Genomic DNA, 249,424 nt, shown 5'->3' with positions numbered 1-249,424 from the left:
ATTGCATGTGGTCGGTGTGCTGGAAGCTGACTCACACTTGATGGCGACAGGGTTTGTGTTTGCACAGTTTGCTCATGTGATGATTTGAATAAATAAAGGTATGAATAACTCCTACTCCCCAGCAGCTTTCCACGGCCAGTGGCCTCCTGCCTGCCTCCTCTTTAGTTCCTCTCTTTGGTACAATCTTAGTAAATCTCTTAATAAATAGGCACTTACTGTACACGGCATATTAATTAAAGCTCATGCATTCCAGTTCACTGAAGTGTGAACATATACATTCATCTTTATGCAATTTACCCTCCTAAATTTCCAGAACCTTTACTGATCATATGCATTATATCAGTAAAGGTTCTAATGTTTTAGGGCTTTAAGCACATATGGTTGCGAGTTACTCTGTAGATAAAAGATCTGCTCAGATGTGACAGCTGCTGGTTTTTCAGCATAAATATTTATTAAGATTTGGATTAGAGGAGTTCCAGATAGAGAGAGTGGAATCACAAACTCAGAGAGGTACGTGGAGTTTACTTTATAAAAAAACATTTTCCTTTCTGAAGCCTCTCTGTGTATATCTCATTTACTCCAGTGAAAATGATTGAAGCTGATAGTTTTATTTTTTTAGGTCAAGGTAAAACTTTTTATATATTAAGATGTTATAGCCTACAATGGGTAACTTTAACAAAAAAAACCCAAAAACCAGTATGTGTGCGTGAGCCAAGGCTGAGCAGAGGTTACTCCTGAAGCATTTCATGTGTACAAAGGTGTCTGTGTGAGTTACTGTGTAGAGATCACATACCGTCTCCACCCTCCACAGTGGCTTACTGTGTGCTGGCTTTGCTAACCACAGACACATGATAAACCCTTCTGATTAATGACAGTCCTTGGACTCCACACCTCTCTGCTATGCAACCAGCCCTGCTTCCCTCGAAATGTTTAAGCACTGATTCAAAAGCTGGTCTGCACCAGAAATTTAAATGTCCTTATTTTCCTAATCAGTATTTTCTTCTTGTTTACCAAAAACACTGATTTTGCCTGAAGTAAATATAAGTTTCCTGAGCTGTAGAAGGCAGATTTGTCAAAGAAAAACCTCCAAAATCTGATATCAACCTTCTCAAAACCTGCTCTAACACACTCCTGTGTACTGTTTTAAAAAGACTGTAAAGTGCACAGAGCTAGCAGATGAATGCAAAACTAATGGGTGTGATTTAGAGCAAGGTGTGGGCCAATAATATGGGATGCAGAACATTTGCAGGTCATTCCATTTTAGGCATCTCAAGGCTCAGCAGGAGAGGAGAACCATCAGATTCACCTGCTTCAGAGTGTCTCATGTTCCACGAAGCAAAAAAAAAAAAAAAACCCAGTGAAACGATGTTTGCAAAAGCTTCAAGATGATCCAATTTAAAAATAAAGGGCGAATCAAATGTGGAAAAAAATCATGTTGGTCGCTTTAAGTCACTGTTAGATAAACAGTTAGCAACACTGGAGCCCCACAAGGGACTGTCCTCTCTCCCTTCCTCTTCACCCTCTACACCACAGACTTCAGCTACTGCTCAGAGACCTGCCATCTTCAAAAGTTTTCTGATGACTCTGCAATAGTTGGATGTATCAGCAGGGGTGATGAGGATGAGTACAGGAGGACAGTGAAGGACTTTGTCACATGGTGCAAGCGGAACCATCTAGAGCTCAACGTGACAAAGACAAAGGAACTGGTGGTGGACTTGAGGAAAGACAAGGCACCGGTGGCCCCTATGTCCATCGGAGGGGTCAGTGTGGACACCGTTGAGGACTACAAATACCTGGGAGTACACATTGACAACAAACTGGACTGGGCTAAGAACACTGATGCCCTATACAGGAAGGGCCAAAGTCGCCTCTATTTTCTGAGACGCCTGAGGTCCTTCAACATCTGCCGGACTATGCTCAGGATCTTCTATGAGTCTGTGGTGGCGAGTGCCATCCTCTATGCTGTTGCATGCTGGGGCAGCAGACTGAGGGCAGCAGACGCCAACAGACTCAATAAACTGATCCACAAAGCCAGTGATGTGGTGGGAGTGGAGCTGGATTCGCTTATGGCAGTGTCGGAGAGGAGGATGCTGTCTAAGCTGCAGGCCATTATGAACAATGGCTCCCACCCACTCTACAACACAGTGATGGGACACAGGAGCACATTCAGTGCAAGACTCATCCCACCAAAATGCACCACAGAGCGCCACAGGAGGTCATTTCTACCTGTGGCCATCAGACTCTATAACTCCTCCCTTAATAGGTGACATTGTGGTTCATCAGTGTCACTCATTTATCAGTATTCAATTGTACATAAAATTGTTTAAATTTCCATATACATTGTACATACACTATATACATTGTACATTGTACATACACTTATACATTGTACAAAAAAGGACTGTGCATATATATATAATGACACCTATTTAAAAATTTTTGCACTCACAATTCTCATATGTGTATAGATTTAGATGTGTATATAGTCAAAATATCTCTTTAGTCTTTATACTTTTATGCCTTTAGTGTATGTTATTGTGTTTTAGGGTTACTCGTTTAAATGAAACGGTTGCAGCTGTAACAGTAGTAATTTCCCTTTGGGATCAATAAAGTATTCTGACTGACTGACTGACTGACTGACAAAAAACTGCCTTCCTGTGACCAAAGATAGAACTGTACATTAAAGTACCACTTCAAAATATGAACTGTATTTTTTTCCCATGTGTGTACTGCTCATTTACTTATTCAGTTTGCTGTCTTCACAAACAAACACAATGATTCCATCAATATTACATTTTTTCATCTGTTTTTGGGGCCCAAATAAGCGCTTTAACATATGTTTACCACAAGAGGGAGCCAGACTGACATGCTGCTACACACAGTACATACATTTTGTGTTGTTTTGAGGTGCCCACTCTGCAGTACACACTGTCTCGTGTTGGCTCAGTACATTATCCTACACTCATGCCGAAAGCAGAGTGAGTAAAATGTTTTTGCGTCTCCAGCATGGTGATTATTGCAGTATATCTGAATATGAGAATGTGTGTGTGATAGTACTGTAACAGACTATGCCTGTATGATGTACCTTAAACAATTTTATATTAAAATAATAAATATTTACTGAAAATGATGTGCTTGAAAAAAAGCATTTTAGATTTCCTTCTTTCTTTATAACTCCAAGAATTTTCACTGCAGTCTTATTCAGCTTCTCCTCCTCCTAACATCAGTCTCTGAGGTTTAGTTTTCCTCCACTCGCATTTCCATTAGCAGCAGCAGCATCTTTGTGTCCTGTCAGCACGCTTCATAATCACCAGGCCCTGAGGTGTTCACTCTAAAAAGAACACAGCTGTGCAGCACAGCTCAGGTTTGCAAAGCTGCATCTGATGCAGTGCTTCAGACCCCGTTCTAAGGTCAAAGTCCTCTGTTTGACCCATTGCAACCCTTTTACTCTACCAGCTGTTTTATTCTGCTCGGATGATCCGGTCTGAGAAGAGCTGTTTGCCCAAGTTTCCTGTCTAAATTTTCTAAAACCAGAAAAAAGGAGCTGAGGAGGTGCAGCAATATATTGAAAGGTCAATGCTATATACGGTGTATCACAAAAGTGAGTACACCCCTAAGTGACTACACCCGTAAATGTCCAAATTGAGCACTGCTCCTCATTTCCCCTCCAAAATGTCATGTGACTCGTTAGTGTTACTAGGTCTCAGGTGTGCATAGGGAGCAGGTGTGTTCAGTTTTGCAGTACAGCTCTCACACTCTCTCATACTGGGCACTGAAAGCTCCAACACGTGTCAGTGTTGTCCCATAAAAAGATACAGTGTATCACTTTTGTGATACACTGTATACACGTGTATTACTGAGTAAAATATCGTCACCCTCTTAATGGCCTTTTAGTCGTTTTTTTCCCAGGTTTTAAAGAAAAGACAAAAAAAAAAGAACCAAATCTTGAAAATATGATGATTTAGGGAAAAAAAAACTTCATTAAAAATGACTTAGGCCATTATTTTAAGAGGGGGATGCTATGCATTTCATGGCTAAACCAGTGCATCAATGGAAGTGCATCATTTAGGCCTGCATCAAAATGTCCTTGGTGTAGCCGCCCCATCGTGTGCCCCATGCTAGCTGGGATTGGTTCCTTCTGCACAGTCTAAATCAGTGGAAGATCGCACTGTACTGCAGCCTGACACTTTAATATCTTCTGAGATTTAGCAGCTAGTTTCCTCAGAACGATGGATTGACGTTTGCTTCATGACTAAATGCACAAAAGCACAAAAGAAAATATGACCAGACAACAACATGAAGCGGCTAATAATGCCTGTCTGCTGTTAGGGAAGCATTTTACCCGATGGGCGGCTCTGACAGGTTAGTCAGGTTTGTAACCCCAGCCGTCTGAATCAGTTTTATTGTAATCCAACATGAAAATGCCCCAACTTCTTATTGACTGCTTGTTATTTTCATCATATTCTTCTAATCTATAAATGTAAACATGGCTCAAAACTTGATTTTCATTGGCGGCGGTCTGCTAGCTCCGCTGGTATTTTGAATTGTATGTTCTGTGCCTTTCCCTGACCTAGTATTTGATGGCGTCACACTTCTCTGTTCAATATGCTGCACTTGTCAGCAAGAGGGAGGGCATGCTGGAAGAGTACCTGACCTTTCATAAATCTCATCGTTGTTATTCTGACTTATTTACGAGAGTGAGATGAAAGCAGACGAGCTTTCCACCAGCAGCAGGAGACGAAGGCGGGGGGCGAGGAGTGTGTGTGTGTGTGTGTGTGTGTGAGGGGGTGTTTCACATTGTTTAATTTACTTTACCTTTGTCCTTCATCAGGCACACTGAGGACACACTAATACCCCAGACGCACAGTGAAACAGGTCTAAACTCTCAGGGACTACGGCTCAAATGATCCCACTCTCCTGGAACACAAATTACAAAACAAAGAAAGGACACGATCCCCTAAAGCCGGCGCACTCGGCCACAGCAGGAGGAATATAAAGAGATGTAAAGATGATGTTCCACAGCAGTGCTTGACGCCCAGCCAAGATCTAACAGGTCCCCTCCATAAAATTACGGAGCTGTTGTATACATAAGTAGAACTTACTGCCAAGTTAAATGCTAAGCTGTCCTCTTAGTTCGCAGTTCTTACAGTTTTGACTCGTCCGTTGCTTTGGCCATTCTTTGTCTGTGAGGCTCGATCAAAGGAGCAAAAATGGACCATGCTGAACATGAAATGTTACATTTTTTTTTACCCTCAGTCTGTGTATTTCCTCCATATTCCAGTCTCACTGTTACGCTAAGCTAATCGCCTGCTGCCACCAGGTCTTTGCTCAAAGCACAGATACTGGCAATATTAGCAACAACATAATTATGCCAATTAATTATATTTCTGATTTTAATTTAGTCAGCATGTACAATGGAACATTACACTATATGCTAATAGTCATTTTTGTTGTATTTGATGTTTTTCTGCAGTGGCAGGACTCCTGGGACTGTTTGTGTTTAGATCCTTATTTTATTAATGTTGTGAACATTATTTAACACATACTGTGTTTAGGTTTTGATTCTGGTGGCTGCGTCATGTGATTTGCAGTGTTTTTGTAACTACTGTAAGAACAGTATATAGCATTGTGTGTAGTTCATGTGAGCTATGCTCCTGACACTCGAGTTGTACAGCATATGCAAATTTGAATAACTTTTCCCTCTTAAGCTGACATAAATGATTTTATCTTTTTCTTTGTTTTAATTTTATTTATCTAAAGATATTTTATTACAGTGTGGCTGCTGTAAATCCAAACACATGAGCCAAAAGGGGCTGAAATGCTCAGTGCAGCTGCAGAGCTAGGTGTTAATTCTCCACTGCTTCATCACCCACCACTCCGCCGGTTCATTAAGCACTGGGGGTAAAAGTTCATGCATGACAGGTTAGTGGGTTTAGTTCATGAGTGCAGTCTGTGTGAGTGTGTGTGTACATCACACTGCATACATGCTGAACACACCCTGGCTGGCACCCCTAGGCAACTGAAAACCGTCACAACCCTGGCAAATGAAATATCACTGATACTGCAGTTAGCTGCATGTTTATAATACTGACCTTATAACCCCAGCATTAATGCTCCCTCAATGCAATTAGATAAGGTGTTACATATTTGATACAGATTCTGCAGCTGCCCATCTTGAAACCACCAACAGAGGATGAACACTGTGTCCCATCTCTGTGTTCCCTCAGATCTTCTCAGCTATTTAGCTAATCACTTACACATCCATGAATAAAAACTATTTGAATCTGATCATTTTACATGCTCTTATATTAAAAAATTACATTCGATGTTGCCAGTACAAAATATGTACTGTTAACTTGTGCCATCAGTATCTGTAATACTTGTGGAACATGCAGTGAGAGTCATGCAGCAAAGAATAAAAGGATCTGAATACATGTGTACAGTGTGTGTCTATGACTCAGGGGAGGCTCATTTTTAGTTTAGCTTTGGACGCAGCATCTATTCAAAGTATATACTGTTATTCCAGCGGTTTTCAATCGCTTCTATATACAGCCACGTGACAAATTAAAGGAAAATCCTGAACCCCTGATCCCTACAGTTAGGAGATCCTGAGGTTCTGTTGTGTTGTTGATGAGGCAATGGGTTCCTGCAAATCAGTACAAAGTCATTCTGAAGCATTTATTCCATCATGTCACATTATTGTTGTAAGTGGACACAGAACACACACATACACCAGGAATACCTGTTCAATCAGTACAATTAATTTCACTTTGGGGACAATTTAGAGTGATTTCCACGTCTCCCTTATCAAGCTACGTATCCCATATGTATCCACTTTAAAGTTTCAGAGCTCGGACGTGTGGCCACCAGGTGAGAAATAAGCAGCAGCATTAAGAGTTAAAAGAATGAAGTCAAATCAAAATTTTTATTTTATTGTGTGTGCTTAATCCCAAGATTAACAATTTCTGCAGCATTAATTTCTTTTCTTTTGCAACAGTGTTTCATAAAAACACAACATATTTGTTATGTTTTTGTTCATTCGTCATCATCTTACAGTAGCACATCAAGCCACTGCTGACAGATGGCCTCCACAGCTCTCGCCACACACTCCGATTCTGTGCCAATTGCATCCACATGCTGCCCCCACCTCTTCAATATCATCTCTCCATCTTCTCTTTACCACTTATCCAGCTCAGGGTTCCAAGGGGGCTGGAGCAGGATACAACCTAGACATCACAGAGCTAACACAGAGAGGCAGACAGCTATTCACGTTCATTTCACCTGTCCAGGGTGTACCTCACCTTTCATTCTGCAACACCTGGGATAGGCTCCAGCCGACGTACAAGTAGCAGAGGAAAGGTGGAAAGATGGATGGATTTTGTGACAAGCTGCAAATAACCAAAAAATGTTTGTTTTAAAGATGTTTCAAAGACATCCTGGCCTTCATCGGTTGCGCAGAGACAGTTACACATGTGAGTACAAACAACTTCAGGTAAAAAAGGTATTGATGAATTCTGAATTTGTGCATCAAACATTCACACACATGGTCTAAGCACAGATTTGTGTGTACACAAAGCGTGGCCAGATACCAACCCATCTGAAAAAGTATGGGAGATTTCAGACTGATGCTCTCCAACACCATCATGGTGCTCCATCCCTCCAGCGGAGTTCCAGAAACAGAAAATCAATGCCAAGGTGTAGAGAGGCTATTGGTGGTCCGGCACCTTATTAAGACAATTATGGTCAGTTATTCAAGCGGCACAAAAAGAAAAGAAAACATCAACGAAGAAACTATTTTTTATATTAAAGAAAAGTTTTATTGTTCCTTGCAAAAATAATGGCAACTTGACTTTAACATGACAACAGGACAAACGTACGCAGGTGTTGTTCACTTCCATTATTAGAAGTTGAGAAGGAGTAATTAAACTGTTTAAACAACATTTTTAATGTAAAAAATGTAAAAAGTGCGAGGTCAGCCTCCTGTCCTCGTGACGGGGTGTTGTTTGTATTGTAATCCTGGTTTATTGATCACTACCATGTACCTAGTGGTACATGGTAGTGATCAATAAACCAGGTACCACTAGGTACATGGTAGTGATCCAAAACAAAAACATGCTCCAAATTTGTAGATATGAGGTCATACCATGTACCGTACTCACCAACACCATCCTCCTCAAATGCATTTCAGATCAAAGCAAACACAGGTGCCCTTAATTATGTCATTTGAGGGAAGCAGCCTCTGCAGCCGGCCGCTGTGGTCAGCTGTTATTCCGGCCTCATTGTGTGCCCACACAGCTGTGACCTTCTCAGGGATCACTAAGGAATCCTCCCCTCTGATTGAGATTCCAAGTGAGATTAACCGTGGCCCCTGGAAATCTATGTCAAGTCTACCATGTGCCAACCATCAGCCTTTAAAGTGTGTGTTGTGTATGTTGCAGCTCATGTGCAGACATCGCCTGAAAGATTTACACTTTGTGCGATGCCAGTGCCCTTGCAGAAAACGTGATATATCTCAAAAACTGTACCACAACCATACCAGACAGTTTACGCAGCACATTAGGCTGAAAAATACCTCGCAGTAAACACCTCTCTTGAAGTGTGCACTGCATATCACCCCCCCGTGTCAGCAGAATTCAGGATTCCTGTCTGGGCAACTGTGGTACATGATTCTGCTATGCTGCAAAATTTTTATTAGGTATTTTTTTTTAGGAGTTTTAATATATGCTCACCAGACACCTCGCTAGTTAGACCAACTTTTACCTTCAGAACTGTTTTAATTCTTCATGGCAGATTCAACGTGGTGCTAGAAACATTCCTCAGAGATTTTGGTCCATACTAACGTGACTGTATCAGGCAGTTGCTGCAGATTTGTCAGCTGTACATCCGTGATGTGAATCTTTCACTCCACCACATCCCAAAGATGCTTTGTTGGCTTGAGATCTGATAACTGTGGAGGCCATTTCAGTACGGTCAACTCTTTCTAATGCTCAGAACCCAGTCTGAGATCATTTGAGCTTTGTGATATGGTGTATTATCCTGCTGGAAGCAGTCAAAAAAAGATGGGTGTGTATTATTTATGTATGCATTAAAAACAACAACAAAACAAATACCTGAATCCTTTACTCTGCACAGAGCTGTGAATAAAAACAATGTATCTTAAAGACAGTCCATAAGTCATCTAATTTTGAACTCCACTTAGCTTCGTTAAAACCAATGAAAATAACTTTAAACTTTAGGCTGCTGTTGATTAAAAACACCGTTTATTTATTAAAGTCACCATCTGTCATGTCACCTGACAATTTTATTAAAGGAAAAGTGGCAAGGGTTTTTCATAGAAGGGATTTAGTGTATGTGTAAATGAATAGCAGATGTTTTGTTGCTATGTGGTAAACACTAACATGCTGGTTCTTGAAAGGCCATTTAAAGGAATACAGGAGCAGGAGCGGTCACTTCAGTCAGACAGCAGCTGACTGTTTGTGTCTTGTAAATTTAAATTTAGCTTTAACTTGTCTTGTTGTCATTTTCCAGTACAAAAACGGCTGCGTTATGGATTACGATGATGTACACACAGTGCGACAATACTCTGTCCTATTTCCTGTGGCGTACACTACTATTGTCCCAAGATAATTTAATTGAGTGGGAGCTAAATATAACACAAGTGGAATGCAAACATTTGGCCCAGGGTGACACTCTTGGACAGATGCAAAGTACTGCTAAACCCTACAGCAACAAGCACCAATGTGCCCAATTATCACAGAGGAAGAAGGTGGAGGGAAAGGAGGGCACGAGGAAAGGCTCAGCGCACTGATAGGAAGGTCAAGAGAACAATAGATTATAACGATCAACACAACAGATGACAATGAGACAATCCAGTGTAAGCATGGTGCACAAATCAAATCTGCTGAAACACATTAAACTGCTTACAAAACTTCTATTTTTGTAAAATTATCTTTGTTTGCGTAATTTTTTTTTAGCAAAACAAGTTTGTGGAACAAACAAATGTTCTTTGACTGTGTCCATTTATTTGTACGTGTCCAACAAGTCCTTCAGATGAAACAAAATCAAATGTTTGTCTATACGCACTAGAACAACATATATAAAACACAATGTCTAACCTGAAACCACCAATAAGAGGCCAAATTTGTTACAATGTAATAACACCTCTAAAAATTGTTATGTATTGCCACATGCAATTTATTTGTTGTTGTGATTGAGATCTGGTCAAAACAAAGTGTACGCATACAATTTACCGCTCACTCAGACTTCTTTACATTTCTTATTGTGTGAAATTGTTGGGCTTAACTTTAAGAAAAAAAAAAAGAGGGGGGGGGGGTTAAAAGAGATCTACTGCTGGGGTTAAATTATGGGGAAATGCTGGCATAAATCTAAAGATGTGTAATCATGTTTGGTTTTCCAAAGAATGAATTCTAGAAAGAATTACAATTTTTTTAAAGGTAAATCAGCTTTAATGCAGTAGCTGCCTGGACGTCATACAGAGTGTTTACACTGTCTGTGTATGAATGTGATAACTGAAAGAAGTTAACTAGGATTTAACAGCTCAGAAAAAAGTGGTTAATAAGAGGTTAATAAAAGGGTAGTTTCACTGTAACAGCCTCCTAAATCTCTACTAAGCCACACATTTCAAGGTAATTACCAAGTTTCTAAACAGCCAAGCAAAGTTCAGTTCATACATGTCACAGAATTTTACATGTAATTGTACTATTATTTTTTTTTAAAATACGCTATTAATTAAAAACTGGATTAGAAAAAAAAAATCACTGGTTGCAATGGTGACGCACCCCAGCTGAAAATATGACCTTCAGACACAAAATGTACTTCCTACTTCCTAAGTTTCAATATCAGATCGCAGATAGCCATTTTCTGTTATTACCATAAAACAAATGAAATAGGCAATAATTAGGAAATCTGTTAGGCTTGTAAATTTCAGAATTGCCCATTTCTTCTCAGTTTCTCAGCATGTTTGCTAGCTAGTCCACCTATTATCATTTATGAATCATTGACTGGAAGACACTAACCAGATGATCAGGCAGAGAGACTCTGCCAGCAAGCACAGCCTCAACTGAGCTGCGGTTGTCTTGCAGTCCTGACGAGATAAGCATGTACGTCACCATCTAAGCAATGCACTAAGCAGGTCACATTTGTCACTCTAATTTGTCCAGCTGACTTCGTATTAACTGTACCTTATGATTTGTGTTGCTAATTAATTATTGTAGGTTTTTGTTTGTTTGTTTTAAATAAGCTGCCCAGCCATAACTAGGTAATGCAGTGAGGTAGTTGGTTAAAAAAGCTCAAGGTTAAATTTCTGAAGTGGACCTGAACTCAGTCCTAACTCTGTTCATTGGTCTGGGTCTTGGGCTGGTTTCAGGCCTAACTGGGTTTTGTCCCACAAATCTGGAAACCTTGGTAATCCTGCTGCACAAAGGTTAAATCTGGTGAAGCTGACATGTCAATTTGCATGAAAATGTAAAAGAATTATATTACTTGGTTTTAACTTAGTGTTTAGTTCATTCTAATTAATCACAGTACAGAAACAGCTATAGTGGAGGTTACAAATGATCTTCTTATGGCCTCTGGCAGTGGTTTCATCTCTGTGCTTGTCCTGCTGGACCTCAGCGCAGCTTTCAGTACTGCTGACCATGATGTTTTATTACAGAGATTAGAGCATGCCATATTGAGAAATAATGCTAGGAAGCAGACCGTGCCAACCAACACAAAGATGCTTGTACTCCAATCTGTCTCTGCCACAGGCCACTACCCCCACCCCCACCCCTGACAGCAAGTCAACTATTATTAATAATGACTACATACCAGATACACAAGCTATTAACTGATGTAATGAGGAAAAAGGCCCTCGTAGGGAACCCACATCTATTACTACCCAACCTGGAATACCAACATCACCATTGTAATCAAGAAAGTTTGAATGTTAAGCTTCCGGTACCTTTGCAGTGCAGTCAACATCCCGCTCATCCTATCCTGGAAATCACCTGTTTGCCCTGCTGCCCTTTGGCAGGTGTCATAAGGTCATACTGTTAAAACTCTGCTTCAGCACACGTTTCGCACCACAGACATCTGTGAACTGAACTCTGCCAAGGCCATCCCTATCTATAACTGCTCTCTGCTGCTCATGATGGCCAGTCCAAATATTTAGTATTCTCTTACAGTATCTACTAATGCAATATTGCCTCACCAAGACAATGGTAGTGTGTATATTAAATTATTTTATTTGGCTATAATCAAGACAAAATATTTTAGTGTTTCACACCCAGGAGTCTTTTTTTTTTCTTTTAATTCTATTCTAAATTTGGAAAAGCCACATTTACCCACAAAGGGAAGCCAGATACAGGCTAAACTCCAGTCACTGACTTCAGTGATTCTACAGACGAAAAAGGGATTTTAGACCCTCGCAGTTTGGGTTAGTCCAATGACTCTTTGTTTTCAAGGCTGTTTTTGACTCAGCCAACATTGTATGGTGTGCACACCACTCACTCCTACATACTGCTGGGAGGTACCTGGGCTATTTCGTAACTGGTACATGTTAAACTTAGAAATGTCTTAGAAACTGCTCTTTGTGTAGTGCTGCCAAAGTCACATACCGTATTTTTCGGACTCTACGTCTCTCCGGAGTATAGGTCGCACCAGCCAAAAAATGCATAATAAAGAAGAAAAAAACATATATAGGTCGCACTGGACTATAAGTCGCACTTTTTTGGGGGGGGGTTGATAGAATCCGAGACCCAGAGCAGAAATTCCATCTTGAACGGCAATTTAAAATAATAATGGATTAAAGAACAGGACGAACACGGTTACACCTACGTTATGCTAACGTAGCACATTCAGCTACATGACGCACAACGAACACGTGTTCGGTATTGTAACGTTGTAAACACACTTCCAAAGTCGGCGATGTTCACAACAAAGGTCGTCTTTATTAGCAGAAAAACGGCTGCTGTAGGCCACAGCCACGCCAACCACAACTACAACAGCGGAACAGCAACACACACACAGGCAAGCTCTCGGTCTTTTCTCTCTCTCCATGCTGCCTTCACGAACCTCCCGAACAGTCCGAAATCCCACAACATCAACACGCTCTCTAACTAAGAGAATCGCTACAGTATGTTAACGTAACATTAAGTTATTCAGATAACCATAGCATAAAGAACATACTAACAAGTTAACCAAACCATCAATCCATTGAATTCTTCATCCTCGGTGTCACTTCTAAACAATTCCGTACACTCCGTAGACGAAGCGCCGCTTCCTCTTCTGTGTCGCGTTAGTCAGGCTCGTCGTCAGCTGCAGTTCCAATTATTCCAGCCTTTCTGAATCCCAACAGGATGGTTTGTCACTGAAGCCCATGTTTTCTTGATCCATCCAATGACTTCCAGGAAAGTTGGGTGGCGCATTCTCCCAGTTGCCGTTAAGCTGTGCTCTCCATCCATCATCCACTGCGCCCACAGGTTACGCAAGACTGCCTTAAAGCTGCAGTTCACGGAGATGTCAAGTGGCTGGAGTATTTTGGTTCATGTGTTATAAATGTCACATATACGTCGCTCCGGAGTATAGGTCGCACCCCCAGCCAAACTATGAAAAAAAGTGCGACTTATACTCCGGAAAATACGGTAAGACAAAAGTGTTGGACATGTCTTTCACACTTGTTTCTTACCTCTCCAGACTGCACTTGGCCTTCCACTGATTATTTTAATGGTCAGGTTCCTGGGAAATGTGTCATGTGTGGTATGAATGGGAGGAAATTTTGGGAGATGTTTGTAAGACATGTTGATTTTACCCAGTTCCAGCCATCCCACTGTTAACTTACAACAGCGTGTAATTAATTGCTTTCTGAAGGGAGAGGTGCTACTGTGTATGTGAGCTGCAGACTTTACTTACTGCAAGGCTTTTGGCTTTATTTACACCCTTCCCATTCAGCAGCTGCAGCAGAGGTGGCTCCAGCTGAAATGGACTGAAGCCCAGTACCGAGCTGCTTTCTCAGCAGCTATGTGAAAATCTGTATGAAGTGGAAACTGCAGGATGTGCAGGTGTGAATGCATGCGTGTGTTAATCAGAGTGAACACGGGCGAGGTGATGATTGGTGGAACAGCTGCCGGCTTCTTCAACTGGCTTCTGGCCGGCGACAGTCCACAACGTAAGGCGCCTAACGGCAGGGCCACAGTGAGGGGGAGTCACTCATCTCCTGCCTCTCCCAGCCCAAAGCGTCTCTTGTAACAAGTATGCCTGCTTGTAGCCTTAGCCGTGTTAGGTTTTCTTGGTTATGTTAGATTTTCATGTACTTTGGCCTTTGCCCACCTGCACACACTAAATCCTCACTCATTAGATATGTAAATAAAGACAGCAATGACCAAATGTCATCAATCTGTTTGTGTGGCTGCTTGGGATTTGAGGAAAATGGATCACTTACATGTTGTGTCTCAGGCACCAGTAGATGAGTTTAACAGATGGAAATCAAAGCGCAGAAGTGTTTATTATGTTTCATTACTTCCCATATTTCTCCCCTCTCTATTATCCTACTTATTCTCTTAATGGATTTTGGTGAATGATGTTTATTGCTTTACTTTACTAGACAGATTTATCCCACATATCATAGAATTTAGAGCAACCTACCTCACGATGCTCGATCTTCCATTCCAGTTAGACAGGCATATAATCTCCTTCTAACTTTAGTATCTTTGAACTGTTTGAACTCATCAGTATTGTTTCAGGGAAACAAACCTCACTGTTGTTTACTTTCCTAGCATCAGGTAGAATAAAGTTGGTGACACTGGATACTAGAAATTCCCCCGGGAAGGTGGTGGAGACCAAAACAGAGCTAAAATTATCAAAGGATTTACCAAAGGACTCACGACTCCAAACAGTTCATCTGTTCACCCCCCCTCCATAAATACATACGTACACACACAAATCAAATTTCAGTTGATGGAGGTTTAAACAAAGAGTAAACATAAACAAGGTAGACATTTTTAAAACCTCAGTCTGTATCTTTGCTCCCTCCCCATTTTGACCTCTTACTCCCCCCACTCTGCCTCTCTCAGTCTATCATCCTTCCCTTTGCAGACACACATGGCACTCTGGCATTCCACTCATTCCATTATAATAAGCCACATTCCCTGGAACACTTACTCCACTCTGTCCCTGCTTGTGGTCCCTGAGTCCCAGGGCAGACACCTCCCCTCCCCTCTGCCCCCAAACACACACACACACACACACACACACACACCACCACTACCCCTCACCCCACCTTCCCCCCACACACCCTCTTTTTCCCTCACCCGCCCTCCTCTGGTGCTTATCCCGGGGCGGCTGTGGCTCCCAGTGCAGATAGCCACAAGCAGCCAGAACTTCCCATTAAGTTATCTATCCTCATCTGTCAGTTTGTCAGTCACATTGGGTCCCTCTGTCCTAGCTGCCCAGCGTGCGTAGAGAGGTTAAAAAAACAAAGCAAAAAAACATCCAGCAGCTGGAGCAGAAAGCAAAAACCAGTGGAGGAAGAGAGGAAACCTGGCGAGACGGACTCCATCACACCCATGAGAGACATGGGAGGAAAGGAGAAGAAGATTTTGGTGATTGCAAATGTGCACCAAGGGTGAGTCTTCAGGGCTACTGTTGTAGCCTCACCACTGCAGGATTTTCCATGGAAAAACGTGGAAAATCATTCATCACTGTCATATTCTTTTTGAATAGTATAAGAAACATTTTTGCCTGCCGATAGTGACTGTTTCTGTTAACGATAAATGCAAAGTCACATTAAACATTTTTTGAATTCTAACACCTCCTCTCCTTTGGGATCAATTGCCTCAACTGCAAGATGCTGCTTGTCAAGTAACCCGTATGCTGTGCATTTGCCATACATTTATCCTCTGGAAGCTTTGGTTTAAAACATATTTGAAAAAAAATATATCATATTTTAAATGTAGACTTTAACAAAGATGTCTTTATCACACTGTCAGAGGGTTGTCATCACTGCATTTATGTGTTTCAATGCAGTAATTGGGAAACATTTAATTATTAAAACCTGCAGATTCATACCTAACTTTGTCTGCAAAGCGGAAAGCAGCTGTTCTCACTGTGGACTCAAACGAGGGCACTGCTTTGTTCTTGGCAAAACGAGAAAGTACACTGAGTGGAAGTTCTACTGTTACACTCTTCTGCCTGGGTTGCTGAGTTGTTGTCAGCCGGAAGGATTGGAGGGGCTGCGGGCACTGAATATGCCTAATGGGTATCAAATTAGAGCGTACATTCGTACTCTGCATGTTTATATGTGAAACTGCTGTCTGTTTGCACAAGATCTAGGGTGATGCCTGTACAGAGTTTGTGAATTTTTCTGTCCTCACGTGAACTCCATGTACCTCAAATGACTTTAAATATACATGCATGCATATTGTATGTGGCACTTGCAGTAGAATTTCAGGGTTGCTTGGGCTCAGTAACAAACTGGCCTCAGCCTCAGAGAACCTCCACAATCCGATGGCTGACTGTGACTTGGCTTAAACTGTGATGAAAGTGTGCTGGCAAGCTGAAAAGGAGAGAATGCTGAGTTTAGATGGAGAAAAATAAACCTGCCGATCACTTGATATTATCCTGTCGGGCAGTCGACACTTTTAATTTGATGCCTGTTCGTTTGAAGTGACCGCTGGCCCCTCTAATGAAGCAGTGTGAACTGGGAAACAGGGTCAGGATTTCTCTTTAATTTTCTTGATAAAGGTTAGTGTTGAGCAGCATGTCTTTTAAAAAAATTAAAGAGCTGCACTTGTTTGAATATGTTTTTAAATGCTATATATACACATTATGGCGTGTTTTTGTTTATTTATCCATTTGGTGTGATGGCAATGTTCTGTACTATTCTATTCTCCATATAGACACACAGACACCTCCCCCACATTCCTCTGGTTTATAGGCTTTGATGGCTGTTTCCATGCAGCTACAGCTACTAAACCAGGACAGCAGAGGCCCCAGAAAAAAAGATAGCAACCTGGGGTTGAAGACAGTCCATTCCAAGCCACCCCTCCTACTTAAGCTGACTGGCACTAGACTGGCCTAACACTTAAAAAAAGGCTCCTAATCTGCTCCATGGGTGTTTCTGTACCATGCCTACATGATAAAAACAAACCCCAGCAGAGTTCGGCCTTAGATTACCTCCACACGGCTGCACGAGTATTGCCTGAATACACAAATGCATGCACATGTGCACACAATGCAAGCAAACGGACATGCAGCAGACAGCGTGTCTCCTCACGCCACTTAATGTAATCATAGTTAAGTGTGAGTAACTAGCAGCAGATTATTTCTGCATTTGCTTTTCAAGTGTGTCACAAGAAACATTTGTGCAGAATTCGTTCACTGTGACTCAAATCTGCACATACGCAATGCTTTTATGTGCTGCCTGTGCTGCAGTCTTTAATCTAAGCAGGATAAAAGTGCCCTAAACCCAGCTTTGTACCAGGACGCCACGAGAACAAAGTTATTTCTTAAACGCGTTAAACTCAAATCTACTTTTCACTACTTAAACATTTTAAATTGGCTATTTATATAATAGAGCATGTAGTTCCACTAAGGGTATTTGTGAATGGCCTGGTTAGTACTTTACAGTGACGGCAAACTTTATTACTCCAGCACCATCTGTGCCCTGGCAATCATTTGAGAAGACCTAAAGAGGCACAGAGGAGTGTTTTATTGTCACCTGTTGCTTCTGTCTTTCATTGTGTCGCTCGCTTTGATTCTTTTCAATGCCTGCAGCTTGTACTTTGTACAATTAGCCTGTTACAATAAACCCACAGCTATGTACAGACTTTGATGCGGGATTTAGCCACAATCCTTAACACAGAGATCTATTTTTTCTATCAGCTGCTATTAGTATTGATATCATACATACATCAAAACTTTTTGAAAATTTCTTTTAGTCCCTATAAACAGCTAATCTGCACAGATTTTGACATTTTGAATGTCTGTAGCTCGGGTTCCACACACATTGATGTGTCCTCATATTACTGTACTCTTGTGGCCAGCTTGGCATTTTAGGGGGGATTTGAAAGATGCCAGCACTACTAGTTTTTTTCTGCCGCTCATCTAAACATACATATGAGGCTTCACAGAGTCCCAAGGGTCTTCATGATTCATTGCTGCTTTAAGAGTTACGAGACACATGCAGTTCTTCCTATCAGTTACATGGAAGGATTAGGATGGAGAAGACAGACAGGAACCCCCCTGCCATTTTATAGAGAGGGATTACTAAAGGCCGCCAAGCTAAGCAAACATACACAAACTACAGCATTGCTTGGACACACTCACTGCCAGAGCACACATAAAACACAGCCACATACCCATCCACAATGCCCTTATGTCGTGGGTAGCTGAAACAACAACTGGAATGAGTCAAACTGACCACAATGGAAAGCAATCTAATCAGCTTTAATTTCTGTCCGCCCGGCAACAAGCCTTTTGACAGCTCATGTCCCCTAATGGTTTTTCAGTAAGGGAGGTTTTTCCATATCTGGTGATAGCATGCCCCTTGACCTTCACCCCGCACTGTGGAGAACCCAAAATAAAGCCCTATAAAGTAAGTGGCCAAGGGTCAGCCTGTCTCCCAGAGCTAACAGGGCAGGAAAGGGCTGTGAGCCATCTCAGCACCAGCTGACAGTCAAAGCAGGGGGGGGGGGGGGGGGGGGGGGGGGGGTCGCCTTTGGGTCTCACAGTGAAAGATGGAGATACTTCTTTAAAATTAGTAATATGGAAATATAACAATGTTCTATTCATTCGATTCAGGGTGATCAAAAATCAAATGTGTTTAATGCAAAAGTTTTTTACGTGTTCCTCAACAATAATAAAAAAAAATGGCAGTGATCGTACTTACTGCTGTGTGTCATCCCACCCTGTAACAATGTTACTGTGAAAGCTGGTCCCATATTATCAGGAATATTTGTGCATTCAGCTTAGCTGGAACAAAAAATTGATGTTTTTAAAAATGTTTAATCAATAAAGAGTGGTGCCTGGCGGACATCTTTATATACATTTATACTAATGGGTGCATTGATATCAAATGTCCAGTGTAAGGCTGGTTCTGCCTACACAACTGCACAAAACTCTTTCTCCTGCTCCTCACTAATTTACCTCGCAGCTATCTGATGACTCTCCCACACCCATATCTTGTAAATGATTACACTTCATCCCACGTCGGTTTTGAGAAGGGCATCAGCAAAATGCCCCAGTTACAGGATAGTTTTCATCAGTTGCATAAACTGCAGTTGTGGTTTGTTCTTTGTGTTCCAGTGTTCCTACTTGCTGCTCTGATCATGAATATGAACGAAGTCTCGTAACTCTGTTAAAAAAAATATATATATACGTTTGCAAATTTCAGTGAATTAAAGAAGTGCACTTGAGTTGTTTTGTGATGTTGGTTACATTTTGTCCCCAGTTGTTAAAGATTCTTTGCAAATAAGTGTTTACACAAATATTCAAGCCAAGCATTCAGCAGTGCCTCGCAGAAAGCTGCAGTACAATTAACAAATCTTGTGCAACTGTTGCAAAATATGACACCTTTCCACAATCTCATGTTACATTTGCAGACTTTATCAAACAGGTTTGAACTTTTATCTAAGTTCTGATACATTTTAACTATCAGTATATCGTATACTGATAACAGTGAGTTGCATAAAACCAGTTGAAAGGTACATATAGAAATAAAAACGATTATAGAATTTAAATTTCTCCCCACTATAAACAAATCAGCACATGTAAAGAGGCCAATATAAGAAGCAGTGACAGGTGCATCCATGGCCACTCTTTTAGTTCACTGAAGCTGAAATCCTACCCTGAGAAAGCCTCTGATGCTGAAGAACAGCTCTGGCTGCTACACACAGGCTGCTTTAGAGGCTTATGCACCATGCTGAAACTACAGCCACTCTCTGCCCTCTGTAATTGTCAAGCAAAGGCGGAACATTTACACTCTAGAGGTATAAATATCCCCAGTGATCTTCCATGACTCCCCTAGAGGCTCAACAGGTAGAGCGCAGCAGAAAGCCAGCTGTCGCTAGCAGGCGTCAGAGCAGATTTCTCCACCACATCATCCGTCATCTCATTTGGATCTGAGATAGTGCTGCCCACGGGAGGCCTGGATCAAAGCATGTGGGCTGCGCAGCTATTTCAACAGTGTAGATTAGAGCTGGGCAAGCGCACGCTGTTAATAGCAAGGTAGCAATCCCCTTTAATATCACTGTTGCATTACTATAGTGAAAGCAATTTTCAAATCATTGAAGACAACTGCTGTCCGTCAGTGTTATATTTTCATGATCTTTGCATCATCAGTTGCCTGTCATACATAAACAATTTACTACAATCTAGAGTCGGTTTCAAGATTTTCACTGTCACTCCGGTTATTTCCTATCACGGCCATCAGGGAGAACAGACATTTGGATACTTTAAAAGTTTCAGAGCATCCATTAGTGGTACTTCCATGTTAGCTCGGCAGCCTGCACACTCTGATCCGTGCACACCACTCTCTAAAGACTTCAGTCCTTCCTCGTGCAGTCAAAATTTAAAAAGTAGCAGATCCATTAGAAGTTCTAATGGGCAACTGTTGGCAGTTTTATGTAATAAGGCATGGAATACATCTTTTTACGCTGATTGTTTCATCATTGTAACAGCAGATTTCATCCACATGATGGATCCATGAATGCAGGATGCAGGAAAATATTTAACTTTAATCTTGTCATAATTTCAGGTCAGACAGGAAGACTCCCTGTAACGAGTTACTTTCTGCTAAGAAGAATGGAAAGCCTCCTCCATCAGCAGTACCACCACCCATACCCATGTCTCCCATTGTTGAAAAGATGGAGGGACTGAAGGCTATTCGCAACCGCAGCAACAGCCTCCGCCTGGGCCGCCTGGCTTTCTACCGTCACCTGGAGAAGGTGGAGACCATGCGCTGTTTCTGGGAGCTCAAACATGTGGAGCTGGAGGGAGGAAATCAGCAGGTAACATGCACTCATTTTACATTCCTTGCTCTTGTTGTCCACACAGAGATAACTTTAATCTAATCTGGTTAGCTCAAAGATTTTTCCTATTCATTTCTGATTTAACTGGCAATCAAATATCAGATGCTGAGCTTCTCAATTCATCATCTGTCCGTTTTATGTCTGCAACCCAGTGCGCGCTGATAAACCACGAGAACTGTAACATTTTTGTCCTCCTTAATGGAAACACTTGTGTTGAATCTGAGTGTGCAGTGAGGGGGAAAGGAGAACTACAATAACTGAGAGCAAACACTATTCTGGCTGGCAGCGCCTCCTAGAAGGCACAACATGTCCTGACCAGAGCTGGCATGTAGGAGGCCTTGACAGAGGAAATACAGCAAGCTCACTAGAGGGCGCCGCAGATCTTTCCCATTTTTTTTTTTATTGCCTGTTTAAACCTCCTCAGCTCTGCCTGTGTCTCACACCATGCACACTGCAGATAAAAAAAAGTGAATTTGGCTCAGTGACACAGGTCTAGTTGCCACACGATGGCAGGCCTGGACTACTTTACTCTGCTTATTTAGAAAATGAATAGATTCTGCTGGGCTCCAACTCTTTATAAATATGAGCTATGGTTAATGTCAGTTACTGTTAAGAGAAACTGTTTACATGTAATGTCTTGGAGGCATTCTTAAAGTATCAAAATCCTTATTTTTTTTATTTTAATGCCTTTTTATGGTAAGACTTTATACTATGAAGCATTAGTAAGGTATTAGTAAATCATAATTCATAATTTATAAACCATGCCTTGTTATATAAAGTGGTGCAGACACTTGAAATGCAATGTAAAGTGTGCCGTAGAAGCATATGACACTCAGCCATAAAGTCCACGTGTAAAAAAGTGATTTGGGTTCATTTAGATTGCACAACAGTAAAATAGAAAAGTCCTCCTCCATCCATCTTTTGTATATTCCAGCTGTGTGCTACATCTGTTTTATATGCTGAAGGATACACCAGTGCTCCTCATCCACTCATCTCTGTCCTCGCTTCATCGTATGCATTTTAGCAACTGACACATCCTTCAACAGGGCGCACTGACGCTGATTTTTGAGTCGCAGGCAAGAGGACCCAGCATGCATGCCTCTCAGTGAGGGGAGGTGTCCTTCAGATCTACTGGCCTCATTACCAAATGCTGACATTCCTGCCCCTTCTCTCTTTGTGTAGAGGTTCTCCTCATATTCCCGCTGGGAAATATTTTTCCTCCCAGGGGTCCTGCTGAGCAACATCTACGACCCCCGTAACCTCCCAGCTGTTGTTGCTTGTTAAACCGAGCTTGCTTTAGAGTGCTGCACCTTTAAAGTCTTTTGTCTTTCTGAAAAGGTTTATTATTTATTTTATTATTGTATTAAATAGAAAAATGAAGGTTCTCAGTGCAGAGAAATCTTGACAAAGTGGACAAGAAAAGGTCAGAGAAACATTTAAAAGCAGCAAAGTTAAATCTGTAAATTAAGTTTGGCAGGGTGATCACATTCCACTGTCACTGTATAAATCAGCAGCTCCATAGAGACAGATAGCTGCCGCGCGCGCGCGCGCACACACACACACACACACACACACACACACACACACACACACACACACACACACACACACACACACACACACACACACACACACACACTTAGGTGCAGAGTCCGAAAAGGAAACTGCAGTCCTTGCAACACTGACAGAGTAGATGTATGCTCCACCTACAAGCATGAACAGTGTTTTTTTTTTTACTCCCTCTTTCTAAAGTGGAATTTAGTGTTTTATACATCCAAAGATTCTGCTTTATGTTTCCCAGCTGCAGCTGCTGGAAAAAGAAAGTTTTCACAGGACTCTATCCAGTCCTGGAAAAAAATCAAGTACACCCTTACTGCTTCCAGAGGAGTTAGGAGGGTATGTAGCAGCCAGGTCCTGACTGATCATCAGCGAGTGTAAGCACCTTCATAAAAGCAGACATTTTGGCAGTTTGCTGGGTTAATACAACACCCAGAGCCGGCCCAAGCCTTGAAGGGGCCCTAAGCAAGATTTGATTTGGGGCCCCCTCCATACTGCTTCGTTGTCCCCTGAACTTAATCACTATTAATGCTGAAGGGTTAAAGTTGATTATTAATTTTTTTAGGATGCATTACTGTTTCAGCCTTTTCAATTCAATTCCATTTTATTTATACAGTGCCAACTCACAACAAACAGTCGCCTCAAGGCACTTTATACTGTAAGGTAAAGACCCTACAATAATTACAGAGAAAACCCAACAGTCATCCTAATCTGAAAAATAGAGAGGGTGTCTGTCTCCTGAATCCAAACTGGGAGCTGGTTCCACAGAAGAGGGGCCTGAAAGCTGAAGGCTCTGCCTCCCATTCTACTATTAAGTATCCTAGGAACCACAAGTAAGACAGTAAGCCAGAGAGTGAACTGCTCTATTGGGGTGATATGGTACTCTATCTATCATTTGGGATCAGCTGAAGGCTTTTCAGAGAGCTTTTAGGACAGCCTGATAATAACAAGTTACAATAGTCCAGACTAGAAGTAATAAATGCATGAATTAGCTTTTCAGCATCAGTCTGAGACAGAAATATTAGAATGTAGCCAACTCAATAAATTAGTGTTGCTACAAGTGTACAAATCTGGACAGTTAGAATAGTCTCTTCTTTCTTTTAGGACATTGGCGTATGTAAAAAATGAAAACAAACCAAAAAAGTTTAATGACAAATGTAGGTGAGCTTGGGGGCCCCCTGGTGGTCAGGGAGCCCTATGCAGCCGAATATGTCGCCCATGCCTCGGGCCGGCTCTGACAACACCTTCCCATTAGTGGACGTCCCGGTAAATTCACCCCAAGGTCAGACCATGCAACGCTCAGAAAAACTGCAAACAACCCACGAGCTACTTCTCAGACTCTACAGGCCTCAGTTAGCACATTAAATGTTAAAGTTCCTGACAGCACAATTAGATAAAGATTTGCTGCAATGACATGTTGCAATAGCTCAAGTCCAGAGCTCAACCTGACCGAAATGTGGTGGTGGAACATTAAGGGAGCTGTGCATAAACAAATGCCAGCAAACATCAACGAACTGAAGCAATGTTATAAAGAAGAGTGGGTCAAAATTCCTCCACAATGACAAAAGAGCCTGATAGTCATATAGAAAAGTTACACTTCAAGTATAACTACAAGCTACTACTGAATCACTGGGTGTACTTAGTTTTTCATAGGACTGCATAAAGTTCTGTGAAAACTTTCATTTTTACATAACTGTATAATCTTCCTATAAATAAAATAATACAAAAATGTAAAAGACAAATAAATAATCACACACCATGGAGAGCATAATGCACTTCAGCTCTTGTTTTGTTGTCACCTGTGCATCAGTTGGCCAGAGAAGATAAACTTAGCACCACACAGTTGCAGGTGTTTGTTTACAGTCATGCATGCCTGTGTAACTGTTTGCCATCATCTGCAGTGATGCGTGCACATGTCTGCGCCCATTTGTGAGGCTTAAGGAGGAAAAGCGGCTGCCTGGGAGACAGAGTAAGGAGTATTCAAACATGCATGAAGTGCTGTGTCTGAAGTTAAAGGATACCAGAGGGGTCTCACTAACATGCCAGCAGCACCAGGGGCAGCAGCAGGCATCTGATTCTGCGTACGGCAACGACACCCTGAACCCTACACCACCTGTCCCCTTCTCGTCTCAGAGACAGCGTGTTCTCTCCTTTTAGGTCCTGTGGTGGGAGGTAGGGAGCAAGCCGGGTGGAGGGTGAATGGGTGGCTGGGTAGGCGGGTGGCTTGACTCCACAGAAATCCTGTCCTTGTCTGATACTGCAGCAAGCAAAGGATTGAGCATTCAGTGATACAGGAGCCTGGCTCTTTCATAAATAACGACTGCTGCCTCTTCCCATGTCAACATCTTGTTGCCGGCCACCCAAGGAGGCAGCGAGGCTGAAATAAGACGGGCAGCCTGTGCAGGCAGACAGCGAGGACGGGAAGAGGAAGACTTCCATCATGGAGAACTTCCTAAGGGATAAAGATCTTTGGATATTAGGGAGCGTGTGTCTGGTGGCCACTTTTCTGTGGCGACGGCTGTGGAAATTACTCTCCACAAAGAAGCAAAGAAAGACCACATCATCTTCAGATGCAGAGGTAATAGAGCAAGAGAGCAGTTTAGGTCAGTGCACCTGTGTCACAGCTGTACAGGTGAGTATGGGAGCACGTGTGAGGTTCATTCAATCTAAACAACAGAAGTGTAAACAGGAAATTTGGCATTGGTCACGCTGTGGATTATGTTAGAGGCCGACAGGCTGCAGCTCTGTGTGAACCAGAAATTAAGTAATGGATGTTGTCACATTATCACCCCTACTGACGCCAGAGTGATGTAATCTGAATAGATCCTGGTTTCGTTGATTTTGACTGTTACTGTCGATTACTGGCCAGGCCTGGGAAGATTTCCTTTTCCTCTGTTAAGGCATTTGCTTACACACTTATAAAACAAGCAGGAACAAGTGGATTTGGACTAGTTGTGGTTTCAGATCCAGAGGATTGAAATATTTTGGAATGTGTTCCAGTTAGTGGAATCAGAGACGATGATCTACCAGGTGTCCTGCTGTGTGTGCACATGCGTGTGTGCACGTGGCTGCTACCTCAACCACTTCTCTTTTGTAAAAGAAATTCTGATATCAGTGGGACCTGCAGGTAAAATAAAGGTAAAATGAAAAAAATTAATTCATTCTCTAATTGATTGAAGGAAAAAAAACATCTCCGCCATGAACATTAATGTGTATAAGTCAACTCACAGACTTTTAGTAAGATGACAAGCACAATTGTGTTTCATGTGCAACACTGGTAGTTGCATGGATTATCTGAATCCACTGCTACAGTGTTATGATAGCAGTAGCTATTGGCATTGCTTGCAGGTATTTTGATTATCATACGTGCAAAGAAGATCCTAAAATATCTCAGCTCAGCTATGCTGGTGTTATCTGTTGGTAGGCTCTGATTTCACTCCAAGAAGAAGAGTTGTGTTTCTGATCATGTGAACATGGTCCACTGACTTGACTGATGAGGTCTGTTTTATAGTGGCAGTAAAACTAATCAGCTCAGTTATCTCTGGCATCACTGACATTTTTCATCTGCACTTAGGCTGAGCTGCTGCAGTCCACTAAACACACTGCTTTAACAAAATACTACAACAACAACAGCATTGAGGCATGTGAAGCCATATTTCGTGCCTCTGAAGCCAACGTGTGAGTGTCGGTGGAAAGCATTACGTCATCGTACATGCGTCAAACACATGTCACCAGGAGTGACATCTAAATTAATATCCAGCAGCACTTAACTCCACCACTCCATACAGACAAGCCTATGCACTCTACACTCGAAGCACACTGTGTTCAGTAAGCCGGTTTATTATGTTAACATAATCCAGCAGGAAGTAAATGTGACCCTCTCCCCATAAAGTCGGGCGCTGTGGTGCTTCAGCAGTTAATGCCTGTCAGTGTCAGCTTAATATTTTTTATTGCTCTGTCTTGTTCTCACACTGACAGATTACTGTTAGATTTACAACTCTGCTCATCATTTCCACTACTGCCAATACACAAGTGTGTCAACATGTCACAGCAATGTTAGCACAGAAGATCATGTTTTTAAATTGTTTTGTTTCAGGTAGGTGCAGCGGGTTAATCCTATTTAAATGAAATCTGTCCAGGGTGTTAAAACAACATGTTTTTTTCTGACTTTCAACTTTATTTCTTTCAGTTTATCTGCTGAAAGAAATGTCTGCACACCTGAATGAGTGACATTTGTGTTGGAGGAAAAATCTTTTTTTTAAACAAACTCCACTTACTTTTTATAAACTCTGTATGTGTTGCCACGTTCCATTCATGCCAAAGTACACAAACCTAAATACATGCAGGAACGCTTCTTCAACTTCATACAGTATTTGCACAAAAAGCCAGCCTGCAGAATCCAGGAAAAAAAAAAACCATTCATCCTCTTCAGGTGGCCAGCCTGTCACAGGGCTAACACAGAGAGACAGACAACCATTCACACCTATGGACAATTTAGAAATCTCCAATTAACCTAACCCCACTAACTGCATGTCTTTGGATTCCGCACAGAAGGACCATGGCTAAGGTGGAATTGAACCTAGGACCTTCTTGCTGTGAGGCAGCAGTGCCAACCACCACACCACCGTGCCCCCCCATGAATAAATATATTACAGTTTATAAAATTTCACCACTAGATGTCAGTAGATTGCAGATTGTGGTCAACAGAATTCTGTTTTCATTCCCCTCCCAATACAAGTGCATAATCCTAGCTACGGTGGCCACTGTAGGACAAACAACTCGGGCTGCCATTCATCTGTAGTGAGCATAAGCTGTCAGCCCGCTGTTTACCTCAGCTGTCAGTATGCTGGGTGTCCACAGCTATTTATTCTGGAGGAGGCTGTAAAACTTTGTGAGTCTGATATGAGTTGATGAGTCAGTGAAACTCGCTTCTGTCTGATGACAGCGATACTGAGGTGTCATCGGACACCTAATGGGATATTGAGGAAATCCTGAACATTTCTGTTTGTTAGCGCTGCTGTTTTTGCTGCTGTTAGCCAACAGTAGTTAAACTTTCTTTGAAGGGGATCTAATGTTGTTGGACTCCGACACTTAGTGAATAAACTCTCATACAATATGAGAATGTAATCAACCTGTTTATCAGGCGGAAAGTGTCACTTTTTAGGACACTTGCGCTTAACTGACTAGCCAAATATGGTACCGAATACGGAACAGAGCAAACATCAGTCACCTTCTCTACATGGATGACATCAAGCTGAATGCCAGGAGTGAACAAGACATCGATTCACTGATCCACAACACTAGGATCTACAGCAGTGACATCGGAATGTCATTAGGACTGGAGACGTGTAGTCGGATAGTAACCAAGATAGGGAAGGTAGTCAGAACTGAGGGGATTGCACTACAGAAGGCAACATTACAGACACTGAGGACAGCCACAACTACCTTGGAATCCCACAAGAACCATGAAGAGGCCGCCAGGAAAGCTGCAAACACCAAGTACCTGCAGAGAGTAAGGCAAGTCCTGAGGAGTCAGCTGAATGGGAAGAACAAGATCCAGGCAATGAACACCTACACCCGACCAGGCATCAGATACCCTGCTGGGATAATAAGCCAGCCAAAGGAGGAGATAGAAGCCACTGACATCAATACAAGAAAACTCCTTAACATGTGTGGAGGGTTTCACCCCAAATCTAGCACCCTGAGACTGTACGCTTAGCGGAAGGAAGGAGGCCGAGGACTAGTGTCAGAACCACTATCCTGAATGAAACAACAAATATCCATGAGTTCATCAGGAAGATGCTTAGTGAATACTTCAGGCAGAAGAAACCCGAGAAAGAAGAAGAGTAAGAACAGGAACCATCATGGAAAGACAGGCCTCTGCACAGCATGTACCACTGACAGATAGAAGAAGTGGCTGATACTGAAAAATTCTACCTATGGCTGGACAATGCTTGGTTCAAAGACAGTACAGAGGTACTAATCATGGCAGCACAAGAGCAAGCTCTAAACACAAGATCGATAGAGGCTGGGGTCTACCACACCAGGCAAGACCTCAGGTGCTGTCTGTCCAGAGACGCCCCTGAGACAATCCAACACATAACAGCAGGATGGAAGGTGCTAGCAGGCTGGGCATACATGGAATGCTATTGCTACGTCCCCGGCGCAGGGGTAACCTGGACATAACATGAGCCACCCCTCCCCACTCCAAACACTCCCAAGAAAAGGCCAGCAACACAGAATAACTGAGGGTGCAACAAACAAAAGGTTCTAGTGTTCCCTATCCTTACCTAACCAAAACAAAAGACAAATATCTACGCTCCTAACCAAAAACAAGAGAAAACTGGTGTCAACAAAAATGGCTTCTCACTCCTACTTGACTGCTGCAGTGCTCAATATGTACAGTAGGTAAATGTTTACAATTTCTATATACAAACCTATTTACAAAACTCGAGGTCACCAATAACGGGACTAGAAATATACATTAGCACACTAATACACATTAGATCACTCCGAATCACTAACAAAGAGATTGGCTGTTGTTTTGATGATGAAATCTCGGTGTAACAAAGACCAGGGCATGAGACGTTGGTTGCTGTTCTGCATCCAAGTCAAGAATACAAGAGGGTTGTGGTCAGAGAACTCGATGGTTGGAACAGGGCTGGAGCAAAGGTACACTTCACCATAAACAAGTGGCCGGCATCAGAGCAGTTGCTTCTTGCGGCTGTTGGAACAATGAGCTACTAACTGTTTCAGTGTTCGTCTAGATCAGGGGTATTCAAATAAAATTTAAAGAGGTCCAGTCAGACAGAATTTCATGAGGCCAAGGTCCGGATGTTCAACTATTTAATCTGATGTATATATATATATATATATATATATATATATATATATATATATGTGTGTGTGTGTGTGTGTGTGTTTATATATATGTGTATATATAAGGTTTTGTTAGTTTTCAGAGCATTAGTTTTTATATTTGGTTTCATGCTTAGTTTTAGTTTAGTTTTCGTCAGTTTTAGTTTTTCATACTTTGTCAGGTGCGAGAGTGACTATTGCGTAATAATAACTCGACAAAAGATACCGTTTAAAAAACTGCATTCAACGACCAACTGTTCACAAAATAGCAGCATTACGTGTTTAATGTGTGTAATATTAAGGAAACATCAACATCAACAAGGAGAAACATAAAGAAAAACATGAACTCCAAAACTGAATAAACTCTACAACAAACTTCAGCGTCAGTGCAGAACACGTGGTGTTAAACATCAGAACACAGCAAATGTTGGACAAAAACAAACTGAACTCTTTGAAGGAATCAAAGTTCAAATCCAGCTGCATCCTGATGTTCTCACCACATGAAGCTGCTTCTGTTTTGGAGCTGCTCAGAGAGCTAGCTTAGCGGCCTCTGTACACAACCTACGTAAGTGGCCAACCATTTACGCTTGTGTAGCTGGATTGTGTGTGTTAATTACCTTGTGCCGGCTGGGACTTTTTTGGTCCTCGCTCTTTGTGCTCAGTTTTTTGGCTGCAAACATATTTGTCCCTCTTTTTCCACTTTCTTCATTTCCTCACGTCCATTCCGATAGTTCCAACAGTCTCCCTCCAGGAATTTGCCGACATTTGTGAGTCCTTATATTGATACTTTGATTATTATTCCTGATTGTTATTCTCTCACTGATAAATTCAAACACTGCAGCAAAAAGTAGCCAGAAACGCACAAGGACTGAACAGGTTAATCACAACCTTGTGGGCTTAGTGGACCCGACATGTAGTTCGATTTCTCCGGAGGCGCACGTCAGGTTACGTTGAAGGATCAGTGTGGTTTGACGGCAGACCGCTGCCATTACTTTGCATACCGATGCGGTGAGCACGCACGCACACAGTTGCCCGATGGCAGTGACGTGCGGTGAGGGTCGTGACTGGTGAGGCACTGACGTCATCACATCAGATTTACAAACATATAGCTTATTCACCATTTGATTGGCAACAGTTGTTTTGTTTAACATTAACATAGTCTGAAGCAAACCTTTTAGCTCCGGTGTTGGTCTTCCTTTAATTATTATCTTCTGCTTCGATTGAAAGTCCAGTTTAGAAAATTCTTTCAGTTGAGTTATGTAATCTTCCATGTTGAACATAAGGCCAAGCAACAGGAAAAACTAACTGGCCTTGCTAACTGTTTATGGTAGCTTGCCGCCGAGGAGTCGTAGAGTCCCTGGGATCACCAGCGCCCCCTACCATGAGGCACGAGAACTGCGTGCCTCACCTAGTGTCTCTTCGCAGCAGTTTCATGATCGCTCAACACAAGAATGCATTACACACACATACAGTTGTTAATGAAAAAAACAAAAAATAAACTGTGCATTATATACACCAGCTAAAATATGGAAATTTAGTTCATATAGTAAAAGTGCAGTGAGACCGGAAAGTAATCCGGTCTCACTGCATAGCATGCCAGCACAGTTAGTAGTCATTGGCAATGACTATACTGAGCCGCACCACGGATTGCGCAATCCGTGGTGCGGCTCGCCGGGCTGGTGCCTCACCGTTCGTCTCTTAGTATTTGACCGGCAAATGCGAAAATTCAGCGATTTTGAAAAAACTAATCTAAAAATGGTGTAGTTAAATGGAAAAGAACTTTAAAATACAAATCACTGAATGAATATAACCATTTAATTTATTTTTTAATTTTATATTTCCACGATGACAGGTGAGGCCGTGCCTCACCTGCCTCCCCTGACTGCACGTCACTGCCCGATGGCGCTCCCAGCTTAAACTGTTAGAGTGGAAAAAAATGATTTCATATGAATCCACAAGGGTTTTTTTTTTTTAATAAAATTACAAAAACAAAGGTCATTTTATATATAATTTCTGTTTGTTTTAATTATAAATTTTATTTATTTCAGTTACTGAAAATGTTTTTTGTCAGTTTTCATTATTTAGTTAGTTTTCATTAACTATAATAACCCTGTTTGTTACAAAGTTTACCAGCCAGCAGGAACCAGCTTGGTGGTATCACGTGGTATAGCCAAAGTCGCATGCAATTGGTCAGTGGGTTTCCTCGGACGCTTCACTACTACCGTAAGGACTGTAAAAGCTGCGCTGGTAAACCAGAAAGCGCTCAACAAGATTTTAATTACGTGGTTATTTCTGTTTTGGTATTAGGTTCGGGTCCGCTTGAGACATCATTTCGGTCCGGACCGAGGTCCGCCTATTGGTGATGGCTGGTCTAGATGATCGGTGTCAAGGAATCCATAGGTCCCACATTCTCTTCATAAAACCCCTTTCACTGGGGTTACACGTGTTGTAGAATTCGGCAGGAAACCCATACAGACACAGGAGAACATGCAAACTCTATACAGAAACGCCCTGGCCAAGGTGGAATTGAACCCAGACCTTCTTGCCATGAGGCAACAGCGCTGACCACTACACCACCATCCTGCCCTGATACAAACTTAATAAGTTAAATAACTGCCATTAAGTTCACATCAAATTCAATACTGTAAGTTTACAGTCAAAACCAGTAAAATAAATTCTATAAGATGAACTGGACCCTGGGTTTTTGCATAAGGCTTGTACAGAGTCAACTGTAGCTTATGTTAATACATGTGAGTATAGCTAATGTGAGAAGGGCTTCTCCTGCCTCAGATTCTCACACTTACATAGCTCAGATAAAATTAGCACGCACACAAATACATGAGGGATAGAGAAGAGTCCATAATGGCTTGAGTCCTGCAGCCTATAATGTGATGACTACAAGGTTAAAAAACATAAAGGAAGACATTTAGAACCAAGAGCCAGCTGGTTTTATTGGTTTTATTGGCTAAATTAAACCAAACTACACTTTGAAATTATATGGATTCCTTTATTTAGACCACTGACTTGTCTGTTTGAAAATGATGTCTGGGCATCACGCGATGTGCCTGTTCAGAAACAGTTACATTTGGTGTAAATTGTACATAAAGTTAAGGATACATAGTAGGGCTGCAACGATTCAGACGTAATTGATGACGTCGACTACAAAAATTTGTCGACGTAGAATTTCATCGTCGAAGCGTCGTACTTTTAAACCCATCCATCTATTTTGTTCCGCTTATCGGGTGATTTTGTAATTGCAATACACTACAGGAAGATATGGGAGCAGTATTGCCTCCATTGTCTGCCAGCATCAACAATACCAACGAAGAAGAAAGTAACAGAACGGTGTAACGCTAGTGGAACAGAGAGGACGGTGGAGAAAATGAAAGAAAATGGAGACAGACTGTCAAAGGTGTGGGAGCATTTGACAGCTGAATGCAGACTGTGCAAAGCAGAGCTTTCCTTCTACGGCAGCATCACTGCAGTGCTGAGCATTTAAAACGCCGGCACCCTGGAGCTGTGACGTCAGCTCTGGATGGCTACGTTAGTGCGTCGCTGATACCTGTTAATGTTTGTACAGTAAAGTTTCTGTTAGTTTACCTGTCGGAAACAAGCTCTCATGGATGATGTTTGCTAAGCGCCACCATTTCAGTGATGTAAGCTAACGAGTGAAGGACGATAAGAGCAGCTACGCTGGCTCCAATTTTTTTTCCTCATATTGATATCATCGTTCATTCTGAATAGTAAACCTCTGTATGAACTGAATCGTCTGTAAACTTTTCAGCTGTTTTGGACGGAAAAAACTTTTTGATTTAATTTGAAGCCTTATTTGAACTTTTGGACAGAGGCCATTTTTATTTATTTGCACATTATATTTTCATTTAAAAATAAAATTGCATTTACTTTAATATGCATTTTTTATTTGATATTTATTGTGATGGTCACATTAATGTTTAAAATACATTTGATTAGTTTCAAACTCGTATTTTTATGGGCCATTATTTTAATTGTGAGAAGAGAACAAGGTGATGTTAACAGGTGGGCAGACTTGAACAGGTGAGTTAAGATTGAAATAATCGTTGACTAATCGATAACAAAAATGACAGATTATTCGACTACCAAAATAATCTTTAGCAGCCCTAATACATAGGCACATGTTTTCCTTATACTATGCTATTGAGTTGTATCCTAACAGATGCTGAAACTCAAAGGTATAAGCGTTTTTCTCAAAAAAAAAAAAAAAAAGTAATATTTTTAACTCCATTTTTATCTAACAAGTGTTGGGTATAAAATGGGTATTGGTGAAACATGCCTGTCCTTTCAAGTTTCATTTCTTACTCAGAAGCAGAGCAGACATTTTCAGCTGGTAACTTTTAATTGTCAGTAACCATGAATAAATGAACATTAATATTAGCTAAGTTTTTACGAATTTATGTACATTCAGAGCTCCAAAAGGAGAAGTTATCAAAAATAATTTCAGTATACGTTGTTCAAAGCTACATGTACTTTACTGTTGTAATGTACTCTAACACAGTGATATATTATTATATTTATTTGGTATTTTAATATTTAAATATAACGAAATGCTAAGTGACAGGCTAAAAAAAAAAAGTACAGAATTTTACTCACCAAATCTGAAGTCCAAACTTCAGTGGTCTGTACTATAACAGGCTATATTATTTGTCAGATAATTCCATGAAAAGTTAAAAAAATAAAATAAAATTCACCAACATTAATCACAGGAAGAAAGTCCAATTCAGTGACTTGAGATCTAATCAGTGGTGGAGCGGTTAGCACTGTAGCCTCACAGTAAGAAAGTTCAAGGTTTCCGGTCCTTTGTCATGGTTGTGGGCCGGTGGACCAGGGGGTTGAGTTCCTTTTGTTGTAGTTTTGTTATTTTTCTGGTTGTGTTTCTTATAGTTTAGTTTTCTCAGTTTCTTGTTTGGGTGTTCTGTATTTAGTTTAGTTTTAGATTACCTGAGTAACTGGATAAGAAATACTTTTTCGTGTTAACAGTTCATCTGCATATTTTAACTTCTGTACTGAACATAGCTAGCAGTCTCACCCCACATAAGTGTTTTCGTTAAATTTGATATTCTAACATTAAACAATACGGGACAAAATTGATCTATGTAATGTGGGTCTAGGCATTAAGTTATTTCATAAAGTTCATTTGTAGTTCTGAACATATTTATGGTGGGTTTTTTTTCTACATTATTTGTCTGACCAAAGATTATTTTTCCTCTCTCCTACAGCCTCAATTATAAATACATGCAAATGATCAATTATGCAAATTAGGTGATTACGTCATATTCTATTTTCTATATTTTCTATTCTATTTTCAGTGGCGGAAAATTTCACGTATTTTTAAATACAAAACTTGACATTTATGTCATAGATGCACATATTGGCTAAGCACCATACAACTAAAATACTAGAAAGTCGCTCTCCAAAACAGGAATCTAACCATCAATCTTCCAATTAGTAGATAACCTGCTCTAACTCCTGAGCCAAAGCCACCCCAATAGCCAACACTAAGCAGCAATGATGATGGAATTGCAATTTATAAGGTTAAAACAGAGCTTGAAAGTCAGAATTTGGTTTGACCAGCTTTATTGTTCTTTATATTACAGAGAAATTACAGAGCAAATCCAACAATTGAAACGACCCCCTATGAGCAACCACTTGGAGACAGTGGGGAGGAACAACTCCCTTTAAACAGGAAGAAACCTCCAGCAGAACCAGGCTCAGGGAGGGGCAGTCATCTGCTGCGACTGGTTGGGGTTCATGTTGGTCACTTTCTCTTCTGGCGCTGGAGCCTTTCTCTCACTTCCTCCTCCTCTGCTATGTCTGGTCTACTAAAATATACACACACACACACACACACACACACACACGACAGCTGTCTATTGATAGCCTTCATTGCTGCTCATTTGAAGACTTGCGAAATTTGCAAGGACTCAAATATTCTTCTTCTTCTTCTTCTTCCTCTTCTTCCTGGATCCTGGATCCTCCAGCTTGATGGTTGTCAAGTTCTGGAGGTGCACCCTCTGAAGGTTCACCACTGCTTCTTTCAGTGTCATTCCAGACGTTTGGGCCAGTCCCTGGATCAGGGTTTGCAAGCCCGATTCTGTTGCTTGTGTGTGCTTCATTCTCCACATTGTCCTCTCTGGATCTTTTGGTGGATCCACTAGGCAACATTTCGTCCGTGACCTGCTGGTTGATGTCCTCGGGATCATCAGCATCACCAAACTCACACTGTCTGAATCTTTTTTTTTCTTGAGGTCCTTCATAATCTGGATCTATCAACCTCTTCCTGGATACACCAGGCAAAGGATCCTCTTCTGGGATGTTCTGGTGGACATCTGCAGCTTCTTCAGCTGCCTCATGAGCAATATCAGACTCAGTCCCTGGATCAGGGTTTGCAAACCTGATTCTTTTGCTCATGTGTGCTTCATCCTTCACATCCTCCTCTCTGGATCTTTTGGTGGATCCGCTGGAGACACCAGGCAAAGGATCCTCTTCTGGGATGTTCTGGTGGACATCTGCAGCTTCTTCAGCTGCCTCATGAGCAATATCAGACTCAGTCCCTGGATCAGGGTTTGCAAACCTGATTCTTTTGCTCATGTGTGCTTCATCCTTCACATCCTCCTCTCTGGATCTTTTGGTGGATCCGCTGGAGACACCAGGCAAAGGATCCTCTTCTGGGATGTTCTGGTGGACATCTGCAGCTTCTTCAGCTGCCTCATGAGCAATATCAGACTCAGTCCCTGGATCAGGGTTTGCAAACCTGATTCTTTTGCTCATGTGTGCTTCATCCTTCACATCCTCCTCTCTGGATCTTTTGGTGGATCCGCTGGAGACACCAGGCAAAGGATCCTCTTCTGGGATGTTCTGGTGGACATCTGCAGCTTCTTCAGCTGCCTCATGAGCAATATCAGACTCAGTCCCTGGATCAGGGTTTGCAAACCTGATTCTTTTGCTCATGTGTGCTTCATCCTTCACATCCTCCTCTCTGGATCTTTTGGTGGATCCGCTGGAGACACCAGGCAAAGGATCCTCTTCTGGGATGTCCTGGTGGACATCTGCAGCTTCTTCAGCTCCCTCATAAGCATTATCATTGTTGATTCCACCAGCAACAGCAATGTTATCATTATTTTCTCCATTCAGGTCAACAGGGTCAATAATGACCTCATCATCAATGTCGGCACCAACAGCAAAAATATCAGCATTTTCTTCATTCAGGTCAACAGGATCATAAAAGACCTCATCATCAATGTCGGCACCAACAGCAAAAATATCTTCATTTTCTTCATTCAGGTCAACAGGATCATAAAAGACCTCATCATCAATGTCGGCACCAACAGCAAAAATATCATCATTTTCTTCATTCAGGTCAACAGGATCATAAAAGACCTCATCATCAATGTTGGCACCAACAGCAAAAATATCATCATTTTCTTGATTCAGGTCAACAGGATCATTAAAGACCTCATCATCAATGTTGGCACCAACAGCAAAAATATCATTTTCTCCATTCAGGTCAACAGGATCATTAAAGACCTCATCAGCATTGTCGGCAACAACAAAATTGTCATTATTTTGCTGGTTGTCGACCTCAATGGGCATGGCACCAACATTGTGGTGAAAGATGCCATCCCCAGCAGGGCCCAGCCTACGTAGGAAATTTAGCCGATTTTCAAAGAAGGCCACCCTTTCCAAGAATCTGGCTGCAAAACTTGGTTCGTCTCCTCTGCCATCCATTTTTGATGTAAAATGATTTTAAAACCGTAATACAATGCGTGTTTGGGGTTCTGGTGCAGATACTTGCTTGTTCTAAACTCTGTGAATCTCTTTATGTCTTTAGGCTCCTACTTGAAGGTTCTGCTGATGACTCATCAAAGGCTCAAAACATCAAAGGCCTTTGTAGAAGCCAGACATATCTTGTGTTTACGTTGGTTGTCATGGTGACATGTATTGGCGGAGTGGATCACGTGGGTGTAGGTGGCACCAGCTGGCAGAGTTATAAACATAGACGCCTCGTTGACTGGATTGGCCCGCTGACGTTACGTAACTGTGTGTCCGCCATATTGGAGGAATCAAAGCTGCGCTGTGAACTAATACAAGTGAATGGACTGAACTTCATAAAGCGTCTTTCACACATTCAAATATGCACTAATATACACTGGGAAACTGTTAGGCACAAAAAATAATAATTTTGTTTTCAAAATGTTAGAATGGCCAAATACGATCAAAAACAATTCCTCAGTCTTACCTGTGTAAGGCAATATCATGTGATCCCGTTTTGACTGTAAAACGGTTCGAACAGCTCCATTCAGCACCAGAGTGCAGCGTCTCTCTCGTGTTACGTTGGCTGCTTTTGCCCCCTCCAATATGGCGGCGACGTTGACGTACGAGTCAGCGCTCAATGCGGCGTCTATGTAGGGATGGTAAGTTTGACACTGAAGTTCCGACACTGTGTCGAGCTTCCGAAGCGCAGGTGTTTCGAAACACTGCTCCGAAACCTGGTTCAAAACACCTACATCACGTGACCGTGGCTAAGCGAGGCTTCGGTGCGTTTCATTCATGCTGTTTCCAGGCGGCCGCGGAGCCGGGATTAATTTGTTTTTTCTTCTCTTTTTTTTTAAATTTAATAAACCTGTTTTTTTTTGTTTTTTTTTTTTGAGCTGGGCTTTGTAATTGCTGAATTATTATTATTATTATTATTTACCAACGCTATTTAATACAAGCAGTACACACACGTGTAACTTATTATTGTTTCTGTGGGCTGTGAAGAACGATATAGGCGACCCATTTACAAACAGGAGAAACATTTCTTTTGGTGCAAAAGTGGATCAACGAACTCACGCTGGAACAGCTGACTGTGAGCGCTGAAAATCCTCAATCCTCCATTTGTTTCTGCACACTGAATGACCTCTATTTATTTTCAGACATTAGAGGAACTTCCCCAAGTCTGACCTGCATCCACCCTCCGCTCAGTGTCCTCCTCAGTCATGTTGGTCGCCACGATCGCTGCAGAAGCATGAACCAAATAATTAAACTGAGATCGCACTGCATTAATTTCCTGGTCACATCGGTATTTATATTTTTCATTACCATATTGTATGAATTTTTATATAATTATAATTGAAATGTATCAGTAGAATTCAGTCTCGATAGCCGGGGATCGGTCCGCCAGGGCCTCTGCCCTCGGCCACCGCCTGACACACATTGCACCCGACCCCTACGACGCCTCCTGCGGGTGGTGGGCCTACAGGAGGGTGGGCCCATGTAACCTCTTAGGGCTGCGCCCAGCCGAGCACCACGGGCTAATGCCCGGCCACCAGACGCTCTCCCTCGAGCTCCCTCCCCAGGCCTGGCTCCAGGTTGTTACCTACATAACCTGCATATGAAAAGGGCACTAATCACAGTTTATTTTAAATATTTTACAAAGTAAACATACAAGGATGAAGTTTAGTTTTTCTGTGTTTTGACCTTATAAAAGGAGGGAATGCAGAAAAATTGTGCACACTGTGGCTTTCAAAACCATGGCTTATAAGTTGAAATGGCCCCCTGATGGCTACTCAGTAATGACCTCAAAAATTGATTTCTTGTACTTAAAAACCTAAGGAAAGCGATGTCATACAAGGGTCTACTGGTAACAGGAGCTGAGATATGTTATTTACTTTTTCTGATGGCGGCCATATTGGATTTTCTGCAAACTGGCCACCAGGGGGCCACCTCAACTTGTATGCAATGGTTTTTGAAAACCTTAGGTCCATACCTTTGACCATGCCAAATTGCAAAACTTGTCAAAAAGTGCAGAGTTTTAGTAGTGCCTACATTTAGGGATATACATATAGTACCAGTCAGTTTGGACACACTATGCGCACACTATGCACTCTATGCATATCCAGCAGTTATTCTATAGCGCAGTAGAGAAGAATCAGCATAATTAGACTGATTTACAAAGAATGCATCATAGGTGCAATATGTAATGCATTCTTCGTTATCATTGATAATTTAACTAATGATCTATATTCTTAAAAACATTAGTACTGATTATTAAATATGTTAAGCAGCTTTTCTAAAACATGCAAAAACAAAAGGAGCCTATGTTAGAGTGCAGGCCAACATGGAATTTCAGCTCTCAGTAAAACTGATGGCACATTGTGTTTATGGTCTGTCAGCGTGTACAGTAGATCTTCCATGGTAAGCACTGACTCTTTGGATGCGTGTGCCGGGGCAGTAGGTCAGGGCTCACAGTAACCAGAGAACAGCTGACAAAATGCTTTTGTTTCCAAATTCCCAAGTACTCATCAGTTCCATGCTTAGTCTGTGGTCATAGCCTTCCATCTAGTGGTAGCAAGACCAAAGTGCATCCTGTCATTAAAATACAGCTTCCAAACTTATAATTCCAAATAATTGTTATTCCAAAAGTAGTATCTGTATTACCATTTTACAAAATAACAGTACCAATAGTAATATGAAATAGCAAATGAATTGACATCGTACTGGCTTTGTTATTGTAAAAGTTATATATTATTTATGTTATATATTGCTGTATACTAGTGACTAAAAGACCATTGCACAATGATATTTTTGCACATACTGACCAGCTCACTACACATTATAGAAATCCATTAACATTAGTATTTATTTATTACTCTTTTTTTGACTCATCAGTTTCTTCATCAAATGATTTGCTGTCATTAATGTCAGACACATTTATGAAAACTTGTAGCTTCTCTCTGTTAAATTCTGTGTATCAGATTTGGGTATTCTGGAGGACCATCTTAAGATGACTTCCTTGGTGTGATGTCGTATAAATGTGACAATGTGATTGGGATTGGATTGGATATAAACAGCCCATCACTTCAGGGATGTGCATGTGTATCCATTTTCAACTTTTCACAGTTAGGGTAAGAACTAGGGTTTCATTTGTCATTTTCATTTGTGAAATGACTTGTGAAAAACAAAAAAGGCTTAGTGATAACATGTGAAATGACTTCAGGAAATTGGCGCCATGTCATGAAGCCCAGCTGCATGTGATGATTTCAGATGCTAACGGGCAGCACAAAAGCACAACCAGGAAACACACAGCAAAAGCATATGATAATAAATATAATTAAACACATGTAAACTTAACTGTTCACTAAACTGCGATAGCTTTGTGTTCATGTGTTTGTGTGTGTGCATGTTTTGGGGGAGTGGGACTGACAAATTGTCCACGTATTCTTTTGGATCATATCGCACACAACTGTCTTTATGGGACATGATGCTAATAATCAGTGGGTGTGCATACATTTAAGAGTGTACATACAGAACACACAGTCGAGGCTACATCTCTGTGCAATAACACTAAATATCCAGTGAGTTTGTTTCACCTTTTCCCTGTGGAGTATTTCCTCATACTCAAAAACATATCCTGTAGTAGGACCATAACCCTGACTCAGAACAAAAGTGAGTTCACCAGTGATCTCCAGCTGTCCCAACTGCATGAAGATGGTTATAGAATTACCTGTAAATGCCAGGCCATGTGGGCTGTGTCTCTCTGCATGTCTGCAGCATGGCTAGACTGGTGCCCATCAGGAAGCTTTGGCACCAGAAGAGTCTCAAGTTTCTGTACAAGAAAAGTTATGATATAATAAATCTAAACTGTTAGCTTTTAATTTTGCATGAAGTTTAATGCTGATACCATTTAGAATCATTTGACATTTGTGTGATATCACACAGGAATATACTCATTTCTGCTGCACACTCTATTTGTTTAGCATGTTACACATTTGTAGGCTGATCCTCACTACCCTCAGCACCACAAACACACTTCAAATAAACACAAGCTTCATTGACGTCACACAGAACCTCTGTTCTATGAACAGAATTTTTTAGTGTCCCACTGAGGTCTGAGGTTGCTGAGAGCTAAATGTACCATATGGTTATCATGGCAGCTAAACTGTGGAAAGAACAAACTGTCATCAGCCAGCAGCGACACAAGCAGGTCTGACAGATAGAAAAGCAGCAGGTGGAGCTACAGAGATAATATGTGCACTTGTTTCTATTGGCACGTACTCACCAGACTTTTATGGTCTATCAACAGTGGAAAAAGTCTGTCATTAAATGCAAAATGTTACATAAACTCTTCAGCTCTGCTGAACCCCTTATGCAGTTTTGCATGGTGCAATAGCAGAAGGTTTAGCATAATTTTAGTATAAAATCCAGTCCCAAAGACTACATCTGTCAAATTGTAGGAAAAAGTGCAAAATATGTTGGATTTTTCTATTTCATATATCATTCTGTGTCATTCTGGGTCGTTTTGACTGTTGGGTTTTCTCTGTATTATAGTAGGGTCTTTACCCACCATACAAAGTACCTTGAGGCGGCTGTTGTGATTTGGCGCTATATAAATAAAATAAAATTGAATTGAATTGAATTGTCAGGGGTCAGCTGTGTGGCAGGTAGGGTTGGACCCAAGTGCAGGATGCAAGGGACAGAACTGAACACCTAACAGCTTTAATGCTGATATATCTTGTAATGTTCCAAAATACAAAATACTCAATATAAAATCCCAAATCCAAGGCAGGTCATTAAACAGCAAAACAAAAACCTTGGCGAATGAGGGAAAACTGAGAAGCAATATGTGCACACACAGCTGGAGGAACCATAGATGACGATGCAACAAAGGACAAGGACAATATATACACAAGAGATAACGAGGACAAGTGTGCATACTGCATTATAAATGCTGTAGCGCATAACTGCTACAGACATTTGCACAGTTAATGAAAGAGAAAGGTTTAATGTGTCGGGGCAGTTTATGAGTGTGTTTGTGACTTTTTGTTGCCCATCCAAGTCAAACACGATGGTGGGTCAATGAGGACTCTGAATGCGTTTATTTGAATGTGACTATATTTGGTCTCAGAAAGGCAGTGTGGTATGAGTCATGATGATGGTCTGGTGAATCTTATGTGGCTAGGGATGCCATTTGGGAGGGAAACCCTGGATGATTCAGGGGCCCCAGAGCTGGACCAGGGCCCTGGAGCATGCCAGAGCTCAGAGAGCTGTCACTGAGCTGTTGCCGGTGGGCCCAAAATGTCTCGTCTATAACCCCCACCTCTCCTAGTCTGTATCATTTGGATAGGAGGCACCAGTTTAATCCACAAACCCTACCTCTTCCCATGTCCTTTAATGCACTGATCAGCCTAACACAAAACCCTTTTAAAGGCTGTTATAAAACAGTATGGATACAATTTGAATTAAAGTATAGAAAAGACAAGCATAAGTTCACTGATGCACACACATTAATATTTGGTGTCTTTTATTTTGGGCCAGCAGTATTTTAGTTTATAAATAAGCAAAACTCAGTGAAAGCTTTAGTCTCAAAAATGTGACAAAATGCATCACTTGAGTAAATTACCCACTTACTATCTCCCTCTTAGTTTCAGCTTTCCCTTGCCAAGCTACAGTATTGTTAAATATGGACCAGGCTTACCACAGCAGCACATCCCCAGGTGCACGTTTGTTGTGTGTGACACAGTCTATAATTGTGGCTCGGGGAGTGATAATGGATTACTGGAAAGCCCGTGGCGGTAGAATAAGCATTATATATTGTCCGTGTCTTCCTGCTGAGTAATTCTATATGTGGTTGAGAGCAGATAGGCTGCGTTAGCCTCATTCCCAAACTGTCCTCCTACAGTATACCACGCTGGCTCTCATGTTACCATGTAACCTTTTCTGACGAGGGATTTCAGAGCTTGTTCGACAGGGTACAGTTAAACCTCCCACCACACCAATCTCCCACCACTCTGCTCAGTACGTATTCTGCTGGGCTTATTTAGCCATCTACTGTATCACAATTTATCCCCTGTTGTGGAATACAAAGTAATTCAAAGTTAGTGTCGACAGAAGAAAATAAAGGAACTGGGGAACGTGAAGAATGCATCCATGTAAAAGAGCATACCGTCTTCTACCTCTTTACTTACATACTTCTATAATAATCAGGAGATAGTATTGAGGATGTGATTGTGTGCTGGGATTTGCTGAAATTTGGAAACTCTGCCTGCTGTTGGTCAACCAAATATAGATATAATATAGATTTTTCTGTTTACTTGCAATAATCCAGAGACCTCAGCATGTGTAATGTTTTGAAGTTTCATTGAATATAATTTTTAAGCCCTGGAAAACTACAGTATATTGTGTTTGATTAATGTCACACAAAGGCTTTGCAATAATGTCTAGATTCCAGTTTAGTGTGAAAACTCTTTCCCTGATTATCTATTCAGTAATACTTTGACAACATGTTTTATACGCTGTCTGCACTTGCACAGTGTCCTCTAACATCCTCACCTTCAATGGTAAATGGCCACTGGGGATACAAGTGTTAACCCTGACAGCTGATGAGCTGTCTGTACTGGAGTAGCAGGAACAGAGTATAGGTCAGGTTTTTCCGTTGTTGACAGATGGGTGCCAGCATATAGGCGCCAGCGCTTTGTCACTCAGCATACTCCAGATAGACTGGAAAGGTTTGAGGTCAATGTGCAGAGTCACGTCTCCATACTGTAGGTGTGCCTGTTCATGAATATGAACTTGTGTGTCAGCATCAGTGTGTGTGTGTGTGTCAGTCTGCCCTCTTTAATTCTTTACAGTGACACATGTGCAGGAAGTTTCCTCTCCCACAATCCCCTTCTCCTCTGTATCAACAGTTCTTAGGTGTCAGTCGGATCACCTGTTTCCTGCTTTCCTCCCGTTGTCTTCGCGTCCCTCACGTTGCGTGGACGGCAGGCTCATACTGGGAACCTCGGAAGTTCTTTCCACTTAAGGACCTCCAGATGAATCCAAACCCTTTAAAATCTTCTGCAGCATCAAAACTTTTACTAAACTCTCGTCTTTGAACAATGTTGGCTCAGAATTAGAGAGGCAAGGCAACTAAAGCAACTCCGTCTGCCACACGTGAAACAATAAAAGATTAAAATCAGTGACATTAAGGCAAATGTATTAAACACAAAAAGAAATAAAAACAGTTAAAAGTGAAATTAAAAGACACAATTATTTAATTATATAGTGCTGCAATTTCTGACATAGGACGTAAAATTTGATGTATGTTTGCTTTGAACTGTGGGCTCTGCTATCTGACATGAGGCCACAGATCTTAGAGCTCTACAGGGTTTGTAATTTGTTAGCATTTCTTTAATGTATTCTGGGCCTAAGCCAGTGAGTCATAAAATAAATGATGACTGTTAAAATCAATGAACAGTAATTAAATATGGAAATGTTTGATATCCATATTTAGTCATAAATATAGTCAAAATAATACAAAAGTGAAGGAATAATCTATGGCAAGATGGAAAATATATTAAGCTTTGGGGGGTAATTTGGCAAAAATTCAAGTGGATCCTCACATGAAATAAAGAAATAAAGAGATTTAGAGATCCCGTGTTTTTCTTTATTGGCCCTACTCTATATTTGTTTGTCTTGCTTTTTACGGCATCATATTTAGTCCCAGATTCTTGGGATTCTGACACCCGGCTGAAGGGCTTTTGAAGTGTCTCAAATGTCACATAGCGATCCTCCCCAGCGTCCCCCCGCTGCACATCCGAGCCCTCAGCTCTTATCACTGGCCACCGAGTCCCCTACGTCCACAGGGGCTTGCACTTTAATTGGGAGAACAGCCATTCGCTATTCTTAAAAGTCAACTCCGCGGTGAAGGATTGGGAGAGAGATATCTGTTGTCCCTCCAGTCCCTTTCACTTGCCCGTAGCTTTGTCTGGCAATATGTTGCTTTGCTGTCGTTGAGACTGTATGAGACTTGTACTTAAATAAACTTTTTTGCTCTTTATTAGGAGGCACATTTTTCAGTCAGCCATGAGCTCCAGTCTTGTTAACTCTTTAGCCAAGGTTTATGATCCAAACCCTCTTCATGGCCAGAAGCCTGGTGGAAGGAAGCTTTCTCTTAATGGATCAGACAAGTCTCAAGCTGCTGCTGCTTCTTGTTCTTCTTCTTCTTCTTCATCCTCTTCCTCTCCTCATGATGTTGCCCTGCGTTGTGTGGAAAGCCGAATGGACTTCCTGAGCTCTCAGATGGAGCGATTACTCAACATGCAGCAGACCGTCTTGATCAAGCTGGACGGCCTGTCCCAGGATGTCAGGGGTATGGGTCTGGATCTAGCCTCAATGCGTGACGCAAATCACGGAGGAAGACGTGGGTCTGGGGTGGAAACGGTGTGCAGGGAGCTGCATGGGGCCATGGAGAGGGCCAGTGAGCATATGGAGACTCAGGGACGGAGGTTGGAAGGGGTGGAGAAGCTGATGGAGGGCACCCAGCAGGTGATAAGCTTCATTGGTGAGGTGGTAAAGAGCTCCAGGCTGGTGGAGCTTCTGTTCAAACAGCCTGGATGGAAAGCCAACAGGAAGGTGAGAGGATTAAAAATATCATAAACAAGCGTGCCTACAATATAGCCTGAAAACAATAGCAAACGCATTTTGTGTGTCTGTGTGTGTGTTCCTTGACACTGTCTTCATCTGCACTGCTGAACATGCAGGGATCATGGTCGCAGTTTGAATCCTTTTGACTGAATTTGCATGCAGTTCCATTTTAAACTGGACGCCTTTAAATGGCAACTTTTTAAGCTCTGCTTTTTTAAATTCCTTTAAGTTTATGCATGATTCCTAGTTTGTCTGGTCTTGGCTCTTCTGTACCTCAACATCCCATTCTCTGTAATGTTAAGTGATTTTCCACTGAGATTGTGATTGGACTCTGAGGTGTGAATGCTTAGCGTCACATCGGTTATCTTACCCAGACCTTGTCTTTATCTGTCCAGACTGCAGCTGCACAGAGTTAGTGCAGCAGTTGCCAGATTTTTAATAGGTGCTGTGATTGATTAGAGGGACTGATCTCCTAGTGCTCTAACCAAAATATGAACATATGCTACACATGTGTGAAAATGTCTTCCAGAGTTAAATCCTGCTGATTCAGAGGCTTTTTTTTTTTTTTTTTTAGGTACAGGGTTGTGGTTAAGCAGACAGATTTATTGCAGCATATGGCCACTGATGGATATATGTAGGGATAATGTGAACATTTTGTTTTTATGCGTTACAAATTATGTTCTGATATTATCGCTGCATCAAGTTCCTTTAGCAGATGTACAGTGTACACAGAAAAGTGCAAAACCGATTCCAGTGACGTGTAGTATTTCATCTGCTTCATGTGATGTGCAGCCTTTCCTCTTTGTCCAGTCTGCTGAGCAAAACATCAACATACTTGATTTATGAGGGACAACCTTAGCAGCAAACACTAAGACTGCTTTGAAGCTTGTTGTCATCTATTTTTCTTTTTACTATTCTGTTTGAACCAGTAGCTGAGATCCAAATTCATGGAATTTCCTTTCTATGAGAAGCTTCTACCTTGTGCACGTTCTGAGCCACTTTTGAATGTTACATATAACGTGTAAAGCTTGATCTTTGTTTCCTCTTTTAACATCTAGGATGGTAAGGAAAAAGCCAAGCTGAGTCTGAAAGGTTTAAAGGCCCAGAAGAAGAGAAAACCCCAAGATGCATCAGGTACACTCAAACAAGAAGAACAAAACCATGATGATCATCAGTTATCTGATTGCATTCAACACTAATGTTTTTGTTTAGTATAATACAACATTTTCATAAAACATCTGTTTGCGTAAACGTGTCTTCACTACAGACGTGTCCTCCCTGAATGAGCCTGTGCTGCAGGAACAGGTGGAAAAGCTCAACAGGCAGAACACTGAGCATTCCCACATAAACACAGAGGCTGAGGGGGATACAAGAAGTGGAAGACCGGAGGCGGAAAAGCTGATCCTGAAAGAAACGTGCACCTCCGATGCCCAGTCAGAGGAAAGGCAGGAGGAAGCTGAGGAAACACAGGATGAGGAAGGAGATGGGAGTATATTTGAAGACTCTGAGCCAGAAGAAGAAGAAAAGCAAAAAGGGGAAGATGTCAGTTTTGAAAAGCATGAAAAAGTGAGGGATGATGTGAAGATGAGGCATAAAGGAGAGTCATCAAAATCAGAAAAGGCCCATATCTGCAAGACCGCTGTCCTTCAGCACGAAAGGTGTGCCTTTCATTAATTGAATTAACTATTTTAATCATTTTAGTTGTTCCTCATTGTGTTGTGCATGTATAATATAAGTCAGTTTAAAAGCAAATTCTTACGATGAAAAGGAAATTCACATCACATATTGATATTTTCTGCTTTCCTCTCTGAAGCTCTGAGGAGGCTGCTGATGTGGCCACATGCAGCAAACGTCGTGTTACAGAAGAAGACCGAGAAAAAGATGCCCTGAAAAAAAGCAGGGTGGATGACAGTAAAGTGGAAAATGCTGATAGACAAGCCATCAAGGGAGCCGCGCCACAGGTGTGCACACCTGACGAAGCAAAGAGAGGAGATGAAGGGGAGACGAAGGAGGAACTAAAGGAATTCATCATTGGTAAGACTCAGCGTGTGAGTGATTCTTCTCTGACGTGTACACAGGGGTTGGGGTGGTGTGTAGGCTATTACTTACAGTACTACAGCTACTACTACAACACATAAATAGTAGAAATCAGGTAAGGAAATATTTCGGGATACTGATTAGTGACTACATCACCTTTTATTTTGGAATTTAGGGCTGTAGGCTCCCTCTGAATCACTGTATTTATAATTTACTGCATTCATAGTAATGTACTGCATGCACACAGTACATTATAAATATGTGGTTTAATGTGTTTTTTGTGTACTTTAAACAACAGGGACACGTGTGTAAAATACTTTTGTAATGATGGACCTGCTTCGTTTTCTAATGTTTTGTCATATAATTTCATGATTCTTTGAGAAATTGTTAAGAGGATCCAACATGCAGGCAGACAGGAAAAGGCAGCATTAAAAAAACAGCAAAAATCTAACAATTCAAGAGGAAGTAACAACAGGGAGGACTTGAGTATGCGAGGGAGTAGAGACAACAGCCTGACAAAGACCAGGAAGATACACACAGACTAAATACACACCAGGGTAATGAGGAGCTGGGGGCTGGAGCTTTTCCCAGCTGGCATAGGGCAAGAAATTAGTTACATTTTAAAAATGCAATCAAAAAAATAAAAAAGAAAAGCAAGTAAGAAAAACTGGATACATGCAGGACTCGTGACCCGGACTGCGAAGTGCCATGTCCATGTATTGCAGGCTCTCCATGTGGACTCAACTTGATGAGTTAGTTTATGGCATCTGCCGCTGCGTTCCTCAGACTTTAAAGCAGATTCAGAGTCATAACAGCATGCCTGTGCAAGCGTCACTAACGTGTCAGTGAGCGCAGCTGGCTGAGCGCGCAATGAGACGCTGGCATGCTGCTATTTTGAACCACTTTGTTTCTGGGGGGGGGCTGAGCCTGTCTTTCACTCTCTGCACTCAGCAACAGAAACTTCTCCTCACTTTTCTTTTCTGTTGTTTCTTTAGACTCGAGCCCTTCACCGTTAGCGCCGTTCGACCACCGCATTGTGACTCCCAAACCCCATCAGATCGCCACCTATTACACTATCAACAGAGACGAGGTCCTGGGAGGGTGAGTCAGAAAATCCGTCTCTCATTACAGCTGTTTATTTTCATTTCACTCAGTTCAGGCACAGATACTTAAATGCTTTGACCCTCGTTAATGAAATAACAGACTATCTCACACCCTTCACTAATAGTTTTTTCCAAGACCCTTTTAGTTGCCCCCTAAAGGGCAAATGGTGATGATCCTCAGGGGGGCACTTGGGGAAAAATAGTGGGGCTCTCTGATGTAATAGAGCAGCGCTAAATCCTGCCTCTCAAATGGAAGATTACTCCTTAGCACGCAAACACATCTCTCAAATTACATAAGAGCATAGCCTGAATTTCTAAACGGCTAAATGATCAATTGTGATGAATGCATGTAAGTAAGAGTCGCAACAAATGATTATTTTGATATTTAAATAAATTGTCAGCTTTTTAATGGTATCTGATTTATGGTTTTATCCTATAAAACCTCCCAATCATAAATTGCCATATTAAATTGTTTGTTTCATTTGTCCAAAATAAACATTTGTGAGATCGGGAACAGTTCAAAACCAAAACCAAACTATCCATCTGAGCAGCGAGAACCAGCAAAAGTGACATGACAAGTTTCAGCACTTGAATTATTAGTTTTTAATAATAATAATAATAATGTTCTCCTGCTCTGCATCTCATCCGTCCAACCATGCATGTGTTTGCTTTTCTTTTATTAGGGGGCGTTTTGGACAAGTCCACAAGTGCATAGAGAACTCATCGGGTCTGACTCTGGCTGCCAAGATCATCAAAGCCAGGAGCCAGAAAGAGAAGGTGCAGTAATGATCGGCCGGTTGACGCTGAGTAGGAAACAGAATCCACGTTTAGCAATGCTGAGGGGATGCCAGCTTCCCCAGACAGTTTAATAGATGGTCGCTTTTATCGTTGCAGTATAAAGGATTAGATTTGTAAAAATAGGCACGGCTGAGGGCGTGGGCATGAGATGCTTTGTCAGCCCCATTGTGTCGTTATTTCTCTTGGTCAACCAAATATGATGTGGGAGAGGTCAGATGTCAGAGCATAGCTGTGTGGTAAGATTATGAACTGAAATATTCAAAAAGCTCAGAGCAAACAAAAAGCTCATCAAACTCCCAGCCAAATCCTCACATGGCTCACATTACTGCCACCGATGACCTGTGGCTAAACAGCTGGCGCTTCCTGTCTGACTCTTTTGTCAAATTTGCATCTACAGGATGCTGTGAGTTTCTCTGGTCAGATACTTTGATTCAGCACGGACTGAGCCAAAAACATTTTGTGACTTTTTACAGTTTGTCAAACTTAAAAAACCAAACTTTTTTTTTTTTTGCAAATTAAGCAAAAGCCTCGAGACAAGTTCTAGGAATTCTCATTAACAGCCTTTGAAGCTGTGCAAATATAAAGAATTTAATATTTTAACCTATGTGTGGTTGGTGTGTATCTCTCAGGAGGTGGTGAGGAACGAGATCCAAGTGATGAACCAGTTGAACCACGCCAACCTCATTCAGCTGTACGCTGCATTTGAGTCGCGTAATGACATCATCCTAGTTATGGAATAGTAAGTGTGTCTGTTTGTGTAGGTAATTGTTCTAATGTGATCATAAAAAGGAGCGACAAACTCTGCTTGGCTATAACAGTGTCTGTCCTCGTAGTGTGGAAGGAGGGGAGCTGTTCGACCGCATCATTGATGAAAACTACAACCTGACAGAGTTGGACACGGTGCTGTTTATACGGCAGATCTGTGAAGGGCTGCAGTACATGCATAAAATGTACATCCTGCATCTCGACCTCAAGGTAAACCCGCTTGAGTCTTCTCATCACACTAAGAATAATGTCTCTCATAGTCTTATTTAGTTTGCAGTGTGTTTTTCATCTTTTGTTTTCATTAAAAATCAGTTTTAGCTCAGTTTCACTGCTAGAAATACTCAACTACAGCATCCTGAACAGCCCAATGAAAAGACTTGACCAGCTTATGAGGCCTGCAAAACAAAAGCTCCAGTTACAGTCTATAATCTCTGCTACTGAAAAAGAATTTGTGATGTTTTCTGTCTTTTCTTTATCTCTTGCGCCTGCACCAGAAAGAAGAACTGTCTCTAAAACGCAGCATATGACACCAGAATCTGTGTTCTTTTTCAGCCCGAGAACATTCTTTGTGTCAGCAGAGCTACTAACAAGATTAAAATCATTGACTTTGGCCTTGCCAGGAGGTAAGATTCACGGTCATCTTATCTTTCATCCATTGCCTGTTTGAGTCCTGTGTTTATCTCTTATGGTTCTGGTTTCTCTGACAGGTATAAGCCCAGGGAGAAGCTAAAGGTCAACTTTGGAACACCTGAGTTTTTAGCTCCTGAAGTCATCAATTACGAGTTTGTGTCATTCCCCACAGACATGTGGAGCCTCGGAGTCATCACCTATATGCTGTGAGTCAAGGAGTTCATTCGCTCGCACACAGGGACACAACCCGTACAGTCCCTGACGTTTGTGCTATTCTCTCCGTCCAGGCTCAGCGGCTTGTCTCCATTTCTGGGGGATGATGACAATGAGACGCTGAACAACATCCTGGCCTGTGAGTGGAACTTTGAGGAGGTGGAGTTTAAAGACGTCTCTGATGAAGCCAAAGACTTTATCACACGTCTGCTGGTGAAGAGTAAGAGCTGGAGGATGAGCGCAGCAGAGTCCCTCAAACATCCCTGGCTGTCAGACCGGAGTCTGCACTATCAACTAAACCAGAAGGTACAAATGCAATTCACCTCAAGGTGCACGTTCTTTTATATTAAACACTGAACAATGCAAAATCAAATTTAAAAAAGGCATTAATTACACTCAAATAAATTTCACAGTTACAGTAGAGTGCCGTGTGTCAGCATGAAGCAGATCTAACAGTTAAAGACATATTGTAAAATCTGTTGTAAGGATTCAGTATTCAGATGGAAGACCTTCATAAAAACGTTTGTAGTGTAATAACCTGTTTGTTAGCATATCTGGCGGCTATCCTAATTCAAACAGTGTAGTAACAAACTGGGTTGGTGGATCCTCTCATTGCAGAAAAACAAGTGCCACTCCGCCCACGCTCCTCCTTCAGAGAGCAAGACAAGTAAGTCCGATTTTTTTTATTCTATTAACTCGCATATTTTTCAGTTACATTTTCAACCCACGGAGCCGACAGTTTCTCACCGACTGGCTTTTCTCCTGTTAAGCCAAACACGTTGTTTGCTTTCCTCTTAGAAACAATGTGAGGCCCCCGGCACGCCTTTTCACAATGAAAGGACCTGGAGCCCAACACTGGACCAATCCTGCTGTACCTGTATATCCACTTGATAACTACTCTCCCACATCCAACCTCTGCTTCGCTCCACATCTTGCAGTTCTGACCCGAATAGCGCGAGGCACATTAATAACGTCGCGGACCTTCTGCAGTGTCTGAATACAGTAGCGCTGAAGGTAAAAGTATGAGATGTGTCCTGATGAGGAACCAAACTGTTAGAGGCATAAAGCCCGTCTGCTTCCACATTTATCACAGAACAGCTGTTCAGCATCAAACCATCACGGTTATTCTTCCACCGTTTGTCATGTTGTCCTATTTTTTGCATGCTTTGCACTTTCTTCATTTATTTTCTCCAAGGGTCAGCAAACAACTTTGAATATGATATAGACTGGATGCCGTTATTTAAATGGTGTATTTTTGTGATTTTTTTTCCTTTAATTTAAAAGTCTTATAAAAATTAATGTTTTTTTTTCTTGAACATAAGTTTAAATATATTTTGAACTTGATTGAATTTGAAGTCATAGCTCATTAATTTATTTGTGTACAGCACAGCACCACATACCCTCATTTCCCCCCTCAGAAGTGACAAAATGGTTCACCCTAATTTCCAGCCTTTATCCACTGTAAGCCTGCATTGCCTTCTGTATCTTCACTTGCGCCACATCTCATCTTGGAGTAGCCCTTTCACCTTCCATGAAGGCATAACGAACAGCAGAATACTACCTGTAAATGATATATATTTATATATATTTTTATGACTGAAGTGGATTCTTATGTTCATTTATTTACTGGTTCAACACCAGAATGTACTTGAAGAGCTTTTATTTAAGATGTGACGTTTTTCAGGGGAGATAAGCAGGATGTCATTTAGTTATGCACATATGACAGGTGCATCTGCACAGTTCAGGTTGATGGAGAGCCAACGGCAGAGCGAAGAAGACACCAGTCATTGCTTTATTGCCCCTTTCAAGTTGATGGGAACTGAACGTGTATTCGACACTCAGTGGTTTGCTATTCCATTTGGAAGTAGAAAAGCTCTGTGATTTCAATACCTGTTTATTTGAATTTATTTCTTTTTCAGGTTTTCTTGTGTAATGACGAGAGATCAGTAATTATAAAATATTAATATGTTAATAAATAACTCACACCAGGCAACATTTGTAGTGCATCTTATTGGGTGTTTTTGGAAATTACAGGATTAATTTTGGAATTTGCTTCCATTTTGTTTAAAGGTTGTAAAGCAGGGCGCTGGTATAGCTCACCGCGGAGCAGGTGACCCGTGTAAATAAAGGCTGTAGTGATCTGGGCCGCTCACCCTTTCCCCATTTCCCTGTCTTATCTACACTGTCCTATTCAAAAAGACAAAAAAATGTACAGCGGACACTGAATCCATTGTACGACTTGTCTCAGGGAAAAGTGGCACAGGTTCTGTGTACAACCCAGCATCCCATGACCCAGTTAGTGCTATCAAAACAACGAGACAAAGGCAACTGGGTCAGTTACAATGAGGAGAAATGGTTATAAGTCTCCACCCAGAGGCAGTTTAAGCATCTGGCACAGGAGAACAAGGACACTACGGGTGATTTCACTACGAAGAGTCTCTGCTTCTTTCTCTGGTGTCTCTTTTTCGTGTCTCAGTCCTTTTACTGCGTATGTACAGGAAATCCAAAGCTGCTGAATGACAAATCCTTATTTCTTAAGTTACATCTGCAACTGATGATTTATGGAGGTTTAAACAATTAAATGTCACCTCCGGAGAGTACACCTGTGATTTCTCACTCCACTTTGCTCCGAACGCCTCCTGTGTCTTAGCTCCTCTGATCCTCGAGGTGCATTTAAGGAATCAGAAGATCCTTGATGACGGAGTGGGAACAACACTGCAGAGCGCACAAAGAAGGCAGGATAGATTGTTTGTCACAGCAGCCATTTTGCCATGAAATAGTAGGTAAATGCAGGTGATTGTGATCACGTATGTGAAGTTAAACAGAGCAGGGTTGCAGTCAAACAGTTCGTTTTGTTTAGAGGTTTAAATGCTGCTGCGGAGAAATATTCATCAATCACAATGTGCACTTATCCAAAAATAAAGTTTCATGGCCTCCATCAATGTGGTGTAAATGTTGTGCTATTGTTTTAGCAACAGGGATAATTAGACATGTCTGCTGCATAATTATGTTATTATAATTATGCGGGCTTCCACTACATTGGAAACACAATAGAGTGAATGAGTGCTTGATAGACAAGATAAAAAGCTAACAGGTTGAAAATGTAGGAAGGCAGGAAGTGAAGCTGTAATGAAACAGGAAATAAGGAGCAAGAACAACATAACCATACACAGCAGAGTGGGATGCAGCAATATGTAAATGATAATATCCACTTAACAATTTAAACCAAAATGTTGATTTTCCGAATACTTGTGTATCCTAACCCTGTTGCTTTCATGACAGCAGCACTTGAACCCATCGAGTTTATTTTAACTACAAATGCCTGCGGAGGAAAGTCCATAAAAATGCGCTCCTTGGTCATCTTTAATCTTCAGAGTTTTAATGCCTGTTTGGGATGATTATGCTGCTGCAGTATGAATCCTTCTTAAATCTCAATATTGAATTAACCAGGAAATAGGACTTATTTCCACTCTGTTTGTAGCCCTCCCCATTTGGCATTGTTTCCTGTGCTTATGCTTGAGTGCTGACCCATGAATGATACAAAAATCTCCTTAAATTAACAAGTCATAACTTCTTGTGTTTTCATAAGTTTGTCAATGCACGAACTTTCTGACTGTTTCCATGTTTGCAAAAAAAAAAAACCAACAAACAGATATTTGACTCTCATCTCAGAATTTGGACCATATAAAAAAAGAGTTACATGCATACAAAGACTTGAAGGTCTCTGCATTTAAAGTATATTGACCACTTAAATTTCATATTATTACATTTTCACAAATGAGCATTTTACAACCTTCCAACAAGAAAATGTGTTTATAGGATGAAAGCATCAGACAGAGAAATGTACCTAAAATCATAAAAACATGCCCTAGTCTATATTTCATCCATGTGATCAACAGTAATTATTAATGTATCTGCATTCACAGGACCACAAGTAAATATAGGCAACAATTTGGTCGTGCAACTATATGTGTGCAGAATTGTGTGTGGCGCTCTTTTCTTCTTTGACTGTTGAACATTTTCAGATGTGATCACCATTGTTTTATGTCCAATTCAAATGTCACTATTCATAAAGCACAAGCAGTGATTTACTGAATACTTTTAACTGTCATACATGTTTTCTCATCGTTCCCTGTCAGCATGTTTTACTAATCCATGTAATCCACTCCAGGCTCTTAAAAAATGTCAGTATTTTTCCAGTGAAGCCAAAAGATAATCGCACAGTAACGAATGACTGAAAGAACGTGGCTGTATTTGAATGTTTGATACGACTCGTGAGATTCTCTGTTCGAATTCCTACTAAGGATTGGATGTCCAGTGATTAATGCCGCGTTGCTTGAGATCAGCGGCTGGAAGCATCATTGCTTCGCACAGTCAGCTGCTGAGAATCCAAACCTCATTTAACAACCGAGTTCCAACTCAGTTCCTCTCTGTCTCATTCTCCAGCAATAACAAACATCTCTCTGTGCACAGTGAGGGATTTTTGGCTGTTTGCGAGAGAAAAATGACAGTCCAGCAAAGAGATGATAACCAATTTTGTGGGTCAAAGTAAAAACATTACAAAAACAGGGAGTTTTCCAGCTGAGAATTACATTTTTCTCATAAATCTACCAGATAACAGGCTGTTGTTGTGAGTTTACACTGTCACATAAAACTTCTCTCTGACGTGCTGAAATTTGTATTGCCATCGACTCTGGGATCTTTTCACATCCATCAGAATATCTGATTGCTGTACCAGAACGAGCCTCTTTTATCAGCGTAAATCAAGACTCTGAAGTAAGAGCAGGGCTCTGGGAACAGGAAAGGAAGACGACATCCAAGTCCAACGAAAATTCATTTACTCATTCCCCAGCCTCATCGCGATGAAATCTCCAGGATCTGTTTATTAGTGTCTGAAGACTCAGGAAAATACACAAAGCAGAAATGGGAGAGGAAGGGGCGAATAATGCAACTTAATGATATTCTCAGCGTGAGCACTTACATATTTAAAGATGGATGGAACTATAAGAAGGCAGGCAAAGAGACATAATAAATCCTCCTGTCACACTCCTGCTTATTAAATGTAACCCATGCTTTTTTTTTTTCCTGCTACATCTCTGACTGCTCTTGGAGCGACTTTGCATTTTACAGTTCCAAACATTTTTCATACTTGGCTTTAGCTTTCTCCCGATATGGGGGCCACCAATCAATAAAAAGTTGATTGATGGCCCCCATAAACAGAAGATCTTAACAGCAGGGGGGTGGCACTTCTGTGCTCACAACCACAGTTGTGTACCTGAGATGATAGTGATATTGTGCATCACTGACATCCAAGGGTAGAGAAAAAACAAGCGTTACCGTGGAATACCACAGTAGCCCATGGACATCATTAACTCACAGAAGGAAGGCACATTTAGCATCAGCAATATTCCTCACAACCCATGGGACCCATTTATGTGAGACTTGAAAACTTAAATTTGCTGATCAGGATGAAATAATGGATCAAAATCCTGTATATAAACAATGTTAGTAGCTTCAGGGTCTGAGAAGTGAAGCCTATGCAGAAGTGCATGTAAAAAGATATCCAACCTTAGCCTTGACTTTGAGCACAGTTTGATTGAAGACCCATTAAATGATCATTGTGTGCAAATTTCACTCAAATATGACTAAAACTGTAGGAGCAGTAGTGGTGAATTGTGGACAGAGGGATAGCGCCATGACATTAGCTCACTGGCCCATCACCCACATAATAAACTTATAAAATGAAAAAACTACCACTGGCTTTCTTGATCTTTGGTGTCTGTGAGCACTTTCCTGATCTCAGTTGCTACTTTTAAGTCTTGCTGAATATAACATGATGTTTACTTTGTAAATGACAGCCCCACTGCTCCGCAGAGGGAAGCTAAAGCAGGGTTTACTTTAGGATGGGCCTACTGTGTGACATGTCATTGATCTATGAGCGTGCAGTTTCCTTCAATTTCTCAGTCAGCTGTACAATACTCGTGGGTGTAACTTTTAAAAAGTCAAAGGGTGCATTCAGGAATTTTTGTTTACTTTTGTCGTCATTGTAAGCTGCAGCACTGCACTCGGCAAATGTTTGTCTTCTCTGTGTTCAATTCTTTGTCCAAAACATACATGTAGGGACTTCTTGTTTACTGATAAAGAAAATTCTCTGGAGACCTTGTTATCCTGAAAGAAATGAAATTTCTTAGAACTTATCTTCTCGGTTGACAATTTGATCCAAAATTGAGGACATCCAGGAATGGTCAGATCTATAAGCGTATAATGGTACACTTATTGTTTGACTTTTTGTTTACTTAGGTTTTCAGCCCAGTGCGGGAAACTTATTTTCCACAGACAGTTTCTGTTTCACTAAGGTTCACGAATCTTTCAGAAAAGCAGGGGGGCGTGAATCTTCTGGAATTCCTGGGTATTCTATCAAAGTGGCCATCTGATCTGTTTCTTTCACTTGAACTCAGCCCTACACTCTGTGGTGTATCTAGACACTCAACACGTGTGAAGAATGAAGCTTTCTGCACAGCAGTGCATCCACAGCCACTCAAATATCTGGAAACTCACAGCGAGACACCTGCTGCCCAAACAAGTGAGGAGCCTCGAGCTGTAACTGAGCTGTGTGTTCTTCTTGTTTGATCAGGCAGGGTGGATTATCACACTGCTGTGCTTCTCAGGACCCAGGGCGCACTTCTTCTTCTTCTTCTTGTTCTTCTTTTTTAACATGATTATGTTTGCTTTAGATTCTAATGAAATCACACCTCCCATCATGCTGCGCTCCCAGGGAAGCTGAGCAGAAAGAGAACACTTTCTCAAGGCTACTGACACTCTCAGCTGGAGCAGATGTTGTCATACATGATCAAATGTACAAGAACAATAAGAGATGAAGAGTAGCTCTGATTGCTTCTGTTAAGTTAGTGCCTCAAGTGATGTGGATGGTCTTCTCAAATGACTCCTCTCTCTGGGTCCACATATCAAGTTCTGCTCCTGAAATCTGTTTATTCTGACCTCTGTAGCCGCCCAAACATTAGATTTTCCTCTGTAATGTCTCTGAAACATCTTACAAACTAGAAAAACATATTTTTCCAGATTTGGAGACAATCAAACCTCAGCCACTAGGTGGGGACAGACATGTGACCAGTTCAGCAGTTTCTTTCTGCTAGTCTAAATTTTTAGCTAAATATGAAGAAATCACTTTCCAGGGCAGTGGGCTTTGACGGGAAAACTAGAAATTAGGGGTGGGACTCGATTAAAAAAATTAATCGAATTAATTACAAGCTTTGTAATTAATTAATCGAAATTAATCGCATTTTAATCGCATTTCAATATTTAACATGATAAATATAAATTTAAGTTTGGTTGATGAATAAATCAATATACATAAGCTTGAACTTCAAAATCTTGTTTATTTTCCCACCAGTCTGCTACACAGACCAATGAAGGGTGGAAGTGCTCCTGTGATAAGCAAACACCTGAAACTAAAGTTAAGCATCATAACTGGATAGTTTTATTCAACATTAATGTCTCACTTGTTATAGTTGGAAATTAATCATTCGCTCAGCTGTATTCCTTGATGTTGAAATGTGTTACGCTTGTTTTAACAGCTTATTTTGAATTAAAGATTTAAAATTAAACCACAAAAAGGAGAAAAAGTTCGTTCTCCGTTTAACCAGCTGCTTTTACACAGCTGTGCTTCGCACTCACGGTTGCTAGGCGACATGAGCTACACAGAGGTGACGGCAGCTGATATGAAGGCTAGCCGCTCACTTCCGGCCTTTGTGGTGTTCGTGGGCTGCGAAAGACGTGGGCCGGGTCCTTCGCAGGATGCGGCCCCTAATTTGGACATTGTGCGTCGATATAATCTGTATGCCGGGAACTCGCGCACTGAGAAACGTTCCAGGGTGCAAAGTGCGATTAAAATGCGTTAAAATTTTTAACGCGTTAATTTCCCCGTAATTAATTAATCGAAATTAACGCGTTAAAGTCCCACCCCTACTAGAAATCTATCTATACTGCTCAACAAAAAAAAAAGAAGAAGAAGAAAGGAACACTTTTTAATCAGAGAGTCAAGTTAATTAAACTTCAGGGATATTGAGCTGGTCAGTTAAGTATCAGAGGGAGTTGTTAATCAGTTTCAGCTGCTTTGGTGTTAATGAAATTAACAACAGATACACTAAAGAGGCACCTCTAGTGCATCCAGAACAGGAATGGTTTGACAGCTGGAGGCTGCTAACATTTCCCCCTCCACCTCATCTTTTCTGATTGTTTTTCACTAGTTTTGCATTTTGTTAGGGTCAGTGTCACTGCTGGTATCATGAGACAATTCCTGGACCCTACAGAGGTTACACAGGTAGTCCAACTCCTCCAGGATGGCACATCAATATGTGCTAGTGCCAGAAGGTTTGCTGTGTCTTCCAGCACAGTCTCAAGAGCATGGAGGAGATTCCAGGAGACCGGCAGTCACTCTTGGAGAGTTGGATGGGGTTGTAGAAAGTGAACAACCCATCAGCAGGACTGATATCTGCTCCTCTGTGTAAGGAGGAATGGGATGAGCACTACAAAATGACCTCCAGCAGGCCACTGGTGTGAATTTCTCTAACTAAATAATCAGAAGCAGACTTCATGAGGGTGGCCTGAGGCCCCAACGTCTTCTCCTGGGCCCTGTGCTCACTGCCTGGCACTGTGGAGCCTGACAGGCATTTCCCACAGAATACTAGAACTGGCAGGACCACCACTGGTGCCCTGTGCTTTTCACAGATGAGAGCCGGTTCACCCTGAGCACATGTGGCAGACGTGAGAGGGTCTGGAGAAGCTGTGCAGAACATTATGCTGCCTGTAGCGTTGTTCAGCATGGGGGTATCACAGTATCTATAAAGTTACTGCACTGCAGTGGTTTGCATCATATTTATCTAATAGACTCCGATTTGTTCATGTAAATGGGGAGTCTTCTTCCCACACTAAGGTTAATTACAGAGTTCCACTGGGTTCTGTGCTAGGACCACTTCTATTTACACTATACATGCCCTAGGCAGTATTACTAGAAAGCATTGCATACATTGCATTGCTATGCAGATGATACTCAGCTTTATCTATCTATAAAGCCAGATGTCACACACCAATTAGTTAAACTACGGGAATGTCTTGAAGACATAATGGCCTGGATGACCTCCAGTTTCCTACTTCCAGGGTTATAATAGTTTTGGATTTTACATTATAGTTTAGTTTTAGTTAGTTTTTACTTTTTTTTCTCTAACTCAGTTAGTTTTAATTAGTTTTCAAAGTGGTTTTTCTCGTTCTTATTTTTGGTTTCATACTTAGTTTTAGTTAGTTTCAGTTAGTTTCAGTATTAGTTTTAGTATTTTCATACCTAATCAGGTGCAAGATTCAAGGCGCAAAAGTGACTATTGTGTAATGAAAACTTGACAAAAGATACCGTTTAAAGAAATATATTCAACAACCAACTGTTCACAAGACATGCTAAATGTGTGTAATATTAAGGACACACATGAACATCAACAGGGAGAAACAAAGAAAAACATGAACTCCCAAACTCACTAAATTCTACCATAACCTCCACAATAATCTTCAGCATCAGTGCAGCAGATTAATAACACCTACATGTGGTGTTTGACAAAAACAAACTCTTTGAAGGAGTCAAAGCTCAAATCCAGCTGCATCCTGATGTTCTCACCACCTGATGCTGCTTCTGTTTTGGAGCTAGCTTGGTTAGATGCTCGCTAATTAAACTTGCAGGGTCTTTGCGGCCTCTGTACACAACCTACGGAAGTGTCCGACCTCATGTCCGCATTTATGCTTGTGTAGCTGGATTGTGTGTGTTATTACCTTGTGGTCGTGTGCAGGTGTTTTATATGCAGCGCAGGCTGGGGCTTCTTTTTTGGTCCTCGCTCTTTGTGCTCAGTTTTTTGGCTGGAAACATATTTGTCCCTGTTTTTTTTCACTTTCTTCATTCCTTCACGTCCATCCTGATAGTTTCAGCAGTCTCCTACCAGGAATTTGCTGACAGTTGTGAGTCCTTATATTGATGCTTTGATTATTAGTCCTGATTGTTATTCTCTCACTGATAAAGTAGCCGGAAACGCACAAGGACTAAACAGTTTAGTCACAAGTTTCTGGGCTGCGTGGACCCGACAAGTAGTCCCGTTTCTCAGAGGCGCAGGCCAGGTTACCTGGTAGGATCAGAGCGGTTTCTGTAGCCGTTGTGCGCTTCTCAGCTGGACTTTGATGTTGCTGGTTTTTCCTGACTGAGAAATGTTCCGCACATTTTTCATCATCCACAACAAGACTTTTGATTCTATCTGTGCTCTTGTATTTAAAGAACCTCCATACGGGACTCTGCCGCTTTCTCGGCAGACCGCAGCCATTACTTTGCGGACCGGTGAGCGCACGCACATGCGCACTCACACAGTTGTCCGATGGCGCTCCCAGCTTAAACTCGGAGAGCGGAAAAAATGATTTCATATCAATCCACAAGGCTTAAAAAAAAAAAAAAAAAAACAAGTAAATGAAAGTCAGTTTATCGATAATTTCAGTTAGTTTTAGTTAGTTTTGTAAACTCACAATTCAGTTTTAGTTAGTTATCGTTTTTTCCTTTTAATTATAGTTTTTATTTATTTCAGTTAACGACAATGTTTTTTCAATTTCAGTTTATAATATAATAACCCTGCCTACTTCTAAATTAAAACTGAGGTTATTGTACTTAGCTCTACAAATCTTAGAAATATGGTGTCTAACCAGATACTTTCTCTCAGTGGCATTACCGTGGCCACCAGTAACACTGTGAGGAATCTTGGAGTCATTTTTGTCTCTGGGTGATGCTTAAAAGCTCATTCATGCATTTATTACTACTAGGCTGGAGTATTGCAATTCACTATTATCAGGTTGTCCTAAAAGCTCCCTGAAAAGTCTTCAGCTGATTGAAAATGCTGCAGTACTGATTATTAGTCTTAAATAAATGTAACATATTATGAACTTTTTTGTGTGAAAAGTTCATAATATCATAATAAGTACATTTCATGCGTGACAATTTGAAACATAAAGCAGACATAAAGAGACCAATAGAGGAATTGCTATTAGATAGCTACAATCAAATTTAGTTTTTTTGGGATATAAATATATAGTATCACATGTCTATAGGCTGTAATTTTTTTCTAATATCCAACAGGGGCAAACCCGGTTGCTCCAAAATGAAGCCTGAATGTTTGAAAGTTTTTAGAGAAATTCTTCTAGTGCTCAGCTGTTTTGTGATCTCAGTAAACACTTGGCTGATGATTTTATGATATCCTTATAATACAAAATTTGGTAGCAATTTAATAGTAATGTCCTGCATTGGTCTCTTTATGTATGCTTAATGTTTCAAATTGTAATACAGAAAATGTACAGCACAAGCAAATAAAAGTTATAAATATGTTACATTTATGTTCTGAAAACTTTGCATTTGGGACCTAAAGTTAATATAATGCAGTACTGTGCAACAACCTTGAATCACCTTTCATTTGTTTTGTATTTTGCTCAGAAAATGGGGAATAGGAGCAGCAGTTTAATGAAACTTCCTAGTCACAATATGAGCTAAGGGAATTGTGTTTAATTCTAGTCTGACTTTCTTGTAATTTTCTAAGCAGTCTTGAGCAATTTTTCTGTAGTCATTGGCTGTTTTTTCACTTATTTTCAGTCCAGTCCATGAACCTGACTGCTTTCAGAGGAAAGTTTGTTTGTTAAGCAACTCTTATCACTGACCTATGAATCATTCAAGCATCATAAAGGCACCTAACTCAACTCAGACTGGTAGATTTACTGTGACATTGTTAACAAACAAAGAGAGAAACAGACAAACATACCAAAAATAATATACCGTTCCACACCCCGGGGCGGGGTAACAATCGCTACTGTTAAACATTTTTAAGGAGTGAGCTGTGCTTAGCATTTGAAAGGACTGTGGGTGTCTTGGGGCAGGAAAAATTGGTTACTGTTACTATTTTTACTTGCCTGAGCAAGTCCAGGCTTTGAGAAACTCTTAATTTGGAGTAGCAAAGTTTGTGTTGTGGGGCTGTGCTGCTCCAACACACATCCGAGCATCAACTTCAGGTCTCTCCACCACCTACACCCACAGGGTCCTTGCCAGGATCTGTTGGACAATGTTTCATTGACTCCAGCAGCAGGATCATGCTGCTAGTCCATATTCACGCTCCTTTACAATTAAAAAAATACTGTCAGCCACCAGTGCTACCCCTCAGCGTCGTGGCAGTAGAAGCTTTAAGGGGTCTAAATCCTCTGGAAGCACAAGTTCTAAAACATGTAATTACCTGTTCTCAGTAGATACCTTAATGAGGTGTGCGTGAGCGTTGGGTTTTATTTTTTACTCTATGAACAAAAATGATGATGCTTAAGAGCAAATTGCAGGAAATTAATTAATAAGTAGTGGCTGAAGCAAATAATAGATAATTAAATAAATACATTAGATAGAGAGCAACCAGATCGTGGACCAGTAGTCACCAGACTGACTCCACGGCCTTTGGGAGACATGATCTTATGACTTTCCTGGTCTCCTTAAAATATGTTTGTTTTATCCTTGAAGGTTCTGCCAAAACATGTACATCTGTGTCTAAGGAGGGTGTGTGCAAGTCACTGTGCCCTCTTTTTAGGTAGAATAAAACTGCCATGTCATGATTAGGGACATGTGAGGCCAGGAATGCATGTGTTTCTTTTACAGAGCTCTTATTGCTGATTGGAAGAAACTTGTGTCTTGAGGCCGGAACCAGCCGCTGGATAAACCAGTGAGAGAAGGCCAAGTCTAAATCACGGCTCTCTCCATCTGTTTTGAACTGATAGTGCTTGCAGGTTGTGGTAGTATAAAGTGTAAAATGATTTGACATGAGCCTCAGTCACTTTATTCACCATATCAATCCATAAACAAAAAGTAAAGAAGCTAAGTAAGAACCAGGAATAAGAAATGCTAAAATTATAATAAATATAAACCACTGAGAATACTTTTACTTTCTGTGATTGGCATTATTATACAAGAAATAAGTCATACGAGATTTTTAGTAGAGGCATCTATGGTATGAATTTGAACATCCTAGGTCACATTGTTCTCCAGTGTCTCTCCAGTTGTTCTTGAGAGACACAAAACTCAACTTCAGGGTCTCCAGACTGGTCAAAAAGCAACAATAAACAGAATTAAATAGTACCTGGCCTAGAATAAAACACAGTGCTGATATTGTGACTTAAACATTTTTGGACCCACAGTGAATAAACAGAGGACAAGAAACCCCACCTCGCATAATAATAATTCATAGATTTTTAGAAATAAACCCTTAAACCCAATAAATAATAGTGAAAACAGCAGAGGGGTCACAGGGTGAGCAAATGCACCATTTGAGGCTCATACACACACATATAACACACATGGAAATACAGCATATAAGGCGAAAACAGAATTTGTGCAATTCTAATGAGCTTGAAAGTTTAGTTCAAGGATCTTTATTATCCACTGTGGGCAATTTGTTCCACCACCAGTAGTAGAAAAATAAAACAAAAATGTTCAACAAGACAACATACATGAAATCACAACAAATCATTTAAAAACCTAATTGCTGCAGGGACAAATGAGTCTCTCAGTCTCTCCGTGCATTCTGCACCTTGGTAGCACATATCTGGGTCTGGAGGGAAACACCTTAAAACCAGGTGCAGAGGGTGGTCTAAATCTGCCAGGATCAGTGCAGCCTTTTTCACTGACCTCACCTTGTGCGAGTCAGTGAGGCTGCTTAGGGCTGTGCCAACAATTTTTCTGCACCTTAACAATTCCCACAACAGTTTGCTCCTGTTCCACTCGCAGTGTGTACTGTGAAATCTGAGGGCATGCTTTTAAATCCAGGAAGCTCCTCAGTAAAATCTCAAATATTAAAATGATTGTAAAAACAGTTAAAATCTTTAGACAGCTTAAAAGCAGGCAAGGAATTAAAAGCAATCAAAGTCCTTTTAGAGGGCATCCCCATCATAGACCACCCTGCCCTGACTTTGATGTAACATAATTGTTATGTAAGTCGTATACTTTATATTTACGTTATTTTACAGCATCACTGGAGCAGTGCAGGTACGTCTCTGCACAGTCTGTGCTTATTTTGTGTAATGGAGTGTAATGTCACAACGCCAGTTGAAAATGTGGCAGACTTACCAAATTATGACCACACGGAAGACTGACATTACGTAATGGGTTTGTAGGTTAGTTTCAAGATTTTTTTGTATACAACAAAATGATCAATTTATATATTATGGTCCCCAACTGACTAAAAGCACCATAAATTGGGGTATGCTTTAGAGTGGACCTGCCTTGTGACTGACAAGCAGCTACCTCATAAGCACACAGTATCCATCAGTTTCTCAAGGTTTGGTTTCACAGCCAAAATGCTCAATATGAGCTTTCAAAGAGTGAAATAAGCCAGAGTGATCCCATGGTGGGTATGTCTGCCTTTCACATAGAGTTTTTAATTCTTGAAAAAAATCACTGTCATGACTTTAAAATATTCACTACTAAACTAAAACATGTATAGAGATGTAATTTAAATAGTTAAAATTATTAGTGAGTCATGCCCTATATTGTAAACGAATACTAATAAAGTCTTCAATTATTTTTCTTAGCTGCACTATTTATTTAAAAATAATAACGCGACCTGTTACAGATGAAACTTTGTTTTCTATGTCGCTCTCCCTCCGTCCAGTGGCGCTGTGGCAAAATGATCCGCAGCCGCGACAGACTCTTTAGAGAAACTTCCTCAGCTGCTCCTTCGTACTGCCTTCCCATTGGCCGACCTCATGGCGCTTCCTCATACGTAACGCACCGTGCAGCAGTTTCCAGCTTGGTTTACGGATGCTGAGGCGGCTCGGTGCCACTGAGACTGTAAACTCACGCTTTTTGCTCGGTTCTGTTGGTCGGTGAGGCAACAGTGTGTCAACATTCAGAGATGGCCCAGTACTCCGAGACTGCCAGGGGTAGCCCCGAGGTTAACGGAGAGCCGAAGACGGAGAGGAAAGTGGCCGTTATCACCGGCATCACCGGCCAGGTATTTATTTATTTTAGGAGGAGGTGCCGTTTACACCCGCCCGGTGCTAAAATCCGGTCATTTATGATCAAATCAGTTGTGTCCTTTGTGCATTTGTGGACGTGAACGAGTTTTTATTGTACTGAGAGTTTGTTGTATCCCACAAACAGGAGCGAACTTTATGCTTCTAATTCATATCCTGAGGGAAATTACTTCTTTTATAAGAAAAATCTTTCAGTTTTATTTTTATTTTATGCGTTTGAGTTTTTAAGTTAGTCATTAGGTTACAAAGTCATGCCATACCCACCCAGCCAGTGACAATACCCCGGTCCCAACACCAAACACACAGGTCTTTCCAGCGTAACTTGTTTTTAGGCTGTTCGGTGATGTTTCTCAACATATCAAATGACGAAACCAGAAACCCCTGTCTCTATCTATAAAATAACGCCTGAGCACATAGAGTACAATAAACGTGTAAATAACTCCCACACCTGCAAACTAACAGGAAAGAAAAGTGGCTGAGAAATCTGCACCTGTTTTTCTACATTGTTTCTGGACACACCCACCAAACCATGGCCGAAGGCAAGGTTGACACAACTCAACCAACTGAACCAATTTGATCTTTGCGTACGTAACCGGAAATCCCCTCTGAACCTACTCAGTAATCAGTCCTTGCGGGCTGCCTTCAACGGACATGTAGTTGCATTTTTCATTGGTTAATGTGGATTTTGTTTAAATTATCTCATTGTACATTCTGTATAATGGCAGTAATGGCATTCTATTATATTATATTATGGGTAAAGTTTTTTTTTTTTCATTCATAAACCGTGCGTGTGCCGGTTGTTGAATCTACATGCAAGGAATTTAATTGCGAGAGTGAATACCTGCACGTGTGAAAGGAAATGATTGGTCAGGGTGTGACTTCATATAAATGTCAGTTTTCTGAACTTGGGCACGTTTCATGTTGACAGAGTGAGATAGATCATCTGCTGATTAGATCCTGTTATTTCCTGAAATATGAGGCGCTGCCTTACAACGGCCTATTCATCAAAGAACCAGGATGCTTCCTCCTTGAAACACTTTTAAATAAGTTACTTGTAGGATAAGTGGGCTTAACAAGTTTAGCAGTTTAACTGTTTGAACTGATTGAAGATGAAGCACACTTGCTTTTTTTTTTTTTTTCTAGGGCAAAGCAATGCCGCCATGATAGATTTTATTGAGTAAATCAATAACAGGGAAGTTATGGTTCAGCCAGCAGTGGTAACACAGGCAGTCTCTGGGCACCTGCGGACATCCACCTACCTGTAGAGAGCACCTATTATCAGAAAGGGGGCAGTGTGACAAATACATGGTACAACCGTTCTACGGGCTACTCTTGTTGTTGATGGTCCATCAACCAGTGTGTTTTTTTTTTGTATAAACCCCTTTGAGTGCTCAGTTAAAGTAGTAAAGTGCTGTATAAGAACTACTCCATTTACCCAGCTGTGGAGAAGAGCAAAGGCATAGAAAAAGCTGAAGTGAAACCTAATGTTAACCCTTAGGAGATCTTTGGGACATTGTGCCATTTCATTTTTGTATTTACATGCCATTTTGGCATTTTTGATCCCTCATTTATCTTCCTGTCAACCAGGGTTATAGCCAGCGGTTGATCACCCAGCTGAGGTCGTCTTGCGCCGGGCTATCACTGCATTTAGTGGGCGTGCACCCTGCAGATCCCAGGAGCTTGTCTTGTTTCTTGTTTTTGTAGACACGCACATGTTTAAGGAATGTTTATTAACAGTAGCTGCAGGTAAAAGTGGATCTTATTTTCACAGCATCATAACATAGATTAGAGGGATCCACATCCCTATTGTCATCAAGTCACGTGGACCAATCAGATTTATCACATAATATTATCCAACTTTTACTGTCACTGAATTAACAAGCTGGCACGGCATTTAGCGTTTAGCATTAGTAAGTTATTCTTTTATGTTAAGATTTTATTCTGGACAACTGATTTGATTTATTTGTACACCATACTGTTTACTGTTTTCTTCAAGGGTTCCTTGCTACTGAAATAATAAGTGTGTGTTACTATTGATGTTGGATAATAGTGTGTTCGTGTGTGTGTGTGTGTGATGTCTAACTTCAAGTCTTTTCTCTTAGAGGGCCACATTCTGCATTATAAACCTAATTCAGTAATAATAATAAACAATGAGGGACCTTTCAGTGACCTTTTCAGTGCTTCGAAGCAGCAAGAACCAAAACAAAATTGGACTTCGTTTTGGTTCTCGCTCAGGTAGTTTATGCAACTGCACTGCAGCCATGGCTGTAAGTATGAGCAGCAGTGCAGGAGTAATTTTTAGAGATGCAAGATTTTACAGCACCCGGCAGGGTCTGGAAATTGTCACTCTAATGGCTCCTCATTCTCCTCCGAAGACACGTCGGGCGCACGCAGCCCAATACAATTGTGATTAACCTGTTCACCACTGGAATGGATGTGAAGGAATGAACAAATTAAAAAACAAAACAAAACAACAAAAAACTAGAGGGACAATTATGTTTGCAGCTTGGAAAAAAAAAAAAAAATAGGGAGGACCCAGGAGGGAAAAAGTCCCACTGCAGATAAAACACTGGGACACGACCACAAGGTAATTAAAACACATAATGCAGCTCACACAAGAATAAATGCTGGAGGGTTGTGTACCTAGGCCCCACAAAGACCCAGAGCAGAAGTCTAATTAGTGAGTATCTAACCAAGTTACCTCTCTGAGCAGCTCTGACAGAGAACCAGCAATGTGGCAACCATAATGGGCTGTTTTCAGGAAAAAAAGTGCTGAAATAAATTGTGAAAAATTAAAACTAATACTTAAACTAACAAAAAATAAACTAAAACTTAGAATTAAACAAAAAATAAAAACTGATAAAAATGAGCAAAACCACTGTCAAAAATAATTAAAACTACCTGAATTAGAGGAAAAAAAAGAAATGAAAAATAATTTGATCTCCCACAAAGACCCACTGTGACACACTAAGTCCCAGCCAGAGGCTTGATCCTGGACCCTATACACTTGAAGTTTGAGGACTGAGGCCCAAATCAGTGACCCAATGCCCAGCTTTGCACTGAAATCCTGCAGCAATTCGTGGCCAGGACAAATCTGCTCGGGAGATGCTTACTTGCATGTCTTTGGACTGTGGACAAGATGTAGACGCGTAGGAACTGCAGGCTTACATGGGGGTGCTCATTTTGGCCTGAGTTTACAGGTCAAAAAAATTAATCAACTCAAATTTGCAAGGTGCTGCTGCAGGCCCCTCTCTCATCAGTAAATGTAAGAGCAGGAAGCAGCATGACGTTTACATGGAAATTTTACATGCAGTTTACATGCAAATACCGCAGTCTGTCCATTTGCAGCCTCTGCTGTACCTGAGCTGGACTCTCACACTCAGGCAGACACATACAGTCTCTCTGTCTCTCTCTCTCATCTTCTCTCTTTTGCTCTATATTTTTACAGTAGTTTTTGGGAAGGGGACATTTTTTTTTTCTGTTGTCAAAACCTCAAGTATGATTTATTTTTAAATCTAACACAGCAGAAAAACCAAAAATGCATGAAAAGAAGTATTGCTGCCAATCACTGACCCATCTCAAGGCCTAATAATAAAACTCAATATTCCATCCATTTGCTTCCACTTATCCAGTTCTGGGTCCTGAGGGGGCTGGAGCCTCCAGTACACCCTAGATAGGCTGGCACACCCTAGACAGGTCATTAGTCCGTTGCAGGGCCAAGATGGAGAGAGAGACAACCATTCACTAACATTCACACCTAATTTAGAATCAGTAATTGATTTAACCCTACAAATTGCATGTCTTTGGACTGTGGGAGGAAGATGGAGTTCCTCGAGAGAACCCACGCAAACATGGGGATAACATGCAAACTCCACACAGAAAGGCCAAGGTGGATTCGAACCACTTCTAGTTGTTCTTCTAGCTGTGAGGTGCAGTGCTAACCACCACGCCACTGTGGTGGTTAGCCACGAAACTCTCAAAACTAAACTCATGTCATGGTTCAATACATGAGTGGGGCCCAGAAAGGAATTACCACTGATACCAGGGGTGGCAAACACCGGCTACTGGTAGATAGAGCCCTCACTTGAGACTGTAAGACCAGACTGACCCGCCTGTGACACAGTGCCACACACATCCTAGATTCTGGAATGCCTAGAACTGAGATCAACAGGACCCTGAGAGTCTTCGTCAGGAACTCTGTGGGGATGTGTAGAACAGCACTAGAGGCCAACTTCAAGCCAATTGCACAAGTCACCATCAAGTGTGGGATTTACCAAGGAGATGCTCTGTCCCCATTGCTGTTATGCATAGGCCTGAACCCCCTCAGCCACATCATTAACTGCGGAATGGAGCAATTATCAGCCACCTCCTCTACATGGATGACATCAAGCTGTATACTAGGAATAAACGAGACATCGATTCACTGATCGATACCATGAGGATCTACAGCAATGACGTCGGAATGTCATTCGGACTGGAGACGTGTAGTCTGTTCCTTTACTCATAGAATAGAATATAATGCCTTTGTTGTCATCATACAGGATGTACAATGAGATTGGAGGGCCACTCCTGTTCAGTGCCATGCAATGGAAAGTCAAACTTTCTAAAATAAAAATAAAAATATAATAATCTGATATAATCTAAAAATATACAGAAAATAAAACACAATGTATAAAATATATACAGAAAATAAAATGTATTAAAAATACAGAAAATAAGAGAATGTATAAAAATATATACATTGTAAAAAATAAATGTATACATATAGTAATGAAGATGGTGAGTATTGCACTAGTGAATGAATACTGGATATTACACAATATAGGAATGTTAGATATTGTTCAGTATGAATAATATAACATTGCACAGAGATGTGGGTGTTGCACAGTTACAGTGGGTGAGTGTGTGAGTTCAGGGTGGTGATTGCTCTGGTGAAGAAACTGTCCTTGAGTCCGTTTGTTCTGGCTTTGATGCACCTGTAGCTCCTGCCAGAGGGCAGCAGGTCAAACAGGTCGAAACCAGGGTGTGAGCTGTCCTTGATGATGTTCCTGGCTCTGCTGATGCAGCGGGAGGTGTAGATGTCCTCCAGGGAGGGGAGAGGGCAGCCAACGATTCTTTGTGCTGTCTTGACTACCCTCTGAAGCCTCACCCTGTCTTGCCTCAGTGCAGCTGCCGTACCATACTGTGATACAGTACGTCAGCGGGCTCTCAATGGATGAGCGGTAGAAGGTCAGCAGCAGGTTTGAGTCCAAGTTGTTCTTCCTGAGGACCCTCAGGAAGTGAATTTGCTGCTGAGCCTTCTTGATAACAGCTGTGATGTTATCTGACCAAGAGAGATCAGCAGAGGTGAGGACACCAAGAAACCTGAAGGTGTGGACCCTCTCCACACGCTCACCGTTGATTGGGGGGGGGGCTGGGTCATAATCTTTGCAGTTTTCTGTGACAGCCTTGTTACGTCCAATTCTTCCATGCATTGTTTCTGCTATTCAGAATTTTTACAGGAATGTTTAAATAAGCAGAAATCATGCAAATCTGTCTAAGAAGTAGGCATCGGTGGTGTGTGTATTTTTGTATGTGAGTGTGTCATAGGTGGTGTACACACAGAAGAGGAATGTCTGTTTCCATGTGATGATTTACACTGAAGCAAAGTTAAGCAGAAACCTGAGAAATATTTCACTGTACGGGGTAAAACTTGTCCATTGACCTTTGCCTGAATGCAGCCCTGGAGAGATAACTATCAACTGCCTTGGAAAGTCATTTTCAACATCTCTTTAACAAACGAAGGTCCATCTCCCCTCATCCTCTTTAACAGGAAAAAAGAATAACAGTGTTAATTCATTTTTATTTCACCAGTCATGGCTTTACTGTTGACTACTGAGAGCCTATAATGCAAGCAAGCAGGCAGGCATCTGGATACACCATCTCAGAAGTCACTCGTCAGGCTACTGGGGTCACTGTGATGCCATAAATCACTTGGCTAACTACTGTTCATAAATTTCAGGGCAGCATGCTGTTCAGTCTGAATATGTTTGACTGCTGTCTTGGTGTGAAGTATTGGGTTGAGAGAGTGTGAGGTATGGGAGACCACCTGAGTGCCAAGGCAAATCTGTGGAGCTGAGCAGGGGTCCTGGCTGATAGTACAGTTTTATGAGTTGGGGTTACAAAGAGGACAGGTTCACCCTCTCGGTTCCACAGTAAAACTTTACTTTGGCTTTGAGACTAACACTTCTTTCTTCAGCCCCTCTGGTTGGGAAAACAACACTGCCTTGCAGTATGACCCCTCAAGCTTTTTGATGTTCAATTTACAGGCCTCTTTTCTTCATCTTTTGTTGGCATTTTATACTCTCTCATTCCTTCCTTGCCTCCTTCCCTAGACTCCGCTGTTAGCAACACTGGATAGAGTCTGTGTGTGTGCCAGTAATAATAATCATAAAGCTAAGAATCCGTGCACACATCTCCTCTGTCGCTCATAATGGCTGCTGATGGCTCCTTAAAGGCTGAGTCCTCCTCTGAATGAAGTCTGGCTGCTTCTATTTATTCAGGAAAAGAACTGTAGGCTAAGTCCAGCTACAGTTAGCTGTAAAAAGCTGAATTAATTTCTATTAACAAGGGAACTGAGCAGGCTCAGCCTTAATGTGGAATTTATGAAGCAACTCGTAACGATGAAGATAGTGGTAAGGTCAGTTGATGTTTAAACATTTATTGAATCAACATCTGTATAAATAATGGCGGAAACTAAATTAAAACTATAACAGTAAATAATCTTGCTCAGTCATGATGTGATTATCAAAACATGACTCAGCAGAATCACTAGTTAATGACTTCTGTGTTGCAAGAGAAATCGACCAACTTGCAATGAAGAACAACTTTGTGGGGAAAATAATAGGCAGCAGAGACAACAGGTAAATGATCAGCAGTCTCTCACAAAATAAAATTGAAACCGAAAAATGTTTTTTACCTGGGATGTTTTATTTTGGGGCGAGCTTGCTAACCAGTTTCTTAAAGCCTTCTTTTACCACGTGTAACTGCATCAGTAATTTCCACCGTTTGCTCTTCCTGTCACGTGGAGCACAACTAGTGAGTGCTCGGTTGCTTGGTTGTTTACTTTTGGCTCCACACATTCCCAGCAGCTCTCCTGCTCCATACCATGGTTGTTCTTGTTAGTGTGATTTTGCCTCAAGTTGCGAAACTAATTTATTATTTCCACTTTAAGCAGGAATAGTTTTTACGCCTTTGTGACAGATTCTGTTCATAATTTTTATGGACAGAATTTCTAGGCATAGCCAGTTGGCAGGAGGCTTCTTCCTTGGTGGCCTCAGAGTCTCGTCTCTGCTCTTTGCAGATGATGCGGTCCTGTTGGCTTCATCAGGGGGGGGCCTCCAGCTCGCAGTGGATTGGTTTGCAGCCGAGTGTGAAGCGGCTGGCATGAAAATCAGCACCTCTAAGTCTGAGGCCATGGTCCTGAGCAGGAAAAGGGTGGAGTGTCCTCTCCGGCTCAGGGGCGAGCACCTGCCCCAGGTGGAGGAGTTCAAATATCTCGGGGTCTTGTTCATGAGTGATGGGAGAAGGGAGCGGGAGATTGACAGACAGATCGGGGCTGCATCTGCAGTGATGCGGACGCTGCACCGGTCTGTTGTGGTGAAGAGGGAGCTGAGTGTAAATGCGAAGCTGTTGATTTACCGGTTGATCTATGTTCTTTCCCTCACCTATGGTCACGAGCTTTGGGTAGTGATCGAAAGAATAAGATCGCGAATACAAGCGGCAGAAATGAGTTTCCTTCGAAGGGTGGCTGGCCTCTTTCTTAGAGATAGGGAGAAGAATGTGGCCGTTCAGGAGGGGCTCAGAGTAGAGCCGCTTTGAGAGGAGCCAGTTGAGGTGGCTCGGGCATCTGATTAGGACGCCTCCTGGGCGCCTCTTGGGTGAGGTGTTCCGGGCATGTCCCACTGGGAGGAGGCCCCGGGGCAGACCCAGGACACACTGGAGAGATTATATCTCTCGGCTGGCCTGGGAATGCCTTGGGGTCCTTCTGGATGAAATGGTGGAGGTGGCTGTGGAGAGGGAAGCCTGGGCTTCTCTGCTTAGGCTGCTGCCCCCGCGGCCCAACCCCAGATGTGGAAGAGGATGGATGGATGGATTTTGTAAAGTGCTGTGCTTTGTTGGTGGTAGTGAAAGTGGCTCACCTTTTATTAAATCTTCATTGAAGGCCGACACATGGCTCTTCATGTCAGATCTGCCTGATATGACTTATCAATCACAATTTATTTATTGTTTAACCAAAACTAAGCAAAATGCAGAAGCAGTAAATTAAGTGTACCCCATGATTCAGTATCTTGAAGAACCACCCAATAAAAACTTGAAGTAATCACTTGCTGTGTGTCCTCATCAGTCTCTCACATTGTTGTAGTGGAATTTTTGGCCCACTCTTCTTTACATGGTTGCTTCACTTGGATATTTGTGTATGCGCAGGTCTCTTAAGATCCCGCCAGTTAAAGTCCAGACCTCAGTCGGGGTGAGGTCTGACCTTCGGACCATTGCAACACTTTGATCCTTTTCTTTTTCTCAGCCGTTCTGTTGTAGATTTGTTGGTGTGTTTTGGAATCACTGCCATCTGTCCAGCAGCTAAAGCTTGGCCAAAATGGGATCATTGCAACAGGGCTATGATCCCAAGCCTGAATCACAGCCCCTCCACCACTGTGCCTGACAGTTAGTATGAGGTCTTTGTGCTAATATGTTGAATTTGGCTTTATCCAAAACACGGTGCTGTGCATTATCTCCACTTTGGTCTTGTCTGTCCAAAGGAGATTTTACCAGACATTCTTCATCTTTGACCTTTGACCTTTTTTAAAAGCACTGATTCTGTTCAGTAGAAAGTAAGCATATCGAATATTTTACAGCTCTTCTTTCTTATCCCTGTTGAATTTGAGGTCGTTTTATCTCTCTGATGAGGCTCGTGATACTGAAGAACTGCCTGTCTCTGACATGTCATTATTTTCATGGTAGGTTTCATTGGCATGTGAAAGGCGCACAGCGCACACTTTAGCATTTGGATACGGTTTCTGTTGTGAGGGTTAGAGGAGCTAAGTGACCTCGGTTATAGCATGGCCTTGGAAAGTCATTGTTTCTAATGTAACTGAATACACATACCACATGCTTCCAGTCAAAAGTCCCAACCACTAATTGGTGTGCAACAAATGTGAAACAGCATGTAGCTGCACACAAACATACATGTGGTATGTTGGCACACACTGGTAAAATAAATGGTTGAAATGTCTTGTCAGGTCACGTGGACAAAGAAGGGTTTTTTTTTTTTTAAATAGAAAAATGGCCGTGAGTGTCCTAAATATGTTTAGCAACTAACTGAGTGACAGAAAATTACAATAGACGATTTTGATGCTTAACTGAAAAACATTCTCTCCCTCCAGCTCCTTAAACATAAGGTTTCCCTGTTTTGTTTTGCTTTAAACCATTTTGTAATATGTTTAGGTTTCAGTGATGGGGCTTTAAGTCACACAAGACAAGCAAAGTGACATCACCATAGAATATTTTGACCGTTTTGTTTGATATTTTGTTTAAATTCAAAATAGTCTGAAACATAACCGACAGAACAAGACAAAATAGTTGTTAGTTATGGAGCTAAACGTCTTGTAGGAGTCGTATGTGCAGTGTGTGAAGAACCACGTGGTGGGTCTTAAAGCAGCCTCTCATTGCTTCTGATCCCAGACTGAAGTGTGTTGACTCCAGCAAGTGCTGCTGTCTCATTATTTCAGTGGTATGCCTGAGTGGTCCTAAAGTAGAGGAAAGAGATTCAGGCTGCTCTTCACACAGCACACCAAATGTTCCTACTTAATGCAGCGCGCGTGTGTGTGTGTGTGTGTGTGTGTGTGTGTGTGTGTGTGTGTGTGTGTGTGTTCGTATGTCCACAGGGTTTTGTGTGTTGTGGTCTGTGATTACAGCTTCATTATACCATATCAGGTCTAATTGCAGACCAGTGGCGTGCTTGGCAGCTTCTGCCTGTGGTCTAAAGAAAACATATTAAAGTGATTCATTTGTAGCTTATACACAATGACAAATAAATCCATATATGGCCTCTGCGTTTGTATAAATCATGTCGGTAAGCACACAGGCTAAGCTCCTAAAATTTCATCCTGTTTTCCATTTAAGCTTTTTCTGTTTAATGTTGGGCAGGTGATATCAACTTACTTTGGTATTGTAGGTCACAGATCTGACCTAGTCAATCAGCTGGATAGAGCTCCAAAGTTTCATTGCGCTGTTCCACCAGCAGGGGGTGCCAAACTCACAGTGCTCGTGTTTGTTCAAAGACATCACACTGTTTAGTTAAAGCCATGAGTTTGGCTGTGTGGTTCTACATAGTGGTTGAAGACACCAAAAGAACTATAACAATAAAAAAAAAAAAAGAAAATTGTAATACTGTAAACATCTTTGATCATAACCTTGTTAGAAAACCCTTGGATTAAAATCAATTGGTGGTTTGTTTGTAATTTTGACCCCCCCCCCCCACCACCACCACCACCACCACCACCACCACCACCCTTTTTTTGGCTTTTGTTGTAATTGGATGCCTGTTCAGATGATACTGTTTGATTACCTTTCAAAACTGTTTGAAACACAGTGCCATTGTTAGATGGTGAATTCAAGTGATTAGACTACTTAGCCTATCTCCCCACAACTTATAAAATGAACAAATTAGTCGCTGCTTATCTTGATGGCTATGGTACAAGTGTGTGGCAATGCCAGGGCAGAGTATTGATTATTAATCAGGTCTTTTAAATACACAATTACTATTAAAAGCACCCCAAAATTAGTGGCAGTGGCGCAGCGGGTAGGCATTTGCCTTGCAGCCGGAAGTTTGCCGGTTTGAGCCCCTGTCCCTCCGCTGTGTTGTGTCCTTGGGCAAGACACTTAAACCACATTGCCTAACGGTAGCGCCGGTCTCTGGCTGCATGACCGCAGACGCTCGTCATCTGGATGAGTGATCTGGAACGATCATTTCGTTGCACAATGACAATGAGTTGAATCTAACATCTAAAAAGTATCACATTGTTTTAAATCCAGTTTTGTTGTGTCTTAAATGCTTTTTAGTCATATCAAGTCAAAAAGTTCCAGCATACAGTGCCTTTACTTTTGCCCCTTCTGCACATTTAGATCATAGTGTGCATTTATGTGCATTATGGTTTGACCCTTTCAGGCTGTTGTTTAAGAGAACAGTTATCAGTAACAGTAATGATTGTATCTTATGTCTTTAAAAACAAAGAAAATCTTAAGATATGAACATTCTTGATCCTTAGGGGCTGGATATACACAGATGGAAACCTAGAAGATGAAGAAGAAAAGTGCTTTTCTAACTAGCCTACTCCCTAGTTTATGGAAGTGGTAACATGAAATTTTAATGACAAATGTCAACAGTTACTCTTTGTGGTTAAAGGTGGAGCCTTGAAATGCTTACAAAGCAAACTGCGCTGCATGTTGAAGGTGTTTCAAAACTGGCATAATTTCATATTGTTTAGGACAGTAATATTTCCCTTTTTCTTTTCACTTTAACAAACCCACTTGGACAGTGTTCTTAAACTCAGACAGATACTTTAATTTCATCTTCCTCTTCATGTTGAAGTGTATATTTAATGCTGTGGTTCAAAGGTTTAATGAACCTCAAAGTCTGTTTGAACTTGGATTACTGCAAATGAAAATTCCTGAGGTCACACCACCCTGTTCAGTGATGAGTAAGGGCGTCACACCTGTACACATCTGTAGGACATGAATATTTTTGGCGGCCGTGCTCCTCCTGCAGACTTTCTCATAGCAGACACTCATGGAGATTCTGAGGTCAGACTCCAGAACACCAACTTTCAAATGTGAGACAGTCATTGTCCTGTGCTTCGCTTAACCTTCACACTCCTGTCACTGAACGGCCCCTTTGTAATACAATATATGCAGCTTTGGAGTAAAGAGATCATATTGTGTCAAAGGTGTAAATGAGTCTTTGTGGTGTGGCATTGACCTGGCAGGTGAACATGTAGCTGTACGTGTGTGTGCTTGCCCCCCCCCCCCCTCGCTCACAGCAAGCGCCAGGCTCCCCATAACAGGAAACAGCGAGGTGAGGCCAGGGCTAATATGGCCTCAAAGGAGTCTCTTGTTTTGAAACAGAGCTGTAGCTCTTCAGGCTTGTTTTCCATATTGGTCTGGCATGGAACGCATTGACCCTGGCACACGGGCAGGAAAACATGACACTGGCCGGAGCTTTGAACGCCGTGGGGACGGGTGAGGGGCTGCCAGTGTCCATGCCCATCTCCCACTCGGGCTTAGCCAGAAACAGGTTGGGCATCAGCGCCGACTTAATGCCAGGTTGCTCAACCTTCAGATACTGGTTCTTAAAAAGGCTGCAGCTGTTATTTATTAATAATTCATTTGGTAATTTTTTTACATTTGATTTAAACAGTACTCCAGAATTCAAAGACATTCACTTCCCTATTGTTATAGTTGAGTAAGAAAAAAGCAAACCTTTGCAAAAATCCACTGTGTATTTAAAAAAAACAGCTTTGTTTGATTATTGGGGTAAATATTTTTTATTTGCTTTTTTTTCCTTGTAGAAAACTGGATCCGAAAGGGAGTACCAATTTTATATCTGCATGCTAATTGTAATGGTCATTATTTATATACGATGGATTTAGCTTTACATTACAAAAGGGAACCAAAATTTACAAAATGTATGAAGTAAAACAAAAATAAATGTTTTGGATTATTTACTTGGTTCGAACAATTGCTGTGGCATTATTCAGAGAACAGTCGAGTATGCAGGTGAGAGCTTTTATAAATTCACCTGTTTTTGTCACATCTAGTATGCGCACCATCATCTTCTCTCGAGTGAGCCGTCACGTCTCAGCCCTCTGCCTGTTTGCAGCTTTTCACGTCGTCTTTTACTGTCGCCGTTCAGGGCAGTGGTTGAGACTTTTGCCTTCATGTTGTATGAACTGATTTGGTCTGAGGGGACATCTTCATCAGGCTTTACTATTGTCACTTAGGAGTGCTTGTAGTCCCAAACACCGCCTTCCTGGTGCCAAGTGCAGGTTCCTGCATGTCCCCCCAGCCTCCAGCAGCCTTTCCTTCTTTTGCCCTTCGCCTCCACCTTCACGGTTTCCCCCAGACCCAAGGAGTAAGCCACAGACTGGCATGTTTGCTGTGTGTGTGTGTGTGTGTGTGTGTGTGTGTGTGTGTGCACGCACGCACACGTGAGGGGGATCGAGGGATGAATGCCATGACTGGGTCGGAATGTTCCATAGTGTTCCAGAATGTGCGGTCGGAAAATCTGAGCAAGGAAAAAAGACGTGGAGTAACATGGGTGAGGGGAACAAGCCCTTATTGACAGTGATCGCACTCTCACATCACCAGCACACACACATACAAACACACACATGTTTTAAAATAGGTCCAATGTCTCCCCAGCGCTCCTGATTCATGTGGATGTTACACCTAATGATCCCAGGACCCGGGATTAGCTACAGTGTGCAGGTCACAGGAGGATTTCATTTCAGTGCTGTAGCAGAGCTTTGAGAGTTTTTTTAAAAATTTATTTATTTTTGCGGAGTGCTAATTTAAAATTTTTACCCAAGAACATAGCAGAAAGTATATTTTCTTTCTACTTGTGTTCTTGAATAAAGATCATCCAAAGTTGGCTTCAAGCTTAATTGGAATATTTTTATTTAACATGCCACAAGAATGCATTTCTTCTTTTTCTGTAATAGATCACTTATGCCCTGAAATGAGATTCCTATAAGCATTAAAGACTGATTTATTATAATTTTTTTCTGCACAGCACGGCGGAGCAGTGGGTTTGGATCTCCTTGGTCTGCAGAGGGGGGAAAAAAAAAAAAGTGCTCTAATATGTCAAAACTTTCCTCCTCCTCGACTAATCATTTAAACCGGGCGATAAGATGAATTCAGTTTGGCCAAAATGGGCGGCGACTGTTTTATCATGTTTTGGTTGTAATGCTGTGATTTGGTTAGTACAGGAGAAACGAATGCATATGTGTGAATCATACTCTTTGTCTTTGCAGGTTTTAACTGGTTTTGTCTTGTGCCTTTTCAGGATGGTTCCTACCTGGCGGAGTTCCTGCTTGCTAAAGGCTACGAGGTAAGGAAAAAAAAAAAAAATCTCCCCTGTAGTCTCAACAGAACCAAAGCTCTGTTCTGTGGAAGCTCAGACACACACACACGAATGCAGACACTCGTGAAAGCCAATATACACAGACACACAGAGCGACATTCCCTTGATAAGCTGCATCCAACCACAGTTTGTGGGTATTCCCGAGGGATTGTGACGTATCTTGACAGTCAGCTACTTACACTGGCTGACTCACACCTCACCCTGATAAGGCCCCTGGTGCTGCATGAGCTTTTTAACCCTTGTCCTTTTACCCCAGGTCAACCCATTAACAGGGAAATAGTTGTTATTAGACAGCCGTACGAGTGAGGTCACTAGCTTTCACCTGCTGTTCAGTGTGCTCTGAAACACGCAAAGTCAACAGTCTGTCAGTGAACTCAGAGGCTAACAATGGTTCCTTTGTCTTTTTTTAATCAAATTTGTTTAAGTGTGTATGGGAGGCAGTAATATGTGTCTGTGCTGCTGTGTTAGATTGGATGGGTGAATTTTACCCCTACAGAGAACGAATCTTGTTTTTGCTACAATATTTTTGATTATTAATATTACCCTTGTGGCCCATCAACACAAGAAGCAGCTTGGTTGTATTGGTTGTATCAGTGAAGTCTTTTTGCTCGTTCTAATAACTACTAATCTTAACTAAAACTACTAATCTCAGCAAATATGAGTATTTTGAATCTATGCATAAGACTCGAGTTTTGTTATCAGAGGTTTTCTGTTCCTGTCCGTAGTCCGTCGTCCGGTGGCATTTGAGCTGAAGTCACCTGCATTCAGGTAAAGAGTGATGGTGTTTGCCATAATACGCATTAGTAATTCCCACACTGACATCAGTATAGCTGGAGTTACAAAAAAAACACGCATTTTTTTTCCCCCATATATGAAACAATCGAACAAGAAGCAGCTGTAAAATCTTAAAGGAGTTGTTTTTACTGTCACGAATTCTGAGCTATTCAGCTTTAATAATAATTTCAACGCCAAGTGTTTTTTCACTCAGCTGGTGGAAGCCTTCAACACACATGCTCTCAGCTGGCTCTGCTCAAGAAGGAAGGTGAAAACATGGCATTGCACCATCTAATTACATTTGATAAGACTGAATGAGCGCACCACAGTATCTACATATTTTTCCAGTGGTATGTTCTTTTTTTCCAAAAGTGAAAGTGACTGCAAAAGGTCACGCTTGCATTAACGTACATGTTTCAGTGGCTTTCATTACATCTTCCTGACAGTTAGTGTGACTCAGTTTTCCCTCAGATGTGTAGTAGACCCAGCTTCATGTAAGGCTCCCTGGTCAGCTCTGCCATCTGCTGCCTGTCTCAGAGACACCAGACAGGACGCAGGCTCCAGGTTGGGGATGCTGATGTGGAAGGGTTGGAGGTGGCGTGAGGAGTGGCATTAAAGAGGAGCACACAGGCAGGCAGGAAGTGCACAGTGAATAAAGGAAGTGAGGTCAGGGAACAGCATCCCACTAATGGACTCCCCTTGGATCAGGTCCTGTTATCTTCCCTGAGCAGACCTTCCTCATGCATTCCCTCTAAGAACGTGGAGCACAGATCACAGGCAGCAAAAAAACAAAAAACAAAACTTTGAGGTGGAGCCATTAAACATAATGCTATTATATCAGCGTATCCAGTGCAGTTCCACTGATCTGTCAAAGATAGGGGCCAGTTTCCTTATTATTAGGCTTTGGCTACTGGAACTTACATGCAGCAACAGAGGGATGGCTGGAAAAGGATTTTCTAGCCTTTTCCAGCCATCTCTGGGTATTAATCAGTCGACAATAAGGAAGATTGTCACTAACAGGCACTCAAGACTGTTGCGACTCTTTCTAGAAGTGTGCACCCAGCAAAGACCACGTCAAGAGCTCAGCGTTTAATTCTAACAAATTTAAAAAGAAACCAAAGGGTAAAACCTGCAGAAATCTGTAAAAATCTGTGATGCATGGTGGCGGGGATACCTTATGGTCACTGAGGAATTAAAGAAATCAAAATGATATCAAGGCATTTTTAGAGGAGAATTTCAAGGCAGCAGTGAGTCAGTCTGGAGCTTAGGAGAGGTTCACTGATGCAGAAAGACAATGTCCCATTGTACACGTGGAAATCGACAGAATGACTGAAAATGAAGGAAAATCCCAGCAGTACCGATGAACTGAAATTGTTTTCTTTGTAAAATTCCTCACCAAATTCCAAAATTCCTCCTCATTGTTGAGAGTCTCATAAGCAGCTAAGAGGAAATGACTGATGGAGGTTGTTGCTGCTGAAGGAAGTTCGAAGAGCTCCTAAATTTAAGAGACCATTTACTTTTTTTTTTTTTTTTTTTTTTCAACCTGCACCTGATTATTTATCATGTTAATTAATAAAAAAAAAAATACTGTTTGTTATTAGTTTAGTCAGATTTGTTTGTCTATAATTATAACTTGGATGGAGTAGTCAGTGCAGAAATCCTGTAAACAAACTTTGTTTCAACTGCAGCATCCTTTAGAAAAAGTTTTGTCTGGATTTGACTGTCATAGAGTTGTAATAACAATGACAAATGACATGAATGGTGACAATTGCAGCTGTTTTGACAATCACAGCAAGTTGTTCTAACATAAAAACATTGTTCTCATTTGAGGACAGTGTGAGTTATGTTTTATGATACTTGTCAGACACTAAGTTTAACAATCCTTCCTCCCCCTTGTCCCTCAGGTTCATGGTATTTTGCGGCGATCCAGCTCCTTCAACACAGGTCGCATTGAGCATCTTTACCAGAATCCACATACGCACACTGAGGGCAGTAAGTATCTCATTTACCACCCCTGTGCATTATTCACAGAAGGAAACACAAACAGTTTATTAAACAGTTTATTATTTTATCTTTTGATGTTTTCTTTTATTTAAAAACTAGACACGAAAGGTGGTTTCTAAAGGAAAAGGTGTTTATTGGATATTTGCCGATCTATCAGTATTGGCATTTATAACAGCTGAGAAACAAAAATTTAAAAAGTAAAGAAGAGAGGAGAGAAACACCTTCAATCATGTTGTGTGTCGATGCTGCACAGTTTGCCCCCCCCCCCCCCAGAAGGCACTCTGCAACTTACCTGTTGGAAAAAAACATGTTTGGAAAGAGACCATAAATGAGTAAATAAATATCCACACATAGCAAATGTTAGGGAAATCTCTTTATGATTCATGTCTCAAGGGAAAAGAAAATAACAGATACATCGGTATATGGGATAGGCCAGAGGTTTAGTGGTTAGTGCTGCTGCCTCACAGCAAGAAGGTCCTGGGTTTGAATCTACCGTCTGGATGGGACCTTTCTGTGTGGCCCTCTCCCTGTGTGGGGTACTCTGGTTTCCTCCCTACAGACATGCAGTTTGGTTAGCTGGTGATTCTAAATTGCCCAGAGTTGTGAATAGTTGTCTGTCTCTGTTCAGGGTGCACCCTGCCTCTCGCCCTATGGCAGTTGGGACAGTCACCAGCCCCCCTGTGACGCTGAAAGGCAAAAGAAAATTGATATTTTTAAATAAGCATATATCAGTATCAGTCTTAAAAATCTTATATTGATTGGACTGTAGATATTTCTGTCAGTGGGAAGGCCAAAATATGACTGTGTCCTTACCAGGTTTGTTCATCTCCTCTGTGACTGTATGTATAGTTTCAGTGAGGCTGTGATACTCTCTAAATCACAGAACCAATCAGAACAGCAGCTGCTGTTTTCTTTGATTCTGATAGTAGACATCCAGCACCATGAGTGAATACATGAAGGATCAGTATGAATTTTTTCTTTTTGTGTATTATTGTCCCACTCTTTGTCAGACATGAAGCTGCATTACGGTGACCTGACTGACAGCATGTGTCTGGTGAAGATCATCAACGACGTGAAGCCTACAGAGATCTACAACCTGGGCGCTCAGAGTCACGTCAAGGTAAGGTGATCCCAAAGCCGCAACACTCACGCTTCTTTAGTTTGTGCGGTTTACTAATTATGGCTGTGTTCAAAATTCCATACTAACACACTACAGCGTTTGGAAAAGCTACTTTCGGCTACGCCCGTGTCACAAGGGTAGCATCGCACATTTTGATTTAGCAGTTTTATAACAGATGCCCTTCCTGACACAAACCTAAAGGGGTTTTGTGTCTCCGACTGGGATTGAACCAGTAACCACTGTGGAGCACATACTACATGATTTCAGCACATTGCCATACTACAGTATTTAATATGCTAAAAAAATAAGGCAGATTTTGTAGCATGTTATCCAGTATTACTACAGTTGCATACTAACACAAATAAAATATAGTGCTTTTCCTTTAAACATTCTAATGATAGTGATCCTTTATCATGAAAAGAGGGGAGGGGGGGGGGGGGGGCAGTTCTCTTTTACATTCCTCCTTATTGGGCAGCATAATCCTGGGATGACACTTGGAGACTGCATTCTTCATCAAGACAGCTCTTTTCCAGTTTTATGGAAATATTTGGCTCTTTTCTACAGGAAGTAGAACCGGTTTCTAATTATGTGCGCTTAGTTCAGGGCAGTTTTTTTTTTCTTGATCAGAGCTCGTCTGCCAGAAATGGTTTCATTCCTACCCGTAATCTTAGAAACTGAGACTTAATCTTAGACAAGGGCTGCTGAGTAATGGAGCAATATTTAGGTCTTTGTAACTTAATTTTCATTGCAGATCATTTTAGTAGTATGAATAATTAGCTCTAGACATCAATATGTGTCATTGTCCCATATGTGTTATGTTATTAGATTACATCAGGCAAGTCAACAAGCTAAACTCTCAAATCCTATTTTGCCTCCCACCTACTTGGATTTTTCACTGCCATTAAATGGGTAATGATTTATCGCAGCGTAAAATTCCATGACTTTGTCAGTCGTTATTTGGCAAACCAGTTGAAGATTCAGTTAATGTTCTGTGTCTGCATATGGTCAGGAGTGACTGCTGCTGGAAATGGTTAACAGCAGATGATGTTAAAAAAGCGCTCTCAGTTCTGGGAAGTGAGCTGTTCATTTGCGGAGGATGCTGGAGCTGATGGGACAGGAAGTAATGCTTTCTTGGATGGGTCAGCCTGTGCCACAATGTCCCTTTTGTCTCGGAGCTCCACGGTGATCCCAGGAGATTCCCTCCACCCCCAATCCCCTTCTGCCTTTCCACAATGGGATCTGACACACAGTCTCCAGGCAGGACTGATCCGGCTTCATCAGGGTTTTGCTGGGATATAGAGCCAAGAGCTTAGTCAGATCATGGATAAAAGGCAATAAGCAATGTCTCATGTGATTGCGTGGGAGATTGTTTCAATTATAGTAGTTTCTCAATGAAATGCACCAACTCTTGAACTTATTTCAAATGTAGTTGTTGAATTCCTTATTAAAACTGAAAGAGCCCAGTCAGACTGCAAATCTCTCGGGTGTATGCGTGTCTTTGTTTTTCTGATTTTGGTGCCAAAACACTGATTGTCATTTTAAGTCATAATGAAACTTGTACTTAAAGCTTCTTTAAACAGCTTTTGCCTGCTTGTGGGCAGAAGAACACCACAAATGCTTGCTTTTCTAAAGTTGTGGTCAGTAAATAGCAACATAGTCAGTGGTCATCTTAAACGAGACTAACATTATTATCTGATTGCAGCTTACGTCTAGTTCTGAGGCAGCGATAACATAAAACAGGCTAATAACCCACATGGAACTGAGGTTTCTGTGACCAGCAACTCTTATTTTATTATTAAAAATGTGTTGACCAGCCAAAACAACAATTTCCTGATGTTCTAATGTTTATGCAAAGTAACTGAGGCGTGAATGAATAACTGACACAAAGGAGAAGAAATGATGACATGGCTATCCACATCCTTTGCGGTTAGATGCTGTGACTGTGCTCCCACCTCCCACGTGGTCAGATCATTCTAGTACCATGCACACAGACACACTTTCATCCATGTACCTGAATGAGGCTCTGCTCTGTTTATTTGTTTCCACACCAATAAACCCAGCTCCTCTGACAGCTCCTCGACCACATGCTACACACTCCCAACAGCTGAGCCTGCAAGATTACTGGCAGTATTGGTGTGGAGAAATTTCCAGTCTGCCCCGCCACAGAGGAAAAGATCACTCACATTGGCTGCTCAGTGTGTCTCTCTTCCTTCCCACCAGCCCTTTTCCTTTCATGGGACTCACCCAGGCAGCTTAATTTGTCATATTGGTTTAAGATGGGCTGTGTGGGTGCTGATTTCCGCTGAAGAGAGTCATCAGTGAAAATGGAGTCAAGGCTATTTTCTTATCCTGCAGGGGTGGAGGTGCACAGGGAAAAGTCAGCCGGCACTGGAGGGCCAGAGGCAGTCAGCTGCAATATCAAAAGATCAAACAAAGCAGAAGGGACCTCAGGCATTTTCTTTACTCTAACTGATCAGTCTGATCTTTGTGCTTAGGCTCCTTTCCTAAATTAATATTTCAAGTATGTTATCGTGTCCTGCAGGAAACATGCCCAAAGAATTTGTAAAAAGAGCTAGTAAAAACAGCGTTTTCTCTATTGGCCTGTGGTCGATTGTTTATTACACACCCTGCAATAACTCATATAACATATCCCATGTTTATGGTGCGTTGCCAAGTAACATCTTAAAGCTGTGTTTTGGTCCTTGAAGTTAGTGGACTACTTCCCTGTTTGAAGAGGAGTTGGAGAATGGTTAGCTACACTCAGGTACAGCTGAATATGTCAGTTCCTTCTGGAAGTTGTGATCTTTGCAAACAGTGTAACTCTGATGGTCAACAAAATTATCAGATTCAGAACCATTGTTATGAATCTTGGGGTCCAATATGTAAATGATAACACGGCCAGCAAAAAATATTAATATTCTGGGTGTAGAAGTTGAATTTATAGAGTTGGCATAGACTGTATATAAAAGAAGGAAAAAAAACAACAAAACCAGGGCAACCACAAAAGCACCCATTGGCATGTTATGACATGTTAAAACGGCAAAAGTCACACAGTAGAATAAAAGACTAACTGAAGGAGACAGCAGTAAGCCAACAGGATGCATTTTCTACCAGGTAAAAATTACTGTTTTTGTTTTGTTTTTTGTTTTGTTTTTTTCTTTTAGCAAAGTCCGGTGGATTTGAGGAGTCCATGAGAGTGGCTGTAGTCGTTCACCAGACAAAGAGCTATCTGATACCAGCCTAAATGTCAAGAACAAGTTAATACACTTGATTGAGGTTTCAGTTGGCTGCAGCACATTGGACAGCTGACCTCCTCCACATTCCATTTAGGCCCCGTTTACACGACACCGTTTCAAAAATGAAAACGGGTACATTTTGATCCTGTTTACACTGTTGGAAACGGACTCCAGAGTGTTTTCTGAAACACTCCGGCCTCCGTCTCCATGTCAACGGATGAAAGCGATGCTTTTTGGAAACGGGGGCACTCGCACGTGTGCAATAAGGTTGCGGCTCCTATCGCCACACCACCAACTTGCGGCCTGGCAATAGGAACTGCAGCGTTTTTGCGTTTCCATGTAAACTGAGATCATTTCTGAAACGTCTCCGTGTAAACGTGTCACCTTTCGGAAACTTCAACGGCAAAACGACACCGTTTCCACTGGAAATGTTGTCGTGTAAACGGGGCCTTAGTGTCTGTGTTAGGAGCGTGCTGTGACTTCCTGTTTTGGACCTACTGTAGAAGAATTCAGTTCAGTTTTATTTGTATAGCGCCAAATCACAACAGTCGCCTTAAGGTGCTTTGTATTGTAGGTAAAGACCCTACAATAATACAGAGAAAATCCAACAGTCAAAACGACCCCCTATGAGCAAGCATTTGGCGACAGTGGGAAGGAAAAACTCCATGAACTGAACCCTTCACTAAACAGTAAATGGGTGGGATTGTGTTTGGCAGTGTTCTAGAGGAATGGCAGTATTAAGCAACTTCTGCTTTTTGCAGTTTTTACTTTATGCTTCAAAGTTTACACAAATCTCAAACACTGTAAAATCACATTATCTTGAAATGGGACCTTTAAGTGCTGCCTATCTAGAGCTAGCTCGTTAGCTAGCTTAGCAAGGTACATTTGTAATTGATTCCTCTCTCCCTCCCTCCCTCAGAATATACAAACCACCACACAGATTGGCTCCATGATTTGAACCCACGTTTGATGATATGATATTGAATGGGATGGCAACCAGAAAAAGAAACATTCATCACTCTGTTTTCTTATTATTTATCCAACTGGGATTGGGTTGTTGAAATCTGTCCCATCTGGCATTTTGGAGGCGGGCTACACCTTGGGCGGGTTGCTGTCCAGTGTCATTAAACAAAAACCCCAAACAAACATCTGTCTCCTTAGAGTGTCTTTTAATACCTGTCACATCAAAAGCTTTAATTATTAATACTTTTAAGCCTCAATACAGTTTAAATGGATGAAGTGGATGTTGGATATCATCACTGTCAGCACCAAACTTATACAGTTGGCCATTTTAAAGCTTGATGTAAAAAGCATGTTTTCACAGTAGTAGTACAGCTTGTTTTGTTGTCTTTTTGTGTTGTATACTAAACTTTAAAATACAAAATGCTAAAAAAAAAAGAGAGATAGTGGTCTATGAAAAACAAACAAAACACAGTAGCCACAGTTGATAAATTATTCATCTTTGCAACAATAAGTACCGAATCATTTGGAAAAGTTGCACTTGTGAAATATGCATTAACAACGAACTTAAATGGGGAAGTGCTCACACTAATCTGTTCTGCATCTGAGTGTTCAATATGATCCCTTTGTGTTCTCCCACTGAAGCGCTTCGCAGGAAGGGCATGAACAAAACCCCTCAACGTTGCTCTCTGTGCGAGTTTTCCCACCTGCAGCTGTCACGGCAGACACACAGGGAGACGGGCTGAATTATTAACACACCTCGCTCATGACAGGGGAGAATGACATGACGGGAAGAATGGGGGATGAAGAGAAGATGGAAAGAGTTTTGGGGAGGTGAGAGAGCGTGCAGAGTGAAGCAGCAGCAGGTTTCCACTACTTTGTTTTTGATGGCTTTTGAAGACACAAGTGCAGATTGCACTCTGGAGACAAACTTCCTCCTTGTATATCCTTTATTATCCATATCTGAATTCCTCCTCAGAAAGAATTGCCATCATCCCATTATCTTCTTACAGCTCACTCTATCTCCGTGTTACCCTTTGGTCTTTCCCCCATCCGGGTTTGCAGAGGCTCCCACACCAGAGACACACACAGGATTTAACACGCCTGTTTCCCCACAAAGCTCTGCACTGTTTGTTCGGTGTGTTGATGCGTTTATAGGCCTAAAGTGGCTATTGTGCAGCCTGCCAGCAGTTTACTCTCAGGCAGTAATACCTCTACTTACTCCAGTCTGTGGGCTTGTTATGCAATTTGTTTAACTCGTAAGTAATATGATGTGGTTGTTTTGACTCCTTGTGTATCATCCAGCAGCATTTGTGGGTAGCGGATGTTATAGTGTTTGGACCTACAATTTCCTGCATTATTGGCCCGCTTTACTGTTGAGGATCTATGTTGTCCTCAGTGCATGCCAATTCTGCTCCAAAAAAGCCAGAGCTAGCTTTGCAGCGAAAGCCCTTTGCTTCCAAATTTGGTGAGTTTTGTTTTTTAGATGAACTGAAGCAATCATGCTCCTTTTGGGGTTGAAATTATTCATCTGAGGATAATAAAACTCTCTTTAAAAACCTATTAGATTGTCAACAATGCATTGTCATGAGGTTTAAAATTCATTAGAGGTTAAGCTTTTTGAAAAACATGTTTTTCACTGGACTGCAACAGCATTTTCCAAAAACCTTGCTGCTCTTTATGGTGAATAAGCTGCTTATAAACAAGAGAGTATTCTCCTGAGGTCATGTAAAGCTAAAATTGTTCCGCACAATGTTAATGCTGCTTAACCTTAAAGAGGTCGTCTTCTACTTGTTGTACTTATTCTTGTTCTTATACTTCCTGTTATCACCCAGCAGCTAATCTCAAAGACAACTGTAGTGCTGCAAAAGTGTACAAGTTGTTTACATTGATCATGAAAACCTGGCTTTTTGGAGGAACATGACTTTCATTATTCACTCCTTATAAGGCAAAATGTATATTGTAAGGGCACCTATTATGATCATTTCCAGTTCATATTTTTATTTTGGGAAGCAACTGAAATAGCTTTGCAGAATTCACAATTCAAAATAAGACTTATTTGTGTTGGTGCAGCTCCTCAGGTCATCTTCTGTCTGAAAGAAGCAGTTTTAGCTTCTCCTCTTTTAAGTGCATGCTCCCTTTAAACCAACTTTCTTCTGATTGGCTGCCCCTCTAAAACAAAAAAGAAGGTGGGTGGGGCTTGTTTGCTTAGAGACAGAGCAGCATGTCTGAGATGACCATATAAGGGATATCCATTCAACTCGTGCAGAAGCTTTGCCTGAAACAGTCTGAACTGAGCTTTTGGCTCTTGAACGTTGCACTACATACACTGACCTAATTCTTTGAAACTTTTGCCATCTTTAATATAAATGTCGAGTGTTGTAACACGACTGTCGTAACACATTAAGGGAACTCGTAATGAGTCAAGTTTAAAACCCTGTATGTTACATTAAGGAATGCATTGCTTGTTTTTAGGTTGAATATGAAACTGTTTGGTGAAGCATGCGTTCTGCATCTGTACAATGTAAAAAGTTGAGGGGAAAACAGTCATTCCCAGGATAGCGACTATCATTTCGTAAACCCGTCTGTGAATGATGAGCGGTCTTGCCTTCATAATAGCCTGCTGGCTAGGTTTACTCACTCTCTGATTGGTGTTTACATTAACACCGTCCAATCAGTCCTCAGTGGCACGCTTGCAGTGGTGTGTGTATCTCACTGGGATCAAGGCTCGCCTGGAACCAAATTGGCGCATTCCCTACTGAAGTGTGTGTTTTCTGTCTCAAAGGACTCATTAGCTGCATGTGTGCGGTTTGCGAGTATTTAAGGTGCCATGCTTTCTATTGTTTTAAAATGACTTTTCAGGATCAGAATCCTGGTGGTTTTGGCCAGAGAGAGTCTAATCTCTATGCCCACATTTTCTCATGCATACCACCTGTTGAATGAGGAAAAGCAGGACCGTGTTGCTTTGGTGGCCTCGTAGTCCGCGGTCAGCACAGCTCCCTGAATGGGCCGATCCCAGTTTTGAAAGGTTAGGCCTTCATGCAAGGCAGCCCGCCTGGCCTGGATGGTTTTGAAAAGTGAACTTTAGCTCAAGAATAGATGCTTCTGTGCCAAGAGAAACAAGTCTGCACTTTCCTTGTTCAGAGTCAGGGAATGTTTTGTGGTTGTTCCTTGTGGGTCAGATTTGTTGCTCCACTCATGACTCAGGTCTTTTTTTTTTTTTTTTTTTTTTTTCCAGCACAGTTGTAGCACATGGAAACATGCATTTTGGGAAAAGATAGAAGAAAGGAGGGAGCAGGAAAGTGGGGGGTGGGGGTCAGCTTTTTGAGGTTAGTTAAGAAGCAAAGTAAATACACTCAGTCAATAAATAGTATCATAAAGCTAAATATGATTGCATCTAAGTCTGTATCTTAAATCAAGCCCCAAATATTTCACATCAACTGTGGAGTTCATGTGACACACAGAAGCCAAAATAAACTGAGCAGATGTAGTTTCTCTTGTGATTTATAGATGGCAGTAGTGAGCCACTGTGGATGATTCCCCTGATAGTTTGAGTCAGGGTTGTGGGAGGTAAACAGAAGGTTTGCAGGGCTGAGGTGTACAGTGATGGGCTTCTGTAGCATGAAACCCCATTAAAAGGAAGCTCACACGCAATTTTTCACATTACACTTTTATTTTTAAAACAAATATCATAAAGAAACTACATAATGGTAATAAAAAAACAAATTTACACACAGGATCCATGAATTTAATCATTCAATGGTAAAATATTTTTAAGTCAATAATTTTCCAAGCACGACATTAATCCACATCATTTTAGATAAATCAATAATGAGGTCAACAGAAAAATAGTGGTTTTCAAATGGGATTTAAATAATCTCAAATTTAAAATCAGTAAAACAGTTTATTTATTGACACAATGAAAGTCAATCAAATATTTATCTGAGCACAGAATAAAACTAAACATACCTGATCCCAATTCTCTCCAATATTATATAATCATACGGGTCATTTATTGGTCAAAAATTAAAATATGTAATAAAACAAGCTACCGAAAAATTCTGAGGTTGTTTTTGTTTTTTCCTCCCAATTTATAAAATAACTGATCTAACACTGATTAATTTTTTTATGGAATTATCATAAGTAATTCCATAAAAAAAACCTTATTACAATTTATTCATTTTAATAAATACATTTAACAAAACAATCTCTACTTCATGAAAATACTTTTCAGATTAATTTAGTTTCAGAAGAATTACTCGATGAATTGTTGAAAATAAAAATAGCCTCTAATTAAACCTAATTGGCCACTACTGTAGCCATATTTTTTTAATTGACCAGGTAGAGAGAGATTAAGCAACAGTGAATATGGTCTTTATATCCGCAGCATTATTTTCCCAAAGCTGCAATGCACAAAATCAAAGACTTTTTATTTATTTTTTAAAGAGCTTTTAACTTTGTTTTAAGGATAGAAGCACTTTGTTCAGGCCATCGTAGAACGATGCCCTCTGCAGGTTAAACGTGTTCCATTACGGGCCTTTTTGCAGGTAAGCAGATTCAATGACAGGTTTAGACTTCCCTGAATTTTGCTGGTGTTCAATTTTCATTCAGATGATTTAAAGAAAAATAGACCAATAAATCAAGAAAGAAAAACAAAAGACAGGAAAGGGGATCAAACCAGATACAATGTTGACAGTGGAGAGGTGGCGTTTTACATAACTGCTGGATGAAAGCTGTAACGCTGTTTCCCTCCATCATGCCTGGATCGCTCCCCCTCTAACATTCTTCCTCTCATTTTTACTTCTTTGATGAGTGATTGATAATGGCCCATAGCATGTTTGTTGTTACGATACTTACCACAATGAACACACAAAGCAGGGATCGTTTGTTTAATTAGTTCGGTGTAGCTGGTAAGAGAAGACGTCCGAATTGAAAAGACGGTAACTAGGGATTACACTAAATATTTATTAAACTCATCAATCTTCCTGTTGCTGTTGCTATGTCCTCCAGGGACACATTTGGCAGTAATGATCAGCTTCATAGCTTCATGCTGGATGTTCTGTAATGATTTATCTGAAGCTCTGCTGGTTGTTTGTATCAGTGAACAAAGAAGTCTTAGCTGAGGAGAGTCCTCATATAATTCCAGGTAATCTCTTTTTGCGAGGATTTATTGCTGCAATGAAATGCTATTTTTTTTCCCCTCTCATAATTAGACCCAACCTACAATTAGAGGCTTAGATTTTGTTGTATGTAACTTATTATTACAGCTATAAATATCCTAATGCAGATGTAAATATGTGCTCATATAGAAAGGCTAGGTTTGAAGCCACAAGGCTTTGTCTCTTTTCAGGCACTCTAGAGAGAGCAGAGTATTTTTATCAGTAATGTTTATCTGATTAATTATTTCTTTAGTTGAACTAATTGTTCACTTAACTAAATAGATTAAAGTGATGGTATGTTTGCTGACATTTAAAACAACTCTTTTACAATGCAGCCAGCTAGTTGGTAACTGCAGTGGCCTCACAGAGAACGTGCTTTAAAACACATTTGTACTAAGAACTGAAATGAAGTCACAATCCACTGATTGTCAGTGCTTTTTCTTCTGATACTGTAGAAATGACCCTTTATGTATATGCTACACCTGCCCCATAGGTAGAGGGGATGTGGGGGTGGTGGGGTAAGTTTAAAGTGGGGAAAAAAAAAAAAGGCCCATGGGTGCTAGCAAGGCACTTTTATAAAAGGATGGCCAAAGCAAACAATGAATCTACACAAAACATCACAGCGCTAAAAAAGTAAAAAAATAAAATAGAAATAAAATATTAAGTGTGTCTCCTTATTGGCTTTGCGATGGTGTGTTGTGAAGACTGACCGATGCCATCATCCCTTTGACCGCAAAGCCCGACAAGTCGGAAAAATCTCAAAGGATCCTGTTCTGTATGAAGTCTTTGTCAATAATGTGACGCACTGATGTTGTATTTCTGCAGGAGATTGAAAGCAAAGCGTGTGTCTGAGAGTGTGTTCATGTGGGCGCATTGTTGGAGGGACTTTTGGAAAGTTTGGGAGCCACTGCGCTTTACCACTCATTTCTTTCAGCTGATACAACCCTGCATATAATCTTCATTTTATTTGGATCCTGCACTGCACTCTGTTGTGTTACTAAATCAAATGTAGAGCAGATAACACAATGATGTGCATCACTTGTCTGGCTTCTTGTTCTTTCGGTTTTTATATTAGAATTAATTTAAAAAATGTTCATAAGTTAAAGGACGCCGTGATTGACATTTTCCACTCCTTGAAGCGGCTTATTTGGCTGCCATTTGAATAAACGTTAAAAAAATTGTAATAATGTTGTGTTATCCGTCATTATAATGAGCTTATTTTTCATATCCCTGCTGTGCTTTGTTAGGATTTAGTTTGAGTATTGACTTTGTGGCTTCATTTGGGGTTTTCATGCTCCAGGTGCAGCAATAATATCAAAGGCGCTGCACCTAAAAATAGATATTTCTAGTTTGTGTTGCAGATAAGGTAGACATCAATCACATGGAGCTGTGTGCTATACAAGTGTAAAGCACAGTGTCCGTTAGAAAACACCTGTGTGAATCTAGTGTAGCAACTTGAGTTTACACAAAGAGACATGCAGCTCAGTTGACAGAGAGATTTGGTTTTATTGGTATTTTTCTCTAGTGTGCATACACAGTGGTAGTATTATAGTGTGTGTACAAAGGGATTTCAATGAGCAGACTCACTGACTCGAAGCAGCGAGGCTTAGCAAAGGGGAAAAAATCTCTTGTTTCAGCTTGTTTGTTTCAAAAGCAGCTGTCAAAAAACAGCTAGACTTTGTCATTATTTCATTAAAAAAATTAGTCTTAATATCTTTCTGTCATCAGCGCAGCCTCTTAATTACACTGTATCCCTAAACACCCACACTGGCTGTGACACACAGTGAGAAGATGCAGCTTCACTCAATCCTTCCATAAGTGACATAAGCTCATTACTCACAGTAAACATTGTTGCTAATCTGTGAACACAAGTCCCGACTACTGCTGCCCACTCTCTGCTGCATGATCACACCCTCATAGATACAACACACACGCACGCACACACACACACACACACACACACACACACACACACACACACACACACACACACACACACACACACACACACACACACACACACACACACACACACACTTCCTCTGCTAATGGCATGTTTGTGTAATTCTGCCGTTTTGTTTGGAGTTTCTCTTCCCAGCGTGGCCTGAAGTTGTAATCTCAGTTGCGGACTGCACAGAAGCTGTTGTTTCAAGTCCCACTAGGGATAAAAGGCAGGCCCTGCTGAAAAAAAGGTGCCGTAATTGCTGTATCACAACCTGTAAATTCCTTTTTTAAGAGTGTCATAATCTGTAATTGTTCTAAAAGGCACCATTCCTTTTATTATTTTGTCTAAGAATGTGTTTGGGTGTTCTCTATGGTCCCTGTGTACAAATATGTGTCTGTTGGGTAATTTGAGGATTGCAGTGTATTTACAAAGCCTTGCTGTAATGAGCTATGACCTCACTTGTTTGGCTCATATTGTGGATCATGGAACGAAAACAAGAAGGGGAGAGGTGGAGTTTGAAATTAGGGCAGATATGAGAAGTGGGTAACTTACGACATTAGATGCTAATCTAGATGAGTGTAATTGTTTTACTCTTTTGCCGATGTACTGAGGCTCTTATTGTACAGCATGATTTTTTTTTTAACACACGTGTTGTGTGTAGGATGCCGTCTTTGCCTGTGTGTTTTAATTGAAGCTTTAAATCAAGCTGTCATACCTTAATGAAGGGTTGGTCCTCTCTTGCCATGTTTCCGTCAGCTAAACAAACAGGCCTTTATTCTCAGAGAGAGCGAGATATTCAAGCTCAGCATATACTGTAGCTTCTCATAATTCATAAGCAGAGAGTGGCGTAAGACATGAGCTAATTTTGTTTTTAGAAGTCTGCTGCCATTCTTCAGTGAGGTCCATCAGTGATGTTCGTGACACTTGCAAATACTTGATGAATTCTAGACATGGTGACAAACTGTAAGCGAGCAAACCGTCAGACAGTCACATGTTGAAAGGCGATTGTGTGACATTAAAATAGAGTGCTTTGATGATATAACTACACATAAATCTGATCAAATTGAGTGCACTTAAAATGTCGTGAATTTTTATTAATTTTTTTTTTTAAGCATTGAGGCTAAGTTATCAGACGATGGGTTCCTAGGAGGTGAGTAACAGCTTTACCAGACCATGAGGTCATACAATAAACTGGAACGACTGCAACAAGGCACTTTATAATGTAAGGCAAAGACCCTACAATTATTACAGAGAAAACACAACAGTCAAAATGACCCCCCTATGAGCACACATTTGGTGACAGTGGGAAGGAAAAAAAACTCCCTTTTAACAGGAAGAAACCTCCAGCAGAACCAGGCTCAGGGAGGGGGGGTCATCTGCTGTGACCGGCTGGGACTGAGGGGAGAGAGACAGGACAAAAGACATGCTGTGGAAGAGAGCCAGAGATTAATAACTAATGATCAAATGCAGAGTGTGGTACAGAGTAAAAAGAGGTGAATGAAAAAGAAACACTCAGTGCATTATGGGAACCCCCCAGTAGCCTAGGCCTACTGCAGCAAGCCTAACGGAGGGTTCAGGGTTGCCTGATCCAGCCCTAACTATAAGCATGATCAAAAAAGAAAGTTTTAAGCCTAATCTTACAAATAGAGAGGGTCCTGAGTCCAAATGGGAGCTGGTTCCACAGAAGAGGGGCCTGAAAGCTGAAGGCTCTGCCTCCCATTCTACTCTTACTGTAAGTGTCCTAGGAGAACCACAAGTAAGCCACAGCAGTTTGAGAGCAAAGTGCTCCATTGGGGTGATACGGTACTATGAGGTCTTTAAGATAAGGCGGGTCCGGATTATTGAAGACCTTATAAGTGAGGCTGTGAATGATGGAGCATTAAAAAGAGAGCCAAAGTTCACTCACACATCCAGAGCCATTTTAGAATAGTCTACACGCCTTTGAACGGTTAGCTCCAGGTTATCTTGGCCGCCAAAGGTACTGCAGGTGGGCTGCAGTAATAACAGAAATTCAGTTTGAAATCACTCACAAGTATGCAGAGTTACGTATTTATATAAATGTATTTATTTATATAAAAAGTGAATTAAAACTAGTAACAGGAGGTGGTTAGTTTGTGATATCACTCATTGCTCTTGTATTAAAGTTAGTGTGCCAGTGGCAAGTGGGTCACATATTGGCATTAGCACTGGGTAGCATTAGCATTTTATAGCCAACAGCCTGTTTATGTTCTTTGAATACAGTTTTCAAGGAAGTGCATCACTTTCTCTTGTATTTTGATTAGAGTCAAGATTTAAGATTGGGTGGGCCCCCATGAGATTTTCTGGTTTTTAAGTGGGCCGCAGCACTCATGACTTTTGGGAAGAGAGGGGGTGGGGGTGGGGGGGGGGGGGGGGGGGGTGCTGTCTTTGTATTACTGTAGCTTTAACAATTTCTTGAACCTGGACTGACATTGAAAAATAAATACCAGCCTCGAGTCTTCCACTCAGATGTATGTAGTTCACACACTTTTGGCCATGTAGTGGTTTCTTACCAGAAATATAAAACAGTATATCTCATATCCAAGTATTAAAATCACAAATACTCTGTTGTTGTGTGTGTGAGACTCAAGAGCTGAATGCATGACCACACACACGGCGCACACATCGACCGGTGCATTCTGCTGAGCACTTCGGTGCTGCCAGACACATGAGTGGCAAATAGAAAAAAGATCATTAATCAAACTTTCAGCACTCGTTCATTGTTTCTCTCAGCCTTTCTGCCTCTGTCCGAGTTTCTAACTTTTTCCGCCGTTGACGCAGTGGAAACCGTAGATACTTTTGGTTTTAATGTCTCAGAACCTTCCAGAGGTCTTAGAAATAGTTAGGAGGCAAAACAAAACCTATTATTTTCGCACAGTCCTAAAAATCATCTAGAAGTAATTATGGTTCAGACGTTGCCTGTAAATGCTTCAGTGTTTCTTTTCAGTCTATTTAGTCAGTTGAATCGTGGTCTCACACACACACTTGAGTGCCTATTCAGAGTTACCAGCCCTCACAAAGAGAAGACATGAGAAATTAGTTTTCATCACTGCCTCCTTTGTCACCCAGTGTTCCTAAGACGCTCGTTCCTTGCTGCTCCTTGCCTTCAGGCTGCTGTAGGATTGCAGTTAAGATCATGATTACGCCTCTTTATTATCATCATTAGCACTGGTATCAAGAGCAGCGATGAGAAATGTATGACAGTGTGAGAAGCAGGTGTGATAAATGTTACTTATGATTGCTGATTGTCACCGGGTAGAACAGCGTTTGGTTTTTTCCACAGCACCATCAATCATCGGCGCTGGCGTCCGGCAGGGCCGATTAGGCTGACGGACAGACGCGGTGACGCAGATGCGCTCTGAAGAATCAGGAGGCCGCCAACTTTCAACTCTTGACTTGTAACTTCTCAGCCTCCCTGAGCTCATCTCTCAGAGAGAGTTTCTGTAATTGTTTTTGTTTCAGTCCAACCTGGTTTCATCATTATCACATAAATCAGCCCACAGTGGTGTAATCATTTACCATAAAGAGAAACTGCACTGTTATCTGTTGGGCACCAGCCAATGATTGTTTTAAAATTAATTATTCTCTTGATTATTTTTATTAGAGCCTGAGCAAAACTGGAGTTTTGGTGTTTATACGTTTTGATAGTGAAAAAAAAATCCAAATAAATCTGAAGTTAAATGAACGTAAATTATAAATAAATATTCTTGATAAATTTTGTTGCAGTTGAATTGTTACCAGTATGTATTTGTCAGGAGCCATGCCATATACTGTCAGCTGAAGACAGATGAATTTTGACTTGGCTCTATTTGGAGTGAGTAATTTAATAATTAAAATGTAATAAAATGGTAGGCTGTAGTAGTTTCTGTTTTCCCACAGAATGGCTGGAAGTAGCTTGTTTTGTTGATGAACTGGCTGAAAACAGCAAAGCCGCACCTTTTTGAGGAGCTGGAACCACTGAGTTTTCTAATGGTTAAGTGCCGTCAATAGATTTTTAATGACTTCACTAAACAATGAGCTAAAGCAAACCGTCAGTGATGTGCAGAAAAACGCTGAAGTCAAAAATATCTCAAGGCTGTTTTCTTTAGGACAAAACCGTGGCAGGCGCCTTCTGAGGTGCATAAATCGCTTTGAAAAGTGCCCTCTTAACGGGCAGGGTGACGCAGACATGCCTAAACTGCTCTAAGTGACCCTGAGATATGCATGTGACATGGCATGCATGTGTGATGGCGATGATGAAGATGATGAGGAGGGGTTGCGAGTGGGCGATAAGTACCATCTAACAGAGAAGTGAACGCGATTAGTCAGGAGATAATCTTTGCTTTCCTCTGTCTGTGTGCAGTGTGGGCAAACTCCAAAGAAAACACTCTGCTGTTTTCTTTACTTTGCACAGTCTCTTACACACACACACACACACACACACACACACACACACACACACGCAAAACAATTACTGAGAGTTAAGCAAGAAATTACACAGGGAAGAGTGGGGGTTTTTTTTTTGTTTTTTTTATACATTTTTTGTATGTGCGTGCATGCGCGAGTGTGAGTGTGCACTACCTGTATGATTGTGTGTCTCTCCATCATATCCAGGATTTGCTCACACTCTGTGTGCTGTAGGTGACCTCGTCACACTCGGTGTGTTGGGGTGTATCAGTCTCAGAGCGGCGAAGCTGGAGGGTCAGTTCCTCCATGCGATAATTCCCTCAATTATGAACATAATGATGGGGGGAAAAAGAGAGAAAAGCCATAGATACACAAACACTGGTAAGGGCAGTATTCATAGTTTCCTCTGACCGGCCAGTCATTTTGATGCTGACAGCCATTACACGCACACCTGGGATTTTGATCTTCCCATGCTAAATCTTGCCTATATCCACATGCCACTGGAATGGTAATATCTGCTCTGGCACGGAGCTGGCTCAGTAATCTAAGCTTACAGTGTTTATACATGTGTGGCCGGCGCAGGCCACCACCACAGCTAAACGTTTACAATAATAGTCTCCAAGTGATGCCTGTTGTAATAAAAGTCAAGCGCCCTGCCCGGTGCAGTGAAACCGATCTGTCGTCCTGATCTTATTATAGTCAAATTAAACTGTCGTGTCTGAGGCAGCGAGGCTGTAAACTGTGGAACTTGAATAAAAACATGCTCGTCCTTGCCTCAGCCTCCACCGTTATCGTGCACAGGTGTCTGTGCTGGATCCACGTCGTGGCGAGTCACTGTGGTGGGAATATACTGAAATCATTTCAAGCATGTAACTCTCCTAACACTCATAAACGTGTGTTTACTGGTTAGCAGTTACTTTGCTCTCTAGTGTGTTCGTGTCTAAGCAAAAGTGGGCGATACATTACAGCTCACTTGAAAATTTTGCATACTGCAGCTCAGATGGTGCATTATTCTGTGTAAAGAGTTACTTTTGTGTCTTCGTTTTGCAATCAGAGAGAATGAGAAAAAATACTTTATTGCAAGTAAAAAAAAAATTCATGCTTGCTGTTGAGCTGAATCTGGTGAAGTGGCTTCTCTGCTAAACCAAAAGATTTTCTAAGCAGGTTGTTTTTTAAGCCCGACATCATGATGATATTGTGAAATATTGCTGAATATAGCATGAAAGTTATTTGTAAATATACAGTACATGGTTTTTTTTTTCCTGTCTTCTCTGTTGGCTCCCTTTCAGGTTTATGACTGGATATAACTAAGCCGTCACTCCGATCGAACCGTGCAAGTATGGCACATTTTTCAGTGTTGTTGGGTTTGGCCATAATTTTGCTCTTACTTTATTTGTGAATTGCAAACCTACTCTTTTTGCTTACATGATAAAGACACAAAAGGTATGATGAGACAACACTGTTGAGAATCTGACTTCTATGAAAATGAAAACTACATGGTTCAGTTGATGCTCAAAAACTGAACCGAGTTCAGACTTGCTGTTGGACATGAGGCGCTCTCACACGCTTTGTCCACTTTTAGATTGTATGTTAAGAAACTTTGTTTTCAAAGGTCAATCCAAGTCGTGAAATAATTGTTCAAAAAACTTTTGTAAATTGTCAGATATGAAATGGTTTCATTTCCTCAGCTGTTAAATGTCATCCAAACGTGAGAAGCTTTTGCCTTCAAAATACTCTGAAACTTTAAATCAAGACATTTAATGGCGTATTTGGCTCGTACTGTAAGTTTTCCTCTAAGTTATGACACGATGATTAACTTTTTTGTTGTGTGATTTACTCTGCTGCATATTTATTATATTTACCAATGTAAAAATTAAGGTAAAAAAAATGTGTTTTTCTAACTTAAATAAAACATTCTAATAAATAACATACATACGCTTAATTATGCTTAATTATTTTCAGTGCAGTAACTCCATCATGTCCCTTGTTGGAACTTCTTTCTTCTTTTTTTTTTTTGCTTCGATAAGCAAACAGCAGTTTTTAAAGTGCTGTTTAAAAATGAGACTCTAAATGAATTTTTAAAAGAACAGCGTTAGCTGTGTTGGCGCACTTTTGTTGTTCACACTCCCAACAATAGTTTAGCTTCTATGAATTCAGTAAGAAATGGAAGTAATATAGTGTCCACTTTTGCACAACTTTGAAATGCCACAGAGGGTCGAAGTTCTTTTTATTTTGCAGCTTAAAAACCTTTTTAATTTTAAAAACCGTATTAAATTTGATCATTTCAACATCGCGTTTTGGCTTCCACAATGATTCAAAAATGTCACCAATTTTAAAAAAGTATGAAAATAATATAGCAGTATTTAATGTCTTAACAAAATATTAATAAAGGAAAAATAAAAATAAAAGCATTGCCTACTGTATGTAAAATATTTGAGGTACAGCATGAACCTCCAGCCTTCACAGCTGCCTGCTGGTCTTGAATAGTTTTGGCGTCTGCTCAGCCGTCTTTTGTTTCTCTGGATTGTGTCTTAACTTGTATCGTTCTGCCAGCGGAGCTCTCAGAGAGCGAGCGAGGCAACGTCTCAGTGCCAGATGTTTCTCTCTCTCTTTGCTGTTCAGTGACATGTCTTCATTCAGGGTGTGTAGACCCCGCTCGGGTTTAAGAGAAATGGAAGCATTACCAGAGTGTCAGTCAGCACCTACACACACACACACACACACACACACACACACACACACACACACACACACACACACACACACACACACAGTTACTTACGGGTAACTATAGTGTTGCGGCCCTGTTTTATGGTAAGACTTGGTTCTCTTCTCATTTATTGACTTTGACTTGTGGGTTAAGTAAGAAAATATGATCCATCATAACCACATGTAAAGTCTCAATGCTACTGTTCCTTATTTTTGCAGATTTACGGATCACATTGGGGTTGTTACTGTAGTTGTTTTAATTCAAAAAGCACTTAGAGTTAAAGTCTTTTTATTCTCAACAGGTATCAGCACTGTGACTGATTCTATCATTGCTCTCTACTTACAGACAGTTGGAAAATTTTTGATGATTATGAAGTTATGTAGGCAGTATGTGGAAGAACCAGCACAGTTAAAAAAAAAAAAAAAAAAAACAGCGGTTCGGTTTGGAAAGCAATTTGGGGACTTTTATCGTGTTTTTCAAAGCTGTTAACAGAGGCGGGGCTTTCTGGGAACAGTTTTATGTTGTGTGCAGATTCACACTGTGTAAATGTGTTGTCCAGTACAGATCCAAAATGATACTCCTTTTATTAAAGCTTGCAATTAATGCAAAATCGAACGATCAATCATTAAACCTAGTTACAGATAGTCATCCTTTAACCTTAACCTTTTATCCTGGCTGCAGCATTAGCCATGTTGGAGCCAGACACAGTGAGCTCATAATGGAAGCTGCATTTTATTTCAGTGAAGAACTACGCAAATCAAAATCTGCACAAATTAAGATGCTGGTTTTTGTTGTTGTTTTTTTTTTACTTGCATATTTACACGATATGTCGCTACAGTGTGGAACCACCATATTTGTTTTATAAAGTGGTTCTTTCCTTACACTTAAGAATTGCACATCGAGCTGCGGCCCAGGCTGTAATAAATACACATAAATAACTAGTCCCAGCATGATTTGGTTCACAACCCTCAAACTACCGGTTTATTCAGACACAAAGTCCACACTGATGTCTGGTGTCTACTTTCTTTATGTTTTTACGAGTTCTCTGTCCTCGCCTTTACTCCGTTCCTCTGCTACAGCAGCCAAAGCAACAAAGTTCCCAGCTCTCAGACGTCCGCTTTCCTGGTACGGCTGACCACAACCTGTCCATCCCGGGTTGCCTTACCCATTTACCGCGTGGGAGCGGATACTGAGTTGGGCTCACAGAGACCCATTCAAAGCCTTGCATATGAAATCTCTTCCTCTGCAGTGATACCTTACACTTCATCTGCATATTCACATATTCAGAACCCAGAGTTGGCTTCCTGTCTGTTTGAGATAGAGCGAAAACAGGGCATAAGCTGAGCTGGTGTGTTTTCATTAGTTATCAAAGGGTTTTTGTCATTGCATTTTGGAAACCAACCAAGGGGCAGCAACCCTCCTCAGAGTTGGCAGACACCAGCGATAAAACTCAGTCACAACAAAAAAGGCTGATAGCTCCCAGCTCATATTTTAGGCCAAATTATTTGTGCTCATTCCTCAGTTGAGGAAAGCAATTGCCACCTTAACTGAGAAATTCTGCTGAGACGTGCCCGTCACATAGCTGTCACGGATCATCTCTCAATCCGACAGCAAGTATCAACAGACGCACACATGGAGAAATGAGAGGTCCTATTGTGTCTGTGACAATCTCCTAGTGCGGTTACACTTGTAAGCAAACAGCAACATACCACAATGACACTCCTGGTGCTCTGCCAATTCAGCCCTGGCAGCCGCTCTTCTCGGCTAATCATAGTCTGATTGAAGTTGATGGTTTTTACAGTTTCTACATGCGTGCAGGTTCCTGCAAGCATGTAGAAACTATCTGCAGTCGTTAGAATACAGATCAATGCATTCGTTCACAGTGTGTTCAAACAGTTGACATGTAGAGTCACTGACGAAATTAGTTTGTTCATTCATGTGCTTTCCTTGGGATGACTCTCTGAGGTATGACAGTGATGTGTTCTTTAAATATCTGAGAATATGCAGACACTTCAGTCTGGCTTCTTGGACAGAAATGAAGTCAGAATCATAATTAAACTGAAGAGTTTTGAACTAAATTAACCCGCGCTGGAACTAACTGATCCAACTACCTGGAGGAAGATTAGAATTACTGCAACACTAAGTTTCTGAAGTTTCTGTAACTTAAGCTTCCATCAGATTGTTACTGCCTTCTCTCTGCTCAAAAAACAAACAAAAAAACAACACAGCAACTGCATTAAAACTTTTTGACAGGAGCTACTGATTCAATAATTCTGATGACATCAGTTTCAGACTGATGTCTGTTTTTTTTTTTTTTTTTGCACATTGAGATGATTTCAAAACACACATCACTTCAGGATTTTTATTTTATTTATTTTTAAATGTGTTTGGTGTATTTCTGTTTTTTTTTTTTTTTTTTTTTTTGTTTCTTTTTTTAATCCATAAAAAATATATATATATATATTTTTTTAGGTCATTTTCCTACATTTATGACAACCCTCAAGTGAGAACTGTGTGCAGTCTCCCCAGTGATGACTGACAAAAGTAGTTCATTTTTTTAAAAAAAAAGTGTCCAAATTTTTAACTGGTACTGAAACACGCTTTTCTAATCAGTGCTAAAAATAAATAAAATTATTATATAAAGTAAAAACAAACAGCATGTTTAGATTTCATCTTCTACTTCTGTGCACATATGTAGACTTTACCCCTCAGATCTAATAAATTGAAATAAATTAATAATAAATTTTAAATGAAAAAAATGAATGCATTTCATAAAAGTATAGTTGCAAGAATTATTGTAGATGCTGAAAATGAATGCTTTTAGAAAGAAAATTGTTAAAAATCGGAGTCTGCTGTGTCTAGATGAACTCTTTCTTCAGATATAATCTAACTTATTATGGAGAGCGCATAATTAATTGGAGTGACTGTGATTAGTTTGTAGGGATGCATGATTGTGGATTCTGGCTAAATAGCAATGTTTAAAACCAATAGCCAATGCTGATTTTCACTATTAAAATAAAAGTATTCAACTGTGTTTCAACACTTCTTCTGCTGGCGTGATAACAATATTAACATCAGCTACTAAAATCAATAAATAATTCATATTTACTTATTATATCTGAACCTTTTAAGAGATTACACTTCAGCCTTAACTTGTAAGTCTGAAACTCCTCCCTGGAGCTGGACTTTGTGTGAATATGATTATTTTCTCGAGCAAACATCTGGGTGGCCAGAGGTTGTGCTTGTGGTTTAGCCAGGTTGCTGGTGGATCGTGGGATAGTTCGGGTCAGGAGACTTTGTTCCTACATGTCCTCCTGTGGGCTGATCGCGATTTGTTCATCAGTCACAGTCTTCTTTTCACATCCGCACAACAACTATTTTAGTCATACAACCCACTTTACTAAAGTTTTAAATCAGTACAAACTTTTCAGTAACTTGGTTTCAAACAACGTGTTCCACAAGCTTCTTCCCCTTCAGGGATCAGATTGCGTTGTTTAGCTTTTCTTTCCTGGAAATATTCCTGTCACATGTTTCTTTGACATTATCTTCCAATTCTTATCCCACCACGACGGAAAGAAAAAGGAAAGCCATTCTGCTGCCCTGTGTAGCAGAATAAGCCTTTCCATTGATATCTAAAACTTCCAGCAGAGCACTTCCCCTTCCCGAAATCCCTTCCCTGCCACAGGCCTCCTTCAAAGACAGGCCACTCCGCAATGATCCGACCCGGCATGCTGACCCCTGCTCCGATGTTCCCACCCTGGTGAGAGAGGCGGGATGGAGCTGGGCTGGACTTGAACCCAGGCAATTGTCTTCTGCTAACCTTTCACTTTGTGTGTATACGTGAGTTTGGGTTTGTCTACATGTTTGTGTCCACGTGGGTCTGTAAAAGTGTGAATCATGAATTTTTTCTGACGATGTGATGACGTCTTCAAGGTCAGGTGACACATACAGGTCTAAACACTGAAAGCCACACAGATGGAAACAGTTGTATTCTTGGTACATGTGTAATATTGGGGTGAGTGGCTTTGGGAAAAAAAAAGTTAGTCACAGATGAGCGTCAGACACATAAAATAAATTACATTCAAATCCAAAGAATTAGAAAAAATAGAAATAATTAAAACACACCACAGCCCCTGCTTAAACCACTAAATCTACTGCATTGCATTAGACCATGTTTCTTAACATTTTGGCACTATTGGTAACATGTTACAAAGACTCTTCTTAATAAATAGTAAATGGACTGTAACTAAACTGTGACTCCAGCCCACTTTATGGCAAGACCAGGTTTACTGTTGTGTGGATGAATAGTATAAAATATAGACACATTTGTTTTGGAACACCAACTCGATATCAAGGAGATTGGGCGAAGACACGTTGCAGCAGGCGTGGTCGTCCAAATCTGAAGGTCAGATTTTACACAGGTTCATATCCCACCCTCTTTAGCATCTCTTCAGATAAAGAAACGCAGTATGTCCTTAAGGCAAACATCGTTAGTAGACAGTAACGACCTGTTTTTACTCACCAGTGTCATACTTACTGGAGGATACTGGAGGATACCCCAGCATGCATCAAGCGTCAGTATACGCAGTGGGCGGGGTTGTGGTGATGTCACTGTTGGCCTGCAACGTGAAAAATGCAGTGACCATAAGCCCACCATACCCCTAAAGGCTCTACTGAGACTTTTTTTAGGCCTCTCCAAGTAGTGGGACCTTATCAAGTTGATGGGTAAACCTTAAAATAAAACAAACAAATTTCCACCCTGTTCCTTTTTATTTTTTTCTTCTTCAGTTGTATATCGGGCTCTTTAATTGCAGTGAAGAAGAAGCTAAATGCAATGATGGAGGCATTTCAAGAAAATCTGCCAAGATTTAGTTATCCAACTGGGTGGCCACAACTTGGTGCACACTGACCTCATTGGTCATGGTCATTACCTCAAAATTGTCCATTCATTGTAATGTTTGGAGTCAACAGCATTGTACTTCTGTCAGGCCAGTGTCAAACTCATCGGATATTTGGAGCCATTTTAATAGAGATAGATGGCAGAGATTAAATTCCTATCAAGGCTCAGGCTCTGCAACATGTACTCCCATTAAGAACAGCATGAGACCTCTTCCCAATAAGGACAGACTCAAGTGCCATCATCTCAAGATTGATAACCGGTATAAATGTGCATAATCAGCTGTGTGTGTATGTGTGTGTTCATACGTGGTTTGTGTTTTTGTTCAAGCATTCCTGTAATATCCATAAGTCTATCGCACATTCCACAAACAACATAAACACCGTCTTGTTTGGTGTAACTTGTGGTTATAATTCACCATACCTCTGTGTGTGCATGTGCGTGTGCGCGTGTGTGTGTGTGTGTGTGTGTGTGTGTGTGTGTGTGTGTGTGTGTGAACTCAGTGTCAGGGTTTTGATTGATTATCTTTTCTTCCCTTAACTGAACTGTGTTCAAACGGAACAGAGTGGACTTGGCTTGCGCTCATATAAAAATATGAGTGTGTGTACTGATTTATATACTTGAATCTGAGCCAGATCTTTCTTAATACAAGTATAATAGTTTAACATCAGACTCTACTAACAATGTGGCTGTGTAGTGTGATTTTTCCCTTCTTTTGTGTCTACTTCTGTACGGTTTCCTTTCTTTGTAGCACTTTTCAGAGTGTTTGAAGAATGCGCAGGTACAGGGTTGAAGAACTGAAACGAGCAGGCCTTATGTGGGAGGAAAGAGATGGAAACAGGGGGGAGATGATGAAAGACACGGAGGAAGGCGTAGAGATAAGAAAGTGCTAATGTCTTTAATACGTTCCAGAAGAAAGCTGTTGGTGTGACGGGGTTGGGAAAGGCAGGCCACTCCTGCATCACACCATGTTTGAGGAGTGTCCTGATGCTTAGAGGCCTGACATCACCATAGAAATACACACGGTTACAAACATGCACCGTTGTGACTGTGGCGAAGTTTCACTCAACCATCCCTCGCTCTGTTCTTCTTTGGTTTAGCAGTGTGCCCGCACAACAGAGGCCCTGCGGGTTTCAGTGATGTCACAAGATCCCCATCGCTATCTGTGTTTACACGCATGGAAGGCGTCATCTTGATGGAAGAAATAAGATTGATTGGAAATCAAAAACGGCGTTTTTATCCCTGTAGGAGTCTCCTCCATTTTTACTTTTTTTTTTTTTTAAATCTTTTTTTGAAATTCCCACACATGCCACTGTTGCCAAGACCAGATTGCTTTTCAGATGAAAACGCCCTGTCGTGTTAGAGAAATGAGGAAGTGGGTTTTATTACTTACTGATCTGCTTTAGAAACAAATCAACACCAACATCAAGGACGGCTGCATCAATCAAACTTTTCACAATTCTGATATGATTAAAGTAAACATCCTCTCGCAGTCAGAGTTTTTTATAATAGCAAACTTGTTTCTTATTAAACAGTAACCTTGTTTAGTTGTTGAAGTCTGAATCAGTTACATGTACACACATTTAAATGTTGCCTGGACAATTATCCAAATAGAAGAAAGTGTGATGTAGTTCCAGGCTCCAGTAAAGAGAGTGAAGTTAGACCTTGAGTTAAGGCTACTTTTATGAAAATTAATAGACCTGATTACTGATTAACAGTACATGGCCACAGAACTGACTTCCTTCAGGAGAAACTGTGTTTAAAGAAGTCTGTAATAACTCAGTTACTTGTAACCCAGGTGTCTGTAAACATGCTAATTGTTTCCAGCCTCCCTCTGATTAATCCCCTCCGTCATGCATTAGTGCTCAGCTCAAGTGCCAATAAAATAACCTGAGATTCTTGCAGCAGGACAGCACACAGCTCATAAAAACCTCTGAAGTGACACTTTGAGTGAGTCTGCAAGACAGACGAGAAGGTATTTATAACCAGTAGGCACCACGTAATGCCTGGGCCATAACCTGGGTCCTGCTTGTTCTCCTGTCTCTGTGACACACACACACACACACACACACACACACACACACACACACACACACACACACACACACACTCACACACACGCGCGCACAGCTGTTGTGCTGCTTCTGTCCGGGGGAGGGGCAGGATGGACCTACTGGGGTTTGAGGTGGGGCGGGAGCGCAGAGAAACAGAATGGGGGGGGTTAAATCAGTCATTATGTTGAATCTGAATCTGGACTCCATTTTGGTCACATGGCTCTGTGACAGCTACCGCGGGCAGCCAGAGTGTGTTGGCATGCGCTATTGTGGCCAGCTGTGGAGTGTATTTATGGGAATGTTTTGTTATGGTGGCGAATGCATTTGAAATTGTGTGTGTGTGTGTGTGTGTGTGTGTAACCCAGAGTTGTAGCACCTGCAGGGGGGTGGGGGTGGGTGGGGGTGGGGGGTGGAGTGGGGGTGCGGGTGCTACCCCCTCTAAACTTCACTTCTGTTTAAGCATCATGCAAGCAACACCAGGGTAGAAGTAAGTGCGTATGTGTATACGTGTCTCCCTCTGTTCACAAGGATAGCATTCATTATGTGAGTGCTGCAGAGCGGGTGGGGTTGCTGCCATGTTTAAGTGGGGTCTATGAGAGGAGTAAAGGAGGAGTGAGATGAATGGAGAAGAGGGAGAAAGGAGAGTAGTTGCAAAAGAATGTGCCAATTTGTCAAATCTTACTCCCCACCACCCCCACCTTCTCTAATCAGAGAGGATGCTGGGTGCTGATTACAGCCAAATGGAGCAGCCACAGCAGCAGCTTGATCAGTGGAGGGTAGGGTTGATTGGGGGGGGGGGGGGGGGTTACAGGAGTGGGAAATGATGGAGGTGCAAAGAGGATCAGTTTGGTCCTGACAGGGGGTCTCGGATATGGGAGGTCCTTCATCACCTCTCTACTGAGCGCTCACTTTGAAGTTATCTGCTCCTGGTCAGCTGATTAAAAGTGTGAGGAGTAACACAGAGAGAGGGAAGGAAGAGAGGTGTTATCTGTTATTAAGGATATTGTTGTGATTCAGTGGGTTTCAGCTGTCTTGCTTGGCATAAGGAATAAGTGCAACACAAGTAGCTATATAACAAAAGTACATGTGTAATGGTTTGACTGCTTTTGAGCGTTTCTGATCAGTCATTTATCTCCAGTCATGGAAGATCTTAGAAGGCTGTCGCAAGTTAATCTAGAATAGATACACAAGTAAAATCATAACTCTCAACTCTCTAAAGAAAATAAGTGATTACTGGACCTTAATTTTGACTTCTTAAATACAATACAATTTAAATTACAAGGTTTTGTCTGAACACAATGTGCAAAACCCAACTCCTCAACTCAGCCACTGATTTATGGTACCACAGTAAAATAAAATGTAAAGTTACAAAATTCAGTTTTATAATTACATGTAATTACATTTGGAGCAGAGGCAGTTAGTAGTAATGCATCTGGTCTGAAACAAACAAACAAAACCAGGAATAAAAGATGTGGATGTGTGCATGGGTAAATTTGAAAATAGGAATAGGAAAAAACCACATAGGTGTGCACAGTGAATCAGTATGCTGCATGGTGCCATAGTAAAACATCAGAAGGCACTATACTAATAAAAGGGTCCAAACAATTTAGAAAAAGTATTATAGTTTAGTTATAAGCTAAGTGAGTGTTGGTGCAATTAGTAGAAGATAAGCTTATTTGTAATTTTTTAAAAAATAAGGCAAGGCTTTGTGTTTGAACCTCCTCCTATGGCTATCGCCTTTCTGTGTGGAGTTTCCACGTTCTCCCTGTGCCTGTGACAGTCAGTACAAAAGCTCTGCTTTTGGACCACAAAAACACTCATTTAGTTGTCACAGTTGGTTAGAACAGCCCTGCTTTAGTGTTATTTGATTGAAACATGTAGGTACAGCCAGAATGAAAGAGTTTACACACCCCATAATTTAGTAGCTTGTAAAACTTCCTTTAGCAGGAATAACTTGAAGTAATCATTTTCTGTATTACTTTATCAGTCACTCAGATCGTGCAGGAATTTAGGCCCACTCATCTTCACACCATTGGTTCAGTTCATTGAGGTTTGTGGGCTTTCGCTTGTGCACAGCTATCTTAAGGTCCCACTACAGCATTTCAGTTGGGTTGAGGTCTGGTCTTTGACTTGGGATTGTTGTTGCATGACCCGATTTTGATCAAGCTTTAGCTGTCAAACAGACGGCCTCACATTTGAGACTAGAATACTTTTGTACACAGAGGAATTCATGGTCAGCTCAATGGCTGCAAGGTGCGCAGGTCCTATGGCTACGGGCAAGCCCAAATCATCACCCCTCCACCACCGTACTTGACAGCTGGTATGATGTGTTTGTGCTGATATTCTGTGTTTGGTTTTCACTAAACATCTTCATCATGTGGCGCTGTGAATTATTGCCGGATATCTCCACTTTGTCTTGTGTGTCCAAAGGACATTATTCCAAATGTCTCATTCAGGTTTTCAACTTTGCAAACTTAAACCATGCTGCCATGTTCTTTTTTGAGTGAAGAGCCTTCCTCCTGGCAACCCTTCCAAACAACCCATATTCATTCAGTCGTTTTATAATTTTACTGTCATCAACTTTAACATTTAAAATGATGAGGTCTGTAGAGTCTGACACGGAGCTCCTTCTTAAAATTTATTTATTCATTTTTATTGCTCCGATCATTACACAGTCTGACCTTAGGGCAAATTTGCCACTCCGGGGTGGATTGTGGCATTGTGTTAGCATTCACCTGAATGCTACTCACCGGCAAATTTCTAAAACCTCTGCTTTTATAGAAGGGCAAATACATCTTTGTATCTTAGTTTAGCAAAACAGTGATATGGCACGGAAAGAGCTGGTATATGGTTTTGAATCATGAAACTATTTCTCTGTTACCTTCAGTTTCCTGCCTGTGTATCACAAAATGATTGATTTAGTGTTTTTGCTCATTTTGGCCGGGGACTTTTCAAGCCTAATGTCAGTGCGATAACTTGGTGTTTATTGTTTGACAGGTGATGACCCTTGACTGCATTAGTTATTTTTTTCCTCCACAGTCATGTGGGTTCATTTTCTGTAGCTGGTAGTAGTGTAGATATGGTGTTACACCCCCAAAATCGTCTAGTGAAAGCATTGGCAAAAATTTGTCACTTATGACAAAATGGTTTTGACCTGTGTGTTCTTGCTGTAGTGTTTCATGATTGCTCCACAAAACCCTGCAGGCATGACCGCAGTAAGACCTGTTGCCATGTTTACGCACATGCTTGTGTTTGCGAGGGAAGAGTGACTGATTGGTGGTAAATGTCTGCAGGGCAGATCAGGATATTCAAGAAAAGGTAGAGCAAAGCACTTCTTCTTTTCACGAGTGCATGTACACATACTCTTATCCAGTCCTAAAGGAATGGGATATGCAAATATTCACCTCTCTGAATACTGATATTATGATAGCATCTAATTCGATGCCAGCAACTCTGGCATCAAATTACCTCTTGTCACCATTTCACAGAAAGACAAATTGGAACTGGGACTTCCTGGCTCTATTCCAGCAGTTACCATCCCTGCTGTTGACAGCAAAGCCATCAAAGGCCAACTCCAGGTATTTAACCCTAACTGAATGTGGGAGCAAACAAGAGAACCAAGAATCTTGTGTAAAGCTGCATGATTGGACAGTGGCCAAAAATGTAGATTGGTGTAGTGCTCAAACTAGACGAACTGAAGAGTTGCAAGGCCCAGTATGAGCTAAATAAGGATCGTTTTGCATTGAAAGTCACGCAAAGCTACTCTAGAGCCCAATAATAACAATATTTAGGATATCTGGACCACTTCAAGTTGTGCTTTGGAAATTTTTTAAGTTGGTTGCATGATTGAATCAGCTGGTAAATTATTTTCTAATTAAAATGCTCATTATACGCAACAGATTTTATGATGATATGATGATGATGATGATGATGAATGGATCCCTTTGCAACATAGATTTTTTTCCCTGCTTCACTTTGTTTTCTTCTTTTTATTAAAAAAACCTAAAAAGCAAAGTATCATATATATATATATATATATATATATATATATATATATATAATATAATTTTTTTTTTTTTTTTTTTTTTTTTTTTAAATTGCATCTCTCTGCAGCATTGTAAAACACCATTTGATACATTCTTGTTAGTGGTACATCAGTAGTTATGTAACTTGCAGAGAAGTTTTTTTTGTCACGATTCTTATCTGGCAGTCGTACCTGTAGTGTGAAAACTTTCCTAATGAAACCATAAACTGATTGCACTGGTGTTGATAACCCTTCAGATTTCCTGCATTTTAGTGCCCTGAGAGACAGAAGAAGGCAGGAATGCTGGAGAAACTGGCCACCACCTGTTCACACCAATCGCTTAAAGAGAAAAATGATGCAAAGAGAAAAAGAGGAGTGAGAGAGGCAGATAGGAGTGCCAGGAGGCAGACAGGGACTTTCCAGACTCAACTGCATAAATCCTGAGTTTGACAGTCAATCGTCAACTCTGAGTCTACCTGCCCTGACGCACGCTGTCACTGCACGCATCTGTCCACACGTGCTCTAGCCACCCTCCCACAGCTCCATCGGTCTCTTTCAGATCCACCTGATCTGTGTACTTGTATTTGTTCATTGCCATAGCTGCAGCAACACTTGCACCAACTGAATAGAAGACGCCTGTAATTAGGCAGAAAAATGCTGAGATTGAGATATGATCATAATGATGAGTGAACATCAGTGTGTGTGTGTGTGTGGGGGGGGGGGGGAGGGGGGATTAGTGGGTGGATGCGTGTTGTGCCATGTACGGATACCTGATTTGAAAAATTAATAAGGGCTTGCCTTTCTTTTTAAAGTACTTACATTTATTTTTATATCTTTTAAGTACTCTTTGAGTAGATCAATGCTTCAGTGCTACGCCTCATGTTCTATAAAAGAAAGATCTGAGTAAATGAGGTATAAAATCTATTTTGAGAGCATGCTGGTGCAATTCATTCTTCACAAGGAAGTTGTCAAGAAACATAAAACAAGTTTCACCAGCAAGTTTCTTTCCATCGTTACAGTAAATGATATATCAGGAAGCTCATGCCACTTTCAACCTTTCTTCAACAATGAATGAAAGTTATGCACTTTGGTTTTTACTACCTAGAATTAGAGCAGCTGTTATGCAGAGCCAAGCTTGTGACTATTTTGGGACTTCAGAGACTTTACCTGCACATTAGGCACAGACTCGGAAAAATGTGAATTCCCCAACCGGTTGCAAATGATTGCAGGCAGTTGCTGTGAAATTGATTGGTAAAACCCATTCACACAGGCCTAGAGAAAAGTCAGGGACCCTCTGGAAACCGCTGGTCAGCAGGGAAAAGGTTGCATTCCACGACTGGTGAGCTAATGGTTGCAAAGGGGTATATGGTGCTTCATTGAAAATGATTGCTTTGGTCGCTGGCAGGTTGCCACAGTTGCCTGTTGTTGTTTGCATGGCGGCTTGGCTGCAAACTCCATAAACTACTGGCCCAAGTGGTAGTGAAACTACAAAAGTAAAAGTTGCACCTTTTGAAATCTGTTGGTTGCGGCAGGAAGTTGCAACTTTTACTCTGAAGATCTCTGTTTATGGTTTGTGTCACAGGTTTTCAGGATTCACTGCAGCTTGTAGAGTAAAATAGTGAATGTTTGCAGATTAATTTCTGTTATGCAGCACCTTATATATATGTGGGTATGGAAAGCAAAATTTGAGCTTTTGTATTGAGAAATATTTAAATACTGCTAAATGTAAATGTACAATTGGATGTTGGTGCAGGTTTTGCAGGCCATTGTATTAAATTACCTCCGTTTTTTAAATGTTTTATTGCCTTGCTTTAAACTAATATCCCCCATTAACCTTGCTATAAAAAAAACTCAGGTAAAGCATTTGAAGCATGTAAACTATGTTTTTTTTAGGAGCTCATGCTGAACCGAGGCTCTTTTACTAAACTCAGTATTTGTATTTCCTTCAGGTGCACTGCAATTAAAGCCTTCTGCTTGTCTGTGTCTCCATATTAAATATTATGCCTGCAAATGTCACCTGTTGATCACAAAGAATTTGGTTACAAGGGAATTCTTGGCATGATGTGAATGGGTGTGTTTGTCTATAGTGTCTTCTGTGTTTGATGATTGCTGGCATGCTTATGTTTTCAGCTTTACTTTTGGTGGTTCCCATATCAGGTAGTTTTACCTGCATCGGCAGGAGAGGGCGATTGTTGTGATAATTTCCCTGAGAGAAAACAGTCGAGCAAAGAGTCAACACGTTCCAGCCTGATGATGCAATGCCATACATCCATGCCTGTGTCTCACGCCCTCTCACGTTGTACGTCTCTTACTCTCCCAGCATTTTTCACCTCCATTGTGTCTACATTTTAGGGAAAGGCAAATTGGCACAGAGCAAGGAAAAAAAGAGCACATTTGTTTTTCTAGCAGGTGTGTGCGTTTACACGCAGACAGTTTCGAGCTACACAAAAAGTGGAGGTGGAGAGGTTCCTCTCAAGTTTTATTACAACACAGCGACACTTGATGATGAGTTGGAGCTCTGTTTGGGGAGTGGGTTGTTGGCGTGGGATTGTATACAGCAACAGTAGCGTAGGCTACCAACGCAAGACTATGAAACAGTGGAAAACTATACAGTAATTTAAAATCATGTTGTGCTGCAACAACAATACTTCAGTGATCTCTGAATGACAACTGTACATTTTATTGTGATTTTTTTTTTTTTTTTTCCTGCATCTGCGTTTGTGAAACATTTTTTCTACCAAGCACTTTGTGAGAGATGTACTCACGCTTCTCCAGAGAGCCTCTCATCCTGTGGAGGAATTCCAACTCTGCTGTCTTGGAGTGCAATGGGCAAAGTCAGTCCTCATTCTCATTATGCAGCCTCAGTGAGCTCAGTGCAGCAGCACATGAATCAGTTTTCCACCAGTTGCAGGTTCTTCAGTACCTTCAGCTGCAGTCTAAAACAGTGGACATGGAGTATGTCCGACCACAGGATGAACTCCTCTGTGGAGAAGCAGCTGAATCATATCGAACAACTTGTCCTGTATTCCAGCTAAAAAAAGGGTGGAAAAAGTAGTGGGGACCAAGGATGGCTGAACCTTCAATATAAGAGCGAGGGGATTGTTTAGCAAAATGATTGTGGATGGAGGGAAAAAATGTTAAAATGAGTCATCAGATATACTTTGGCAGGTATTAATATACCAGGGTTACCCACCCAGGTAAAGAGTCTGTCTTAGAAACTGATCTTTAAACACTGAATGTTTTTGTCATTCAAAAAATATAAGTCAATACCTAAAAATTAAAATGGAAACATTTTTGCTTTTTATCCATAGAACCCTGTGATTAGTGACGCAAACAAAAAAATATACATTGCTCAAAAAAATTAAAGGAACACTTTGAAATCTCATCAGATCTCAATGGAAAACAAATAAAATCATGCCTGATATCTATACTGATCTGGATTGGATAATGTGTTAGGAATGAAGGGATGCCACAGTGTTTGATGGAAATGACAATTATCAGCCTACAAGGGTTGAATTCAAAGACACCCCAAAAATCAAAGTGAAAAACATGATGTGCTGGGCTGGTTCATTTTGCTGAAATTTCATTGCTGCAAGTCTGTTTCTGATTGTTTGCTCAGAGACTTTCACACCAGTGACCTGCTGGAGGTCATTTTGTAGCTCTGGCAGTGCTCATCCTGTTCCTCCTTGCACAGAGGAGCAGATACTGGTCCTGCTGATGGGTTAATGACCTTCTTTGGCTTTGTCCAGCTCTCCTAGAGTAACTGCTTGTCTCCTGGAATCTCCTCCATGCTCTTGTAACTGTGCTGGGAGACACAGCAAACCTCCAGGATGGCACATCAATATGTGGGACTGCCTGTGCAACCTCTGTAGGGTCCAGGTATCACCTCATATTACCAGCAGTGACACTGATCCTAGCCAAATGCAAAACTAGTAAAAAAAACCCAGAAAAGATGAGGAGGGAAAAAATGTCAGTGGCCTCCAGCTGTAAAACCATTCCTGTTTTGGCAATTCTCTCATTGTTGTCCCTCTAATGCACTGGTTGTTAATTTCATTAACACCAAAGCAGCTGAAACTGATTAACACCCCCCTGTGATACTTAACTGACCAAATAAATATCCCAGAAGTTTAACTGACTTGATGCTAAACTCTGATTAAAAAAGGTTCCTTTAATTTTTTTTCGAGCAGTGTACTATTACAAACACTGAGGATGCTTTTGCATGCAAAAGGATGTCTTTATACAGCAGTGGCTTCATAAACCTGATGAGTGTAGTTGAAAGCACGGTAATTGATCTGTCTGTTGGTGCATGGGTTGCCAGGTCTGATCTAAACCTTTCTCTCCTGGAGGGAATGCAGCCTGTTTGTCTTTGCCCTGTTAACACACGACTGCTCTAATTTCAGCTGGCCTGTAATGTGATGAGTAAAGATGTAATTGACTGTGGTTTCTCTCCACAAACCCCCACCCATGTTTATGCCTGTGGATACACACACACACACACACACACACACACACACACACACACACACACACACACACACACACACACACACACACACACACATACACACACTTTCCTTTTTTCTTCAGTTTCATACCTGCCTCTCCTTCTCGCTGTCTTCTGCACCTTCAGGGCATTTCAGTGATTTTCTTTATTTAGATGTTTGCAGTATCAGAGTGTCAGTGTGTGCGAATGTTTTCCACTCATCGCCATGAGTGTCATGTGTATGTATGTAGAGAGGCCGCCACACACACACACACACACAGTGCCCCTCTAAAAACAATGTACTGTAACAGTTGAATGATGTGCTTCACTTTTAAGAAATATTACTGTATGAAGCTTACAGGACTTAAAATAGCCAATGAAACAAATTAACTGCTGTGTGGAGTTTAGTCTCCACAATCACAAGCTGTCAGTCTAGCACATGCTGTCTTTCTTTGTTAATTTTGTTTACTTATCTTAGTTCAAGAATTGTAGCTTTTGCCACGAGTAACTGCAGTGCAGTTCTGTTCTTATTTCTTGGGTCCTTTCGACTGAGAGGACAAAGACTGCAGGCAGGGTAAGTTTCGTAGGGGCACCCGAGAAGGCATGTTCGCGTAACGTTAACCTGATACACAGGAGCTGTCTGACCCAAGAGAGTCGCTGCATTTGGTCTTCCACAATGAAACAGTAGTACGATACAGAACGCTGCTGCTGCTAGTATTAGTTTGGCTGGTAGATGCATTTACCAGGGTGTTAATTAGCTCCTCATTACTTAGAATTTCTGCTATCAGATTCTGTAGGATTTGCTTCTAGTGCCACCTCTTTTAGCGTCATTATATACTTTACACAGTGAAAACACTAGATGGCGCAAGAGCCTCTGTGGCATCAGTTTTTATTCAATATATTCTGACTTTCAATCAATATATTAAGATTTAAATATATAAAATAATATATATATGTATGTGTGTGTGTGTGTGTGTGTGTGTATACAGTGAAGCCCAAAATTATTTATACCCCTTGCAAAGTCTGACTTAAATTTATTGTTATTCAACCAGCAATTTTTTTTGTTGACAGAAAATGACACAGGCATCTCCCAGAAGATAATAAGACAAAGTACAACAGGCATCATTGTGGGAAAAATATTTCTCAGCTTTTATTTACATTTGAAGAAAAAGTGGCATGTCCAAAATGATTCATACTCTTTGCAAACTGTCACAGTCTATGGGAAAATCCAAAGTCCTATACCGTTTCACATAGTCCAAGCTGATCTAAAGCATCCTAACTACCGTGATTCATTGGGAGCATCTGTTTTAATCAGCTCTCTGTAGCTGGTTTGTGGACAGTCATGGCTGAGACAAAGGAGCTCACTAAGGACCTGCGGCTGCGCATTGTGGCTGTTCACAAGTCAGGAAAAGGCTATAAGGCCATATCTAAATGTTTTCAAGTTCCAGTGGCTACAGTGCAAAGTATTATTCAAAAATACAAGCTGTTCTGCACTGTGGAAAATCTCAGAGGACTTGGTCGGAAGCTAAAAATGACATCTGTGCTGGCCAGGAAGATAGTAAGAGAGAGAGAATCCAAGGATCACCACCAAGGCCATCCTGGTGAATCTGGGCTCTCCTGTGGCAATGTTTTAAGACAAACAGTCCAACGGACACTGCACACCGCTGGATTCCACGGACGTAAACCAGAAATTGAATTGTTTGGCCACAGTGATGTATCCTTAATTTGGCATAAAAAAGGAGAAGCCTTCAACCCTAAAAACACCATCCCCACTGTCAAACGTGGTGGGAACCTACAGTAATGATTTGGGGGTGTTTTTCAGCCAGTGGAGCAGGGAACCTAATCACAGTATATATATACACATATATATATATAAAGTGAGTGCACACACACACCTTCTCATTTTGGAGTCACATTCCCGGGTCTCAAGCATGCATTTCAACAACCCTTGTGTGGAGCAGGAAAGAAATGAAACCGCCAAATACTGCAAATATATCCTGTACATTTAGAACCTTTTTAAACGGGATATTTGCTTGGCTATGGACCCCCAATGCTGACAGATCCTGGCTCCCTTCCCAGAAAAGAACAATATCTGCCAGGTCGACTGAGGGGCCCAGGAGCAACCCCACCCCCCCCAATCCCCATTCACGGAACACACACAAAATCACACACACACACACGCAGCGATGTGCACAAACGTCTGGCCTTTAAAGCGTCAGCACTCAGGCTCTGCCTTACATAATGACAGAGAATGGAGGCATTAAGGCAATTTGTTTGATTTAAGCTGTCAAGGCATCCTGGACCCTGCCCCTCTCAGCTGGTTTCGATACCAGATTTTTGTGTGTGTGTGTGTGTGTGTGTGTGTGTGTGTCACAGAGCTGATCAGGGGAAGAAAAATAAGAGGGATAGGCTCACACACAGAAAGCAGGTCTCAGTGAGGGATGTAGCAGCATAAAACATGGTTTACGAGGTCAAAGTAGTGGGAGCAGGTACTTCTCTCTGGAGTGCTTGTTATCCTCATTTCTCCTTCTGTATTTGTATTCCCTTTGTTGTGCTTAAGTTTTACTTTTTGTGTGTTTGTGTAGTCAGATTTCCAGGTATCCATGGTGGAGGGTAAGCCAGCTGAAAGTTGATATCCTCTTGATGCATTTTTGCAGTCTATTTATCTAGCTTGTCGTTATGACTGTCCAGATTTACTACGTGCTTTATTCTATACACAGTTGTGCACTATTGGACAAGGAAACTCTCCTCTAAAGCTCTTCATGAAGTTTGTTCCATTTTTTCCCCCCTGCACTAAAGCAGCTCTTCTGGGATCTTTTCAGATCCAAATTGAGTCTAAGGACAGAATATGTACAGATTGCAAAGCTTCCTGACGCAAACTTGTCATTTGTGGCATTAGCTTAATAAATATAATCAGATCACCCTTCACCTTCACTGAACATGAACACAGGCATTGTCTGTTTCAGAATTAGAATTCATCAAGAGCTAACATGCTCAGACTCTGGCTGCACCACTCCCAGCGTGAGCAACCTACAGTGGCTCAGTGGTTGCCACTGTTGCCTCACAGCAAGTTCTGGGTTTAAACCTGGGTTGATCCCATCTGACTGGAGATTGTACGGTTTCCCTGTGCTCGCGTAGGTTTTTCCACAGGAGCTGTTGTTTTTCATGCCTCTGAAAAACATGTTTGGTTACGTCAGCCTGGGACACTCTTGCAAAAGATGCTTAATCTCAAAGGTTTTGCATCCTGGTAAAATAAACGTTAAAAAACCCAAAAACAACCAGACATGTTTGCTTTTGTTGTCTATTTAGTTATATTGAAAACTTCCCTTCATGAATGTTGGTCATGAAATGAGTGCAGCCTTCAATCAAAATCTTTAATTGTAATCACAAAGCAATACTTTACAGAATGAATGCAGTTTGATTGATGCCGGGAACCTTTTTTTTTTTTTTTTTTTTAGCACAAAAAGACTACAAATAATCCCAAGAGGACTAGATATTCAAACCCAGCTTTTAGTGCTTAATTTTGATAACACATGTATATACTTAAAAAATATAGTGTAGTACTCAGGCCGGCCACAAAGTCGAGCTCAGCCACAATCCTGGCAGATCAGCTGATCTTGGTGCCAGCCCGCATCAGCTGATGGCTCAGCTAATGCCCTTCCTAAACATCCCATTGGTTATCACATATAGAATATGCTAATGAAGCTGCTTTAGCCCACATACAGTTGCTTCACAACTGTAAGCCACTTTGCAACCCACCTTCACAACAGCAAAAAATTTTTTTTAACGCAAATCCCAAAAGATTACACTAGCTACTTTGGAGTAGTGATAATTTTTTATACTTTATGTCGAGTATTTGCTTTTAGCACCAAGTCTCACCACTCAGCAGCCATCTTATTATTTGGAGGCGTTTTCCAAATTAACTTTAGTGGTCATTGGGACATTAAAATTGTATGCATAAACTGCTTAAAATATTTCCAGACTTTGTCTCAAAATAAGGTTTTAAAAAGCCTTTTACCCCCAGGAAGTTATGCTTTTACCACCACCTTGCTGATGTGTGAATCTCATATAGATTTGATTTTTTTTGATAGCTATATCTCTCTTATAATGTCCTTGCCTGCGTGTGTTCTTCTACAGTACTGTGCAAAATTCTTGAGCCACCCCTCATTTTTTGTGTGTTGCTTCCAAGGAGCCAGGCTTTCTTGTAATTTCTCAAAGTGGCCATGAGCAATATTTCTCCAGGCTTTCTGAAGGTCTTTCAAAATGTTTCTTTGGACGTTCATTGACTGCTTTGTCATTCACTTTGTGAATCACTGGAGCATTAAAAACTTTAGCACAATACTCTATTATATTTGTAGACTGATAAAAGTCAAGTTGTGGTTGGCTGCAAAAGAACTGCAGTATTTAATGAAACTTCCCTCTGAGCGTAGTGGATATTATACAGTGGCTTACATTTGTTCTGCTCATAAAGTTCAGCTTTTATTGTCAGCATTCTCAACTGGATACTTCGAAGCTTCAGTTTGTGCTATTTTGGGGATTCATTTGTTGGGGAATTTTTATTATTCTGTCCACTTGTTGTGCTTGTCCATGGCTGAAAATGACATTATATAATACTGTGTGTGTGTGTGTGTGTGTGTGTGTGTGTGTGTGTGTGTGTGTGTGTGTGTGTGTGTGTGTGTGTGTACATGTCTTCTCACTTTTACTTGTAAATGATGTAAATCTAACTGAAAATGCCAGAATGCAAAGTCAAAGCATGAGTGGAGCGTCACAGGTAATTACACTGAGTTGTGGAGTGTAATTGCACCTGATCAAACCTGCTCTGTGTGTGTGTGTGTGTGTGTGTGTGTGTGTGTGTGTGTGCGTGCGTGCGTGTGTGTGTGTGTGTGTGCGTGCGCGCGCCTATATGTAAGTGTGTATGTCCTACGAGTGGAACAGAGGCCCAGTGTTCCCAGGTCCCATTTTTAAATAAGGGGTCTTTATCTGGCTGTGCGCTGCACCGGTGTGAAAGCACTAAAGGGCCAAAGCGTTTCCTCCCTGGCTCATGCCACTCACTCCAGGTGTGGTGACCACTAACCAGCACAGCTTTTAACCGTCACGCTTGATTTGGAGCCTGAGGCCAACCTGGCTTGCACACAGTCCAAGCACACAGTGTGTCTCACACACATACGCAGAAACGTGCATGCGCACATCCATTTCTAATTTAAATTTAATTTCCCCCCAAGTGTTCGTTAAGTTCCCCCCTCTTTTGGCCTTTCACATTGGAAACAGGAATTCTGGGAGATAGAGTACAGCACTACATGGGTATCAGGGGACATGGAGGTTGAACCATCATATGATGATGTGGACGTTTGTATACACAATTTTTTTTTGTTTTTTCCAGGTCAAAAAATGACTTGACTAGTTCTAGTTTAGAAATCTGAGCTCATTTTAGTTAGTAAAAAAATGCCCCCCCCCCCCCCCCGATATCCTCTACAGTTTTTGTTAGAAGCAGTTTTCCATTAAGTTGCCATGGTAATGTCTCATCTTTTCCTCCTTCTCCCTCTTTTCAAGATCTCCTTTGACTTGGCGGAGTACACCGCTAATGTGGACGGTGTAGGCACGCTGCGCCTGCTGGATGCCATAAAGACATGCGGTCTCACCAATATCGTCAAATTCTACCAGGCCTCCACTAGTGAGTTGTATGGCAAAGTCCAGGAGATCCCTCAGAAGGAAACCACTCCCTTTTACCCTCGCTCACCTTACGGTAATACACACTTATAAGATCCACACGGAAACACACACAAGGGTTCCCTTACTTCTCTAGCGCTCACCATTTGTCAGAAACTTGTATTTGGCCGTGTAAGGGCATACAAAGAGAGGTTGCTTGATGCCTCTTTAACACTTTTTCCTGTACTCTCTTTATTTAGGTGTGTGTGTGTGTGTGTGTGTGTGTGTGTGTGTGTGTGTGTGTGTTGTGTGTGTGTGTGTGTGTGTGTGTGTGTGTGTGTGAGAGTGAGAGTGAGAGTGAGTGAATGAATAGAGGGGGGCTTCAGTTCTTAGACTACGTTTGAGCTCTCCACACACCCCAAGGCCAAACGTCTGACTTGGAGTAACTCTCATTTTAACAAAGACACCTTTATATCCACAGCACTCAACACTCACCTTCAATGCGTGCACACACGCACACACATACACACAGGCCATACACACGTGTGTGTGTGTGTGTGTGTGTGTGTGTGTGTGTGTGTGTGTGTGTGAGCGATCAGGTTTCATATTCTATGTTGTCTAAATGCTCTCCTCACTGACACTTTCCCCATCTGTCAGCACTCAATCTGAAGCTGCATGGGAGGCGCATACCATCTCAAGAAGGGCTGCACCTCCATTAATTACACTCGAGAAAGGGGAGGCGGTGATCGCCATGGTGACCTCTCTTCACCTCCATTTATGCATCCTGACCTATGGCATAATCAACAGGCTTCTCCCTTCATTTGCTTTGGTTTTTCTCCTCATCATAGGAGAAGGGAGGAGGAGGAGAAGGATGGGGAGAACTTTATGTACAAGCCTGCTTTTGGTCAATCAGCAGGAGTCCGTACTTCAAGCTCTTGATGTCAAAATATGATCTGTGCATGTTGTTTCATGATATGTAGCTTACATCTTTTCTTTTTTTGCTAGTCTTGTATCTGGAGAGAAGGGGATCAGTGTTTCCCTTTCTGTTTAGACCCTCGTGCTGTAAGAAAGAGCATTTTTACAAGCAGTTTTTATTTTATTTGCTGACTTGTTGTTGGAATAGTAATAAAAGTGCAGAAAAGTCTGCAGAGATTAACAACTATGGATTTGGAGGCAATAAGAGTTTCAAAGCTTTTGTTTTGTATTTTTCTAAAGTGATTTTCCTTCCATAAATGTAAAATTGTTACTAATAATCTCTGTTCTCCCCATATTTTCCGCCTGCTTCTACCCTCAGGAGCTGCTAAACTTTATGCCTACTGGATTGTGGTGAACTTCCGAGAGGCCTACAACATGTTTGCCGTCAACGGGATCCTTTTTAACCATGAGAGTCCGAGGAGAGGTAACTGACTCTTGTCTTGAGCTACCCCTCATTTCTATATATTTTGCTAGGAGAATGGGAAATCGGTGCAGCTGTTTATTGGAATGTGCACAATCATACATGGAAATACAGTAATATAAGGCAGAAACATAGTTTGTGCAATTCTGAGAAGCTTCAGTGTCTTGGTTGACTTTATTCTTCCACACAGCTTGAATTGTTTCTTGCAGTTGTTTTTAGTAGTCTTCAGCAGTCTGCTGGAATAATTTTCATTCAAGACTCTTCTTTGGATGTTGGCAGACTTTTGTTCTGTTCTCTATCACGATGATCCCATGCTGTGACTGTGAGCTTCCACCATGTTTTTTAGATGGCTGTTGACCAGGTACGGAAAAACATAAGGTCTGAGGGCCAGAATCAGCCAGGAAAAGACTCCAATCTGGCCCGCTTGAGGGCTTTGGAAAATGTGAACTATATTTTCATATGTTTTATAGCTTTTCCCAATGGTAAAGACCTTCACTAGTGCTATTCATTCTACACCAAAGTAATCAACTAATAGATAAACAATTAAATAGAAAATAATCCCTGTTTTTTTTTGTTCGTTTGTTTTACATTACTGTAGAAATTTCAAATTTTACAGTGGACTCTACGGGTTAAAAAGAAAAGAAAACCAAAAAAAAACTTTCTGTCAATTAACAAAACATTCTGTTTTATTATTACAGGAGAGTCTGAGCAATGAGCTGCCAGAACTTTTTCTGTAATTTTACACATTTATTTCTTACAATTTGAGCCCAAAGAGTCATGCTGGCAGATTTCCTTCATTTAATACAGCAGCATCTCTTTATCATGTAACAAAACTGAGATGTCCTAATGAAGGTGGACTTCTTTTTCCTATATTAAGATATCTCAGGGATTAAAAGTGTAGTTTCATTGGTCCAACTCGCTTAAGCTCAAAGTGAACCGTTTGAGGCCCACGGTGTAAATGTAAACTGATGCATTTTCAAATTTGGATTCATCACTCCATAAGACCTGTTGCTACTGATTTTCATTCAAGTTCTTGTATGTTTGGCATACCTCAGCCTTTTCTACCCATTTCCCTTCCTTAAGAATGGCTTCTTGACAGCCGCCCTTCCACTGAGACCTTTTCTGATGAGACGTCAGCAGTGGTGGCCAAAGTACTGACATTCTGTACTTAAGTAGAAGTACAAGTACATGTCTTAAAAACTACTCTGGTAAAAGTTGAAGTACTGGTTCAACTTCTGTACTCAAGTAAAAGTAAAAAAGTACAGGCTCTGAAATCTACTCAAAGTAAGAAAGTAAAAGTAGCTCTTTGGAGGACGTTTCTACCTCTTTCTTACATCTTTCTCCATCTGAGTGAAGTTATCGCTCATTCTTTGCTCTCCCTTAAAATACAGCAGCTGTTCTTTTAGCTAGCAGACACACTGTGTGACAAACTGCACACACTTTTTTTTGTCCTTTACGTTTTCTGTCATTTATTTTCCTCACCGTTCCGGCGTGCAGCCTAAAGCACAGCTTCCTCTGGCTCCTTCCGGTCTCCGAGCGAGCGTTGCAGGAGCCTCTCCCTCTGCCGTGTGGGGTGTCTGTTCCCTCCCTCCCGCCCTGTTGTTGTGATTTCCAAGAAAAAGACGCTCACAATCAAAAGCCGGCTCCCGCACTGACCGGAAATGCAGACATTTCTCAGACGCATTAAACCTCAAGTAACGAGCTTGTTTTGAAAATGTAAGAAGTAGAAAGTACAGATACTTGTGTAAAAATGTAGTGAGTAAAAGTAAAAAGTTGTCAGAAAAATAAATACTCAAGTAAAGTACAGATACCTGAAAAATCTACTTAAGTACAGTAACGAAGTATTTGTACTTCATTACTGTCCACCACTGGGCGTCAGTGAACAGTAGCTGGATCAGCTGAAGGTCCAGATGCATCTCTCAGGTTCTGTCTCATTTCTTAAGGACACAACTTTCAGCTACTGTTCATCTGTTTATCTGTAGATAGTTTTTTGGGCCTGCCACTTTTGTCCTTTGTTCTCCATTTGTCCAGTTTTGTCAAATTTTTAAGGACACACTGCACAACATGCTGAGATAAGTTTTCGCTTAATAGCTCTTTGGGAATCACCGTGTCGGTGCAAAAATACTATTTTGTGTCTGCTATCTTTCTTAAGATTCAGCTGATGAAATTGAAGCGAATTGTGTTTTTGTGACAGGCTGTTAGTAACAAAATGACACAACACCGGCTCCTCCCTTGAGTTAGATATCGTGTTAAGCGGCTTAACGAACAATAAACACATTCTTCAGACTGGACATTATTCCTCAAGACCACTTTAAAAAATGACAAGAAAGCTTGTCTCCTTGAAAACAAAACATAAATGAGGTTTGGCTCAAGACTTTTGCCCTTTACTGTATAGCACAGCATCCGTTGTAGCATTTTCTGTAAACAATGTTCAGTTATTTATAGAAAATATAGGCATAAGGGTAAGCTTCAGCATGTAGATTGGCACTGTGGGAACTGCTTGGCCTAATAATGAACAAATTGCCAGGAACTATCATATGATTATTATTTATGTGAGGATAAAATTACAAGAAGAAAATTTAAAAAAAAAACCTGACATCACTTTGCCTTATTAACATATTGAGCCCAGAAGAAAGCAGCCAAAACGATGGGAAGACATTGTTGGATTGTGTAAAAGCATTCAATTACATGCTCTATATAAAGCCATATTCATTCACCGGTGCAGCCGGGTTTCATAACCATTTGACACAGACTGTCGTACACAATCTGACACATACTGAGTGGGTTGTAGTTGTATTTTTAATATGCTCCCTGAGCCCTGAGGCTCGCAGGCACTGGTTTAACGCGATTTACACGCCACTGCGACTCCAAATTAATACCACATGGCTGCAGCCCCAGCACTGCGCCCAGGTCAGCTGCTCAGGTGTTTATGATTTCTTCCCTAATGAAGGCCCTGGCCACGAACTCAACCGAGGTCAGGGGTCATCCAGTAAACCTTAATGGGTTACCACAGATAGATAGGTGTGGGAACTGGTGTAGGTTACAGCCAGTTCAGCAAAGATGGTGTGGTCTTCTCTGAGGTCTTGTAATGGTGAATTAGGTGATTCAAAAGAAGAAAAAAAAATGGCTGAATGAGAGCAAGAGGGCCATCTCTGAGTAATGCTGAAACAAAAATACTATTGATTATTATTAATAAAGCAAAATTTTCTAATTCCAGCACCTTAATTTAAAGGTTTGTTGCTTTTGTAGGTCAAATACATTTTTGGACAGGTGGTTACCTAAAAACCAAAATGAAACCAAACAAACAAAAAAAATCTGATGTATCTGACAACTGTTTTCTGATATTACATGGACTTAATTTTAAAATACAGTTAGAGATTGTGAAGGTAACCATTTGTTACAGCCTAAGAGATATGGAAATTTTTGAATTGTAAAATCAAAGACGTGCGCACAAGAGTCCTGTGTGGTGTCCTTTTTCACACGCACACATAATAACCTTATAAGGACAAAACCCGCTGCCCTCCCGATAACACACTCTGAGCCTTTTTGTTCTTGGTCAGCTCTTTCTCGTCTGACTCTGCCTCTATCTGCCTCTTCCCATTCTTTCCACACACACTCCTTTCCCCTTTCTTCTCATGTCTTGCTTCATTCCATGCCGCTCTCCTCCCTTCTCCACAGTCAGCATTTCTGCAGCAGGCCACTGGGTTTACTTCTGCCACTTCTATTCTAGTCAAAGTTATGGCTGTTGTTGCTCATAAAGCAGGAACGCTGTGCTGTGATGTGGCCAGATGTCCCACGGCTGGCTTGCACAACCCAGTGTGGCGCATGTGTTGGCTGGATTGGCCAGTGTTTACCCAGGCCCCCGGGGCCTGCCATGACCCTGCCCCTGCCACAGTGAGGGGGCGTTTGGCTGTGCACTCTGTCACTCACAGGAGGGCTGTTGTGGGGAGAAACTGATGCTTTGAGCTGCAAAACATCCTTCTGGCATATTTTATCAAATTGTCAAAGTGTAATGCTCTACTGTGTGAAATACCTAACTACTATACTGATTAAATGTTGGGAATGTAAACATAGCCCAAATGTACATTTCAGTAAATGGGCCAAGGTGCATATACGGTAACATTACTGATTAAAAGTAACTAGTTCCATTACAGTGTTATTGCATTACATATTAAGAAATAGATGGACAAATAAAACACCTCTTTGAAGTTAGCTTGTCCTGAAGCTGTGTAGCCCACTATACTATTGCATAGTGAGTTCATACTGGTGGCATTTCCTCCGCCACATAAGCAAGAAGTTCATTTCTCGCGGAGCAATACAGCTTTACCAAAAAACAAAAGGTACTGCGGCTTCAGAGGTGTTGTATCACTATCGCTGCCATTCTTCTCCTCAAATGGAGCTCAGCTTGCAGGTCTTTAACAGTCAGTATCACTCCAGCACAAAATAATGCAAATATTTCTACAATCCAGTAGCCATCCCCTCTCTCATCGCGCTGGGTGACCTTAACATGCTCGCTTACACAGTCTCAGGACTGGATATATTCCACTATGAAACTGTACGCCAGTGAGTTGGAGGGAGACGGCAATGATGCCGATGTGGCAGGGTTTTTTTTTCCACTTTGCCACAACAGAAGGAGCAGTGGTGAATCTGAGCATTGTAAGGTACTACTTTGTATCACGCTACAGCTAACAGTGCAGTGTGACCTTATTGGATGTTGGACAGTGTAGAACTGGGGGGACAACAGAGATGTTTACACTGAATCACAGTTGAAGGTTAAATACACAGATGACCATGCAGGGATAGAAAAACAAACTTTTTGACAGTTAACCCAGCAATTAAAGCGTATAAAAAAAACCATTGAAATCAATGCATTTACATGTTCATTAGATTTGGAAAATTGCACCACCAAAGACACAGATCACAAGAGCCAGAGGAATTTGCATCACTCGCCTGCAGCCACACCCTTCTCCAGACCTCTCTGTTTGTATTTTATAACACCGCCCCTACTTGTTAATTCACCTGTGGGAGAAAGGAAAAAAAAAATTCTCATTATTAGCACTTAGCTCCTCCTGTTCTTTACAAATAACTTGCATGTCTGAATAAATCTCTCACTAATGAGGTCAATGATGTCAATTTCACTGGCCCTGACATCACCACTACCCCACCTCCTCTCCCACACACAGGAAACACTATGAGGTCATTGTCCCAGGTTGCCAGTGGATGTCTGTGCATTTGTGTTTGAGAAACAACTAGATGTTTGCTTTTTATAAGGGAATTTTTTCCTTTTTTCACCGAGTCTCCCTTTAATGGCATCTGCCAGAGTGACCCAACAGTGGCCAGTCCTGTTCACGGGAGAGTGCGGCGTGGTGCATGTCACACAGGACTGCGGGTCCTGGGAGCGGCTGGAGAGGGAAGAGAGAAGCTTCACACCAGTTTTGTTCGGATGCCCTGCCCCTCCAGAGCGCTCGGCAAAGGAGTTGTGTCTCTTACAGCGCTCGCAATGACTTAATCCCAGCAGGAATGCAGTTCTGGTTTCTCTTACCATTCTTGTAAACACCTAACTGTTCTGCCAACAAACAGACACTTTCCATTGTCCTGCAGTAAAGGGCTGGAATTGGGAAAAAAAAAAAACGAACCCGGTGGAAATCCAGCGTGAATCAAAGCAAACGGAGGTCTGCGTCTGCCAGCCGCTTCACACCGCTGCTTGCTTCTTTCTAGCTAGCTTAGTTATTAGCCATAACAAACAATCCACACATTGCCTCCAAAGAGAGGGATTACCATTAGGAGGGATGCTAAATAGACTCCATATTACTGTGACATGTGAGACGGTGCAGTATTTGAATCTCTTGAAAAGCGTGATCAGCAGGGAAACCTGTGCAAACAACCAGACGTGTGCTTATTTAGTTAGCATATTCAACAAACACAGAATCCCCCAGAATCCAATTTTGACAGCAGCCAGCAAAACTTTTGTTTGGTTTTTAATTATTAATAGTGTGTTGGTGTAAGGCTGCACAATAAATCACTACAGTAATACGCTTTGTGTGTGTGTGTATACACAGTTCATACAACTGGCCAGCAACAGCTGGAGGCTGATCCCCTGGTTTATTTGGGGAAGTCCCATCCATCTCTCCTCCCTCAGAGCTCTGTGGTTCATGCTTGGCAGTATAGAATAATATACTGTTATGTTAGGCGAGAACACCAGTTAGCATTTGGGAAGTTGAAATAGCACTGCCAAAGTCAATGCTGCCCCTTAAAAACACACACATACAACGGCTCAGCCTCTACATGCCTTGGCTTCATCTTTCCGCTTTCGATGAGATTGAGCTCAAAAGGTCAGATCGTATAATGGGTTTGTAAGACGATATGTTTTCCATTTATTGGAAAGGTTATTTTCAAAGAAAATCTTCAGATGGGAATGACTCGGTCAGTGCACATCAAGGGGATTAGGCTGTATCTTTTGAGACGGTGCAGACACTTTTCAGTTTGGGGTCTTTTAATTTCGTTGGTAGTGACGAGAAAAGGCTCAGTGAGCGCAGCCTAAACATCAGCTGAACTATGGCCAGGTGAGGCTCAGGGTCTAAAGCTTCGAAGCAAACCGATGACAGATTCCTCTCCAGCCTTCACACCTCCTACAGGCCTGTGCCATTTAGCCACAAAAGGTGCTTCCCTAGTTGCATCAGTTGTTTTCAGACATACCACGTGGTTATAGAGGTTTCTACCTTCACTCATCCCCATTGCTGCCCTCAAATCACTATTTGTTATCCCAGATCACCATGGTAGTCAAGAATCTTGTTGACTGAGGTGCTCGCTTTGAGTGCCGTAATTGCACCACAAGTTGAGGGCACCGCCACTGCTCTCTTAACCTTTGCCAGGCCCCATTGGAGCCATGTAGTAAGACAAGTGAACCTCAAGGTGTCGGTCTGCAGTATTTTCATTTAGTCAGACTACCGGATGCTGCCATCTTTGTTTTAAATGCTAGGTTCCACAATGTGGGAGCTGTGCTTTTAGTGTTAAAACTCAAGGACAACATGCGTCATCAACTCCTCTCTCACTCTCTCCTTTTTTCCATACATTTTTGCACACTCCATTCATTTTGTTGCATCACACCCAGTTTAATTAAAAAAAAAAAAAAAAAAAAAAGACTTTCCCGCTCTTTGTCTTTGTCTTCTCAGCTCCATTCCAAATCTTCTTGCACCACATTTCTTTCTCTCTGCACCCTCCCTGTCAATTGAGTCAGCCCAGAACGAGGGCAGCGGTCTGTCAGGTGTGAATAGACGCTATGTTGGCGGAGCTGAGCTCATGACCTGTCTTGGATGTAATGCAAATATTCTCCCTCGGCTGAGGCTCCAGAGATCAGTCAGAATGTGAATTGTGCAATAACAGCGATGGCAGACACTGACAGGTCTTTGGTCTGGGTGGAATTTGGCCAGCCCCCGACCCAGGGAAGATTCCTCCTGCAAAATCGCTCAGTGCTCGTGCAAGTCAGGCATTTTGTTCATAACTCAGCAGAGATAAAGAAGATGGGTATGAAAGAAGTAGGCATTCGTTTTGAAGTAAATAGGGCTAGTGGGTTGATCTAAATCTGAAAATGTCTGGGAGTGGAGATAGATATTAAGGGTTACATTTTTCACTTGAAATCTACCACAAATCCTTTGACTCCCCAAGGCCATTGCTCAAAGACAGAGTGGGATTATGGGATTTGCAGTTCTGGTTGAATTCCAAAACAGGTGTGTAAACCCTGTGTTGAGGTAACCAAAGAGTTTCTCTGACAACGCTGTGGCAATCGGAATTAGGTTTCGGCTAGTTTTTCCTTTTCCACCTCCGAAACGTGGCCAGTTCAGACAAGCTCATGACAGAAATGACTCACCTGTCAAACACCTGGGAAATAGTTGGAAAGAGTCTTTGCTTTAACTTTTTGAAGGGAGGTGGGGGCTGTTATATTTTTCATCATTTCAGTCTTATATACACTGTTACAGTGGTGGATGCTCATATTAAACGTGGCCAAAGTTTCAGATGAGTTCAGCGTATGAACTAGTCACTCTGAGCCAAGCGTGCAGGCTCCAGACTACATATCAGACGGGGTTTTTTCTGCTCTTGTCTTTTATGTGATGTCAGTAAGAGCTGATACCTCTAAGCCATGGCTGGGAGCACAGAAGTCACACCCAGATCCTGTTCAAATTTGTATATTTTTTCGAGGTGGCAGCCAATCAGAAGAAACCTGTCTTAAAGGGAAAGGGGGATAAACCTCATCTTTCAGACCATGATGAACCCCAGAGCCGCGCTGAGATCCACTGAAGCGAATGAGGGAGTATTTTGGACTGTGACCGATGCAAAGTTACTCCAATAGAGGCAAAGAATAAAATGTAGAATTGGAAATGATCATATAGGCTGCCTTTAGAGAAGTGTGATCCATCCATAGTAGTACTTTTACAATGTGGTTCATTAAGAGAGTCTGTTCAACATTTTTATTAAGAAAATAAAGAACCTGATAACTTCCTGTGGGTAATCTTGGAATATACTTAGAAGGTGCTGAAAACATACACCAGGTCTGAGGTGGAAGAGGAAACTTGGCTTAGGAAGGAAGTAGATGTTTTACCTGTGCAAATATAACATTTAAAGATCATCGTGATAAATGTTTGGCCTAATTTGGGACTTGAGTTTACTCAGCTTTTCAGTTTTTCCAGAGCTAATGTCCCATTTTGCCATTCCACAACCACACAATGTGTCTTCAGAATAAATGTTACAGAAGAGAGATTTGAATAAATCACGCTGCGGTTGATTTTTGAACAGTAAATGCACAGACCGTAATATAAATGAGTCTGACTCAGACATTTTGAGGTCTGGGTGTGTAAGGTCTGGACCGTCACACACTGGGAGACTTCACAATTCACCTTTTTTTTTCTTTTTTTTTTTTCTTTTTTTCAACCAGCACAATTTCTAACAACAGGATCTGTTGAGTAACCTGGGCCGAGCTAAAATTTCCTCAAACCCGCAGTCCACTTTCTGAGTTCCCCCAGAACCAAGTCCTCAGCTGACAGCTCCTGTCCCCATCCTGTCTGGGCCCACGTGGCCTGGCTCTGGATTGGAGACATCTCCATACATTTCTCCTCAGCCTCCTCCTCCTTTTCCTCCCCATACTTGAACCCAGCTGTGCCAGTGAAGCCTGTGTGTTACGTTTTTCCTGTTGCTTCTCTGGCCAAAAAATGAAAAAGAACGATGGAAAAAAAAAAGGAAAAAAAAGAAAAACGCTTAAGTGAGAATGAGACTGCGAGAGAGCGAGTGTCAGTTTCTGGCTCGGTTTTTGCTGTCTGCTCAGCTTTCACGGCCCGTGGTTTTATTAGACTTTCCGCCGGTCTAAGGTTAAACGGCCACCACTGCCCCTTTTGGGCTCAAAACCTCCTGTTAGCCCCCCCAGTTCCCCCTTGCCTGACTCTACCCCTCCACCCCTCCTCCTGACTGCCCTGCAGTGCCGCTGCCAGTAAAGGAAACACATTAACACCCGCGCCAGTAACAGAGCAGGCTTTGTCCGTGGCCAGGCAGGCCAGTCCATTAGGTCCATGCTCTGCTCCACGCTGCACCAATTAGCGAAGGCAGGGAGCAGAGCCACTCCAAACAGAGGTGTGAGCTTTACAAGGAGACTACAGGTGTGCTCAGGGGGAAATAATAGACTTTATTACTGATTGGGGGACTGTGCTATACTGTGTATCTCTGCCACCTTTTTAAGAGCCAACTTGGCTCTGCAGAGTTTTGACAACCTGTGTTTAACCTGCAAACTCGACTTTCCCTTGGATGTTGGATCAAATCAAGCCCCTGCCTTTCCAGTTTTTTGCAGTTACCAGTCTCTGCTCTTGTTACAGTACATTGCCTTGTCCCTTGCCAGAACCGAATATACAGTATATAGAGGGCTTCAGCTAATGAAAATGTAACTAGCATGAAATCTTTTGAAAGCTGTGTCCTGTCTATATCTGTGAAAATCTATCATATGTCATCATTTAGCATCTTGACCCAGCATGACACCTGCATTTTTTAAAAAAAATGTTTTTGCAACAGTGTTTGCCATACCTTACATACTTCATGTCCATTGCATTATTGCATACTTTCCCTTAATCCAACAAACAGTCTTGCCAGTCTTGCTGCCTCTGGTTCAGATCCAGAGCTCATTTGAAGTAGGTCAAGTTTCTCTTAGAAGGGATGTTTGGTTTTGAAGGGCCCCTTTAGCTTGTGGCACCATGTTAGCATCAGCCTTTGGCATGCACATTCCAGCTGAAACCAAAAGTTTATTTGTTTACCTGGTCAGTTGGCTGCACCGGTTGTTGTTTGTGGTTTTATTGGCATGTGATCCTTTGTCCTCCATATTAACCTCCTCACCTCTAATCAGGGTCTTCGATGTGTTTCACACTCGTTACCCCTCTTATCTGGCCACTGTGAAAACAGATCTCTTAAAGGAAGTTTTAAGGGCGAACAAATGCGTGCAAAGTACTGATACAATAAAGTGAAAATATGATGATAATATTTAGTTGACACAGAATCACAGGCATACCATGGAGCCACTGGTTTGATCTTTTGATACAGTGGTAATAATTGTTTTTTATTCTGTGATTTGTGTGACCAACATTTCAAAAACCAGCCAATGCGAAATTATTTCCTAAAATTTGTGTATAAACTGCAGGCTCAGAGGAATACAAAAGAGAAGGATTTATAACACTAACTGGGTGTCATGAAAACTGTACTCATATTTCATGTTCATTTCTTTATATTGATAAGATGCATACGATTTAATTACAGTCACTCTTTGTTGCTCTATCATCAAATATATCAGAAATTCTTGAAATCAAAGCATTTCCTATAGCATTTATTTTATGATCGGGGAGGGAGATTGTTTAGAGTCAAAGCAGCGGTGCCAAGAGTCATTACATTTAGTCTTTAAAATCAATCAGAGTCCAAAAGTATGGATCATATAATCACACGATGCAGCTCAAAAGCAAATCGCCATTTGTTACACAGCAACATTGTGTATGAGGCTTTGGGGTTAATGCATCCTCGTGGCAGTGAGGATGAGAGCAAAGCTGACAATCATGAATGTACCAGTGGCAGATGAATAATTGTTGGTTAATATGACTACAGTTAGCAGGAGCGCCGGTATCTGCCAGAACAGATGACCTGCCAACTTTGAGAATAGCCCCCGAGGCCAGAAGGGCCGATCATGCAAAGACAGGACGGGTCTGACATGGAAGGGGGTTTCCACCGACAGTTTATGCACGCTTCATGGACACACGCTATTTCAAAATCAGCGTGCCAATAATTTGATTCATAGATTTGAGAACAATAGTTGGCTTTTAGAGCTGATCTCAGTTTTGTAGTGTGATCCAGAGGAAGTCAGGTGAACGTACAAAGCCTCACTTAGACTTTATTAAACTCCAGCTCAACATGGCGGCTAAGCAGCACTGACACAAGGGCCATGTGACCTGCTACCAGCACACAAGTATGCTGTATTTTCTTAAATAAGCGTGTCTGGTCTGTTTCTGCTCAGCGTGCGCAGGGCTGTCGCTTTCCTATGAAATAATTACTACAAATTTGGTGCGTTCGCATGATTGGGTTCATGGGATTTTCCTGTGTCTAAATGGAGGCTCTGCTCCATGTCAGGGGAACAGTGATACAGTGTCGAGACAGAGCTGCGCTATTACAGCCAGGACGGGCGCTGACCTAAAAGGCAACATTCATCTTAAGCACGATGAGTTCAAAAACAGTATGGAGGAGCTTTTAAGAGGTCTCCGAGAGGTCCCCCAGGGTTGTGGGAGATTTATGTACAGCAGAAATGTTGAATGAGCTAAAAATATCCAACACTTTGATGCAAGTTTCAAGCTTTTCTTTGAAATTATGTTTTCACAGATTCCACATATCTTCCATTTTAAACATTAGGCAGGACAGGCTAGCCAAACTCCTCAAGCTCTAATGTGCTGCTTCAACTAAGATGGTGGCATTATTAGACATGACACCCTAATATTTAGTGTTGATTTCCATTGATATAATACTGTATTTGGGTTGGAGGGCTGGCTCCCTGCAGCATCTTTTTTCCCCACAGCGTGAGCAGAGAACATGACACCGGTCCACAGTGTCCCGCCAGAACACCCAAAACTGTTTCTTACCCTTCTAGCCGCACAGAAACAGTCATTAGAAGCTCATTTGTTTTGCCACAGATCACATCGCCACGTGTGTCAGCTCAGATGAGGAGGATCGCCAGGTGATCTGGCACAAGAATCAGCTGTCAGTGTGGCGTTCCTTTACTGGACGCTGCACCAGCAGAGCCAGGGTGGTCCTGTTTGGTTGTCAATTTCTGTGGAACTTCCCTGTTGCTGTGTGTGTGTGTGTGTGTGTGTTTGTGTGTGTGTGTGTGTGTGTGTGTGTGTGTGTGTGTGTGTGTGTGTGTGTGTGTGTGTGTGTGTGTGTGTGTGTGTGTGTGTGTGTGTGTGAGTGATTTTTCTTGGATTCCAGCCTAGATCTGACACCAAAATAGTGAATTAGGGAGTAAAGTCAGAGTAGGATTCTGAAAGGCTCTAATGGCTATCATGTGAGTTGGTAAAGAGCTGATTTGATTCTGGGTTATTTTTTTTGACTTTTTTTGTTTTGGCTATAAGGGGTTTGGAAGAGAAGTGGAGGTTTGGAAGGCTGTCGGTGTGAGTGCTTTTGTGTGTGTGGGGTCGACTGTTTTGAAGAAGTTTGCTTAGGATCTGTAAATTCTATTTTCAACACGTAGGCCTTGATTTCACTTATCTGCTCCCATTTTTTTTTTTTTTTTTCCGTTCCATTTTTGTGTGTGTTGGGCCAAACTGAACCCCTGTTATATTTTTACCCTTCGTAAAGCATAATTTAATTCAGAAGATGCTAACAAAGCATTATTAACGTATGTGTTTTAGGTTCAAACTTTGTGACGCGTAAGATCAGCCGTTCTGTGGCAAAGATTCACCTCGGCCAACTGGAAAGCTTCAGCCTGGGCAACCTGGACTCCAAAAGGGACTGGGGCCATGCCAAAGACTACGTGGAGGTAAAACAAACACAGCCATTACCACACACAAGCTCAGAGGAGTACACACACACACGCTATCTGCACTGCTTCAGAGTTGAACAGGGTTCAGATGTGCACATAGCATTAACAGGGCATGTTTTCCCAGCTCATTCGAGGCCTCAATATGTGATCTGCATGAAGCCTCCTATGATTCTCTGCCAAAAGAGAAACAGAGATAGAGAAAGAGAAGGGCAGCGGGAGCAGAGGGAGAGTGTCGCATGCTGTGAGGCCACAGAATGCACTCTGGTTTCCCACACTCACCCATGTCCCAGATCCCTTCAGGCCCCCATTGCCATTCCCTGAACGCCCGCACAAAAAAGAGAGATATTAAGGGAACACCGCGTCCTGGGGACGATGACAGAAATACTGTGTTTGTGTAAATGTAATGGTGCCAGCAGCAAGCAGAGAAGGGGGGGGTGGGGAGGTGAAATGAACAGAGGGGGTGCCACGTCCAGAAGCAAATGGAGCTCTCAAAGTGTGTGTTTTCTTTTTTTTTTTTTTCTGTTTTTGTCCCCCCCGAGTACGTGTGTGTGTGTGTGAGTGTGTGTGTGTGTGAGTGTGTGTGTGAGAGGAAGCAGACATTCCTGCGTGTGTCGAAGTGTGTGATAGGTTAAGGTCGAAGTACGTGTGTGTAGCTGCTGAGATGAAAGACTCGACGGGTTGCCATGTCTGACAGCAGACCTCTTGCAGCGGGCTGTGTTATTATTAGGCGGCGATGGTGGCGGAGGTAGTGGGGGGTGCTCTTTGAGATGGGCGTGGAGGTGAGGAGGTTACAGCGGGGATCCTCAGTTTAACAGGAGAACGCAGCGTGGGCCTCACTGCGTCAGAGCAGAGCGGTGCGGTGGTGGTTCATGCCGTTAAGGCGGGGCGGGGGGGTATCGGTGGCGTCAGCAAAGCATCAGTCACTGCACGGTTACGGGAAGACTGCAGTCATATCCAATGTAAGCACACGCACAATCATCTTTGGCTCCGATGATAGGAAGCCTGACTTGATTTGGGAATGGCAGAATAGAAGCACAAAAGGTTAGTTTTTCACAGAAGAGAGCAGAGTTGTATTCTGCTGTCATGCAAGTGGGTTCAGAGTGGATGAAATAAAGGATGGGGGGGGGGTATATGTAGTATGTGTTTGGACATAAGTCTTACAGATGTAAGTTGATGTTCAAACCTGGAATCTTAGCATCACCTAACATCTGCTCAGTCACTTTAATGCCAGGAAAAGTGAGAGTAAACTCAGTGTGACCGACCGGTTTGATAAATTATTAGTGTTCAAATTCAAAGTGTTTATTTTGTTCTCTGTAGCATTTTAGAGTGAATTTCAAGAATCCAGTGCAGGTTTTATTCCTTGATTGTAGCTGAGCTGAAATGTTTGACTTGTGATTGATCTCAGTTGCTGCTGCTTGTAAATACTGTCGTATTAACATCCATGTCACACATCAAACCTCTGATTTCTTAGGAAAAAAGATGAAGTCGAAACATTTGTACAGTACCAAATATCTATATCCATATATTGATAATGAAGAATTAATGCTGAGCTAAATTAAAGTAGTTTCTCTGCCCATTTAGCTCCTATGTATAAAACAAGACTAGCTCTTATTCTTGTATTTTTAAAAAAAGGTGGTTGTTGGGTCTCACTGAGCAAATTTCTTAATCCTGTTACGTTAGTCTGACCATTTCTGTGTTGAGTGCTATATGTGCAGCTGTGTGTGTGTGTGTGTGCGTGTGCGCGCACTTGCCTGCCCAGGGCACCCTGGCGTGAGACGCTCCAGGTTTCCTTTGGGAACTGCCGACATTCCAGCTCTGGTGAATCAGGCACCTCCTTGCTGTGCTTCTCCTGTTTCGGAAAGGCGGATTTCGGGAAGCCAAACAGAAGCTGGAGGTGCTGAGGGGAACTGAGGTGGAGGAGAAGAAGGGAGGGGTGGGGGGGTGGGATTTGAAAGAAGAAGTGAAACAGACGCGTGTTTGTGGGACGTTTGTACATTATGCATAAGTGAACCATCTCTTCTGCTGAAAGTTCACCCCACCCAGAAGACCATCAAAGGCTGCGACTGTCACCACGGCGCCCCCCCCTCTGTCTGCCTCCCCCACTTTTACTTTGAAATATCCATGCAGTCAGCATCAGCACTACGTTACCATGGCAAAGCCAAACAACTGGCAACCTGTAAACAGAACCATGTGTGTCTGCTTTAGGCTGACAACTGCTTTTCCTCCCGCTCTCTCTTTCCCTCTCTTCACCCCACCCAGGACAGGGAAATTGCTTGTAATTGGCTGTGGATGGATTGCGGGTGGCAGGAGGGGTGTGCTGTGTGTCTGCTCTAACGACGTCTGAAGGCGTGCGGCTGGCTGGGCATCGTCTCAGCCTGCTATCGAGTGTCCATTTCCAGGCAAGAAGGCAGGCAGGCAGGCAGACAGAGCTAGAGCTGCCCAGCTTCTCTCAATGGAGCCCTTTATTATCATTATGGTATTAAGGAATAGATGTTGGGAGTTTCAGTATAAAATCAGCAGATAAAATAATTTAAATCCTCCTGATCTCATTTTCATGAAAGGGGTTAAGCTTTGGACTTTTTCAACTGTGTTTGAAACTTTTTTTTTTTGATTGCGGTTCTCTGGGATTTGGCGATGCAGAACAAATTTTTGACTCTGAGCCTTCCAGAGTGAAAAGCGAACCCACAGCAATCAGTCACTCTGCTCTATCTGAGAAGATAAAGCTGCAATAGTCAGCCACCTTTCACCAGGACTGACACCCTGCTCTCCCCCTCTCCTCTCACCCTATTCCACCATCCTGAGCAGGCCCATGATGGGCACGGCTTTTTGGAGCCCCTCCATCTCCTCCTCTTCTGGCTGCAGAGAGCCATTTCCTGTGTGGAGAAGCAGGCTGCCTGGGAGGGAGCAGGAGTCGGCCTAGTGGTTTTGGCCTTTTCTCTCCCCTCAGCTCCATCCTGCTTTCCTTTCTCCCTGTCTTTTTGTCCGTTTCCTCTCCCACCTTGTGTTTTATTCTTTATGCCCCTCCACCCCACCTCTTAACCTTTCATTATTTAGTGCCTTGTACTCTTAAAGAGCTGCGTCACAAGACCAATGCTCCACCAAACTCTTCCTCCCTGTTGGTGAGCAGTTACCACCCAGTTACTAGATATTTCCCTCTGACATCTAATAAGCAGCTCCTATTTTTCTCCTGACTTGAGCTGGCTTTCCTCTTCTCTCTGCTGTATTGGCCTAGAAACTGTTGCCAGATGAGATGTGTCTGACCCGATGACACACCCCTCTTCTCCGCTCTTGTCTTCTTTGAGTATTTCTTTTCAAAATATAATTACTTGTGAAACTGCGGTTGTTGGAAGGCATTTCATCGCTGTCCTAATTCCTGTGTGGTTGCACCTGTGTGGCAGTAGCTGTCTGATTCCTGGCATTGTGTGAAGGCAGCAGGGTGACAGGACAGCCTTGAGGGTGTCATTTTTCACCTCGTTTATTTTTCTTATCCGTTTTTCTTTTCTGCTGCAGCTGCCTCTCCGTGCAATAATGGTTACAGATGAGGCTAATTAACCAATCACAGCGCAGATCAGGGCCAATCAGAGATGATTGATGAGAGCAGCAGGCCATCCATCACATGTTTTTGGCCTGGGAGGTGACAGTGGGGGCAGGCTGGGGGTGTTCGTACAGTAAGACGGACATTTACATCAACATTTTTGAACTTTCAGTTATCGAGAGTGACTCAGAAGTACTTCGTCATCGTCTGCTGTTTTGTCAGGACCTTAGGCTTGATGAACACGTGCATTTTTGGCTCTGAGCATGGAAAAAACTGGAAGATAAAAACCTTGCACAACTTAACATTTAAATGCATGGGTGCTGGATGAAGAAATAGAAGATATAAAACCTTCTTCAAACTTCTGACAAACACAGAGTGGCCATGATAAACACCCACAATGCATATAGCCAAAAAAAACAACAAAAAAAAACACATGACATCTCTCAGCTGTGATTTGCCATCAGTCGTGTGGAAACAAGAAACAGTGCACAAAACATTTTTCCATAATCCACAAGAGTTCATGTTTTAACAGCATAAAGAATTTAAGTGCATGAAGGATTTAATATTTCAGTTTCTGCTCACATACCCAAGAGTGGAAATGTTATATATTATATATACAGAAAACTGTACAGTCACAAGACAAGATGGTTATTTCTGGTAGTGCACACTTACAGTGGCAAAGAATGTGTTTGCATGTCTCTGTGCAGTCCTGTGAAAAACTAAATACACTCTTAATGCTTCCAAAGGAATTAAGAGCGTTAGTAGCATCCAGATGCTGATAATCAGAGGCACTTGATTCATTGATGATCAGCAAGTGTGATCACTTCTATAAAAGCAGAGGTTTTGGTAGTTTGCTGGTCTGTAGCATTCAGGTGTGTGTTAACACAGTGCCACAATCTTCCTTTAAATGGAGTGGATGTCCCAGCAAATTCACCCCAAGGTCAGACAGTACAATGCTCAGAGAAACAAAAAAAGAGAGAGAGCTGTGGATAAATGGCCGCCCGCAAACCTCAATGCACTGAAGCAACATAGTAAAGAAGCGTGGGTCACAGTTCCTCCACAACTACAGTGCTGTTTTAACTCTTAAGTCACTTTTCATTTCTTTATATTTTGCTAGGAAAATGGGAAATAAGTCCAGCAATTTATTGAAACGTACAAATATACATGTAAATACGGCGTATAAGGCAGAAATGGAGATTTTACAATTCTAACCAGCTCTTCTTTGGGTGTTGGCTCTCTTCCATTCTCTTCTCTGTTGAGATGATCCCACACGACTTCAATAATGTCGAGGTCCGGGCTCTGGGGAGACCAGTCCATGACTGATAGTGTTCTATAGTGTGTGGTTTTCTATCCAGCTATGCTTTTACTGCATTGGTAGTGTATTTGGGATCATTGTCATGCTAAAAATTTAAGCCGTTGCCAATCAGATGCTTTCCAGATGTAATAGAAAAAAATGAAAAATAAAAGCCTTGCACAACTTAGAATTTGTGGGTAGTTTTTTCCGTTACAGATGGTATTACATCTGACGGTACTCTTTTGCACTCGTAATTTCATCAGTTTAGACGAGCTCCACAGCACCACTGACTGAAATACAAACAAAGTGCCTGCTTATCGCTGGCTGAGGCTCTCATTTTCCTTTTTATTTAACTAATGTGTTTATTCATTTAATTTTACACAAAAGAGCTGGACGTGTTGCAAGAGGATATCTTTTAGGTTAACTAAAACGGTCAGTGTCGTTTCAAGTAACCTTTGGTTGCATGTATACAACTACAAGAGTATTAAATCCACAATGAAATAAAAGCATTTACTCTCGAGATGATCCCTGGATGGAAAGTCTATAGTTAAACCCATTATTAAAACAAACAAACAAATGGAAAAATCCAGCAAAGACCTGAAACAGGACATGAGAGATGCATCTGGCCCTTCAGATGATCCATCTACTGTTCACTGAAGCCTCATCAGAAAGGGTCTCAGTGGATGGGTGGCTGTTGAGAGTCATTCATAAGGAAGGGAAACCGGGAGAAAATGCTGAGGTATGCTAAATTACACAAGAACTAGGCTGAAAATCAGAAGTGTTGCAATGGCCCGGGTTAAGTCTGGACCTCAGTTCTTGAACCTTAATAGATCTGTGCATGAGCGAATGCCTGCAACCCTCAATGAGCTGAAACTGTAAAGAAGAGTAGGACAAAATTCATCCATAAGGATGTGAGAAACTATTTCAAGGTATTACTATAAAAGGTGTTTCCACAAGCTATCGAATCATGGGGTGTACTTCGTTTTTTATAGACCTGCACAGAACCCTATGAAAAAACTTTTTTTTTTCCTACACAATTGTAGATGTCTTCAGGCCTGCACTCACCTGTCAAGCTTATAAAGTTTGTGACAAATCTGTACAATCTACATCTGAGTTATAACAGCTTGTTTTATGGTGAAACATCAAAATTTGCCTTTGCGTCAGAGACCAAATCATTAAATAAAAGCTATAAACAACTTTGCAGCATCAGCCTTTCAGTCAGACTGACCAAATATCATGTTGCTCTGATGAATTCTTCAGGAAGTGTTTGTTAAATTACAGCTCGAGATTTTGTACCGTCCATGAGCAAGACCAACTTACAGTATGTGTGTGCAGTTTCATGACTTTTTGAGCATAACTAGACCCCCAAAATGCTTCTTCTGTGTGAACAGTAATAAAGAGGGCAGTTCCTACAGGGCACTTCACATCATTCAGTGCTTGTGCCCTAATTTGAGAAAAAGCATCCGGCGCAAAACTCTGCCAAATCAAACCTGTGGAGCTTCCCGCTGTGGCTACCCCCTTGTGACAAGGGAGCAGCCAAAAGTAGCGTCTTCATTGCTCGCGCAGGTGCTTTTAAAGGATTTTTCAGGCAGTTCATTTTGGTCAACTAACTGACAAATTCTGTGTTTAGTATGAGCTTGGCAAAATTTTCCTTTCATTTCTCTTTCCTCAGTTTTTATTTCTACCTATCGTACATATTAGAATTTCCATAAAACTCTTTAAATCCATTGTTTTAAACCATCATACCTGAACTTACTTGGTCATACCCGGGTAGGAAGAAGAGAGTTGGCTCTGCGTACTCACTGAGTGAAATGTTGTAGGAGTTGAGCTTTGATAGAAATAATGAATTAGGTGAGATTCTTGAAATAGATAATCGAGGGAGGCACTCTTGCCCCATCTGTCCAGATCCTAAATCACTGAACATGGGCTGAGTGTTTACCGTGGCATTGCACCAGAGGGACAGAGAGAGAGGGGCAGAGGGAATCTTAGAGAAACAAAATGTTCAATATGTTCACAGTACAGATAACTCAGCAGGATGATTAATGGAGGAACGATTGGGTAAAATCTACTCCCCTCTGCTGCTCTAACAATAGAAGAACAGATAACAGGCCCATGAGTGAAATGAAGAGGCCTTCCTGGGGGAGTTGTGAGTGTGTGAAGGTAGGATGTTTCTACATGTGATATATATTTCAGCTGGAACCACTGCCACACAAACCCAGTAGGTGTCCTCATTTTGAGGGTGGGATTCAGGGGTTTTCAGAGCATGTCTTCATTTGTTGCCCACATTTCTGTGCTGTTCATTTCTGTCTGACCTGCTCTGCTCATTGTAAAAAAAAAAAAAAGGCATTCCTTAGAAGTGAATTTCAAGCAGGTGTGCAGTCACAGATTTATGCAGGAATCGAGTAATAAATTATGACTGCACTCATAGATGGTATAGTAGATATATATTACTCATGCCTGCTCTAAGGACTGGAATCGCAGCGCTTTTGTGTAATTTAAAAAAAGAAACAAGGTTATGGAAACTGGAAAGAGATTGAGAGCACTTTAATTAACTTGTGGGTGTCATGTCTCTGAATCTCACCTTAGCTTTGTCTTTTTTTTTTTAGAATTCGCTGGCACTTAATTTCTGGTGTTTTTTAAATACTTTTATTTCTTAGATAAAAGGGGCCAAACCTTAAAATGACATGTTATAGCCACGGAAAGGAGTTTGCAGTGTAATGGCTAAGGCCGAAAGGCAAAGCCGCTGCTTTCCACATGTTTAACAGATCAAGCGTCCTGACTGTCCTGTTCAGACAGTCCAACGAAGGCGATGAGATGATATCATTTTTCCTCACTAAGCCGTAGAAGAGAAGAAGTGAAAAATCAACAAAATTTTTCCTCCTTAAGTGAGAAGTTTCACAAAGGTTTGTGGTGTCATTTTGATCAGAACCCAACAAATCTTCTGAAACACGATTAACTCAGTCGCAGCCGTTTGAACTGTAACATTTGAACCAGCGTGAACTGGAAATGTTTGCGCTGGGAAAGTAAAGAGAATTCTGATCAGTTACAAGACACTGCGGATTTCAAGACTGATAGTATGAAAGCTCCAGGACAGCTGCTAAACGGACTGTGTGGTTAGGATGCTTTATCAGCCCTTTTCTGTCACTAATAGATGTGCTGTGTTTTTGATGTGCAGTTTCGCTCCTCAAATCCCGTCTCTCTAACAAAATTACTTTTGTTTTTCTTGCTTGTTAGTCAGTGTTTCTGATCTTTTCGGGCCCACCATCTCTTAAAAGTAAGGGCGACCAGCACTCATTATCCCCTACTGCGGGAGCAGGCGATGAAAATAATTAACTTTGACACAAGTAACGACTTTATTTTCCTGTTTCAAGGCCGTTTCACTCGATAAAACTCTGGAAATGTCCAACCTACAAGAGTTGAGTACCAAAACCATCTACCATCTCCAGTTTATAAGAACAGCTTTTAAAAGTTGTATGATTAGATTTACTGAGGGTTTTTTTTTTTGCATTATTGATTGTTAGAGCAAATCATTTTTAAATCATTGGAAACAAAGATAAGTGATACATTTACAGCAGGCCTGCCAAAAGTTTTTTTTTTTCTGTCTGCAGGAGTTGTTGCTTGAGTTTTGCCTTTTAGAAGAAACCGCTGCCTGTCCAGCTGGATGGCGCGGACGACTCTGGTATGAAGATTGTCTTGCTGTAGGTCTTTTTTTTTTTTAAGTGGAGAAGAAATGTTGCAGGGAATTTTTTGGACAAACTAGAATCTTTGCTTACCAGCAGGAGCATACACTTGTGTTTTTATAGCCTAAACCTGAGGAATAAGTCTTTGTAATAAGAAGAAAAGAGAAATGGCTGCACCTCTGAGCTCTAATGATACTTCAGAAAAGTTGTGTCTGTGTGTTTGTGTGTGCGCGCAGGCTGCAACAGCTGGCCATCTCTCTCAGACTGACAGGCCTAAGCTCTCGCCTGCTGGGCTGAGGATGGAAGCAGATGCTCCGTCCCTTCCTTGCTCGCTCTGTTTTTCTCTCCTTTCTCTTTGCTGCCTTGTGTAACCAGAATCCTCAGCTTTCATACGGAGTCTGCAGGATAGTTTGCACCCTGGTGTCCTGCAGAAAGCAGAGACACACAAACACTCAGTGACTGACATTCTGGATGCTTTACTTTAAAAAATATAAACATATTTTTCTTTGATTACAAAGTAAGCAAAATGGCTGATATGCATCAGTGTTTATTGCTGTCTTAACACAGCACCATTGTATAAGAACCCAAGTGAATACAAGTTGAAATTAGCACAAATTATCGTGTGAATCAGGAAATACCTGATCAAAGGAGCGATAAACAACAGACAGTTTGCCCAAACATTCACCGACAGCTTTCAGTATTTGTTTTCCATGGTCTGTATTTAGAAACCGTGGTCAGTTTTCAGTAGATAGACTTTGACCCTGCCACTGATTATTGATGCTAAAATGCTACATGCCGTAGCAGCCGTGTAATTAGCCATCAAGTCATGTAGCATGAAAATAAAGTAGATCAGTACTTGTCTTAATTAAAAAGGAAACCAAAGGCCACAGACTGCATGCTCTTCGGTGTGACCTCACCTTATTCTTCTGTGGGTCTGTGCAGGATTTCAGCAGGCTTGGTTGAAGACAAATTTGTGGGTGAGGCGCCATCTCGAACACATGCAAAGGAGAAATATACCTCCCACCTGGAATGAGGGAGCAGAACAGGAGGAGAGAGAGCAGGAAATAATGGATGGGCTGACGTCTCCGGAGGGGGCAGCTGGTGGGAAGGCTGGGCGTCCTGCTGGGGATTTAACAGGCCAGCACAGGAGGGGAGGGAGTCAAGTGGTGATGATGAGAAATGTTTTGGAGGCTGAACCCTAATATCATCTGGACTGCTCAAACACTCAAAGTGACTTTAGTGCGTCAAGATGCCAATAAGACTGAGTCGCAATTGAATGAGGTCAAGTTAGCAATTGCATGCTGTCTATTTATGATAACATGGCAATTAACTGTGATAAATGTGCAGCATTTGCAAATCTGTTGCTTTATACATACACAGAAATTCACATTAACTACTTATACTCAGAGTCCAGCCAGAATGTCATAGATCTGAAACAAACATTCAGAAATTCCTCCTCATTGGGTGACGTAGTTGCTGCAGGATGGCAATTTAACTGCACAGGTGCCTGCCATGCTTTTATATAGGAATATAACAGCATACAACCAGTTGAGTTGACTCCCATATTGCAAAGAGACTCATTGCAGGTAGGTTGTACTCACTGGTGCAGACTGGCTCAGAATGAGTGAAATTAGACAGCAGTGCATGTCATGATTGTTTGGAGACAGGTTGCTTCCCACCAAGTGACCTGTGAAATCTCCTTGCAGTCGAAAGTGGTCACTCAGAGGTTGCGGGTGTTTGCATGGTGCCAGTAGAGCACCGCAGCTGCTTACAATCAATAATATGTTCAGTGCAATTATTCACCAGGCAACCAACGATTCTTCCAAGTCGCAAGGAAGTTGCTGTCCTATTTTTTACTGTAGGCCTGTGTGTGCGTCTGCGTGAGTTTAATTCACCACCATCAAAACACAGACTGAGGGTAATATCTTTGGGAAGAGCGGCATTGCTTCCGGTAGCGTTCCAGAGACTTGGAGAATCACGGTGCACTGAAGCTATTCTGATGACACATGGTGGTTACCAACACCTTATTAATGTTGTCATCCAAAATCTCAGCTGTTCATATAGCAGAATTGATCTGCAACAAAACTGCTTATTGAAACAAAGAAATGATTTTCAGGACCATTTTTATTTATTATTTTGAGCCAACTTGTTATCAGATCTTGCTATATTAATAAACTTTCCCAGCCTAATAGTTAGGAATTTTGGTTAGAATCAATTTAAATCTTTTTTTTTTCTTTTCTTTTTTTTTTTGAGTGGAGTTGAAATGCACTTCGCTTCGCACACAGACAGCGAGAGAAGCAGTAGTTAGGGAGTCCACAGCTGGCCTATGAAACAGAGACACTCCCTGATTGGGACGGACAAGTGTGAGAGGCACTTTAATGCAATAATCCCTCCCAGGCCTGAGTGTGTCTGTGTGTGTTTAAATGTTGTCATACAGACAAGGCTGTAGTGACATTTTAGGGAGTATCGGTGTAGTGTGGGGAGTGAAGTGAAGCTGTCACTCGTTCAGCAGACAGGCCTGATGGAGTAGAGGGATGTTTAGAGGGCTGGGAGTGGGGGCGGGAGGGTCATCTTGTTTTAATTGTCTGAGGAGTCTGGCCAACTCTTTGGGACTGGAATGTGTGTGACCTCTTCTCTCGCTCCATCACACTCCCGCGCTCGCTCTCTGTGTGTGTCGCGCTCAGTCGAGCAGCTCGTGGGAAGATTCTCGCTTTTTCAAAACCGGGCCAAATACTGCAAGAGCTCAGTCACAGTCTCGGCGTTTCTCTTTATCTCACAGCTCTCCCACTCTGTGTCCCACTCTTTCCGCTATGGGGTTTTTTTTCGTGTAGCTGACTGACCCCTTTGATTCTCAGCTCTCTCTGGGATGTGTTATCCGTTGCTGTGTTTCTTTGCACATGGATTTAAAACAGGAAACGTGTCTAAACAACGTTGAGATTGGTTAAAAAGTAAAAACATCTTTCCAGGTCGTTGTAATGATTTCTGGAAAAAGATGTCGTATGATGTCTGTCGTCTGCTTGAAAAGTGAAAGGACGCACTTTCTCCTCAAACAGCTCCTCGGATCACTCGCGGATTCAAACCCAGAACCTTCTTGCTGTGGGGCAGCTTTGCTTAAAACCATTCTGCCTTCGCATCTGGGAACAGCAAGTTCCTGGGCACTCCCAAATTCCCAAATTAGCTGATGTTGCAAACTTGCAACACACACTGAGACATAATATAAAATATTCCATGAATTTGGAAATTTTATAAAGATTTTTATAAAGTTCTATAATTAAAGTTTCTATTCACAGTTTAAAATAACTGCTCAGTTCATCCACTGTTCGTAATAAGCTGTTTCAGCTCCCTTTCTCTCCCTCCCCACCTAATAGGAAAGTCTGAACAGCCGATGGGTTCAACCTGAGAGGACCATATTAGGGATATCCCCTCTCATCAGCTTCATATGGAGCCAAGAGTAGAAAAAAACTCTGTGAAATCCAGTGCTTAGAGCAGTTTGAAACCTGAGTTTTGCATCACAGGGATCACTGGTACCCACAGTATCAATCCAAACTTTTACTGGTACTGTATATGTGAAAAAAAAACGAAGAAGAAGAAGAAAACGCAAGCTAGGTCTCCTTAACCAGACGTTTAGTGTGGGTGTATACGTCTGTCTGAGCTTTCAACACAGGTACCGGGGTTGGATGGGAATTTAGATGCGAGCCTGCGGAGAGCTGGCCGTAGTGCATTGAGCGTGGCAGAGACAGCATCCCAATCATTCCACTTCAAACGGGCCTGGTGGCTAGAATGGAATGGAAACAGTTGTTGGGTCACAGCACTGAAAGCTTGTCTCCCCTCCTCACACAATGCCAGATGGCTTCCTGATGATGTCTGTTTTTTATTAGACTTATGATATTAAATGATGATATTAACCCAGGGTACGTCCCCCGTACGGCACGCAGACTCTCACACAGATATTTTATACTTAAAAACATGCTGGAATGCACAAACATGCCTGTGTGCAATGTTCCGTGGTGGGAATTGGACTATCAGGGCCGTGGTAATGAAAATATACTGTAATTGTGTTAATATTGCCCTACACATATGCAGACGCATGTATGCTGTGTGTAAATGACCACATACATTGTATAAAGAAATGTGTGTCCAGGTACAACAGGGTTCCAGACCAGCACATAATTGGTGAAGAAATGCTGTGCAGAGGTGTTGGCCTGATGGATTAGGAGAGAACTGACATGGCATTCAGAGCCTCTCTCTCTGCACCACAATGAGGCTTTCACTCGACGCTGCTCATATTGAACTTTATCCTTATTAAAACAGCCACGATGGAGAGCTGTGTATTTGCTTTTAGAAGGTGGGACTTTCCACGGGGGTGCCAAGGATCTCTTTTTTAATTAAGAAGGTCCAGCAATAGGAGTGTGTGTGTGTGTGTGTGTGTGTGTGTGACCTGTGGGGAGGCCCTGCCCGTGACCTCCGGTGATAGTGGTGGTTTGTTTTCTTTCTAAACTTGCCCTAGAGTTACTGGTTTTGCACCTTATTTGACCTCAGCTTGACCTGGCCGTCACCTCTCACTGAACCTTTGCTCAGTGCCATTTTTCTTTTTTTTTTTTTTTCCTTTTTATTTGGGGGGGGAGTTAATTAAATTTTATGGTGACACCTGCCTGATTACCTTTTCAATTTTTCGCTTAAGTCATGCCCTTAAACTTTCCCTCCTATCTCCTGGTTTCTCCCATAGACTGGAGGGAGGGTCAGTCAGCGGCATCATAGCATCGGTAACTGCCATTTTACACTAATAAAATAAGAATAATGTTTTTAACTGGCCAGTATTTCTGGCGCCAGTTAGCAAGGCCAGCAACATTTAAATGTCTAATCAATTAGTTTCACTCACCCCTCGTTGAGAGGTCCAGTTTGCTGATTGGAATGAGAGTCTGTAGGGACTGAGCTGCTTTCAGAGCCAGCCTCAAATGGCCGCTCCAGGAATCCACTCCTGCACTGGCTGCATTCCTGTTTATTTCTTACCTACCTCACGATTCCTAAGGCAGCTCCTTGTCGGGCGTGCTCACATGTACTCGCGTATGCACACTCAATCAGATTGAATGATTGCATATTTGTCTTGACAGTCACTATAAAAAGAGCCACCCACTAAACACTGCAGTCCTCTCATTATACCGTCAAAGACCCACAGCAGGCAGACATGCTGTGCTCTGTATTCTGCCCTCCTCTTTCTTTCCTTGTTTTCAGCTCTTTCTTTCTCTTGCTCTTTTTGCTTATCTCTCTTTTAAAAAAAAAAAAAAAAACAGGAAAGAAGAGAAGAGAAAAGCAGTTGAGGGGGGAAAATAAAATGGTATGGGTGGCGCTGTGGAGCGAGTGGTGGGGACATGCGTCACGACGAAGGGGAATCCCTAGCGCTTGACTGTGGAGCGGAGGCTCCACGGCTCCAGGGGAATGGCCAGCTCAAGTGTTTGTTTATGTCTGTGGGCCAGAGGGGAGAGACGGTGGCCATGTTCAGCAGCTACATGAAAGGCCCCGAGCGCTCTAATGAGCTGTAATTACCATGCGTGTGTGTTTACAAGATTGCGAGGGAGCGAGGAGGAAAGAGAATGAATAAGCACGTTTCTCCCTGCCTGCGTTTACTCCCCGTCTTCACAAATGCATACGTTTTTCACAGCGCAGTAGCTTGCATCGTTGCCCTCCAAACCAGCGCGACCTCAAAGTATAGACTTTGCAGATTGGTGACTGTCACGGCCTGTCATGCTTGTTTTATTCCTCGAGATTTTAAACTCCAGACTGGTGTGACATACTGGGAGGTGGGGAACTTGGTCTCTCATGTGCGGGCCACGTGGCTGGGAGCGTTCAAAAATACACTGCATACAAATTTAGAAGTTCTGAAAAGAATAGATGCTAAGAAAGGTGTGTGATTATCTGCCGAGGAGCCTGGCACAAGTCATTTAGAGAGCTGAGACCCAACCAAAATAGTCAAACCAAAAGAATTATCAAAAATAGGCCAAAAAGCCCTGAAGGGCTGCAGAGTTGCTCCGACTTCCCTGTTGGCGCAAAGTTACAGGACACTTTTTCACTTTTGGTTGACGAGGGTTTCTGTAATCCGGAGCCGTGAGTAATGCCCAACTATGACTATGTACACCACCACATCTCATAAGAGCAGAAAGTAAAATAATGCCAGCCTTATCCATGAATGTGTGAAATGACACAACAAACTTTGATCTAACATCTTAGCTGAGTTAATATCCTTGAAATCCTCTCTGCCTGCTGTCTGTCATGTCACGAAGGCTTGCGTGGGCAGACCATGATGAGTTTTTTAATGGCCTGGAACTGGAAATATGACTGTTTGTATTTACAGGCCATTTAGAGCTTTCCACTGGCATTCACACTCGCCAACCAGTGAAAGCATGAGTTGCTGCACAGCAAACACCAGCCTACGTTTACTGTACGGCTCTGCCACTGAGAGCTCTCTCTGTGCTCTTCTGTGTGTGTGTGTGTGTGTGTGTGTGTGTGTGTGTGTGTGTGTGTGTGTGAGAGAGAGAGTGTGTGAGAGCGCATGGATGCCTGCCGCCCCAAAATAGCATGTGCCCCTAATTACTGCTGCAAACACAGGTGTGGAAAGCAAAGCTTCCCTCCACCCATCCCAGACTCACCCTCCAGCACACAACACCCTGTGTGTTCCTGTTTGGGAGGACAGGAAGTCCAGACTGTGTGTGAGTGTATTTGCATGTGCAAGTGTGTAAATGTGTGTGAAAAGAGAGAGTGCAGATTCATGTCTTCATCTATGCAAGAGTGTGTGTGTGTGTGTGTGTGTGTGTGTGTGTGTGTGTGTGTGTGTGTGTGTGTGTGTGTCTGAGAAAGAGAGCGAGTTTGTGTTTGTATATGAGCGAGTCCAGACCACACCTTTTGAAGTCAGCTGCACAGTGCGTTGGGTTTGGGCACGGACTCACAGCCCCTCCGTTGGCTGGCTGGAAACCTTATACCCCACATCAGTCAGATCTGCCACTTATACATTATTCATAACCCAGACACACACACTTAAACACACACTCTCATCTTTAGACTCTGGAGTTCTTACTCCTTCTATCTTCCGTTGGCGACAGAAGTAAAACAGGGCGGGCGGTGTTGCTGTGGGGGGTCTTACTTCATTTTGTCTCAGTAGGTTAGAAACAAAAGCAGAGTTGTGGAAATGTGTGGGGTTTTCTGTCTAGTGCAAACACACACAATCATTAGATAGCTAAAAAAATTTTAAATTGTTGGGAAATAAGACAAAAATGCACTGTTGTTCAGTGGTGTTTTATCTTGCCTCAGCTTAAATGCTTAAATGTTAAGTAAAATTGATTCACCATCAAGTGACATGAAGAACGTGAGACTTTTGGTAAGACTGTAACAACAATTAATTTAAAAGAAAGTTTGGAAATAATTTTAACCCTAAATGATAAATCCATTTAAAAAGACAACCATAAAATTCAAAAGCTATCCCATGATTTCAGTTTAGCCCATCTCCTCACGGTTTTCTCCTTGTGCATTTTGGGACCACTTCAGGCATATTTGCTATTTTTGTGTAAACTGGACTGGCATTTGTGTAACACTTTTCTAGTCTTATAATGACTACTCAGAGTTCTTTAGACTACAAACTACGTTTCACCACACAATCATACAACACTTTATTTTACATTATAAGGACTTTTATCCACCGTGGATTCACCATCGTGACACTCTAGCTTTGTGGACGTCCCCTGGGGGTGAGGTGAGGACATCTGATCATCGAATGAAGCTAAATCTGGCAGTCAGGGCAGGCGGTGAGCAAAAACTGTATTTGTGTTGCCAGACAAATTCAGTTCTTCCAATGCTCTGTGAGCGGGTGCTTGGTGGCGCATGCTGCTGTTCGGGTTGTGTGTGATGCCAAAGGATGTTAGCGTCGAAGCCTGCGTTCTCAGTCTGATCCCAGGGGGACAAATTCTCTTCGCACAATCTGGTGAATGTTGAAAAAGATTATGAACGTGCTCGTGGTCATGCCCCTGACCGGATGTGCTGCCTTCAGGCTTGCACACTGTGGACTTGTCCAGTGAAGATTTATGTTCAGTCTCTGAGCCAACTGTCGTCATCCGTGTGGAAGTAAGAGTCCATCTGATGACCAGTGTTCACTACCTACAGTAGGTCACAGTGCAGCAAACAAACAGCAGTTTTGTTTCAACTTAGTTTCTCTTTTTATATAATTTCCCAGTTATTACTGATATTACAGGTGTGCTCAGTTCCAATTTTATTGCACATAAAGCTGCTATTACAATCTGGTTACACTGTTGCCTTTTTAAAACTTATTTGGTCACTACATTTTTTTTTTCTTTGCCTTGTTGCCAAATAATTGCTAAAACTAAGACGTGTATTGTACTATAATAACCTGAAGTAGTTACATTAAATTCAGATATTTGAAAGCGAGTCAGATTCATCACCATGTCTGTTTATAGTCTTCGGAAAATGTACGGGCCATGTATGGAAAGCTATTTATCATTTTTTTTTTTTTTTTACCCCTGTCAGCCTCTCTCACTCCCTCTCTCACCCTCCTCCAGTCTAAGCTGGTATTGTCTCACTCTCCACGGAGCCCAAAATGAGCAGTTTCCAGTCCGCTGTTTTCTTCTGACGTCCTCATCGTATGTCCTGACATTCTCAGACCACAGACCAGATTCTCTGTCTGCTCTGTTTTCATTCACAGACGTCAGTCTGATGCTGAAGCAAGTGAAATCAGGCCTCAGTGAACAAGCTGTTATTGATGTCCCGCTGTGCTCAAAACAACTAGCGCTGCCTGTGGAGGACAGAGGCAGGAAAGCAGCCGGGAGCTGTGAGAAAGAGCTCAGTTTGACATGAGAATTAGCTTTTGTAAACAGTTATAGCAGTTAGTGTCTGGCTACTGGCAACCAGGGGCGTTCCATTGTCATATCTTCTTTGAATTAATATCGCGGCATTTATAATAGGATTTGAATATGTTGTGTACAACCTGTTGATGCATGACATCTGTTTGGCAGAGCTCGACAAAGTTGTGCTTATTAAATTTTCAAAGCTTGTATATATTCATATGAGGTCACTGATGAATTATTGATTAGGGGAAAAGCGTGAGGTGGGGGGGTTTGTGTGTTTGTCACAGAGGAAGGGTGTTTCCTGCTTAAGCAGCAGCAGATGCCTGTACGGCTGCTTTGTCTGTCTGCATCTTCTCTCTCTCACTCTCTCCACGTCGGTCTCGGTTTGAGTCTCAGGGCGCTGAAGCCAAATGGAAAGTGACCCCTGGCAGGCTGCGCCGTGTTTAACACAGTGGGTCACTGTCGGAGAAACATGCTGGCAGCATTTAGCAAAACGCGCTGGCGAGTTACTCAGACTGCATTTTGGAACGTTTTACCAAGCAGTTGTGCAAGCTTTGGCAAAGTCACGCTGAGGTACGCCCAGAGTTTTAGTGGGGAGGGAAAGCCGGGGGTTTTTGGTGCCACAAAAATACAGATTTTTGACAAACGAGCCTAGACGCCATTTTTAAAAATACACCCTGGACACAGAAACAAAAGGCATTGTTAATGAAGGGATTTGACTGCCTCTCATGACGGCTACAGGAATGGTTTTACACAGTGTTACAGTAGCCATGGGGCCCCTTCTTGGGGTGGGGAATATTGTGTGTGTGTGTGTGTGTGTGTGTGTGGGCTAGGGCAGGATATGAGGAAACCTCTGGGCAGCTCAGTAGATATTTGTTCGCATTAACTTGGAACGTTTAGTTTAAACAGACACTGAGCTGGGTTCAGGTTCAGTTCGGACTGTGTGTGCAAGTGTGTACGCGCTGTTTATTCAAACTTTGGGCCATTTTATTTTTATCTTGCATTTAATCAAAATTGATTAAACAGTAATTAAAAGTTAGCACTGTGTGTATGTGGTTGTCTTTAATGAACTTGTAGTGAGACCACCGGTGGTTTTCAGGCAGCATCAGATCCTCTTGACATGGTTTTATTCCCAACCCGCCCACTCCACTCCTTCCTCTGGGCAGGGCATGGCTGAGGCTTACTGGGGCTAACACACACACACACACACACACACACACACACACACACACACACACACACACACACACACACACACACACACACACACACACACATCCAGGCATCCAAAGATCCACAGATGGTCCTATGTTTGAATGTTAGTGTGTTCAGACGGATCAAATATGAGAACCAGGTTGGTGTATATTTACTCACAGGGGAGAGACTTCAAGACTTGTCCATTGTTCACATTACTAGGCATTACTCTGAGATATAAAGAGATTATGGCAGATTAAGTGGAGATTATGGATACAGTTCTGATACTGATCACTCTGAGCAGACTACAATATATTTTTCAAGCATGAAAGGGGTTTTGTCTTGGTTTATAGTCAGTTAAAACCATAGGTGTTTAGGTAGTACAATGCCCCTGGCCAGTGACTAAACAAACCCAGTATGTACCTTTACCTGTACTGATGGTACAGGTGAAGGCCATCACAGCCACACATTATCTGTAAAATGTAGAACAAATTTGGTGGTCAGTAGATTTAGAAACATGGTCGAGACGTGAGTTGCCTCTTAACAGATTAACTCAGGTTGCCATTGAAGTAAATCATTATTTATGAGCTCTGAATATGAAATGTAGCTTTCTGTGTTTGTTAGTTTATTATTAGAAAGTAAAATGGAAATTATAGTCAGATATTTACAAAACAATTCATGAAATGTGGCATCATTTTAAATACTACACCTGTATTTACACCTGCTTATCTTTAGATGGGCTTATCTTTTAGGCAGTCAGAGTGATGTTAGATTAGAGGCAGCATTCTACTTTGACAGGTCACCAGCCCTTCACACGGGTAGTACAGAGACACAGTGACTGATTTTTACATTTACAATTATGGCCACTTTAGAATCACCTGAATTCCTAAAGTGTATTTTTTTTTTAAACTGTGGAAGCAACCTGGAGAAATTAACAGGGAGAAAATATGTATTCCACATAGATGACCCTAATTAAACTGGTTTGAGCAGTTCAAGTCACCAGTTGTTGCCATTCAGTTTAAAATAAATAACTATATATGCTAATGTGCTCAGCACTGAAGTTTCAGAAGAATACGGAAAGGAAAGGTCTTCATCTGCAGTTAATCTTCATCAGTTAATCTTGAAAATCCTCCTCTCTAAAGACATTCACTAAAAACTATTTGATCACAAAGAACAGAAATATACTTTTGTGTGTTTTTTTTTTTTTCATATTTTGGCAAAGAAAAAGAGAAGCAAATTACAATCATTAGGCTGCAATTAATGATTCATTTTCAAGTGCAATGTGTGTTATTTTTTTTGGATGCATTATCCATCTTTATTTCCTTCCAACTCATCCATCTCGATTGCCTTGGGATTGCCTCCCTTGCCACATATTGGAAATATTTAAGAAAATTAAAATCCAGAAGAATTTATCGGTTGCATGTGATAAATTGAATTGCAATTCTGGTGCAATTCTAGTGCCGGCTTCTAGTGAGATTGATGTCTGAACGACACTTTGACAGCCATTCTTATGGAGTGAGACAGACACACATAAACTAAGTGATCAATACATTTTCCCATAGACTTGTCTTCAGTTGGACTCCCTTTTTATTACCAGAGGAGTCACCCCCCTGGTGGCCATTATAAACAATGCAGGTTTAAGATACTGCGTGCACTTTATCGATGCATGCGAGCGGTACACTTCACACACGCATACAGAGGCAATCAAGACGGATGAGCTGGAATAAAATAAAGGTTGACTAAAGAGTCCAAAAGGAATCACACACATTGCACTTGAAAATGAGTCATTAATAGCAGCCTAATGAACCTAATTTGCTTCTCTTTTCCTTTGCCATCTGTCATAAATGTGTAAACTCAGTGCTTTTGCTCCACATATTCTTTGATGACAGTTGCTGACTGTTGGCATGTTTAACAGATGGAGGATGGGCTTCTTCTGGTTAGCCCAGTTCACCTGCTGTATCTCAACTATTAGCCTGCTATGCTCTGAAATAAATGTTGAGAATTTGCCCATGATGTGACCTCGCCGCATTCTCCGCTGACCCCATCCATCTTCATTAGGCTTCAATTATTGGCTATAATTGTAATTGCCATGCTTCTCGGTCTGCATGAGAAATCTTGGCATGTTGACCATGTCCTGGCTAGGGCCATAACTCATCACCGTGGCCTCGTCACCCGCGTCCTGCCAGTCCATCCTGAAACCACCAAGGGCAGAGTGGAAAGGTTAAAGGGGGCGGGCAGTGAGGGATGGAACGAAGAGGTCGTGGCTCTGGTGAGAAGCGCTGCCAGAGCCATCTCCCAAAATGCCTAACTGGAGTCAGCCACGCTGGGAATCATGGGAAAGCAATGGTAGACAATTAATCACGGCCAATGAGGTGGAACTAGCCTGCTTGAGACAGACCTGACAGAGATTATTGATGTGTGTATGAGCAGGAGTTTGGATGCTTGTGGTGAAACTGTGATTCTGTCTGCATGCAAGCTGTTTTTGTCACTCACATCACGTTGACTGAAACGTATGCGGTCAGTTAACTTTTCCGTTTTTGAACTTCTCTCTTTACCATGTGACAAACAGTGATGTCATCCATAATCCCGCTGCCTGTTAGCGTTCCTCCGTACGGTGCAGACAGGCAGAGCAATATGTCAGACATTTTGCAACTTGGTGCACAGTCATAATAATCTTTCTGCTGTAACAGTTTCAGCACATACAGAGAACAGAGACCATTTAACTCAAAATAAATGACATTTAAGTGAAAGATTCTGATTACCTGACTTTAAAATGTGAATATGTTCTGGGAATTTCAAAAATTATTGCAAAATTAGAAATGTATTTATTCTAAACTCGTCGTGGGGCCCACCTGCAGTACCTCTAAGTCACACCTGGGGGTTGCCACACACACTTGGGGAATTACCACAGTCCATCATTCTGTTTATTATAAGGTAAAAATCCAGTGAAGTATAACAACCCAGTAATAAATCCTGCAGTACATTTATGACTTTTTACAGTTTCTTTGGGGACTGTATTGAAACTTATTTGCATGAGCTGCAGCAGTGCTCTGTAACTGTACTGCACTATAGGGAGTGTTGTTTCTTATTTTCAGCCATAATATACAGGAAGTGATGAAGAAGTACATTTTAGAATTGTGTTGCAGTAAATGACTGCAACAGTTGACCTGTTTATGAATTAAGCTGATTTCTAATGAATCCACCAAGGCCACAAACACTGCCGGTTAAATTCCTTTCCCCTACATCACACTGGGATTTTATTCGTCTTTATGCAGTTTTGTATGAAATATATGATGTTCATTTATAAATACTGATGGTCACTTTCTTTTTCTCTTCCCCTGCTGCTGCTGTCTGGTTTCGCTACATCTCTCGTCCATCATCAGGTAAGATGTGACTCTCCATTATTTATGTGCAGCGTGGGTGCTGAGAGCTGATCTTATGAACTCTTTCCTACAAACTATCCAACCTGTTTCTTCTTTTTTTGTGTGTGAAACATGAGTATTTTTTCTATTTAAATACAGTCTCTGAAGGACTTCTCCGCGCTGAGCTGCAATAGTCTCTTATTGATGTACATGCTGTTTAGGTGAAGACAGGTGTGTATGCATGTGTGAGAGAAAGAGGGAGGCACAGAAAGACTTTGTCACTGACCTCATGCACAATAAAAATACCCGTCACTGCGTTTGTGCCTGTTGCATTGTAGAGCAGTGTTGAGTGGCGTGTTTGAAGCCTCCAGCAGAATCCTGGAGTGCTGAAAGCAGAGCAGTGATTTGTGACGGGTTTGAACTCTATCTTTGACTGGGAGTCTTGTGTCTGTCTGAGTATTAGCACCTCTCTGTCTACTCTGCTACACTCCACTTTGCCACAGAGAGAACTGATGACAAGCCGCCTGCAGCAGAGCGTGTCGACACACACACATTCAACAATTACCTGCGAGCACACGAACATCTCTGATGGTCCTTTTTCACAATGTAACGTACCCAGCAGACACTTGTCTGCTTGTTTTTGTGTTCAGGCCAGTCCTCATGAAAGTTGAAATAAAGTCTATAATAATGATAATAATAGTCTAGCTAATGCAGACAGATCATCATTAATGTAAAGTACTGTGAAAACAATCTTATCACCCCTCATTTCTTTATATTTTGCTAGGAAAATGGGAATATAGGTGTAGCAATTTATTGAAACATCTGCATACATACATGGAGATGAAGCATATGAGACAAAAACAGAGTCTGAACAATTCTAAAGAGCTTCAAAGTCAATAATATTGTTATGTTCAACTTTATTTTTCGTCACTTTGAGGTTTCTTAGGCAAAATTTCTTGAAATTTCTTCAGGCGGTCTTCAGGAATACTTCTCCAGGCTTCTGGAAGGACATTCAAAACCTGTTCTTTGGATATTGGCTGCATTTTGGAGCCGTTCTGTCAGGATGATCCCACACTTAATAGTTGCTGTTGTACCGCTCTCCTGAGCTCCTCCATAAATTTTGATAACAAATATTTGACATACTTCAGCCTTTTCTCTGTGATTTCCTTCCTTTGTGACGGCCACCCTTCCACTGAGACCGTTCCTGATGAGTCTTCAGCGAACAGTAGCTGGATTAACTGAAGAGCCAGATGCGTCTCTCAGGCCCTGGATCTTTTTCTTAAGGACATGACTTTCAGATCCTGTTCTTCAGCTAGTTTTTTTTAGGCCTGCCACTTCTTCTTTTGTCCTCCACTTGGTCCAGTGTCCTCAAATATTTTAGAGGTCATTTCATACCATGCTGAGATATGAAAAGTTTTTTGAGAATAGCTCTTTGGGAATCACTTGTTAGTGCAAAAATCCAGTTTCATGCTTGTCAAACTGTTTTAGATTTTGCATTTTTTGTAGATTGAGATAAAGAAATGGAAGCAAAAGATGCATTTTTGCAACAGGCTGCCAGTAGTGCAATGCCTAAAGATACAATTTAAAATTGGTTCTTTCAAATTAATGCAGCATCTTGAATTCTTCATGATATCCTTACAGAAAGACGAGGATGTTGAGTTTTTTATGCCTCCCATTGTGATTTTTTTTTTTTAAGGTTGACCAACAGAAACACAGATCATGCCACCATCCAGTGAAAGTTTTTATACTGCTCAGCTGTGTGCTGTAAGCCAAAGATGAAGTGTGCTGCTGGTGTAGCAAGGTTGGATTGAAATGGAGTGAACAAACTTTTAACTGTCTTATCCTGGAATTGCTAAACTGTCAGACAGCAAGTCTGTCATTTTTCTCAATCACAGAAAGGCATAACTGCCTAATCTGGGATGATGAATATAACAGACAAAAATATACTATATAGTGATTACATGTATGGTATCTGTTGGGTAGCACCTTTTCATTCTTTTCTTTTTGTAGAAGAGTATAAGGACTAACTGCATAGACAGTGTATTTTACTGTGAATATTGCAGGCGTAACTGGATCCTTGTGGTTTTTGGTCTCACATGTGACACACGCATGAAGTGTGTCCGATGTGTTTGTTGCTCCCCTCTGAATCCAGACATCATGAATCATGCTGGAGAGTGTGTGCTAGCATGCACGTGTAACAGAAACCACCATCTGTCAGCTCTCTGTTACTCACTGTGAAAGCATTTAATGATGGTGGACATTATGTTGCATATAACCCCTCCTCCTGTCTTTACTGTCTCTTCAACTGCTCTGGAGTCTTCTGTCTGTCCTCCTGTCTGAGGTGAAGACGTGTGGATAGTGCGAGAGGCCACCGTGGCTGATGTCTGCCATTTGGTGTTGCATGTGCTGGCTTTATCCTTGGTGTGAAGTCCTGGCTCCAGCAGGAGCGTTAGGGTTATTGTGTCACACCACCCCGTCAACCTCCAAGGTTACAGGTCACACTCACATTTTTAAAGGGACAGTGGTTTGTTTGGCTGAGTCTCACATTACAGTGAAGGGTGGCTAAGCATGAGTCCATGATAACAGACACTTCATGAGTCAGCATCTCAAATTGGTCTGTACTTTATACAGTTGTCTGAATGTCCAAAGAATTAATTATATCGATACGGATGATCATTATTGTCAAAACAAATTTAAAAAAACGAGGAAAAATACAGGAAAAATAAGACATTCCCGCTGCTGTTTACATAGTTCCATTTCAAGTTTGCAGCACACTTTTTCAGGTTTCAGGTGATTAGTTAGCAGGTGTTTGCAGACAGATCAGCGTCTCCCATGCAAATTATTGGTGACCGCAGCAATCTGCTAGCGACCAAAGCAGCCACAAAAAGGCTTTTGGTGCAGCACCCTCTTTGTGACAGATTTTCACCTAGTCACCATCCTTAGGCGACCTCTCGCTAACCGTCAAGGAGTGCTCATTTTCCCCTCATAACTGATTGCCAGATGGTCACCAACTGGTCTCTAGACCTGTGTGACCGGGGCCCTGTGTCAGCCCTGCAATTGAATGGCAACCAGTCCAAGGTGTACCCTGCCTATGACAGCTATGATAGACTCAGGGGGAGCTAGAGCCTATGCATCCATCTTCTTCCCCAAAGTGGAAGAGGGTCGATGGAGGGAAAGTTGTAAGGGTTAAGCACCAAGATGATGATTGCATATCGGTATGAGCTGATATGGGCCCGTTTGGCTGATACTGGCATATCTGAAAATAAGATGTTTAGCATTCCCGATATTTTATCTGTCTTGTCACATTATTTTTATATGGGCTACATGTTCAAAAACGTCATTATTTCAGAACAGGTCCAGTATTTTCTTAGGAAATAGGTTTCTTTGTTACACTTGAACAAAGGGAGGAACAAGTGAGAACATAAACAAAATTAAAGGACTAAAATGCATATGTTGGGCATCGGCTACTTTTATTTATTTATTTTTTTTTTTAAATATCGGTATTGGTATTGGTCCAGAATTTCAGATAGTTTTTAAATTTCCCATAAACAAGAGTATCATTAATGTTTGATATTCTTTGTTTAGTGACTCAGTGCAGGTAGTTATTAATTTCATTTATTCCATTTTTATGTGAGTTTTTTTTTTTTTTCTGTTTTGGTATTTACATGAATTTCAACAAAAACAAAACAAATCTATATGTTCTAAGTTCAAAATGTAATGATTTGCAACAGCACCGTGTCTTTACAATGTGGTTGAAAAGCTCTCGTCAGGCTTAAAAAAAGAAGTCATTCATCTTCCGACTAATATACCTTACCCTCCCACTAACTGATCAGCTGCCAGCATACTGTAAATTCCCATAGTCAGTCTCCCATATCAAATGGTTAGACCGGTTTCATTAACTTTGCATATGAAGTACTGCTTGGCAACTCCCTGTGAAACGGCCAGATGGAAAGAGGAGTTCCAGACACATCCAAGAAAGGCAGTGAGAGACTGAGACCTTTTGCAGAAGTCATTTTTTCACAGCTGTTCAGGGACAGGTGTGTATGTGTCTGTTGTTGTGTGTGAATGATGTTACCAGCAAGACTTCTGGCTCGGCGTTGGGGTCATAAATCAGGGTCGATAATCAGCATAGCAGTAAAGTTTCTGCCAAGGTCATGAAGCTGGTATCCACCTTTAAGAGTAATGTTTCTCAGGACTGTCCACTGAATAACCTTCCCAACATTCCCACACACACAAACACACTCAGCAGGAGATGCAGGGTCACGAAATCGATGCAGCATGTTAAATGGGGTCAGGAGAAGAGTTTCTTGCACAGTTGGGAGAAAAAAAAGAGATTCCAGTCATTTTAAATCCACTTAACAAGCTGAGATTAATAAGGTTGAAGATCCAAAAAAGGAAATGGATTATGGATTATATGAAATGAATTTCAACTAATTTCAAAGTATCAGCTTCAGTACATGATATGGATCTGAAACAGGAGAGGTAATTCATGGTAATGGCGGCGACCGACTGAGCATTGATTTGTGCTCGTCTGGGCAGATCAAGTTTGCAGGGACGCCCACGGCTCCTTGAAATCACCTCCTGCCCTCCTTAAATCAAACAACATACCATTCTCTCTTTTCTCAATTTGAGAAATTTCTGATCTTCCTCTCTTCTTCTTCACACTGTCCTTTTTATTGTCCATATAGTCTGTTTCGCCTGCTGCTTTTTCTCCATCCCGTCTGTCAGTGCACCCTGCTTCCCAACCCTTCTGTCAGTGTCAGGGCCCCACACTCACTGACAGACAGAGAGCCCATGACAGCAGCTCTGTCACAGACCCCAGTGGCTCACAGTGGCCCCTTCTCCCACACTGATGAGCTGATAAACAACAGCACACAGCGGACACACCAGGGAGCACAGCTGAACAGAAGCACACACTAATAAGGCAGGAAGCAAAACTAAATATCAAATCCACGATACGAGACTATCAAAGTAAAACAGGAAGTGACCTCAAGAAATATAAACAAGACAACACAGAAGACTTGACAGAGGAGGCTGACATATAGAGGGAATCTAAACATGTGATAAACGAGGAAGACTAGAAACAAAGGAATCAGGAACTAAATACCAATAACTAATAAACACAACCAGAGATATAACAAAAAGAGAACTTCACCAAGAGAACTCAAAACGCTGCACCACCGGCTCAGAACCATGACAAAGCTCCATCCTTCTTTAAGTTTTTTTTTTCCATTTCCTTTGTCCCCCGCCACATTTTTTTCCTTCTGCCCCCTCCCTCTTTTTTAAAAAACTCTGTTTATTTCCAGCTCATGGTTCTCTTATGGATTTAGTGTCGTCTTGCTCGATTTGACCAACAGCTCCATCCCCATCAGCTCACAACACTTCATTTATGCATTTATGTCCCAGCTTCACAGTGTAGTGCGCTGGTGAACTTGCTCCTCCTGAAACACAGGCCTGGGAAAAAAAGGGCCTGCTGTGTGAACAGGAAACTCCAAGGAGGTGGAACAGAGGGAAGGGGAGGGAAGAAGAGAGCGACCTGGGTGTTCTATGATAGTGGACCTCTTGGCTGTTATGCTTTCTAATTCCCCTCAGCACAGAACAGCAGGGGGATTGAGAGAAAAGGAGGAGGGGGGGGGGGGGTGGAGGATGATGAGAGTGAGAGAATCATGTTTTCACACCAAAGGGGGGGCAGGCGGGTGGGCCGAAGGAGACTGTATATCAGTGTAGGCCAAAGGTTTTACCTCTGTTCAAATCCTGAGGGCCCTGAGGTAAATGGCGCCCAAAGGAAAATCCAAAGTATTGTACAAAATAAACCTTGAATAATTTTAGTTTATGGCGACTTTCATCCTAATTTGATTTTTGTTATTAAAAACCAACAGTTGTGTTCAGCAAGTAAAGAACAATCAGTGGTTTCTCTCATTGCAAGACCCCAGAGCAGATTATAACACTAGCCATTGTTAATAAATGGTAACTTGATGATTAATTCAACTCTAGTTAAATGTTATTTACCTTTGTTCATTGTGCAAACAATGAAATAATTTTGCTAATTTATATACAAACAGTCAATAAACATCAAATAGTGATCATAAAGTTCCGGCTGATGCTTATGAAAAAAATGTTGTGTAGTGTATTTATAAACACAAAGTGGCTGTCATACTGTAAAGCTGAAACTGAGGTTTGTAATCACATATAAGTAGGCAGATGGAGAAAAAGGCGTAAATCGAGGCTATGATTCTGGAGACTACTGTTTGTCCCATTTCTCTCTTTCATCAGGTTTAGGTGCTAAAATACTTGATCAGATTGAGTAAAAGGACTCGGGTTAAAATATGCCTCTTCAAGGGTACCTAGTTCCTAGTTCCTAGTTCCTAGTTCCGAGTTTGTGAGGAGTTTGGAGTGAGGCCGGTCTCACTGTTGTCCCCAGGAGGCACCTTCTGAATCTCTGTGAATGCAACAGCTTTGAAAAACAGCAGTTTCAGCTTCAGCAGTGATCAAATCCTTATTGTAAAATGATAAATACATTTCGTAATCATTAACAAAAACATAATGTACTATATAACATGTTATATGTGCAAATGAAAATACTTGTTACTAGTAATACAGTATAAAATCTGTTCCAATATTTTGGATTACACAAACTAATGGCACAAAAAAAGACAAATCATGATAGAACTATTGATTATAAAACATTTCAATTTTCGTGTTTTGACTAAAGTTAATAGTTCACCACTTACTGTGAATTTATAGTTTATGAATGGTGATTTTTGTTTGTTTGTTTTGTTTTTGTTGGCCTCAAGAATGCAGCCCAGTTTGAGAGTGCTTGGCCTGTCTGCACATTCGCTTGAATACGTGTGTCAGTATGTATGTTATTATGTTTGTATTCTGCAGATTTGGAATATTCCTTAAAAGGGGTTGCACGCATTGTTTCTTTTTCAGCCTTGTTGTTTAGCAAATGAGCTGCACAAGTGTCCACGCGTGTAGAGTATGCATAGAAGCGTGTGCAAGTCTGCAGCTGTTCATGGATGTAGAAACCACGGATTGGCCTTTAGTAGCTAAGCTCTGGGAAAATGTTGACATTGCTAAACAGAAGTCACAAGCAACAAGCAGAGAGCTGCTGTGCTCAGGATTAAAGTACTGGGATGAACTCTCAGTTATAGTAACAGGTTTTGGTCATTTAGAGTCATGTTGCCGGTAAACCTTGAAATCCTGCAGGATCCTTATTGTAGAAAATTGATGAAAGTCCATGAAAAACAGTTTGCCTTGCTAATTTGTACTGTAATTTGTGCAGAAAAGTAAATAAATTGAGGAAAAAGGCTTAATTTGAATCTGCTGATGGATGAAGGGTCCTGGCCAAAAGAATTCTAAACTTTGCAGACTGAGCTGAAAGTGTCCAAACTTTGTAAGAGTTATGTGATCTTCAGCTGGCTCTCCAGTGAAGCAGGATTAATAATCCTGTTGTGTAATAAAATAATGCCCTCTCAGTCATGGCATGGTTTGTTTGTCATTTCGCAAAGTTTTAAATGACTGTTTCTTGTGCTCAGATGTGATGTTGACAGTCTCATTTCCAAATGTTTAAAATTGTGCTAATGAGAAAAATTGGCAGCAACTGGATCAGAAGGCAATCAGTTTGAGCCTTTTAATTCTGTACTACATAATTCTGTCATCAAACTTTCAGCACCAGCTGGCACCAGCTTGGTCTGATCAGTCACGAGGCCAGAATGACAGCTATAATCACAGATAATTAATCAAGCTGTGAGGTCCATGATTTAATACATATACAGCAAAAAAAGATACAGGCATTCTCTCACAGCTCCTCATGTCTGGATTCAATATACTGTCATTTAGCTGTGGGTCTGGAACAGATTCACATAACGGGTTCAGGTCCTCCCCTCCACTCCCCTTCCCAGCCGTCTCTTGTCCTACTGGGTGTGGCTCTGCACCCTCACCCTGACCTTTACCGCCCGACTCTACCTCCCCGATGGCCACTGCACCCTCTGACACAACCTCCAAAAAGGCCATCATCTGGTTCTGCTTGCCCATCCCGCAACCTCCCCGAGGCCACAGGAAATAGCTGGAGAGATTGTGGGCCCGTTTCCCCAGGGGTGGAATTAACAGGTGCACCAGTGTTTGTTTCAACTTTTACCCATTACCACTGGATAATGGTAATAATAAACATGGCAAGGCCAGGTGGGGTGTTGGCTGTGGCTCTTCTTACATGTGTTTCTGCCATGTCTTTGAAAAGGTTTCTTAAAGAGGGACCCCTGTCAACTAAACAGCACCAAAGAACTTCTAAATACTCGAGCTTTGGCTCTTTGGACTTCCTGATTAAAATAATGGGGCCCTATGGAGCCCCAAACCCCAAGATGCCATTTTATTGGGTAAATATTTTTTTCCAACTGGAAATGTCCATTTTTATATATATATATATATATATATATATATATATATATATATATATATATATATATATATATATATATGGGACGGTAGATATACATAAGTCTCATTGTTTTGTTTTGCTTTGTTTTATTTTTTTAGTTTTTTTTTTTTTGCAAATGTTTACTATTTAAAATTTACTCTAAACTGTGTATTGCTTTAAGACATTTATCTGATCTTTTTCCATGAACGATACTGCATGAGGTTCCACTGGGTGATAAACTACAGTGATGTAAAATGATACATCTGTTGGCACCCGGGAGCTGCTGTTCTCTAGTTCTGGTTCTCCGACCCTTCTCTCTCTACTAATTGGTGGCCATTTTTCCCAGCTGCTATTATAGCAGGTAGATCTGCCATCTTGTTCTCATCTTACCCAGGACCCCCCCTTAAGTGAGTCATCAGATTGGGTAATAGGAGGAGAGAAGCAGTTTAATGGCATACAAGGTCGTCAAGGAGGGTCGAAGGTGGGGGGGGTCAAATGTTGCCATAATCCCAGGCTCCAGGTTCAACCCATAAATAAGAGCTCAGCAGCTGAGAAGGAGGGAGGGCATAATTGATTTGGTGGGAGGGGGCATATTTCACCTGAAGAGGAAGCAGAACTGACAGCCATCCTGGTTTGTAGCCATTGTTGGATTAGCACCTGTGGTGAGGGAGTTGGTGGGATGGAGTAATATAGAAGAATTTCAGAGATTAATTAGTTTGGGCAGTATAAGACAATTCCTTCAAGAGTTGCAACAGAGGATTGTGTCTTTCTGTCTTAACTGTGTAATTTCTTGGTTTAATGCAGACCTTCAAGCTCGAGCCCCGGGCGCTGATTGTTTGCAGAAGGCAGAAGTAGAGTTTATTGGTAACGCTCCATTTCTTTTTACGTCAGCTAATATCTTTTCTGCTCCTAGTAACATGAGACTCTGTCTTGCTGGGAAAATGGATAGATGAAGTTAAGTGACTGTGCGTGTGTGTGTGTGCGTGTGTGTGTGTGCGTGTGTGTGTGTGCGTGTGTGTGTGTGTGTGCTTTTTTTAAATAATAGAAGAAGAAAGTTTAGGTCTAGGGAAGACCAGAGTATGAAAGGAGGAAAGGCGAGCTGCATAACAGACTGTGCATGAGAGAAGGAAAGATGTTTGATTTGAACTTTGTGCACACTCAGTGCAGCCACATTTTGCAATCAGTCCACTCCTTATGGACTGACATGTCTGTAACTGGACAGTTTATGTATCATTGGTTTTATTGCCTCGCACAGCATTCATCACACAACATGATTCAATCTCAGCACTCGCTTTCAGACAACAAATGACGTACCGATAAGACCTGCATTCTTTTCATTGATAAACATGTTTTGATTGGCAGAACAATTTCACAGACAGGCTGAAACCTGCAGGATATCAGGAGCAAGCAAGTGAGTGACTGTTTCCTGTATAGACAGGAAGTGAGGGCTTTTATGAGGGCAGTGCATTGATTTCCTTGCATACCAGGTTTGAAAAGAGCCACTTCCTCTTGAGAAGAATGCCATGCCAGTTATCTAACTCTGAACAATCTTACTCTGTTAGTGTGAGAGGTTATAAAAAAATCTTTGGACTGTTGCCTTCTGAGCTGCTTTATTTATCGACCTGCACCTTGAGATAGAACAGACAGGCCTTGGGGTCAGTTGAGTATGAGGTGCTGTGACTGCATTTTGTTTTTATGTGGTCTGTTTTTGCTGCATTTACAAACATGCATAGCATGCTTTATTGATTTGAAGTGTGAAATTGCAGCTAGCTGTTGATGAAAGGGGCCTATGTTAGTCTAAAGTGTGCAGCAGAAGTAGAAGTACAGGAGGAATCGACAGTGCTGAACATGCCGATCATGCCAATGCATTTCTGGTGAAGTCAGGTTATGGTGTGAGTTAAAGTGTAGAATTTCAGAGTGGCTTGTGGTTAAGACATACCTACAACATAGATTTACTACAATAATCATAATTCCATTGGAAGACTTGAACGTGTTCTTGACCTTGAATGGGAAGGTTGACAAATTTAAATCAGGTTAAGTTTTTAAAATCCATTTATCCATTTTCTATTTTTAATTATTATTTTTTCTACTATGGGACTGTTCCTGAAACTTTTTAAATCACACTTTGTACGGTTCAGAGCCCTTAAATAGCAAGAATCATGTCAGCGGGGGGTTCAGACTGCAGCTTTGTCACGGGGTCCATGTTGGGCTTCAGCAGGCAGTTGAAAGGTGTGAATATAGAAACAGAACTTTAGTTTTTCAGTAAGTCAGTAAATGCATTGACTTCACTACCATAGTTTTTATACCACAGTGAGGTGTATGCAGGTAAATCTTTTCAAATGTATTTATAAGGGAAATTAGTGTTAATAGAAAATGTTAACAGGCATTACCTGCCTTCTTGACATAATTCAAGCTTGTGTTACCGTAGTCTGCTGCTGTTTGTTTGTTTTATTGCTTTTTTTTTAGCATTACATGCTAACCAATAGCAGTAATATTTCAAAGTGAACTGTAATCATATAACTCAGACTGAAAATATTCATAATGATACAGTTATTTTAAGACTTTCAAAGAGAATATAATGAATCTGACATCAAGGATGTCAGCTGACAGCCTAACAATGGTATTATGAGGCACTTCTTATTGTAAGACACTTAAGTGATAATAATGCATATTTATATGTTTAACTTGTTTCTTTTTTCCCACATAGAAACACATTTGACATACATTGTATATTTTCGTCTTTAAATTATTTACCATATTGAACCCATTATGTAAATAATAATAAATAAACTAGGAAAAATGAATAGAAACTCGCAGCTTTTCTGTGTTCTCTCCCTGCAGTTATCCCTGTATACAGTCTCTGCTGTTGTGTGCTGTGCTGCATGGGAGCGCTGCACTCACTCAAAGATAAGATATGCATGTACATTTATCCCACCGACACCGAGAGGAGAATATTAGTTGGCTTAATTTAAAAGAGTAATTTTACCATAACTATGTATTAAAACAACAACAAATATGCAAATGAATCATATTAAACCACTGGTCCGGACTTAAGTGTTACGAGTGGTCAACAACATGAATGAAGCTCTTTGCTTCGTGCTCAACCCCCAATAAACAAAACATAAAATACTAGCTGTGTAAACAACAGTCATAAAGTTGGTCTTAAATACTGGAACAAAACATAGAATTAAATCAGCAGTGAAATCCAGGCTTTATTGAGCTTCGTCATACTGAAATATAACAGTTTTCACTTGAGTTTCCCCCAAACGTAACGTCATAGAGAGGGAAAAAAGAAGCTGAATCAGGAGTGCAAAACAATAAAAGACCACAACAAAAGGTCACATTGCATTAAGAACTGCTGGCTGGCTATTATAACACTTCAGAGTTCCTACTAGTGGCGTGAATGCAAATGAAAACTAAGGCTTGGAAGGTATTAGTTCCACCCCGAGGTAGTCTGCAGAACTGCTTGGATTGGAAATGGCTCGTAATGTCCTCGTGAGCCCCCTTGTTGTTTCAGAATGCGCTTTACACTTCAAACTGTTGAGTGGTGGTTCGTAGCTACACCCTGCCTGAAAACAGACCAGGCAGCAGGTTAGTTGAGCGTGTTTAGTCACAGTTAGAGATGATGAAATCAAAGTAGCATTCCACTACATTAGTACGTCTTGTACTAAGTTTGTTCCCTTGAGGCCTCTTTCGTTCTTCCGTTCCTCCTTTTTGGCCCTCCCTGCTCTCTTTACCTCATAGCCTTCTCTCAACTCCCTTACCCTTGTATCTCCAGTGTTTCTTAACACCTCACATCTTCTCCTCCCTCCCTTCTTCCTTTCCATCCTACTCTCTCTCTCACCACCTTATCTGCCTACATCTTTGTTTCTCCACCCACGGTTCAGGGCTCGAACCCATGTCCTCCTCCTCCTCTTCCCTGACAGCTTCCCTGTGTTAGCCGGTGGTCTCTCTGAAGGTCCCAGAAGAATTGATACATTCTCTTCCTTAATATTCAGCGTGCTGGAATAGATGTCTGACGCAGTTCTCTCAATTACCTCAGGGAATGAGGAAGGTCAAAATAAGAAGAAAAGATGACCACCCCCAACACACACACACCCACACTATGTATTCATACTGTATGTGCAAATCACATTTAACTAAATTAAGCACTATCTGCGTCATTTGCTGTGGGTTTTTTTTTTTTTTCCAGCAAACTCTAAAAGAATTACTCAAGAAAATCACTCAGTATGTGGCGATTGGCTGTTTACATTTCGTATGCTTTCCACAGTCCCCCTCCCTGCATCCCTGCAGGTCAGGGGTGAGGAGTCAGAGGTGAAAGGCGAGGTTGTCGGCTCCTTCTCCTGGAGGAGAGGAGCTAGTGTTTGAGCTCCCCTCCCAGCTTTTCAGTTTAGTCTGAGAAGAGAGGATCCTCCTCCTCCTCCTCCTCCTCCTCCTCCTGTCCTGCACATCTGGCTGCCCCCAGAGTGCTCATTTGGAGGGAAAACAAGAATGTTTTTATTTCCCAAGAGAGAAGAAGAACTTCAGAGTTAAAACACAGAGAGGCATCCCGGGCCCTCACACAGCCTGCTGCTAGGTTATGATGGTTAGGAGTGTCTCCTCTCTGCCTCATGCTGTCCCTGTTATCCCTCCTTAACTTTTCGTCTTTCTTTGTATTCATGCATTTACTTTTCTAATTTTCCATATGAAAGTCACCCCATTTTGTCAAATACCTCCTCTTAATATACTGTAATTTCTGATGAGAAAGTTTCTTATTAAATCACAGTACTATGAGTTGTAGCCACTAGTTCATTAAAGGAACTTAATGGGTCTTATTTAGCAGCTTTCCTTCACCCAAACCTTATGGGAACCTGTAGGGCAAGTTCAGATGGTTATGGGAAGTATTGGATGTGTATCATTTAAGAGATATTGCCATTTTCAAAAACAGCTTTTTAAGTACCCACCCATTCTCTTCCTGTACCTGGAATTATATGTTGTTTTTCTCTCTCTTTTTTTTTTTTAACCACTGGATAATGCCAGAATCCAGGATAGTGTCTACAAATTCCATTACTGGGTGCCCAGATCCCATCGTGAGAAAAATCCCTTTTATTTTAGACTGCATTTGACAGTGTTTAATTGTTAATTTTTGCTCATTTTGTTAAATAAAAGTTAATTTTTGTTGAAAAACAACTGAATTTTTTTAATTTACTGTGCACGACATGTTGGTGTGGTTAGCACTGTCACTTCACGGCAAGAAGGTCCTGTGTTAGTTGACTGGAGCCGTTCGACATGGAGTTTGTGTTCTCATCGTGTTTGTTTTCTGCAGGTATTCCAGCTTCCTATTATAGTCCGAAGACATGCATGTTAAGTTAATTGGTGAATCTAAATTGGCTGTTGCTGTGAATGGTTGTCTGTCTGTGTTAGCCATGTGATAGACTGATAACCTGTCCGGGGTGCACCTCAGTCTTGACAGCTGGGATAAGCTCCAACTCCGCTGCGATCCTGAATTGGATAAGCGGAAGAGGATAAATGGGTGGTTGGATGGATGGATTTTTTATTTACTATATTGGCAATATCAAAACATTTCAGATCATATCTGGCAGAACAACTGCCATCTTTCCAGAGCTCTCCTCTACAGTGGTATTGAATATTCTTTGCCTTTCTTTTGTCTCCGTTTGTCCATGTTCATGCTTGCTTTTCTCTTTGGTTGTCTTATCCATGGATCGCCAATTTGTGGGAAGGTAGGTGGAGAAACTAAAAAGCAGAGAGGAGCAACAAATGATCTTTGTCAAGCACGCAGATGAAGGTGATATGGCTGTGTGTTTGTGTCAGAATAAGCTGACCTCAGTATTGTATGATGTTGATATAGACAGAAAGATATCTTTTGTTGCTTTGGTTTCAGACTGTAGCCAAATACAATAAGAACCCAATTTCTTAAATTTACAAGCTGCCCCCCCCCCCCCCCCCCCCCCCCCCCGAGACATGTTAGTCTGCGCAGCCTCTCTGATGAGCTTAACACACATGTATACACACGCACACTTGTTCACTCTTGCACGCACAGCTGTGCTCTATTACACCAATGTACAGTAGCCATCTCTCCACCCCTCGCCTCCAGCCCTCTCTGTAACTGTTATTGGAAATGTAGCACAGCTACAGGAGCAAGCTCATGGTGGATTTATTTGACACAGGTGCACACTTATGTACGCATATACACACACACACACACACACACACACACACACACTAGGAGGCACGCGAGTGGACCGGCCAGCAAAGACTGGATCTAATGTCAGCCACTTAATGTCTACACCGCTCACGAGTCACAACACACTTCAAACTTACACACACACACACACACACACACACACACACACACACACACACACACACACACACACACACACACACTCTCACACTCGCACTCATATATGTGTCTGAAATGCTTAGAGCAGTAAACCACACCAGGCTAGAAGTATCGCCAAGCGGCGCTTCTTTCTGCTGCCTGTGTAACCTCATCTGATTCTGATTTTTGACTTTGGAGATTGAACACGACAAAAATGTCTTTAATTTTAAGTTAATATATTTTCCTCTTTGCCCCCGATGTCTAGATCTCTCCTTTTGTTCTGGGAATATGCCAGGCATTTCCTCCTTATGCTATCCTGGTTTTCCAATAAGAGGGATGCCAGAAGTATGCGCGGGCTGGGCTGGGCTTTCTTTCTGGAGTTCTGTGATGGCCTAACGGAGGCAGGAATACCAGGGATACAGTTTCCTTCTGGAAAACACACAAAGACATTCCAAGGAGAAACAGCTCAAGTGCCTACACAGCAATGATGTCTGCTTAAAGCTCTAGCCACGTAGACTAAACTACAGCACCTGTAGACCTTGCTGATCTTAGCAGCAAATGTATCAGTTAAGATATGTTGGTATTTTCATAAATTTGACCTGAAATATTAAGTTTCCACACAAGGCCTAGATGTAGATAGGAAGAAGCCAATTAAACAAGAGCTGAAGTATATTACACCTGCTCATTTACTTATTGAGGAAAATTACATATCCCAAAGACTGAACATTATCAGTAAATATTGATCTGCTCTCCGCCTCAGCCCGGATTTTAGTCCATTCCACTTCTCAGAAAAGCTTCAACTCTGGGATGTTAATTTGTTCCCTCACATGATCTACACACTTCAGATCTTTCCATAACATTTCTAAAACATTAAGTGTGGGACTTGTGCTGTTCCAAAGAATTATGTATATTCTTTGTTAACTTTTCTTTGCTGGGGCAACTTGTGTTCTTTGTGTTGTTTTGCTGTCTCTTTAGATTTGGTTCATGGACATATGTCCTGACATTTTGCTTTAAAAATTTACTGGCATAATGCAAAACCATTGATCCATTAATGATGGTATGCCAGCCTGGTCTAGATGCAGGAAAACAGGATCAAGCCATGTTACTACCACCACTGTTTCACAGATGCCAGCAGACGGGTGATCAGTTTGGTGGGCAGCTGCTTTCTTTCTGCAGCCCTGCACAACATTGTTGTTCTGTGTTCTTCAAACAGAGGAACTCATGAACATGAATATTAGGTAATGCAACAGGGGCCTTTAGTTCATTTATGAATTGTTGCACACAATTGTTTGTTGACCACTCCTGTGGGGAGGGTACCAGTGTTCTTGAATTCCTGTTTGAAAGGAGACTTTACAAACTCTTCATAGATGCTTATCCAGCTGTTCAAGTTCTTCTTTACTGAAGTCTTCAAAAATTTCCTGTTTTTGTCGGGAAACATTTTGACAAATATGTTTAGATGATCACACTTTGATATCACACTGTTGATTGAATAATGCAGAGGATGCTGAACCAGCTGCGTGAATGTAAGTTTTAGGATGACTGAAGAGACACTGCTTCTTTGGGAGTATTTCCCAGCATGCACTGTGCCTCCAGATCCCATCCACCCACCTGGAGAGCAGGAGGACTGTCTGGAAAAGGTGATTAACAACACAGAATATCTCTTTAAATCTTGAGAGAAGGAATACAAAGAGACCACTGTACAAACTCAGCTGGAACTGACTACAGCTGAGAGCAACATAAGCTTTCAAAAATGTACAAGCACAACTTTAGTCTGTAGATTCCTACATCAAAATAAATAAATAAAAATCAGATTTAAATAGTTTCACGTAATATTTTTTCTTCCAAGCTCCCTGCTTATAACAGAAGAACCGTGCATGCTTTATAGATCTTGATTTTAGGGTATCAGACATAATTTGGATCTCAGCCTGAAACGTTATAGACCCTTGACCCAAAAAGATTCCCCCTGTACACTGACATGTGGTAATGTAGTGTTGGACACATGTATCTCGTCAGCCCATCCTTTCTGATGTTCCTCCCATTATATTGAAAGAGCAGAGGGCAGGGAGGCTCCCTGTGTGACACATGGCACTGATTTAGCTGTTAGTGTCGATCTCTTCTTTAATGAACAGGCAGGTTGTAGTGGGTTTTTTCTTGTGTAACTTTTTTTGTGTGTCACAGAGGAGAGGTTATGTTGCTTGAGGTTGTTTGAGAGTCTGCATGTGGACAAGAATGTGTGGGGTTTTTTTTCTTCAAATAAAGCAGCAGCAGAGAATTGTACAAATTTAGAGAAGAGCTGCACCCCTGCAACAGGCAAACCTGCCTCCAGTCCATGGATGTTGTTTTATGAGCAAAATCTGGTCAGCCAGTCATGGACTTTAAAAAGATGCTGCCTTTACTTCTAAAGTTTGTTTAAAACTAAAAGTAATCCAAAATTTAAATTGTTCATCTATATCAGTTCATCTATATGTACACATATATAATGAGATATCCTTGAGATAAATGGTACTTAGCTGTTAAGGCTAAAATTTAGTTACATTTGGTTCAAAAGTGTAGACTTCAAGCTGCTGTTTCCAAAATGCAAACATGGATTAATTTTTAAGTAAAATATTTAACTTACATTTTGTGGCCTTGTGGATTAGCCAGAAGCCAGACAATGACCGTGAATCAAACCCGAAACCTTCTTTATAACAAGAAGGTTCCAGGTTTGAATCTGATAGTCATCTGAAAGGTTTTTAGAGGTGTGGAAGTGTGGAGTTACTAGCAGCCTGTAGCAATAAGACTCAAGTTGTTCCCATTTCTTGAGTTGAATCTAAATTTATGAAAAATGCTAAAATTGCCACAATTTGACAGGCATAAAAGTGTCTTTTGCACCAACACAGTGATTCCCAAGGAGCTATTAGCCAAAAACTTGGCATGATCTTGGTATGGTGTGCATTGTGTCCTTAGATTATGAGGACACTGGACAAGTGAAGGGCAAAAGAAATGGCAGGACTAAAACACTATATACAGCTAACACAGTACACAGTATCTGAAAGTCGTGTCCTTCAGAAGTAGGATTAGGTAAGTGTCTACAACCATCTGTAAAACATGGAGGCTCTGTCATCTGTCATTGGGGCTGCATTACAGCCAGTGGTGTTGGAGAGCTTGTCAAAATTGATGGAATTATGAATACAGAAAAGTACCATCAGATTTTGACTCACCATGCAATAACATCTGGAAAGCGTCTGATTGGCAACAGATTCCTTCATAACAATGATCCCAAACACATTGCCAATGCAGTAAAAGCATATCTGCATAAAAATGAGACAATGAAACACTATCAGTCATGGATTGGCCTCCCCAGAGCCCGGACCTCAACATTACTGAAGCAGCGTGGGGTCATCTGGACAGAGAAAAGAGCAAAAGGCAGCCAACATCCAAAGAAGAGCTTTTAATGTCCTTCGAGAAGCCTGGAGAACTGTTCCTGAAGACTGCTTTAAGAAATGACAAGAAAGCTGCCTCAGAGACTTCAGGCTGTGTTGAAGAATAAAGTTGATCATGACGCTTGTCGCAATTGTACAGACTGTTTTTTTCTTATAGACTATATTTCAATGTATATTTGCACGTGTCTAAATAAATCACTGCACCCATTTTCTAGCAAAAATAGAAAGAAACAAGTGGTAGCTCAAGACTTTTGCACAGTACTGTACATGTATTTCACCCACTGATGTTTTAAAATTTTGTCGCAAGCACCTGACCTGTGTTTAAGCACATCGTGGCACCTTCCCTTTCCTCCGTTGTCCGTTTATCCCAGGATTCAATCAGCACCCGGCACCTTGCATGGCCTCTCTGTTGCCATACATGAATGTGTGTGAATGAGAAACACATTATGAAGCACTTTGTAGAGCCACCAATGTTAGGTGATCAGAGTGCACACCGTTTACTATTGACAGTATACTTTAAACAATCCTTAGCAATGTCATGCACGCAAATCATTTTCTTTACACAAATAATGGAGTCCAGCTTAAAGACTTAAATTCCTCAAAAGTGTTGAGGAATTTAACAGAGCTTTAAGAAGTCGATTGGACTTTGTCTCAGTTGTGACAGATAAAGGGATGAAGAATAAGTATTTGAAGGTTATTTTGGTATGTTAGGTATTGCTCATTCTTTGCTGTATGCCAAGTTTAAACAGTGGTCATGGAAACTGCAATCTTGTTTTTTTTTAGTTTTGCTTTTAGCGTCAGAATGTTTAGGATAATGTTGTAACGTGATTTTAAAAATAAAATGTGATTACCAATAATTATGGAGCTGTCTTAAGCTGCCATAAGGATCTTCTGCCAAGGACGAGAACCACAAATCAGCTATAGAGTCAATAACTGAGAATTTTAAAAATTATTCGCTAAATTTTTTTCTGACATCGTCAATCAAGCCGTATAATATTTTCACCTGTAGTGTCATCATGCAGTTGCATTCAGAATTGTTTAGCCTTTTAGCAAGAAAACAACCATTCATCCAGTTGCTGTTTGTAACCACACCTGTATGATGTCATGACCACAGGTGTTTCTCAGTTCTTTTCATGCTGTGTGTTTATTAGATTGTTATCTGTAGATGCCAGTTTTGCATCATTCTTTCCAAACTGCTCTGTGGGTGCACACTGGAGTAAGAGAAAGAGAGCAACTTATAGTAGATCCTTATCAGCAGGTCTAATCACTACCATGTGCTTTATGGCCACTTGCCTTATTTATTGGGGTTGTTGGAATCCCAGCAATTAGTCTCTCTTAAATTTCACACATGACCCTTGTGTTCGTCACATAAACTGTCCCACTGAAGGAAGGCCTGGTCTAGTTCTGGGCTCTCAGCTTGTCTCTTTTACAGTGTCTCGAGGCTTTTACTACCCCTGAGCTCAACTCACTCACTCCGGTGGTCCACAAGCCTGGGAAACAGTTTCTCTACTCAGACATACATGCTGAGGGGGGAAAAAAAAAGTTACTTGAGATCATATTTCTTTTGTTCAAAAAGATCTTTCATTTTTATTTTGGTAAAAGGCAAAGCTGCAGATTTTGAGTTTCTGTTTCATTTGGCATAGATTATTATTTTGTCTAATTGGCTTTTAACGAGATTTTGACTCAAGTATGTTAAGAAGCAGGTCTGGTTTTGTACCACCCACCCACAAGGTCCACTCAAGGTTAACCCCATGCAGATCTGCATCTTTGCTTTCCTATTCTCCTTCCACTTCTCTCTTTAAAGCTTCTTTAAGATTGCCTATATAGCTTCTAATATAATTATATATTGTCCAAGTGCATTTACACTGATTTAGTGCAGTTAATTTAATTTGCTACTCATAGCTGGAAATAAACACTGTGTGCAGAACGTGTGATCAGTTTTTCGAATATGAGATTAACCTACTTAATAGAGTATGCTTAAATTACAGTTGACATATAGCAATAAAATACAGGGGCTAGTTTCCAATATAAGTACTAGTTTTTGCTGATAATACTGTAGTGTGCTTGTGTTTAAATATTTTTGACTACTACAGAAGTGCAAATACTCATAAACAAAAGATTAATGTGTTATCAAATAAACAGGTTCAAACTTTAGCATCTTTGTTCCTATACAGTGATCAGCAAGAACATTAAAGGGATTTTCATAGAAATTGATGCTACTCTCACTACTGGGTTCAATACGCTGGCAACGATATCCATCCATCCATCCATGCATCCATCCATTTTCTTCTACTTATCCAGGGACAGGTCATGGTGCCAGGAGCCTAAGCAGAGAAACCCAGATCTCGTTCACCCCAGCTACCTCCTCCAGCTCATTTAGGGGAACACCAAGGTGTTCCCAGGCCAGCCAAGAGATATAATCTCTCCATCATGTCCTGGGTCTGCCCCGGGGCCTCCTCCTGGTAGGACATGCCCGGAATACCTCACCCAAGGAGTGCTCAGGAGGCATCCTAGTCAGATGCCCGAACCACCTCAACTGGCTCCTTTTGATGTGGAGGAGTAGCAGCTCTAATCTGAGCACCTCTTGAATGATTGCACTTTTCACCCTGTCTCTGAGGGAGAGGACAGCCACCCATGGGAGGAATGTCATTTCTACCGTTTGTATCCGTGATCTCGTTGTTTCGGTCACTACTCGAAGCTTGTGTCCATAGATGAGGGCAGCGACGTAGATCAACCGCTAAATCGACAGCTTTGCTTTTACGCTCAGCTCTCACTTTACCACAACAGACCAGTGCAGCATCCGCATCACTGCAGTTGTAGCCTCAATCCATCTGTCAATCTCCCACTACCCTGACCCATGAACAAGATCCTGAGATCCTCCACTTGGGGCAGCAACTCGTTCCTGACCCGCTACACCTGGCAACTCCACCCTTTTCTGGCTGAGGACTATGGTCTCAGCATTGGAGGTGCTAATTCTCTTACCTTCTGTTTCACATTCAGCTGTGAACCATTCCAGTGCGAGCTGGAGGCCACCACCTGATGAAGCCAACAGAACTGCATCGGCAGCCAAAAGCAGAGATGAGATTCTGAGGCCACCAAGGCAGAAGCCTTCTGCCACTTGGCTAAGCCTAAAAATTCTGTCCATAAAAATTATGAGCAGAATCAGTGACAAAAGGTTGTTGACAGAGTCCAACACACACCCAAAACAAGTCCAGCTTATTGCTAGTATTGCGGACCAAGCTCTTGCTGCAGTTGAACAGGGACTGAATGGCTCATAACAAAAGGCCACACACCCCATACTCCCACAGCATCTTCCACAGATACCCTGAGGTCACTGTCAGATGTCTTCTCCAGGTCCACAAAATGCATGTAGACTGGATGGGCAAACTCCCATGCACACTCGAATATCCTTGAGAGGATGAAGAGCTGGTCCAGTGTTCTGTGACCAGGATGAAAGCCACGTTGTTCCTCTTGAATCTGAGGTTTGAATAGTGGATGAACCCTCCTTTCCAGCATCCTGGCTTAGAGCTTCCTGGGGAGGCTGAGGAGTGTGAGCCCCCATTATTTTGAGCACACCCTCCAGTCCCCCTTCTTGAAGATGGGAACCACCACCCCAATCTGCCAATCCAGTGGCACCGCCTGAGATCTCCACAAAATGTTGCAGAAGCATGTCAACCAAGAAAGCTCTACAACATCCATTGCCTTCAGGAGCTCAGGGCAAATCTCAAACACCCCAGGAGCTCTGCCACCACAGTGTTGTTTAACTACTTCAGTGACCTCCCCCCAGTGGTGGGCCAGTTGTCCCCCTTGCCACCAGGCTGTGTTTCCTCTACAGAAGGTGTGTTAGTGGGATTAACCCATAAGAACGTATGTTAAGGAAGTTATCTTGAAAAGCTTTGTAATTTAAAAGATTTTTGAAATTCTTTATATATTGCCCAAAAGGTGCACGGAAGTGATTCTCTCATCCACCGGTAAACGTGTAGAGGCAGCAAGAAAATAGTGTACAAGGATACCAACCCCAGCCTGCTGCCTCTCAACAAGGGCAACTCCAGACTGGTACAGAGTCCAGTCCGTCACCAAGAACTGGCTCCAGAGCCCAAGCCATGCTTTGAGGTGAGCCAGAATAGAATAGAATAGATCTATCTCTCAACCTCATGCACTAGCTCAGGCTCCTTCCCCGCCAGAGAGGTGACGTTCCATGTCCCAATAGCCGGGGATCAGTCCACCAGGGCCTCCGCTCTTGGCTGCCGCCTGACACACATTGCACCCGAACCATACGATGCCTTCTGCGGGTGGTGGGCCTACAGGAGGGTAGGCCCATGTCTCCATGTTAAAACTGCACCTAGCTGGGCCCCATGAGGCTAAGGCCCGGCCATTCAAAACAGTAAATTAATCAAATGTATACAGACTGTACCTTTTTCTTCTCTTTCCCATAATTAAGAAGCTTATCGCTGCAGTGATTGATGACCTGTGATTGGCAAGTTTTTGGTCAGTGAATGTGTGGTTTTACATTCAGCTCCACCCCCTTGCTCATTACATCCAGTTTCCAAATACCAAGATGTTAAGACCAAAAATGCTCATCTTGAGGCTTTGTAATGAGACTTCACAAACCAGTGGGTGGCATCATAGTAGCTACATCCATTTTTTTATACTGTCTGTGCTATTCAAGCACACCTGATATGTCTAGTGAATGGAACCTTATTTCCAAGAAGGGACTTTCCTCTTGAGGTCTTAATTCAAACTTGTGTGCTATTCAGTGAATTTAAGCATCAAGTTTTCCTTCATTTTTACCTTCTCTGCCTGCTGCCAGCTGGATTCCTCATTTCTGCTGGCTGCATGTGCATTCATCACAACACACGGCAGTCAGAGTTCAGCTAATTAAAAAAAAAAAAAAAAAGTTGAACCTTACCACTGAAACCAAGGCACAGCTTTTACTTGGTGAACAGTCTGAAGATGAATGGTCTGTTTCCAGTTTACCACTTAATGAATAGTTGGTGAGTGTTTAGCAGATGACAGATAAACTCTGGGCAATCTGCTAGCAGCCAGAGGTTTTCAGTGCAGCACCACAATTTCACCTAGCGACAGCCAGCAACTTCCAGCAATCATTCACTTTGTCTTCATTGCATGGTCATGCTTCTACTTGAAAAGGACCAGTCTCCAACTGGTTTCTAGGCTTGTGTATCTGCGGCCTTAAAATTAATTCAAAGTGCTATTAAAAAGCTCTTAAAAAATGTTACGTATATGTTTTTTTTTTTTATAGAAACCCTGGGGCTGAATTAAAAAAATGAGGAAAAAAGTGATCTTTTAGAATGTAAAGTCACGCACTTTATTTATCTCAATCACTGTTTTCAACAGCAAATTTATCATCTCACCAGTAACAAGTAATGTCACACTAACCATATAGTGTCCGCATTATGCTTTAAATGGCACACTGACCTTGGGTTTTTGTAAAAATAGCGATTAGGAGAAACGCTCACAGTTTCAGCATGGAGGCATCCCAACATCTTTGATGCGCTTCAACAGATTATTTGAGGTTTTGAGAGTTTACTTTACATGACAGCGAGATCCTGATTGTGAAGGTAATTTATGGTGCAAGTGCCAATCACAGGTTGTAATAGAAAAGTTGATTTACAGTAGGAAAGAGAAACTGTGGAATGATGATTGTAACATTGGCTTTTTTGCATGCCTTTGTGTATAATAAACTTGGTGCAGTACATACAGATGATGAGCGATCTATTAGTCAGAGTTTGCTAAGAAGCACTGTTATTGTTGCATTAGTGCCTCAAGCTGCCGCTTTCCTCTGAGTATAAACTGTTATCTAATCAAAACAAAGGATTCTTTGAATATTTAGATTCAGGGAAACACCCTCAGGCAATTGTGTGTGTGTGTGATAGGAAGGCAAATATTTCCCACTAAGTCTGCGTGAGTGTGCCTGGGGGAAATTCAAAACACTCCTGCCATTTGCTCTGTATTGTGCTCCCTCCCAACTGTCACTATCATACAGAATGTGCTTTTCTTTCTTGTGAATTTCGATCCTGTTTGCATGCACAGTTAGGTGCGCTTCAGTTTATGTGTGGATGTTGGGGTTTTTTATGTTTTGCGGTTTTTGTACAATAGTGTGCAGTGTAGAGACACAAGGATCATGTTTTACGTTGGGGAAGAGAGAGTGAATGCGAATGACAGATATATTTTTTCCCTATCATACATACCTCTGATCACACTGGGTCCATTGTTCAGAGGCTCGTTGCAGAGAGGAATTGTTTAACCCTGTTTTACTGCATAGTTGGATTGACTTTGTAGTTTGGTCAACTGTAATTTTGAATGTGTGTCCATGTTTATAAGCTGTGTGTGTGTGTGTGTGCAGGTGCACATTTTCATTACTTAGAATGTTTATGCATGCTCATACAACTAAAAATGTGGAAATCCCTGCCTGTGAATGCCAAGGCCAGCGGCAACAGATGAAATATTAAGTGGTTCCACTGATTTATGCTGCATTAGAAAGAATTTGACAGAATTTCTACTTGACCGTGACGAGGAAACAACGAGGTTTCTGGATGAGATTTACTTGTATACTGTACGCATGCCCTCATGCACTGAAGACATGACCACCCACGTTTGCTGCCCAGCAGCTCACCTTTCTTTTGAGTGTGTTACACTGAATTTAAAATCAAGCCTTTAAATAGTTTGATCCTGTTCCCTAACCTAAACCACTGCCTTCATCAGGACTTTCCCTTAGAACACTCCCGACTGTCTCTGGCTCCAAAACTCTCCTCATTCTTTAAAATATCAGCTCGAGCCAGAGTTGGTGTCCTGTGTGATGAGAGGGATGTAAAACATATGGCAATTTAACACCCATTCTTATTTTCACAAAATCTACATAAATATGCAATATTTAAGTAGGAGTGCTCCCAGTATTTAAATAGTTTTTTCTTTGAGGTGATCTTTGGAAGCGATAGATGTAGACGACCACAATTATTGAAAAGGTTTGCAATGAACTTATGATCTTGTTGCCTTTGAAATGGTTGCTTTGAAGATGGGAACCCGGTCTCTCTGTCATTTGCCGTCTTCAAAGCAACTCTGGTGTATCGAGACGGTGATAAAACAGCAATAAGGCGGAGTCAGTCTGCTATCAGTTTGCAATTGAATAGTGTCAATCTAGCAATTACATGGAACCTGTTTACGATAATATGACGATTAGCTGTTTACATATACCGAAATTCACTTTAACTGCTTACATTCAGAGTCCAGCGAGAACCTCCTAGATTTAAAAAAGAAATTCCTTCACAAGTAGTGAAGTAGTTGCTGGAGGATTGCAATGTAACTGCAAAATAAAATAGCCACTCAACAATATTGCTTTTAGATAGGAATATAACAAAAATACAACAGGTTGGCAAAAAGATGAGTTGAGTCCCCATCGCAAAGAGACACATTGCAGATTAGTTGTGCTTACCAGCGCAACATGTGGTAATCTGTCTGCGTTTATAAATTAGGCCTTAATTGTACTTTCTCAGTCGGCGAGGACACTGGGGTCAGCTTGGTTCTGAGTGATATAAATTTGATCATCAAACAGAGCACACAAGGGTCCGTGCCTGCCTGCCTATTTATTGTGGCAGGCTTGAAAGAAGTATAACGGGGATCACTACTCGGTTGTGATATCTCCTGATGTCCATGTCCACTTCCACAACAGACTATAATCAAGGCTTTGGACAGCAAACCTTCTGAAAGTGATCATAGTCAGTTCGAGGCAATCTGTGTGATTGTCTTGCAATCATACATTGTTGTGGCAACTTGATCACTCAAGATGAAAAACTTCAGTGTAATCACTGCGCAGCCACAGAGTTTTACTAGTCACAGCCATCCTATTTTTACTGTAGTGTGACTGAGCTCTTACTTTGATGGAGGTCACAGTAGTGCCCAGCTATACATGTCGTGTTGCCTACACTGCCTATGTGAATTGCATATCAGTATTCGCAAATTTGTGACAGATTTTTGCTTTTTTATTCGGACCATCTGCAAATATGTAGGCATAGACTGCTGTTGCTTTCTCTTTGTGTTTCCAAATCTATTCACCTCACTGCTTTGTAAGCTAGTTACAATATATCGAAGTTTGTATTATAAATTTAAGCACTCTCCAGTCAGCAGTGTAATTTCTTTACTTTCAGACTCCTCTTTCTCTGTGGAGGAAGTGGGCTGTCCTCTGAGATGAAGTCTTCCTGTAGTGGCTCCCACTGCAGCTCCACAGGAAGGGTTGGAGCAGGAGTGAAAGAGCAGGATTAGTGCACCCTCAGGCACCATCACTGGGATAGACCAGGACAGAAATGTTGATCTCCAACCTTGATTTAGAAATAAAATGCAAAATTGACTTTTATTTGAAAAGGTCTACTGAGCCACAGTCCAGCTCTTGTTCACTTTATCCCAGATGAGATGCTTCTGATGTTGTCTCTGGTCCCCCTTTGCAGAAGAGGTCTGTGCCTGGTGGTTCTTGATGCACTTGATCCCACGTTCTTTTGTTGACAGTCAGACTGAAATAGGTCGAGAGATGCACAGTATATAAACTGTTTGAATGGGAATTTACTTAAACTGAAGTGAAATATTCTAATAATTTGAGATATTCGAGTTCTTTCCATGAGTTGTGAGCCATAATTATCTAAATTAAAGCATAAAAGGCCTGAAATATTTCACTTACATGTAACTTGTGTAATAAATATAGAATATGTGAAACTTTAGATTTTTGGATTAAGTGGATATTATATAATATAATATTATACAGTGCTGTTTGCCCCCTTCCTGATTTTTTTATATTTTGCTTATTTGTCACAAGTTTCAATTCATCAAACAAATTTTTAAAATCAAAGAGAACCTGAATAAATAGAAAATGCAGTTTTTAAATGATGATTTACATTATTAAGCAAAAAATAACTATCCAAACCTACTTGGGCCTGTGTGAAAAAGTGCTTGCTTTATAAACCTAATAACTGCAATGCAGCATTTGCGATAACTGGCAGTGAGTCTTTCACGTTGCAGTGAAGGAATTTTGGCCCAGTCTTCTTTGCAGAATTGTTTTGTTTCAGCCACACTGGAGGGTTTTCAAGCATGAATGGCCTGTTTAAAGTCATGACAAAGCATCTCAGTTGGATTGAAGTCTGGGCTTTGACTGGGCGACTCCAAAACCTAAATTTTATTTTTTGTTTGCTTTCTTTTGTTGTTGTTGTTGTTGTTGTTGTTGAGCCATTCAGAGGTGGACTTCCTGGTGTGTCTCCAATCATTGTCCTGCTACATGAACTGATGGCAGGACATTCTTCTTCAGGATTTTCTGGTAGAGAGCAGAATTCACGGTTCCGTTAATTTACAGCAAGTCGTCCAGATCCTGAAGCAGCAAAGCAGCCCCGGACCGTCACACTTCCACCACCATGTTGGACTCTTGGCATGATGTTCTTTTTATGAAATGCTGTGTTAGTTTTATGCCAGATGTGACGGGATTCAAACCTTCCAAAAAGTTTTGTCTCGTCATTTCACAGAATATTTTCCCTAAAGTCTTGCTGATGATCAATGATGATCACTGTTTTTTTTTGTTGATTTGTTTGTTTGTTTTTGCGTTTTGTGAGACGAGCCTTTGTGTTCTTGTTGGTCAGCAGTGGTTTACACCTTAAGGCTCTCCCATGGATGCCATTTTTGCCCAGTCTCTTTCTTATTGTTCAGTCATGAACTCTGACCTTAACTGAGAGGAGTGAGGCCTGCAGTTCTTTAGATGCTGTTCTGGGTTCTTTTGTAACCTGGATGAGTCGTCATTGCACTCTTGGAGTAATTTTGGTAGGCCGGCCGCTACTGTGAAGGTTCACCACTGTTTCAAGTTTAGTTCATTTGTGGATAACGGCTCTCACTGTGGTTCACTGGAATCCCAAAGTCTTAGAAATGGCTTTGTAACCCCTTCCAGACTGATAGATGTCACTGACTTTGTTTCTCAGCTGTTTCTTTTGATCGTGGCATGATGTGTTGCTTTTTGAGATCTTTTAGCGTACTTCACTTTGTCAGAGAGGTTCTATTTAAGTGATTTCTTGATTCACCAGATCAGGCAGTAATCTGGCCTCGGTGTGGCTAGCGAAATTGAACTCTGTTTTCCAAATAATGTGGTGAATGACAGTTAATTCATGATTTAACAAGGGGTGGGGAATCACTTTGTCACACAGGTCCAGGTAGGTTTTAATAGCTTTTTTTTGTCCCTTTATAATTGAAATCATCCATTAAAAATGCATCTTGTAGTTAGTTAGGTTATCTTTGTCAAATATTAAAATTTGTTTGATGATGTAATGATGATGTCACATGTAAGTGTGACAAATGTGCAAAAAATAAGGAATCTGGAAGGGGCCAAATACATTTTAACAGCACTGTGTATTACGGTACCTTTGGTTACAGTACCTTTAAGAATTTTCTGCTTACAAAATTGACGTGAGTAAAATTTGAGCTGTTATCCTACCTGAAACTATTTCTGTGTAATCCAGTATGGGTTCTGTTTGTGGATTAGTTTTAAATAAGAAAATCAGTTTCACTAAACTTTGGAAAATATGGTGTTTTTTATTTAAGTATCAATAAGCATGTGCTTGAAGCCAGTGAAAACTTACTATATTAAACAAAGACATTAGCCTTTTCCTAACTGCAAAGTGCTGCCAAAAAAGGGGACTCACTTCAGTGTTTGAGATTTTACAGTAGTAGGCCATCTTTAACAGCTATAGTTTTACTGTACATTTTGAACTTGTATTTCATAGCAAGAATATGCAAGGCTATAAGAAGCTCTCTTGAGAACCTTAGACACACAGATTGCCATATGTAAGGAATTTGCAAAGGTCAGCATGAACCACTGAATCTGACCAAAGTTAACCGCTGCTTTATTATCCGTGTACCCCTCTGGGTGTCTGACTGCAGAACAATGTGGAACAACAACCACAAGACTGTGCAGTCTCTACTAAAAAGCTCCAATACAAACATAGCCTCTCTCTCTCTCTCTCTCTCTCTCTCTCTCTCTCTCTCTCTCTCTCTCTCTCTCTCTCTCTCTCTCTCCCTCTCCCCACCCCCTCCCTCTCTCCCACTCTCCCATAGCCAGGGGTGAGGCATCTGTTTCCTATGCTCAGCATGTGGAGGCACTGCATACAATACAAACACACACACTACTGTTTACACTGCTCTTGTCTTATCTTACTCACTGGACACATTAGAGGGACATTTCAAAAGCACACACCTCTATTAAGTTCAAAGATTGTGTGTGTGTGTGTGTGTGTGTGTGTGTGTGTGTGTGTGTGTGTGTGTGTGTGTGTGTGTGTGTGTGTGTCAGTATAAGGTTTGTATGTGTGTAACTGGGGAGTGACCATGTGGTTTGTTTTGATGACACTGACTGTTAACCGCTTGTCCTTTTCGGTGTCATTTGGCTTTGGGTTTCTGTGTTAATGTCCTGATGTTATCACCTTAGTATCAACAGGGACGCCGCTCTCATCTGATCTGCTCTGCCTGCTGATAACTGGTGAGCGTGTGTGTGTGTGTGTGTGTGTGTGTGTGTGTGTGTGTGTGTGTGTGTGTGTGTGTGTGTGTGTGGAGGGATGAGATACTGTAGGAAGCAGTGTAATGATGTTTACTGTGCTCTGTGCTTGTGGGGATGGTTCAGTATTTGATGACCATGTGTGTTTTTGGTCTCCAAACTTATGATAAAATTCAGTTTAAAATACAGGAGTTACAGTCAAGAGAAAGTTGCAACAGGATCATTAACTTAAAGTAATAATTTTCTGTATGACTTTATCAGTTTCTCACATTGTAGAGGAATTGTGCCCACTCTTCTTTACAGTGTTGCTTCAGTTCATTGAGGTTTACGGGCATTCATTTATGCACAGCTTTCTTAAAGTCCTGCCACAGCATTTCAATCAGGTTGTCTTGTTTCATGACTCTGTTTTGGCCAAGCTTTAGTATACTTTGGTATACAGAGGAGTTCGTGTTCGAATCAGTGACCACAAGGTGCCCAGGTTCTGTGGAGGCAAAACAAGCCCAAATCATCACCCTTCTACCACCGTGCTTGACAGCATGTATCAGGTGTTTGTGCTGATATGCTGTGTTTGGTTTTCTCCAGATATGGTGCTGTGCATTATGGCCAGACAGCTCCATTTTGGTCTCATCTGCCCAAAGGACATTGTTCCAGAAATCTTGATGTTTGTTCAGATGCAATTTTGCAAAACTAAGTCATGCTGCCGTGTTAATTTTAGAGAGAAGCTGTTTTCTCCTGGCAACCCTTCCAAACAAGCCATACTTGTTCAGTCTTTTTCTAATACTTCTGTCATGAACCTTAACATTTAATATGTTAACTGAGGCCTGTAGAGTTTGACATGCAGATATTGGAATTTTTGCAGTTTCTCTGAGTATTCAATGGATTGACCTTGGGCTGAATTTGCTGGAACATCCACATTGTGTTAAAACACACTTGAATGCTCCGGACCAGCAAACTGTCAAAATTGCTGCTTTTATTTATGTGTTTGTGGGCTTAAATGCCCACAGGCTGCAATCTTTAATTAATTAAAACTCAACTTTAAAAGAAATTTGAATATGAATAAGTTGGCAATTTAGTTCATGTAATTGCTTCTTAAAAAACAAACAAAAAAACCCTAATTCCAAAAAAGGTTGAGTCATCAACCCATATTTTATTTACAGAACACAGAAAACAGAGAAAATGTACTGTTTTAGAAAAAATGGGGACTTAATGGAAGTAACACGTCTTGAAAAGTTGGAACGGGGTCATGTTTACCGCTGTGTTGCACCTTCTTTTAACAACCGTCCATTAACGTCTGGGAACCGAGGAGACCGGTTGATATTTGGGAGATCAATGTCGTCTGATGTAGGATTCTAGCTGCTCAACAGTCCTGGGTCGTCTTCAGTTGGTGAAAGGTCTGGACTGCAGGGAGGCCAGTTCAGCACCCGGATTCTTCTAGTGTCAAGTAACATTGTCTTTCTGAAATATGTGAGATCTTTCCTGAAAAAGACATCGCCTGGATGGGATGGGAGAACATGTTGATCTAAAACCACTATAGCACTGATGGTTCCTTTCTAGATGTGGAAGCTGACACTTAGGCGGCGATGCACCCCAACACCATCAGGGATGCAGGCTTTTGAACTGAGTGCTAATAAGAAGCTGGATGCTTCCTCTTGTCTTCAGTCCGGAGGCTGCGGCATCCGAGATTTCCAAAAAGAGTTTCAAATTTTGATTTGTCTGACCACAGAACAGTTTTCCACTTTCCCTCAGTCCATTTTAAATGAGCTGTGGCCCAGAGAAGACAGCTGTGTTTCTTGTTCTTGTTCATATTTGGTTTCTTTTTGCATGATGGAGCTTTAACCTGCGTTTTTGGAAGTCATGGTGAACTGCGTTTACAGATGGTGACTTCTGGAAGTTTCTGTCTGCAGCGATTTCCACGACAGAATCATGCCTGTTTTTAATGCAGTGCCACTTGAGGGCCTGATGATGACAGCCATCCAGTACTGATTTTTGGTTTTGTCCCTTGTCCGCAGAGATTCCTCTAGATGTACCATAGATGAGGAGATAATTAAAGTCCCTGCAGTTTTACTTTGAGGAACATTATTTCTGAAATTGTACCCAATCATGTTACTGACCTGCAGCCAAATGTTTCTCCAGCTGTTTTATTTTTCCAGCCTTTGTTGCCCCATCCCAACTTTTTTTGAGATGTGTTGCTCCCATCAAATTCAAAACGAGCTAATATTTTTCATGAAATAGTAAAATGTCTCAATTTAAACATTTTCTATGTTCTGTTATGAATAAAATAAGTTTATGTGACTTTCAGGTCATTGCATTCTGGTTTTAGTTACTCTGTCCCAACTTTTCTGGAATTGGGATTGTACCATGATGGGTTTTTTTTTGGTTTTTTTTAACCTTACAATAGAATTCTTGTGCTTTATATTCTCTTTGGCAGCATGTTAAGCATCAAGAGGTATCATTAACACAGCATGGTTTTTTTTTGCTGGAGGGAGAAAACTGAGTTCACAGTGAAAATCCACACAGACATGAGTGCCCACCACCAAGCTGTTGTGCTGCCGTTCAAAACGAAAATTAAAATCCGTGCCAAATACAACACAGATCCTCTCAGTTTTCATTCGTCTGTCAGCAAGTGTCATAAGAATATCCAGATGTGATCTCAGAACGTAACATCAACTTTAACTGTGTGTCAGTTTTATTGTATTACATATTTCTATATGAGATACTAATGTTCTGATGACGTTAGCCGGACGATGAGTCTGTCAGTAGCAGCAGGTGAAAGTAGATAGCTGATCTGAAAAATTCCCACAGGAAACGGCGGTGTGTGCCACTGTGCCTCAGGAAATGGTGAATGTGTTTTTGTGGTTGCGTTTCAGGCCTCCTCCCCCTCCCTTCACTCCTGCTGGGGCAGTCAGATAACACTAATGAATCAACAAGCACTTAAAAGAGAGATAAAGAGCATGGAGGATGGAAGGGGATTTTATCTGTTTTTAAAATATTATGTTGTGCCCATTTTATGTTTTGCAAAAATGATGAATGTGCAGTTTCCCAGCTGTCCCCAAAGACTCCCCCAACGATCTTTCTTTATTTCTCTCTGTCACCCACTACCTTATCAGTGTTGCCTCAGTTCATGAAGATAAGGCAGATTACTCATGCAACAGAACACAGATTTCCCTTCCAAAACCCCAGGTTATCTTCAGCATTACTGTTTAATTATTATTCTTTCAATAGGTACATTCTCTTGAAAAAGTAGTTGTAAAACAGCTAACTGATCATCTGCAGAGGAACGGTTTATTTGAAGAGTTTCAGTCAGGTTTCAGAATTCATCACAGTACAGAAACAGCATTAGTGAAGGTTACCAATGATCTTCTTACAGCCTCTGACAGTGGACTCATCTCTGTTCTTGTCCTGTTGGTCATCAGTGCAGCATTGATTCTGTTGACCATAACATTTTATTACAGAGATTAGAGCTTGCTATAGGTATTAAAGGTACTGCACTGCAGTGGTTTGAATCATATTTATCTCATAGACTCCAATTTGTTCATGTAAATGGGGAGTCTTCTTCACACACTAAGGTTAATTATGGAGTTCCACAGGGTTCTGTGCTAGGACCAATTTTATTTACATTATACATGCTTCCCTTTCCTCCGGGTACTCCGGTTTCCTCCCACATTCCAAAGACATGCACTTACTGGGGTTAGGTTAATTGGCTACTCTAAATTGCCCATAGGTGTGAATGAGAGCATGAATGTGAGTGTGAAAGGTCGTCTGTCCCTCTGTGTTGGCCCTGCAACAGGCTGGCGACCTGTTCAGGGTGTACCCTGCCTCTCGCCCTATGACAGCTGGGATAGGCTCCAGCCCCCCCGCGACCCTTAACAGGATGTGCGGAAGCGAATGGATGGATGGATGCTTCCCTTAGGCAGTATTATTAGAAAGCACTGCATCAATTTTCATTGTTATGCAGATGATACTCAGCTTTACCTATCAATGAAGCCAGATGATGCAAATCAATTAGTTAAACTGCAGGAATGTCTTAAAGACATTAAGGCCTGGATGACCTCTAATTTCCTGCTTCTAAATTCAGATAAAACTGAAATTCTTGTACTCTGCCCCACAAATCTTAGAAACATGGTGTCAAACCAGATACTTACTCTGGATGGCATTACTTTGGCCTCCAGTAACACTGTGAGAAATCTTGGAGTCATTTTTGACCAGGATATGTCCTTCAATGCACATATTAAACAAATATGTAGGACCGCTTTTTTGCATTTGTGCAATATTTCTAAAATTAGAAACATCCTTTCTCAGAGTGATGCTGAAAAGCTAATTCATGCATTTATTACTTCTAGGCTGGACTATTGTAATTCATTATTATCAGGCTGTCCTAAAAGCTCCCTGAAAAGCCTTCAGCTGATCCAAAATGCTGCAGCTAGAGTACTGACAGGGACTAGAAAGAGAGAGCATATTTCTCCCATATTGGCTTCTCTTCATTGGCTCCCTGTTAAATCTAGAATAGAATTTAAAATCCTTCTCCTCACATAAAAGGTCTTGAATAATCAGACCCCATCTTATCTTAAAGACCATATAGTACCATATCACCCCAACAGAGCACTTCACTCTCAGACTGCTGGCTTACTTGTGGTTCCTAGGATACTTAAGAGTAGAATGGGATGAAGAGCCTTCAGCTTTCAGGCGCCTCTTCTGTGGAACCAGCTTCCAGCTTGGATTCAGGAGGCAAACACCCTCTCTATTTTTAAGATTAGGCTTAAAACTTTCCTTTTTGATCAAGCTTATAGTTAGGGCTGGATCAGGTGACCCTGAACCATCCCTTAGTTATGCTGCTACAGGCCTAGGCTGCTGGGGAGTTCCCATAATGCACTGTTTCTTTTCATTCACTTTATTTGCTTTGTTTATACTCCACTCTGCATTTAATCATTAATTGTTATTAATCTCTGGCTCTCTTCCACAGCATGTCTTTTTTTTTTTCTCTCCCCTCAGCCCAACCGGTCACAGCAGATGACCCCCCCTCCCTGAGCCTGGTTCTGCTGGAGGTTTCTTCCTGTTAAAAGGGAGTTTTTCCTTCCCACTGTCACCAAGTGCTGCTCATAGGGGGTCATTTTGACTGTTGGGTTTTCTCTGTATTATTGTAGGGTCTTTACCCACAATACAAAGTGCCTTGAGGCAACTGTTTGTTGTGATTTGGCGCTATATAAATAAAATTGAATTGAATTGAATTAAATTATGATGCAGTATTAATATGGTGCCATTATTCTTTAGCTGCAAAAACTAAAACTTGCTCAAAGTTTCAGAAAGTGTCTGGTCATGTTTAAATCTACCTCTTGATCTTTGTGCATATCTGTCCGTCATGACAAACTAACATCAGCATTGGACTTATGGCCCAAAGGGGTGCTGCACCAAAAACCTTCTTGTGGTTGCTTTGGTCACTAGCAGACTGCCTTCAAAAAGCTCTTATCAGATGATTAATCCCCTGCACTCTCTCCCATATTGCCTAATCAGTCCAACATAGACTAGCCTCCCTGCCCACTTCACTGAGCAGGCACTGAGGCCCATTTTTTTGGACACCAATACACAGTGCTCATGTGGTCCCTGCCCTTCTATAAATATACTAGCTTTCTTAAACATGTGTCAAAATACTGTTAAATTTTACAGTCCATATGTCTGTCAGCAGGAGAGGAGTTACTCTTCCACCTGTCTGCCTTAGTCTTAAACACACGCAGTTTGGTATCTCAAACACACAAGTACACAGACCTGCTCTTGATTGTCCAATTTGTGCAACTGTAGTGGCCACAGGGGAGCAGAGAAACGGTAAACAGGCTGATAGTATCTCAGAGGCGATCACTGTAGCTGGAAATGCATTTTAGGCACAGAGACATAGTTCAGCACTGACACATGCCTTCAAATGCATACAGCTGCAAAGAGGAAAGTGACCATTGTTCTGAGTGACAGATTAAAAGGAGGGCAGCATGTAGGAGCACAATCTGTGTTCAGGCCTGTTTACAGTGTAAACAGTCTCTTTCTTGCAATATCGCTTCTGTTTTCAACCCCCAAGGTCAGGGGTCACGTGCGTCCTGGTCAGAGTTCAGACTCAACCCATAAAGGAAGTCTGGCAATTCAATTCACAAACACCCATACAGTTTCCTCACCACCCACTTAATTTCCTCTATTCTTCTGCTTTCTCACTTAAACATTATAGGAAGGTTAAAGGATATCTCCTCACTTTTTTAAATAACTTCCATTGAATTTCTGACTTTTTCCTTTTTATCACTTTGTTTGACAAACATCTCATTTTTGACTGATCTGTCTGACTCCAGACTCCCATGGAAATATCTCTTTTCAGATTTCATGGTAAGACCAAAAATATTACAGCTACCATAAATTGCATCAACCTCCTACGATCAGACTTGCTGTTGCACCCAGTGACATCCCACATACTATATCTCTGATAATATGAAATATGCAAAGTTTGCTTCCTGTGTCTTGTTTATCTCTGCTTCACTTATTCTTAAGAATAAAGAATATGAAGTTGATGCACGGTGACCTACGACACTACGGTGGTCACCACAGGCTCTGCTGTGACATTACATTCTGCTTGGAGTATGGTGATATAGAAATAAATATAAACAGCTGGTTTGTTAAGCTGCGAGGCGGCGGCCCCCCTCCCCATGCTGAAGTTTGCTTTTCTTCCTGCCTCATCAGAGAGTGCTGAATAAATAAAGAACTTTTCTGGCTGAGCATCACTCAGTACACATTCACATGCATCTTTTTTACTATGTGCAACACTGGGTAACAGTAAATCAAATAAAGACCAGAAAATCTGAAGCAACTATTTTAAACCTTTAACTATTTTAAACTTGGTTCACATCCTCTGTAGCCTCGAAACACTGCCTATTCATAACACAGCTATAACAGGTTAGTATTCAGCTGCTATATTTAACATTACTTAACTGATGTCTGTGTGGATATGTGTGTCTGTGCTGCTGTCCCCCTTTCCCCCCAAAAATGGTAACACACCCACATAGAATGAGAGGGCTCCTTTGAGAAATGTGTTTCTTGTGTTCTCACGGTGTAAAAATGATGCTATCGCCAAACTCCGAGAATCAGCAGCTCTGTCCACATTACATGGAGCTTTGCCCAACGTGTGTGTGTGCGTGCGTGCGTGCGTGCGTGTGTGTGTGTATTTGAGACTTAAATAGTGAAAGACACTCTTTATGAGACCCCCATCCTTTCCTCTGGTGAAAACATGGAAAGATTGTTTAACTGCCCAGACAGCCAGAGGTCATGGTCGAGTTCAAGTGTGTGTGTGTGTGTGTGTGTGTTTGTAGACTTCCGCATGCATGTGACTATGTTCAGATATACAAACCCACTGATAATATCAAAAGAATGGATGCCAGTTTGATTGATGGAAGGGTTATCAGTATGAGGTGGCTGAATATATCTCACTGATTGTTTACAATACAATATTGTTTTGATATATTTGTATCAAACACATACACACAAAAGATACAGTAGGTGTTTCAGTCAGGACCACAAAAAAGATTGCTGGTTCTATCTACAGTATTTTATATTTGGAGGCATGGCTCTGTTCTCCCCACTCTTTCATATGCATGCACAGAAAAATGGAACTGAGGACGGTGGCAGCATGTCCCTTAGCACAGAATAGAGCAGGTATCAGATATCGTACTGTTTAAGGAGGAGCTGGTGTGAAGTGGGTTGCAAAGTAGCTTGCAGGTGCGTTGTGACCTGTATCTTTTGATACAAGTACAGACGTTATATGATCCAGGCTAGCTGTTTTCCCTCGTCCTGAGTCTTTGTCTTCAAGTGCAGCATACAGTATGGCCATAATGGCAAAGTGAGCACAAGGAAATAAGGTGCCACTGTATATTTGATTCATCCACAGTTCATGCTATACAGAGCAAGACTGGGGGGGCCCTTCACTTTGATTTCAAGTCCTAACCATCATTTGTATTTTCTCTCATTTTTTTCTACATTTTCCATCAACTGAATGATGTTTGGACTGTGATTGCTGCAGTTAACCATTTTAACTGTGAACTGTGCCGTTCATCTTTTTTGCTAATTTAAGTTACAACAGCTTTTGAATGAAAGGGGACGTAAAAGTCAGGTATCAATTAGTGTGCTGGCTCTGCTAAAAAAAAAAGTGCTTCTTTTCAATATTTAAATATTGTACAGTAAAGTTTATTGTATCCTGAGTTTGATATAGACAGGAGTGGTTTTATCATCTAGGATTTAAAATCCCCCTAAAAGTATTCCAAACTAGTTCCATTTATCTTTGACAGAGGCTTGAACATTTTTGTGGACCCACCAGAAGCAACAACCACAAATCAACTAAATAAAATGTTTTGAGTTTATTATGATTGACTGAACTCTTCCTCATTTACAGCTTCTGTGTCCCTCTTTGAGTTAACAGGCTGTTGTCTGTGAAAGAGCACTGATGCGAGGCTCGTCCAGCAGCAACATGGTCAGAATAAAACAGACAACGCAGAGGTGCGGTTGTCTCTGCGTCATCCCTGACCATGTTGAAGCTGTGTGTGTGTGTGTGTGTGTGTGTGTGTGTGTGTGTGTGTGTGTGTGTGTGTGTGTGTGCTTGCGTTCAGAGTGAGGTCAGACTGTAAATATAGCCTTTTCTGTCTTCAACTTAACATCCAGACAGCCTGTGTCTGACAAGGAAAAACACTAAAGTCTCTGACTTTTTTGGTCAAAATACAACCGAGAAGAGCGGGAAGGAGGGGGAGGAGAATGAAGAATGTGTGTGTGTGTGTGTGTGTGTGTGTGTGTGTGTGTGTGTGTGTGTAAAGAGGGTGGGAGGGTTAATAATTTCAGCCATCTCTAAAAATAGGGGTCTTGGATTAAAAAAAAAGAAGCTGTTCTGCTAAAAATCACAGCTCCATAGCAGCCATTTGGATGATGTGTGCTCCCTGAGGTGGAGCCTGGGAAAGTTAGTCCTGTATACTAGCGTGTGTGTGTGTATGTGTGTTGTGTATGAGTGAATATGTAGGCCTAAATTGAATGATTGAAGTTCTTACTTGCATTTACGCACAAAACAGTTGGAAAGCAGTCTCGTTTAGGCTGCTAATGCCAGGTCTGCCCAAGAGTTTACCTCATTTGGCCTGCCCTGGTCTAACCTAGATTGGTTTGGTTCAGCCAAGTATGGTCTGGACTGGTTCATGGTTCTGTCAAATCCTTCACTGCCCTTTACTGAGACTTTTGGGGATTTTGAGATAAAGGCAGAATGAGAGAGAAAACTGAAACATATCTAAGTTAAGTCGCATAAAATATTTTGGAAATGAAAACACAACTTCGATGGAACTCTTCTCAGGAACTTGTGGAATGCTAGCCCACCAGTGTCCATTTCAGTGCAGTTAATCTGCATTCCAACTTGATATCTGGTCCATTTGGCTGTCTATAGAAAGAGAACATCTAATGTGCTAAAAACATTTAAATGTTATTTTTACCAGCTGGTTTATCTGTACTTGGTTTACAACAAGCGGCAGGACTTAGTCACTGAGTCTCAGACTGAATGTCTCTTCAGGCCCGATTTGAAAAACATGAGTTTTTGTGTTATGTTGTTAAGGGCGATAACCAGTTGCTAGTGTGCAAGCTAGTTTTGTTATGAGTAGTCCTGTATTTAAGTTGTGGCAAAGGAAATACTGTTTCATTCAACATAATAGCATGAAATAGGCCTGACATTCAGTCATCTATCTATCTATCTATCTATCTATCTATCTATAAAGAGAGAGAGAGATAGATGTGGACAAAATTGTTGGTACTCTTCCTTTAAAGAAAGGAAAACCCACAAAGGTCACTGAAATAACTTGAAACTGACAGAAGTAATAAATAAAAATTTACTGAAAATGAATTATTAAAAATCAGACATTGCTTGTATCTTCTTTTCCTCCCTGTATTGCTTATTTGACTGTACAGGAATGGATTGTGTGTCACTGCTGTGTTGGGAGCAGTTGTAATACGATACTTTGTTTACAGAAGCAAGCGGGACTATTGGTTTATGAGATGTCATTTGCATGTTGACAGTTACAAACACTTATGTAAAGGTATGTGTAATATGTGTTACAGCAGCAATGCACAAAGTAAACAAGTATCCTTTGGGTGTAGAGTTTCAGAGGAAGCTACTGATCTTCTTTAATTCTGTATTTGGAATCATTTTACACCAATATGGAATGCTGTAGAACACACTCTCAGATGCTTTTACTTCAGGTGACAAACATACACACATTAGTCCTCTCTAAGAGCCTAAAGCACACTTGACTGGAGTTACAAATATTCAAAGAAGATGTGCATGCGAAAATTATTATGGGCACCATGGCTGTATGTTCTCAGATACTGACAAATAAATTAGAATCACAACTATATAATATGAAGCTGGAAACTCTTTAAAAAGAGCAGCATTCTCTGCTCTAAAATACTGGGGGTTTGACCACGCCATTAGAAGCAGGTAGTATGGATTAAATTATGTCTCAGTAGCACAGACCTAGATACCGGTCAGGTCAAATACTGACACCTCTGGATGCTGGGAAAAATGTGTATTTCCCAGCAGATTGGCAGTTGTTTGCTGGAGACTGCTAGGTGTTGCTCGGTGAAACTGGTCGTAAAGAGAGTCCTGCACAAGAAGATGTCCTTGTGATTGCTTTGGTTCTTACTAGATTGCTGTGGTCGCCTGTAGTTTGCGTGCAACATGCGGATTTGTGGGCACACACTTGCTAAATAACCACCAAACAGTAGTGAAACTTGAAAAAGTGCAGTGCAAACCAGAAACGGAAAATGTTCAACTTCCAAAAAAAAAATTGTGACGTTGTGCCTTAACACTGAAACAAAAACATTTCGAAAGGTGCAAATTTTTTACTGAACGTGATCAACGGACTGCCAGCATCCAAAGAAATAGCAAGAAGGTTTTCAGCACTGTATAACCTCTTTGTGACCAGTTTTGCCTGGTAGCCTCCCATAACCACTCACCAACCAGTCAGGGAATACACATTTTTTTCCTAGTGACCTGTGGTTACCAAGGATTCAATAACCAGTCTCTAGGCCGACATGTCTGGGGCTTTAGCAATCAGGTTTTCAATGACTACCATCGACCTCCAGCAACCACTCACAACCATTTGGGGAATACTCATTTTTCCCTAGTGTCCAGTAGTTGCTAGGTAGTTGAAGACTGGTCTCCAGATCTGGAGTGACTGAAGCCTTAGTGCACAGGACTACAGAATTATCTGTGTGTCCCAGTTTACATCAGCCTTATAGATCTTAACTACAGAGGTGAGAATTGGGGGTGACATCATTGTGGTTCTTCAAAGAAGTAACATATATATATCCAGCGCTTTTTCCGATCATCATTCTGAGGAAGTTTCATTATTGCAGGTTTTGGCATCAGGAAAACCAGCTGCAGGATGTAGGCACAGCTAGCAAGCTAACTGCAGGCTGCAAGCAATAACCAGATAACCATGACTAATAACCTCTAATATAGCTTATTAGTTTATTATAAGCGTGGCCACAGTACATTATCATGCTGTGATTCTGAACCCACCAGACAATCGTCTGTTATTTTCTAACATGTGTTAAGAAACAATGTTAAATGACTTCTAGTACTGCAAAGAAAAGAAAGGAAAAAAGAACCCATGTTCGAAATGAAAACAAAACAGAGTGCCACTCTGCATATATATTTTGCTTTTGACAACTGAACCACGGCAGACAATTGAGGCATCTTGGCAGACGTGAACGAGCCAACATGGCAGCATTCACACTTCACTGGGGGAGACTGTAGAGTGACAGACATTTCTGTTTTCCTATTCGGTTTTTGAAATGCCGGCAGAGCTTATGATTGCAGCTTGTGACCAGAAAACTACGTGGGTTGTGAAAAATGCTGGTTTAATGATGATGGAAGGCAGAAACTGCGAGAAAAATACGTGTTGAGCCTCCCTCGTATGGACAAGGTCTTATTATTCTTTGCAGCATCTCTTCATGACAGCTTTATGTATATGAACAACTCGTATATAACAAGTACGAAACATGGGTTCATAATGTACATGTAACAAAACATTGGTGGACTTTGATATGTTTAACCACTGGAGAAGTCTTAAAAACTGAAATTGTAGTCAAGATGTAGGTCTGTGTATGAAGATGAAGAGGAAGCAACCCATGGTCTTTGTCATACTCTGAATTGTTGTGAGGCAAAGGAAGGTGCTTATAATCCAAAATATGATGAATTTGAGGTTAAATTTAGTCATATGTAAACGTCCACAGTAGTAAGAGGTTATCTGTCCTCTGGTATCAGTACAGGCCCCTCGGTCATTCTGAAGTCGTCATTTCAATACTATTTGCCTAATCTCAGTGCAAGATGGCTATAGATGATTGCCACTGTATCCGGGAAGTATTGGCCCTTGATGGATGTGGGTCCAAAAAAGACCAGCCGATAACACACACTTATGACGTACACGGCCATGTTTGAGCTCAAATGTGACGTATCATAGTATCATAACATGGTAGTAAGTGCAGGTCATTAATCTCATTGTCAGCGGTAAAAGGTGGACCTGGCAGGCTGGAGCTGTGTCTGCTTGAATTCAAGGCTTCACTCTGGTCCACGCCAAAAAAAAGAGCGTTTCTTTTAACTTTTCAGACTTTAACATTCTTGGCTGGCAGCTGTGCAAGCATGTTGTGGAACAGGGATGAGAACCTCTTAAGCTACAAATGAGCTGGAAAAGCCAGCTCTGGTCGAGCTCTGTAGCTGAGAAGACATGAGCTTCTCAAAACACTCGGTAGCACAGGCAGGGGGCATGTTATGTTCTAACTGAAATCGGAGTGACCGGTCCATTTATAAATCTCTGAATCTATTTCTGCAATAATTTGAATAAATGCCCCTCATGACTGCATTTGTGCTTTTCGTGTAAAAAGTTGTTTTGCTTCACATTTACGTGTGTGAAAGTGTGTGCCTCTTTAGCTGCCTGTGACTGGGTCTGATGGCTTTCTGCAGGCATAATAGCAGCTCTATTAAGTGTTTACTGTGAGCCATTCCACATGTCAGCTGTAGTCAAGCAGCTAGAGTGGGAAGATGGAGCGGCTATAACAGCCTGGGAGAAAGGCGAGACGCAGAGTGGGAGAAAGGAGGATGGAGGGGTCAGCGGAGGAGGGAGGTCTAGATAAGTCATTACTTAAGATGTGGTTTGGGGTTTAGCATGCTCTGTTTTTGTTTTTTTTTTTTCTTTTTTTCTAAGATGCTTTTTAGGCACTTCAGCTTTTCTGGACAGCAAAGAATCAAGTATAAGATCTGTTTTCAGCCTGAAGACTTACTGATTTAACACTTTTTTTTGTTTGTTTTTGTTTTTTAAACTTCCACCTCGCCAGAGCAAGACATTTATTCTCTGCCAGCTTTGGAGATATTTTCTCTAATAGCCTCTGAGATTAATTTATCTACAGAGATTTGTATAGTGTTGCCTTTTTGCTAAATACATATTACTGCAAGACAGTCTGCAGTAGCGGAGAGCTGGTGTCATTGTGGTGAGATTGGACTTTGTGACCTGTACTCAGTATTCTGAGTCAGCAGGCTGCCTTTGGTTTATACCAGGGATTTTCCCGCAGCTTAGTCCCTTTGGTTGTGCTCTATCTGTGTTCTATCTCACAGGAGCATATGGAAAGGATTAAATATAACACACTGTAAGAAAAAAAAGAAAGTCGCAGCCACTGCAGCTGAATGCTGAAGCCATGAAACCTCTACTGTATTAAAGTGATGCTGCTGAGTCCTAATTACTGATATTGTTCATCCAGAAGTGGCCTGAATCTGCATCATACTTTGGTATTTTTTCTTGTTTAACTTTTTGTGTGGATTTAGCATTTTACATCCTGTTTTATTTTGACATTTATAGCCATTAAATGAAACATTAAATGGCTATAAATGTATATGTTTGAAGCAGGTTTTACTGTTTCAGCGAGTTAGTGTCACTGAGTGATGGCATTTTATTAAACTGATATTTTAAAATTTTTTAATGTAATTTTAAACTTGTTTATTTCCTATTGCATGTGTATTTCATGTTGCATCTTTTACTGCAAGTCTCCAGCAAATTGGGACCATCTTGGAAATATGTGTTTTCAGTTTATCATCTTATCCACTGGTTACTGGTTTAGTGTGTTTCAGGTCTTTAATAACAATAAAATGAAGAAAATAGGATTACTTATTACTGAATGATGAATAATTCACAAACAGAAACCTTAAACTAAAACTTGCATCATAGTATTGATCATCTTAATTAGTGGTAATTCACTAATTAAATCATTTTAATGTAAAATTGCAGTATAAGCACACAATGAGCACTATAGGACTGGTACTGGGTTAATGGCAGCATTTAAAATGGCTTCTGTGTGTCTGTACTTGAGCCTATTGTATTAACTCGTAAAGTAGAGCTCACTTGTATTTATATTTTTATGATTTTAGATGTCAAATTGACACAAATAGCAACAAGAGCTAAACAGAAGTACAAATTTTAGAGCACTTCCACTGTTAGTCCCTGGATTTCTCCAGACTCTGAAGACAACACAGCAGCTGAACTCTGGTCAGCTTGGTTTCCCCCTTGTGTATGTCAGAATATAACTCAGGTAAAGGGGTCCACGGTGGTCGCTGGGGTCGGTGGCTGTTTCTGAGCTGCAGTCAAGTGTGGAGTGTGTGATGGGGGTCATCCTGTGGCCATGTGAACAGGAAGGTGCGGGTTCAGTGTGAAGGGCTGAACCTCTGGGCTGTTTATCAGATAGCTAATGAAGCAGAGCAATCCTGAGGGGGGGAGGAGCAGAAGAAGAGGAAAAGAGAGGGGGGTGAAAGGTGAAAGAAGGAAAGTGGGGTGTTGTGAAGAGGCCGAGAATGACATGGAAATGTTGGAGTATCCATAGAGAAGTTACTGCTGAACAGGCTGAGATGAATAAACCAGTCCTCCATTTCACTCTGCGTCATTCCCACTACAATAAGAAGGAAAAATACACATCAGAATATTTAGTACATGTCCTTGTTTAAATAAAAAAAATCCACAGAGCCCGTATCACTCAGCTCCTGCCGTAAACATTTTCTCTGGCTGCAAGAGAAGCAGACCTACGTTTCCAACTCCCATCATCGCAGGCATCCAGTTTACTGCAGGCTACATATCCATCAGTGTGGTTTGCAGGAAGAGGGAATGAGCCTGCTTCATTACATGTTCAAATAATCAGCCAGTCAGATGATCAAAACAGTATTAGAGTGGATGTCGGTGTTTGATGTTTTTACTGTTTCCACTGATAATTATTTCTGCTCACATTGAAAATGAAAGCACTGACATATTGTGAAATGGCAGAACTCACCTCTGATTAAATTCTCAGCACTGATGTAACGTCTAGATTGTTGATGTATTTCTAAAATATTGTAGTGTAATATGTGTGCTACTTTTGTGGTGCAGTTCAGTTATTTTGTATAAACTGTTTAATGCAGGGAAAAAAAAACAAGAAAAGGAAAAAAAAGAATGACACTGACATCTGTTGATTAGCTTTGTTGGGCTTGAAAGATATTCAATATATCTTTATATTGATTATATTATATTGATATATATCTATATATAATATGCAGCACATAATTATTGAATTAATATGCCCCTGTATATACAGAGAGAGAGTGAGAGACGACAGTAAATGAGTGCGGCGTCTCCATCAGCAGTTGTCACTGTGGTCTTAAAATGTTAAGTGGTTTGCACCATTTGACCCATGGGGCTTTCTGCTTTCAAAGAATGCATAATCATGGCCAAAGCCATGAAAATATAGCATAATTTTCACTTGGCCAGTATTCAGGATGGTTAATGCTAAAGTCTGACTGCTAATGAAATATTCTGCTATCTCTTGAGTTTGTTTGTTAAGTTAATATTTGACAGAAAGACTCATTTGTAAGAGAATTCCATTTTCCCGTAAACTTGACAAGCAGAAGCTGTGGCAGCAGAGTGAAACACATTCTGATGACACCCTGATTGGTTTGTTTTGCTGTCAGTTACACGCCGAGGTGCCATTTTTGGCTTGCGTTGCAGTGTGAGAGTCTGGTTTGTTCATCAGAGGCCAGAGGGTGAGAGGTTAGAGGTCAGGCTCAGGGGAGTCATCAACGCTGAGCGCTGAGGTGACCCTGAACGATCCTGAGATAGGATGGCCCTCGCCTCCCTGAGGAAGTTCATTCCATTGCTGCTGGTGTGTTTGTGAGAAGGCTTGTGCTTAAACAATGCCACAGCCTGTACGTACAGTCCCTCCGGATACAAGGTTACAGCGTAACACAGCTTTTGCCGCAGGAGAAACATGGCTTCTTGACACTTTAGTCAAGAGTGAAATATCTCAACCACTACTGGTGACAGTGACTGATTGATATGAAAATCTGATGCAACGATTACAAAGAAAAGTCTCAACACTTTTGGCTGCATGTTTGGAGAATCCAGTTATCAGTTCCCTAAAAACTGTAACATAGAACATAACCATTTTTAATACTCCATGAGTTTTGGCCTTTATTTATTTCTTTAAGCTTTTTGTCTTTAAATTTCTGTGAAAGACGCATTCGATTGCTACTGCACAGCATCTGCTGAACGCACAGAGTTAAACAGACAGTTTCTACTTTGTCCAACTATACAGCATAAAACCTCATGCAGCTGCATGGAAGACACGCACTCTCAGTTCACTTAATGCTACTAATCCAAGTAGAGCACATAAACGATCTCCTCAGAGAGACAAGCAAAGGCAAAGTGATTAAGTGACCTCAGTGGAAACAGAGGAAGCCAACTCTCCACCTTCCTCCTGTCTTGGTGTTTTTAAACTGTAGTGTGTAACTGCAAACTGATGCTCACGGTTCTTGTGTGGTTGTGTCAGTGCACGTGGGAATCGATCACGTACTCAACATTGAGGCTAAAACTTCATGTGTCCGTACCCTGATGTGCCTTTACCAAAGCTGTGGGAAATGGTTTCACCTTCATGAGATGTAGGAAGCTTTAACGCTCACCCAAACTTCTCGAAGCACCTGTTTCATTGGTCGTTTCATCAAGCAGTTTAAACTTCCTTCTCTTTGTTTGGTTTGCAATATTTCAAACATAACCGCTTTTTTTTAAATGTGACCTTTTACCAGAGCTCTGAGTTCAAATCATAAGATGTCACAGATTTACATCTGCTGTTATATTTTATAATTACAAGTCATGGCCTCTTTGTTGAGATATTGAAGGGGAAATAATGTAGAGTCGGAGAATATGTCGACATTTGTGACTTAATATAACAGCTGGGTTTAGTTTCACAGTATTTTCTTTTCCTTCTTCAAACAATTGAGAATCTGAAGCAAAAAATAAACTGAAATGAATAAACACACAGCGAAACAATTAAGTCTCAAATATATGCTTTTGTCCTCACGTTAAGAAATTAACAGTAGGCCTACTTGGTCATTCTCATTTTGTCTTCTTTTGCCATTTTAAAGCGTGCAGACGTGAGCGTCTGTGTTTGTGTCCCTGGTGAGTTTCTTCTAATCATGCTGGATGCGCCAGGGGTCAGCAGCTCTGACCTGTTGGCTCCAGTTCATCATAAATATTATGAAACCACGTACACTAGCTGTTTAATATAGTGCTGGGTATATTAAGGGTCTTAAAGTAATAGCTTGCACTGGGGGGGGGGGTAATATAAGCTAATAATAATTTTGCCTGCGCAGTGTAATTAAAAATAGTAAACACAACTCTGGATTTAGGATGTTGGAAAATGTATTTGTAAATATATTTGTGGAATTTCATCAACTTCTTTACTTTCACTTTATGTATGTCTTAAAATATCTTTCTGAGTACGTCAGTTGTACAAAACTGCGCTTGCATTCATGGCCACGTGTGCATTTTTGTGTGCCAGCAACACAGTGGGCCTGTGGGAGTGCTCTGTCCTCCTTTCCCACAGTATGTGTCCCCTGAGCCCCCCGCAGTGACGTCAGGGCAGAGGTATGGGCGAATGCCCCGCTCAGAGGTCGCAGGTTCACTTCCTGTCTGTCAGGACTGAGCTGGGCATGGTCCAGTGTGGAGCAGCGAACTGTCTTTATGATCTCTCAGTTGTTTGACCTCTCTGTCTCTGTCTCTGCCTCTTTCAGGCTATGTGGCTGATGCTGCAACAGGAGGAGCCTGAGGATTTTGTCATAGCAACAGGGGAGGTGCACAGTGTGAGGGAGTTTGTGGAGAAGGCCTTCAGCCATGTGGGAAAGACCATTGTGTAAGTCTGCGTGTCTGTTTTGTTTTTGCAGTTCAAATTCACAGATTTGCCCAAGAGGCCTTAAAAACTGATCAACATCAGACACCCCCCGATCCTAAGCCTCCTGACGTGGGAAACGAAAGAACCCTCCCGTGTTTAACCTCTCACTGACCCCTCCCTCCCTGAAACATACTGACGTGTGGTGAAGGGGTTTCTGACTGCTGTTTTGTTTTGAGGGAAAAAAAAAAAACAGGCGACATGTTTTGTCTGCTTGAAACCATAAGGAAACAAACTACACAAGAAGTAATCACGGCGCTTGAACCTTTGAGCAGGTGTGGGAAAATCTCAGTTTCTGCTAAGATTTCTCTTCTTCCAGGTGGGAGGGAAAGGATGAGAAAGAGGTTGGCCGTTGCCAGGAGACAGGGGTGGTACACGTCAAGGTGGACCCAAAATTCTTCCGTCCTACTGAAGTGGTAAGTCAAGTTTCTCCCACCGTTTGTGTGCATATATGTTGTGTTTATCTGCGTTTAAATCAGTCACTCCGTGTTAATATAGGAAAGTGAATAACAGTTTTTTTCAGTATGTGCATTTGTCTCTGTGCACCAAGAATGTAACATTGTTCTAATAAGAAGATATTATTATATAACATCAGCTAATATACACGTTTATTTTTACTTTTTTTTTTTTTTCTTCAAACGTTTTAATTTTTGTTCTCCTGGCTGGTTGGGCATTTAAAGGTGCATGTTAGGCAATCACAAACGCACCTGTTTGAATTCCCTTTATTTATTTGTCACTAAAGTCATGTACTGGCACAATGGCACAAAGGTTTTCCTGGTTCATAACGGTGTAACAAATACAGCACCTTCTGCCTGTTTGCTCCTCCCTGTCTGGTCTGAACACCCAAACTCCCTGGCTGTGCAAGACTTATAACGTGTGTGTTTGTGTGTTCAGTTGTTGAGATTTCCTTCAGAGAGCCTAGAACTGACATTTGTATATTTGACCTTAGATCTTTGTGGGACACAAAAGGAGTTTTCCTTGTAACTGCACCACAACACTGTGGACTATACCAATAAACAGCTGTTTCAGAATGAAAGTGGTCTACTCTAGCGGTGCAGTTCATATAGTTGTGTATAATTCATAACACATCACAGCACATATTTATTATTCTATATACTTGACCTTAACAAGAATGTTACAGGCTTTCTCTGTATGTGTGTGGTTGCCGGTCATTGTGTCTGGGACTATACACTTATCAGCTATAGTGGGTGCAGTCAGTGCAGACCGCCTCAGGTTGCTTATTGTATGCTTTTTAAACAGCTGGAAACAAGCCAGCCTGTCTGTTTAGGAGTAATGAAGGCTGTATCCTGCTTGTTTATGTTAAGTGGGTGTAACCTGGAAAATTGTAATATTGACAGCTTGTTGGTTTGAGTCAAAGTGCCAGTGAGGCAATTCTGCTGAATGAGAGGCTAGTCTGATAGCACAGGAGAGATATTGGTGCCTTTTTTTCATGAGACTGTGCCTGGACAAGTGTGCTTCTCAAGGTAACAGCTCTAGAAATTCAACTCAAAGTGAGTCAACGTATTACTCCTCCATCTCTCAAAAGGTGTCTGCTGAATTTGGGAGGTCTTTCTCTCATCGCTTTGATCAAGGGTTATTGCAGCTACTCCCTGTGGACATTCTAAGGTTACCCCGGGGTGTTGTGGCTGAGATTAGCCATCATCCTCTCAGTTTAAAGCCAGGAGCACCTCTCTCCTGAGCTTTGGCCTGGTGAGATTAGAGTTGAGATGCAGCTGAGTGATGGCAGAGGATTAGTGAGGAGGCCCTGCTGACTGACAGCTGAAGGGATAGCAGCACTGGTTACACACCTGGGTCTCTATTTTGTGTGTGTGTGTCAACTTATTCATTCAAGGTCCTAACCCTGTGTCCTCACTAAATCTACTCCAGAATGTGATCAAATCAGCCAGCATGTCCATTTGTGATATGCGAGCAGGCTGCATTGTTTTAGTGCTAATACCTGCCCTGTGCCAAAAAAGTGATGAGAATGGAATGCAATGCATGGAAATTTCAAACTATGTGAACCTGTCAGCAGGTAAACGTTTGAGTGATTGGAGGGAAACATCCAAGAAGAACGGTAGAATAAATACGTGCCATGTAACCAGTTTGAACAACGAGTGATCAACAGTGACATAGATTTTTTCAGAGTTGGCAGCTGTCGAGTGTTTTCCACTTGTGAATAATCTTTCTTGGTGTAGAACGATGGTCCTCGAAATGTTTTTTTATCAGTTTCTCTGAGCACTGCAAAGTCTGACTTTGGGGTGAGTTTGCTGGGACGTCCACTCCTGGGAAGATTGTGGCATTGCATTAACACGCACCTGAATGCTCCAGAGCGGCAAACTGCAAAAGCTTCTGCTTTTCTCAAAGTGCTCACACTCGATCACTCAATCAAGTGCATTAGAGGAGCAGCGCCAGGTGTACTTAGTTTTTCACAGGACTGCATAGAGTTCTATGAAAACTTTCTTTTTCACACGACTGTATGTCTGTACGCTGCCCAGCACTATAAAATTTATCATACTGACAGCTTCCTAAGAAGCGTTTGAACACGAGAAAGAGAGAAGCCAAGAGCTTTTCAGTCGTGTCACCTCACTTGACCACAATTTGCGGTTAAATGAAAAATTATTGTAAGCATTCAAAGAAAAGCAAGTGTGGAATACCTGCAGACTGCTGACCCTTTGCTGCTAGCTTCCTCCGTGTTATGGTGCTCCCACGAGCAAGCAGAGCAGTGCTCCTGATGTGTAGTGGTATAAACACAGAACAACATAGTTAATGTTGTTCTGCTGAACACACACTTGCCTGGCTCACTGTGTCTGTATTTCTGCTTACATGTTGCACATATCTAAATATTCATCATGAATGTGCAAACTAGAAAACCGAATAAAGTGTCTTTGAAATATAAATTAAATTTAAAAATATGTGTATTTGTTTTCCTAAACTGAAAATTAATACTAAATAATCTAATTCACCCAGTTTTCTTTATAGACCCACCTGAGCAGCTCAGAGGGGACTGTAGGTTAAGCTTACATGGATAACAAGGGGAGGATGGTTCCATAACAGCAGGCGGGTTCTGCACTCTGTCCCTTTGTCCCGTCTATAGGGCTTAAAGAGACTGAAGACTGTTTAACCTCTGACTCCTTCAGACAGGAAGTGACTGACACTGAGGTCATAGCACAGCATTTTGCCTCACCTCAAGTGGAAATACCTGTCATCAAGTGTGTGTGTGTATTGTCCTGCGACTTCAGCTGACTCAGACTCTTTTCGTGTCATGTTTGCTGTTTAGCTGCACAAAAATCTGAATGTATGTCCGTGTGGGGCCCATATGCAAAATGTGTGTGTGTGTGGCACAGGAGGAGTGTTACCTCAGGCTGTGTGCTAATATCTATGTAATTCATCATTAATTCTGTCAGAGTGTGTGTCTGACATGAGCCTCAGTCCCCTGGGACAGGAGCCCCAGCAGGTGTGCCTCACATGTGGTGCAGTGAGTGAGTGAGAATGTATCTTTTGTGCATGTGTGTGAACCCTGCAGGGCTGCAGAGTTGACAGCCCATTTGTCTGGGTTTGTGGAAGCAGTTTACCTGATGTGATGCATGCCGGTTAAAATGAAAAAAATAAAGCTACCAGCATTTTGCGCAGATAGTTACACGTAAAAGCGAAAGACATGCAGTGCAAGCTGTCAGGGCTGTTTTGAAGACAGCTACAGGTAAGTTTCACATTGCTCCAACTGTCATGGCTTTGCAGGGATGTCAGTCACACTTGGCACCATGTGGGTTTCTGTCAACGCTCCTGAGGTTTGGCTCAGGTGAGCAGCCTTTGCCTCAGCTTTGCAAAGGTGTGTCTGTGTACTACTCTCTAATGGTTCTGATTGGTTTTGGTTGCCAGGTGATATACATATATCAAGGCTGGGCATTTGTGGTGTGATCAGATGGATTCCTCTGTCCGGCTTTCACAGTTTCTTTTGCATCCTGTTGATTTACAAGACTTGTCAGTGTTCATTGTAAATGTGTATTTATTCCATGTGATTTGTGAGAGAGTCACCTTAGTACTCACAAAAAGGGCAAGCAAGGGCACAGGTAGATGAAAACTGGTATGTGAATGAGTGCTGTAAGTGGAAGTCTTGAGGTAGTATTTTTTTTTTTTACATGGGAAGTTGAGTACAGAATATGCTTGGCATGCAAGTAACAATAAAAAGCCCAGTCTTCCTGGAAACATCTTCAAAAAGTCATCCAGTTTACCGTCACGTAACAGCAGAATCAGTTTAGATCTACTGCTGTAATTTAATAGATTTTAAAGATGGATTTAAACAAAAACAGAGGCCAGTATATCCTGGTCTGTATTCCAGTTTAGATAGTCTGCCAAAATATAATCAAATATTTCCAGATCAGTTCAGTTCCCCAAAACCTCTGCAAGTATCACGCCACTAACCATTTACTGTGTTTTAAACTTGACTGCACAGCATGTGTCTGTGTTAATGTATCCACATGTTGTTACTTGTTACAAAGCCAAGATTCAGTTCACCAAATAATAACCAAATAATTTTTTTCTACAAAGTCATACATGTACTGGCTTGTTCGGGTCACCCTAGGAAGTTGAATTTGATTGACATTCATGGTACAACATCTGGAATTAAAACAAAGTTTTGAGGTTAGTCCCTAACAGTGTATCCAGTACAGTAGTTTGCTTTTGAGTGCATATTGCATACATGTGTCATATAATTGACAGTAAATGTGGGGATTTCTTAAATTCAGTTTGCCTCCTTGCCTCATTTAAACTTCAGCTTGAAGCATTTATTGCAGATCACAGTTTGTCTCTGTAAACAGATTTTCGGGCCAAGGAGACTCTTTTTTGTCTGTGCAGAGACAAGTGTGCATGTCATGGAATTGGCTCTTGACCGCGTGCGTGTAGACACTTGTGCATGTTCGTACTAATGCAGCCTGGCTGTCATACTTCCAAGTTCATGTGTCGCTGGAGGGTATAAACTGCTGCGAGTTGAGTGACAGCGCTGTGGTTTTTCTCCTACCTCTCATGCAGAGGAGGAGGAGGAGTGATGATAAATGGGAAGTTGTCTCTCAGCCTGTCTTTGTTTCTGTAACTCATTGTGTTCATGATGGGCAACAGTAACTCTTCTGCTCTCAATTTTATACTTGTGCACTTACATCTCCCTCTAGATCAATACTAATGATAATCATACTTATCACACTGTGATTAATATGCTAATTTCCAGTTACATATTTTTAGTCTTAAACTCTGTTAAAGTTGATTTTCCATCAATGGCAGTTCAAAATAATCCCCATATGTCTTAAACTGGGCTTTCAGCCCCTCATTTCATTCTCACTCTGAAACGAGCCAGTTTTACTTCTCTCCCTTTAAGCCAACTTTTTCTGATTGGCTGCTACTAAAGGTTTGAACAGCAGGTGAATGGGCCTTTTGTGCTCATAGCCAGATCTTTATGGCTGATCTGACCATATTACGGATATGCACTCTCCCGGACATCATACGTATCCAAGAGTACAAAAAAATGTCTGAAATGGAGCATTTAGAGCAGTCTGAGACCTGTGATTTTGGCTCATGGGAATGATTTATTATGTAAATGTTTAATATGAGCATCCATCATTGTGTGTATATCTCTACAAACTTTGGACGCCTGGATTAGGGCAGTTTACCTGATCCTTTTGGTAGATCTTCTCAGTCTTTGTTAGATTGATGCATCTAGATTAGATCGAAACATCTCGCTGTGAGGCAACAGCAGGTTTGAATCTCCCGGTCATCTGGGGCCTGGAGTTTGCATGTTCTCCTTGTGACGTCATGGGTTTCCTCCAGATACTCCGATTTCCTCCTGCAACCTAAAGACATGCATGATGGGTTCATTGGTGATTCTGAATCGGCCGTGGATGTGAGGTAGATGAATGCTGTGTAGAATAAAGCAATGTATGACTATGGGTAAACATGGCTATACAACTGCCAGTCCATTCCTCTCCAATTTAATCAGATCGTGGGTTTTGGGTGGGCTACCTAAGGACAGCCTGAGCCTCTGCTCAGTACTTTGGATCATTGCAAGGCTGAAAAGGCTTGCTGACATTGTTTTCTTTCTTTTTTTTTTTTTATGATCTCTCTCTCTGTGTTTGGCTGCATTTTTCCTTCCTTTAAGTCTGACCAGTCTCCCTGGCACTAAGAAGGACCCTGATGACATCATCAGACATACTGTAGTGCTTGAAATTCTATCCAAATAGTCTTTTCTCCTTCTTGACTACCACTCAAGCTCTAGAGCCTAAAAGTAGTTCTTGGTCACATCCCTGACTCTAGGAAGTATCCTTGTGGTCCCAGATGTATACCATTTCATAAATATTGATGCCACTGTGCTCTTGGGACCACTCAGAGCTTTATATATGATTTTACATGTATTGCAGGGGTCTTTAGAGATTTCCATGGACTAAATGGCTTCGTTTTTGTCCTCATATGCAATACTCAGAGGCTTGCCTTTTTTTTTTTTTTATTTTAAGCATTTGGGAAAAAAAACCCTCTAAAAGTATTTCTTTACTTGTCATTATAGATTAGTGAGTATAGATTGGGAAAAAATTGCATTAATTCTGTAACTCGGCTGTGCAGCACGAGTGAATTCTTTTTCACTTATTTATTTTTTCTGTTGTGCTGCAGGGTTTTTGTGCGTGAAGCATGCTCCCAACTTGAAATGTTTTAGCGTGGTGCATAGTAGCTCCTCACTGTTCCTTGCAGTCTGTATTGATAAAATCTTGAAGTCATCTTTGTTTATTGATAGATTAGGAAGATTTTCATCTACGAGCTATCGGTCTCTTGGCAGTTGAGGAGTCGCTTGCTCGGGCATCTCTGCTTGAGTTAAAAGTACCTTTTATTTTATCATTTTTTTAAGGGAATCTATACATATTTTCTTTATTTTCTCTCACATACATACTTTTACAATGGGATTTGGGTTTATTAAACATGGCCAAAGTTTTTAAGAATGAGTTTAAATGAGTTCAAGGTGTGTACAAGTAATCCCTGTGAGCCACAACCTTAGGTATCAGTCTTCTCCTAACACTTGGTTTCAAACCTCTTTCTTTTTTTTTTTGCTGTTCTTGGATCTGTATGAAGTCAAAGGGAGAAGATATCCTTAATATGGTTATTTCTATGGTTGTGGACACAGAAGCTCCATCCAGCTTGTTTCAGAGCGTGTATGAAGCAAGGCCTTCAGTGAGGCCCTGTATAGGATAAATGAGGATTTGACATGTTTAAAATAACAAATATAGAGTTGTGAATGACTGTAATGGGTCTCCTTGATCTTTTATTTTTTAATTTATCAGGTCAGATCATTTCCAAATAAAATATGGATAAGACAGGGAGAAACACACACACCTACATCCACACCAAAAAAACAAAAAAAAAACAGGGCAGGTGCTTGGCCAAAAAAACAACTCAATGCCTGAAAAATAATCAACACATCGCACTTCGCAGAACTCCAGTTTTACTATTGTATAGCACCTGGTAGTTGTAACATTTCAAGCACACCTGCTCCAACCAACCGTTCAACCACCAGTCCAAGAAAAAGATCAAATAAAGATCATTCAAATTTAATAATGTCACAGAAAAATGCAGCACAACTAAAAATGAAAAGCTGGAATCTGTCGTTTAAGGTTTAATAAATGACTAAGACTTATTGTTTAATTTTCCACTAGTCATTAATCTACTAATCAAAACACAAAAACATTGCACGATCATTTTGCTGACAGGAGAGTCGTTCGCAGTGGCATGAGTAGGAGGCTATTTATCACTTTGGTGAGCTTTGATTGATGGAAAGGAATCACCATCTGAGGTTCCCATGTATCAAGAAGTACAGATGTAAATTAGGCTCTGTTGGAGTCACGTAACTGCATTCCCTGCCGTGCAGTCACGTACTGTCGATACATGACCGATTGTCCTTTTGTTTTAAATTTGCAAGTTTATTCTTGTGCGGCACTGAGAAAAGTGTGACGAGCAGGAGTGCTGCATATCGCTGCTGCAGCACGAGCTTGTGTGATAGTGTCAAGTTTGTGTTGCTTATGTATAAACAGACTAACATGCAGAGTTTGTCGCTGCAGGTTATCTGTGTGTCCATGCAAAGAGAGGAAAGACACTGATCAAATAAATCCTGCTCTTATCTCAGCTTTGATGCTGTGCAGCTTCCTTCTGCTGCATCAGATCACATTCTAGCTGTTAGTGGTGCGATTGTTCATTGTTTATTGATAGCAAGTATGGTGGCAGGGAGTGCTGCGGAAACACTCAACATCCAGTAAGGCAGCCTGCAACAGATGCAGAAACAAAAGAGCTCCTACTTTTCACATGAAATAAAAACAAAAGCGTGTTGTAGTCACATCTCTAAGATTTTGACAGAGTAGTTGTTCTGCCTGTTTTCTTCTTATCAAGGCTGCAGGTAAGAATCAAAAGCTCCCACATCAACCCCTAAAAATAGCTCTGTTCGCATACCACACCTCAGTATCTGTCAAGTGCCTGTCCGCAAGTGCCTGGGTATAAGTCTGAACTTCCTTCTTACTTCAGATGGCATTCCAGCAGTGAGACGTGTGTAACGAATTCACCAGAGCCACACTCGGTTGCATGTTCTCGTACGTCATCGGTCCTGTCGTCATTGGATGAGAAACTTAGACAATGGATCTAGTTATCCACAGAAATAATGACGCTGGGTGTTGTGGTTACCTTTTATAACTGTTGGCAAGGGAGTCAACCCACCTGTTGAGGTAATTAGTGTGAGACACACCTGCCTTGTGTCGTTTCTAAATAATGTTTGGTATTGTCAGGCTTTATTGAGTTTAAAGGGCATTTCCACTCTTGGATACACCAACACAGTTAGATATTATCATTGATCTTGAATGCATTCCTTATGTCTTTGTAATGAAGTGTTGCAACCTGCCTTCATTACTTTCGTTAGTGATCTCATGAGTCTCACAGAGAGTCTTTTGACTCACAAACATGGTCTGAACCTTTCATATCCAGCTGTGCGAATAGGAACAAACTGGCTAGCTATAAACCCGGCAAACAAGCAGTAGGTTCTTGATTAGAGCAGCGTGAGTGCAAGGCCCTAACCCTTGGTATATCCAAAGTCACATCGCAATGCTATTAGTTAATTTAGCTCTAATCATTCTGTACTCCGTGGCAAATGTTACATCACAAGTAGCAAACAATGTGCATATCAGTGTTTTTTTCCAGCTTGTAAACAAAGACTGGAAGATGGAAAACGCCTATAACACACCCAAGGCTGAAATATAGATACTTAAAATATCATTATGAGCAGCCTAAGCCAGATAATGAAATATTTACTTTGGTAATCACTTACTACTATTACCTCTAGACTAAAACTCACTCCATAGCAAAAGACCTTAGCATTATGTATCTCAGTAATAAGATCTTTAAAAGCAAACGCGTCCAACAACCTTTCAACTGAATATGATGATGTCACATGGACACTAATGTGTGCAAATAGTTTCATTAAGCACCCCCCCCTTTTTTTTTTCAGGTTGTGACTTATGTGCAATCAGTCATGGCCTTGCAGGGTAATAATATTATGATGTTGTTTGGTGGCCTTTATTGAGAAATCGCAATACATAAACGATTCACACTTTCATTTTTTATTGTGTGTCACACTTCAGGCTGTGTGACTGAAGTGTGACTCAGGCCTGAAATAATAATAAAAGGCTTTTTGTGTTCTGTGGGGGATACAAAGATGGATTTTAGATATTTTAAAAATTCACTGTAGCTGCACTTGAAATGTATTTTACCTGAATACCAAAGTCACGATGAAATTACAGAATTGGCCAATAAATGCACTCGTGCAGCCGTTCTTCAGATGTAATTCTTAAAACTCGGACGAGTGGTCTAGGCCACTACATCTTAACACAGTTAGTGGAAGATTCCACTTTCAGCACAGGTGGACGATTGCAGGAGTTTTTAGGTTCAACATGACTACGCTGTAGGAATAAAGTTATTTTAGTTTCTTTATTTTTATTATTATGTCTATACCACCTTAAACCAATGCAATCCAGGGAGTGGTATACTCAAATATTTAAGTGCCAATATGATCACAAAGCATTTCCATTTGTTAGAATGCTGCCATTAAAACATCATGACTTTACTCAGTCTAAGCATTATGTAGTTTCAATGAACACGAAGCAGAAAGGTAAGATATGATGTGATGTTATCATGTCCAGTTGGAAATTTAATGAATGTCTTCTGTAATTTGAGGGCTGCTTATAAAAAATTGAGGGAGGGAAACTGAGTTTTAGGAAGTACTCTACAGAGTCTAGTCAAGGATATTATATTTAAATTAAGAGCAGCAAACCTTAGTGTTCCTTTTTTAAATAAAAAATACTAGCTTGTAAAAGGCATCTTGACTCATTTCAGACAAAAGAGTCTACCATAGATGTTAAATAATGGTAGCTGGTATTGATTTGTTACCAACTGTGTTGTAAGACAAAGATTTTTATAGCTGCAAATGGAAACACTTAAAGGTGGGTGAAAAGTCAAATGGGGATAACAAGACACATTATCAGACAACCTTTTCTCAAAGCCATTCACGAGTCGCACTCATTTGTACAGATGAAAGATGGCAGAAATTGTGGGTTTTAAAAAGTGGAGAGGAATGTCAAGACTGTTTAACCTTTGGTTGAAGCATGCTGACCTTTGGAGCCAGTGTGGTATCTTTTGTAGCTGCAGACACAGGTACTTGGTTTTTAGGCCTTGTTGAAGAAGCAAAACTGGTTTGGGGTTTCATTTTACTCGGTGCAGGCAGTCTAGACCTCATAAATCTACTCTCAGGGTCATTGTTGTTCTGTCTCCAGCACACAGAATGAGTAATATTGTTTTCTGATTTGAAGAGAATGCGACATAAATGTTACTCTATTATTATTTTTTTTTTAACCATACCTTATCTCCGCATCAAATGCAGTTTTTACTTTTTGATCTTAATAGTGCACAATAGTGTTAGTGCTAGACAGTCCATGCAAAGACACAGTAAGGAGAGATGGTAAGACTGCAGAGAGCACACTGTCAGAACCCACTGTGGTGGAAATTTTTCATCCTAACAATGAGAAAAACAGGTACGGCCCCACAAACATATGTGCTGTTAACATAATGGCTCCTGGCAGGCAGTAACTCATACACTGTCCCAGTGCCCCAGAGAAGAGTTTAACAGTTGGCCTGTTTTGCGGTGTAATATCTGCTATTTAACGACGCATTAAATATGGTGGCCATTTCAGGTTCCCAGTATTAGGCTGGAATTCTGTTTACGGATCAAATCTATTATAGCCCATTTCATTAGAGAGCTATGTGACACCGCACCACTGAATTCTTCATTGTAGAGCAATTTCTCTACAATAAAGAATCCCTAAAAGCCGATTACATGAGCTACACATTAAATAACCACTGGCTGGAATTGTTGGTTCTCAGTTGAAGCACTATTTCTCCGTGAAATGAAGGCAAAAATTTGTTGGAATCCCAATTTGGCCCTCCATAATGTAATAAGGAGTTCAGACTTGTTTACTGTTTGGATTCACACTTCTGCTTTAACAAGGTGGTCTCAGCTGTTTCGTTTTAAAGGGGGCGCCGCCTTATAATGTGCTGTTAATACAGATTTCAGATTTCATTGTGTCGTGTATTTTCTTGCTGATTTTTGGGAATTGTTGAAATTGTGTGTATCACTGGTTAAAGGCATTGGACCAAGAACCAGTTTCTTTTCAGGACCGAATGTTTAAAAAAAAAAAAAAAAAAAGACCACAAAAGACTCCATTGATCAACAATATGATGTAATATAGTAATATAATATATGTAATAAAGTTTTCCTTCTAAAGGGCTTTTTTAGTTTTGCTACAAGACTGTCACAAAACCCATCAGTCAGAGTCAGTGACCTGCCAAAATAATGACCCACTAAATATGTTGAACTGGACTCATAGATCTGATTTCACTGAGGCTGTAAGGTGATGTATTCCCCTGCATTTGTCACTTATCATTCAATAAAATATAGTTTTGGACAATTTGACCATGTCTGGCCAGCAGGGATAGAGAGAGGAATGAGCAGCTATTATTATCCTGCTTTACGTCTCTGGCAGCGTAGCGATGTCAGTCAGGGGCTGGCGGTGGAAACCAGGGGGCCGGTTAGGACTGCTGGCTCTCTGAGGTGCTTCATCTTGGGACCAAGGCAGCGAGACCTCTAACTGAACCGCAGCCATTTGGATGGAAAAGTGCTGAGGCAGCGAGCTTGAGCCATTTCACTGGGTGGAGTTCTTATACTGTACTGCTAAGAAGATGTGGCAGTTGGCTGGGTGCCAGTTTATGACTTTATTATCATGCAAACATTGTTCCCATACTCAGATTCACACATCATTGTCAATTATGTTGTTTTATTCCACACTTGTTTCTCACCACCAGTAGTTACCACCAGCATCTGTGATCAATTTGTGTGATTTATATACCAGAAATGAGTCTGTGTTTTAAAAGCCACATGTGTCTGTGTTTCACCTTGTCATATTGGGTCTTGGCAAACAAACTCTAGGATTCCTGAGATTCCTCTTAGTAGAAGCCAATGATAAGGGGAAATGCGAAGTTAAGAGAGGCCTTAGTGTTCTGACAGCAGTTTGCCTCATTGATGGATTGAGGTGAATGTTTGAACACCAGACAGACACAAAGAAGCAAATGGCTTTTATGAGCGGCGTGATTTATCCACTGAACAAGCTTTGTCGAGCTCTGCTGGCTGAATTTATGGCACTTGACACACGAAACGGGCTATCAGTGTTGAGTTTGGATGTTTGGCAGACGCCCACAGCACTTTCACACAAAGGAAGCACGAAATATTAGCATTATTTTAAAAGGTTTCCGTATATTAAGGAGGAATTGGGTGTTCTTTTCCAGGATGGTTCACAGTAAAGCCATTCACTGTCTGGAAAGATCGCTGACAGCCAGGTCTGGATGGAAAATGATTGAGAGTGATAAAAGACGAGGTTCCAGAAGTGGTTGTAGAGTTTCACTTGCAGCCGAAAATTGTCAGCGGTCAATGCAACCTGTCAGTCAGTTTTCATAGATATTTAAAAATTCTAATATGAGTTTTAATGAGCCAAGGTTTAGAAATGTTTAAAAATGCCCCAAGTTCTTAAACATCGACTTCTGAGTGCCCGACTCATTAATTAGAACACAAAATTTATAACTCGGCTTCAGTACGCAGCTTCAGATTTGCTTTACCCAACTTATCAGCTGTTGTCTTATGGTGAAGCTTCTGGGGGAGTGGCCAATGTCTCGGGGCTCACAGTGTAACCAGGGAAGTCTGGATAATGCATAATTGATCCCCAAGCCAAGATTTTTTTGCTCCCTGTGCATACCGTTGTTTAGTCTGACTTTGAATGCAAGAAATTTTAAAAAGCTATTTAAAAGCTAAATGATCATGAGACGCTCTTGCTGATTGCACTTTATCCAATACCTTCCTCTTGTTCTTTCTACGTGCAGCCAAAGCTCACTTAAGTTGTCCATCATCACTACTCAGACTACACACAGAAAGCGGAAAGCTTCGGTCACCGAAAATCCCCCACCTTTGACAACAGATTGAGCATCGTTATATGCAGATAACTGTTTATAAAGATCGCTTCAGTCAAGCATCTGGGGGGTTTTTTATTTTTATTTTTTTTGTTTGTGTGTTTTTAGTCTTTGAAAACTTAAGGTCAGAGTTCATTACATCAACTAAAATACCTGTAATTGCTCATATAATGTGTTAACATTTAACATGAGCGCACATCAAAGTCGGTGACAGTTTTTAAGCTGAAAAAGGAAAAGCTCTTTTATCCATTCAGCCACTGACTCATAGGTGTTTAAATGAGAAGAAGGGGTGCCGAACAGTATGCACTGCTGCAGTATGTTCGTCATCTCTGTGCTCACATTTCCCTAAGCCTGCTTATCTGATGATTGCCAATCAGATCTTAACGTCCTCTCTGATCGTTTACACCAACTTCACCAAACCATCCTTTGCTTCCTTCTCCTGCTGTTCAGCCCAGTTCGGTGGCTTTTTCCTGACACAACAATTTGGTTAAAAACAAAAAAAAAAAAACCAGGAAGAATTGTCCATAAACAACATATACATATGCATTAAAATACTACTGATGTATGGAGAATGAAAGAAAAACAAATCTTACCCACAGAGTCTTGTTCTAAGTATCTATAAGTGTGTATGTGCTTGTGTAGAATTTTATGAGAAAATGATCACTTGTCAGCTTGAGTGGCTCTTTGCACTTGTTCCCATGTTTGACTGAGAGACGAACCATAATTAAAATGGATTATGTGCTTCAGAAGCCACAGCATGATCAAAAGCAGATTTGTGCTCGGGGAGAGTGCATTTTATGCACAGTTTACCAATATGCACATGTTAGGTTTGCGGTCGTCTTTACTATAGAAGCTATGATTTAAGGGCTGCTGCCTGCCATGAGCATATCCTAGTAAGTGGCTTGGTTGACTCTCTTTGTTTTCGTGTAATCGGCCACATGCATTGAATAGTTAAGTAGCAAAAGATATAATATTTCATTCCCTCTGTTAACATTTCAGTGTTTTCTTTTAAAGATCTTTGATCTTCACCTAAAAGAAGACAGGATTCTAGGTTTTGAGATCAAATGGTCTTCGTAAAAAAAAAATATTATTTGATATGGTTGTTCACTTGAATGTTGGGCTTTTATGTCAATGCGCTTTAGATATTTTATCGATCGATCGATTAATCAATCTGTCTAGTTAGGAAGCATAAACCTGCTTTGGTGCAAATGGAAGCGACAGCAGGTGATCCGGAGAGAATGGGACAACTCCCAAAATAGGAATGCTTTTGCAGGTGGTGGTCACAGACCGCTGCTCTCTCCTGACTGATTTTTCTCTGGTTTTGCTTTTTGCTAGTGGCCTTGTACAGTACAGATAGTACTCCAGGATTTTACAGTTGGGATTCTGTCTGAGTGCCTTATCAGTTATGGTATCATAAAATTAACAGTGCCATGAAATTTTTGCATTATGATTGTTCAGTATATACACTTTCATACCTTCCTTTTGCTTTAAACTCCCAGTTTGGAAAATGCACTGTTATGCACATGTTACAGGAGTGAGCATGTTGCTGAAGGACTCCTTGGCTTGGAGACTGGATTAATTAGTGATCAGTCCACCAAAACACACTGACTGAGTCTGTCATCAAAAATAAAAGTGGACATGAATTAGTGTAGATGCATTGAGTTCATACTGTGGATCCTGAATCTGGAATTCAGTTTGGAATCATTTGACATTTAGATGATATTGTAAAGCGTATGCTCACTTATGCTGGATGTTCAAAGCATGATGTTTACTTTTGGAAATAGAAGTCCTCCTATTTTTTTTTTTATGTTATTGCAAAGAGGTTGGTTGTCTTTGCATAAGGTCAATGTAGGTTCAGTGTTACCTCTCAGTAACCCAATCCTCTGCAGCATGAAGATACAGACTTTAACAGAGACACACCAACTCAATGACACAAAGAGGCCAGCAGTGTTTTAAACATGTTTTTACCCATGTCCAGTCCTTTGTGTGAGCCCTCCCTCAGATGAGAGAACTGTCCGTCAAGAGGACACTAAAACGGCTATGTGGGCGAGGACAAGGGGGTGGGGGGTGGAGGGCTTCCGATGGATACCACTCCTTTGCCACGCGTGAACTGATGTGAATTTAGGTGACAGGAGCCTGTAACCTCTGGGAAAGAATCTGTAAGGGGAAAAAGGGGACAGAGAGAGCTGAAAAATGGGATTGACCCTTAACCCTCAGAGTCAGTAATGTGATCCTGGTATCTCTATTGTGGAGGGAGGGAGGTGGGGAGGACGAGGTCACCAGGGAAAAGGGAAGGTAGTAGCCACGCCGTACTGCTGATTAGAACTTCCTGTGGTCAGCCACAGCGCTGCAGCTCGAAAACACACGAGTAGGTACACACACATTTCACACAAAGATAGCTTCGCACTTTTACGATTGCAGTGATTGGCGCAGTAAAGGAGTGAACCGTAGTCTGTGCGCTTTACGTGTTTGCCTGTGGCACACTGTGCAGTAAACCTCAAAACATTCAGCCTCATCAAATGCGGCTCACTCAACTTGTTTCAAGTGATTTTTAGTATCACATGGCATGCACCTGGTGAATCAACAACCTGCCTCAGGTCAAACTAGTTTTGAAAAATTTTACTAGATTGGCAACTTGTCCAGGCTGTTCTCTGCCTCTCGCCTTAGCTGAGATAGACTCCTGGCTAATGGCTGGTTGGATTGTACCTCTTTTTTTGCTATTTACATTTTACTGTGAAGACTGTGTATTCAAACAATTACCTTAAATTTCTGTTTATTTATTTATTTATTTATCTGATCCCCGAAAGTTACAATTTCAGACATGTTTTGTCAATTTTAGTGGAAAATAGAATAGAAATATATCATTAGAACTTGAATATATATGCACACAGACACACTGAAGCAAGTTAAACCAAAGTGTTCTGCAGGATTATGTGTCTATCAGTTTGTAGATAAAGTTTTAGTTTTTTTTTACCACTTCAAAGTGGGTTGTGTGATATTTTTGGATTGTTTTGTCTGTTAGTTGGATTGTTCAACAAGTTAGGGATGGATTTACATGAAATTTTACCAGAGTTGGGGCTTTGCTCAACTGGGTCTGGATCTGGTTTCCAGGAATTTTTCTTCTTTGCAAAATATGGCAAATTTCAACATTTCTGCCATATATTCACAAATACTTGTGCTATAGAAATGCTCAATTCAAATAAGAAAATATCACAAGGCTTTCAGATATTCTGACATTTCACACCCTGTGGGTCAAGCTCCAAATACATTATATCCTACATTTCCCACAATTGTTTTCAGAGGCCAAATGCCACTCCGGAAGGCATGGACACTAACACTCTTGTAAAATTGGAGTTCCCCTTTTAGGTAGCAAAGTACCAATGAAAGGCCATGACATCATTTAACATAGTATTTGGCTTCTTGAGAATTGCTCGCTCAGCTTATGACATATTTCACTGTGGTAACTGATTCCATTTTGTTTTGCATTTACACAGGTTTTATCATCAAATCTGAGTTGGGGCGATCACATCAGTGAGAGATGTCAAATCTGAGAGATAATCCTCTGGAAATCATTGTAACTCTGCTCTTTAACTCACAAGGTTTCAGTTACATATCGTCTCTATAAATAGCTCAGTTTCTGTCAGGACCTTTATTGTTTTAGCACAATAAGATTTCAAGAAAATATGAAAATGAGGGGGAGTTTATCTATAGGGAACACGTATTCTGGAGTGAAGCACGGCGTCAACAATATCAGTGGTCAAAAGCATGCAAAGCAGCCCGAGATTGCTGCGTCATCGCTGACCTATAACGATTTGAATGGTGTCGGGGCAGGCGGGAGTGAGGCGTTTTTGGAGGCAGATCTCTTCTGTTTCCGTCTTCCCCAGCTCTGCTGAAGTGCTATAGAGCAGGGGAGTATCTCGCTGAAATCTTGCTTTCTGTCATTGATAGTAGCTACATGAAAACCTGAAACTCAAGCTAGGGAGGTTTTACTTATCTTGTGTTGCAATTTCACCTGTAGTAAAAATAATTTTAGACATGAAAAAAGTCTTTAAATGAGGTGACTCTCTGCATGTCAGATTGATTTTGTGACACTAGACGTAGCTGGTTGATAGAGCTCACGCTCCTGTAAAGTCTTGTGTAAAAGTGGCTGTTGCCTTGCGTGTTAGTATTTATAATTCTCATTCTTCTAGAAGGAAACACCTCAATCAACCTTTACTAGAGAGAGTGGAGAGGCTGGGCTCTCAGGGGCAGAAACTTGGCTCTACAGTGATTTATTGCTTAATTGAGCCGACTCGTTAAAGTTACCTGTAATTGATGCCATAAAACCCCTGGCTGACAGCCAAACTCTGGGTTGTGTAAAACCGCAGGTTATCGTGCAAACTGACATACCTGGGGATATTTGCGTACACCGAACAGAGCTGTATTTTCAGATCTTCTGCTTGTCTCACTGTGACAGAACTGAAAGTGAGAAAAGGGACTAATGGGCTTTTAACTGGGGCAGTTTGTGCAGAAGCTTTAGTCTGCTAGTACTAGAAAAAGAAAGGGAGATTGTGGATTGTGTGTGTGAGTGTGTATGTCTGGCAGTTTGGTATTTCCTGAAGGAGTTTCCTCCTACCGTCAGAGCGGAACCACCCTGGGCCCCTCAGCAGTCCAACCCACAGGCTGACCCGGTACTGCTCCCAGAGAGAAAGAGAGAGGCATGGCAACAGTGTGGAGCCTCATTGGACGTGAAAGTGTACAAATATAAAGAAGCATTGATAAAGTTGTGGCACACAGAGAAGTAGGTTGTTACTAAGGTAGGATAACTTATTCTCGCTGAGTCGAGGTAGTCTCCCCACTTCTGCTTCAGGCTATAGGCACTTACCTAGTCTGAGAGTCTTCCTAACCCATTTTTGTACTGTTATTTGTATCATAATGCCTGCAGCTTGATGAAGAGGTGTATCCTCACCACTTTACAGCAATTTGTTGGCCGCAGTCTGCCCCGGAGATAACGAGGGAGCACCAAGGATTGTGGGCCAGGATTCCTGCACTATCAGCCAGCATTACTCGGCCAGAGGCCTGACAAGAGAAACCTGGCAGATGAGGAGAAAAGACAGAGGGGAGGGGGACGAGAGCAGTAGGGTATTGTTGAAAGAGTTGGGGAGAGAAGGGTGAGTTTTGTCAGCTCGTGTCTTTGCCCCCTTGTCACAGCTGGACTTGATTACCCAGGGTTCTCCGCTGAGCAGTGTCGGGGAACATGGCTGCCAGATTGCGAGACGCACTCAGGCATTTCAGGAGACGAGGGGATGATCTAGGCACCCCAGGGTAAACATGGGCCTGTGTTACATTTTTCATAAATGGTTTTATAAATTCTGTTTTGAGAATTAGGCTGGTGATGCAAACATAATGAGCATGAAAAAATAAAACTTCCGAATGAAGTGTAGTTCCAGCCCGTTCTCATCCTTTGAAGAGTCAGTCAGTGCTACTTCATCAAAGCCGCTGGTGAGAGTCATTTTTATGGTTTTACTCCAAACTCATCAAGGTCGGACACCACAGGACACCCTGTGCATTACTGCAATATATCGTTTGTTGGTAGTTCCTAAAAGTGAGGTTTTTTTGGGGTTTTTTAAATAAAGCATCTGCTTCCTTCTGCACCTTTGACCCTCATGTTATTGCTCCAATTTTGGGCAATATTAATAAATATATGTATTGCACATATTATATATTGCAATCTGTAATTGACAGCTGGCCTTCCTTGGGTGTGTCTACCTCTTATCCCACGTCTGCTGGGTCAGGAAAACTCTGACATAAGTCATTTCTTTTGGTTTTCTGATGAGGACAGTCTCCCCAGAGACCTATTTGATGTGTGTGTCTTTCATAAACCTTTCACAAAGGGCCACTTTATGATGATTGAAGTTGTGTTTACTAATGAATGCCAGACCGAATACTCACCCACCAGCTCATGAATATGCAATGATGTCAGACCAACGCTAACACCCATGAGTTGTCTTTACTATTAACCGCGACAGGAGGAGAAAACTGGAGCCCAACTAAGAGTCTGAGAATTATGGGAGAAGCAGGAAGGAAGGAAAGGAAGAAAGTGAATGAGATATGTAGGTGCAGCACTGGCTCAGAGCGAAGCCACTGAGATTTTTAATGTGCGTCTCTGAGAGTGTGTATGTCCCATAGAGCAGTATGTTTATAAATCACGGAGTCAGGCAGTGTGTGTCTTGCAGGGCCGGTGTTTCCTGCAGTGTAATCTGAGTCTCTGGTGGAATGTGTGAACCACATCCGACTCCACTCCACTCAAGCCCCCGACTCACTCAATATCCCACTGTAAACAACATGGCTTTGCCAGAGATTCTTGAACAGGACAGGTAGAGTCACAATATCTCCCAAAAATAACAGAGTACAGGAAATGCTTCAAAATAAGAGCACATTGGGCCCTACAAAAAAAAGTGATATTAAAGTGTGACTTTGATTCACTGCGATTTCTGCAATGAATCTATGACTTCTTCATAGTGTGTGTGTGTGTGTGTGTGTGTGTGTGTGTGTGTGTGTGTGTGTGTGTGTGTGTGTGTGTGTGTGTGTGTGGGAGAAGTTTAGACTAACAGGTTAATTGTAGTGTGACCTCTCTAATGTCTTTCCCTGGCTGGTTATCTTGATTGGGTAATTAATTCTGGGGCCACTCTCTTTGGGCGACCCAGTATTCACACACTCACATGTCTCTTTCTCACACACACACTTTTTTCGAACCCTCCTGAACTCAAGCGCCTCTACATTCCTGTAACCCTAAGGCTGCTCTGTTGCATTACTTGAGCTTTTTCTCTTTCTTTCCTCCCTCACTCGTTCTCTCACTCGTACTCAGTGTATTTCTCTTCTTCATTCAGTCGTTCTCCGAGCTAACTCATTTGATACCTTGTACTCCCTCCCACCTCACAGCTTTGCTTGCCCCCTCAGAAATCTCAGTCAAGTTAAAGTAGATGCACAGAATTGTAAGAAAACAGGAAAATGTGCTGCAAAAAGTTTATTACAATTTGGGTTTTACTGTTGTAGCGCTGGACCTTGATTCCAGTAGTTCTGTCCACATCAGTTTCCATTCTTGCTTAGGCCTCAGTCACACCGGCCTAGAGACCAGTCAGCAAGTCCTTGGCAACCTCTGGACACGTGGCAAAAAAGTCTCTCACGAGCTTAAATTGGTTGCAAAGAGAGTGCTGCACCAGAAAACCTCAGTGTGATTTCAAAGTAAAGATTGTGCCTCAACACAGAAACCAGCATGTTTCAAAAGGTGCAACTTTTACTTTGAAAATGAACGGTCTCTGTCTCTGGATTGCGTTGCACTTTTGACAGTTTCACTACCACCAAGTAGTTTGCGGATGTTTGCTGTCTAGTCGGCGTCTTCCATGCAAAACCACAGGTGACTGCAGCACTCTGCGAGCAACCAAAGAAATTGCAAGTAGATTTTGGGTGCAGCACCATATACTTTTTTTGCAATTAATTTCACCCACCAACAGCAGGCAACTATCATATTTAAAGGTAAACCAAGAGTGAATGGATCTCAAGCTGTACAGATACAGTAACAGATCGTCAGATGTTTAAGTTTAAGATGTTTAAAGCAATCAGCGCTCCATGGGTTTAGAAAATTAAGCTGATGCTGGTGTATCAAAAAATCACAGTTCCTCTAATGGTCACTTGAGGCTGGATCTAAAGGTGAGTCCATCCCCATAGACTTCCATGTTAAAAAGACCACCTTTGCACCAGCAAGAAACATGAACCAGATGTTCCTGGTACATCTGGTTCATCTCCATTTGGGTTATTTAAAGACACAGAGTCAGCATTCGGTTTTTCAGGTCCACACTCAGATGGAAACACAGAATTACTGCTTTACTGCTAGTGCTGATTACAACTTTCATTTAAATGTGCTGTAGTCAATGTTTCCCTCTGAAATCGGTCAAACATTCACTAACCAATTTTTGACTAAACTGTTACTTTCGGCTGTTAAATGTTTTTAGTTACTTCGATGCAGCTTGCACTTCCTCCCCTCTTTGTGAATCCATGGATTTCAGAGCATGCTCAGTCTGCAGGACTGAGCGAGCACTTCCTCTAAGTGGTAGACAGCGTTCTGTTTTCTTCCCCACCTTATCACTCTATCACTAGCCAACAGACATAGAAAGAGAGAGTTAGTGGATGAGAGAGCAAGTGAAGGAGCTACTTTCTGCTCTCTCTCTTTCTCTCTCCTGCACACTCTTTCAGGTTTGGCTCTCCCTGTTTGGGCACGATGAGAACGGCAGATTATTGGGGCTGATAAGATGAGGAATGCTGCTTAGAGAGGAAACGCCATTCTGGATGAGATGTAGCCTATAGAAGACTGTTCCCCTGTCCACGATATGTCATCCAACACCCCCTCAACACCACAACTGGCCTTTTCCTCTGCTTCTGTCTCCCTTCATGTTATAGAGGCAGGATAGACATGAGAAGGGAAGTGAGCAGGGATTGAAATCCCTTGACCCAAAGCCGATGAGCATGTCCATTCAAGCCGCCCTCTTCCTCCTGCTTGCCCTCCTTCTGCCTCTGTCTCTTCCTGTTGCTTTAATTTGATTTCTCTTGAATACTAAATTTATGAGTGTGTATCAGTATGACCTGAAAAATATCAGAGAACAGATTTCATTAGAACAAGTTTTTACTGAAAATTTCCCTGGAAAATTGTTTGTGGCACAGTATGTGGATTTTTGCAGAGTGTCCAGAGAGTTTCTGTGTTTGTGTTTAAGAAAACTGAAAAATCTTTTCAGTTTTTTTTTGCACTTTATCTGAACATTGCATAGCCTGACCTCGGGGTGAATTTGCTGGGACATCCATTCCTGGGAAGACTGGTAACAGTCCACTCGGGAATACTTTCCTAACTGTACAACAACAGACCTCATATTATTTGGAGATGGCCTTAAAACCCTTCACAGATTGATGTGCAGCAACAAGTCACTGGTGATTTCTTTCTTTGGCATTGTATTAACACACACCTGAATGCTCCAGAGCAGCAAACTGCCAAAACTTCTGCTTTTATGAAGGTGCCCACACTTGCTGATGATCAATTAATCAAGTGCATTTGATTATCAGGACCTGGTTGCTACTTTCCCTCTTAATTTCTATGAAAGCATTAAGGGTGTACTTAGTTTTTCGCAGGACTGCATTGAGTCCTGTGAATAATTTCTTTTTAACAAGTGTAACATATTATCTATACTGAACTTATGAAATTAAAATAAAATTTGCATTTTTTGTCTAGAAGCAGGTGTAAATACTTGCTCCGGCTGTTTAGCTCAGTTCACTCCAATGCACTGAGGACGGTCTTGCCAGTGTTCTCTGCTGCGTCCCGGTTGAATTGCAGCTAATTTCTCTAAGATGGGATCACTAGGACGTGATATCGCGCTCCAAGATCAGCTCTGATCAGCAACAGCACAAAAATAAACTGCGGCAGCCAACATTACTAGATAGGAAACATATTTTTAACACTGCCCCCACATGACAGAGGAGAGTACAGCATGTAAAGCTCTACCGGCTGCTCTGACCTTTAATTTTACCGTTTGGGTCTGAATAGCATTTTGCAGAATCTGAACTGCATTTTTTTTCCTCTCCTTTTCTGTCAGGTTGTTGGTTCGTTAGGATTTTCTTAGGACCTCTCATCTAAAAGCACACACAAACGGTCTTTCAGACAACAGCCAATGCAGACAGTTTAACAGTGAAATGGCAGCCTGAAAGCAAATTTACTCAAAAATGAAAAGTACATATTTTTTGTTAAAGGCTTTGATCGCATTTTTATCACATGACTTGATTCAGATTGCATGCTTAGAGCACACATGCATGATGCAAAGAAAATCAGAGCAAACCTGATGAGATCCAGAAAATGAGCAACGGCCGGTGAGAGTCAGAGAGGAGGGACGAGGTTTTATGTTAGCAGGTTCAGAGAGCAGCTGAGGTGAAAAACAGAGACGGGGAGAAGCAAAGAGCAAGAGACTAATAAATAGTGTGTTGGGAGTTGAAAGCTGCAGACAGAAGATTTTGTGTGCGACCACCTCGCCTAACTCCAACACCACTGAAAGCTCAGGGCCTAAATTAGATCACATCAAGGGTGTGTGTGTGTGTGTGTGTGTGTGTGTGTGTGTGTGTGTGTGTGTGTGTGTGTGTGTGTGTGTGTGTGTGTGTGTGTGTGTGTGTGTGTGTGTGTGTGTGTGTGTGAGTGTGCACACCACATCCTTCAGCCAAAACTCACCTGTTGATCTTTATCCCTCACAGCTGACATCAATGTCACCCTTACCAAAACAGCTCCCAAAATGAGGGCTGGCATGTATTGGTATGTGTGTTTGTATACTGTGGGGGCTGGTGGGCGACTAAAAGTAGATTTGTTCATGTGATAGAGGCCGAGGCAGGACAGATTTTAGAATTTTTTTTGGTTTTGGCCTCTCAAACCATTATTTTAATTTTGTTACCACCAGGTATATAATAACAGATTTGGACTTCAGTAATAACAACATTGTACTCACGCTAGACTTTACACTCTTGAACAAAGTCAGACAGGGCAAGAAATTCAAGTTAGATTGTCAGACAGGTTTGAAACCCACGTGCTTGCCAGCAATGAACATTAAACCGATCACGCAAACTGGCTGGCGTCTCGGTTCAACAATGACCTACCGGTCAGGTTACCTGTGCAATGAGGGCTTACACCATCGTTTCAGGTGAACTGACTTTCAGTTTTCCCCCAGAAATAGCGGGTTACGTAATCTGCCTAAACTGTCGGTTTGTTGAAAACCTTCCTGAATGTCTGACTTGTGTTTTTTTGGTCTTTTTCAATTACTGGAAACGATGCTGCCATGTTCTCAGCAATTATTTTGCTATGCACAGTGTTAAGCAATTGCAAAAGTCTTCCAAAATAAGACCAAGGTTATAATTTTGTGTGTTTTGAGGGGGGAAAAAAAAGGCAACAGCAACACTGATGTGAAGTTGTGCAAAAAGACAAGTAAACCACTCTGTCCATACCTCCCACATTTAATCAGTTGAGGTTGTGGTGTGATAATCACAGATAAAAATGCTAATTGTGCATCTGCCTGCGCAGTCCAGGATGCATGCAAAATGCAATGAGCCAACCACAATTTTTTTTCTATATATCAATACTAATTTTATATTACATGTAATTTTTTATGTTATTACATCAGTAGTATTCAATTAACTTGACTTAGATCAAATTACAGTTTAATTTTAATGCGCTTGAATGAACAAATTATTTTAGCACAGGTGCTGACCGATGATTCTTCATTCAGTATGGGGGCAATGACAAATTCCATACATCCATCCACGCTAAATGAACTAGTTCTTATATAGCACTTTTCTACTCTAGCTGAGCACTTAAAGCCCTTTATACAACACGTTTGCATTTACCCATGCACACACATTCATACGAGCACTATTTCAAAGTGCTTTCTATCTAACATTCACACACAATCATATTCCGATGGTTGCATTGGAGAGCAACTTGGAGTTCAGCATCTTGCCCAAGGATACTTTGACATGCAGACTGGAGCAGCCAGGAATCGAACCACCAACCTTCCAATTAGTAGATGACCTGCTCTACATCTTGAGTGGCATCCATCCGTCCATCTTTTTTTTTTTTTTTCCCGCTTATCCATTTCATAGTTGCAGAGGGACTAGAGCCTATTCCGGCTCTCATAGGGTGATAGGTGGGGTATACCCCAAACAGGCTGCCAGTTGACCAAATACAGATTTTGTTCAAAAGTTGAAAAGTTAAGCCAATGTTCAAGTACCAAGAACCACAGTTCCTGAAATGACAGCTGGCTCCAGAAGCAAGTCAGTCAGTGTGCTAAAATCCTGAACTTTGCAGCATTTAAGAGCATGTTTACGGCCCGGTACAAAAACCTATTATGGGCTTAGTGCATAGTTTCCTTCTTCATAAAAACTGTGCAGTGGATGAATTTGTATATAATCCATCCATCTGGATTGTATTAAGGTTTGCAGTTAGGGGCATAGTTGCTTTGATTGACAAGCGTGCCAGCTGAGTTGAACCAGGTGCGGTTCAGTGACTGCATGGTTGTAGGGTGTTTGTACTTTTGTTGCTTGCTGTGTGGTATAGATTATCCATAAAATCTCTGCTTCAGTGTTGTTGGGTAAAATTCTGGTATATTATTAAGGAACTTTCAGATAGGAGGCAGCATGCACTCCACTGCACTCTGAAACTCATTCATTTCTATTGCCTGCACCGTGCAATAAAGGTTTCCCATTGTGTTGAGCAAAGTGCAAGCATACCTGCCGGGGAGCGCTCACGTGTGCCGTACATCCGCACGACAAATAAAAATGCTCAATGACAGGGAAGACCATGATGACTAAATCAGTTGTTGTCAAATTTTGGTACCAGAGTATGTTTGGGTTAAGTTGTTGCCAGCAGCACGTGCCAAAAGTGATATCACTACTGCTAGCACGTACCGCACTTTTGTGTCATTTTGGCAGGTTGTACACCTCTCGGTTTCACAAACAGCGCACCTGCATTGAGGGCACGATCGTGTATGATCGTGTTGGTCAGAGGGGGCTCACAGAGGGAGAGCAACAGCGGCTTGAAAAGATGAGACTTGCTGAAAAAAAAAACTTTGAGCACATCTAATCTAATGTGAGAAAACGCCTGTTAAAAATACAGGGATTTTATTTTGCGCCGTGTGTAACATGTTTAAAATAAGTAACAAAATGTGTCAGTGGAGAAGTATGAACTTAAGAGAAAATTTTGAGTTTATTTCAGTCCAAGCAAAATGTCAAAAAATAGGTATTGTTGGCTACCAAATTCCAGGCACCGGTACCGCTATCTGTCAAAACATGAAAGGTACCCGAACCTGGTCCCATCACAGTGGTTATGCCCATCTTTTATATATAGTCTTTGATTTTGAGGTATAGGCTTGAAGTCTTGATGTTAATCTGATTATCTGCTGCCAGTGTCCTCGATACACATCAAAGCCGTATCTAATGTTAGCAATGTTGCTGTTTGCTGAATCCATTGAAACTGTTGCCATAGTAATCATATGAATTAAACCCAGAATTTCCTTCAACATGGAAAATATGGCAGCTACTTAACAATCATCATCTATACCAAAACACCGAGGCTGGGTGTCAAAGCCTAGACAAACCCCTCGATGCTTAATTGAGATTACACAACAATTAAGATAAGAAACGATGACGTTCTCCTCGCTTTCTCGTCCCCTCTCCCTTTAAGTATGATTGTAAAGAATGTTGTTTAAAGAAGGGACATTAAGTTTGCCTTTGATGTCTTCTGAAATATGAAACAGCCAGATGCTTATAGAAATGCTAAACACTCACCACACACGATCACACTGACACACACAAACTTATTGCACTGGAAGCCGCTGCTTCACCCAAACTTTACTATACAAGTGCCCAAACAGACTAAACACACATTTTACTTTTCACTGGAAATTACTTAACTGCACAGTTTCAGTTTGACCTCAGTGGAAGTGAACAGTCACCTGAACCCCCCGCCCCCCCCTCCCTCCATCTCTCACTCGCTCTGCAGCTTTCTGCTGACTCCTGGAATTATGATCTGTTTCCCGTCCGCAGGAATAATAGAATACAGGAGGAAGAGGGGGGTCGGCAGCAGCGCTGTGGAACAGTAGTGAGGAGTCCAGCTCCGCTGTGGTTACATTCTCTGTGTGCGTCTGCAAATGCGTTTATATCCAGATGTGCTAATGTGCGATGTTTTCCTCTTCATTTCCATAAACTTCACACATTAAAAGATTATCCTTGGACACGGACACACACACACAGAGACTGAACTTAAACTCCATTAATGCTCATAAATCTTAACCCTCCTCCCATTATCTTGACAGTAAACGCCCCGTGTATACAACCACGCGGCAGGCTGTGGGTCTCCGCTCTCTACCAGAGCCTCCAGGCACTTTACACTATCGGCAGTCAGATCCAGCCACTCCAGTGTGTTTGGAGTGTGTGTGGAGTGTGTCCTCAGCCGCGTAAATATTTATCACACGGCTACCCCAGGAATTTTAATGAGCACTGACGGAGAGCAGTCAACACAGTAGAGCCAGTAGAGGCGAGGAGATGACATGAAGTGACAGTTTGTAATATTTTGGCTTTTGAATATTAACATGACTCTTAGTGTTTGCCTGTGGAGATTCACACACTCCTGCTTTTCTGCTAATCGATTCCAATTGAGTTTTTTTAAGTGTGCCTGTGTGTGGTTTTCTGCATTAGATTTGCGGTTGCTGTACATGTGCTTATTTCCCCGTGTGTGTGTGTGTTCTTGTGTGCAGTGTAGTATTGTACCTACTCATCAAGGTGACAGGGCCACCCCTTAGAGGTCACTTAACACATTGTGTGCAGGCCAAGCTGCATGGGGAGTGAGGGAAGGAAACCTGAGCTGTAACTCACGCAGCTCCCTCTCCCTCTCTCTCGCGCGCGCAGACACGAGCACATACGTAGAATGAGACACGCTGGACCTGACCTTTGACATCTGGCTGGGAGCGGCTAAAAACTTAAATTCCTAAAGACGCAGTAGCTCAGAGTTCATTTAAATTTACTACAGTGGTGCTTTCTTGGCTCGAGGAAACGATAAATATGAAGTCACTGATTTTTGTTGCTATAGTGTGGCACAAATGAAACCCACAGATCTTCATTTGCTCTGCTCAAGATTACAGGATTTCATAAGATGCCAGACAGATTACACTAAATGTAAAGTATGTCGGTTTGAAGGAGTAATGCAGACAGAGGGAACCTACATTTTTATGACTCTGGTTTCCATATTTTATCCAACATGTTGTCTCAGAATGAGCTAAAATAAGCTGATGCAGTCATACACACAATATTTTTTTTCAGATGCTAAAAGTAAGAGAAAATTTCAGATTTTAAGTTGTTTAAAATGTTTAAAAACCATACCATATATATCACACATTTACATGCGAGCAATGAAGTAATACTTCAGAATATTCTATATAACCAAACCTCTTCTGTTTCTTGGCCTGAATTTCTTTTTTTCTTTTTTATTCAATTTTTTTTTTGCATTTTTGGCCACAGAGGCCTTCATCCACAGTGGAGAGAGAGACGGGAAATGGGGGAAAGACACCGGGGAAGACATGCGGGCAAACTGTCGACGGGCCGGGACGCGAACCCGCGCCGCCCACACTGCAACGCGGCACATGTACATGGTCGCTGGCCTCACCACTAAGCCACCCAGGCGCCCTTGGCCTGAATTTCTGTCCCTTTATTTCATTCTCATTAATTTCAGTCAGTTATATCTGTTAATGTAAGACGTGTGTGCGTGTGTGTGTGTGCATGTGTGTGTGTGTATTTGTGCCAGCTTTTTTCTTATCTTATTAATAATCTTGAATTCCACCTCAGGGATTCTGAGTCCCAGGCTGAGAAACACAGTCCATTGTGCTTAAACAGATACATTGTGTCAAACTCAAATTTTTGTATGCCTAGAATTAAGTATTACAAAGCAGACTATACAAGATGTATGATTATGAGATACTTTGAGTATAATTTAAAAATGTAATGAAAAATGGTAAATGGTCTGCATCTACATAGCACCTTTTTAACATTAGCTAGCTTCTACAAAGCGGTTATCAATTTGGATCTTATTCACCCGTTAACACACATGAACACACATACACAAACAAACCAATGACATTAGAGCAGGTCTATCGTGAAGAACATCTCAGGGTTCAATAAGTTGCTCAAAGATACTTTGGCATGATGACCAAACCTGAACCACAGCTATTAAAAAAAAAAAAAAGCCCACAACTGCTGTTGTACAAATTACTGCATAGGTCTCTGATTTCATCCCTCCCTTCCTATTCATTTCCCTCTACTTGAATCTGAGGGTCTTTTGTGCTTTAAAGGAAGTGATAAGTTGAGCCAATGCTGGCGGAGGTGCGTTAGAAATTGACCAGTGACAGATTTGTGACTGGCGGTCCAAGCAGCCCAGGAACGATGAAGCTCACCCTTTATGCTGGGAGTGTGTCCCCACCTGCACACACAGAGCAACTCACACACCTGTGCACATTGTGTATATGTTAACTTTCATGTTTCTGCAGGCAGGCTAGGGAACAGTCTGCTTTTTCCTTGTTGTCCCGCCTCCATGTCCCTGTCATTGTCCATGAAGTAATTCATCCTGGGTATAAAGGCCCAGGATCAGGGATGACTTCTTCCATCAAAATCCCACGAAGGTCAAAGATCAGAACATCTGGGTCTGCTTGGAACATCTGGGTCTGCTGGGGACATGGAGACCGTGGGCTCCAGACTCTCACAGCGTTCTCGGCCCCTTTATCTGATTTCCTTTGAAGTCTCTGTATTTGCAGCCTTATGTCCACTACTGTACAAATACCAGAGATGCTACTGGACTTCCAAAACCACATCATAGTCTCCCAGCAGGCAATCCTCAGAGCGAGAGAGAGGAAAGAGAATCGGTTTCTTGAAAATGTTTGATCTGGTTCGGTTTGCAGTCGGAAGAAAAATAAATGCAGTTCAGGGACATTTAGTATTTTTTATTCTATCCTTACAATTGTTCTTGCTCTGTGTGTGTGTGTGTGTGTGTGTGTGTGTGTGTGTGTGTGTGTGTGTGTGTGTGTGTGTGTGTGTGTGTGTTCACACATCGTTGCCCGGGGTCAGCCCGTTGTGCTGTGTGATTTATTGAAAGGCCTTACAGTGATACCAGATTCCTTTGCGTTAAATGCCTGCTCTGAGGGCCTCTTGCTGCCTGTGTGCTTTATGGACCGTGGTCACACTCTATTTGTCTCTCACTTTTACATTTCTAAGGATTAATTTTATGGCTTCTCATCTTTATTAGACTGGATAGTGTAAGAAAAAGGACCGAAGAGCAGAATGAAAAAGGTAAGGACAGGCCCCGTATCTGGGGACATGTCAGGGTTTTTTGCATTGTGAATAATTATTATTGTCCAAGATTGTAATGTTTCAAATAAGTAAGTTCAGTTACATTCATTATTTATTGAAATCAGCAGGGCTTTCACGTTTTTTCTGTCTAGTACAAAAGTACATGTTTTAATTACAGTACTGCTGATCAAATACACTGAACTTGCCTAGTAAGAAAACAAAGGGACAGGACGTTGTGCAAAAATCATTAACTGAGATGCATGAACAAAACATATTACAATAAAGCTGGGTACTGAGCCCCAGGGGAGAAGAAGAGGGTTCATCACTGAGAGGACTCTGGTTCAAATTCTTGGGCTGGCATCACTGTGGGTCCCTGAGCAAGGCCCTCACCCCCCCCACCCCCCACCCCAGGTTGCTCCCCGGGCGCCCCCTGCTCCACGTTGCGCTGTGTGTGCTACATACTCCATGTGTGATGGGTTAAATGCAGAGACTGAATTTCACTGCATGTATGTGAGAAATAAAGCTCTTTCTTTCTTTTCTATTGCTTTGCAGCTAATAGTACAATAAATTGAGGAAGTTGTGGTTTTACGTAAACCTGCAATTTGAGTCCGTTCTTTTTTTTTTTCTTTCTTCATCTTTTTTAAAATTTTGGATCAATTTAGGATGAGTTCAGCCACTACAATGACTTGATTGACTCCTGAGGAAGGTTTCTGGCTGGTGTTTAGTGTTCTTGTTCCTCACATAAACGGGACAGAAAAGCTTCTCTGAAACAAAGATGCATTTTTCAGTGCTGAGTTAAGTTTTTTTTATTCATACTCTCGTAGAAATAACTTTACATCACAGCGATGAGTTGATGTTGATGGTCAGCACTGACCACAGTGATGATGCCTTATTTGCGCAATGCGTCATAACAAGTAAAACTCCTGATTCTTCCATCCTGATTAATAATGTGAATCCCCTCTTTTTACTCCATATGACAAAATCAGCTTCTTTCCTAATTCTCTGATGCCACTCAGACCTCAGTGCCCCCTCACAGGCCTCAGCTTAGTCTCAGCTGATGAGTGGTGGTAGATTATATTGTCATTTAATTTGTAAAGTGTGCCTAATGCTCACAGAGTGAGAGCCACGTTTTGTCACGGCTAATTTTTTTTTTTTGCTTTCTACTACTAAAATTTGATATTATGACTGCTACATATTTTCAGACATGGACAGAACGCTGAGTTAAACAGGATGTACCAAACTGTTGGGTTTGGTTCCAAATCGGATCCATATGAAGATTATATTGTGCCCCCATCTGTTAGTAGTTCATGTTGAATTATTCGCTACATGCTCTGTTTGGGTGAGTTCACTTGGCCGCAGAACGCTCTTGTTAGCAGTTTGGACTCAGCTTTTATTTCACTGAGTGGTACTCTGCAGTATGATCTCTGAGGGTGAGATTGTCCGTCACCTGCAGAAATCCTGGTTGACAAAGACCAGACGCTGGATTAACTTCCTGGATGCTGAACCGTGTGGTTGCGTGCTAAGAAGGCAGGCTTAGCAGACAAGAGTCTGATTTCAGCAGATGTTTTCCTGCCAAACTCAGATGGAGATTTCATGCATAACAGTGATGGTAACAAATATGCTGATTTAAATACAAGGAATGACTCTGTTGTCTTCCTCTCAGCTTCACGTATTGTTTGATATATATATATATATATATATATATATATATATATATATATATATATATATTATGGGTGAGCTAAATAGCTGCAAAATTATATTGTGGTATTTCAACAAAATTTGCAATACTGACATTTCTGATGATATAGGGAAAAAAATAATGAACAATATTTTATCAGCGCTTGCAGGCAGCAGCATCAAAAAGTGTAAATAAATGAAGGGCATTTTCCAGTGAGCTGCTGTCGCTAATGACACCCTACCTAGTTTGAAGTGTCAATCTATTACTCCAAAGTGCCAGCAGGAGCAGCATTACAGTTTAATAGTAGTGACACAGCAATAATATTTAGTGATACAGCACAAGTTAGATGTAGGCACAAAGGTAGGTAGTGTTTTCCTGGAAATTTTAAGTGACAGTGCAACAAACAACAGCTGCTAGTCTCTCTTCCTTTGTGTGTGTTTTTGCCTCAAGTGGTCAAAAAGTTTGTTGTTTAGCAGGAACATTATTCTTGCATTTTTTGTGAAGTGTTTTGCTTTGTTGGAGGTTGTCTAAGTATTTTCCTTTTTAATAAATCTTAATTGGAGGCTGTTGGACGTGGTTGGGCTTAGCTCGTTAGATTAAATGCTTGACACGCCAATGATATCGCAATAAAACACTTTTATATCATGTAAAAAATGATGCCGGTATTACCGTGGATGATATGATATTGCACAACCCTAATATAATGTACATAATGTCTGTAAAATAAGTTGCTATTTGAGTCAGAAAATATACAAGCAGGGAACAAACAAGAGAGTACAAATACTTGTTCTATTGATGCATTTAGTTTTTTAAAGACCTGTAGCTGCTCAACACATCAACTGGAATACATTTTTGACATCATATAAACTTGTCATAGTCGAGCATATTTAAATCATAACTTTTTCCACCAGCAATGAATAATGATTTGCTGTATGGTGTCTGTTTTGGCACAGACTCAGTTAGATAACTTATTTAAACTCACAACCTTATGGTCACTTTAGCTTCCAGTCAAATGAAACTGGTTTCCAGCACCACAAAAAGATTTGATGTCTTGGCTCCAAAGTCTGTAACTGTAGACTACAGTTTGTCGTGTGTTACGCTGTGAAAGAAAGAAAAGTCAAAGTAGTAAAAAATTTACCATGTGTGGTCATGGTTCAGTTATAAAATTGCCTCTCCTGGCCATTAACAGCACTGTGACACTGTGTGGCAGTAAAGGAGCTTTACCAGAATAGTCCAGCTAACTTCTGTAGCATCAGGCACTGCAGCTGGAACCATCAGCTCACACTGCTTTATATTTCCATCACCCTTCTCAATGTCCTTCACAGTTAGTTTTGTGGTTTTGATCATTTAGAGACAAAACTTGGTTTGTAAAGAAGTATAACCTATGTCCCTGCATTACTCTCTGTACAGTGCAGCTAAGAGTGCTATAACTGCTGAGAAGAAGCTCAGTTTGGGAGCTTATTGATTTCAGATCATTTATATGTTGGTGGCAGCAGTAGCACATCGCTGGTATGAAGACTTTTCCATCTCCAGATGTAACATGCATTAAGGAAACACTGTTTTTATTGGCCACTCAGGTAAACTTGCCGGTCAAAGCTGCATGGAAGTCAGCTTGTTGCCTGTAAGGCAGTCGCAGCTGTTGGAGCTTTCCTCAGAGCTGCAGGTGTATTTGTGAATTTATCACTTGTGTTGGCCTCATTTGAAGTGAATAAAGAGGTACTGTACCTTGACAGAGTACACTCAGAGTGACTCCTTAAAGATGGAGCCTACACTAAGTTCAGTCCGTTGAGTTCAGGTGAGGGTCTTCTCACTGCTAACAGGTGTTGCAGCTCCATGTTTATTTCAGTCTGTTTGAACTGCGTGCCCATGCAGACAGAATCTAAACAAGACGCAACTTCAGGATGTTTTGTTTTTTTTTCTCTGCAGGTCAAACTTCTTGCATTTGTGTTCTTGCCCTTCTTGGGCGTCTGTCTCTGATTGGCTCACATCAGATTAGACTGACTGTCCTGGTTTGTATGTCAGTAATGAACATACAAACTATGTGACTGTCCCTGTGGATAATAAAGGAGGTGTAGTTGCTACGTGTTAATGTCAGCTTACTGCTTCACTCTAACCAGTTCGTGACTAGTCCAGTTGATGTTTCTTTTATGCCAGCTATGAAATGTTCTCCATTACAAACCCTAATCAATATAATTATGAAGCAAGTGGATTATTTAATATAATTGTGGAGTAAGTCGCCCTATAATAATTACATTCAGCCTCATGATAAATTATGTCTCATTGCTGCAGGTAATTAGTCTGAAAATGTTTCCAGTTATGGCTTGAGTGCCAAAAAATGGTTGTGAGTAATGTACAGAGCTGCTCACATGAGAAAGAGCTGTTTGTCCTGCTGTTACAGACGGAGGAGAAAATGGGCTGAAGCTTTCATCTGCGTGGCTGTATATAGACCATGCAGAGTTAAAAATAAAAAGACTGCTCACCCAGAATTGAACCAGGTTTCCAACTCGGGTCGAATATTATCAAACTGAACAGTGTGAGAGACCTGAATCAGCCTGTACTTGTTCCCTCTGTGTGTGTTCAGTGTTCTTGCCTTTGTGTGTAATCAGAAGAGTGTGATTAAGCGCTGTGGAGCCTCTCTGAGATGTGGGTCCCTGCTCTCTAAAAGGCTGAACTATGCCAGTGCTGCCGTGTGCGTTCCTCTGTAATAAGATCACCTAGAAAAGACGTTTTCAAGAGGTTCAGTGTCAGATAGTAACGCTGCTCTGCTCTGTGCACTTTAGTCTGGGCTGTTGTTCATAGTTGGGGTTAGGTATCCCAGTTCCAGTTAACAGTGTCTGATTTCAACTTTGCACCAAGAGTTTCAGAAAGACGCTTTTGTCTAAATGTGACATTCACCCCACTGACAAAGCCAGGTCCATAAAAGAAATGATTTTGATGGGGAGGAACTTTACTGAGCTGCCCAGAGTACTGACTTCAACCCCTTCCAGCATTCGGGGAATGAGCTGGTACACCAGCTGTGAGTCAGGCCTTGTTGGACCTCACCGATGCTCATGTGGCTGAATGAAAATAAATTCCCTGCATGTTCCAAAATCTTGTGGAAAGACTGAAACTCGAAGAGTAGGACCTGGATGCAGCAGCAAATTAAATTAGTCTTAAAATTTTAGTTATGGTTGACATGGTGACACTTTAGGCTGTTTTCTTTTCTTTTTTGGGGGGGGGGGGCACTAAGCACATATCAAGTGTAAAATTCCCTTTTGAAATGAAAGTTTGAGTACTTTAAAACTAGGATAGTTTCTTCCTTTTAATTGTTTTTTTTTTTTTTTTTTAAGACTTGTTTCTTCATTAATTGCTTCATACCTACACTAACACTTACAGTATACATATCCTATTCCAAATACCTGGGACCAGCTCCTCAGCTCTTTCAGGTTACGTCACTACATGTGATGTTCACACATGCTGGATCTTGTCTGCTGAATTCCATCCAGTATGTGGATGCATCATTTTTTGTGTACCCCTCTATGCATGTGGATGGCATTTCAATTTAAATTATTTCACTATTTGAAATTAGTTATCATTGTCTGTGTGCGGCAGCTAACAGCAGACATCAGAAGTCACACAATTAGCCTGAAAACATAGATGCCAAATTAGCTAAAAACGAATAAAGACAAAAACAACGGTGTGTATGTAATCCGCTGGCAGATCGCACCACCGACAGTGCCGACTGTTATCGGCACGAGTTGTGATAGGCTGCTTTGTTTGGTTGTCCTCATACTTTTGGCCTTGTAGCCCGTACCATTAGAAGCTCTGTGCAGAGCAGAGAGAAAAGAAGAAAGAGAAGCGCGGGGGAAACCCAGCACAGCACTTTGAGCGCTTCTTGAGAAGCCGCCACAGCAATAACTGTGTTTAACACGAGCCCGCTTGGATTAAAGGAATCACAGAATCAGCGAATCTTCATCGAACTACATCACATCATTTTGTGTGACATCTTGAGGTTGCCATATGTGTGTTTGGCACAATTGTTTATGAGTGATAATCTTTGTAAGTATAGAAAATAAAATAGTGCGAGTAGAAGTCAGAGAAAGAACTGAAGCTTAAAAAAAAAATTTCTCTTTTTTTTTTATTTTACTTTGACTCACTTTGGTGGTCTGAAGCAGGGTCTCATTGGATCTTGAACCCAGTGCAAAACCCAGCAGGGGGAGGCGGGGGGAGTAAGCGGTTTAGGGGGAGAGGATGAGTGGGGGGTCCTGGGCTAGGGGTTACGCCACCAGAGTCCCACAATTCATCATGCTCTGGCACTGATGGGGGCTGTCTGGACAGATCGGAGGTGGGGAGCCGAGAGGGGGGATTGATGGCCAGTGAGACTCTGTGACCTCCTTTTTTTCCCGTCCAAGAGAGGAGATGTGTGCGTGTATGTGGGAGAGAGAGAAAGTTATCATCACCCTCCATCCCTCGCATCCTGTTCAAGTTTGGATATTGAGTTTGATCCGATACGTCTTCATATCGGAGTGACACATCAGCCACGCTGCAGGATTCTCCTCCTCACAGGCATCGGATCAGTCATGACAGATAATGTGCCCCCCCCCTCCCTTCTTTCTCCTTTTCTCTCACTCATATCTGTCTCTTTATTAGGACTACCTACAAGGTGACAGCACCAAAGCCTATCAGAAGTTGGGTTGGAAGCCAAAGGTGACTTTTGAGGTGGGTTGGTTTAAAACACACCTGGTCCTGCTGGGTGACATTAACACAAACACAGTGACTGTAATGGGAATAGTTTTCCACACATGTATAGACAATGGAATGATGTGATGAAATCAAATGTAACCAAAGAAAAACACCAAATCAAAAACGTTTCAGTGACAAATGAAAGAATGGTTATAATACCCTGTAATGATTTCTAGTTCAGCCTTCTTTGATTATTATAATGTTTAACACAACAAATGAAATATACAAGCTGAAAAAATGAACATGTTTGTTGTTATGACTTTTAGGTTTTATATTTGTGTTTTTATTATCTCCTATCTACTTTTCATTTTCTATTGCATCAGATTATTTTCTATAAAACTCTTTATTCCTTACTGTGAATAGAGCTGTAAGTAAATAATACTTGTTATATGGGAAGCAGTCTTTTGAAAAAATACTATAAGCAAAGACTACTGTGAAACAAGCAAAAAAAAAAAAAAAATTACGTTTTTTTTTTTGTAATTATATACCAGGAAAAAGTATTGGTGATATTGAGACACACACACACACACACACACATACACACACACACACACACACAGCCAAAACACCTACTAACACATACTAAACCAAAACATTTCTCTTGCAAGTTTTTAAATAAAATATGTTTAAAATTAATATTTTAGAAAATTGAGTTTTATAAAATGCTCACACACTTTGATCAAATAGTTTCTAATACTAAAAAAGGGTTTCAGTGTTTATTAATGTGTTTAATTTATTTTAATTTAACACACGTCACCATCTCAAGAGGTTTCACCAAACTAAAAAAAAACAAAAATATAAATCATGAATTTTCTGATAAACAAAAAAATAGAATCTTATCAGATTTCGTCGCTGCAGACACTCAGGAGCTCTGAGCTTTTATCAGTACAGTATGACCAAGCAACATTAAATGCATCATGGATCATTGTGCAGCCCTAATACTGATAAATTCAAATTTACATGTATTTATTATGTTTATCCAGCTGCAGTGTAACTGTGGGAGAGATATCTTCATATAGGCCGAGTTTAAACCACAGTGTAAACAAGCGTCGCTCTCCTGTGTTTCTCTCATGTATTCCTATTTGTGTTATTACTTTTGGAGATTTCAACCTTTCCAAATATATAAAAGTCTGATCATGTCTCCACGCAGGAGCTGGTGAAGGAGATGCTGGACGCAGACATTGAGCTTATGAAGGAAAATCCAAATGCCTGAAGCCGTCCTTACAGGATGGGAATGCTTTAGCACTCCAGTGTTCTGCCACTGGGACCCACGGTGGAGGGGACACCATTTCTTTTTACCTGTGTGACTTTTCCAAATGAAATAACTGTCTTGGTGCGGGTGTTAGTGAATCATTTGCTGCCTTTGAGTCTGGTATTGGTTTCTCTTTTTGTGTCATTTTTGATTGAATAAATGCCTTTTACATTTTAACAAAAATCATGTTATGATTTATATTATATATTTATTAAGGGTTTGTATTAATTTTTTTGTTGTTATGGAACTGATTTGGGTGTCAAAACAGAAATATGTTTCTTTGAAGGGTGATGCTGAAAAAATATATAAATTAATAGAAATCAATGAATATTTTATCTTTTATTAACCAGATGACCATTTGGTACAATAAAACTGATCTTTTTACATGCCGTCTGTTTGTTTGTTTGTTTTTTTTATGCCACACAATAAATTATATAGAAGGCCTGCAAGGTTGGTAGAATATTTATCTAACTTTAAGGAAATGTGAGAAATAAAAGGAGCAAATCTCAAGTTTTTACTGCAGGCGGTGAGCGTGCGCACGCGCATGGGATCCCCAGGTTGTGCAGAGGTCGACTGACTCGTCTCCTGCTGTTTCTCTCTTCTCTGCTTGCTCCGACTTTCAGGCTTTCTTTTTTAATTTACCAGCACACTGCGCTCCTTTATTCGACAGGAAATGCGTTTTTCTCCGGGCCCGCAGTCCCACCACAGTCCCGCTCTCAGCGCGTGGATCTGGATAGTGACCGGATCTTATCCTGACTGTGATGGTTTACTGGCTACTGTTCACTGCTCCCACTTCGCAGAAGTTAAATCATTTCTTTCCTTTGCTTTCCCGTTGCTTGTCTTTATTATTTAATCCGAGATGCGTTTAATCCAAAAGTGTCGTTTTGATGAGGGCGCGGGAATCCTACAAAGTCTGAATTAGATTAAAATGCTGGCTAAAAATAAATGTTTGATTGGTTTCATGTGTCTCATAGGTTCGCCTAGTCACCCATCCTTTGGTGTTATTAATTGTAGACGAGTCCTGACTCGTTTTAGATTATATTATTATATTATTTATTGTGTTTAATAACGGGCCTTGCTCCTAACATCCGTGAACCCTGAAGGCAGACACAATCTATTGGCTGTCTTTCCAGTATTTGGGGGAATTTAGCACAATATAAAACTACTCAGACAGCAGCCCTGCATTCAAATCTTAAACAAAGATTAATGCGTCAGTTTTTTTCATTTTCCTGAAAAGTCATTAAAGCTATCAAATGAGAAAAAGAAAAATACAGCATCTTATTTCCACGTGAAATGGCGAGGCACAAAATACAAGCAGCTCAGCTCTGAATACAGTATTCGAGTAAATATTGGTTCCTCCTTGGAGCACACTGCTGGTATCAGGCTGTTTAGGCGGTGCAGCGCTTTGACATTCAACTTGCGCGGAGCCTGAAGGTCTCAGTGAGCGGTCTGAGGAGGGTGGGATCGCCTCTCTGTTTTTCTGGACGGCACCTACAGGACATTTAGAAGTCTCTGTGATCGTCCTGGACAGCGCTGCGTCTGCGGGGACGCTCAAATGGAAACAGATGTTGCTCTGAGGTTGTTTGGGCCCCTGAAAGCGCGCTGAGAGCGCAGAACACACTGAGCCCGAGGCCTCACACAGGTGCACCGAGTATTTTCCCCTTAATAACACTTAGGCAAGTTTTGCGATCGGGTCTGTTGTTGGCGCACAAACAAAGAAAAGATGGCTGAGATTTGGACCGAGAATATGAGGGGAGGGGGGGCTTTCGTGCAGCTAAATAAACGTTGTAAGGAGATTAAACAGCTCTAACGGTCAATTTAAACTCACGATTTTCAGAATCCATGAAAAATACGAATAGAGCAATAATTTTCTGTCAAATCAAATGCACGAAAGATATTCTAGCGGGAGATAATCCCTCAAATTAAAGCCGCCCTTTTCCTTTAAAGCTCCAGCTTTGGTGAGTACATTTGAGAAGGCAAATGGAGAAAGACGGGGAAAAAAAAGATTGGACCAGTGCCCTCTATCATTTGTTATTAGGAAGGGAAAATACTGATGTTTGCATCAGTAATATGGTACTAAACATCATCTGTGAATCCATTTTCTAAACCGCTTATCCAGTTTAGAGTAAGGCCATCCCAGCTGACATGCAGGAGGTGCGGACAGTTAAATTAAGTGAGACAGAGGAGGTCACCTGCTTGTAACGTTACTGGGACATTTAAAAAAATGTCCCAGCCTTTTATAGCTGTGTGAAATGCTGCCATTAAAAGGCATGAATAATGGTCAAAACACACACACATAAAAATATTAAAACTTGATAACAAATGCTGGCTGTAGACGTTTATAAAATATGAAAAATTCTTAGAGGGAAATTTGGCGATAAGATGACTAAAGCGTTGACCCCAAATTCAGGCAGACAGCATAAACACGTCCATCCACACTGAAGCCTTTATTTCACCTCGCTCCTCCGAGGCCTTTAATTGGTTTGATATGTAAAGTAGGTGAAAGGCTTGAACCAGCAGGACGTTTTTAGAAAATAAATAAATCAAACACACTCACAAACAGAAGGCAGAGAGTCAAACTTCTCTTTTGGTGCCGGAATCGTGCGGGGTTGAAAACAAACGCGATTTCAATCATTGCTTCTGCACGAAGGGATTTAGCTCTGCTCCCCTGAGACACAAAAAGGCCGAGCTCAGCTGAACACACACACACACCTCAAACAGGAGGGGTGTGTGTGTTTTTTTTTGTTTGTTTGTTGTTTTTTTGGGGGTGCGGGGGGTTACAGGCTTACAGTTTGGTCCGCATGTGCGTATAGAAGACCACTCGTTTTCTGCATTTGGAGTTTAACGCCTTCAGCCGAACTGTGAGTGTGATTCATAGTACTTCTATAAAATTCA

At 41.4% G+C, this 249,424-nt stretch overlaps 3 protein-coding genes across 5 annotated transcripts; 2 read left to right on the top strand and 1 right to left on the bottom strand.

The window, feature by feature from the left end:
- Positions 1–15,437: 15,437 nt before the first annotated feature.
- Positions 15,438–53,351, top strand: mylk4b (myosin light chain kinase family, member 4b). 2 transcript variants are annotated; one of them, XM_030726778.1, is made up of 14 exons: positions 15,438–15,622; positions 20,753–21,005; positions 46,922–46,997; positions 47,131–47,521; positions 47,677–47,897; positions 48,896–49,001; positions 49,687–49,780; positions 50,431–50,540; positions 50,635–50,776; positions 51,119–51,189; positions 51,274–51,402; positions 51,484–51,715; positions 52,028–52,076; positions 52,208–53,351. In XM_030726778.1, exons 1-14 carry the CDS (start codon positions 15,564–15,566, stop codon positions 52,216–52,218), a joined length of 1,944 nt encoding a protein of 647 aa, XP_030582638.1. In that variant the 5' UTR covers positions 15,438–15,563; the 3' UTR covers positions 52,219–53,351. The 2 variants fall into 2 exon arrangements, with proteins under 2 accessions (XP_030582638.1, XP_030582640.1); XM_030726780.1 differs by lacking the exons at positions 15,438–15,622; positions 20,753–21,005 and adding an exon at positions 45,140–45,851.
- LOC115778625 (ABC transporter F family member 4-like) lies at positions 35,032–38,074 on the bottom strand. 2 transcript variants are annotated; one of them, XM_030726782.1, is made up of 2 exons: positions 35,948–38,074; positions 35,032–35,767 (listed from the first exon to the last, which is right to left on the bottom strand). In XM_030726782.1, exons 1-2 carry the CDS (start codon positions 37,203–37,205, stop codon positions 35,361–35,363), a joined length of 1,665 nt encoding a protein of 554 aa, XP_030582642.1. In that variant the 5' UTR covers positions 37,206–38,074; the 3' UTR covers positions 35,032–35,360. The 2 variants fall into 2 exon arrangements, with proteins under 2 accessions (XP_030582642.1, XP_030582641.1); XM_030726781.1 differs by having other exon boundaries at positions 35,033–37,558; positions 37,717–37,754.
- A 12,892-nt stretch (positions 53,352–66,243) lies between the features above and the next one.
- gmds (GDP-mannose 4,6-dehydratase) lies at positions 66,244–246,915 on the top strand. Its single transcript, XM_030727636.1, has 11 exons — positions 66,244–66,477; positions 80,601–80,645; positions 83,357–83,444; positions 84,467–84,576; positions 123,999–124,191; positions 125,389–125,493; positions 138,405–138,532; positions 208,258–208,376; positions 208,732–208,828; positions 245,185–245,253; positions 246,428–246,915. Exons 1-11 carry the CDS (start codon positions 66,379–66,381, stop codon positions 246,488–246,490), a joined length of 1,116 nt encoding a protein of 371 aa, XP_030583496.1. The 5' UTR covers positions 66,244–66,378; the 3' UTR covers positions 246,491–246,915.
- The last annotated feature ends 2,509 nt before the right edge of the window (positions 246,916–249,424 follow it).

The sequence above is a fragment of the Archocentrus centrarchus genome, chromosome 4 (assembly GCF_007364275.1).
Source record: "Archocentrus centrarchus isolate MPI-CPG fArcCen1 chromosome 4, fArcCen1, whole genome shotgun sequence".
Taxonomy (NCBI): domain Eukaryota; kingdom Metazoa; phylum Chordata; class Actinopteri; order Cichliformes; family Cichlidae; genus Archocentrus; species Archocentrus centrarchus.
The sequence above is the reverse complement of the archived record's forward strand: the minus strand, read 5'-3'. Positions and strand labels throughout refer to the sequence as shown.

Bases quoted from the DNA above. Each gene is read 5' to 3' on its own strand.
- gmds (XM_030727636.1), top strand. From the start codon at position 66,379: ATGGCCCAGTACTCCGAGACTGCCAGGGGTAGCCCCGAGGTTAACGGA. The intron at 66,478-80,600 runs GTATTTATTTAT...GTGCCTTTTCAG, and splicing joins TCACCGGCATCACCGGCCAG to GATGGTTCCTACCTGGCGGA. The intron at 208,377-208,731 runs GTAAGTCTGCGT...CTCTTCTTCCAG, and splicing joins CATGTGGGAAAGACCATTGT to GTGGGAGGGAAAGGATGAGA.
- mylk4b (XM_030726780.1), top strand. From the start codon at position 45,303: ATGAGCTCCAGTCTTGTTAACTCTTTAGCCAAGGTTTATGATCCAAAC. The intron at 45,852-46,921 runs GTGAGAGGATTA...TTTAACATCTAG, and splicing joins GATGGAAAGCCAACAGGAAG to GATGGTAAGGAAAAAGCCAA. The intron at 47,522-47,676 runs GTGTGCCTTTCA...TCCTCTCTGAAG, and splicing joins GCTGTCCTTCAGCACGAAAG to CTCTGAGGAGGCTGCTGATG.
- LOC115778625 (XM_030726781.1), bottom strand. From the start codon at position 37,205: ATGGATGGCAGAGGAGACGAACCAAGTTTTGCAGCCAGATTCTTGGAA.